The sequence below is a fragment of the Miniopterus schreibersii genome, assembly GCF_964146895.1.
Source record: "Miniopterus schreibersii genome assembly, chromosome: 2".
In the NCBI taxonomy this organism is placed as follows: Eukaryota; Metazoa; Chordata; class Mammalia; order Chiroptera; family Miniopteridae; genus Miniopterus; species Miniopterus schreibersii.
The window spans coordinates 141,459,047-141,714,531 of record NC_138102.1 but is presented as its reverse complement, the minus strand read 5'-3'; the positions used below and the strand labels follow the sequence as shown (position 1 = coordinate 141,714,531).

General features: G+C 43.0%; 3 protein-coding genes and 1 pseudogene across 4 annotated transcripts; 2 read left to right on the top strand and 2 right to left on the bottom strand.

Annotated features, from left to right (window-relative positions):
* The first annotated feature begins 34,482 nt into the window (after positions 1-34,482).
* Positions 34,483-204,568, top strand: SCN8A (sodium voltage-gated channel alpha subunit 8). The gene is made up of 27 exons (XM_081127064.1): positions 34,483-34,569; positions 90,199-90,528; positions 117,005-117,125; positions 119,067-119,154; positions 119,805-119,933; positions 121,731-121,822; positions 130,777-130,998; positions 132,085-132,148; positions 132,463-132,604; positions 134,326-134,532; positions 135,374-135,667; positions 146,455-146,817; positions 154,414-154,549; positions 160,880-161,118; positions 170,316-170,489; positions 172,370-172,726; positions 175,499-175,966; positions 176,493-176,610; positions 176,922-177,076; positions 180,388-180,561; positions 185,976-186,098; positions 191,868-192,152; positions 193,925-193,978; positions 194,715-194,852; positions 195,851-195,955; positions 198,574-198,844; positions 202,545-204,568. Exons 2-27 carry the CDS (start codon positions 90,253-90,255, stop codon positions 203,690-203,692), a joined length of 5,943 nt encoding a protein of 1,980 aa, XP_080983190.1. The 5' UTR covers positions 34,483-34,569; positions 90,199-90,252; the 3' UTR covers positions 203,693-204,568.
* On the top strand, positions 179,275-179,622 carry LOC308552131 (large ribosomal subunit protein eL30 pseudogene; annotated as a pseudogene). Its single transcript has one exon. The product of its transcript is annotated as a large ribosomal subunit protein eL30 pseudogene (transcript).
* Positions 204,569-209,975: 5,407 nt separating the features above from the next.
* Positions 209,976-210,945, bottom strand: TMDD1 (transmembrane and death domain 1; the record flags this gene model as incomplete). Its single annotated transcript, XM_081126581.1, has 1 exon — positions 209,976-210,945. The coding sequence occupies exon 1, from the start codon at positions 210,924-210,926 to the stop codon at positions 209,976-209,978; it is 951 nt and encodes a 316-aa protein (XP_080982707.1). The 5' UTR covers positions 210,927-210,945.
* A 2,296-nt stretch (positions 210,946-213,241) lies between these two features.
* FIGNL2 (fidgetin like 2) lies at positions 213,242-241,923 on the bottom strand. Its single transcript, XM_081126231.1, has 2 exons — positions 241,736-241,923; positions 213,242-217,728 (listed from the first exon to the last, which is right to left on the bottom strand). The coding sequence occupies exon 2, from the start codon at positions 217,715-217,717 to the stop codon at positions 215,741-215,743; it is 1,977 nt and encodes a 658-aa protein (XP_080982357.1). The 5' UTR covers positions 217,718-217,728; positions 241,736-241,923; the 3' UTR covers positions 213,242-215,740.
* Positions 241,924-255,485: the final 13,562 nt, after the last annotated feature.

Here is a 255,485-nt window from a genome sequence, read left to right as displayed (position 1 = left end):
CTCTCTGCCTGGCCTGTCACAGCCTTAACCACCTCCAGATTCTTTGGCTTTGAGTCCCCTTGCTCACAGCTTCATTGTCTCTGCATTTCCAAACCACGTTCCCAGAACTGAGGATGTGATGGTCCCTGCTCATCGTTGCTCAGCAGGCCGCACTGTAGGTCTCTGGCCAGCCTGGGGATCAGGGGCCTTTGGGTCTGGTGCCACCACTGGGCCAACTGGGGAGAGGTGATCAAGTGGTAAAAAATATGGCGGTTGAGGGATGCTCCTCTGACGGGCTGTGACCTGTCAGTTTCCTTTGGAAGGAGACAAGAGCCAGGAAGACACAGTAATTGACTTGTTTATTATCTTAGTGATGTCTAAAGGCGGATCCCCAGGTTACACACCTGCCCATACATTTCACCTCTTTTACCTCCTGGTTGTGTTTAATTACAGGTGCACACAGGCATAATTACCCCAAAGGCCCCCAGCCAGGGCACACTCCCCACAGTCGCACCTGTCTAGTGGATGACAGTACTGAGGAGTAGAGGGAAGCACAGGGCTGCCCTGTCCGGAGGCTGTGCAGTGGGATTGAGGCTCTCAGCAAGCGGCAGGGTATAGAACAGGTAAGCAAAGAGCAAGCCTGCCTGAGTTCAAGTCCCAGCTCTGCCTTTACACTGTGTGACCCTGGGGAACTTGCTTCCTCTGTGCCTCAGTTTCTTTACTCCACCTGGCACATAGTAAGCATATAGTTAAGTAAACATAGTTACTACCACCGACTTTCTAGTTCCATGGAGAGACAATGGATTAAGCATGGTAAGGCAGCTCCTCCCTCTGTGCCCTCTAGGCCTCCTCTAGTAGCAGGTCCCCCTTCCCTCACCTTTCCAGTCCTTGGATTTTTGGCTGTGCTGGAATCAAGGGGAAAGAAGTCACTGTCAAAGTAACCTTTGTCTGTGTGGTTTACAGGTATTAGGAAGAAAGAGGCCTCACTTGGGCTTCCTGGCCTCAGCCATGTTTTCCAGTCCAGCATCCACCTGAGCCTTTCATTTGGGGTTGTGGGTTATGAGGTGTTTGCCCAGTGCAAGATCACCAGTCCTTTTGAGCCACTGATCTTTCAGTGTGTTCTCCCCAGGTCCAGAGGGGAGAGGTGACTGACTAGGGGGTCCCAACCCTATAGGGTACTGGTATTCCCTATAGGGTACTGGTATTTCCCTATTATTACCATAGTCCCCAAAGACCCTCCCCTTCTCATAAATTACAAATGGATTAGCACCTGCTTTCCCCATAGACATACTGGATAGAGAGAAAATGCCTTGACTAACTAGGCAAAATAGCATTAAAGGTTCCTAGTAGCTTTGAGCTGTGTGATTCTAGCACTGAGTATGAGTCCTAAGGGCCTTCATGTTCTTTTAACAATTGTGTCATCACTAGCACTATCATCAAAGGCCTTTCTGGGCATTTCAGAGCCTACCATGCAGGGCTGAGGCACTTCATCAGGGAATCACTGACAATAGTGGACAGCATCTGTCGTGTCTGTGTGAGGTGCCTGGCTAAGCACTACATGTGTATATTATCTAATCCTCACAACACATGGAATGAGCACGATTCCTTCTAGAGATGAAGAAAACTGAAGCAGGATTAAATGAAGTATTTAAGTTCACACAGCTGGTGGTAGCAGAGCCCAGAGGGAGCCTGTGTTTGTGTTTGAATTTGTGCCCTCAGCTTCCAAATTATACTGGCTTCCTAAGTCCCTGACTATGAAGTCTGGGTCTAAAACATCCTGATGTATACAGAAAAGTAAAAGGACATACTGAAAAATAAAAGCCTTAGAGAAATAGGAAATTAGAGAACATACCAGTCATATCACTCATAAACAGCAGGAGAAGTTGAGGAAATGAACAAGAATTCAATGTTCAGAAAAAACTCATAGGAGCCCTGGCTGGCATGGATCGTTGGTTAGAGCTTCGGCCCGCCCACCAAAGGGTCATCGGTTCAATTCCTGGTCAAAGGCACATACCTGGGTTCCAGGTTCAATCTCGGGCCCGAATCGGGTCCTGTGTGGAAGGCAACCAAAGGGTGTGTGTCTCTTACATCGATGTTCCCTCCCTCCCTCCCTCCCTCCCTCCCTCCCTCCCTCCCTCCCTCCCTCCCTCCCTCCCTCCCTCCCCCCTCCCTCCCTCCCTCCCTCTCTCTAAAAATCAATGGAAAAAATATCCTCAGGTGAGGATTAGCCAAAAAAAACCACAAGAATGCCTAGGAAATAGCAGGTATGCAACCACTTTTTAAAAAACTCTCACCCAAGGATATGTTTTTCATTGATTTCAGAGAGGAAGAGAGAGAAACATCAATTGCCTCTTGCACATGCCTTGACCCAGGATCGAACCTGCAACCTAAGTTTGTGCCCTGACTGGGGATCGAACCTGCCACCTTTTGGTGTACAGGATAGGATGACACTCCAACCAACTGAGCCACACTGGCCAAGGCACAACCATTTTTTAAAAAAACTGAATGGCCAAGGGAGGTAGTGACCACTCCTGAGAAATCCTGGAAAAGTTTTCTCAGGAAGAACTTTAGAACTTATTGCTAAGATGTGAAACTCAAGCACTGATCAAACACTTGGGAACGTGAGTAAGTAACGCCCAATGGCCAAACTGTTTCATCACAATCCACTGTATCCCTCTCCACACCTTTGGCTCAGGGGAACCGTGCTTTCCCTGTACCTGGCAGCGGTCAGATCCCACAGAGAGCACTCTCTGAGTGATCTTCAGAGGCTGCTGGAGAAACAAGCCCACAGCATGCCCTTAGGAGGGACATTTGAAGAAAATGTGGGAGAGACTCCCTGAGTCCTGGCAGCTGGGTTTATCACATCATTGTCCTCAAAACTCGTGGTTTGAGTGCTCACCTACAAAGGGTGTGGGGGAATAAAACAGTTCTCTGAGGACCTACAATTGGACTCATCAAAAATAGACAGGATTTGCAAAGCACAGAGGTGAGTACTGGGTCCTGCAGGATGTGGGAGGAGAGCCGTTCAGAGCCTCTGGTAGTCAGACCTCTGAAGACAACACAGGACTGGAGGAGGGAGAGCAGAGGGTGTAGACTGGATCCCAGAGTCAGGAGCACTGATGGGAAGTGCTGATCCAGTGGATTTCACTGGTTTGCTTGCAGCTAGGGGTCTTGTGTAAGGAAGCAACTGTACATAAAAGTGGAAGGAGAAGAAAGACCTTAAATGCCAGGTTAGTGAGGACTCTCCAAGCCACTATCTATAGGGAGACGTATACTTGTTGCTATTTTGGAAAAAATCATCTTGTGGCAGTGAGGAAGGAGAACTGGAAGAGGGGGAAACTGTAGCAGGTGGACAGGCCAGTGGTGATGGAGAGGAGGGGCAGAGGAGGGAGACAGAAGGAACGTGGGCCTGGGTGAGGGAGAAACGCAGGTGGAGTGAGCATCACACTAATGGCACGCGTCTGAGAGAAGCTGCGCGTGGATGAGGAGTGGACTTGCTCACAGTGCTCCTGAGGGCATGACCAGGCCCAGCTTACCTCTTGGGAGGCAGGTTGGGCTGGTGTTAGGAGCTTAGAGCCAATGCTGTCCGAGAATGGAATTGGCTGCCTCAGAGGCCAGTGAGCTCCTAGCGCTGGAGGTGCTTCACTGGGGCGCAGGGTGGCGTCGGCCGGGAGAGCCGCAGGTGTGGGAGCGTGGACTCGAGGGCCCACTCGGTGACAGGGACCGGGAGGGCCTGCAGACGGCACCGCCTGGGAGGAGGAGAGCTGGGAGAGCGGTGGTGAAGGAGTGGGCGGGGAACAGATGTCTGAGTTGAGTGGAGGGAGCAACCGGTGCGGGGAAGAAAGAGCGAGTGGAATGAGGTGGTCTGCTCCCAAGGCCGAGGGGGGGACGAAGCCCCAGGGCTTCAAGTCCCCACTGCTCTGGGGCTTGGTCTTTGGGTTACATGGGTGCCGGGTTACAAGGATCTAGGTTAAAAAATAGGGTTCCATAAAAGACACAAGAGGGTAGTTTTCCCAACTGTCCCCTGCCCACCACCTGCTATTGTAGGATGTCCAGGCCCTCCTGAAAGGTCCCAGAGCCCACTCCTGTCTGCTTATGAACATGGTGACTTCAGTGACCACCTCTCCATCCCAGGCCCGGTTCCACCTCTTCATGCCTTGCCCATTGCTGATCAAGGCCCTGCTGCTGCCGCTGCTGTCGCCTCTGTCACTCACTACACATGCCCTGTGCCAATTACCCTGTCCTGGGCCACTGCCCCTGTGCACGGCTTGCATTGGCTCACGGGGCCTCCAGGTAGCACTGCCAGGTGGCTCACTCTGATTAGGAGGCATGGCACCTTTTCTTCCGTCAGTGGGGCACCCTCTGCCAGTGGGTTCCCGAGGCTAAATTACCTTGTCTCCTCCTGTGGGGCCAAACGAGTTCATTACAAGCCGGCAGTTGCCTGGAAGGCCCAGGTCTCACAAAGCGGGGGACTGAACAGATTGACCCCTACTACTCGTTCCCCACCCAGTCCAATCAGCTGTGTCCAGTGTCAGGGTCATGGGGGAAGCAGAGGCCTGAGTGGGGGTTGCTCCTAGGAGGAGGGATGGGTAGGGCTGGCAGTGAGCAGCATCTCTAATAGAGAAAGCTGCCATACTTTGAGTGCTCAGTATGGGTCGAACACTGGGCTAAGTACTTTAAATGCGTAATTTAATTTTCACAACTCTTTGAGGTGAGTTTTTTTTAATGGACGTAGAAAGAGATTAAGAAAGTTAAATGATTTGCTGGATGAAGTACAGCTAGCAGATAGCAGAGCTAGGATTCAAACCTAGGTCTTTCTGAGTCCAAAGCACATGCATGCTCCAAAACACACCACTATGCATTATTCTGACCACAGCGACTCAGCTTTCCAGTGTGCTGGGTCCACATGACCACTTAGGGCTGCTTAATTTGCTTTGGCCATATCTACACTGACTTGCTTAGTGAGTCAACAAATAATGATGGTGCACCTTCTCTGTGCCAGGCACTGTCCCCAGTAATTTGGACACAATGGTGAACAAACTCATGGGGCTTCCAGTCCAGAAGGGGGTGACATCAACAAGCACGTTATATTAAGGAGGAGGCTGATCTCACCCACAGGATGGAAGACCTTTATAAGGGACCCCAGCCTCCTGGCTGTCACACAGCCCTGGGCACGGGGAAGTCAGGAGGTGTGCTTCTGGTCCTGATTGCTCCTTACTAGCTTCAGCTTGCTTCTCTGGGCTCCAGTTTCTTCATCAGTATAAACAAGGTGTCATGCTTAGTTTCTTAGCTCACTTTCAAGTGCAATGTCCACTAATGAGGGCAGGGCCCACCCCGGGCTTTAGGTGTGGTGAGCCAGGAGTCACAGAGCTGGGACAGGCCTGACTGGACATGTAGGAGTCCAGGTCTCATGTTCAGAGGACCAGAGACTGCTGGGAGGGTCCAAGCACGTCAGAGTCTGGAATCCAGTGGCTGAAAGCTTAAGTCAGTGGCAGCAGGAGATAGAAGTCCCTCACAGGACCTAGACCCTGAGGGACTCTATTAGGACAGCCTGGTGCTCATGTCCATGTGTGGTCTCCAGACCCAGCATATCGACATTGATGAAAGTCCAAAGTAAGGGGTTTGTAGCCTTCGATCTCCTGCCTGGAAAAGGGATCACAGATCCATTCACATCATCGCTAGGTCACAGACTCCACTTTGTATGGCCTTTAATGAGTTATTGGAAAAATCCAACCAGAGGGAACCTGCATTATGTTACTGCAGAGAATGCCACACCCCCAGACAACACTGACCTTGCGGATCAAATCCCTGGAACTGGAGTCTGTCCTACTGGCAACGTCCCAACCAGGAAGGGTGGAAATGAACACCTACAGAAGAAGGAGAGATCGGTCTACCCTCCAGATCAGCCTTCCATTGACAGATGGCTCGCTACTGGTTATCTCTCCAGCATTTAAGGGGAGATGGTGAAAGCTAATCATCTACCTGCATCCGGGGCTCATCCTTCCCACTTACTATCCCTGTAACATGGCCCCTCCCCACATCTTCAACCCTCATTCTGCCCACTGGTTCCTTCTCGTCCATCTCCCACCTTGCACAGGACAAACATGCCGAGAAGTGTCATATCTCAGAGAACACTATGGAACCTTTCTCCTCTTCAACTCCAGCTCCAGGGCTCCCCTGGTTTCTTCTCACATTAACCCCCCCACAGTGTATGCCCAACAAGGCTTCTCCTGCTTCCAGCTCCTCTCCTATCTACCAGCTGCATTTCGAGTGCTCCGTAGCCACATGTGGCCAGTGGCCAGTGCACTGGACAGCAGAGTAGAACATTTCCAGCACTGCAGAATGTTCTATTTTATAGCTCTATTACCAGATATCTAGAAGGTACAGAAAATTATGAATTTACATAAAAGTATAAATATTTGTTTTCCATTGCTGTGTAACAAATGACTACAACCTTAGTGACTTAAACAACACATTTATTAACTCACAGTCTCCAGGGTCCAAGTATGGCTTAGCTGGGTCCTCTGCTCAGGGTGTCACAGGGCTGTAATCAAGGCATCAGCATCTCATCTGGGGCTAGGGTCCTCTTCCCAGATCATTCAAGTTGTTGGGAGAATTCAGCTCTTTGCAGCTGTAGATTGTGGCCCTCGGCTCCTAAAGGCTACCCGTCTCCAGAGGCACTTCAAACATGACTGCTTCTTCAAGGCCAGCAGGAGAGGGACTGACCTCTGACCCTCTCTTAACCGGCTTCCTAATTACGCCAGGCCCACCAGGGTGAACCTCCGTTCTGATTAACTTAGAGCCAACTGATTGGCCTACTCTACACCTGAAGAATTCCTTCATCTTTGCACATAATGTAACACACGGAGTGACATCCCGTCACCTTTGCTGTTGTGTATGGGTGAGAAGCACTTGCTGTCTCACAGGTTCCACTCATCCAAAGGTGTGACTACAAGGGGAGGAGTCACAGGCCATCTGAGAATTCTGCTTGCCATAGTAAAATATGACAGGATAAACAGAGGGCAAATAATCCAAATCTGTAATTCCGCCAGTGAAGGGAAGCATTGCTAACATTTTGGGATATCCTTCCAGTCTTTTTCTGAGCATATATATTTTTCACATTACTAAAATCACATTACTACAGTTTGAATCTGGATTATTTTTTACCACCATCATGTCATGAAAAAGTCATTACAAACATCATTATTAATGATGGGATAGCATCCTACCAAGGGATATATTATGACTTATTTAACTAGTCCCTTATTGTTGAACATATGTGTTGTGTCTAATTTTTTTGCCAATTATTATCAGCACTGTGACAAATATCTTTGTGCATAAGTGTTTCCTATATGTCACATTATTTCTTTAGACTAGATTGCCTAATGGAGATTATTGACATAAAGAGTATGGCAATTCTTAAGGCTCTTGATACAACTGACTGACTGCTTTCCCCAGTGGACCAGCTGACACTCCCCCACAGGGGATGAGCATGCCCAATTTGCTGCAGTGGGTCACAGTTTGAGACCTCCTGGTTTTGGTTGAGTTGAGACGGTTGTGCCTCCCTGAGCAGGATCACAGGTTCTCCAGCTTGGTCTCGCCCCTAGACTGAACACCTCCCCCAAGGCAGGCAGGACTAGCCCAGATTCTTCATCAGTCCCCAGGACTCAAACAGAACCCTTACAGGAAGCATAGCTTTTCCCCAGTCTGGAGAGAGTGACAGAGGCCACACTGGGCTAGGGCCTCCTCCAGACACCCGACCATTGAGAAGAGAAAGAGGGGGTTCCCTACTGTCAGGGTTTGACCTGCTGTTTGAGTGCAGTACAGGTGCACTTCAAGAGAAATAGGAACTTTGATAAATAGTTTGAAATTTAGAAAATCTGTGCCCAGATTCTGGGGGATTTTTTTATTTTTGGGGAAAATCATTCCATATACACTACCAATTTATTAGAGAGTGACTCTCCACTTCCCTCTTGTGACTCACACCATGGATAGGAGAGGATATTTTCTGTTTCATGCTCAGGGAATATGGGAAAACTCTGTTATTTCTCAAACTCTGACACCATACGTGTGGGTTTTCCACACCAAGCAATTCTGACACTAGCTGCCTGGAGATAGCACCGACCCCACATGTTGAGGGCTCAGTCCCACAAGACTGCCCCCCTCCCTGCCTTCAGATGCCAATTGCAAGTAGTGGGTCCCCAGGTTACCCACAACTTCTGTCCAACTTGGCTACAAACTGGAGGTTCTCACAACCCCCTCCTCAGGTTTAATAACTTGCTAGAATGGTTCATAGAACCCAGGAAAACAGTTCACTTACTATTGCCCATTTATTTCAAAGGATATTTTAAAGGATACAAATGAACAGCCATATGAAGAGATACACAGAGCAAGGTCTGGAAAGGTCTCAAGTACAGGAGCTCTGTCCCCATGGAGATGAGGTGTGCCACCCTCCCAGCATGCAAGTGGGTTCACACAGAAGCTCTATGAGGACCGTATTTCTGGGATTTTTATGGAGGCTTCATTACATTGGCATGATCATTTATTAACTCAATTTCCAGCCCCTCTCCCCTTTCCAGAGAATGGGGGAGGGGGGCTGAAAATTCCAAGTTTCTATTCATGGCTCGGTCTTTCTGGTGACCAGTCCCACCCAGGAGCCCACCAAGAGTTGCCTCATTAGAATAAAAGACACCTATCACCCAGGAAATCCCAAGGGATTTGAGAGCCCTGAGTCCGATGTTCCTATCACTCCAGAAATTATGAGTTTTAAGAGCTCTGTGCCAGGAACCAGGGTCAGAAACCAATACATATTTTTTTCTGTTATCTCACATTCCCTTTCTGCATTAGCCACATGGGAGAGGAGCGAAGGCCAAGCCTGATCCCTCGGCCATTAGGGAGCCTTCTCCCCACCCGCCAGGCCCAAGCTCCACTCCCCCTCGGTCTGTTATTTCAGCTCCTCATCCCATCTCTGCCGCTCACTAGCTGTGTGACCCTATATAAGACACGTCTTACTTTAGGTACCAGTTTCCTTCTCTGTAGAGAAGATGTTGAATTTCAATGAGCTTAAGATCCCCTCCATCGCTATCAAGTTATGATACATTTGAAATTACTCTGCTACAATGCAATGCACATATTGTGCAATTAATATTTATTTTATGGAGCATAAATATCACAAAGATGGCATTCAGAGACAGAATGGGTTTCTGTGTTTAATCCACAAGCATTGGCTGGGTGTGAGTGGAGCCGATGCTGAGCTGAGAGACACAGAAATGATGTAGAGTAATAGAATCTGAGGTGCTGGCGTTGATGTGGGACTCCGGGTCACACGGAGGGGAGGGTTGATGGTGGGGACACCCTAGTAAGGACACGAGGATCTGCTTGCCTGGTTGCTTGTTCTTGGGTCCCAGCAGGAACCGGATCTCAGCATTAGATCTAGAGGCCTGCCCCCGCCTCACTCCTGCTAGTCCCAGGATGAGTTTCCAAGGCCTTTCCTTCCTGGTAGAGCCCTGCGAGGGTGACACTGAGATTGCCACCAGACTCTGGAAACACTGCAGCCCCCACCCCACAGCTGGTCGGCCCTGCCCCTGCGGGGATGCTTGAGTGGGTAAGTTTGCCAGCCTCCCTTTGGATTTGGTAGCTGGTCTCACCAGGAGGAGGACAGACGGACAGGGCTGCCTCTCCCCCCGGGGCTTTCCCAGGGCCACTCCGTGTATTCCTGTGCAGGCCGCCTGGGGGGCGCCCAGTGGGGCCCAGCTCACACTCCACTCCCTGAGCCATGTGCCCTAACACGGCTGCGTTTGGCCAGAGGAAGGAGCATCTTCTGCAAATATGCACAACGGCGCCATGAGGACTAACAGTGACTGACTCTGGGTTAACCAAGCTCCTGCAGTCCCATCTGTCACTCCCTGGTCCATCTTCCCTGGTCACCTGTCTGAAAGTTCGTCACCTCTCTTACCTACTGACGTGTCACCCTGGGACTTCATGATCTGCCCTTGGGTGTTTCCTCTTGAACTCTGTTTCCACGCTCATTACTGTCCTAGCTCACTTTTCGGACTCCCGACTGATCTGTCACCAGCTCACTGATTACCTGGGCTGGGAATCAGTGTATCCTGGGAAAGCCTGGCATCAGGGAAAGCAAAGTGCCAAAGTGTTAGCAGGAAAGTTCAAGAACGTAGGGAGATATGTTCCCAAAAGAAAGGGGGTTCCTAAGGACATAAGAAAAGGAACTGGTTAGGGAGAGGCCAAGGAGGACATGAGCCTGGGAGGGACAGTGAAGCTGATGGGCAGATGACAGAGAGAAAGCAGTGGACCTGGATGGGGCTCGGGGACAGAGTGAGTGCTGCCGCTCTCCCCAGGACACTCAGCCTGCAGAGCACCAGGGCTGCCAGGGCTGCCGGCAGGGGGTGGGGTGGCAGTGCGTTAACATCTATAAAGTGCTGGGAACAGTGTCTGGCACACTGTAGGTGCCATATAAGTGTTGATAAATAATTGTGGACACATCGTGGACTTTCCCTGGCCCCCCCTCTATCGCAGTAGGTAGCTTTGCTCCCAGCGGATCTCTGGGGCCTCAGATGAGCCACAGGAGGCCCCTTAGATCGGCAGCAGGTTCAAAGGGCAGCACTGACTGTAGAGAAGGCGCTTTCTCACCCACACCGTCACTCCCTTCACTCCATGGTCCTCTCTTTCCCCTGTACACCTTTGGAATAGGTAATCTCGGAAGAACTGGCTACATGCCAAAGTCCAAAAACCAGCCTGTAACTAGACTAGACTGTAAACTCCTCGAAGACAAGGACCAGGTCTATTGTGTTCATCTCTGCATCCCCAGGAACATGCCACATCTAGCACATAGTAAACGCTGATTGACTCTCTGTTAAATTAACACATGGCCCAACTCTGAGGCAGAATTAGTATATATGTACATATATGTATACAACTACATGTATATGTATGTATCTGCAAGTATATGCTAATTAGGTACAATGATATTTAAGGAGAAGTCAGATTAATGCCAAATACATTAATTGCAGAAGAGGCTCAATTGGGTCCATGTTGAGGGTCTGTTTGTGTCTGTGCAGAACAGTGTTAACTCATCAGGCCTGAGTTGCTCCAACACTGAACATGACACAGAAAGGCTGGTCTTCGGGACTAGCCCTTCACCCAGCTCCTAGGAGGTAACCTCTGAGCCCATGGAATATCCTGCTTGGTGTTTCTTTCTATGCCTAAGGCCTTAGGTCACATTGTATCAGTTTGACTGGGTAGTTTATACCAATGTGACTCATGACAAATGCGTGTTTTGTATGCCCGAGGCCCTAGATCATGCTGTATCCGTGTGACCTCTAGTGGGGCAGAATGCAGAAGCTGCATAGATCAGTCACATGGGCACTGCGTGCCTGCGTGGCTGGGCCCCAGTGAAAACCTTAGACAACAAGGCTTAGATGGGCTTCTCTGGTTGGCAATACTTGGCATGTGTTGTCACACAGTTTCTGGGGGAATTAAACACATCCTCGGGCAACTCCACTGGGAGGAGACACCTGGAAGGTTGAGCCTGGTTTCTCCTGGACTTTGCCTCTTGTGCTTTTTCCCTTTGCTCACTTCAGTTCTGTATCCTTTTGCGGTAATAAACTATAACTGTGAGTATAAGAGCTTTTCTGAGTCCTGTGAGTACTTCCAGTGAATCACTGCACTTGAGGGTGGCCTTGGGGACTCCCAGCACACTGTGCTGAAAGAAGCTCAGAAGTACAATAATGTTTGTCTTTAGCTGCATCGATGCCTTCCCAAAGAAATACTTCATTCATTTATGCAACAAGTATTTCCTGAACACCCACAATGCGCAGACGTTGCATTCCGGGCACTGGAGTACACCGGTCAGTGACAAAGACCTCTGCCCTCATGGAGCTTGGGTTCCGGTGGGGACAGAGGGCAGGCTATAAGCAAACAGGGTAATAAGATGATAAATCCTATGGAAAAAAGAAAAGTGGAGCAGGTATGGGAATCCAGGGTGCTAGGGTAGGGGTGGGGCTCATTGAGATGAGGGAGTCAACCTGTGGGTGACTGCTTCGAAAGTTCTCTGGACGACGTGCTTTGTCGCTTGAGTGTTGGGCATTGGTTCTTCTTCTTTTTTTAAATCGTCACCTGAGGATATGTTTATTTTTAGAGGGGGGGGGAGAGAGAGAAGCATTGATGTGAGAGGGAAACATTGATCGGTTGCCTCCCGTATACGCCCCGACCGGGATCAAACTTGCAACCTGGATATGTGCCCTGACTGGGAATCGAACGCACAACCTTTTGGTACACAGAACGATGCTCCAACCAACTGAGTCACCCGGCCAGGGCTGGGCAGTGGTTCTTATTTTTTAATGAGCACCATAATCACTTAGGGAGCTTGTGGAAAAAACAGATGTCTAGACCCCTTTTGTGTGTGTGCAGGGAAGATTATTAATATTTTTAACACGCATTTCCAGTTAGCTTGACATTGGTAGTCTGTGAGCTACACGTAGAGACAGACCACACTAGGCAGCCTGGAAGGTGGATAAGACACAGCCCTTGCCCTCAAAGAATTTACTCTTCAGTGAAATAGAGGGGTACCTGGATAAAATGTCACGCCTTTTGGAGCATTTCTCTGCCATTAATATATCCACGGGGCTTTCTGAATTGACAATTGCTGAGAGCAGAGAACTCTGAAGGGATGAATTCTGAGGCACTCAGGTGGCAGGAGTTAGGGGACAGAGATGAGAATTCTTGTAATGAATATCTGGGTTCCCAAGAGCAGCAGGGGGGTGCCGAGATGCTGGGAAACATCGCTATGGGAAGGCGAGAGCGCTCTGAATCTTCATAGGTCTTCCCAGGCCTCCTCTCTCACCTCCATGATGCTGGTCATCAACCCTCCTGGCTGCTTACTGTCTGTACTCTGCTGATACTGGGATCCCAGTTCTTCCATTTCAGAAGTGAGATGTTGATCTGTGACCTATAACAAGAACTTTTGTTTTCTTGTTATAGACGTTTTCTAAGTCTGCTGCATCCCAATGGCTAGATCCAAGATTGTCATCTGGGGAGGCTGAACGCTTTGCCCCTTGAGGATGGGACTCCCTGGCAGCACTCATAGTTGTGGGGACCCCGAGGGCAAATCTGGGACTGGCTTTTCTCCTCAGCCATGGAGCCAGCAGCCTACAGTCTGCCACCTGACCAAGCAGTGACACTGCCTGGAGGAACAAAGTCTTTGGTCATGGGGAGACTGGGGAGACAGAAGAACCCTTGGAGAGAGGGAAATACTGTTAGTGCTGCTCCCTGATCCCCTTAGATCCCGGTCACCAGCTCTGTGTCCATCCTCAAGCTTCTGTGTGTTTACTTCTAAGGGCTCCAGTCAGCAACTCTTCAGAAGATAAAACGTGGGCTACCAGGCCCTGGAGAGGTAGCTCAGTTGGTTAGAGCATCATCCTGATATGCTAAGGTTGCAGGTTCAGTCCCCAGTCAGGGCACATACAAGAATCAACCAATGACTGCATAAATAAGTGGAACAGCAAATCGATGTTTCTCTCTCTCCCCTTCCTCTCTCTCTAAATTCAATACAAAACACACACACACACACACAGCCAAACAAAAACCATGGACGACCTGAGTCACTCGCCCAAATGCACCAAGAACTGGCAGTGCCTGTGAGTTTATGTCCCTCCGGGGCAGTCGGAGCCATGACTGATGGGTGCAGGAGCCTGAAAGAACAGTCAGTCCCCGTTGCCCCAGGTGGGACATTCTCTGTGCTACCAATTGTACTGCAGAGCTCCCTGCAGGATCAGCCTGAGGCTGGGACTTTACCTGAAAGCAAGCGCTGACTTCTCCTTCCCTACTGTGCTTTCCCCACCCCCTTAGGAATGGGAATACTTCCTTAGTAAACCACTTGCAGCTGAATCTTTGTGTCATCTGACTTGAGACAGAGAGACAGGTGTAGCACTAAAGCAACAGGCTCAAAGTTCTTTAGAGAGAAGGGACAAAATGAGGGGTGGCAAGAAAAGCTGAATCTCTCCCCTTCCCCATCCTGGGCCACCCAAACCTGCCTGGCCTACCTTCTCTAGACAGGGCATTGTCAGTGCCCTAGGAGAGGTGGCACCAGGCTGCGGACTGCCCTGAACCATGGGAAACTGTTGGAAAATGCAAACTCTATCAGTTCCAGGCAAAGCCAAAGGAGTAAATATGGAGCCCAAACTTGGAGCAAATAACTTCAAAATTCACACAGAGAGGACCCACCCTTCTTAGTAAGACGAGAAAGCTGTCCAGACAGTTCAGGGTATGTTGAGATCAACATGAAACTTGGCTAAAGAATGGACTTTCCATCCCATCTTTGCTCAGCCTGCCCTCTGCTGGCGTGATTCACAAACAGTGTCTAGTCAGGAGGAACGAAGCCCAAAGCAGGAGACTTCCAAAATCCCACTCAAATCCTATTCTTCCTTCAGGCTCCAATTTAAATGTCACCTCCTCCAGGAAGCCTCCCTCTATGATTCTTGCAGCTAGAAGCAAGTTCTTTAATGTGAGCTCTTACAAAGCCCTTCGTTTACACTTCCCTAATGGTGCTGTCTTATGCCACGGTTATGTAGTACACATGTTATCTCCCCAGCTAATTTGTGAGCTCCCAGGGGAAAAGCATTTTTTTTTCTTGAACTTTACTCCCAAAGGATTTTGCATCTGCCCAGAAATGTCTCCTACAACTGAGCCCTAAATTTACATCATTAAAGAGAGTCCTTTCAAGTCAAATGCATCTCTGGAAAGACCCAATTAAAATGTAATGGGAAAAGGTGTAAACATGTTGCCAGGACTGAGTCACTGAGCACCTGGGGCATTAGCAGATCAGCGGAGCTCAGAGCTCAGAGGTCCTGGTGTTATGGGAAATTTTTTTAGTTGGCAAAAAAAGATGAGAAATGGGACAATGGTGAAAGATAAAGGAGGAGAGAGTTGAGCATGAGGCACTTTTGAAGACAGTTGACTGGATAAGGTCGGGGAGAGGTTGGGCATTGGGGGCAGGTAGGAGGGAAATAAGCACCCACTTACCCTGAGGTAGAGGTCCCAAAAGGAAAGGCGGGGGCGGGGGACATTTATCAAAGGGGCTATTTTATATTGTATAGAACTGAAAGAAATTGTTGGCTCCAATTACAAAAAGAACAATAAAACAAAAGTAATAATTAAATGTCAGCAAAACAACATGTCAGCTTCATTAATCAGAGTTTAGCCTTGATAGTCATTCTGAAACCGTTGTAATTTAACCTAGTTATTAATAACTGGAAAGGAGCAAAGGGAAGGCCAAATAGTAAAGGCATGTCATTCGTGCAGCTTTGCCAGGAAGCTGCAGTTTAACACTCCCCAGGAAGCCACTGGGGGAAGGGACTGGATGGGGGGAGAACAGGCACACGCCCAGTAAAGTCTGGGTGGAGCAGGGAAGGTCCTGGCCTGTCAGTCACACCTGGGAACAGGTCATTGGCAAGAGCAGGCGTGGCCACTGCAAGAAGGGGAAGATTTGAGATACTTAATCCCCTAAACAAAGGAGTTCCTGCTCTGTTCTCTTGCTCTCCTGGCTCCCGGCTTGTGGGGCTCTCACACTCCTGCACTCGCCCACGTGGGTCATGGCCGTGTGGACCCCACACAGTGGACTGATGGACTGCAAGCAGCCTGATGCTGTACCGGACCCAATTCCAGTGTGGAACGGAAGCTCTGGATGCTGGCTCTGCTTCAGCTCTACTGACTCCCCTGAATCCCCAGCTGCATGTCCTCCAGGACCCGATTAAGGGAAATGGGACTTCGGAAACCCAAGGATGTAATTCCACCACACAAATAAAAATCACTCATCCTCTCATGCAAGTCTCGGGAAATTCTTTTTCTCAAGATATTGTAGGGACCCGGCCCCAGTACCCAGTGGGAAGAGGGGTACCTCACCTCCACTGATAACAATTCCATTTGAAAATAATTTGTGGGTTAGATTTTCCCAGTTCTTAAGGATTCCTGAGTAGAGACAGTGACTTCTGAGATATTGTAGCCTATTAAATATTAAAAGTAGCCAAATAATTTCCAAAGCAAAATTATAAAAATCCTTTCAAATTTTCAGGACAAAATTATATTTAATGTGGGATGTGAGTGCATTTTAACATATTTGATATAATAAAAGTAGGAGTCTCTGGGGGCTTACAAAGGTTTTTAAATGGCCTTGAGTTTCAAAGACCAGTTTCATCCATCCCCTTCAGTTACACTTTTGGTGACATCACAGTCTTCACCTTCCATAGACCCATACATGAGCCGCTTCCTTCTCGGAAACACAACTTAAATTACCTTCCTATTTACCTGCCTGGGCCAATATCTTACAATTAATTGATTAAATGCTTGGACTAGATTACTGAAAAGTTTTCCTATTCCCTAGGGACCTTCCAGAGGGACTCACTGTTATTCATTTCTTATGTATATTTTCTGAGTACCTTATGCATTTACAAGCAAAAATTGAATACATATTCCCCACCTCCCCCTTTTACATAGCCATTAATACACTGTGCACCTTGTCTTTTCTATTTAACAATCAAATTCCCCTTTTAAAAACCCTTAATTATGATGAAACTATTAGGACCCCCCCTCCCAAAAAAATGGTCAGAAGAGGGGGAAGCATACAGCACTTTAGGAGGTGGAAGCAGTTTGTATCTAGTAAGAAAACATTGAGCTACAGAAGGCAGTTAAAGAGAACTCCTAAGTTATTTAAAGCAGAAACAATTTAGACATCAATAGAGAATGCCAAAGCCAGGGACTATGAAGTGGGTGAGCCCTGCAGAAGCCTGCGGGTCACGAGTTCGGTGCTTTATCGCAAGAGAAGCGGTGCTAGAGAAAGCCAAAGCATCGTCTTCCTTCTCCCCTTCCTCTTTCTCCTCTTCCTCTTGATGGAAATAACAAAGATTGCTGAGAAGTCTGGAGGAACAGCCAGAAGGAAGCAAAGAGAAACCAGTCATTCCATAGAAGCTGAGCGCACACGGACGGGGCGGGGGCTGCAGGGCCTGGGCGCGCAGGGCTGCAGAAGACTCGCGGGAACGCAAGAGACCACAGGAGCTGCACTTGAGCCCATAGTAAAGGGAGGAGAGGGGAAAAATCCAAAGTTTAGTTAAGCCACATGCTCTCTTCCTGCATCTGAGAGACACAGAGAACTAAAAAACCTGATATTTACTCAGTGGCTGCTGTGGTCCAGGCAGGAGGACACGGCGGTGAGCAGAACAGATCAAGTCCGCGTTTCCTGAGGCCGACTTTCTGGCCAGGAAGAGACCTCACGCAAGTACCTGTGACATCAGGTTGTGATGAGTGCTGCAAAGATATGGAAAGCAGGGAAAGGGGCAGAGAATGACAGGCTTGGGGGGGGGGGGTGCGGCTTTACACAGGGTGGTCAGGGAAGCCTTTCTGGGTGGGTGGTGTTTGGGCAGAGACCTGAACAAGTCGAGGGCATTCCCTACCGGCCCCAGCAGCTGCATACTGGGTGTTGGGGGGGGGAGCACAGCACTTGGCAACGGGCTGGGCTTCATGGGAGAGGAGGTTGGGGAGCTGGTCACCACAAGCAGAGTCCCCGGGAGAGGCTCATTCGGGGGGATGAGAGCAGCATGTGAAAAATGAAATGGATTAGAAACGAAAACATCAGAATGCACTGTGTGGGGTTCAGTATGCTGTTTCAGGAAATTTTTGTTTCAAATATGTATGTGTGCACAACATAAACAGTATTTCTTACAGTAGGAGTCCCAGTCCGAAATGTTTGAAAGACAGTGATGTGAAGATACTTAATCTGGACCTGATCACCTTTACACACAAACACACACTCACACTCACACTCACATATACCTAGTAATATCTGCAGGATACCTATATACACTCCCAAGCTCTGGTCCTTGAAAAGACTGAGCGTGAGTGAGCTCCCCGGGCCCCTCTCCCCCCCCTCCTGGCCGACAGATGGCCAGACCCACAGCCACATTTCCTAATTAGCTGCAGCAGCGAGAGCCCAGATCTCATCTGCAGGGAAAGGTTTTATGGAAGCTGAACTGAGGGAGTCCCCCAACCTGTTCTTTACCCCTGGAAATCTTCATAACACCACACCGGCAGGACAGACAGACAACCAAGACCACTGGACAGTGGACCTCAACAAGGAAACAGTGCACAGTTGAGTGGCCTTCTAAAAGCAAGTCTAGGGCAAATGTGCTTAGGGAGAGATGAGATGCCCTTGAGCCCCCTCGCCACAGCCCATCCCCCCTCTCCAACAGTGGCTGGCGGAGGTGGAAGATTCGGAGGCTTGGCCCCAGCCAGGTGAAGGTCTGGGGCCCTCACCGTTAGTGGACAGTAAGTTGCCTTGGTCAGTTCCAAAAAACGGGATATGGTTCTGACCTCACTTTTTTCCCTTCCCCTCACCTCCTTCCATCCACTCTCTAAAAATCAGTGGAAAAAAATATCCTTGGGTGAAGATTAACAAAAAAAAGTTGTGGCATTTCAGCTGAGCTTGAAGGATGGGGTGGCAGGGAATGCCAGCTATTCCCCAATGTCATTTCTGTTTCTTCTATGCCAGGACTCACGGTACTCTAGAAATAAGGTAACTTTTTCATTCTCCCTTGCAGTTTGGTGTGGCCATATGACGAGGTTCTCGCCTATGGGCTGTTATGCGAAGCAGTGATCTGTGCAATCCCCAAGCTGTATCCTTAAGGAGGGGAGTGAGCCCTTTTCTCCCCCTCCCTCCATCCTACTGCTCACATCTTGGACCATGAAGACCAGGCAGCACCCTAAAGATGGCAGAGCAACAAGACAGAAGGAAACTGCTCAGTTCCTGGGTGTCCTCCTATGGCCACCACACCAGCCCTGGATGCTATCCGACTGAAGGGGATGCTGCCGGGGTCCCCTTGAAACATCTAGTATCTGAGGGGGCTGGGAAATGGTGGGACAGGGAATCTTATTCAAAGAGCGCAGGAAAGTTTTAGATGGAAATGCTGTAAGGCAAGTTAAATGCTTTCACTACTTTTACACCTTGAGGAAGGAGAGGAGAGAGCAATTAAAATAATCCCAAGTCTCTAAGGGTGGTGACATGGTATTTTTGAAAAGCATTGACACTTCTTTCACTCCTGTAGTTTGCTCAAGCTACATGTTTGTCACATTAATGGCCAGAAGGCCTGAGGCAGCATTCTTGTACTATTAAATAGTGAAGTGTTTTGCCCATTGAGCACTGACCTGTGATCCAGGAGGTCACGGTTCAATTCCGGTCAGGGGACATGCCCAGGTTGTGGGCTCAATCCCCAGGAGAGGGCGTGCAAGAGGCAAACAATCAATGACTCTCTCTCATCATTGACGTTTCTCTCTCTCCCTCTCTCTGAAATCAATAAAAACATATTTTTAAAAAGTGAAGTGTTTTCTCAAATATGTTCTGTATATTCTCCTAAATTTTCTCAAAGAAACTTGAGCATTCGTTGACTCACATTTAGATTTGAAATTCAACTGGAATTGGGTTTTATGCATTGTATGAGGTAAAGACAGTTTCAACTGTTTTAGAAACCATTCTTTTTCTGTAGCTCTACAGCAATAACTTTGTCACAGATCAAAGGCATTTGGCAGTATCTACTAAAATTGAACATAGGAATACCCTCTGACTGACTAAGCTCGCTCCTAGATATATACCTAACAGAAATGCATTTGTGTGCATGAAAAGATAGGTTCAAGAATGTTTATAGCAGCAGTATTCAAAATAGCCCTAAAATAAAAATAACCCAAATGCCGATCAGCAGTTGAATAGGTAAAAGAATCATGGTATATTCGTGCAAAAAACCCCCCAAACACAGCCATGAAAACCAGTGAGCTAAACTACACAGAATAACTGATAAATCTCACTGCCATATTATTAAGTAAAAAACAAAACAAAAGTAAAATAATAATAAACCACAGTATATCATTCTACTTACATAAAGTTTTAAAATGGGTGGAACTAATCTATGGTGTTAGAAGGTTATCTTTGGGGAGGAGAGTGGAGTTAGTAACTGAGGACCATGGAGGGTTTCTAAGGTACTATTAATGGTCTATTATTTCTTTATATGGTGGTGGTCACTCTGCAACAGTCCTTTTAAATGTACATTTATAATGTTTGCACGTTTGTATGTGTATCATACAGCTATCTGAAAGTTATCTTAAAGAAGTTGGATCCCATGTTGTATTCCAAGGATCTAAGACTGAAGAGAGGCGTGATGGAATCAGGACAGATCACATGAGGAGGTGGCCTTCTTTTGGTTTCAAAGAAGCTGTTGTGTTTCTCTAGAGAAGCATGAAAACATACAAGATATTTAAGACACATGCAAAGCAATGTATGGTATCTGATATGTAATGGTGGATAGAAGAGGAAAATAAAACTAGTAGTCAGATCTCAGTAAATCTCAAATATCACTGACTATAAAATGTACTGTTATTTTAACAAACCATTTATAGAGAAAACATGTTGCTAATTAAATACAAAACCGTGCCTTAACCATGGTCCCAGGTGACACATGAATTGGTCATATCGGCTTCTCACTGCTTTTAGATTTCATTGATTTATTCCGAGGGATTTGGCAGCTCTTCCTATCTTCAGTTGTCTTATTTGCTTGGCTTGTGATGTTATGATAGACATGTTTTTGCATATTCGGGAACAAAAGGAAGTATGATTTCACCTAATTGTGGGTCTCTTCCTTTCTCAGGTCCTGTAAAGCTCTTGGTTGGTTTTTACAAGAGAGCTGGGCAGTCTGGCCATTCTTCCAAGTGAAATGTTTGCTTTATTACTACCAATTTGCCCGGCTGCTCTGTTTCCTTGCCTTCTTGTGACTACAATAACCTTTTGTTTCAATGAGAAATCTTTTAAAAGACATTTTAAACATCAAATAAACTCATCTGTAGTGATGCCAGTGGAAGAGCCAAGTTCACACATGTGAAGGCAGTGACAGCTGCTGCCTGGCCAACAGCGACCATGAGAGGCTTTCGATTTCCAGAGATGATAAAATGTGAGAAGATGTGCATCTTAGAACTGATGAGTCAGTGTGTTGAAGGGAAAGGCAAAGTCAGAAATTACTATTTACAGAGTTAGAGGAAGTCTTACATGCTTGCATAATTTGGGCTGAAAATAAGCAGTGATGTATTTTAGGGAGCTAGGAGAAAATCAGGGACAGGTCAAAGGAAAATAACATAGTTTGCCTAAAATAAATATACTATGCTTGATGGAGGCTGGTGTTCATTAACTTGATATGGAGAAGCACGCTGGTCTCCCTCTCCGCTTTGGAGACAAGGTGATATGATAACTTAGAGCAGTGGAGTGCTGGTAAATGTTTAGCAACTGGCTCTCCAGAAAAGAAAATGGACATATCTGTATGTTTATTATAAATTTTACTGATATAAAGGATATGTAGCACACAGTCTACAAATAATATTAAGTATATTATAGTCTTTGTTGTAAATTACCAATTAGCCAATTGAGTCCCATAGAATGCTTTTGCAGATTTTTCCCTAACTCTCTATCCATAGCCAACCTGTGGTAGCAAATGACAAATGAGTACAGTTCTGACATGAATGTTGGTTGATATTTTTGTTTACATGAGTAAAAGCAAAGTGAAACAGAAAGGCATACATAGGAACTTCAGTCATTTGTCAATGACATAAGTGAGTTCTTTGCTGAATTGGATAACAGTCTCCTAGTTCAGAAAAAAAATCTTTCTTCAGTGGTTCTGTGTTATGAAAAATGTAACATCTACAGAAACAGCACATTTAAATTTAGTCTATATTATTAACATTTTCCCACCACCTTCTTAAGTCGGCACAATCAACAAAATGATAAATCAAGCCATGATATGTAGTGTGTGCCAACTGCTGTGTTGTGAATACAGTGGTACCTCGGGTTTTGAACGTCTCCGTTGACGAGCATTTCGGTTTATGAACGCCATAAACCTGGAAGCAAATGCTTCGTTTTTTGAACACACCTCGGAATTCGAACACGCCACACAGCTTCCGCTGAGGGCAAGATCCTGAGGCCTAGCTGTCGGCTGTCGATCCCTCAGTTTTCGAACATTTCAGAGCTCGAACGGTCTTCCAGAACAGATTTCCTTAGAAAATCGAGGTACCACTGTACTCCCATCATGGCTAATTTCCAGCTGTCAATGTGGAGATGGGAAGAGGTGTGTGGAATAGCACACCATTAGGTAGTATTTTCACCCTGCAGATGAAAGAGATGTAGATAACCTTAAGAGCATACACGCTAGTAAAAAGTAATAACAATTAGGATGTGATAAATTTTTAATATTTATTACCTTGTTTTAAATAGAATTTTTTAAATTGTAAGTTTGCATCATTTTAATCTCAATAATGGCTGTGTTTAACAAATGCTCATAAAATTCCTGAAATTTTAACTATCAGCTCTTGCAAGCTTGTACGAGTCAGCTTCCGCACACCTCTGCCTTGGGGTTAGACAACTTCAGATTTATACTTAGTTACCAGTTCCTTATTCTTTAACCATGGGCAATACGCCTAGCCTCTTCAAGCCCAGGTTATTTCTACAACAGGGCTACTAATACCTACATCATAGAGCTGAGTGAGGGTGGAGCAAGGTCAAGTTTGTGGAGTGCCAACATCAACACAAAGTAGGAGCACAGTATTATTTTTTCTCTCTCTCTGGTCTTACTCTTGTCTCATTCAACCTGAGCACTGCTTGTTAAAATTATCTTCCTGAAACAGAGATACTGCTATGTCAGCCCTTTGACTTACACTGGTATTAAGCACAAACTTCAATTTGCTATCAAAGCCCACATCTCACCAATCTCATTTTGTCATTACTTTTCAAGAGGTTGTCGGTACCTCAACTACGAATCTGTTGACATCTCTCACATCGTCCTTGTGGACCCCAACTCTATACCTTTGCTCCTGGCATTCCTTCCTGTGAGCTCTTTGGACCATCTGTGCTATCTTCTGCCTTCCCCATCAAAACACATCTCCATGAGGCTTTCCTTGTGAGCCCCATTTCGTAATAGTCTCTAACCTGTATTGAGTGCTGGGCAAGTGCCAGGAACTGTGCAAAGTGCTTTATATGCATTATCTCATTTAGTTAATCCAACTTAAAGACGAGGAAACAGAGACAAAGCAAGAATAAATAACTTGCCCAAGGTCATTTACCTAGAGAATGGTGGAGCTGGGATTGTAACTCAGGTAGTCTGACTCCAGAACTTGGGCTCTTAGACATCATGTTCCACTTAACTACCTGAATAATTACCTTTTAAAATAAATTACCTCTGTTTGTTTAATATTAATACATCATATATAAGGTGGTTATCATGTTTTTAGACATTTGCATATCTAGGTTTATATGCTTTATCACAGTACCATCTTCTTGAGGACAGAGGTATTCACTGGTCGAACATTTACAAAGTGCTCTACCTATGTGCTAGGTGCTCCACCAGGCACTGGGGATATAGGACCAGTCCTTGGTTAAAGAAATGACAAAACATCCATAGAGCAGAATATTATGCAGCTATAACAAAGAATGAGGAGGGTCTCTGTGTTAGGACATGGGAAGATTTCCAAGCTATATTGTCAAGGGAATAAAAAGCGAGGTGGGGAACGCTTTGTGTACTATGCCAACTTCTGTGTAAAGTACGAGGAGGGGTTAAGAATTTTTCTGTTTTTTTAAAAAAAGACCTGGTCCTTATCATTACAAATTTAACATTATGGACAATGTACTATATATAATAATGATATATAACTGTATAATTGATGTACAGTGGAAACTTGACCTTCAAAATATATATATTCTGAAACTTAATAAAGCCCTAAAATAACAAATACTACTGTAGTAGTGAAGCCCAGCTGTTTAATAAAGTCTCATACTCCCCTTCCAGAATGCAGAGCTGTTGCTAAGAAGTGGCTTTTAGCAAAGGACTGTATTTACCAACCTTCCTTGCATGTGGGACCCTGTGGTTAAATTCTGGCCAACGGAATGTGGGCCAAAGTGATGTGAGCACTTCTAGGCCTAACCATAAAAACTTCCTGTGGGACCTGCAGGCTGGAGGCTGACGTCCAGGAAGTTCCTGAATGACTGTGGAGCAAAGCTATTTTACACCATGTTGTACACCTGAAACCCATTGGGCTGCATATGAGAAATGGAATTCTACTGTGTGTAGCCAGTAAGATCATAGTGTTTATCTGTTAATGCAATTTGTATTACCTTCATTAGTACACCACTCTAGTATACAATTTTCCCCTCAAAATATAACTAAAAAATTTTAATGACTCCTTCAGACTCTTACTCATTTATCTTGCTTGATAAGCATATCTTTGCTTATCAAGCATAGTTTTTAACACTGGCTGGAACATTTGCTAAAACAGTTTCAGAAATTGATTTTTCTTACTTTTACATAATACCGATGGTAGGATCCTTCATATCACAAAGCTATGCCATAGACATATGTGACATCTCACTCTTTAGTGATCCAGTATTTCCGTTTTGTTTGCTAGGACTATATTTTCTTAGGCCTTTTAACTTGTGTCTCTAGTGTTAACAGCTTCCAGCTTTCCTCTTCTTTTTCTCCCTTAAAAAGTTTTACTTTATTATGAGATACATCATACATACAGCAGAGGGCATAAAACAGAGTACAATTTCCTCCCTCCCTCCCTCCCTCCCTCCCTCCCTCCCTCCCTCCCTCCCTCCCTCCCTCCCTCCCTCCCTCCCTCCCTCCCTCCCTCCCTCCCTTCCTTCCTTCCTCATCACCCAAGGATATTTCTCCCTTGATTTTTAGAGAGAGTGGAAGGGGGGGTGAGAGAGAAAGAGAGAGAGAGACATCGATGTGAGAGAGACATATCGATCAGTTGCCTCCCTTGACCTGGGCCAGGAATTGAACCCTTGACCCCTTGGTCCTTGAACTGATGTTTTAATCACTGAGCCAAACCAGTCAGGGCTAGAGTACAATTTTCAAGAAAAATTAGAATACAGAGACATGTAAAATGCCACCCAAGTCAAGAAATAAAACACTGTCAGCCTTTAAGAAGTCTCCAGTTGTCCCTTCCCAACTAAAATTTCTTTTCCTTCCCCCACAGAGGTAGCCACTATCCTGACCTTGGTGATAATCATGTCCTTTTCTTTATCATTTTACCAACTACGACTGATTCCTAAATTATGTAAAGTAGTTGACCTGTTGTTGAACTTTATATAAAGGGAGTAATCAATCAGTTCAGCTACTTTGTGTCCTGCTTCTGTGCCCAACATGTTTGTGAGAGTTTTCCACGTTGTTTCATGCAGCTCTAGTTAGTTAACTTTCACTGCTGCACAGTAGTCCTCTCTGTGAATATACTGCATTGCAGTTATTCACTCTGTCGAAGGTCACTGGACTGTCGTAAACATTGCTCTTATGAACATTCTTTTCCACATACCCTGGTACAGATGAGCATGCGTTTCTCTAAGGCATATACCTAGGAGTGGAATGTGCCTGTCTTGGATTTGACTGGATAATGCCATACTATTTTGCAAAGTGGCTGTACTACTTCATGTGCGCACCAGTGGTGTGTGAAAGTTCCCCTTGTTCCCCATCTATGCCACATTCGTATTGTCAGACTAAATTTTTTTTGTCAATCTGATAGGCATTCCATTGTGGTTTTAATTTGAATTTTTGGTTATTCATAAGGTTAAATACCTCTTTGTATGTTTATTGACCACTTAGATTCCCTTTTATTTGAAGTGCCTAATTTAAGTCTTTTGTTCAGTTTCTAATGGTGATTTTACTCTTGATTGCAAGAGTTCCTAATCCTAGACCTGTGTCAGTTATGTTTCAAATATTTTCCCTACCCATCACCTTGCCTTTTCACTTTTCTTATGGCATCTTTTGGAAAATAGACACACTTAATTTTATCAGGTCTGGATTTATCTTTTCCTTCATAGTTAGCACTTTTTGTGTCTTGTTTAAGAAATCCTTCTTTCCCTTGAAAAAAGGCCATAAACTTATTTTCCAGTATTATATTCAAAGCTTTTTAGTTCTGGCTTTCAGATTTGGATCTCTACTTTACTGGAAAGTATTTTCCATGTGGTTACTTTTTCGTTATTTCCCATGTGGTTACCCAATCGTTTCAGCACCATTTATTGAAAAGTCCATCATTTTCCCTTTCATCTGCAATGCCACCTGTGGCCATACATCAAGAGTTCATATATGTGGGGGTCTGTTTTGGGGACTTCCATTCTGTTCCATTGATCTATACCATATATCCTTTTCCTATTTCAGTTTTCTTTTGTCATTCATTCAGCACACTGATTTTGAGTGCCTGTTAGACACTGTTCCAGGTAGAAGATAAAGCAGACAAAAATCCCTGCCCTCCCAGAGTTTACGTTCTAGTGGGAGAGTGAGACAATAAGTAAAATACACACTATGGTAGATGACGATACCCGCTAAGTTGAAAAAAAAGCAGGGAAAGGGAATAGGAAGTGTTGGGGTGGGGCTGAAATTCTGAATAGGATGGCCAAGGAAGGCATCATGGGAAGGAGATATCTGAGTTTATATCTAAAAGGTATAAAGGAGCACCCTATAGTTATCTGGAGGAAGAGAGTTGCAGGCAGAAGGATCAGCAAGTGCAAAAGCCCTGAGATGGGAACAGTGTGTTTCGGTAATGGGTGAGGCCAGCATGTGCCTGTGGTGTGAGTGAAAATAAAAAGAGAGGCTCTGAGCCCTGACCAGTGTGGCTCGGTTGGTTGAGCATAGTCCTGTGCACAGGTTCTATACTGGGTCAGGACACATGCCTGGGGTTGAGGGCTCGATTCCCAGGAAGGGGCGTGCAGGAGGTAGCCTATCAATGTTTCTCTCTCTCTCTCTCTCCCTCTCCTTTCCTCTCTCTAAAATCAATAAAAACATTTTTTTTTTTTAAAGAGAGAGAGGCCATGAGTCAACAGGGGCCAATCATGGGGGTGGGAGGCTTGTAATCCATAGTACAGAGTTTGGTTTTTACTGCTATTAGAGGATTTTGAGTGGAGTAACTTGATCTAACTTCTATTTAAAAGGATCCTTCTGGATGTTGAACTGGGAAAAGAGTGAAGAGGGGCCAGGGTAGAAACAGGGAGATCAGCTAAGAGGCTGTTGAAACAAGTAGGTGAAAGATAATGATGACTTGGTAGCTTTGGTGAGAGAGGTTAGATTTTGGATTTGCTGATGGATCAGATGTGATGTTTGAGAGGAAAACAGTAGTCCAAGATAACTCCAGAATTTCTTCTTGGGGACATTTTCTACAGAGGAATGACGTTTTTATTATTTGATGAGCATTACTATACATAGAATGCTGACAAACAGAGAAGAGGAACTTCAATATGATGTAGGTGCCGGGCCAAACTCATCTGCCACCACCTCTATAAGTGAAAATCAAAGGAGAACTCTTGGTGGTTGACATCAAGCTAGTTTTCTAGAAGGACAAGTGAGAATTTGTCACATGAACCCTGGGCCTTTCAAGTACTTGAATGGGATGGGTAAAGGCCTGGAAGAGTGAAGCAGCATGAGAAGACATTTCCAAACTTCCTCAGTTTATTGCACCTTAATGTCTTGGTGACTTCTTCATGGCATCCCTAGGCCAAAAGTAATGCCTAACTTCCATTATCGGCAAATTAGGTCTAAAGAACTTAATAAATACTTATGTCCTAACAACTAAGTAGCTTCTTGAAAAAATAATACATATAAATTGAAAGAAAATATTCTTATTTTATTAAGTAACCACAATGACATACTAATGGGACTTATGCACCTGCTGGGCCCTACACAGTTTCTCAGATGTTGGCACTGGATTGGACACCACCACAATTTCCTGTTCCACATTGATTTTCACATGGTGTTTGCTTTTTGTTATAGCAACTCTTGAAATGTCAACTTTGCAAAGAGATAATGTCACTGAAAGGAATGCTTGTCATCTAATATTGAAATTATAAACTACCTCAAGTTAGTAGTTTGTGCAGTATCTGACAGATGTTAATTATCAGTGTATTTCCCTCTGAATTTTAAAATATCTTCCAAAGCCCCTGTGAGTTAAGTGTCCTGGGTTGCCCTGGTACACAGTTTGGAAGCTACAGGCATTGGACATTTGAGGGAACTAAAAGCATTTCAGTGCTGCTAGGAGATAACATGTTTGTGTAGGGGAGAGAAAGAGGAAATGAGGGTAAACTATTAGGAAGCAGGAAACTTATGTAAAGTATTGTCTGTCACATTAAATTTTGTCCAGGCCCAATGGAGTACAGGAATGCATAGTCTTAGTCTCTGGAAATGCAAATTATAGCTGGGAAGATAATATATATATATATGAAATGTAATACATTGTGATTATTCCTCTAACAAAAATATATACCAAGTGATTGATTTTTATTTGGGAGGAAGTTGGAGAAAGCCTCATGAAGCATAGAACTTGAGGTTGCTCCTTGAAAAATGAAGAACAGTTGAGCATGGGAAGAAAGACAGTCAAATGCACAGGCAAATGAACAGGCATGATAGTGCACGGCATCTTTATGAACTGCAAAGGACTCCTATGGCTGGGGCAATGAATTAAAATGGCAGGAGGTGAGAATGAGAAGGTAGGTAGGTTGGGGCCTAATTGTGAATAGCTTTGAAGGTGAAACTGTGGAGTTTAGACTTTATTTTGAGAAGTATAAGGAGCTGCCAAAGATTTTGTTTTTCTTCTAAATATGTCTTTACTGATTTCAGAGAGAGGAAGGGAAAGGGAGAGAAAGATAGAAACATCAATGATGAGAGTCATTGATCAGCTACCTCCTGCACACCCCTCGCTGGGGATCGAGCCTGCAACCCAGGCATGTGCCCCAATTGGGAATCAAACCAGGATCTCCTAGATCATAGGTCGATGCTCAGCTGCTGAGCCACACCGCCTGGGCTGTCAAAGGTTTTTGAAAAGTGAATTATGTGATGAATTTTATGTTTTAGAAAGACAATTTTAGCAGCACGAAGATGGGTTTAAATAGGAAGACAAGGTCAAACGATGGTTGTGTTTGCTCTTCCTGTGTTAATGCTGCATAACAAACCACTCCAAAAGTGTTTCTCATTTGTGGATCTGTGGTTTGGCTGCAATTCAGCTAAGGTAGGCTGGATTCCAGGCTCCTGCTGTAGGTCCAGATTTGTTCCATGTGTCTCTACACTAGCCCTGGACCAGAGACTACTTGGGGGCATGTTCTTCTCATGGTAAATCTCATTGCAAGTGACCAAGCCAAATGGTGAACAGGCACATGTATAGCCTCTGCTTGGATTATCTCTGCTAATTTTCTATTGAACTAAGCAGGTCACATAGCTTAATCCAAAGCCTCGTGGTTGGGGGATAGAAGCAAAAATTAGCAATACTACATTAACAATACTCCTGTCATTGTAGTGGGAGCAACAGATGATTAGGGCAATGACAATGGAAAGGAGGGTATAGAGTCTAAGGCATGAAGGAGCAAGAGCTCCCAGGCCTAAGGGTCTATTAGAAGTAAGGTGAGTGAAGAGGCGGAGGTTTCTATCCTGAGCATATGGATAATAAATCAATACTTACAGAGTGCTTAGTAGGTGCTCAGCATCATTCTAAGCACTTATGTACACTGACTAATATAATCTTGTGATTACAACACTATGAGATAGGAGCTATCATTAACTCCATTTAACAGATAAGGGTACCAAAACACAGTAGTTACATAATTTGCCCAAGATGATAAGACATGATGATGCTTGGATTTGAATCCCTGACTTCTTGCTCCAAAGACCATTGGCTGACCACTATGAATACTGCCTCTCAATTATGTGTACCAAAGAGAGTATTTACTACACAGGATGCATAGCAGTGCCATTGATGGGGTTCCAGATGCTCAACTTGAGGCATGAGGTATGCTCTTGGAGAAGCAGTCTGACCAAATTAATTGGTAAATTATTTGGAAAGCTACAATAAAAAGCAGGATAAGCCAAAAGTAAGATAAACCAAAAGCAGGATATCCAAAATCCCACAGGCTAACGCATGAGGCACACTGTGTAGGGGATTTCACCCTGGTTGCAGTGAAAAGGAAGACTAGAGTGAGTGATATCTTCCACATCACCAATATTTCTGCAAGGCTTGCCAGTGTGGGAGGAGATTAGGAGTAATCTCAAAGATAAAATCTTCAGAGTCTGCTGGCATCACAGAAAGTTAAAGGATTAAATCCTGTTTCTATTGAAGGGAACAGTAAATTTAGAGGAAGCAGTAATGTCTGGAATGAGGGAGAGAAGATTAAGTAAATTATTACTGGGTCAAAAGGTAGAAGAAGTGAGGCAGAACATTAAAAGAAGGAAAGTACTTTGCTGGATTTCCATCAGGGAGCCCTAGATGACCTCTAAAAGTAGTGGTAAGGATGAGGCTAGAGCCAGAGAGTCACAGGCTCTCAGAGTGGAAGGGGGCAGAGTCCCACTTCATGCTTTAAACATCTGTGTACCCCGGGCATTCTTCACCTGGGGTTGAAGGATGAGTTTCAAACTGAATATGAAGCTGTGTGTTAGTATATGTGCATGTGTGGATCTGCAAATTTATCTGGGAAGAAAAAGGATCCGTAGCTTTCATCAGATTTTCAAAGGGGTCTTTGATCCTAAAAATGTCCAGAACAACTGAGCTTACAGTTTCTCCTTGAACAAGCACTGTTGGCTCTTTTACTCAGTGGTTGTCTGTTTTGTTGCTGATTTGCTCTGTTAGACCATCTTTCCTCATACTGAGCTGGCATCTATCTTCTAGGAACTCCTACCCCTAGTCTTGATTTTGCCCTCTGGAGCAACATTGGATAAGTCTAATCCTTCTTTCATCTTTCTAAATGGAAACCTCATTTCTCAGTGTATTAAATTTTTTCCTGATATAAGCTTAGTTGTAAAAGGAAATCCTTGACATTTTTGATGCCTTCAAAGATTCTCATGGAGTCAGCAAATATTCTCATAGTTTGAAAAGTTTATAAGTTTAGCTACCTGGAACTTAAAAGTAGCAGATTCTTACTTAAAACCCATGTAAGGAATTTAAGGAATTTCCATGTTCCTTAAAATATTGGAGGAAGGATACAGAAGTCTGTCCTCTCTCACTGCTTGGCAAGTAATGTCTGATAATAGCTCCAAAGAGTCTGATTTTCAGGAGAAAGCAGATCCTAATTGTAACAACCATACAGCTTTGGAAAATGCAAAATGAAAACTATTTAGAAAGTCAAGTCTATTATGAAGAAGTGTCTCTATGTCATGGGATTGGATTTTTTAAAAAATCTATGACCTCAAATTTCTCTTAAAACACATTATGCTACATAAAGCTCATAAAAACTCTCAGGAAAATAGTAATAGAAGAGACCTTGCTCAACATGATAAAGGGTATCTAGGAAAAACCTATAGCTAACACCATACTTAATGACAAAAGATTGAATGTTTCCCCCTAACATGAGGAACAAAGCAAAATGTTTGCTCTTTCCACTTCTATTCAACATTGAGCTAGAGGTCCTGGCCAATGTAATAAGGCAAGAAAAATAAATAAAAGGCATTCAGATTGGAAAGGGAGAAACGAAACTGTGTTTATTTGTAGGTGACATGACTGTCTCTATAGAGAACTTGGTGGAATCTACAAAAAAATCTACTAGAGCTAATAAGTGAATTTATCAAAGTTGTAACATATAAAATCAATATACAAAAATTTATTATACTTGTATATACTACCAAGAAACAACTAAAAATTAAAATGTAAAAATACTATTCAATAGTATCAAAAATATAAAATATTTAGGAATAAAGCCCAGAAAGACCTGTATCTTGAAAAATACAAAACATTGTTGAGAGAAATGAAAGAGAAATGAAACAGATGGAGCGACATAGGTTGTGTTGTTGTGATGTCAGTTGTCTCCAAATTGATCCACAGATTCAATGCTATTTTGATCAAAATCCCAGGGGGCTTTTATTTTATTTATTTACTTTTTTTTTTTTTTGCAGAATTTGACAAGCTGATTCTAAAATTCATATGGAAATGCAAAGGACCTAGAATAGCAAAATCAATATTGAAAAAAGGAGAGCAAAGTCAGAGGGCTTACACTATCTGGCTTCAAGATTTATTATAAAGGTAGAGTAATCAAGACAGTATTGTATTAATGTCAAGATAGACAGATCAATAAAATAGAGTCCAGAAATAGACCCTTAACATACCTGATTAATTGATTTTTAACAAAGGTGCAAGGGTAATCAAAGAGTGGAGGAACAACTAGATATCTATGTTAAAAAAGTTAGATATGACTCCAAGAGCATGATCCATACAAGAAGAGATAATATACAACAGACTTCGTAAAAATAATGAATTTCTGCTCTTTGAAAGGCACTGTTAAGATAATAAAAAGGTACGCCCAGACTGGGAGACAATACTTGCAAATCACATACCTGATAAAAAACTTGTATTCAGAATATATAAACACCTCTCAAAACTCAATAATAAGAAAACAAACAACCCAACTTAAAAAATAGGTAAAATATTTGAACATTCACCCAAGAGGATTTACTGATGACAAAAAGCCTATGAAAATATGCTCAATATCAATGGTCATTAAAGAAATTCCAATGCAAATCACAATAAGATAATACTACTCACTTGTTAGAATGGCTAAAATGAAAAAGAGTGACCATTCCTAATGTTGTCAAAGATGTAGAGCAACTGAAACTCTCATATACTGCTAGTATGAATGTAAAATGGCACCACCACTTTGGAAAGCAGTTTGAGCCTTTCCTAATAAATATGCTAAATATATACCTGCAACAGGACTCAGTCATTCCATTCCAAATATTTATACCCAAAAGAAATGAAAGCATATGTCCATACAAACACTTGCACACAAATACTCCTAATAGCTTTATTTGTAAGAAGCAAAAACTGGAAATAACCTAAATACCATCAACAGGTGAATAAACAAATTGTGGTATATCCTCATAATGACTGCTACTCAGCAATAAAAAGGAACGAACTGATAGCAACTGAATAACTAACAACAGAATAATCTCAAAAAATTATGCTGAGTGGAAGAAGCCATACAAAAAAAAAAAAAAAGAGCACATAATGTATGATTCCATTTGTTTAAAGTTCTGGAAAATCCAAACTAATGTACAGTAATGGAAAGATTAGTGGTTGCCTGGAGAGGGAGTGAGTGTGGGAGTGACGCATGGAGGCATTTACAAAGAGGCATTCGAAAACTTCTGGAGGTGATGGGTATGTATGTTCATTACCTTGACGGTGGTGCTAGTTTCATGCATGTATACATGTGGCAAAACCGCTCACTCTAAACATGCGTAGTTTATCCTATGTCAGTTATACCTCAGTAAAGCTATTTTAAAATGTATGTAGCAGGCACACTTCGTGAACGCATACTGTGTGCGGAGTTGTGTTGTAGATGTGTGAAACGCATTCTCTTTTTAATCCTCACAACAAGCCTGTTAGGTTGTTGCTGTGATTCTTCCCTTTTACAGAGGTGAACACTGAAGCTTAGAGAGGTCCTTCACGTCCAAGTTTACCCAGTTAGAAGGTGGCCTCCTGACCACACTCTTCCACCCTTAACTGTGAACTTGTGGTAGAAACATGTAGGAGAGAGGCGCAATGAAATGCTGAGAGCTCCCACACTCATTATCTAGATCTCCGTAAGACAGTGTGGAGAAAGCAGTTTAAACGCTCGTGCCTACTTTACAGATGGCCAAACTGAGGTTGAAAAGATAGAAGTGATCTTTAGACACAGTTTCAGACCTGCGGGCTGTCAGGAAAGCGATGTTTCCCTACTCCAGGTACCCGGGCCCTATCCGCTGAATCACAGGGCTCCAACTACTGCTGACAGATTCTGCGTTTGGGGGTTTGGTTTACTTTTTTCATTCGGCCAAAGATCAGGCAAATTGACTTCCCAGTGTTTAAAGACGGCAGAAACTCCAACAATTGAGCACGGCAATGTTACCTGGCGTTTTCTTCTGCGACTGCCGATCAGGAAGAAGGTAAGGTTTGGCACTTACAGTGACTTCGGGGCGCTCGAGGCAACATAGCACCTTTTGGGTTTCAACGCCCAGGTGCGGGCAGGGGGCAGGAGTTCGACGGCCGCGTCGGGTCGCTCAGCCCGGGAGCCCCTCCCGCGCGGCTGCGTGGGGGCGTCGGGGAGGCGAGCCCGGGGACGCTCGCGAGGCGCTCCGGCGAGGCGCCCCCTGCCGGCGCCCTGCTCCCTCGCTCTGGATCAGGTCCGGGCGGCGCGGGGACGCCGGCCTGAGAGCCAGCGAGCGAGCGGGCGGGCGGCGCGGTGCGGCGCGGCCGAGCGGGCGCGCCCTGCAGGGGTAAGTGGGCCGCGGGCGGGCGGGGGGCGGGCGGGGGGCGCGCACCGGGGGGCGGCGCGGGGGCGGGGCGGGCGGGGGGCCTGGCCGCGGGCGCGCGCGCGGCGGCGCGCGGCGGGCGCGAGTCATCAATTATGCAAGGAGTCGGGCGGCGCGGGGGGCGGGCGCGGGGAGCGCTCCAAGATGGCGCCCACCGCAGTCCCGCCCGCCGCAGCCTCGGCACCTCTGCAGTCCGGCCGCGCCTCCCGGGCCCCGCGCTAGGGCCGCAGCCGCCTCCCTCGCCGCCGCTGCCGTAAGTCGCCCCAGAGCCCCCGCCCCGGCTCCGCTCCTCGCCCGCCGAGTTCCCCCTCTCGCCTCGGGACCCTGGAACGGGTTCGCCCGTCTCTAGTCCGGGGCTTTGCCGCAGAGTGCGCGGCGGGGCTGAGGGGCCGCGGAGACGGGGTTTGCCCTCCCTGTTTCGGACAGGTGTGTGGAAGTCCTGCTTTCTTCTCTGGTGTTTACCGGGGGTCCCTGAGGAGAATTGAGGACCACCGGCCCCCACCCCCATACACCCTCGCTCTCCTCGTCTCTTGGCTGCATTGGGGGACCCTGCCCTCGGCGCCCCTTTCGTAGTGCAGCCACCCTAACCCCCAATCTCCCAGGGCCCGGGCAGAGTTGGGGCCCCTCGCCGGGTTGTACTGGGAAGGGCAGCGCTGTCGGGATCTTCCTCAGCAGCCCCTCAACTCCACCCCTCCCCCATGCCTTACTGCATCCTTCTCCCCCATTCGGCTCCAGATTGTTACCAACTGCAGAATCCAGGGGTTCCTGGGTTCATAGGGCAGCCAGGACTCCCCCTCTCCTTTACTTAGATGCTTCCGTCCCCCTCCCGATAGGGTGCCCTGGGGCTGTGCTGGGAGCCCCGGGGACCTTCTTGGGCCGGCTAAGATTCCTGCATTAGGGAGTACATCACTTTCAGAATATCCCCTTCCCCCCTCTACGCCACCCGATGCAGAGCTTGCTCCTGTCCTCTCTCCCCTCCCTCCCCCACCTCACCACCGCGAGCAGCACCCGGGCTTGTTGTTAGCGTTGGGCTTCTGGGACTGCCCAGTTCCACGGGCTTGGACCCTTCCTCTCTAGTTCCCTCTTGGTACTTGGGGACCGCAAAGCCTCTGCATTTTTCCTGAGAGCTCAGCTCCATCCCCTCTGTGCCGCAGCAACCACCGGTGGAGACTTGGCAGCTAACTTTCCAGGGGTTAGCCAGGGTTTTCAGACCCCTTCAGTGGCCCCAGCCTCGAGGTGGGTGGAGTGGGAATAATTTTTCAGCCTGATAAAAAAGATTCTTCATATTGCATTCCTTCCAACTACTCCACGCTGTGCCCTCTTCCTCACTTACACTGCAGTTTTTGGAACACGGGGGAAATACATTTTATATCTGAAGATTCCAAGATTCGGCATCTGTGTTCATAATAAAAGGATGTTATCTGTTGGAGGGGGATGGATAAAAGAAACTTTGCATTGCATCTGGCTAATTCAGGGGGAGGAAGAATAATTAGCTTGGAGCAAGTTCTACCTGCAGGGAAAACTGCTTTTAATGCACAGTGGGCACCAGAGAAGCAGGGATGGAAGCAGGAAGTGTGGGTGAGGTCTTTGAGGGCGAAGGGGGAGAGTGCTTTTTATAACAGTTTTCTCAAGTTTTAACCTGGAGAGCCTTTGAGAGGTAGCGGTGTGTTAGGGCTGGGTGATGTTTTAGCTTTCCAAAGGAGATTTCGGGTGTGGTAGGTTTTCACTGCTTCACAGTCTCTCTCCATACTTCTCTTTCTCCACGTGCATTAGAAGATATTTGGGGATGGGTGAGGTTTTTTCTTTTCTCAAAAAAAATTTTTTTTGATGTGTAATGCAAATGGCTGGATAACATTATCACCCGGTATCATTCTGGTAGGAATCTCGGGGGAATCACACTTAAAATGCCGAAAGCTTTGTAGCACATTGCCTGTAACCTGGTTCTTGAAATACTGCAGCATTTTTTCTTTGGAACTCATGACCCATAAGGCCTTCAATTCTCCCTGAAAGAGAATTTGATTGCTGGGGGGGGGGGGGGTAGTGATGGTTTGGTATTCAGCAAGCATCCTCTGTCCTAGAAATTGAGGCTTTCCCTGGAGAGGGCTGCAAGCATGTTCTGTGTTCCTTGAATATGATAAGGGTATATGTAAATGTGTTGTGTTTCTTAGTTGGGCCGGCAGTGGATATTGCAAAGCAATTCTTGATAGTTCAGGCCAGTTACTGGTTTCTTTGGTTGAGTTCGAGAAGCTGACTCAATATATACCTTTGGTTTTCATTTGGTGTTTTGTCAACTTTTACCAAAATATTTGAAAGATTTTATTTTAAATTAATAAAGGATTATGGAGTGGGATATAGCATACTTAAAAACAAACAACCATACAGTTGCTTGTTGGTGTCTTTGTAGGGGCTTTAACAAATTTTTCTCACCAGTCAGCTTTGGTTGCTCATGTTTAGGCTTGCGCCAGGGCTTCTTGCTGTGGTGCTGAAAGGACAGTTCCCTGACCAGCCCTGCCTGTGAAGCAAGTGCACACATGCCGTACATGATTTGGGTTTTTCTTTTCTTTTATTATCAGCAGGCTTTTCTATAGCTGTGTGTGTGCATGCGCAGTTGGGTTTATACTTGAGGTTTCAGGCCTAGTTATCATATTTTATTACTCCCACATAATTCTTCATTTTGGCTGTCCCTCATGGAGACAGTTTTACAGGCTGCAACAGATCCATCCATATGTAAGTCATACAGTGACATTTTGCTGACTGCATTATTTCAGCACATTTCAATAATTTAAAATAGCAAGAAACTGTTAATATTATGGGAATGGGTCTCCACAGGGAGTAATCAGAAAGCTTGCTAAGTTAAGCTGGATCAGAAGGGCATCTTTGGTTGATTTAAACAGTGAGCTGGGGAAAGGGCTCAACACAAAAGAGGCCTATATGCAATCCATTGTATCACTAAAGTAGACTTGTCAAAAATTATTTTAAAATCCTAGAATAGGAGGGGAAACATAAAATACAGCATGTATAACCTCCTACCCAGCACAGGAATCCCTTTTGGGAGATCTCTGCTTTGAATACTTCCATTGGTAGGGAACTTATGACCACATAAAGTAGCTCATTGCACTTGGGTTTCACTGTGATTGAATTACTTTAATGTCATTGGAAAGGTAACATACATAAAGTTAAAAGACATAAACTGGGCCTGAAACAGGGGAAAATGTCATACTTGTGCTTCTTACCAAGAAAAGATTGATAATCAGTGTTCTATGGAGAGTATATAAGAAACAAGCATCTGCTTGAAAAGAATAGAGAGGTAGGGACAGTCCACCTAAAGCAAGAAAAACATTACATGAATGAAAAAAATGATCTTTAATGTGCTGATATTATGTAATAAGTTGTTCTAGAGACATATGCATGAATTAATGAATACTTAATTCCTACAGATTATATCTGAGAAAATAAACCCACACTGTATAGAAAGTGTTAAAAATACATAGTTTATGCAGAATGAGATCAGTTTCCTTAATTATAAAAATAACATACTTATTGCAGGAAAATTTTAATATATGTAAAAAATGAAAAAAGTCAGTCTTATCACCATAAGCAAAACAGTTGTCTGTGTTTTATTATATCAGTTACAGTTGACATACAATATTATATTAGTTTCAGGTGTACAACATAGTGATTAGACATTTATATAACTTATAAAATGATCACCCTGATTAGTCTTGTTCCCACCTGACACAATAGTACCGTATTATTGACCATATTCCCTATGCTGTACTTTACATTCACATGACTATTTTATAATTACACATTTGTGCTTCTTAATCCCTTCACCTTTGTCACCCAGCCTCCCAGCCAACCCCCTCCCATCTGGCAACCATCATTTTGTTCTCTGTATCTATGAGTTTCTGTTTTGTTTGTTCCTTTGTTTTGAGAATAACAGTATTTTTAAACTAAGCCTTTTAAACTTACGTTCACAGTCTATTAGTTAGTTATTTAGGGATGTCAACACTCGATTGTTATATTTCAATTTACCTTTTTTTCCTGAACCATTTAAAAAATTTCCAAAAAATTATCTTCAGTGTGAAAGAATTCATTCTTAGAATTGCGCTCCTATAAAGTCTCTTGGTTTAAATATAGCAAGTTCACTAGAGGAGTCAAGAAACCTCTCTTAAATCAACAAATATTTTACCTCCACACCTACTGTGTGTGAGGCACTGTACTAGCTAGGCACTACCACTCTTTAAATGGCAAGAACTGGCTTAGAAAATGATCCTGTGCTCAAAAACTATGGCTATTACATTGTTAGAGGAAGGAAACAGAATTTTCACCTTTTAGGTATATTAATTACTGAAATGTCATGTGGCAGACTATTAGGTCTATCCCAGTCATTCAACCTACAAAAGAATAGTTTGTGCAGGAATAGGAAGTAAATGCAGGAAAAGAAAAGACAAAGAAGAAGTCTGGAAAATTTTTCTTTGTCCCTTTGTGAAGTTATAAAAGACACAAACAGGACTTGCAGTTAAATATTATGTTAGGAATTAAGGTGAAATGAAGACCCAAGAAGTTTGCCATAGTTTTACTATTAAGAAAATGCCAGAAGCAGTATGGACTTTGGAATTAGGCAAAACCAAGTTCAAGTCTTGACTCTGCTACTTATTAGCTGTGCGACTGTGGGCAAGCTATTTAATCTATTTGAGCTTCAGTGTTCTCATCTATAAAAATAGGAATAATAATACCTACATTGCAGGGTGTTTGTGAGGATTAAATGAAATCTCTGTCTCCTTATGGTTTCTGACACATAGAGCTCAATATATATTAGCTCCTTTCCCTCTAAGGATTTAGCAGCTTAGTGTGTATTTGTATGTATATTTGACATATTATATATGTACTGTATTAAATTTCAGTAGTCTGAAAAGCAGACAGTTACTTTATCTTCAGTCTGACGTAGAGGATAGAATCGCAGGTACCCTGACTTGGACATTGCTAGTCTAAATGGAGAAACATTTTACTGTACAATTGTAGTGCTGATCCCCACCACCACAGTGCACATGCAGTTGCTAAAGTAACTGTTTCCTCAGTCATTCCAAACTGTTCTAGAATAGGACTCTTTACCAAAAAGAAAAGCTCTGGCACTCACCAATTGACAGGCAACTGGGCTGTTTTCAGCTGTAGCCTGGGATCTGAAGGTGGAATGGGCCCCAACAGCTGAGACTCCCCTTTCTTCTTTCTTGAGTTGGATATTTTAATTTAGTAAGTAATTGTACAAGTTTGCAGTTGCTTTTATCTTCAGCACCATCCCATGTTTTCCCATTATGTAGTTTTTGAACTGCTTTCTTTGAACGGGCCTCATACATTTGGGTCTCATGGCTGACCTTTGTTAATTATTACTCTGTGTTTGTGTGTTTATAAAAACTTTAAAAATCTTTCTATCAGTTGATTGTTTGAGTTAGGTAAGGCAAATATTATTCTACCCATTTTATAGCTGAGAAAACTGAGTAAATATCCTAGTGCTGAAGTGGGTTGTCCAGGGCTTTATGACAGTTAAGGGGTGGAGTGGAGATGGGTACCTAGGTTGGTTGACTCATGCTTAAAGATTTTTTTCCATTAAATGGTGTTATATTCTGATGTTCATATAACCAGGTAGTGTGAGCAATTTTTACTTTAAGAAATTATCGTTATCTTAGATAGCTAAACGTATTTTAGTGAGTGGGCATAGTGAAAGATTCTGGGATAGGCAGAGGGAGGGCAAAAGTACCTTTGAAGGGGAGCATTTTGGAAGTAGGAAGGAAGAGGAAAAATGAACAGAAGATGTATCAACAAAGAATATGGATGAAAACAGGAGGCATTGAAGTAACATACTTGTTTTGCTTCTGGAACTTATCCTAGCTCCTTTTTTAAAAGATCATCATGTCTTGGTGTCTGCCTATCTTTTTTCTTTCTCTTGCCCTTAAATATATACACTTGGCTACTAATAAATGCTCTCACATTGCCAACATAAGTTGCGATCAGGACCACAGAGGAGTTATGACCACCACCACCTGGATTTGCTTACGCAAGGCTGGAATCGTGTAGGACGGAGAACAGAGTGTACTGGGGATCGGCTCTAGGAGGGATGTGTGCATTGGAGCAGAAGAGTTCTGGGAGGCTCTTGGGTAGAAGAACAAAGGTGAAAGAGGATAACAGTTACAATTTCTCTGAGGTATGTGGAGATGTGTCATACTAAGGAGAGTGTAACCCAAAAAAAAAAAAAAAAAAAAAAAAGCTGGTAATCTGAGGGTCCACAAGGTGCTCTTAGTTTGAGACTGAAGATCTGTTGATCCTGGGAGCCTGCCGGGCTAGGATGATGGAAATGTTAGTGGGAGTTTCGGAGACTTCTCTATGCACTCTTGGTGGTAGGGAGAGGCACTCTATCTTCATTGGGATTGTACCAGAACCTGGAACTGGAAAGCACTGAAATCTCTCAAAAGACATCTTAACAGACTCCTTTCGTGTTTAGTTCATTAGTACAGTTTTTATTCTGTAAAATCTTTTGAGTTCCTGGGGAGTAAGAGCATTAGAGAAATATAGCAACTACTTATTTACCCTGGGATGGATTATCTAGGCTGTGAATTATACATGTCACTTATTTTCCTCCCCTTTTCTACATCTTGGGTATTTAATTGATTATTAGCATTTCCACCAGAGTGAATTTGGGGCGGGAGAAAAAAAATAAGAATTAAAATATTACTTTAAACTTTTAGATAATAACTGATAAAGAGACCACAACTACTGTGTCGGTGAAAAAGCAATTCATGTTCATCTATTCTTGCTGAGCCTTGAGAAGCTTGGTGTTCTCTGGAAACCAGTGTGAAATAATTGTTTCCCTTCATTTTACTGAGTGACAGCCCTGTAAATAAATAGGACTTAATTTATTACATGGTTAGTTTCTTGTTTCAGAAGAAATTCTTCAATTAAGGGTAATACAAAAGGCTTTCACTTCACGTTCACTAGTGTCTTTTTGTCTTAATAAGAAGCTGAGTAAAATGCTTTTAAATGAAAACAAATTGATTCATTATTATTAAATTACAGAGAAAAAAATGAGCAGGTTACAAATGCAACTGGTGGGGCTTTCTCAGAGGTCAGAATACCCAGGAATCTCATTTGCTGCAGAATTCTCAGTTGGATTTCCTAAGATTTTGGTGAAGGCTAAAGAGGAGAAAATGTCTTGTTTCTAGGAAAGATGTCTTGAAGAAAATAAAGCATTTTAAAAGATTTGTATTGTGATAGGGAAGAAGGTATTGGGACAGTGAGGAATCATCAGAGCAGAGAATGAGAGAAAATGAAAGAACAGCTGCCCTGAAATGGATGGGGATTTGGGGAACTATTCAGATTTTAAGAGAAGGAATTCTCTCCCCTCTGCAGACACCTTTGGGTACATCTCTGTGTACTGCTGAACTAGAGTGATCCCAATAGGAGACAGAACTTTAAGAAGGTGTTTTTGCTTTTTTAAAAATTTAATTTAATTAATTTTTAAATATATTTTTATTGATTTCAAGGAGAGGAAAGGAGAGGGAGAGAGAGAGAGAGAAACATCAATGATGAGAGAGTCATTAATCGGCTGCCTCCTGCACGCCCCCGACTGGGGATTGAGCCAGCAACCTGGGCATGTGCCCTGACTGGGAATCGAACCCTGATCGCCTGTATCCTAGGTCGACGCTCAACCGCTGAGCCGCTCCCAGCTGAGCTGTTTTTGCTTTTCAAATATTCATTTATCCCTAAGTCTGCTAGAGTGAGCTGCAAATTGCTTTACCTATCTCTGCATTGGAAAAGCTGAAGAATATTTTCTTACTTTATCAGCAAAAATTTAGTAACATTCTTAAAGGTTTTTTAACCCCCGCCTTTTTTAGGATTTTAAGTATTTAATATAAAAACATTTTCTCAAAAGGCACTGTTAAAGGTATCTCTTCCATTCTATGTGGTAAAGTATATCTTTTATATTTATTTGTTTGAATAGTTAACAGAGTTCAAAAATAGGAGGGTTCAAAGTTAAGTCTTCTTCTCCTGCCCCCCAGTCACCCAGTATGTATTCCATAAAGGCAACTACTATTACCAGTTTCCCTGGTATCCTTTTCTTCATGTACATGCAGGTACACACATTATTTCCCAGGCACTTTATTTCCGTTGTCTTTTGAGGAAGACTGTTAAAGTAGGTTAAGGATTTGAACTCTAATTCTAGATAATCTTAGGTCAATTAATCCCCCATTTTCCTTTAGACATAGATAATCCCTCTACATTTTATTTTTCTTAGTGAAATATATTCTAATTTCTTGGCTTACTTAAAGTAAAAAGATAGTTTGGGCCAAAGGAGCCCTTTTCTACTAACCTAACATTGCTTTTTAGACTTTCCATTTGAGAGTTATCAATAAAAATTAAAAGTATAGAGGAAGGCATGACCTTGAGAACTGTTAGTCTCACTACATACATAAAATTATAACTTTCTGTGGGGAACTATAAATCACTTTTCCTAACCACACCAATCAACAAATATTTAGTGAGTAGCAACTAAAGATGAAGCATTGTGACAAGTATTAAAAGATATAGAAAAGATAGACCTTATATTTTAGGAACTTATTTGGTGAAATAAATTATAAACACAAAGTGTTTAATAAGTACAGGTTTTCATAATGGTTCACGATAGCAATTAAAAAGTGTTAAATTGCCACGTAAGTGGTATAGAAAATAAGTAAATTGATTTTCTAGAAAGAAGAGAACTTTAAGCTGGTATGATTGATGGAAGAAGTGTGACTTGAGCTGGGTTTTACAGAATGGTTGGATAGAACAGTGTGAGCCAAAGTGAGGTGAGAATGTACAAAGTGTTTTCAGCGAGTGGTGAACAAATCAGTTGGGCTGGGGTAGAACCTCCTAGTGGCAGATGGGCCTGCAAAGATAGATAGGGTAGAGTTAGCCAGACATTAAGGATTTTTGGAAGTTGCATTTATCATTAGAAATAATGGAGAACATAGAAGATTTCTGAGGGAGTACAGAATGACACATCATCAAAGCTATGCTCTAATGTTTTAGGAGGATTGGGCAGCAGTGTTTAATAACACAGATAGAACAAGGAATGGACATCCAGCTAATGGGCTCTTTGATTTGGTCTAGCTGTGTGGTGACAAAGGCTTGGAATAGAATAATAATGGTAAAGATGGGAAGGAAGGAAAATAATATTTTATATTTGTGTGTCACATGGATGTGTGTGTTTAAGTAACAATTTTCTAATATGAGAAATAGTTTATAGGAAGACTCACTAGGATTTGGTGAATGACTATACAAGGGGGAAGGGGAAGGAGGAAAAGTTAAAGATTATTTTGCTGTTTTAAAGTGTAGAGACAGAATATTCTATTTAGAAAATCTGGGGAAGTATGTTCTATAATACATGTTGGCAGTCTAGTCCAGAGCATCTTGGTTAGCAAGCTATCTTTATTATTAATTTTTAATCCTTTCTCTGCAGAAAGGTTTTCCCCCTTGATCTTCTAATGTTTTTTCTTTAAGGAAAACCTAAATCTTCCAAAGTCTTTATTCTCTGTGCCCTCTCACTGATAAAGATTACTTAATCTTTGTGGGTCGCTATCCTTTACTTATTTTGGAGTCTTTCATTCTACCCATTTATAGACATTTAACTCATCTTTTTTTATATTTTCAATTAGCCTTCAGTTTAGTGTGTAAAGAAACAAGAATTATGCTCCTTTTCTTAGACCTGGTGGATGACTGTTTTGTCCTTACTGAAACTCTGTGGCTTGCTTTCTTTGATCATTTGCTTATATCCCGCGTGCTTCACAAGAGCAATAGTATTTGAAATGGCAGGCTGAATTAAAGGTAGCAACTGAGAGGATTCTAATATGTGAAAGCAGAGGGGTGGGATAGTTAAGCCTTATCAACCAGTGCTGTTGCTTTCTTTTAGGGTACTGAATCTTGGGCTGTGGACATAAAACGTCAGACTTGACTTGTGTAAATTCCCTTGGCCAAGCTGAGCAACTTCAGTATATAGTAGTAATTTAGAGCAAAAGCTGAGCTCAGGGAACTCAGACTTTTGTATTCAGTAAATATCATTGAATAAGAAAAAATAAAGGGGGATTGGAACATCAGAACATACACATACAAAATAACAGACTGAGAAAAGCAATTTAATGTAAACATTTCATTTAATTTGTTAATTTTTTTTTCTCCTCACCACTAAAGTTACTGAGTTCTTGCAAATTCCGTTAACATTTGCCACAGTCTCTGCTTAGACAGTTGGCAAAGTCCCCATGGTTTGTGTGGAACCAGTAGAGCAGGCAGAGTTCATGTACAAGATGTTAGTAAATTTAGTATTCTATTTAGGGCTACAAATATCCTTACAGTAATCCCATTAGGAGATTCTCTGTGCAATCACATTGTAAGTTTGTACCTGCTTCCTTGTTTGAATGCGCAAAGTAACAGTGATTAAGAACAGTTAAACAACAGCCCCTTGGGAAGCTATTCTTCAGATAGCCTGGGATGAGGACAGTTCATAAAAACCACTTAACTGAATGATGGCCATTTGCTTTATTAATCTAGATGTTCTAGTGCAAGTAACATTTATAGATTTTTAAATTTTTTGCTTTCCTTTCTGTAATATTTCTTCTTCCTTGTCTCCAGAAAAGGGAGGGTAGGTATAAGACTCAAGAAAGGCAAAGGTTGAGTGGTTAATTGTAGAGGAGAAACGAAGTAGAATGATCGCACAAGTATTTCACTTACCTCACAAGTCTTTTTTTTTTCTTTTTTCTGATTCATACTGGAAACTTCAGACATAAGTGCCAAAGGGGTAAGATTTCTTTTATTTTGGGATCTTAATGTAGACTCTTGGCATTAGAAATTGCTCAAAAGCTTTCTAGGTCAAAGAAAAGAAGTTCATTCTGTGTGATGAGTGGCTGTCAGAGACTTGTTATAAGATTTTAGTGTTTTCCATCTTTAATCAGATTATATCCATCCTGACCCTTGGGGCCTGATGTGCTTTGTTCCTAGCCACATGTTCCTTCCTGACCACTAGTAAGTCTTTGGTTTATATTGTCCCTGTAGGTTGTAGGAGTTGCCACATCTTCTGCTTCCCACTCCTCAGCAGACCGCCTTGCTGGTTTCCAGTGATGAGGCATAGCAGTCATACAAGGCACTGTAGCTTACTTGCCCTGCTTGTGCTCTGTTCTGGAACCCTGCCTTTGCCCAGGGTAGTGCTCAGAGAAAGTTTTATGGGTTTTTTTTTGTTTCTTTTTTTTTTTTAAAAAAAGAGCAATGCATTAATCATTCAGTGCAATCTGTTGCAAAATTTCAAGAAAAAAATTATCCCCAGAAAGTGTAACTTTTCTAGCCAGGATTCCAGAATCATTGGCTCCTTATAGTCAGGAAATGCTTCTGTTTATAGATGTTGAGTTGTCCACGCCTTTCTAGCTATTTTTTTCCTTCCGTGGTTTAATCACAGAACCTTATTTGTGGCAACTGAAAGCTGACTTTTGGGGGTATTATAAAAATCCAGGGTGGATCTGTAGAGTTCAAAGTATGGGTGCTAGTCTGCATTTTGAGCAAGAGGGTATTAGTGTTATTATGGCCAAAATTTAGGCATCAGGAGCCCTACTAGTCTAGTTGTGGCTTTAGGGCAATACACAGTGCCCCTGGGACAAACAGGGTTCTTTTTCCTGTTTGGAAACATATTACTATTAGGGAACTATAATCAAATAGCGTACTCTTTCCTTCAAAGATTAAGTTCAATAGAACTAATATTTGAAAAGCTTTTAAAGTCCTAGCTCATATATGGCAACTGTGTTTTTTCCTTTTAACATTTTTAACAGCTTTAATTATTTTTTCTTATATTGTTGTTATTTTTTAAATTTACAAATAGTACAGTTGAAAAAATTTTGGTGTACAGTTCCATGGATTTTAACACATGTATAGATTCATGTAATCACCACCACAGTCAGGATAGAGAACAGTTCCTTCACCTCAGAAAGCTCCCCATTGCTGCCCCTTTGTAGTTGGATTCTTCCTAACCCCTAATCCCTGGTAACCCCTGATCAGTTCTCCATGCCTATGGTTTTGCCTTTTCAAGAATGTCATATAAATGAAATCATACTACAGGATATAACTCTTTGAGATTGACTTCTTTCACTCAGCACAATACCTTAGAGATTTAATCCATGTTGTTATACTTGTCAGTAGTTTGCTCTTTTTTGTTACTGAGTAGTATTTCATTGTAGGGTTACATAACAGTTTGTTTATCCATACATCTGTTGAAGGGTATTTGAGATGTGTTCAGCTTAAAGTGATTATAAATAGTGCTGCTGTAAACATTCATGTATAGGTTTTTGTATGAATCTAAATTTCATTTCTCACACATATCCCTAGGAGTAAGATTGCTCGCTAATAGAGTAAGTATATGTTTACCTTTATAAGAAGCTGCCAAACTATATTTCACAGTGGTTGTACCATTTTACATTCCCATCAGCAATATATGAGAGTTCAGTTGCTCCATATCCTCATTTGTACTTGGTATTGTCAGATTTTTTTGGTTTGTTTTTTTAAAGTTTATGTTATTGTGGTAAGAACACTTAATGTGAGATCTACCCTCAGCAAAATTTTAGATGTGCAATACATTATTGTTGACTATAGGTACAAAGTGGAACAGTAGATCTGTAGAGTTTATTCATCTTATTTAACTGAAACTTTATGCCCATTGATTTGTAACCTCCCATTTTGCCCCCCTCCCCCCACCTCCCAGCTCCTGGCAACTATCATTTCACTTGGACTCTATGAATTTGACAATTTTAGATAACTTATATAAGCAAAATCATGCAGTATTTCTCATCTTACACTTAGCATAATGTCACCAAAGTTCATTCATGTTGTAGCCTGTGTCAAAATTTCCTTCTTTTTAAAGGCTCAATAGTGTTCCAGAGAGGGAGGGGGAGAGAGAGAGAGAGAAAGAGAGAGATGGAGAGATCCCCATTTTTAAAATCAATTCATCTATTGATGGACATTTATTTAGGTTGTTTCCAGTCTTGGCTGTTGTGACTAGTGCTGTGATGAACATTGGGAGTGCTAATATCTCAGTTTCAGTTTCTTTGGGTATATATACAGAAGTGGGATTGCTAAATCATATAGTAGTTCTATTTTTAATTATTTGAGGAACCTCCATACTGTTTTTCATAGCAGCTGTACCCTTTTGAATTCCCAGCAATAGTGTGCAAGGGTTCCAGATTTCTCCACATCCTCCATAACACTTAATGTCTTTTTTTTTTTTTTTTTGGTCATAGCCATCTGACAGGTGTGAGGTAATATTTCATTGTAGTTCTGATTTTCATTTCCCTCATGATTAGTGACATTGAACATTCAGATTTTTTATTCTAGCCATTTTAATAGGTGTGTAGTATTATCTCATTGTGGTTTCAATTTGCATATCCCTAATGGCTAATGATATTGAGTATCTTTTCACATACTTACTGTCATCTATTCTGTATATCTTTGGTGAAGTGTCTGTTCAAATCTTTTGCCTGTTTTTTTTTTTTTTTTAATTGATTTTAGGGAGGAGAAAGAGAGAGAGAAACATCGATGTGAGAGAGATACATCAATCGGTTGCCTCCTGTACACGCCCCAACAGAGGACCAAACCCGAAACCTAGGTATGTGCCCTGACCGGGAATCAAACCCGAGACCTGATACATGGGATGATGCTCCAGCCAACTGAGCCACACTGGCCAGGGACTTTTGCCTGGTTGTTAAATTGAATTATTTGTTTTCTTACTGTGAGTTTTGGGAGTTTTTTTTCTTTTAATATATCCTGGATATGAGTGTTTTGTCAGATAAATGAGTTGTACATATTTTCTCCTAATGTGTAGCTTTTCTTTTTCATCTTTTAACAATGTCTTCTATAGAGCTAACAATTTAAATTTTGGTTAAATCTATTTCTTTTATGGATCATGTTTTGATATAAAAAATTTTTGACCAAGGCCACAAAGATATTCTTTTTTTTTTGGGGGGGGGGTTCATTTTATATTTACATCCATGAGCCATTTTAATTAATCTTTGTATGAGTTACGAAATTTAGGTTAAGGTTCATTAAAATATTTTGTTGAGGAATTTGCATCTATGTTCATGTGGATATTGGTTTGTAGTTTTGTTTTGTTCTTATGCTGTCTTTGTCTAGTTTTAGTATCAGGATAATGCTGGTTTTATAAAAACAGTTAGAAAATCTTCCCTTTCATATTTTTTGGAAGAGATATGTAAAATTCCCTCTTTAAGTTTGGTAGAATTCTCCAGTGAAGCCATCTGAGCCTAGGGTTTTCTTTGTGTGAAGGTTTTTAACTACAAATTTGATTTCTTCTTTAATAGGTATAGGTTGTTCAGATAGTCTATTTCTTTTTGGGTGAGCTTTGGTAGTTTGTGGCTTTCAAGGAATTGGTCCGTTTCATCTAAGTTGTTAAATTTATGTACATAGATTTGTCTGTATTATTATCCTTTTAATATATGTGGGTCTATAGTGCTACTGCTTCTTTCATTCCTGATATTGATAATTTGTCTACAAGTAGTTCCCCCTTATCTCTGGGGGATACATTACAAGACCCCCAGTGGATGCCTGAAGCTGTGGATAGTATTGAACCCTTTATATGTATACTATGCTTTTTCTTATGCATGCATACTTATGATGGATAAAGTTTAATTTATAAATTAGGCACAGTAAGAGATTAACAATTAATAATAAAATAGAACAATTATAACAATACTGTAATAAAAGTCATGTGAATGCGATGTCTCTCAAAATATCTTACTGTATTGTACTTTCCTTTCCTTATGATGTGACATGATAAAATGCCTTATTAAGTTCAGAACTATAGTCTGTTCATTTAAAGGAAGCACTTTACAGCTTCTCTTTGGCATATCTGAATTGCCGGCATCACTACTCTTTTGCTTTGGGGCCATTATTAAGTAAAATAAGGGTTACTTGAACACAAGGGCTCTGATATCATGACAGTAGATCTTATAACCAAGACGGCTACTAAGTGACTAATGGGTGGGTAGCATATACAGCTGGACAAAGGGATGATTCATGTCCCAGATGGGACCAAGAGAGGTTTCATCAAGCTATGCAGAATGGCATGCAATTTAAATGTTATGAATTATTTCTGGAATTTTCCATTTAATATATTCAGGCCGAAGTTGACTGTGGGTAACTGAAATTGCAGAGAGTGATACTGTGGGTAAGAGGGAACTACTATATTCATCATTTTAGGGGTGGCTAGAATTTTACTCATCTTTTCAGAGAACTAGCTTTTGATTTTATTGTTTTTTCTCTTTTGTTTTTCTGTTTTCAATTTAATTCTGTTTTTTATTTTCTTCTGCTTTAAGTTAATTTACTCTCTTTTTAAGGTGGATGGTTGATTTGAGGCCTTTCTTCTTTTCTAATACAAGCTTTTAACTCTGTAAATTTCCCTCTAATCACTGCTGTGGGCTGCATTTCACAAATTGATATGTTGAATTTTTATTTCCCATGAGACTTCCTCTTTGACCAATGAATTATTTAGAAGTGTGTTGTTTTGAGTACTTGGAGTGTTGGGAGATTTTCTAGAGTCTTTATTTTATTGATTTCTAGCTTAATTCAGTTTTGGTCAGAGAGCATACTTTGTATGATTTCATTACTTTTAAATTTGTTAAGATTTTGTTTTATGACCCAAGATATGGTCTGCCTGGGTAAATGTTCCATGTGCACTTGAAAACTGCTATTGTTAGTGAAATGTTTTATAAATTTGGTTGATGGTGTTGTTCAGTTCCTCTGTATTATTGATTTTTTCCTTTGTTTTATCAGCATTTTTTAATTTGCATTTCTCAGAAGACTAATGGGGTATCTTTTCATGGTTATTGAATACCAGATTTGTGAGTCTCCTGTTTGGGTCCCTTGCACACATGTTTGTATTTGTTTATTTTTGGATGTTTTCTTGTTGATTTATAGATGTTCTTTTGTACTTTGAATAATATAATTTTTATAAAAGTACTGCAATTAAAAAATTAAAATGTGGTTTAATTATTTAATTACAACATTATATTTCACTTCTTTATTTTTCAGCTTTATTGTGGTCTATTTGACAAATAAGAATTGTATACATTTAAAGAATACAACTTTATGTTTTGATATCCTTGATTATTTTCTGTGCACTTGTTTTATTGATTACTGAGAAAGTTGAACTTTCCAACTATAGTTGTAGATTTGTTCACTTCTTCCCTTCGTTCTAGCAATTTTTGCTTCGTATATTTAAGGCTCTTATGTTAGGTGCGTATACATTTAGGATTGTTACGTCTTTTGGTGAATTGACCCTTTTTACCATTATTTAATGTCCCTTTTTATCCCTGGTAATTTTCCTTGCTTTGACATATACTTTGTGTGATATTAATACAGCCACTGCAATTTTCTATTGATTAATGTTTTCATGGTATACATTTTCTCCTCTTTTTACTTAAAATACGTTTTTCAGATTTATGAAAGAGTTGCAGAAGTATACAGAGAGTTCCTATATACTCTTCATTGATTTTCCCCCAATGTTGACATCTTATGTAAGGTACATTTATCCAAAGTAAGAATTTAACATTGGTTTAACACTCTATTAAGTAAACTATAAATTTTATTTGGATTTCACCAGATTTTCTGCTAATGTCCTTTTTCTGTTCTATAATTCAACCCAGGCTGCAGTATAATATTTAGCATACTTTTATTTTTAACCTACATAAATCATTGTATTTAATGGGTTTCTGGGAGACAACATATAGTGCATCTTTGAAAAAATATCCATTGTGACAATCATTCTTCTAATTGATGTTTAGAGGCCATTTACATTTAATATAATTAATCATATTTTGGATTTAGGTCTGCTATTTTATTATTTGTTTTCTGTTATCTCTGTTTTTTGTTTGTTTCCCTAGCCTTTTGGATTATTTGAATATTTTTTAGTATTCTATTTTAATTTATCTAATAGTTTTTTACTATTTTCATTTGTATAGTTAGTTTAGTGCTGACTAGAGATTATAATATACATACATAGTATTCCGTCTGTTAGAATTAATATGTATCTCTTCAAGTGGAATGTAGAAGCTTTAGTACTATGTAGATTGTTTTACCTTCTCCCTTTTATATTGTAATTGTTATATGTCTTACATGTACATTTATTGAAAACCCCATCTCACGTTGTTATATTTTTTGCTTTTAACCATCATTTATGATTTAAAGAACTTAAGAGGAATAAAATAGGCTATTGCATTTACTTGGATATTTATCATTTTAATTGCTCTTTCTTCTTTCCTGAAATTCTGAGTTTTTCTGTAGTATCTCTTCTCTTTCATCTGAAGAATTTTCTTTAGCATTTCTTCAGGTGGGTCTGCTGGTGATTGATTTTCTTAGTCTGAGAATTTATTTCACCATCATTTTGATGGATATTTTCACTGGATATAGAATTCTGGGTTGACAGTTGTTGTTTTCCAGCACTTAAAAATCTTGTTCCATTACCTTCTGTCCTCCATGGTTTCTGATGAGACATCCACAGTTATTTGAATTATTGTTTTCTTATGCGTAATGCACCATTTTTCTCTGGCTGCTTTCAAGATTTTTTTCTTTTAGTTTTCATTAGGCAAGAATTTCTTTGAGCTTATCCTTTTTGCTGTTTACTGAGTTTCTTGAATTTATAAGTGTATATCTTTTTACCAAATTTGGGAAGTTTTCAGCTATTATTTCTTCAGCTATTTTTTTCTGAACCACTTCTTTCTCCTTTCCTTATGGGTATTTGATGATACAAGTGTTAGGCCTTTGGTTGTTCAGGGGTCCTTGAGGCTCTGTTCTTTCTTTGTGTTTGTTTTGTTTTTTTCAATCTTTTCTCTCTCTCTCTGCCGTTCAGCTTGGAAAATTTTTGTTGATCCATCTTCAAGTTCATTGACTCTTCTGTCATCTCAGTTATACTATTGAGCCCATCCAATGAATTTTAAAATTTATTATATTTTCTAGTTCAAATTTTTCCTTTTAAAAAACGTGTTCTGTTTCTTTGTTAAGAGTTTCTCTTTTTCCATTCATTTCAAAATTGTTTTCCTTTATCTCTTGAAGCATGATTATAGTAGCTACTTTAAAGTCTTTGATAACTGTAATATCTTGGAGTTGGTGTCTATTGATTGTCTTTTCCCTTGTGAGATGTTGAGATTTTCAGTTTCTTTGTATACAGTTTGGGTTTGTATCTTGGACATTTTGAATATTATGTTATGAGACTTTGGGTCTTGTTTAAATTCTATAGATTATATTTCTTTCTTTCTTCTTTTTTTTAAAGCAGGCAGTCATTTCAGCCAGGTTCAGACTACAGGTACCTACCTGCCTTCTATGGGCTGGGATTCAGTATCTGTTCAGTTTTCAAAGTATTTGCTGTGCGTACACATTTAGTTTGTTCCATGTGTGTTCCAGCCAGTGGCCAACCTCAGACCTGGACAGTGTTATACCCCATAAATCAGTTGTCAAAACCTTTGGTATGCTGTTTAAGGTTAGATACTTAGGTGTGCAGCTTAGAGATAAGCCCTGGAATTCACATACAGCTTTAGTGATTTCCTTCTTCTTCCTGTTGTTCTCCCAACTTTCAAAATCCAAAGGATTCTCCTTTCTGCTCCTTTAGCTAGAAGGCTGAGACTTTAATGTCTTTGCTCTGCTTTGTTCTCTCTGTGCCAGGAACCAAATGGCAAGAGGATAGGGAGAGAAAACAAAGCATTGGAGATTCCCTCTATCTCTTGGAATCTCAGTTCCTCTGGTCAGAGAAAAGGTTTTTCCATCTAACTTCTGTTGTCATTGCTACTGCTGCCTAATTGCCTTAGGGTAGGACATCGGAGAACAGAAAGAGAAAATAAACAAAATCAAGGGATTTCCTCTACTCCCTTTGACCTTTAGGGGCTTCCTTTCCTGTTTCTTGGACCAAAAACAGAGATCTTCTCTTGGAGTTCATTCTCTCTGCATCTAGTGCACAGTTCTGAGTTTGGGTTGCCTTTAAGTCCAGGCCAAGAGATACCAGGAGAAGGAAAAAGGGAAATGCTCTTCTGGTTTTATGATATTTTGAGTTTTGGTTTTTAGTTGACTTCAGTGGGAGAGACAGGGTCGAGTGGACTTATTCAATCTTAACTAGAACCAGAAACTTTGGTTATTTAATAAACACATGCTGAGAGAGGACCAAGGTTCGCAGGTTATCAATCCTGAAAGATCAAGTGACTGGACTGGTAGGCCTCAGGGTCCTTATTGGAGGAGACACCCTAAGGAAGGACTCTAGCCTAACTTTTGGTGCAGAATGCTCTCTCTTCCTTTTTAATGTTTAAATTTAAATTAGAGTTTTTTTGAATAGGTAATATTTGCACGTAGTACCAAATTTGAAGGAAATACAAAGGAAATGAAGTGAGAGAGGTAAGTCTCCCTTACTGACCTATCAATATCTCAGATCAGTTAGGACCTTAACCTCGAAGCACTCACTTGGCAGTTTCTTGTGTATCCTTACAGAGATATTCCACATATTATCAAACATAAAATAGGGGTAAGTATGCATCTATTAACAAAACATGGTAGTGTACTGTTCATACTGGTCTATGCCTTGTTTTCTCACTTAATATGTTGTGGAGATCTTTCTATATCAGTATCTACAAAAGGCCTCATTCTTTTTAGCAGCTGTGAATAATGCCATTAAATGAATGTACTGTGATTTATTTAATAAGTCCTTTAATATTTAATAAGTCATCAATAAATGTATATTTATTCAGTGAATAAATAAACATTTACTCCATCCATTTCATTGAATATCCTTGTACATATATTTTGCATAGGTGAGGAAATATATGTGGAATAAATACCTAGGAGTGAAATTGCTGGGCTAAAGAGTGTGTGTGTTCATTTAAAATTGTCAGATTGTTAATAGCATATTGATGTCTTATGTTATACAACTGTAAATAATCCATCAACTTTTTAAGCTTTGGTAAAGTGAGAAAATTAGAATAGAAGATAGAAACCTTCATATAATCTTAAATCTTTTTCTAATTCTGGTTCTGCCAAGTCCGTTACCAAAATTATGTGGGGGAAAAAAAAGAAAATGAATCAATTGGCATTTTCCTTTCCTCCCCTTTCTAATTCTAGTAAGAGACATGCCAACAAGCTGTGAAAAAAAAATACTGTAAAATGACTAAATAGTAAACAGACAAAAGGAAGGATATGATAGTCTTAAGGATTTGGATGACCAATTGGACAGTCAGTTCCTCATCTGCAAATGTTGGTTTGGATTAAAGCCTTTCTTCTGAGGAACATTTTGTATATCCTGTGCTCTCACCTATACCACCATGCTTATGTAAGTAGAGAGGGCAGGTGAAAGCTGCTGATGGTAGAACAGAAGTCCTACAAATATAGTGATCATTTTTTTTCTGATTCATGGATCAGATTTTTTCTCTCTCACATGTGATGTGAGAAAATTTTGCATAAGAAGCAATCTTGGAGACCTGTTTAGTATTATGGAAACCAATGAGTTGTCAGTTGGGGTTTTCTTGATGGTTTATAGTGTTTATTTGAAATCAAAATGTTCTTGGAAAATCTGAGATGTGCATTTTCCAATATAGCAGGGCAATTTTCCTGATAACAATTCTTATGATATCACACCTGAGACCAGAAATCAGATCAGTGGGGTGTTTAAAATTTTTCATGTTAACTTGGCTTTTATTGTCTTGGTACCTGCCTGCTTCAGTTAATTTTAATAATAAAATAAGGTAGAAAATTAATCCATAAAAAGACTATTTTAAAAGTGAATGGCATATTTTTACTAAGCGGGATCATACTTGGGTAAATTATTAAGTAATAAAACTGGTTTTGTTGGCTTTTCAAATAGTCATCTTGTTTTAGGTTTTTATATATTTAACCTGGTATTATTTGAAAAATTGGGATGAGCATGTATTAGTTTTTTTAAAGAAATACAATGCAATAGAAAATACAAAACAAAGAAAAGTCATTTTCTTGGATGGCTGTGCACTCAATATAGCAAAGCAATCATTACACAAAACATTCTTGGAATTTCTTGTTTGAATTTGCCTTCTGAACCTATTCCACATCAGTCAAATTTTACAAAGGGCTCCACAGAATCAGACAACACTATGGGACAGACTGGGAAGGAAAAGTGTGATGGTTCTGATGACTTGAGTGGAGCAGGCTTCCTGGAAGATACTAAGATACGGCTCACAGCATATCCCTGGGCTTTCTTCAGATAGTGGCTTTGTAGAGTAATGCAATAGAGCAAAGACTGTCAAGAAATGTTTTATTGCCTAAATGCAATATTTTTTACTTCTTCATAAAGTTTTGAGACCTCCTCTGCTTAGCATATAAAGCATATTAAGTGAGGGTGGCCCTTGCCAATGATAAACTTACCGTGTCTCCTTATGTCTAGAAATTCCTTTTTGAATGCTATATTTTGAATTTGGATTTAGAGATCAGAATTTGTGTTGTCAGTATACATCTTTCCTAGAGGATAGCTAATGAATTCTTAGAATTTTAAATGATTACCTTAAAAAATAGTACTACTTTTCATTTAGGAATACAAAGTTCATTGCATTGATAACCACTTTTAAATAGTGAGCTCTCCAAAAAATCTAATAATAGAGGTGAGTCTAAAGGTGTTACTCATCAGTTCTCATATCTTATGCAGAATCTATGCAGTTATTTGGCTATAGAGTAGGATATTGCTATTTTCATTTTTTATGTACATGCTGATGCTTCTGGGGATAATTTAATATGGACACAGACTGGGGTGGTTCACATTTCTTTAGTTTTGTTTCAGAGGCAACAGTGAATTCAAGAAGGAAGGGGAAGAGTCTCATCCACAGCCCTAGGTGTCTTATAGGCAGTCCAGGGTCCAGACCAGGCAAGGTGAGAGTCCCAAGAGAGGCCTGAGTTCTACTACATTGACAAAATGGCCAGGGACACCCAGTTAATCTTATCTGGAGGTGTGGAAGGGAAGAAAGGAGCCCTCAAAGAAAGAATATGTAGTCCTGTATTTTGGGGATTATTTCTACCTCTGGTAAAGAAGCATCTAACCATGAATGTGCCATGGAAATACATTATTTTTATCAATAAAAGTATCCATACAGTGGATTCAGCTTACAATATAGTATACCAAGTGCACTTTATTTGCCCTCTGTAAAAAGATATGCACAATAATGTGATCCTATACTTCTGTCACACAGAAGTCTTGCAAATAAAATTTTAATTAGTTAAATTTTCTCACTAATTTGACCCTAAACCAGTATTAAGTAATTAAAAAGTCAACTTTTTAGTTCGGAATAATTTCAGATTTACAGGAAATTGCAAATACCTAGTCGCCCCTAATGTTAACATCTTACACTACCATGGTATTTTTGTCAAAACTAAGAAACCAATATTGGTGCATTACTATTAAATTCCAGACTTTATTTGGATTTTACCTTTTTTTACACTAGTATCTTTTTTCTGTCCCAGGATCTAGTCCAGTGTATCACATTGCAATTGCATTTAGTCATTGTGTCTCCTTAGTATCCTCTGGTCTGTGACAGTTTCTCAAACTTCCCTTGTTTTTCATAACCTTGGCAGTTTTGAGGATTACCAGTGAGGTATTCTGTAGCCTCTCCCTCAATTTGGGTTTGTTGAATTCTTTCTCATGATTAGACTACGGTTATGGGTTTTGAGGAAGAATACCTTAGACGTTAAGGTTGTATTTGCCAGGTTTCTCCACTGTAAAGTGACTATTTTCCCCCTCTCCATACTATATTGTTTGGAAATGAATCACTAAGTCTAGCCCACATTTGGGGAGGAGGGTTGAGGATTAAATTCCACCTCCTGGAAGAAGTATTTATGTATATTATTTGGAATTCCGTAAAGGAACATTTACTCCTTCTGCCCATGTGTCTATTTATTGTCATTATTTTTTATCAGTCTGAACTCACAGATTTATTTTATACTTTGGGTTATAATACAATACCATGCTATTCATTTCATTGCTCAGACTGTTCCAGTTTTGGCTACTGTGTTCCTTTGACATGTCGTCATCCTTTTGCTACTTGAACACTTCCTTATTTTCTGGAACTAGAAGGTATTCCTGACTCATCTTCTATTTTCCCTGCCCCAGCTCTAGAATCAGCAGTTTTCCTAAAGAGCCCTGGTTCTTCTTTTTTTTTTTTTTTAAGATTTTAAAATTGATTTTTAGAGAGAAAGGGAAAGAGAGAGGGAGAGACATCCATGTGAGAGCGAGACATCTATCAGCTGCCTCCTGCATGCCCCCTGCCAGAGATCAATCCCACAACCCAGGCATGTGTCCTGACCTGGAATTGAACTGGCAACCTTTTGGTGCATGGGATGACGCCCAACCAACTGAACCATCAGTGGGTTCACACTGATGTCCCTGACTAATCCAGTACCACAGAGTTTATTCCAGCCTTCCCTTCTTGCTATCTGCAGTTCCCTCTCTGACAGTGAGAAACCTGCCTCTCACCATCCACTGCAGGAGGTGGTGGATTGCTCATTTATTCAGTCCTGTATACATGTAATGTAGGTTCAGAATTGTTAACTCAGACTTATATGAGCAACAAATTTATCAACTAGAGGACAGTGTTTATGTATAGTTCCCTTTGTCTTTAGCTTTATAATTTCTAGCTGAAACATTTTCCAAGGTAACTTAGGTAGTTCCTTCCCTTCTCTTCAGTAAGTTTCGTTTTAAATTTCTTTATTGTTTGAAGTATTACAGTTCTCCCATTTCCCCCCTATTGGTCCCCTGCACCTGGCATCCACCCGCACCACTCCCCACCCCCCCAGGCTGTCTCCATACTGTTGTCTGTGTCCATGGGTTATGCATATGTGCATATAAGCTCTTTGATTAATCTCTCCCCACCCACTCCCCCACCCCCACCTTCCCTGTGAGATTCATCAGTCTGTTCAGACATGCTTGTATGTCTCTGGATCTTATGTTCATCAGTTTATTTTGTTCATTAGATTCCACATATGGGTAAGATCATGTCATACATTTATAATACGTTAGATTCATTTGCCTTAGTCTGCATTCTGTCTTGGGATCTCCTGACATCCTATTTGATCTTTTAAAAATTTGTATACATTAAAGTTTACTTTTATAAGGTACAGTTATGGGTTTTGACAAATGCAGAGTTATCTATCTACCACCCCAGTACCACACAGAACTTTTCCATCACCAGAAAAATTTCCCTGTGCATTCCTTGTAGTCAGCCATCTCCCACCACACTGTCTTTAGAAACCACCAATCTGTTTTCCATACCTATATAGATTTGCCTTTTCCAGAATGTTACATAAATGGACTCATACAATATGTAGTCTTTCACTTACCAAAATGCATTTAAGATTTATCCATATTGTTGTATGAACCAATAGCTTGGTCCTTTTTGTCATAGAATAATGTTCCATTCTATGGATATACAATTATTTTTTACCCATTCACCTGTTGAAAGACATCTTGATTACTTCCAGTTTTGTACACTTGTAGATAAAGCTGCTATAAACATTTGTGTACAGTTCTTTGTGTGAATATAGTTTTCAGTTCACTTGGCTATTCAGTAATTACTGGGTCATATTGTAGTTTATATTTAACTATATAGGAAACCGACAGACTGTGCAGCATTAAAATTTAATCACTAATTTGGGGTTTTACTTTGTTTTGTTTTTTGAGGGCAGAGGGGATAATTAACAACTGATAAGATTCAGGCTTTTAAAATGTCAACTTATTATTTACTTAATTATGTAAAATTCAACTTGTTAAGTGACTGCTACATATATAGCATTAAATTTGGTGAGTAGGGAACATAAGAGATCTTGTTTAAGTCTTCAAAGGAGTTTACCAGCTAATAGGGAAGATAAAATTTTGTAATCAGTGGTGTAAGCCAGCAATTAGAATTAGGCTGCATTGGTTCTTGTTCTTTGTGTCTGGTGGCAATGGTAATGGTAATATCCGGTTGATTTGTGCCTGGGGCCTTAATTAAAAAAGGTGACTGAGTGAAAAAAAAAAAGATAAAGTAAATCAAGCAAGTTTTTTTGTTGTTGTTTTTTTTTTTTTGGTTAAAGGGCAATCTCTGTTTATTTGTTGTTTTAAATATTAGTAATACATAAATTAATAAAATGTTACCCATGAGAGAAAAATTTCCTTGTGCTTAAATTTAATATAGGTAATTGAGTAAGAGGTATAGACTTATTTTACAAGTATGAGAACTTAAGAGACATTAAGAACTAATTATATTGATATTTTAAATTAAACTTCCAAGGGTTAAGTTGTTAGACAGTTGAAATACTCTAAAAAGAATGAATCATTGAAAATTTGTGAATGCAATTTAAAACATTGAGAGTATAATTTGTGAAGTCCCCCTTAGTAATAATTGTTAAAATGTGCTTATATAGAAGTAGATTTGTGCCCAGCCAGGCGTGGCTCAGTGGTTGAGCGTCGACCTCGGATCCAGGCAATCAGGGTTCGATTCCCAGTCAGGGCACACGCCCGGGTTTCGGGCTGCAGCCAATCAATGACTCTCTCATGATTGATGTTTCTCTCTCTCTCTCTCTCTCCCCCTCTCCCTTCCTCTCTCTGAAATCAATAAAGATATATATTTTTAAAGAAAAAAAAAGAAGTAGATTTGTAAGTTGAACTTTAATTCTTAAAAGGAAAGGAGGGATTTGAACTTGTAAACTTGAATATATTGAATATTAATTTTTAGGATCAATAGAAATTCAAAGTTAAAAAATAATTATTTATTAAAAGAAGAATTTATTATTTACATTCCCCAAGAGAAGAATGCATGCCATACCACACAGGGTCACAGGGGGAAGCACCAGGTTTGGTTGGGAAGAAGAAGGAATGAGGGAAAACTATAGCCCAAGAGCCTTTATTCTGTTTTCCATGGGAAAGGCAATGCAGGGCAGGGGAAATGGTTTAGGATTGGCTTGTTTGAATAATTCCACTGGGCTCTGGGGGTTAGGGCTATTCCTAGTTGTCTGGAACCTGGCTCTAGGTTGATTTAGGGCAGAGGAAATATTGGCTTGGTTGTGAGAGTTAGATAAAGGTGGTGGTTCAGAATATGGTCCCTAGATGGCAGGGGTGATGTAAACAGCTCTGGCCATTTGTTAGTTTGGCCCTGTAATTAATGGATGCCAAATAGACAGTGGATAATCTAAGAAAACACAGAATACTAACAAAACCTTCCTATGTAGAGCTCTATCTACCAGTTGAATAATTCAGTGCAATATTGACTGCCTACTTTGAAACAGGGGTACAAAAATGCCTGAGATGAGGTCTTTGCCCTCAAGGAGCTCATGATATATCAGGAAAAACAGATTCACTCATTCACTAAGTAAATATTTATTGAACATTTACCATTTGCCACACACTTGCAAGTCTCTGAAGATACAGATTTTAATCTAACAGATGGAAAGTTCATAACCAAATAGGGTACACTTCTCTCCCTTACAAATATTAATATTTAATATAAAAATTATCCTCTTATTTTGTTGTGTTTCCTGTTTTCCTCTACCCTCTACTTTTCAGTGTTTTTCCCTGGATACACATGCAGATGTAGAGGAGCTTAGATTATGGATTTGAGTTTTCACATTCATGAAAAATATAAGCAAATGCTTATGACCGATTTTAAGGATGTAGAGCAGATATTTTAACTCAGAAAGCTTTCATTTAGGTAGTTGCTAAACTTTTTACTATTGCATCTAAAAAGCATAATGGAGGAAGTAGCTTAGTTATGTATGTGGAGTTGAAGGAGTAGAGGGAAGAGGGGCTGTGGGGGAATGTTCGGGGCAGTGAGGAGAGAGTTAGAAACGTAGATCTAGGGGTTTGGAGATTTCTTCTAGTGTTGGTTCTGTTGTTAACATGTACATTTTAGGCAGATGTCTTCTTTCTACTCCCGGGTTCCTCATTTAGAGAATGGGGTTGATGATTACAACTTGCTCTACCTATCTTATATTGTTGAAGGTGAAATGAGATAATAAATATAAGTTTTAAAGTGCAGTACAAATATAAGGTATGTTACAATGCCTTATACATAAAAAGTCTCAGGAAATATTGAGGGAATGAATGAATATATCTTTTTTCTTTTGTTTCTGACATTCACTCCAAGAAATGAGAATTGAGGGTGTTTGATCCTATTTTCTGAACTTCTATAGTATTATAATCTAAAGCTGTAACTTAATTATTATTATTAGTTCTTTCTAATATTTAGTGACTGTTTTGAATGAGTTAGTCTTGATACTTCAAGCACAATAACTAAAGCTTATACATATTTTCTGTCTGCTACAGAACCCAGAATACAAAGTACATTATAGGTACTCGGTAAATATTTGTTGATTGATTGATACTTGTTGAAGGTTTAGCACATCTAAATAAAACTTTTGGGGACTTATTCTAAAGCAGGATATATGTAAGTGAGTGAGAAGATGGTATACAGACTGAGAGAGATCATCATGGAGTGGAGTAAATAAAAAAGACTTGATAGAAAGTTTGAGGTAGATCCTGGTACGGAACTTAAAGGCACTGTAGGGTTAGTTTGGGAAACAAAAAATGGCGTGCCAGATGGAGAATTAGAGGTAGGAATGAGACTGGTTTATTAGAAGGTGAATGATTGCTGGAACAGTAGCAACCTGACTGCTGGTCAGGTTGGTGAGGCTTTAAGAATAATTTTAAAATTGCAGCTCTCACTGTGGCTGTCAGAGTCAAGCAAGCAACCTTCAAACTTTGTTCAGAAATGAGTCCTTGTCATTGTATAGACTAGCTCTTCAAGGCTGAGACTTAGTGCTTACAAAGCCCCTTGCTTTTGCAGAGCCAATCTCTTTTTAGGCTGCTGATGTCATTAATAATATAATCCATGTAGAGTGTCAGAGGTTTTTTAGCAATTTTGTAGTCCAGCTAAGCAGATAGGCCAGGTATTAGCAGCCTTTTATGGAGCTGTGCCAAAGTTTGGGTTACTGTCCTTCTGGAAGATGAAAAGGATTCTTTCTGTGTAGGGATTCTCAGAAGCTGGGGTTGGGGGTGGGGAGGTGTGTGGCCACATACTGACCCCAGCTATAGATGGCTGGTTGAGACTGTTTAGAGTGGAAAGAAGAGTTGAATATTGGTATTCACAGGTCTATGTTTGTGCAGGCTAGCAATGGTACTTCTCCTTTAAAATAAGAGTACCGCCCTGGCCAGTGTGGCTCAGTTAGTTTAACGTTGTTCCATGCACCAAGAGGTCACCAGTTCAATTCCTGGTCAGGGCACATGCCCAGGTTGCTACTCAGTCCCCAGTAGGGGTTGTGCAGAAGGCAGCTGATTGATGTTTCTCTCTCACTCTTTCCCTTCCTCTCTCACTGAAATCAAGAAAAACATTTAAAAAAAATGAGTACCTTTCTTATCCAGGAATTGTAGCAGGTTGGCAGGTACCCACCTCCTTCATGTTCATCATCAACCTAGTTATATATTAGAAAGTACTGATTATATGCTACTAAGTACTAGTGTGGATGATTTTTTAATGGCAAGCTGGGCAACACAATGTACACAGGTTACCTGCTCTGGAGAATTTCAGTATGGCACTCTTTTTTTTTTTAAGAGAGAGAGAGGAAGGGGGGGGGAGAGAGAAATATCGATGTGAGAAAGAAACATCAATAGGTTGCCTCTCATATGCATTCTGACTGGGGACTGAACCCACATCCTGGCCATGTGCCCTGACCTGGAATCAAACCCACCACCTTCCTGTGCATGGGACGATGCTCAACTGAGTCACACTGGCCAGGACTCAGTACGGGACTCTTAAACTTAGAGAAACATAAAAGCATGTACAGACAATTGTATAAATGTCCATCTACTATGTTTATAATATAAGATGTAACTATCTTCTGATTTTGAAGTATTGCCATATAGAACAGGGATTTGACTACTGCTTGACCTCAAGGTGAAAGATGGGTAGAATTTGAGGAATACACTTATTTGTTAACAGATAAAATGGGCTGCCTCATGTCACAGTTCTCTGTCTACCATACCTATTGTAGTGGAGGCTGTTGTCCCTTGGTAATTTTTAAAGGAATTGCAAGTGTCCTTTGTGTGGTTGGGCTATCAAGGAATCTCTGCCTTGATCGGGATAATTCTTTGTTTTAGGGGGCTGTTCTGTGCACTGTAGGATGTTTAGTAGCATCCCTGGCCTATCACTAGATGCCAGGAATCCCCCCCACCCAAGTTGTGATGCTCAAAAATGTCTCCAAATACTGTCAAATGTTCCCTGAGGGGCAAAAGTGCCCCAGTATAGAACCACTGGGCTAGGTGAAATTAAGGTGCCTCAGAAGTCTGGTAATTTAAACTTTTTTGTTTTGTAAAAGTGAATTCTGCAGCATAATTTTTTAGTAAGAGAATGAGTTAGAGGACTTACATAATTGAGGTGGTAGTATTGTTATCTTTTGTTATCTTCCAATTCAGGGAGGCTTTCTGGGAGTGACAGGTTTTCAGACTCTGTTGAGTGATATTGGTGAGCTTGGAATATACAGAATATTCTCTAAACAGGGCATATTCTTGGGAAAGGACTAAGATGAAAATGAGAAGATTAGACAAGGTTTGAGTAAAGACAGCTGGAATGACTAGTGTGAGGGGGAGAGAGGAAATGTGTACATTAGTCATAAGAGCCAGGCCAGCTGTGGTGAAGCAGAGCATCGAGGTTGTCTTCTTGATCGCTGCCTTTGTCCTTTCTCAAAGCCTGTGCAGTTCTGTGGTGGAGGCGGAGGCGTGCCCAAGGAAATGACAAGCTTTACTCTTGACTTGAATCCAATAGCCTCCATTTATGAATTTTGACATGGCCAAGTTTCTTAACCTCACTGTACCTTATTTTTTTCATTAAAAAAAAATTGTGGTAAAAGGCACATAACATAAAATTTACTATTTTAACCATTTTAAGTGTACAGTTCAGTGGCATTAAGTACATCCACATTGTTGTACAACTGTAACCACCATCTATTTCCAGAACCTTTTATTTTCCCAAACTGAAATTCTGTACCCATTAAACACTAACTCTCCATTCTCCCCTTATCCCCAGCTCCTGGTAACCACCATTCTAGTTTATGTTTTTAAGAATTTGACTACTCTGTGTGCCTCGTATAATATGAATCATTCCATATTTGTCCTTTAGTGACTGGCTTATTTCACCTAGCATAATGGTTTCAAGCTTCATCCATGTTGCAGCATGTGCCAGAATTTCTTTTCTAAGGCTGAGCAATATTCCATTGTATGTATATGCCATATTATGTTTATCCATTCATCTGTGGAGGGACATATGGGTTGCTTTCACTTTTTGGCTATTGTGAGTAATGCTGCTATGTTGTTTTTCATTTCAAAATGGCAAAAAAAACCCCCAAAAAAACATTCCTTTATAGGATTATGTGGCTGTCTATAAAGGCTCCTTGCAGAGTGCTGGGCATTGGCACATAAGTGGCACTTTCTTTCCTCATCTTTTTTTATGCCAACTTCTTCATTTTTGCTTCTTTTATATCTCCCTCCTAGTACTAGAATTAAATCAAAGCAGGGGCTGATGGATTTCCCCCCCTGTCAATTAGAGTCCATTCCAGGACTGACATTTTGGAATCAACAGTCTCTGAACTATTTGTGTTCTTTTAAGACTAGTCAATCTCTGTGGAAATTTGAGTTGATTCTAAGGTTGCCTTAAGTGTTCAGGTTCTCTTTAAGGGCTCTGAGAGTCTTTACTAAATCTCATTGTCACACTTTTCTCTAAGATAATTTGTTCCAAAACCTTGCTAATGGCAGCTTGCTGTGCCTAGGGTCCCTTCATCAAGGGTTTTGATTCATATGTCATTGAAAAGACTATTGATATCCTGAGGGCAAGTTTTAGATACACTTGGTGAATTTCTTTGCTTTGTTCCTTTGACTCTTGTCTTTAAACACCCAGGCTCCCTCCCCCTGTGGGAAGGAATATTTTTGGCTGGCCCTTCTCTGTCTGTGCTGTGCCATCTGTCACAAGGGTCATTGCTCAGAGGCTAGCTTTTTCCCTGCTGGGAGCAGGTGGTCAAAACCAAGGGCTATTGACAGCGTCAGGTTGGGGCAGAATACCAATATGCCCCACCCCCAAAGCTGTGTGTCTAGTTGTTATCCTTCAGAGGAAGAAGAGAAGACCTTACCTTGGGGTCTTTTTCTTAGTTAAAGAGAAAGAGATGCAGATGTGATCCTAAATTGTTAGTTAATTCCAGGCCATCTACTGTCCTCTCTATGCTCTTGCCTCTATCTACCTCACCTGTTCTATACCCACAGTTACAACCCACAGTGTACAAAGAAAGCAACATTCATGAAAATTATGGATGATGTAATTATTCAAGCTGATTCATGTCTAAGATGCTAGAGTTGACATCCTGATCCTTGTTCAAACAAAATAAAATACCCCTGAAATCTTTCAGTGGTCTCAGGTGATAAAGACCTTGGTTTTAAAGTCTTATTTAAAGAGATTGTTCTCCAACCACTCAGGATTCTGGGCCTGACTCACAGGAGAGCCAGCCCAGTGCTGAGTCACTTAGCCAACTTCATTCATTGATCATGTGCTTGTGCACAGCTTGTTTGCAAGGTGGGAGAGAATTACTATTTTCAAATGTTCCTTCCTGAGGTAGCATGGTCCAGAAGTGAGCCGAGAGACAGGATGCTGGAGTTCTATTCTTGGCCCAGCTATGCACCTTCATTCAGCAAGATACACTCCTCCTTACCCCCAACCCCCCTGTGTTGATATGGAAGAATCAGGGAAATAAGTAAAGCCAACATAACAGATTAAGAACAGAAGAATTTTTTAAAAATGTTTTTTTCCCAGAGAGATTTTGGCCCCCAACCCCATGACTCCCTGGCTGGCCAGGTTTTGTTATCATCACTTGCTTAAGTAACTTACCATAGCCTCCACTGGTATAATAAAGAGGAGTTTCTCCTAGTTTTTGTTCTCAAACCTTTGATGCCTCTTTCCCACATAACTTACTGCATTGTGCTTGGGTACTTTTAGCTGTTTTTAAAAGCTCAAACAATTTTTTCTGCTAAGTTGGGAAATTATTTCAGAACAATTTAAAGAGTAAGTTAGTCCTAGGTTCTTGGTCTCTGGTTACTGAAGTCAGCTTGACCCAGTGTAAATGATTGCTGGTTTCTTTGGGGCTTCCCTGGTTCCCTCTAGGTCTAGTGTTTGCATGATTCCCTTGCTGGTTGGTATGCTCTTAGCTAACCTCAGCCCTAGACATGATTATACCTTTCATCTCTTCTGATCCCTGGAGTAGTAAAATCTTTTCTAACTAGGCCTCAGGTACTGTCTACTCATTGACATCTTAAATTAACCTCAATGTGGTGGCATCTGTAAGCTTTCCCCACAGAATTCTTTACTATGAAATATTTTAAGTATACAGAATAATATAGTATTTGTTTTAGGGTCTTTCTCTTTTTTTTTAACATAAATCATTATGGGTTCATTTGAATCCCAGGGCCACCATGTCCACCCTCTCCCCAACTCTTTTAAACAACCCTCTTTTTTTTGTCCAAAGCACATTGTGGAGTGCTTAGCCTCCCTGTAGGACATCTGCCTTCCATGACCTATATTCATTGTCCTCTGTTTCCTCAAGAGTTTTCACAGCGCCCCTCCCTTCCTCACTGAGACCTTGGGCAAATTACCTCTTTGAGCTTCATATTTCTCATCTGTAAAATGAGAATAATAGCAACATTTGCCTTTTCAGGTTACTTTGAAAATCAAATGTAATATATGTAGAAGTAGTTTGTAAAGCTCTATTTTATGTGTGGCATCCTTTATCTAATAGAGAACCTATAGCATTGTTTTCCAAGGCTGTGGGAGGGGGTGCAGAGAGAAGGGAGTTTGCCAAAGGAAGCGATGGATCAAAATCCCCAGGGGCTTTTTCGAACAATGACATATCTACCCTACATTTTTGTGTGTATACACACATGTATGCTCATATACATATACACACATAACAATTAGGAATACTTTGAAGGTAGAGGCCAATGGAAATCTTCTCTGTCTATATTTCCATCATTTTCAAGGTTCTCTGTTATTTTCTGACCTATCTCCCACATGGTTTTGCACTAGAATGGCCATTTAAAAAATCAGTTTTTTAGTCTCTGTTTGCTCAAAATTCAGATTTTCAATAAGAATTTTCATCAAGGTTTGCTTTTACCAATATGCATTGCAAAATTCTTGCCACTAGTTCTTTATTACCCCAGAATATGTCTTTGTCTTCTTTGTGCTCTATCTCTCCTACTGAATGTAATCTGAAGAGGGTTCTACTGCTGTGCAAGAGTTAAGGATGCCTCGACATTTCCTTTATAGCACATTAAACTAAAGACAGGTGTAATTATTGTTTAGTCATTTCTGTACCACTGTGTGTAGGTTGTCTGTATAGATTTCAGTTGCTGGTTGTTGTCTCAGCCTTTCACATTTGCTTAATCATTTGACTTTATTTAATGATGGTACTCTGGCCCAAACTAGAGAAGGGATACTTGGATGAAGATAACCCTGTATAATTTTATTTAAGAACTAGTCAGTATTATTATTTAAAATGTATAGAAATTGAAAATGCTTATACTCTAGAACCCAGTAGTTGAACTCCTAGGTATATTTGTATATCCAAGAGAAACTCACATGAGCACATAGCGACCTGGACAAGAATGTTTATGGTAGCCTTGTTGATATAATAGCACTCAACTGTTGGAAACAAAGGTTCATCAACAGGAGAGTGGATAAATTGTGGTATAGTCAGACAGTGAACTGCTATAAAGCCATGAAAATGAATGAATTAGAGGAAAATGTGTCAAAAGGAATGAATAAATGTCAACCATAATGTGGGGTGGAAAAATGCAAGTTTCAGAATATGATCAATATTTTGCATTTATACAAAGTTTCAGGGCATGCAAAACAATCCTTTATATTATATGTGGATACACTATGTGGTAATCATATAAAAACATTCGCGAGTTTGATAAAGCCCTAATTCAGGATAGTGGTGCCTTTGAGGAGGGTAGAGAGGAATTATATGGAAAAGAATACACAGGGACTTCATTATATCTGTAAAGTTCTATTATTGTCTGTGTGTTGTTTTTTACTTCAAATACTTCATAAAATGAATCAACTGTAGTAAAAAGGATTCAAAATGTTCTCAAGTCTGTTTGATTTGCTATCACAAAATACCATAGACTGGTGCTGGCAGATTCAGTGTCTGATGAGGTCCTGCTTCCTGGTTCAGAGAAGGCCCTTTTGCTGTGTCCTGGGGCAGAAGGGACAGGAAGCTCTCTGGGGTCTCTTTATAAGGGACTCTCTCTTTTATAGTTCAACATATGAATTTAGGGGAGGACACATATTCCGTCTGTAGCAATGTGTATTATATAGAATACGACCTTTGGTTTTGTAAAATTTTAGGCAAATGAAAGAACATGGAATGATTTAACAGTAGTTCTCTAGGTATTAGGCTCATAGATTTTTTTATATTTTCCAAGTTTTCTTCTATGAAAGATGTATTTATAACCAGGAAAATGGCAATAAATGTTACTTTCAAAGAGGTCACAGGATATCAAAATAAGACAGTAAAATAATACTGACAGCTACTGAGAATTTTTTCTCTAATCTGGACCTGAGAGTACTGGCTATAATTTTCAAACACTTTAACTTGATGAGTAGTTTATTGTTCTCTTTTCTTGAAAAATTTGTTTCTAAAGAATTACATTTAGAGGAAAGGACTGCTAGGATTTTTAACTCCAAAGGATGCTATTTAAGGTATTCTGTAAAATCATGTTAAGTCAAATAAGGATTTTCAAAGACTGACAGGATGGTTAACAAGTTAACCACTTCTAGTTAGAAGAAATTCTCATGGGGTTGGAGACAGGCTGGATCAAACTGAAGAGAAAGAAACTTAATTTTAATTTTTTATTATTTCTTTCTGGTCCCTGGGACTTCACACATTTCACATGTTTATAGAACAGACTTCATTTTCTTCTTAGTTTAGGTATTAGTTTTATAGGAAACCTTACCTCTACTCTATCCCCATATGCCCACATATATCTGCCCCTCGTTCTGGGTTATGTGATTTCCTAATAGCTTACCCTTAATGCTGTTGTGTCACTGCATTGTAATTGACTGACAGTCCATCCACCTATACTGGAGTTTAAGCTCCACAAGGATGAGATACAAGTGTTTTGTCCATTATTGAATCAATCCTCAGGATCTAACACAGTGTCTGGTACATAGAAAGCACTAGTAGATAATTCTTGAATGAATGAATGAATGAATGAATGAATGGGTGAATCCCAAAGGGGACCTTCTGGGAACAGCCATTTGATGGGAAACTTTAAACTATGTTTTCTACGCAAAGGTATAAGAGAGGTAAAATTAGGTGTAATAAGAATTCCAGAATTCTCTCTGACACTTGTAAGTAGAGGAATGAAAAGCCAGAGTTTTAAATTCCAGTGCCTCATTGGAAATAATGAATGAGGAAGTAGGGAAATGAAGAAAGTAAACCCAGGATTGACATAAATAATGATTTTTAAAAGTTTAAAATCGTTCCTCCTTCATCTTATATGATTTTAAGCGTTTTAAAATCTTACTTTAATTTTTATGATTTCTTAATATTAGCTAAGTTGTTTTATCAGTATTCTTTTTAAAAAAATATGTTTTTATTGATTTTTAGAGAGAGAGGAAGGAAGAGGGATAAAGAGAGAAACATCATTGATGAGCTGCCTCCTGCACGCTCCCACTGGGGATCGAGTCAGCAACCCAGGCATGAGCCCTGACCTGTAAGAAACGTGACTGTTTGGTTCCTGGGTTGATGCTCAACCACTGAGCCACACCCAGCCGGGCTATCAGTATTCATTTTATAAAAACTTTTTTTTTTTTTCTATTTTATTTTTTAATTTAATTTAATTTAATTTAATTTAATTTAATTTATCTTTATTGATTTCAGAGAGAGGAAAGGAGAGGGAGAGAGAGGGATAGAAATATCAATGATGAGAGAGTCATTGATCGAGCCCACAACCGGGGCATGTGCCCTGACCGGGAATCGAACCCCGATTGCCAGGATCCTAGGTTGACGCTCAGCCGCTGAGCCACACCCTGCCGGGCAAAAACTTCTTACTTAAATAGAACATGTATATAGAAAAATGCAGAAATTATTACTGTACACTACTAAATTTTCAGTGAACACACCTCTGTACCAGCAACCCAGAAGCCTCCCCCCATCTCTCCTAATCACTCACTTCCTTTCCCCAAGGGAACTACTATCCCAAGTATTCATTATTTAATAACACACTTTTTATAGAATCTTTCAACCTATTACACTCCTATGTCAGGAGGAAGTCAGCCTGTTAGGCCTGACTGTTGAAATTGTTATCATCTTCCATCTAGTGGTCTGAATGAAGACATAGCAACTTTAGTCCAAGGAGGATGCTCCATTTTATTAACAACAAATGTCATATTCCCAAATCATCACTTAACTTTTATGACAGAGACCTTAGACTATATGTGGAAAGGTGATTAACAGAAATTTAGTTATATAATTGATTTGAGCCCTGGTTCTCTAGGATATTGAAGATTTCAAACAGGTATTTAGAGTCAATTTGCTTCCCAGCATGGCTGTTTTTGTTGTCTACTAAAGACAATAACTGAATACCATTCTTTCATTTATGCCACAAACAATTATCTAATGGGCCTACTGTGTTCCTCTTTGTGAACAAGACAAGGCATTTGGAGAATGCAGTAATTAATAGGCATGATTTGCCCTTGAGACTCTTATTATCAGGTAGGGAAAAGGAAACACAGAAACATAAAACTATAATTTAAAGTAGTGTTTTAGGAATAATTTAAAATACTGAGGGGAAGGAGAGATTGTTTTTGACTAGAGGGAATATGAATAGCTATCCCAAGCAAGGAGAGGTAAGATAGCATTCTAGGCAAAAGGAATGGCACAACCAAAGGTGTAGGAATGGAAAAGTACAGTAGGAGTGAGGAATGGTTTTATGGAGCATAAAATACAAGCAGAGGATGTCTATTAATAGGCTGAAAAGGGCCCTGAGTGCTCATTTAAGGATTTGAAATTTTAATCAAAAAGGAGTGGAGAGTCTGAAGGTTTTTGAACAGAAGGGAGCCACGGCCATCAAACCTAAATTTCATACCAGTTTTGGTTTTATCCGGCAGTTTAGAATTACTGTACTGCCCCTGAAGTTGCATGGGATCTGCCAGCTTTGAGGATTTATCAAATTCATTTGTCATCAGTGAGGTAGTTAACAATAGTTAAGGCACCATAACAATCATAAACACTTTTCTGCTTTAATTTTTCCTATAGGATCTTTTGCTAGTCCCATCTTCTCTGAGTAGATGAGAGGGAGAAGTCTAAACATCTCAAGGATAAGTATAAGATTAAGTTTTGTTAATACATTACAAATTAGATTATAAATGTATTTCTCATCTTGCTACCACTGTGCTTGTCCCATTATAACATTCTTTTCCTGAATGAGAAACATCATACTACAGAAAAGCATACTGGATGAAGAGTCACATCCTGAGACTAAGTCCTAGCTCTTTTACTTACTGTGACCCTGAACAAGTCAATTAACCTCTGTGAGTCTGTCATGGGGTGGCAGTGAGATTCCAGTTGGAAAGTAGATGTGTAAGCATTATGAACATTATTGGGATGCATGTTGCTGTGCTTTATATTTGGAGATGATGTCTCTTACAGGCACTGCTGATGGTGTTTATGGATGCTTCTGAAAAGACCCTGTCTATATTATGTCCACATAGCTTAGAAGCAGTGTGTTATCATAGAAAAGTACTAGGGTAGAAAGTAGAAACACTAACAACTTTGCCCACACCCTGCCACTTGCTGGTATAACTCAGATGTAACTACCTGCTTTTGTAAGCTACCCTGCTTTCTTCTTAAGGCATGGTAAAAACAAAACAGGACAGCAACGGAAACAACAGAAACAAAACACACTCAAATTCACTTCCAGAAGAATTAATGAGTAGTGCAGATCTTTACTGTGGGAATTTTGAAGATATTAGCAAGATGTGTTGGACTTTAAGCCACTAGACTTCCTAAAAAAATATTCTTTACGCATCTATCTCCTCTTTTTCCATCTCCGTTGTTTTCTGTCCTCACACTTCCCAGTCCAGTTGACAGCTGTCTCCTGGGCCACACTCTCCAGCATCAGCCATATTCTCAGAGTTTTCCTTCCTGGCCTCTTTATCATCGCCATCATAATCATTATTATTATTATTCAGAGAGTTTTCCATTCTTACGCATTGTTCTGTTCAGCATAAGGAACATAGCGAGCCTAAACAGAAAAAGAATCCTCCTGCCTTAGAAAATGGACAAGGACCATTTAATATTTTGTCCCTGTGTCACTGACTGTTTGATGCCAAGTAAATCCGTTAACCTCTTTAACCCCAAATACCTTTGCTGTGAAGTTGGATCTAGCAATATTTGCTCCTTTAACCTCACAAGTGAGGATGAGATGAGGTAAAGGATAAGAAAATGCTCTGTAAATGTTAAAGCATTATACAAATATGAGGTGGCGTTCATTTGTAGTCTCAGCAACTGTTTGCAGAGTTTGTCACTATGTCAGTTCAATCTCTTAAGATTCTTAGCAAGTCTAAAGTCTAGTTCAGAAAAGATCTACCCTGGTTTTGGCCTTTATTATGTTGGAGTATGTTCCTTCAATAGCCACTTTGTTGAGAGTTTGTATCATAAATGGTTGTTGAATTTTGTCAAATGCTTTTTCTCATCTATTGGGATGATCATATGATTTTTATTCTTCATTTTATTAATGTAAGATCTACCTTGTTTTTGATCATGGCTGAACACACTGGATTGTTTGGTGCTGTGAATTCCTAGCAATTCATAGCCAGGCTACTGTGTATTATTGCATTTACACTTATATAGCACTTTGAGAGCCCTGACAGATATCCTGTCATCTGTTCCTTGTAGTAATCATCTGTGAAGAAGGTGATTTTTTTTCTGTGAAGAAGATTACTTTTTTGTCCCCATGGTTGAAACTGTACCTCAGAACTGTCTATATGTATTTCCCCTGTTTGCAGTCCCCTGCTTATGTGGTCTGAGTACCACAGCAGCTACTTGGGTTACCCATCTTCCCTTCTCCCATAAAACCTCATAGAAGTGTGAGCAATGCTTCTGAGTTTGGTCAGTAGGTTATCTTCTAGTAACTGTTTAGTGGGACTGCCCTTCTATCCATTAGTGATTGATTCAGCAAGTGAAGAGCAGACCTTTTGGTGCCTGTATCCAGGCCTCTCACCCAAGGCTCTGTCGCTCGAAACTGCTTGAATGCCCTACAGTTTGACCCACTTTGGGTGTCTTTGACCAGTGAAGCAACCTGTGTGTTGCCAGAGTAGCAACACCCCATGCAAGCTGTCAGTTCTCATGTTGTCATTAAAAGTCTTCCATGATACAAAGTGATACAGAGGGTCACATGAGAGGAGTGAGGTGGACTTCAGGCTCACTCTCTGCTCCAACCACAGCAGAGCTGCTTTTGTCTGTGTTATATATTAACATTTCATCTTTGGAGTAGGTAAATGCTTGACCTTAGTCATTGTCAGAGGCATTGGGGTACAGGGGAAAGCACGTGGGCTTTGGCAGGAAGCTGCTTCCCGTGTGACCTTGGGAGTTTATATTTTTTTCTTGGAGTGTCTCTTTCCTCACCTGTAAAATGAAGTTGTCAATACCTGCCTAGTTAGGTTGTTGTGAGGATTAAAGGTAATGTTTATAAAGTGCCTGACAATATATTATAATTTTCATAAAGTGAGCTTTGCAGACTGGTACATAATCACTTTCATATATTTTTGCATGTTTATATCAAGTGAACTTTATTAGTAAACAGTCCCAGATCCATTGTTGTAAGAGTTGTACATTGAATCTGGAGTTGAAAGAGACATCATTATTTTGTGTAATTGTTTTAGAACTATCCTGACACTTTGCAGGAATGTCTTTAGGGGTTACATAAGAGAAGTGAGGTAGACTTCAGGCAGAGATGCATTATATATTGACATTTCAGCTAAGATTTCATTTGAACTTTCACTAATTGAAAACAAAAAAGCTTTACATTTTTAATCCAGCTTTCTACCATCCAATGCAGAAATCTACTTTACAACATGACTGACAGATAATGACTTAGGAGAGTGTGTTCTGATAACAGTTTTCTAAGTTCTAAGCTTTCTAGTGCCTAGCACATAGTACATTCAAGAAGTGCTTATGGGGGGTCGAAACAAGATGGCACGTAGGTAACAGCTGCACCCGCCGCCTCCCACAACCACATCAAAATTACAACTAAAATACAGAACCACCATCACTCAGAGCATCCTGAAATCTGGCTGAACAGGAGCCCTACAACCAGGGAGCTGAAAGAAGCACCGAGAGCGGTAGGAGGGGTGCAGACGCGGGCGGATCGGGGCTGAATCCCAGAGACGCGGCTGCGGGCCCACACCTGGTGCCGCTGTTGAAACCTGGAAGGGAATCTCGGCAACGGAGGTTTCCCGGAGGAGGGAGGGGTCCCAGCCCCACAGCAGGCCCTCAGCCCATGGCTCCAGGCCGGCAAGAGACATCCCCACAACTTTGGGCTGTGAAACCAGCGGGGACTGTCGCTGAGGGTCACGGAGGCTGTGGGAGCCCCAGCAGCTCCTCTTAAAGGGCCCGCGCACGGACTCACTTGGACGTGCTCCCTCTGAGCCCCAGCGCTGGGCAGCAGCTTGAAAGGACCTGGGACACTCAGGGAAGAACTAACCTGCCTGAGATCCGGGCGAAAGCTGAGGGGCAGCTTCCTCCCAGGCAGAAGAGCTGGCAGAGGCCATAGCTCCTTTGGTGAGTCCTCCCCCACACAGCCGGCAGGGAGGACTCACACCTTTGGCCCGCCCAGTGATTCCCGGAGGCCCCGCCCCTCCCCACCTGCAGCTCATCCAGGCCATTTCCCGGGGCTTTTCTGTGCAAGTGGCCTCTCCAGCCTCATGCTTAGGACTTTCCTAAAATCTCTCAAACGAGCAACAGTGGGCCCCATGCAGCTTGATAAAGGGCCCCAGGCCTGGCACTAGCGGCAGCCTGCATTGGCTCATAGCTTGGCCTCTCCTGGACACCTCCAAGCCCAGCACAAGTAGCAGCCAACTACGGTTTGCTGTGTAGCTCATGCTAGGTGGCCCTGAGCAAGGCACTGGCACAGGCTGACTTTGCACCTCCCAGGAGGCCCCAGAGACAGTGCACCTGGTGCTCAGACTCGACCACGCTGGATTACAACCCTACCACATCCACGAGTGACACTCAAGGGGCGCACTTGGTGAACACCAAAGCTCCACTGAAGTAAATCCTGATCCATAAGGGTGTCTCCAGCACAGCAGCTCTTTGGCTGTAGTTGCAGCTGGTCCTCACAGCTGATTGGCCTGGGGGTCAGTTCCTCCCAGGGACGCCAACAGCAACCAAGGCTCAACTACTACAGGACAGTGCAAACAGCCCCCACAGGGGAGCACCTAGAAGGCCCAGCTCAGGCGAGTGGGGAGGCTGAGCCACTGGACCCTACAGAACACCTACTACACAAAGCCACTCTACAAATTCCAGGAGACATAGCAGCTCTATCTAATACATAGAAACAAACACCAGGAAGCAGCCAAAATGTGGAGGCAAAGAAATATGTCACAAAGGAAAGAACAGAAGAAATCTCTAGAAGAGGAACTAAATGAAATAGATCCAAGCAAGCTAACAGAGAGTTCAGAATAATGGTTATAAGGATGTTTAAGCAGACTGTTAGGGAAATAACTGAGAAAATCGATAACATAATAAAGTACCAATTTGAAATGAAGGCTACACGAACTGAAAGGAAGAATAATTTATATGGAATCAACAGTAGAGTAGAGGACGCTGAGAATCAAATCAGCAATTTGGAACATGAGGAAACAAAAAACACCCAACCAGAAGAACAAAAAGAAAAAAGAATCCAGAAATATGAAAAAAGTATAAGGAGCCTCTGGGACAACTTCAAGAGGCCCAACATTCGTATTATTGGGGTGCCAGAAGGGGAAGAAAGAGACCAAGGAATTGAAAACCTATTTGAAAAAATAATTACAGAAAACTTCGCCTACCTGGGGAAAGAAATCAACTTACAAGTCCAGGAAGCACAGAGGGTCCCAAAGAAGAGGAACCCAAAGAAGCCCACAGCAAGACACATCATAATTAAAATGCCAAAGGTTAAAGACAAAGAGAGAATCTTAAAAGCAGCAGGAGAAAAGCAGTTAGTTACCTACAAGGAGGCACCCATATGACTGTCAGCTGATTTCTCAACAGAAACTTTGCAGGCCAGAAGAGAGTGGCAAGAAATATTCAAAGTGATGAAAAACATGAAACTACAACCAAGATTGCTCTACCCAGCAAAGCTATCATTTAGAATTGAAGGTCAGATAAAGAGCTTCTCAGACAAGGAAAAGCTAAAGGAGTTCATCACCACCAGACCAGCACTACAGGAAAAGTTGAAGGGTCTTCTTTAAGAAGCTAATGAACAAAAGAATCTGATGAACTAAATAAATCCAGAGACATGGACACATGCCACAGATGATCATATTTCAGAGGAAAGAGGGAAGGGGGTTGGAGGGCGGGAAAAGATTAACCAAAGAAGTTATATGCATAACCCATGGACACAGTTAATAACGGGGTGAAGGCCTGGGAAGGGGGTGGGAGGGAAGTGGAGGGGATCAATTGAGGGGAAAAATGGGATACCTATAATACTCTCAACAATAAAGATAAATTTAAAAAGTAAGAAAAAAAAAAAGTGCTTATGACTGAATGAATTCTTGGTCATGGTTGTAAAGATCAACTGGATAGTACTGGACCTCTTATGCCTTTATTCAACACATTATTAGATGACAGGTATTGAATCAGGACACAATTCTTTCTAATTTAAGCCTCTATGCATTTAGAGCCTTGGTAATTCTCTCAGAGAAGCAAACTTTGCTTAGCCTGTCAGAGTTCAGGGCAGTTAGTTCATTTTTATGGAATCACAGAGCTGGAAAGGATCTTAGAAGAGGTGCAGAGAAGGGGAAATAGTGCTAATAACAAGAAGTAGTATAATGAAATGGTTCAGAACACAGACCCTGGAGCCAAACAGCTTGAATCCCACTCTGTGATCTAGGGCAAGTTGCTTAACCTCTCTATGCTTCAGTTTTCTCATCAATAATATGGGATAATAATAATAACTACCTCACAGAGTTGTTAGCAGGATCAAAATAGTTATATAAAAGCTTTTAGAACTGTGCCTAGCATGTGGTAAATGCTCCATATTAACTGTTATTATTGGTGGTATTATGATCATTATTATTTATTGAAATCTATTTCTGCATTATCTCATTTAATCCTCAAATGAGGAAATGGAAGTGCCATAACACAAATTGCCCAAGGTCAACTAGCTGACAAATTGCACAGCTGGCTCTGTAAATCATTTCACTCACCTCCCTCCTTTTATAAATAAGACCAAGGCTTGGGTAGGTGAATTAATTTATTAAGGGTCATCCTGCCCAGTTAGTGACAATATCTGAACTATAATATCAGTTTCTCAGGCTTGGCCTGGGGTTGTTTCTCTTTAAGAGGTGTAGTAGAGATCTTGATCTGATGTCTTAATTTTTAAAAAAATCTCTATAGCAAAGGTGATACCAACTGTCCAAAACCATAACATTGGTTGGAAATTGTCAAGCTTTATAGAAGTATATGGGCTAGGATCTTACCAATCATGAAGAGCAGAAACCTTATAATCCTCTATAGTCAAATGCCATATTTTTGAAGACAACGAAGATAAGGTCAGCTGTCAAATATTGTGATTTAACTTCTGATTTCTGTATGTTATGAAAAAAAGTATATGCAGACCAAAGTAATATGACCTGTGATGTTACCGATGTTAACATAGTCCATACTTTCATCCTCAGCTGTGAAATATGTACTAAGTCCAGCAAGCATTTCTACCATCTCGTTCTTTAGTACAAGTGAAATCACTTTCATTTCTCAGTTCAACTTGGCAAGCATGCCTATGGCTGTATATAGTCTATAATGTAATAGAGATTATATATAACTTGTCCACATTTGTCTTTTGTACATATGATATATTGTACCCCCATAACTACCTTTTATACCCATACTTGGATTTTTTGTATCAGTTGAAAAAATAAACATTTATAGTGTTTAGTGCCACTGACTGCCCATAAGAAATTTTTTTTAAAAAACATGTCTTTATTATAGACTTCAGAGAGAGGAAGGGAGAGGGGGAGAAAGATAGGAACGTCAATGATGAGAGTCATTGATAGGCTACTTCCTGCACGCCCCCTACTGCAGATTGAGCCCGAAACCTGGGCATGTGCACTGACTGGGAACCAAACTGTGACCTCCTGGTTCATAGGTTGACATTCAACCACTGAGCCATGCTGGCCGGGCCACCCAATAAAATTTATTTCTACAATGATGTCATTTTTTAATTTATTTTTATTTTTGTTTTTATATATCTTTATTGATTTCAGAGAGAGGAAAGGAGAGAGAGACAGACAGAAACATCAATGATGAGAGAGTCATTGATCGAGCCCGCAACCCGGGCATGTGCCCTCACTGGGAATCGAACCCCGATCGCCTGGATCCCAGGTCGACGCTCAGCTGCTGAGCGATGCCCCGCCGGGCTACAATGATGTCATTTTTGTTTAGCAGGATTTATGCAGTGATTTGTAGGAATTGTTTTGGATTTTTATTTATTTTATGAAGATTGAATGGAATGAAAAAAGTAAAACTGATGATACAGGTGGTGTTAAGAGCTAATATATACTGTGCACTTTCTACATGTTAGGACACTGTATTACCCCTGTACTTTGTCATTTAAATAGGTCTCATAGTCATTATACAGTAGAGTGGCAGAGCTTAAAACCAAAAATCATTGGATTTTTGTTCAGAAGCATAGAATTTAAGCTGATTACCTACTGTTTCCAATTGTGAAGCAACAGAACAACATGAAATATAAGATATGTTGAGTTCTTTTTTTCTCAGTTATAATTAAGAATTAAAATTTTTTTTTACTGTGTACAGCTACTTTCTTCCTTCACCCCAGCCATATTCCTTCGTATGGAGGAATTTTCGCTGTTTCCACTGTGTCCATTAAACGCGTACGGGAGAAAGTATCAAGTGAGAGTTTCTCATCCAGGTTCTAGAGTGATACCTAGAAGCCAGTCTTAAGTACTTGAGATAAAATACAGCTTCCTAAATATTTTAGTCCTTATTAGGTATGAGCACCTATTAATTGACATTTCTTTTTTTTAGATGTCAAACATATGCCAGCAGTTTAGTTCTCTGGAAAACATGTAATCAATCTAGTAGAAAATAAGACAAAACTTCTCTTTAGACCAGGGGTGGTGGGGAACCTTTTTTCTGCCAAGGGCTATTTGGATATTTATCACATAATTCACGGGCCATACAAAATTATCAACTTAAAAATTAGCTATGAAAAAGCTCCTAGATTTACTGAATTTTGAGTCCCACCTGCGGTTGCCTTGGCAGGGCCAGACCAAATGATTTGGAGGGCCACCCTGCTTTAGACCAATGTTTGGGATAGGAGGGGAGGGGATCAAATAGGTGGTGAAGAGAATCTGTTTTACTGTGAATATTACAATTCCTACAGGAAATTGAGGCTAAAATCTAATGTGTTATATTTGAGGCAAAGAGAAGTAGAAAACTACAGATAACAAAAATGAAATATTTTTCAATTATAAAGCAAGAAAAATTGTATCATAACTTGCCCTGGTGGCTTAGTTGGTTGAAGTGTCATCCCGTACGCCAAAAGGTTGCAGGTTCAATTCCTGGTTAGGGAACATACCTAGGTTGCAGGTTCAATCCGAGGTCGGGTATGAACAAGAGGCAACTGATCGATGTTTCCCTCCCCCTCCCCTCCCCCTCCCTCTCCCCCTGCCTCTCCCCTCCCCCTCCTTCTCCCTCTCTCTCAAATCAGTAAACACATATCCTCAGGTGAGAGTTTTTTTAAAAAATTGTATTGTATCTGGAATCAGGAGACTAATGGAGAGAATGACAACAGATGGGCAGCAACCAGAGTCTGCAAAGGGTTTAATGTGTGGGATATAAAGGGAAAAGGCTCCTGTGCCTTGTGAAAGAAATGAAAAAAACATAGAAAGCCAGTTAAATTTGAAATAAAGAAAGCTGGTGATGAGGGATAGGTGATAAAATAAACAAAAATTTTGACTTGTAAGTCTGCAGCACCAGGGAGATGAAAGTCTAATGATATCTTGACTGGGCTATATGTTGAGAAGTAGATAGAAGAGTAGGCTTGATAGTTGTATTGCTATATAGACAAAGTCGGAAACCTGTCTTCATTTGGGGCTGATGGGACTTGCTCAGAGACACTTTTGGATCTATTTAAAATCATAATAATCATTGTTTTGACTTCATTAGAAAGCATTTTTAGATCAAAATATTCAAGTACTCAAAAGTGTAAGTGCTTCATAAGTACCTTCTGATGGAGTTATCATGGACTTATTTATTATGGTTAATCTTGCATTTATATCCATATTAGGCATCTTTCAAATTATTCTATAAACAGACCCTTTAAAGTGTTTCTGCAGGAAGACATAATATAAATCAACCAAGAATATCTATCTCAGGATTAGGAAGAGATCAGGTATTGAAAATGAGAGGCAAATAGCTCAGCTTTGGGAAAATTTGGTGGGTGTGGAGCTTAGGAAGAACAAACTTCAAAGTGACCCCATGAAGTAGAAAGCAAATGAGAAGAATCACATTCACCAGGGTGAAGCTGGGCCATAAGAACTTATAGGTGGAAGAGCCAGATTTTGATGTTATTAAGAGAAACTTAGGACTGTAGTTTTTATGTTTCAAATGAATAAAATTGAGGTTTGATAAAATTGTTTTTATTTCAATTTCTAGAACTGTTACATGATTTTCTAAAATGAAATCTGTAAGTGACAGTAGAAAATTGGCAGCCTAGCATGTAGTTGTCACTGGAGGAAGGAGGGGCCCATGGAGTGGGGACAGTGTAAACTTATCCATCTGGCTGCATTTTTCTCTTCTGTGATAAGAGCCGCCCACCTTCCTCCCAGTGCAGAGCTGCTCCTCTGGCTAATTCCAAATGAGCTATATATCAACATGCAAAGAGCTGACTTGCAGTCTTCCAAGTCTAGCTGTAGTTCTATACCAAGCTTCTCTTTTAGTGGTTAAGTCTTTTCCTTGAACTTCAGAACCACATGCCTACTGCCTATTTAATGTCTCCATTTGGATATACCAAAGCAACTCAAGACTCAATATATTCAAAAGTGAAGTCATCATCTTCCTCCCCCCCCAATATATTTTTATTGATTTCAGAGAGAGGAAGGGAGAGGGAGAGAGAGATAGAAACATCAATGACGAGAGCGAGTCATTGATCGGCTGCCTCCTGCACGCCTCACACTGGGGATTGTGCCTGCAACCCAGACATGTGCCCTGACTGGGAATCGAACTGTGATCTCCTGGATCCTAGGTCGATGCTCAACCATTGAGCCATGCCAGCTGGGCGAAGTCATCATCTTAACCTGAGCTGTACATCATATTTTATTCCCTGTCTCAATGAATTTTACTGCCTCCTTCCATTTGCCCATGACAGAAACCTGGGCCTCTTTCTGGATTTTTGTTCTACTTTACCTCCCACTTCAGTTAGTTGACAAGACTGTTTGGTACATTGTCCCTAATGCTGCTGCCTGGTTCAGACCATCATCTCTCAACTGATTCACTTCTTCACGCTGATCTTGCTTTTTCCCTGCCTCATCCCTCCCTGCCCCCCGTCCCCTCATTCTACACACTGTAGCCAGAATGATCTTTCTGAAACATAACTTTGATCAAGTCTTACTGCCTTCAGGATAAAAATCAAAACTCCTTCCCATGATAACGACTTTGCCTTCTTGATGTGCCACCTGCTTACCTGTTAGTTAATTGTCTCAAATCCACTTACACTGAACTGTTTGCTACCCAAGTAGCTTGATCTTCCTTGTCTGTGGTGTCTTGTATGCTATTTCTTCTTCCTAACATCCATTTTCCTGCCATCCTCACTCTACCATTCATCCTTCAGACGTTAGCTAAGATGTCACTTTCTCTAGGAAGCCTTCCATGATCTTTCCAAACTAGATTAGGTGTCTTGCTTGCTAGTGTCTGTAAAAGCCTATTTTACCTTATTGGATTTACCATACTGTACTTTGCCTGTTTACTTGTCTGCCACCCCCAGAAGACCTTAAAGGTCCCTGAAGGCAGGGAGCTGTAATTACTGTCAGTATAGTTTCTGGCATATAGTAGGGGGCACATTAAATGTTTTGGGGGTTTTATCTCTTTTTAAGAACACTGTGGTAAAATATATATAATATAAAATTTATCATTTTAACTATTTTAAATGTATAATGCAGTAGTATTAAGTACATTCACATTGTGCAGCCATCACCACTGTCCATCACCAGAATTTTTTCATCATCCCAGACTGACAACAGTGTACCCATTAAACATTTCTCCCTCCCCCTAGCCTTCAGTAACCACTGTTCAACTTTTTGTGTCTAGGCATTTGACTATAGGTACGTCATATACGTGGAATTATACAGTATTTGAACTTTTGTATCTAGTTTAATCACTTAATGTAATGTCTTCAAGGTTCATCCATGTTGTAGCATGTGTCAGAATTTCCTTCCTTTTGAAGGCCAAATAATATTCTTTTGTATGTATATAGCACATCTTGTTTATCCATTCATCTGTCCATGGGCATTTGGGTTTTCACATTTTGGCTATAGTGAATAATACTGCTATGAACGTGGTGTAAAATATCTGGTTGAGTCTCTGTTTTCAGTTCTTTTGGGTATATACCTAAAAGTGGAATTGCTTAATCTTATGGTAATTTTGTTTAATTTTTTGAGGAACCATCATACTGTTTTCCATAGCAGCACAAGGGGTTCAATTTCTTCACATTCTTGCCTACAGTTGTTATTTTTCTTTGTGGTTTTTTTGTTTGTTTTGCTTTATAGTAGCCATCCTAATGAGTGTGAAGTGGTATCTCATTGTAGTTTTGATTATTTGCATTTCCCTAATGATAAGTTATGTCAAACATTTTTCATTTGGTTATTGGCCAATTGTATATCTTCTTTGGAGAAATGTCTAGTCAAGTTCTTTATTCATTTTTTTAATTAGGTTTTTTGTTTTTTTGTTGTTGAGTTGTAGGAATTCTTTATATATCCTGAGTATTAAACTCTTATGAGATATATAATTTGCAAATATTTCTCCCATTCTGTGGGTTGCTTTTTTGATCTTTTGATAGTATCCTTTGATGCACAAAGGTTTTTCATTTTGATGAAGTCCAATATATCTATTTTTTCTTTTGTTGCTGTACTTTTGATGCCAAATGCAAGAAATCATTGCCAAATTCAATATCTTGAAGCTTTTCCCCTGTTTTCTTCTAAGAGTTGTATAGTTTTAGCTTTTACATTTAGATTTTTTTTCCATTTTGAGTTAATTTTTGTATGGTATAAGGGAAGAGTCCAACTTCATTCTTTTGCATATAGATAACCAGTTTTCCCAAGCACTATTTATTGAAAAGACTGCCCTTCCCCTCATTGAATGGTCTTGGCACCCTCGCTGAAAGTCATTTGACTATGTATGCGAGGGTTTGTTTCTAGGCACCCTACTCTATTCTATTGGTCTGTATATCTGTTTGTATGTCAGTTCCACACTGCTTTGGTTACTGTATCTTTGTAGTAACTATTGGTATCAGAAATTGAGTCTTTCAATTTTGTTCTTTTTTTAAGTCTGTGACAAGTTTTAATACTACTTGCTCCTGACACTTTTTTCTTGTGCACCCTTGCCCAAAGTGTTTCCTTTAACAATTCTACCTTGATGTCTTTCCTCCTTCATCCCTCTTATAACCTCATTCCAATGCCAGTTTTCTTTCCCTCTTCCACTCTTTTCCCCTTAGTTTGGATTCATTTTTGTTTGTATGTGTCCAGGCCACAACAGGCATTTTAAGGTCTTAGTCTTCCTGAATGACCAAAGGAAGAGAGCCTTGATCATCTATGGTCCCAACTTTGAGTCTAGTTCAGTCTCTTTTGGAACTCTCAGGGCTAAAAGTCATTTTTATTGTTCTTTCGTCACCTAGGCTGGCTTTCTCATCTTAGCACTGCAGGAAGAAGAGAGCTGAGATGATAGATAGATAGATAGATAGATAGATAGATAGATAGATAGATAGATAGATAGATAGATAGATGATAGATAGATGATAGATAGATAGATAGATAGATAGATAGATAGATAGATAGATGATAGATAGATGATGGACAAGGTGAATTACCTAAGAGACTGTGGTATAGTGAAAAGAGCATTGTATTGGAGGCCAACAACTGTGTGCCCTAGCTCTGCATCTGTCACTAATTTGCAGTTAGCATAGCCTCTCTTATTTAGTTTACTGATAAGTTTACTTATCTGTACAGTAAGGATAGTTGGGCTAGATGGTCTAAATTCTAAAAAGTTTATTTTTACTTTTTGCAAGATAATTTCCTCAGAAGGAGGAGGAATTTAAGCTAGTTTTAATGGATTAATAGGATTTAGGTAAGAAGGAAAGAGAGACTTCAGGAGATTTAAAACAAGGAAATGAAAGTATATTTAGGAGTCAATGAAAATAATAGTGACCAGACTTTTTATTAAGTGAGGCTGAGTCAATTGGATATCCACGTAGAAAAGGAATTAACCTTGACCACTATCTCACAGGATATACAAAAATCAATTTCAAATGATTTGAAATCTAAATAAGAAAGGTAAAACAATAAAGCTTCTAGAAGAAAACATAGGCTAATAGCTGCATGACCTTAGGATAGGCAAAGATTTCTAGAACAAACAAAAAATGTCTGTCAGGTAGAATGGATAAATATTGTGCTATATTCATACACAGAATACTACACAGCAATAAAAAGAATGACTCATGCTACACATACAACAAGGATGAATTTCACAGAAATAATGTTGAGTGAAAGAAGCCAGACCCTGAAGAATATACTTACATTCTACTTATATGAAGTTCAATACCAAGTCATACTAATCTGTGGTGATGGATGTCAGATAACCTTTGTTGGGAGAGAACGGGGTTGGTGATTATTGACAAAGGAGCTCAAGAGAGGCATCTGGAGTGCTGGAAATAAATCTGTATCTTGATCTGAGTAGTGGTTACACAAGTGTATGTACATATGTACAAAATAACCAGTCTGTGCACTTAAGACCTATTCACTTGTATTATGTTCTACTGCCGGAGCCCACCGGCAGAGTCGAACAGTCCTGAGAGTAGGGGCGAGGATGGAGAAAAGACAGACACAAAAAAGATGGGATTGGGAGGACTGCAGCTCGTGACGGCTGCAGCCCCGAGTTTATTTTCCAAGCTCAATTTATACCGGCGCTGTTGTTTTTGCTGAATAGCACCCTGCCCCACATTCCTTCCCCTTGCCCGAAATAAAGTAGTTCTCTCCAGGCTGCACAAACACACCTTCAGCGTAAACATCCTGCCTCCTGCAGGAGCTCAGCCCTTGGTAACTATCTTTGTCTCGGCTTCTAATGGGAACTTGTTGGAAAGGATTGAGTCCTTGGCTCGGTATGTAGCTTGACTGTCCCTTAACCCTTCAGGCCAGGGCCAGCTTCCTAATAAGCCTTTCTAGAATTTAAGGCCGCAAACTAAATTAGTATCGCCTTGGTGCCTCAAGGTCTGGGTCAGGGAGCAGGAGAGCACTTCTGCAGCTCACCCAGGCAGCTCCTCTGTGCCTGGGGCCACAGCAGCTCACCCACATCTCCCTGGGAGCAGGGGAGCACATCTGCAGTTCACCCAGGCACTGTGCCTAGGGCCACAGCAGCTCACCCACATCTCCCAGGGAGCAGGGGAGCACATCTGCAGCTCACCCAGGCAGCTCCTCCGTGCCTGGGGCCACAACAGCTCCCCACATTCTACCTTAGAAAAAACGCAAAAAAAACCTAGAAAACCAAAACGAAAAAGTTACCAGAGTAGATGTTCTTGCAGGGAAGCAGTAGAAGAAAATGTTTCAGAAGTGAGGTTGTAAAAGGCCTTGAATGGCAATGAAATGGCATACGTTTGGATTCAGTCCTATAACTCTGGTAGTTCTGAGGGAGGGAAATGACATATGGAAGTGTATTTTTAGGGAAATGGATCTTTGGAGATGTGCTGGGTGGACTGAAGACTGGTCTACAAGTGGGAGACTGTTGCGTATAACCTGAATTAGGATGCTGCTGCGGGTTTTTCTTTTGACTAATGTCTTTTTTTTCCCAATTGCAGTTTACATTCAATATTTTGTATTAGTTTCAGGTGGCAGCATAGTAGTTAGACAATCATATACTTTACAAAGTGTTTCCCCAATATTTCCGGTACCCACCTGGCACCATAAATAGTTATTACAATATTACTGACTATATATACCCTATGCTGTACTTACATCCCTATGACTATTTTGTAGCTACCAATTTGTATTTCTTAATCCTTCACCTTTTTCACCCAGTCCTCCAACCCCCCTCCCCTCTGCCAGCTATGTCTGTTCTCTGTGCCTATGAGTCTGCTTAAGTTTTGTTTGTTCATTTATTTTGTTCTTTAGATTCTACATGTAAGTAAAATCATATGGTATTTCTCTTTCTCTGACTGACTTACTGAGTGATGCTGTTTTCAGTGGAAACTCAGAAAAAAGAATTAGTAGGGCTGACTGGTTAGGCAAGGATAGCAAAGGGCGACAGGGCAGAGATGACTGAGGTTCCATGTTTAGGTGGCTAGAAAAACGATGGTCCCAATAACAGGATTAAGAAAGCCAGGAGGAGGAATCAGTTTGGGAAGTAAAAACATATGTGGTTTTTAGTGCTTTAATTTTGAAGCGATGACAGCAATTGTCGGGCTCAGAAGAGCAGTCAGGGCTCTTCAGATAGAAATCTGAAAATCACCCACGTACAAATTATTTTGAGTAGATGAGATCCCTGAAAGAAAGTGTAACAAAGAGATTGCAGAAGGCCAGCCCTTAGAAAAGAAAGGTGGTAGGGGAAGAGGAGACTGCAGTTGTGGACAGAACCAGGATCACTTTAGCCAAATGAAGAGAGTGGGGTGGGGAGTGTGAAGATGTAAAGGGAGAAGATACAGAAGTAGGAGAGGAAAAGGAAAGATTGAGAATGTCATAGAGAGCAGGGATATTTGAGGAAACATGGTCTTGGAGAAGGCAGGAGAAAACAGGATCTGGAAGCAAAGGCAGAGGACTTAGCCTTGGACAACTTTACCTGTGAAGAACCCAGGTATGTGTATCAGGTCACAAGGGTTTGTCAGCAGCTTCAGTGACTTCCTTTTGCAGTATTATTTGTCCTCTAAGTAGGAACTGAGAGAGGCTCAAGGTTAAAAAATCAGTGTGACTGTGGGAACCATGAAATCCCAGGGATTTGGACTAATTTGGGGTTCCAGGTATAATCCAGTCTGCATGGCAGGGATACAAAAGAAGTTTAAGATACCACCCATGACCTTTGGGAATTTATATGATGCAATTCAACAATAATTAAAAGCCAAAACAAATGTGAGTAGGATGTTTTGAGTCCTGACTATGTCATTTTCTAGCATGTAACTTTTGGCTATGTTAGAATTCTATGCCTCTGTTTTCTCATCTGTTAAATGAGATAATTTAATAATATCTGCCTCATATGTTGTTGAGATTAAATGAGCTAATACAAGCAAGGTGCTTGAAATAATGCCTGAAACATACTAAGTAAATGTTAGCTAAGATCATGAAAAAGCTATAGGAGTTCACAAGGGGAAAAATTAGTAAAGGCTGGAGCTGGTGGGAAGGCCCTGTTGAGCAATAGGGATTTATGGGAGGTAATTCAGGGATAGAGAGGAGGAAAGGAATGAGGAAGAAGGAATTCTAGGTTGGGGCAAACATTGTAAATAAAGTCTCTTGGCATGTGACTTACTCAGTGACTCAGACGATTCCTTTTGGGGAGTACTAGGAGTTAAAGTAGGAGAGGAGGATGGATAACTGATGCTTGTCATGATGAAAGAAGTATGAGTTGAGGAGTTAGAACTCTTTGGTTTTGATTTTTATCCTGGCCCCGTGACTTTGGGCAGGTTGTCCAGTCTCTTAGGATCCTAAGCTTCCTAATCCATAAAATGAAATGGACTGGATCTGTAAATCCCTTGCAGCTCTAAAATTTCATGCTTCATACATGAAAATAATTTCTTTGACCTTACCGCCTGTGGAACAGTGTGGGTTTTTTGCACAGTGTGAAGCTAACAGGTCTGTATGGGGGCAAACTTCTGGTTCTGGCCTCATTAGTCCTGTGCTATAAGTGAGAAAGTGGACCAGCTTCTATGTGGACACTACTTACTGCCTTTGCAACACTTAGCAATCACCACCACTAGAGAAATCAGGGACCTCTGCGGGTGTATTTATAAAAGGAGCCCTTAGGTATTTCATTCCCAAATTATTTAGCGTTAACTCTACTAACTGTACTCTTGAGGAGCCTGGAGTTTTATGGATACGTGCCTTGAAGTGGACCCTGAGGGCTAAGTAGGAGGGAAAGAACAATTGCTAGCCTTTTAAAAAAATTTCTCAGATTGTCTTTGTGGAGCTCACCAAACTAAAGGAAAGAGGAGCACCAGGAGCACCAGATGAACTGCCAGTAACACCCTAAAGCTTTCATGGTTAGACTCACCTGCCAGGGTCCTTTTGTGACAGTAACCAAACACTGTGTTCCTTTGACATTAGGGAATCCTTTGTCTCGAGGCATGGATTTAAATAACCCTGTTTAAACATAAATGAAAATTGGCTTTCAAATACCATGCTTAGAAATCATTGGCTCTGTTATGGCACTTTAGTTTTTCTTTTTAGAAGGGAATTGTGGTTTGTTACTCTTCTCACTTCCCGTCCTTCCTGGTTTGAGCCCCTCTCAGGTTGCACGCAGGCCTTTCTGCTGTCATTCACCCTGAGGGCTGCAGTGCTGTTGCATCAGAGGAAGTCCTCTAAAATGCCTCTCCCATCTGCTTTTCCTTGCTGCTGAGTGGGAGATACGTAGAGCAGTGTCTGCCCTCTCCACAGAGAAAAGTGGTTTGCATTTGTCCCTGGAAGGAGCTTGGTCATCAAAAAAGGTACTTCTGGGCTTTTATACTGGATGGATTTTACACAACTTGGTGAATTGAAAAATATCTTGAAATGGAAGAGCCAAAGCAGATGGAAGCTATTTTATCTATATTTTGTGCCTCCAAAGTTTTGAAAGGTTTCGTGCTTTCAGAAGCTGAAATTGAAAAAGACTGACAGTTTACCCTTGTGTTGTCCTTGGAAGTTAGAATATTTCTTTGGGGAGTGGAGTTCTAGGACAGGAAGGCAACTTGAGCATATAAGGAATCCAAAGCTAACATGTGCCCCAGGGTAATGTTAAATATACCTTATTAGTTTAGAAGAGAAGTTCCTTGAGGGTATGGAATTTATCTTTGTATAGTAGTTGTATGTGGCTCCTAACAGTGAGTTGCATCTAAGTAAATAATAAATACTAGCATTCAGGAGACTCCCATCTTTTGATCTTCTGGCTGATCATTCCTCTGAGGGGTAGTTACGAACATGACCTAGCCCATGCCACAGATTTTTCTGAAGAGAAAAATAAGTGTCATAGAAGAAACTATGTGTTGCAAAGGTTGTGAATAAAGGTTGAGTGAGATGGTTTAGTCTGGCCTCTTTTTCGAGCCGCGATTGATTAATGCTGTCTGTGTTGCTTTTTCTTCCAGAGCTGACCTGTCCTGGACGCAGCATAACTAACGAAGCTGCTGCAGGATGAGAAGATGGCAGCGCAGCTGCTCGCACCACCAGGCCCTGATAGTTTCAAGCCTTTCACCCCTGAGTCACTGGCAAACATCGAGAGGCGCATTGCTGAAAGCAAGCTTAAGAAACCACCGAAGGCCGATGGCAGTCATCGGGAAGACGATGAGGACAGCAAGCCTAAGCCAAACAGTGACCTGGAAGCAGGGAAGAGTTTGCCTTTCATCTATGGGGACATCCCACAAGGCCTGGTTGCTGTTCCCCTGGAGGACTTTGACCCATACTATTTGACGCAGAAAGTGAGTTGCAGGAGGAGAAGGAGCAGCAGCTTCAGATACCCCTTTCCTAACAGGCTTAGGGGAAATGGGGGAGAAGGAACTGTGTCTCTTTGCCAAAGTTTGGATAAGTAGTTAACTTTTTGTTTCAGTTCTGGCTCATGGGGATTATTTTTCAGTTTAATTGCTGCTAAGGGTCATTTGTGGGTTGTGGTACTTCTGAACTCTCTTAATAAGACTTATATTTTTGGCTCCTGGCCAGATTAGAAAAAGAGGACATAACTGAAGTGAAACTATTTAATAGAGTCTAAGAAAGATGACATGGTAAAAGGTGGTATAGCTCTGTAGAATCTGTCACACCCATTCAGAATTCTATCTTTAAATATAAAGATGGCCCTGCCTGGTGTTGCTCAGTGGTTAGAGCATCAGCCCATGCACTGAAGGGTCAAGGGTTCAATTCCTGGTCAAGGGTACGTACCTGGGTTGCAGTTTCGACTCCTGGACCCTGGTTGGGACGAGGCAACCAACTGATGTGTTTCTTTAACATTGATGTTTCTCTCTGTCTCCCTCCCTATCTCTCTTCTTCTCCCTCTTCCTCTCCCCCTCCCCTCCTCCCTTCCACTCTCTCTAAAAATAAATGGAAAAAATATCGTTGGGTGAGGATTAACAAAAAATAAATAAAAATAAAGATGGTATTGGTATTATGATGTTAACAGAGCATGTTGTTAATGGAGATGATGGATTTGTACTCTTATCCAGCCCTGTTTTTTACATTGGAGCATAGCTACTGGGCACAGGAATAGAATAGAGGAAGCCAAACTGGGACAATGAGGAGAGACTCTGAGTCTTTGGCCTTGTTACACAGTTGTCTGGGTTGAGCCAGCACTGATTCTTGCATTAGAGTCTGTCCTATTATTCCTGCTTAGTAAGAAGCATAAGTGAAAGAAATACCAATCTTCATTTGGTCGAATTTTAAATCTCCCTAACAAATGTTTAACCAAACCTTGGGTTTCTTTCTCATGACTGTCTTATGAAACAAGGTCACAAGTAGAGAAGCAAAGCCCCCTGGATAATCCACCAGCCAAGTAATTAGCCATTGAATAGTGAGGACTGACATTGGACACCTTTTTAGGGGATCCCTCATTTAATGTTAAGATGTCATTTAAAGAATTAAATCTATAGGTGTTTCCAGATTGGGGCGGGGGCTTTTTGTGTAATTATATATTTATAAACATAAAGCTTAACTAAACTTCCTTTATTAACAACACTGCCTTATAAACTGCCCTTAATTGCCTTTCAGTATTTCCATTTTAGAAGAAATTTCAGTTCCTTTGGCTTAATAATGGGACAGAAGTAAGATGAGGCCAATAGATCTCTTGACTTAGTTATGGAAGCATTTTTAGTTCAGAATGGCAAGAGCATTTAAGACACTGTCTACACAAAATAGTCCTTTACTCATGTACTTCTGTCACAGCTCAGAGCAGCTACATAATAGGAAAAAGTGGAATCACTAGCTTATATCTAACACTGGGAAATTTAGAAAGTTTAAGGAACAAAATATGATATAATATGCAGAGCAGTAAGAAATCCTGACTATCATAATTCATCATGTTTATTATTTATATTTTTCTTTTTTAATATGTTTTTTTCAAGGTACAACAAATAACTTATGGGGAAAGAAAGTAATAAATGAAGAAAAAACTTCTCAAAACTAATTCATGACCTTCAGCAAGTCACTTCACCTCTGTAGGCCTAAATTTTCTCATCTAGAAACTGAGAAGGACAGAATTTTTAAGGATTTTTTTTAGATACCAAGTTCTGGGGCTAAGTAGTTTCCATAAACTGTCACTGATTTCCTCATTTACTCTTTTCTGAAGTCTTAACGTTTTTATCTGGGCCTTTGCAATTTGGGGTAGATAGGCAAGCTTTAACTTTCTGGGTGAGTGAATAAGGGGGCATAGAAACTTTGACTGTTTTTAGAAAAATATTTTATTCATTATAAAGTTTTGAAATAATTTCCCTCCTCTTTACTATCCTTGCATCCATGGTCTTATTAGAACTATAAATAAATGACAAATTGCAGGGTTCAAGTTGTGCCTGTTTAGATAAGTTGGGCCAGTTGATGTAATTTTTTCAGAAAGCACTCCTATAGCAATAAACAGACAGGTAAATCTCCTTTGACCCTTGCCTTTTAGATGGTTAAAACCTCTACTTTTTTTTTGAACTTTTTATTTTTCTAACTCAAATACAAATTAAATTTTCTTTTTTAAACCTGACTTAATATATGAAAAATATATAGAGGTAATTTGCTGTCAGAGCCCAATGTTCCCATGCCTTTTTCCATGATTCCTGCCCTATAGACAATATCTAATGTCTGAGATTTCAGTAGCCCTGGAGTGGGAGAGAGGACCCAAAGAGGGTGGGTTTCTGGCCCTGATCAGTATCATTCCTTAGGCAGGTCAGATACTGATGGTGCTCCATTAGGGAACTGGCTTTTCATGATAGACAGTCTGACTTTAGCCTTTAGCTTCACTATACGGGTAAACAGTTCATGGAAAGAATAGCTTTAATTGTTCTGTTGTTATTTTTATAATTCTTTAAAAATAATTGTGAAATATACCACCATACTATACCACCATGCAGAAAAGTTCATAAATACATAACTTAATGATTATTATAAAGCAAACTAACACCCATGACAAGAAGGAACATTAGTAGCGCTTCAGAAGTATTAATCATACTTTTAAGTAAGGGATTTTTCAGTTGACTAAAAATAAATTTGTTCAAGTTTACTTGCAAATCTTCACTGGCATTACTTCTCACTAACTAGGCCTTTCACTAGGTCAGATTAGCAAGGTCTACCTACCCTTCAAGGAAGCACACTGGGAATTAAACCAAAATAAAAAATCTTGAGGGTAGAAATGACTTTAAGAGGACATTCCGTTCTACTGTTTTTCGAGGGCTGCCTTAAATAATTTTTGCAAAATAGAATTTCTTTTCTTTGCTAAATTATGCAAGTAGATTTCTTTATCTTTTCCTCATAGGTCTCATCTTCTAATTAATAATTTTTGTTACTCTCATAGAAACTTGTTTCTCATTTTCTTCCCTCTTTATTTTAGAGGGTGAAAGAAAACTAGTTCCCTATTAGTTAAGTTCTGGTTTCATCCCATTGTGGATTTCACACTATGTAGGCACACAGAGCCTTAAAATTTCAAGATACTCTAGTACCAGCTGATGCTGGTTTGAGCTATCATAAGCCTCTTGAGGTCCTCAACAGTATTGTCCACATTGCACTTCAACTGACTTTCCCAGCTGGTCCCTGAAAAACCTGGGTCTTCCTCTATTTGGATTGCCTCAGACCTCCCAGTCCTACCATGTTTTCTTTGTCCTTTGGTACTCTGTTCTCCTTTCTTTGGCTTTCTTGTTTTTCAACTGTTTCCTGCAAATAATTGAATTTGAGGACCACTTAAAATTTTATTTATTTAATTTTTAAAATAGGTAATATATTTACATGGTTAAAAATTCAGTGTAAAAAGTTATTCAGTAACAAGTCTCTTTTGTACACCTTACTCTCTCTGTGTACTTCCTGTCTCCCTGTATAGGTAACCACTGTTAGTAGTATCTTCCAGAGTTTCTTTATATATGTACAAGCAAAAACACGTAGATATTTCAAGGAACTTGAACTGTCCTGAATGCCTTTATTTTTGGTTTTCTCTCTGCTATTTTGTTACACTGGTTGAAGTCTTAATTTTGCTAATATGGAATCTTACATTTTCATAATATGGAATCTTAAATTTTATCAGTGTAAGTTTTCAGTGTACTTCTCCCCTTCCCACATTTTTATAGAAAATCAAATCAAGGACTTTTTCTGTATTGCTTGAAGTGTGTCTCTGTCTTCACTATAAAAAATACTCTCCTAAAAAATACTCTCCAATACCTAACTTGTTGAATTTTAAATGGCCACATATATTCCTAATAACTGTCTTAAGGTGGCAAGAAAATCTGTAGATAAGTTGAAAGAAGGTCTCCAGAGTTGGCTCCTACCCCTTTTCCTATTTCTTAAAACTGATCATTGTTATGTGTGTTCTTTTTGTTTTATTGGTATGTCCTCTTATAAGAAAGTCCCAAGGAGAGGAGATGTGGGAAGATGAAGAGGGTAAAAGGGTGACAAATGGTGATGGAAGGAAACTTGACTTGGAGTGGTGAACATACAATACAGTGTACAGATGATATGTTGTGGAATTGTGCATCTGAAACCTGTATAATTTTGTTAACCAGTGTCACCGTAATAAATCCAAAAGTCCCATAAACAAAAAATCCAAATTATAGAATTGACTGAGCCTTTAAATAGGGCATATTCTTATTGCATTTAAAAAATTATGTGTGGTTTCCCAAAGTTCATTTTACCTTCAACTTTTCATGTCTACCTTTCCCTGCAAACTGAAGGCTACCTAGAATCATAGAAAATTAGATTATGGTAGCCTTAGAGAGATCCTCTCGTTTAGCCTCCTCACTTTATAAATTTAATGATGTGTGAAGTACTTTGTTAAAAGCCAACATCACCAGCCCCGGCTGGTGTGCTTCAGTTGGTTGGGTGCTGTCTCGTACACCAAAAGGTTGTGGGCTCAATCCTCGGTAGGGGGTGGGCAGGAGGCAGCCAATCGATGTTTCACTCTCACATTGATGTTTCTCTCTCTCTAAAAATCAATAAAAAATCTTTAGGGGTTGCCCGGCCGGGCGTGGCTCAGTGGTTGAGCATCGACCTAGGATCCAGGAGATCAGGGTTCAATTCCTGGTCAGGGCACATGCCCGTCTTGCAGGCTAAGCAGCCGATCAATGACTCTCTCATCATTGATGTTTCTATCTCTCTCTCTCCCCCTTCCTTTCCTCTCTCTGAAATCAATAAAGATATGCTTTAAAAAAAAAAAAATCTTTAGGGGTAAAAAGAGCCAACATCACCGTTAGTCGTAGAGCCAGGACTGGAACCTATACCTCCTAAATCTTAGTTCATTACAACATACTTCTAGTTCCCTGCTTTTCTAGCTTTTCATTAATTGGTTCTCAGATTCAATTTGCTCTGTGCTGAAGCTAGGCAGGCATATATAGAGACCAAAAAAACCCATACAAAACACCCCTGCTTTTTCATTCACATTCCTGATAATCCCTGTGGTTTATGAACCCTTCTTAGGATGAGTCCTAAGAAGTGCAGTGCTTCTGAGGGAAAGGATGACATTTGTTTTAGCTCCAGTATTGTATCTTCTAAAGTGAAGGAGCTCCGAGTAATCTAGCAGCCACAGACAAGTTATTCCAGAGACTTGGGCTCAGTATCAGTACCGCTACACCTGTTCAGCTGGACATGTGATCTGGAGCCAATTTACTTAACCTCTCTGCATATTCTTAATTTTTTTTTTTTTTTTCAAAGAGAAGAAGGTAGAGGGGGAAAGGGAAACATCGATGATGAGAGAGAATCGTTGACTGGTTGCCTCCTGCACACCCCCTATTGAGGATTGAGCCTACAACCCAGGCATGTACCCTGACTGGGAATCGAACTGTGACCTCCTGGTTCATGGGTCCACACTCTACCACTGAGCCACACCAGGGCGGGCTTCTTAATTTTTAAAGGAAGGTTATCTCCCATCTGTTCCAATTCCCCAGCCTACAGAATGGTTTAGTGAAAAGAACACCTAACTAGGAAAATAAAAACCTTCATTTCAGTTCTACCTTTGCTTCTTGTTTGCCCTTAGTCAAATCACTCAAATTCTCTGGCCTTCGATTTTCTATAATATATATGTACAAGACATAGTTGGACCTATCTATATCCTTCTAATTGTATTTCACACTTATGCTTGTCACATACTATGTTTTAACAGTAGCAGGCTACTAAGTAGTTTCCTTAGTGTCCCCTGCCTTCTGGCCTCCATCCCCTTCTCTTGGAAAGTACTCTGTATTTTAACTTTACCATTCTTTTTTTTTTTAATTGTTCAAAGTATTACAGATGTCCCCTTTTTTCCCCATTGACTCCTTCCACCTTGCACCTACTCCCCGTCCCCAGCCCCCACCACACTATTGCCTGTGTCCATGGGTTATGTATATATGCACATAAATTCTTTGGTTAATCTCTCCCCACCCACCCTTACCTTCCCTCTGAGATTTGTCAGTCTGTTGCATGCTTCCCTGTCACTGAATCTATTTTGTTCATCAGTTTATTATGTTCTTTAGATTCCACATATAAGTGAGATCATGTGATATTTGTCTTTCTCTGACTGGCTTATTTCACTTAGCGTAATTTTCTCCAGGTCCATCCATACTGTCCCAAAGAGTATGAGATCCTTCTTCTTTACAGCTGCGTAGTATTTCATGGTGCAAATGTTTTACAGCTTTTTTATCCACTCATCTACTGATGAGCACTTAGACTGTTTCCAGATCTTCTCTCTTGTAAATAATGCTGCTATGAACATAGGGGTACATATATTTTTTCTGATTAATGTTTCAAGATTCTTAGGATATATTCCTAGAAGTGGGATCACTGGGTCAAAAGGCAGTTTCATTTTCAATTTTTTGAGGAACCTCCATACTGTTTTCCATAGTGACTGCACCAGTCTGCATTCCCACCAGCAGTGTACCAGAGTTCCCCTTTCTCCACATCTTCGCCAGCACGTGTTATTTGTTGATTTGTTGATAGCAGCCATTCTAACAGGTGTGAAGTGATACCTCATTGTGGTTTTAATTTGCATCTCTCTGATGATTAGCGACGCTGAACATTTTTTCTTATGTCTCTTGGCCATCTGTATGTCCTCTTTGAAGAAGTGTCTATTCAAGTCCTTTGCCCATTTTTTAATTGGATTGTTTGTCTTCCTCCTGTTGCGTTGTATGAGTTCTTTGTACACTTTGGAAATTAGCCCTATCAGATGCATCCTTGGCAAATATGTTCTCCCATACAGCAGGGCTCTTTTGTATTTTGAGGCTGATTTCTTTTGCCGTGCAGAAGCTTTTTAGTTTGATGTAGTCCCATTAGTTTATTTTTTCTTAGTTTCTCTTGCCCTAGGAGATTTATCTGTGAAAATTCCACTATGTGAGATGTCTGTGACTTTACTGCCTATGTTTTCTTCCAGGATTTTTATTGTTTCATGACTTACATTTAAGTCTTTTATCCATTTTGAATTTATTCTTGTGTGTGGAGTAAGTTGGTGATCTAGTTCCATTTTTTTGCATGTATCTGTCCACTTTTCCCAACATCATTTATTGAAGACACTGTCTTTACTCCATTGTACGCTCTTGCCTCCTTTGTTAAATATTAACTGACCATAATGGTGTGGGTCTATTTCTGGGATCTCTGTTCTCTTCCATTGATTTATATGTCTGTTGTACCAATACCAGGCAGTTTTTGTTACAATGGCTTTGTAGTGTAGTTTGATATCTGGTAAAGTGATCCCTCCAACTCTGTTCTTCTTTCTCAAGATTGCTGCGGCTATTCGGAATCTTTTTCAGTTCCAGATAAATTTTTGGAATATTTGTTCTAGCTCTGTGAAATATGCTGTTGGTATTTTAATAGGAATTGCTTTGAATCTATAGATTGCTTTGGGTAGTATGGAAATTTTAATGATATTAATTTTTCCACTTGTTTATATCTTCCTCTATTTCTTTTTTCAGTGTTGTGTAGTTTTCTGAGTACAGATCTTTTACATCCTTGGTTAAGTTTATTCCTAGGTATCTTATTTTTTTAGTTGCAATGGTAAATGGTATTGCTTTTTTAGTTTCTGTTTCTGAGAGTTCATTATTGGTGTATAAAAATGCCCTCGATTTTCTGATGTTAATTTTGTATCCAGCTACCTTGCTGAATTCATTTATCAAATCTAGTAGTACTTTGGTGGCGTCTTTAGGGTTTTCTATGTACAATATCATGTCATCTGCAAATAATGACAGTTTTACTTCCTCCTTTCCAATTTGGATACCTTTTATGTTTTCTTCCGGTTTGATGGCTGTGGCAAGGATTCCAGTACTATGTTAAATAAGAGTGGTGAGCCCAGCCAGGCTTGGCTCAGAGGTTGAGCATTAACCTAGGATCCAGGAGATTGCAGTTCAATTCCCAGTCAGGGCACATGCCCGGGTTGCAGACTTGATCCCCAGTCAGGGGTGTGCAGGAGGTGGCTGATTAATGACGACTCTCTCATCATTGATGTTTCTATCTCTCTCCCCCTCTCCCTTCCTCTCTCTGAAATCAATAAAGATATATTTAAAAATAATAAGAGTAAAAGCGGACAACCCTGTCTTTTTCCTGTTTTTAAGGGAAATGGTTTTAGTTTTTGACCATTGAGTATGATGTTAGCTGTAGGTTTGTCGCATATGGCCTTTATTATGTTGAGGTATGTTCGCTCTATTCCCACTTTGCTGAGAGTTTTTATCAAAAATGAGTGCTGGATTTTGTCGAATGCTTAACTTTACCTTTTGACTCTACCCATTTGTCTAGGACCAGGCCTGAGGCCTCTTTTTTCTTAAAGCCTAAATTGATTCTCCTACGCTAGAACTGATTTCTCCTTCTGAATTTTTTTTTTCTTTTTTTTTTTAATACATCTTTATTGATTTCAGAGAGAGGAAAGGAGAGGGAGAGAGAGAGAGAGAAACATCAATGATGAGAGAGTCATTGATCGGCTGCCTCCTGCACGCCCCTGACTGGGGATCGAGCCTGCAACCTGGGCATGTGTCCTGACCGGGAATTGAACCCCAATCACCTGGATCCTAGGTCGACGCTCAACTGCTGAGCTACGCCCGGCTGGGCTGAATTTCTATAATACATTAAGATCTTCAGCCCTATCTGTAATAAGAAGTGGGTTTTAGGTTTAACTCAGGTTAGGTGTGGCAGGGCATCCTGTTCCCAACAATACTTCCAATTTTCTCCTTATATCATCGCTAATATTAGTATCGTCAGCTTCCTCACATGAAGAACTCTAGTGACAGAGAGAGTGTCCCATGAGCTTCTGGCAGAAAATCCTTGCAGAATCTATTTTCACACACTTTTAACAGGTGCGCAGAGCAGAGACAGGCTGTTAAAAGAGAGTTTACATTCATTAGGTGTGATCTGAAGTATTGCTAATGAGGTGTTTGCATTGCCTACTTTTGCACAATAAACCTAGATGCTGCTTTCTGTTTTATATAAAAACTACATATTTTAAAACATTGTTTTATTTTGTTAAATTTTTTGCAACAATATAAGAAAATAAAATGGTGTTTTTGTTACTTTATTCACCAAATTGAATTGAGGCAAATGCTTGGGAGCCAGTGGGAGGTAGGTCATTCTCAGGGAGATGGATTAGTGATGTACATGTTTGGGGTTCTTTTCCACTCTCCAAGTATCATTATCTAGAGGGAAAGGAATTTAATTAAACATTCCTAAGTCAGAGTCCTCTCTTATAGCCTTAGCAAAATAGACCAGGAGTTGGGAAATCTTGTTTCTGATCCCATCCACATCTAATTCTAGGTGATCTTGGGCTTATCACTTAATACTCGAAAATCTCAGTTTTCTCAACCTAAAAAGTTAAGATTATGCTAATAGCCAATATCCCACCTATCTTATAGGGTTGTTGTGAAGATCATTTCTTGACTTCCATAGATAAAATAAAAGAGCCTATTGCCCAACCCTACTTTATTTTTCTCCATAGGTATATATTTATTTGTTTATTATTCATCCTCTTGTATGTTCATCAGCTGGGGCAGTGCATGCCCTATAGTAAGTGCTCAATCATTATTTGTTGAATAAGTGAATTAATCTTATGAGATAATGCATATGAAAACACTGTGCTTTTCTAAATGCTTTGAATAGAAAAGGTGACATAATGAAAAAATTTTTTATCTCCAAAAATGAATTGAACTCTAGGTGGAAAAAGACTGATTACCAATATATATTTTCCTTTCCCAAAGAATTAGTTTCCTTTAGGGTCTCAGGAAGTGGATCAGAAAATAGTTTTCCTGATGTTTTGGAGATATTTTCAGAGGGCTAGATAACTATTGTTAAGTGTTAACAATTTTATCATGCGTCTTGTAGAACCTTAGAATTAGAAGAGACTTTATAAAAAGTTATTAGGTAACAGCCTCTATCTAGTGTATGAATCTCTACTTGAATTATTGGTATCACGTGTGTATTATACAAGTTGTTCTGTCGTGCCTATCTGTATTAAGTATTTTGTTTTTTTCTTGGCTGCATGAGCTGTAGTAGCTGACTATAAAGGAAATGAGAGAAGCTGACATGGAATATATAGCAGGCTGGTTGCTTCATAATAAAATATGATCCATTTATTTAGCAAATGCTTCTTGAGTACTTTCTATATGTGAGGCATTTGGGGTATTGGGTCTTCTTGGGAGGAGAAAGATGAAAAAAGTCCATTATTTACCCTTAGTTAGCTCATAACATGGTAGTATATAATGTGATACTATTTTTGACAAAAGGAGCCCCAGAATGGGCCTTACTTACTTCATAGTAAGAGTGGTATTTGAATTACACCTTGGGTTTTCGAAAAGAGGGAGAGATTGCAACACTCTAGTGGAAAGAACAATATGAACAAAGGCTCAGAGACAAGGATATAGAACAGTTAAGAAAAAGCTGAGCAGTATGATTTGATTGGAATGTGGGGAAATGACTGAGGAGCAATGGAAGATGAAGCTGGAAAGGGAGAGCTGGAGCCAAATCACAGAGGACTCACAGTGTTAGACTAAGAAGTTTGGTATTTGCTTGATAAGCAATAGAGAACTACTGAAGGTTTTCAAATGGGAGTAAGGACATGTGATCAAGGCTGTGTTTTAGGGAGGTGAGTATGGCAGGGATATGGATCAGATGGAAAGAGAACTGGGGAGAGAGACCAGCTGTGAAGTAATGAGGGTCTGAACTGTAGTGACAGACGTGGAAAGTAAGGGGAACGGGTAGATTCAATGGTTTCATTCCTGTGGAGGATAAAGGAGAGTTGAGCATTCGGTTGCCTATTTGACCAAGTGTTATTGAGCATTTTCTGTATGCGCAGCTTCTGTTCTATGCCCTTCAGAACAAAACAGACAAGTTCTGTACACTCTTGGAACTTAGTTTTTATTGGGAAACAGATAATAAGGAAGTGAAGAAATAAAATCATTACAAATAATGATAAGTGCATTAATGAAGATAATATGGTCCAAGTACTTTAGTTCATGGTGCTCTAACTTGGTACAGAGACTAAACTTGGAGAATCCAGAGTAACCAAAGGCTATATGATTACTCAAATGTTAGTGTCTTAATTAGGCATTAAGCTAGTACTATAAAGTATAAGCTTTAAAAGAACCCATAATGCAGATACTCTCAGTTGTTTAAAAGCCAGTATTGTCTCTCTGTTGAGAGTATGCCCATCTTGGATTTTTAGATAGGCAGGATTCTAATACATTTCAGCATCAGTGAGAGCTATAGGGGTTCCTGTAGATAAACGTAGAATGTTCTTAAGAACCTCAGGTCTTCTTGTCTTTGTGTAAGTACTAAGTTGTGATTCCAAAGTTCTGAGCCACATGTATAAGAGACAACTTTTACTTGAATTCTATGATGTGTCTTACTAGCTGATCACCTCGCCATAACATTCCACTGATAGGTAATTTTAGGAATTAGTCTGATGGTGTCTCCAGGGTGTGGGTTATAAAATCTTATTCTAAAAACTACCTGTTGAATGAGTTATTTAATAATAACCATTTAAATGTTGGAGGATGTTTAAAGGTTTCAATTATATTGATCATCTTCTGACAGTATTTTTTAATGCAAATTTTATTTTTCAATTACAGTTTACATTCAGTATTATTTTGTACGTATTAGTTTTTAGGTGTATAGCATAGTGGTTAGCAAAAATATACTTTACAAAGTGTTCCCCCCAATATTTCCAGTGCCCACCTGGCACCATATATAGTTATTACAATATTATTTATTGTCTGTATTCCCTATGCTGTACTTTACATCCCTGTGACTGTTTTGTAACTACCAATTTGTACTTAACCCCTTCAACTTTTTCACTTGGTCCTGCAACCCTACCCCCCTCTGGCAACAATCAGTCTGTTCTCTGTATCTATGAGTCTGTTTTTATTTTGTATGTTTGTTTATTTTGTTCTTTAGATTCCACATATAAGTGAAATCATATGGTATTTGTCTTTCTGTGACTGACTTATTTCACTTAGCATAATATCCTCTAGGTCTATCCATGCTGTCACCAATGGTAAGATTTCATTCTTTTTTATGGCCAACTAATATTCCATTGTGTATATGTACCACAGCTTTTTTATCCACTCATCTATTGATGGGCACTTGGGTTGCTTTTATATCTTGGGTATTGTAAATATCACTGCAATGAAGGTAGGGGTGCATATATTCTTTCAAATTAGTGTTTTGGGTTTCTTCAGATATATACCCAGAAGTAGAATTGCTGGGTTATAACACAGTTCCATTTTTAATTTTTTGAGGAACCTCCCTACTGTTTTCCATAATGACAGCTCCAATCTGCATTTCCACCAAAAATGCACGAGGGTTCCCTTTTCTCCACATTCTCCCCAACACTTGTTGTTTGTTGATTTATTAATGATAGCCATTCTGGCAGGTGTGAGGTGATATCTCATTGTAGTTTTAATTTGCATCTCTCTAATGGTTAGTGGCATTGAGCATCTTTTCATATGTCTATTGGCCATCTGTATTTCCTCTGGAAAAGTGTGTATTCAGGTCCTCTGTCCACTTTTTAGTTGAATTGTTTGTGTTTTTTGGTGTTGAGTTTTATGAGTTCTTTATAAATTTTGGATATTAACCCCTTATGAAATGTATCATTGACAAATATCTTCTTCCATGTAGTAGGTTGTCTTTTTGTTTTGTTGATGGTTTCCTTTGCTTTGCAAAAACTTTTTAGTTTGATGTAGTCCCACTTTTTTATTTTTTTGTTTGTTTCCCTTGCCTGAGGAGATATATCAGAAAAAATATTGCTAAGAGAAATGTTCTAATATTTTTAATTAATCATATTTTAAATTCCCTTTTTAGGAGAGTAAGACTGTATTGCCATTATACAGAGGGATGCTTCTCTTACTGTTTCCAAATTTCATGAGTTGTAAATTCTTTACATTAGCCCTGTTTGACATAATTTAAGGTTAGGATTGCCCCGTCATATGACAGTTTCTGCCAACTGTGATTCTAGCGGTAGAATTTTTGATACAAGCTCTGAAGAGACACTCCTCTTCCAGACAATTTGTTGAGGTAACAGAGTTTGGTCTGTTGAATCAAGTTGGAATAAAAGATTCCTTCAATTTCAGAGAATGGTGTATCCTATCTGCTGTTCAAGGTCAATCCCTTTCCCTGTCCCCTGACCCCATTCATGCCTTCCTACCTTCTCTAGAACTTCACTGTCTTAGTTCTCCCCTTTCTTTTCTGTACTTTCATTCTTTCCCTCTCATATTTGTTCCTTCCCCTCAGCTTATAAACATACTCAAAACCTCTCCCATCCTAATGAACCCTCATTTGACCTCAGATCCCCAACTAATCTAATCTCTTTTCATCCATTGAAACTTTTAAAGAGTAGCCTTTGCTCATCGTCACCCCCTGCACATCTCCCACCCAGTCCTTGCAGCTGACTCTGCACCCTTACCTCTCTACTGACATTCTCAAGGTAAGATCCTCTGTGATTTCAAATTGCCAAACCTAACAGACATTTTTTCAGTTCTTATCTCACTGAACCTCTGTGCTGTATTTGAGAGCATTGATTACTCTGTGATTCTTGCAGCTCTTTGCTTCCTTGGCCTAATTCTCCTTATATCTTGGACTATGCCTTCTCTTTCTCTTTCATTTTCTCCACCTTTCCCTTAAATGTTAATATTCCCTTGGGTTCATTCCTTGCCCTATGTTCTTCTCATTTGGTATACTCTCTCTTCCTGGGTGATCTCATCTATTCTCTCTCAGTACTCTTGAATCTGTATCTTTAGCCTAGAACACTCCTTAAATATTCAACACCTTGCCAGCCATCTCTGTCTGGATTTCCCACAGGTAACTCAGTGTGTTCAAAACTGAACTCATTTTCTCTCCTCAAACCTACTTATCTTCTTTCATCTGCTATTTTAGTTGATACCACCCAAATTCTAGATATTATTGACAGCCCAATTTCCTGCAGTTCTTGAAGATCACCAGTATTAGGGAGCTCTCAGAAGAATGTTGCACATTTTTACAAGAAAAAAAGTTATGGTTCAGAAATGTTCATTTACATGTTCAAATTCCTTCAACTAGTGTGTGTGGTAGAGCCAGGTTTCAGTTCCAGGCATGTATGAATTCAACACTCAGAGTCTTTCTACATACCATGCTGTTTCTATTAGAGTGTGTTGCAGAATGATTTTTTTGTTTTCTACTATCATTTTTAGATAATTTTCTGTCATTTTGCATTGCCTCAGTATGAGTTAGCATGTTGTTTTTTTGTTTTTTTGTTTTTTTAGTTCGTTTCATACCATATCTTTAGAATGTTATCTAAGACATAGAAAAAGACTAGAGGACTTTTTGAACTAACATTAATGAATTTTTATTATGGAAAGAGTTGAGCATTCATATATTCATTTGATAACTTGATGAAAGATGGAAAATGTGATAATATAGTTTCAGTTATACACCTAGCAGAAAGTTGCATATAGTTATAAGTAAATTGATTTTAGCTTTATCATTTCCTCATGTCTAAGAGATTCAGTCATACATTCCACAAACATGTATGAACTGTCTCCCTTGGGCCAGATGGGCACATATTATGTACTCTGCTTGCTAAACTGAAAAAGTCACAATAGTTAGAAGATATACCTCTGCCTTTACAGATCTCAGGGTCCAGTGAGAGATACTGATATGTGAACAAAAAATGACGATACGATGTAAACTGCTCTAAAAGAAGGCAGTACAAAGTGTTGTGGAGACACACAGTAAGGAAGGATAATTCTATTTGAGAGAGCTAAATGGGGCCATCTTCAGAGTGGAGGTGATATTTGAGCTGGACTTTAACATATTAAAGTCTGGTAAAAAAAATTCACTTGTTGGAGAAGAGAACAAAGAGCAATTCAGGTATAAAAAACAGTACATGCAAAGGCAGAGAAGCAAGAAAAGTTGAATCGTTCAAATAGTGAATTCGCTTGTGACTGGAGCATGGGGTGTAGTTTGATAAAACGGGAGATAAAGCTGGAGAGGCAGGTCCGATCCCACTGTGTGCATACTAAGCACATTTTCTTTTCTCCCGCGTCAGAGTTCTCAGTTTTGAAATAACCTCTGGGCCCATTTTGAGCCAGTACAGCTATACAGGTGTCTCCCAGTGACTCTGCTGTCTTGATCTAGCTTATGCTCAAGTGTTCTACTGGCTTATGTCAAGTGTGTGAATACTACCTAATGTGAATGTTAGCCCTTAGAGTGTTCTAATGGGCACCCCACGTTTGGAGCCAAAGATCAGAAGGAGTGGCAGTAGTCTGTGATGACAGTGGCACTGTCGTAATCACAACATTTACTGAGTACTTACTCTGTGCCAGTCACTGTATAAAGGACTTTTTGTGAATTTTCATTTAATCTTCATAATATCCTGATAAAGTAGATACTATCAGTCATTATCCCTATTTTATCAATGAGAAATCTAAGCCATAGAAGCATAAGTTGCCTAAAATCATGATAGCTAATAGGCAACAGAGTTGGGTCTTGAATCCAGGGCTTGTGGCCTCAAAGCCTCTAAACCTCTCTGCTCTGGTGCTCTGAAAGAGAGAGGAGGGTGAGAATAGATGCTAGAATATGAATACAGTGAATCGAGGGGATAATATGCTTTACATAATAAACCTGTATTTTGCTCTACCCTAGAGCAGCTGTAGTCTATGTACCCTAAAAGGGTAAAGGGGAAGAAGTTCAAAGGCAAACTCATATTGAAGGACAGTGAGGAAGAGTGGCCATGTAGGAGGTTCAGAGCTGCCCTGCCTTGGGGAGCAGCATCGTGCTGGCTCAGCGCTGAAGCAGATGCACAGTGCTGCTGCTCTGCCAGGTATGGCTTCCTTGAACAGGATGTGGGCAGGAAGGGTGCCAGCTGCTCCAAATGTGGGTTGGAGGTCATGGGGTTACAAGGTCAAACCAAATGAGAAAGTGTATGCAGAAGCACCTGGAAAGCTGTAAAGCCACAGACTGATGTAGTGCTAGCATTATCTTCATCAAGCTTAAATCGGAGGCGGGGGAAAAGACCATAAAGAGCTGTGTGATCTCTGAGGCATATGCAGGGGCTTTGCTTTTTTCCAGAGTTAAAGGGATAAAGTAAAAGAGATTCCTTGATTGGTCTGCAGATAGGATAAGGTGACCTGGTATGGTGAAAAGAGTTCAGGGCTAGATACCAGGTGACCTGGACCCTAGTAACTCTCCTACTCCTGCCCACCAACTCTATGCTTGGTTTCTTGTCTGTAAAGTGAGGAGTTGGATTTGATAAATTTTGAAGCTCTTTATTTATTTTTAATTTAATTTAATTTTTTTAACCCTTACCTGAGGATATTTTTTTCCACTGCTTTTCAAAGAGAAAGAGAGAGAGAGAGAGAAACAGAAACATTGATGTGAGAGAAGCACATCGATTGGTTGCCTCCTGCATGCACCCCGACCGGGTAGGGCATTGAGCCTACAACCGAGGTATGTGCCCTTGGCCAGAATTCAACCTGGGATCCTTCAGTCCAAGAGCTAACGCTCTAACTGGCTAGGGTATACTTTTGAAGCTTTTTAAAACTGCAATATGGTATGATAATTAAAAGCATAGGCTTTGGAGTTACATTACCTTAGTTCAGTTCTAAGTTTCACCACTTAATAACTTTGTAGTCTTAGGCAAGTTATTTTACCTTCCTGCCTCCATATCATCATCTATAAAATAGTACTTATCTCACGGAGTAGTTGTTGTGAGATAGTTGTTGTATAATGCATCTGAGTAGGGTGTTTGCCACAGAGTAAACGCTTAATACATGTTAAATGTTATTATTTCTCTAAATAGACTCATAGGTAAAATTATCAATGACTAAAAGGAATAAGAACATAAATATAGGATTTAGGGATCTCTCTTGCTCAATTTTCAGTATAGTGGAATAGAGAAGTCAGCTAAAAATTACAGGGTTAGGCAGTTCTAGATGTTAAACAGTTAAGATCTAGGTTGCAAACTCTAGGAGACAGTTAAAAGTCAGTGTCAATGACAGTTATAGCAAGATAAACTCAGAGGATATTGGTTCCCAGCTGTCCTCTGGGAGATTAGCTACATCTCTGAGCCAGTACGTCTTCATTATAGCCAGAAGGTCATTAGATACCTGTAGGTTACCTTTGCCCTAATTGAGATGATGACTTCTCAGGAGAGGGAGATCTTGTTTGAGTGGAGAGCCATTCTCCTGGGCCATGTGTCCCACAGCAAACCAGGGACTGGATAATAAACATTTCTCTAAGAAGCTTTCTGTTCTGTGATACATTCCACCCTTGCATTGAATACTCTTCTCTCTAATGTCTTCATATTTATTATTTTAATTTATACTTTTTGTATGGTTAAAAAAATTAATCCCCTCTTGGGGTGAGTGTGGGGAGATGCTAATAATAAGTTGGCTCCACTGCAGTACGTGGTAACTGTGTATGTTCATTGTATTGCATTTGCAGTATGCTAGGATTTGTTTGGTGTGTATGTGAATGTGCTTGTAACTGGCACAATGTGCTTGTAACTTGTACAATGTCCCTCCCCTTATGTGGACCCCGAAGAGAATACATCTTAGCCTGTGTTAGCATGGCAATGCTCCTCCATCGTGTGCTCCAAGGCCCACATTGCTAATTAGGAATGAAAAGCCTGTGCTTTTCAGAAGGCTCATTCTATGCCTGCATGACACATTTATTAATACTCTATGCCATAACTCGTTAAGAGCTGTTCCACTGCTTTTAATGGGCCTTGTGCTCGAACACATTCAAGGGCTGTTGTTATAAACTGCTATTTCCCCTTGGGCAGTAAACCACAATCCAATTTCAATTTCCCTTTTAACTCATTTACTTCACAAAGATCTAATTTAAGACAGATTAGGTAACATATTGTTGGACTTTATGGGCACCAAGTGATTATTGCTTAAGAAGTATTCTGTAAGGATCCAAAGCTTGCTTTTCTTCCCAACTCTTTCAGGACTTGAAAGGATCTGGTGTTGGAGCACAGTATTGAAAGGGATGAATCTCCTTTTCTGGATTCTCACCAGCAGTTTAACGATGATTACCAAGATTTAATCAGCTATGTGTATGGCTTAAAAATTCTTTTATGTTTTATTTTTAAAAGTCAGGCCATCACCAATCATCCCTATTCATCTGTCTCCCATATTCACTGTTCTGCTGAGATAAAAATAGGGGAAATAGGGCAGGAAGAAGCAGCTTTTGGTGCAGTTCTGCCATGGGACTGCTCCCTGTTGCCCCCTGCCCACATAAGTATAGTTGTCAGTATAGTATTGAACACTGTTGACCCTGGACTTGGCAGAGATTCAGATGAAGAAGCTAAATAACTAATTCAGGAGAGTTCTACCAGGATGTAATGTGAAAGAATAAATAATGGCCCAACTGGGCATGGCTCAGCGGTTGAGCATCGATCTATGATCCAGGAGATTGCGATTCAATTCCTGGTCAGGGCACATGCCCAGGTTGTGGGCTTGATCCCTAGTGGGGGGGTGCAGGAGGCAGCCCATCATTGATGTATCTATCTCTCTCTCCTTCCCTCTCTCTCAAACCAATAAAGATGTATTTTTAAAAAAAGAATAAATAATGGGCTTTCTCCTCAAAAGTATGGTTTGCTGCTTTGTTGCACTTAATCTTGGATGCTTCTGTGTATTTTCTAAACCATAAAATCATAGATGTCAGAGCTGGAAAGGACCTGGGCACACCCAACAAGCAGCCCTCTCTCATTTTATCAATGAAGAAAATGAGATCCAGAGAGATGCAATGGCTCACCCAGGCCATACAGCTAGATTGAGGCAGGTGAAAGAGAGCCCAAGTGTTTTAGGACAATGTGACCTGAGAGATGGGCTGGTGGTTCCCAAATCCTGGTGAGCACAGATTTCTCTGTAGCATATTGAATCAGAATCTCTGGAGTGAGAGTTGTGAATCTGCATTTTTTAAAATTGATTTTAGAAAAGGAAGGAGAAAGAGAGAAACATTGATGTGAGAGAGATACATTGATCAGTTGCCTCCTGTACGTACCTGGACTGGGGATCAAACCTGCAACCTAGGTATGTGCCCTGACTGGGAATCGAACCTAAGACCTTCTGGTGCACGTGACGACACTCCAAGTAATTGAGCTGCACTGGCCAGAATGTGAATATGCATTTTTTTGAAAAAGCTGCTCAGATCATTCTTAATGCAGCTAGTCTCACCTCGATCAGGAACTGGTATTATGTATACCAGGGACCAGCCAACTCCAACACATGGGCTGGATGAGCTCTGCCATTTGTTTTTGTATGACCCATGAGCTAAGAAGGTTTTTGCATTTTTAAATGGTTGGGGAAAAGTAAAAAAAATAATATTTTCTGATGTGTGAAAAGTATATGAAATTTAAATTTCCTTGTCCATTAAAAGGTTTTATTGTATCACAGCCATTCTTATTTGTTTATATATTGTCTGTGGTTACTTTTGCACTACAGTGGCAAGGTTGAGTTGTTGCAACAGAGACTATATGGCCTGCAGAGCCTATGATGTTTACTATCTGGCCCTTTACAGAAGAAGTTTGCTAATCCCTGATATATACTATTCTATTGCATACAAGCACCAGCATTAAAAGGGAGATTCCTAAGCTTTGAGTACTTGTGTCATTCCAAAAACCACCTTGCTTTATGCAAAAGATTCAGTTATGAAAAATTGCATATAAGTAAGTGTATGCAAATCTAATTATTTTAACAATAATATATGTTTTATTGTGATGCACCTTGCTACTTTAAGTATAAAGAATTTACCTTTATTTCAGGAGGTTTAGCGTGGACTAGATATTTTATTTCTCTGAATAGAAAGAGATCTCCTGTTTTTATACTTGATGAAGATACTAGATGTAAATATTTGGAAGAGAGTGATGATAAACTATTTTTATTCTATGTGCAGTATTCAGTACCTAAATTGATTATGAAGTTTCTACTTTACACATAAAATGTCCTTAATAAAGCCTTTATACTTACAAAACCATAGTTTTTAAATTCACTAATGATAACCTAGTTTCCCTCAGGATCATCAGTCCCCTTCTCACCAACTCATCACTGTACTGATTCAGAATCGTTGCTACCTCCTAGGTTTTTTTTTCTTCGACCAAGATCTAACAATTTTAATTTTTTAAATACTCAGAAACCTAAGCATATATGTTCTTTTTTATAGGCAAAAGGAAAGAAACCATTATTTGTACAGTTGATCCTGGAAAATATATGGAGTTTGTATGATGCTGTCTTTTAAATGCCGTCTTTTAAAGGCGAATGTCTTCCTTTTCTTTTCTTCTTGTCTTCCTTTTTTCTCACCTTAGACATATAAGCATTTGTTCATTAACCAGTCAGCACTTATTGAGCACCTGCTCTGTGCCAGGCACTGTGCAGGCACTGATTCTGTGATAGAAAATATTCTCATTGGTACCCCTAGACCTATCTTTCCATCACAACCAAACTAAAGACAAGAGAAATAGAAAGTGCATAGTAGACTACCTTTTAAAATCTTTTGCCTGTCTTCTGAGGCAGGCCGGTGATTTTGCAAAGGTCTGGTGGTTTTTAGATCCTTGGGACATGGGCCAGTGCTTTCATTGTTGCTTAGGCTTTTGTGTAGTGGACCCCGGGGGCTCAAATTTCTCATTCACCAGAGAATCCATCCCCCACACCAGTTTCATTCTCTGCCATATTGCCACTAAATTGCCTCTCAATCTGGCACGGTAGAAGCTGTAAAGAGACTCTAAACTTGGCATAATGTACTGCTCTTTGCTGCATGACCTTTGATAGGTGGTGTCCCTCTCCTGAGCTTTTGTAAAATGCATAGAGGATAATAATCCCTCCTTCACCCATGCTTCACAGGAATATTATGAGGTTGAATGAGGAGGTTATTTAAAAAGCTTGGCATTTTCATAGATGGAGTTGCTATAGAAACGCAGGGGGATCAGTACTTCAGAGAGGGGATTTTGGGAAAGTCCTGGGCTCTTTGTTTCTTTGGGAAGCCAAAATATGGAAGAGTCATAGCTTAGCCCTTGACCTGTTTTACCCTAACCTCAGGTCTGTTCTTTCCTCTTGCTTTTAAGATTAGGCTTTCCCTGCAGCAGACCCCAGCAGAGCCAGTACACTAGGGATGGTGCATTGAGCATTTCCAGAATGTATATGGCTCAATACCAGCACTGCTTTTCAGTTAGGGAGAGGATGGCATTGACTCTGCCAGATTAAGAAAGAAAGGAATAGAAGATGAGAGGAAAGGAATTTGTTTTTTTAATCTGCCAGCAACTGTTTATTGGGAGCTTATGGGTTGAGTGTTGTATTAGAATTGTGGGACGAAATGTGAGATTGGTTCCTGCCCTGTAAGAGCTTAAAAACTAATTTCAGGGGTAGAGGGGCGGTAAAAAAATAAAAGCTTGAAGAGTAATGAAAGACACAAATTCTGAGTATAATGAGTTCAGAAAAGGGAGAGCTCAGAATACATGGAAATATACCATTATAAAGTGGGAACTCAGCCTGGCCAGAGTGGCTGAGTTCGTTGAGTGCTATCCCATGCACCGAAAGGTTGCCAGTTTGATTCCCAGTCAGGGTGCATACCTCAGTTGCAGGTTTGATCCCCAGTCGGGAAGCATATGGAAAGCAACCCATCAATCAATAAATCAATCAATCAATCTCTCTCTTTCTCTCTTTCTCTTTCTCTCTCTCTCCCCGCCCTTCTGCGCTCTCTCAGCGTGTCCTCACGTGAGGGTTTAAAAAGAAAAAGTGGGACCTCAGTCCAGCCCTGGCTAGGTGGCTCAGTTGGTTGGAGTGTCATCCCATACACCAAAAGATTGCGGGTTCAATTTCCAATCGAGGCACATACCTAGGTTGTAGGTTTGATCCCGGTCCAGGAACCTATGAGAGAAAACTGATCGATGTTTCTCTCTCTCTCTAAAAAAGTCAGTGGAGCCCTAGCATTTTGCTTAGTGGTTAGAGTGTCAGCCCTAGGACTAAAGGGTCCCAGGTTCTCTTGTCGCCAAGGTGACGTACCTCGGTTGCAGGCTCAAGCCCTGGTTCTGGTCGGGGTGCACGTGGGAGACAACCAATCAACGTGTCTCTCTCACATCGATGTTTCTCTCTCTCTCTCTGAAAAGCAATGTAAAAAATATCCTCGGTGAGGATTAAAAAAAAAGTCAATGGAAATATATCCTTGGTTGAAGGGGGGAAAAAATGGGACCTCAGTCCAAATTCAAAATAACGCATACCTCTGTAAGAAGGAGGGCAAGTATTGGAGAGTAGTGCAGAAAGGAGCACAGTTGGTGAGGCATTATTTCATAGGCCAACTAATGGACAAATATACGTAACATAAAATTTACCATTTTTAAGTGCACAATTCACTGGTATTAAATATATTCACCATGTTGTACAACCATCATTTCCAGGACTTTTTCATTATCGCAAGCAGAAACTCTGTACCCATTAAACAGTAACTTCATTCCCCTTACCCTAGCCCCTAGTAAGCTCTATTCTACTTTCTGTCTCTATGAATTTGCCTATTCTATGTACCTCATATAAATGGAATCACGTAGTATTTGTCCTTTTGTGTCTGGTTTATTTCACTTAGCATTTGTTGTAGCATATATCAGAATTTCATTCCTTTTTTAAGACTGAATAATATTCCACTATATGGATATACTGCATTTGGTTTATCCTTTTTTCAGTTGATAGACATTTGGGTTATTTCCACTTTTGAAATGTTCTGAATAATGCTTTTATGAGTATTTACATATAAGTTTTAATGTGAACACCTGTTCTCAATTCTCCTGGGTGTACACCTAGGAGTAGAATTGCTGAGTCATATGTTTATATAGTCTGTGTTTCACTTTTGAGGAAGGAACTCCCAAACTGTTTTCCAAAGTGGTTGCATCAGTTTACATTCCTATCAGTAGTATGTAAGGGTTCTAAGTTCTTCACATCCTTGACAGTACTTGTTATTTTCCATTTTTTTAAAAAATTATAACCATCCTAGTGGGTGTGAAGTAGTGGTTTTATTTGCATTTCCCTAATGGTTAATGATGTTGAACATCTTTTTATCTGTTTATTTGTCTCTTTACTGTTGAGTTATAAGAGTCCTTTATTTATTCTGTCTTCTAGACCCTTACTAAATACATAATTTGCAAATATTTTCTCCCATTCTGTGGGATGTCTTTTCACTTTCTTGATAGTGTCATTTGTTGCACAAAAGTTTTGAAGTTTGATGAAATCCAGTTTATCTCTTTTTTCTTTGATTGCTTGTGCTTTAGGTGTCACATCTCTGACACTTGTCAAATCACACCTCTGTTTTCTCCTAGCAGTTTTATAGTTTTACCCCTTACATTTAGGTTTTTGATTCATTTTAGTTAATTTTGTATAGGGTGTGAGGCAGAGGTCCAAATTCATTCTTTTGCATGTGATTACCCAGTTGTCTCTTTGTTGAAGAGACTGTTCTTTCCCCTTTGAGTTATCTTGGCATTCTTGTCAAAAATCAATTGACGGTAGATGTAAGGGTTTATTTCTAGTCTCTCAATTCTATTCTTTTTATCTATATGGCTATCCTTTTGTTAGTACCAGTCTTGAATACTATAGCTTTGTATAATAAGCTTTGAGATAGGGCACTGTGAATCCTCAACTTTGTTCTTATTTTTCAAGATTATTTTGGCTATTCTGGTTCCCTTACATTTCTATATGAAATTTTATGATCAGCCTCTTAACTTCTGCCAAAAATGGCAGTTAAAATTTCTTTTTATTCATTTGGATGCTATTGTAAATGGAGTTTTCTTAATTTAATTTTTTTGTTTATTGCTGATGTACAAAAATACAACTGATTTTTGTATATTGATCTTGTGTCTTAAAACCTTGTTGAATTTGTTTATGAGCTGTAATAGTTTTGTGTGTACATATTCCTTAGGATTTTCTGTATGCAAAATCATTTCATCTGAAACTCAAAGTAGTTTTACTTGCTTAATTGCCTTATCTAGAACATCCATTTTATAATGTTAAATAGAAGTTGGGAAAGTGGACATCCTTGTCTTGTTCCTGATCTTAGGGAGGAAGCTTTCAGTCTTTTACTATTAAGTATGATTCTAGCTGTGGATTTTTTTTATAGATACCCTTTATTAGGTTAAGGAAATTCCCTTTAGTGAGTATATTTATTATTGAAAGATCTTTCCACTTTAGTGAGTGTATTTATTATTGAAAGGTTGTTGGATTTTGTTAAATGTTTTTTCTGCATCTATTGAGATGATCATGTGGTTATTGTCTTTTATTATATTAACATTATTGTATTACATTGATTGATATTCGTATGTTAAAACATCTTTATATTTCTGGGATAAATCCCACTTGGTCATGGTGTATAATCCTTTATAGATGCTGCTGGATTCAGTTTGCTGGTATTTTGTTGAGGCTTTTAGCGTCTGTATTTATAAGGGATATTCGTCTATAGTTTTCATTTCTTGTCATGTCTGTCAGTTTTGTAGGAAGGTAATACTACTTATAGAATGAGTTGGGAAGTGTGCCGTTCTCTTCTACTTTTTGGAAGAGCTTATGAAGGATTTGTTATTATTTTCTTTAAACATTTGATAGAATTCATCAGTAAAGCCATCTGGTCCTGGGCTTTTCTTTGTGAGGGTTCATTTTTTTTAATGGAAGGCGCAGAAGGCTATTTATAGTACAATCCTATTTGAAAGAGAGGGGAAGTTGTTTTAAGGCTGTATCTGTGTGCTTATGTTTACAAAAAAAAGTTCTGAAAAGATACACGAATGGCAAAGGTTACCTTTGAGTAATAAGATGGAACTTTCAGTCTTCTGTTCCTTTTTAAAAAAAAAAAAAAATGTGCACATGTATTGCTTTAAATTTAAAAAACACAAAACTTGACAATGGCTAGCATTTGACCCTTTGCCCTTCCGCGCACACAGTGAGGTGGCAGGGCTGTGTGCTGGCCTGTCTCCTTGGGAACGCGGTGGGCTGGGTTCCTGGCCGCCTCAGCTCCCGCCGGCCGCTCCCCTTCCCCCGTTCTGTCCTCCCTCAACCGAATTACTTGTCGGTTCCCGCAGAACAGCCCGCAGCTCTATGCTGCTGAGCCTTTGTATGTTCTGTGCTATTCCCGCTCCTTGCCGCTCCTCCTCCCTTTACCTCACCAATTAATATCTCTTCGTCTCTACTTACCCTTTTAAACCCCTTCCAGATACTCGTTACCTTCCTTTGTGAGCAGTTCTCTCAGCTCACTCTTCTCCTTTTCATTCCCCATCCAAGGGGGGGAAATATCTTTCTTCCGCTGCTTGTCATACATTTGTGCATATTTTTGTCATGGAACTTTGTATTTACCCTGCATCATAATTACTAGTTCACACATGTCTTTCCTAAAAGTAAAATTTTATTCAGTTTTGTATCCCTGGAGCCTAGCTCAATGCTTGGCACAAAATAGATGCTCAAGAACACTTTAATTGAACTGAATTCATGAGATAAGAAAAGGCACTCTGGGTAGAATGAGCAAGGTGAGCAAAGACCCAGGTCATGAATTTGTAACATGAACTAGCTTGTCAAGACGGGAAGATTCATACTGAGAAATATGGTTGAATGGTTTTGGCAAGGCTGATAATGGAGACTCTTAAAAGCCAGATAAAGCAGACCTGGTAGGTAAATATCGGTGGAATGAAGAACTCTTCTCCCTTCCTTCATGTCTTTGCTCCAGTCTCTCTTCTCCGTAGGCTTACCCTGACCACCTCCTTTAAAACTGTCACCTCCCCATTCACCCATCTCCTTTTTCCAGCATTCCCGATCTCCCTTTCTCTGATCTTTCTCCGTTTTCCATTGCATATATCACATTCAATATAACTTACTTTTTTGTTATGTTTTTTATTTATTGTCTCTCTTCCTCTTTGGAATATGAGCTTCCCAACCAGGTTAGCCTTGTTCACTGATGTTTCCCAAGCAGCTAGAACATTGCCTGACATATAGTAGGCACTCAGTAAACCTTTGCTGAGTAAATGAATCCTAAATTAATGAACTTTAATATCTTGTCCAGAGCTGACATAGATAGCTTAAGTATATAGTACAAATGCCTTGCTTCTGAGAGAAATAAGTTTATTCTGTAAAACTGCTAAAATAATGCCCTCTATTTGTAATATAATCTTGGGCAGGGCTTAGGGGAGGGAGGTTAGGGAAAGAGGTATATTGCCTTAAAGTTTTTTTGCCTTAGAAACCAGATTGGGAAGTAAAAATTATAAGTACATTTGAATTATTTCTTGCTTAGAAAAATGTTATTTGTGTGGTGATTAATTCTAATGCTTTAATAATTTCTCTTTTTCTTTCTCCACAGACCTTTGTAGTATTAAACAGAGGGAAAACTCTCTTCAGATTTAGTGCCACGCCTGCCTTGTACATTTTAAGTCCTTTTAACCTGATAAGAAGAATAGCTATTAAAATTTTGATACACTCATATCCTTTTCTGCAAATGGGAGTGAGGATAGCAATTGCATGGTTGCAGTTGCATGTTTGTGATTTGTGACAACTGAGTTGTATATTAAGTATTTTACCAATAGTGTTATTGACTGTCCCACCAGTTAGAGGTTTAGGAATGAATGTCTGCCCAACCCTGAGCTGTGAGCTTCAGCGAATTCTTTTTTCTTAGGATGATATCTTGGGAGTCTGAAATTTTGTTGGTATCATTTAGAGGGACAAATTAAGTGGTAAACTTTCACTGAAGTCTTACTTTTAAAGTACTCAGACTTTAGTAATTTCATCCTGAGGCAGATTATTCAGGTTTTTAATGTATTAAAGTCCAATATTAGAATATTTTGAAAGCTATTTCTTGAATTACAAATAGTTGAATGAATACTTTAGAGATCTGCTTTGAATATTTTTGATTTCTTGAACAGTGAGCTTAGAAAGTATCTGAGATCGTTTCTCAGGTTAAATGGCCCACTGATACAGAGGTTTAGATTTAGATTTAGATTGTAAGATTGATACGAATCTTTTCTGGTATTTTTATTCCCCTGAGACGGAAAATGCCAATTTATTCATGTGGCCTGACTTTTACAGCTCATTAACGTAGGAGAGCATATGACAGATGAAAAGTTATGTGATGGGTGTAGCATAGTGACCTTACACTCTCATGGTTGGTATTTAATTTGACAGAACTTAGGCCCATGCTTCAAAGCGTATTGTATCCTCCAAGTAGGATGAGGAAACGAGCAGTTGCAACTTGGTAAATTGGTTTGCTAAGCTCTCACAAGATTTTATTAACTCTAAGAATTTAGCAACCTGGTTCTGAAATCTGTGGTTTATAAGCAACATAGTTCTGAAATCTGAAGTTTACAAAGAAGTAAATAATTCACAATGGATGTCTTCCCTTTTTATTGTATCAGGAGATGGAGTATTTTTTCTCTTCTAACCAGAACATGTTGTTATTCCCTGAGGAAAAATCAGCTGCAGTGAAGAAAAATCCAGCTATATGAAGTATTTTTTCTTTTTAAAACTTCATGAGTAGAGTGAAGATGGTGAATGCCATTAGCAAGAGAGACTGAATTAGCAAATGAGATACAACTTCTGTGCTTGTTAAAGTGACAGATTGCATTTGAGTAACTCATACTGACCTAAAGCAGTTTGATTTTTCTCAGTAGACAAGAACAGGAAGGGCAAGAAAGGTCCTGGATGAAACTGAAATGGCAACAAAGTACTATCCATGCACATTCCTGGGCACTTTCAGAATGATCAGATGAATTTGTCCCATTACCTAATTCTTAGGAATATGGTGGTGTGGATGCCCTTGAAATCCTTACCCAACATGCCACAACAGGTTTCCCAAATTGGACAAATTCAGCATACATTGGCTATTGCCTTGCCCCCAAAAACAGTTCTGCCCTTTGGAGGACTGAGGGGCGTAGTGGACCCTTAATTATATGTAGATTTTCAAATAATTAGTTATGCAAGATAATTAATAATAGTGAGTACTGAGTAATATAGATTAAGTTTATTTTCTCACCTGACAACTTTGGTAGACTGGTAGATTTTGGTTACTGTGCACAAAGGTATTTAGGGGCTCATTCCATACTTGAGGTAAAAGTGGTAAGAGAGGGGGAATGTTTTATCCAAAGGAGTGGCATAGGGACAGCCTTCTTAAAAGCATGTGGACATTCTACTGTGTTCATCCACGATTCTCTGGTCAGGTGTGGATACACATGGTGGAATTCTGTGGTGACCACAGTTCTCATTGTCACCTCACCTTTTCCTCCTCTTCTGTGCTTTGTCTTCTTTCAGGTTACTGATTTAGATCTCCTGATACCAATGTGAAATGTGTTTGTTTTCTGAGAAAAAATTTATAAGTTCAGATTTTGTGTATTCTCGATTTTGTGTGTTTCTCCCTTGACTCTTCTCTACAGTATTTAGCATGATCATCATGTGCACCATTTTGACAAACTGTGTATTCATGACTTTTAGTAACCCTCCTGACTGGTCGAAGAATGTGGAGTAAGTAGCTTGTTTATTTATTTGCCTGCTTGTTTAGTTCATTTTCAGTCACTGTATCTTGCTTTGCCACAGTTTATCCATCAAGGAAAAAAGTAGTTAATTGTCTACTCTTTATTTCACAGAGATGGGTGAAGATACATAAATGTAGGGTCTAGGAATTATCAGTAGTCCACTCTAAAAAAAGAAAGTAGACTCTGCAAGTTCCTACCTGTTACCTCCATCTTTTCCTATGCTAGCTGGTGCTTTTGACTTGTTGCCACATCCCCATCTTCTACTCTCAGTTCCTGACAGTACTACCTTCTTCTCCAGTATTACTTTTCCCTTCATTTTGACTTGCCTAAAGTTAAAAATAGCTCTGGGGCTGCCTCTCTCCCCGCCCCTGGTTTGAAATGATCACGTACTAGATGGCAGTACAAAAGTATTTCTCTGTAATACCTGTCAGGACCCAATACAACATTCCAGAGTTCTTGGTTTGTGCATTTCAGAAAGCATCCCTCTCGCTTCCTCATGGCTATTTTGTTGCATTGGCTATGCCTTCTTTGTTTTTGTCTCTGTTGGTTGAAGCCATACTTGAGGCAAATATCTTAAAGGACTCATGTAAAGTTTCTGTCTGTTCAGAAATTACCTCAAGCTATCCATTTCTTTGACAGGTACACGTTCACAGGGATTTATACATTTGAATCACTAGTGAAAATCATTGCAAGAGGTTTCTGCATAGATGGCTTTACCTTTTTACGGGATCCATGGAACTGGTTAGATTTCAGTGTCATCATGATGGCGTAAGTTCTCTGCTTACTTTTTTGGTGTCCTGGGTACAATTGTGGGTGGTTGTACTCCTAGGTGTTTGTATGATAGTTATAAATGTGAGTTTGTGGGCAGTTATATGAGGGATTAATGGATAACTATGTAAAGCCATATGGCTTTATGCCTATGATTCTTGCTTATGAGGGCCTCTTGTTCAGACATTGACAGCGGATTTATATGAGAGAAGGTAAGCAGAGGCTTTACAGCTGGGAGAGAAAGTAGGAAGTGATTTCCCAATGACGCACTCTCATATTTTCTTCCCCCTCCTAACATCAACCAAGGTTTGCACATTTATCACTAGGGGGCCTCGGTGAAAACTTAAAATTTCGTGGGTGCAAACCTTAAACTGAAAATCAGTTTCCTGGGTATATTTTATCACATGTAATTTCATGAAGCTGGCCAGATGTTACAGACTTTAGAGCACATTTTAGAATTAAAACATAAGCCAAGGTATCTAAACTGATTGATCTCTAAAGAATTACTGACCAGAACTTCAAACTATTGCTAGAGAACAGTGTAGCTCCACATTGGTGTGCTAATAGCTCTTGGTAATTTCTGTTTATAACAATGAAAATGTATCTCTGGGAAACTAAGCTGATGATAGAAGACTTTATTATTTTTATTTGCAGGTTGGGAATGCACTTGGTGGTTTGGTAGGCAATAAGGGTGTTATGTAGATTGTGAGCTTGGGTGTGTGCATTGTCGATGTGGAAGAGGTTGAGTATATGGATGGGTCTGAACATTGGACAGATGTATTTCAACTGTCAAATGTGAATGAATGATATGCATTGAATATTTGAAACTGGAACTTTGACTTTCTATTATATTAAGGCCATTTCTAGCTTTCCAGCATTATGAAAATGTACATATTGTTGTTCATTTGATATTTAAGTGTCCTGGCTTGGCACAGAGCTGGTGATAAAAATGGGCACTTCGCCTAATATTTGCTCTGATCTCATGATCTGGATTTTCCTGAGCCCTACTTTTGTATGTCACACGCTAAAACTTCATCTGTAAGCATAACTGTAAACATATGCATACAGCTTTTGGATAAGTCACGTATACAGACATTTAGGCACTTTTGCCATTGTCAGCTAAGGAGTTATGTTAATGTATATTTGGTTTTATGGGGCTTCTGCTACAGAAATTTGTCTCCTTTTCTTAAGAAATTGTTCACAAAACTTGGGACGTAACCCTTTGATACCTCCCAGTCTTCCTTTTTATTAAAAAAAGTGACTGGCCCAAGAGTCGTCATTCTCATTCAGATCTGCACATCACAATGCTGATTAAGAGAATAAGCTCCAGGAATCTCCTGGTTGTATCAGTTTTTTCAAATATACTTTTAAATTCTCCTTGCCCAAATTTTAAAAAAAAAGTATTCCTTAAATGTTTATATTTTAAAACTTTTCTTTTTCAAGGAAAAAAGTGAAATCATAGCTTGTATATAAGACCCTTTCTTCCCCCCCATTCTCAAACCCTCGCCCAGTGGTACCATTACAAGTTAACTTTGGTTTGATTCTGCAGGTATATAACAGAGTTTGTAAACCTAGGCAATGTTTCAGCTCTACGCACTTTCAGGGTACTGAGGGCTTTGAAAACTATTTCGGTAATCCCAGGTAAGATGGCCCGGGGTTGGTGTTAGGTGTTGGGTTAGGGCCCTGATGTGACGTATTGTACTTTTTGTTTTGTTGTGGTTTTGTGGTTTTTCTTTGGTGTTTGTGTTTGTGTCTGTGTTTGTCATTTGTGTCTGTGTGTGACCTCCCTTACTACAGATATGTGACAGAGTTTGTGGACCTGGGCAATGTCTCAGCGCTGAGAACATTCAGGGTTCTCCGAGCTTTGAAAACTATCTCTGTAATTCCAGGTGAGAAAATTTAAACACAAGACTGACTTTGCCTCATCCTCTCTTTCCCCTCCATTCATTTTGTCCACCACATTCTAAACCGGTGTCAGCACATTTGATATGGCCTTGCATTCCGCATGTTTTTACTGGGAGACATTCTCTGGAATGGCCCTTTGGTCCTTAGGCACTTTCTCTGACAGTGCTTGCCAGGCATGCAGCCCCCATTCCATCCATGCTTTTGAAAAAGCACGTGCTTAAGAATCACTTGGATCTCACAATATCTGAAAAAATTGTCACAGAGCTAAGCTGTCTCTTTGAATATAAATCATTTGCTTTCTGGCCTCATGGAATTACAGTAATTTTAACATTCACCATCATTCCATTGCTTGTGATTTCTAGGCTTCCTATCGCATGATTGGCTGGTGGGATGTTACTTGAAGAATTATACTTTTATTATTACTGTGTTAATGGGATCATTTAATCACATAAGAGACCTACCCAGTTAACTAGTCCAGTATTAGAGACAAATTTAAGAGCCTTTGAGTTAGTGAACTGAACCTTAATAATTACTGTTTATCACCTTCTATTGCTGTCTGTTTCACTAATAAGAACCAGTAGACATATATTCAGAGACTATTCTCAATCCCAATGAAAGCTTATGCAGGTGCTGTTAAAAAAAAATCAAAGGTAAGATAAAATTCATCTGAAGGTATGGGCAAAAAGTATAGAAACTTGAGGAGAAAAAAGGAATCAGTGGGTGGTTGAAAGGTTGTTTTCCTTTTACTTCCTGGTCCCAGTTGACTTAGCCCAGTAGTTCTTAACTTTTTGAAGGTTTTGGATCCTTTTAAGAATTGAAATTTACAGAATCCCCTGAAACTCACCTATGGACTCCAGGTTAAGAGCCCTTAATTTAAATCCTTGCCACCTGGTAATACTTACCTATCTTTTTAAAGACCCATCTTGATGTCTAGTAGGAAAGATATTGTAATTAGTCTTGTGAGCCTAGGATACACTGGCAGTAACATGGCAGAAGTCAAGACTGTGTTGTTGCTGATTGGACTTTGGTTGTGTTCAGGTAAGAGACCAGACTTTCCATTGCACTTTTGTAGAAAAAGGGACATGAAGAGCAGAGGTATCCTATTCCTGGCATCACATGGTTCTTCCCCTTGTGGCAGACTCGAAAACATTTCTCTTTCCCCCTTTTAACATTATCTAAATACAAGGTGTCAGAGGGAAACACAAACGTTGAATCCTAGAGAGAACAGACATAAAATGTGGCCTAACAAGAACCCCAAGGAGAGTAAACCCCAGTTTTTCCACTTATAAATTTGGGTCATGAAGTGGGCTAGTAATTGAGCCCTACTAAAAATGAATTCCTTTATTTTAGCAAAGGTAGCTTACTCCTTATTAATAGAATTTGGATGTCAGTTGGAGTATATCCTTCTTGGCAAAAAAACCAACCCTGACTTACCAAGGTTTAGTTCCTAGCCGTTTTAAATCCATTTGACAGAAAGCCCAGCTCACTCTCCAGGCAGCCTCACTCGGTTCAGTGATGGGGGCTTAATCCATAGGCAGGCCTTGTCTTATTTTTTTAAGGCACCTGGAGCACCACGTCTTAACTTCTATTTTCCCTTTGGTCTCTTTTCTCCTCTGGCCTCTTTTTAAATATGATCCCATGTTTTCTGCTCACTTCCCCCAGCGTACTCCACAAGGCATCTGTCTCTTTATGTTCTTGTGATCTCAGAACTTCTCTTCCAGAATTAAATTGGAAAACTGTGTTCTGTTCACTAACTAGGGCAGCAGATGCTATCTCTGGTCTAGCTTTTAGCTTCTGTCTGTGTGCTATATGGTTAATTTCTGACCACAGCTTTACTGCAAGATAGCTCTTGACTGATGTCACATTATTCATCCTTAATACTCCAGTACTATATATATAAATAAACACAGTTTCTGGCCCATAGCAGTGCCTCATAAATGATTGTAGTAGTAGCAGTTATTATAAAGAAACCTAAACCCAAAGAAAGGATTTGTATTAAGATTTAGACATCAACTTCACAGTTTGAAATCGACTTCTGGATTCCTATTTCTAGAAGCACCCCAGATGAGCCTGCTTTGGGAGATTAACTGGGATGGACAGTAACTTTTAAGGGATAATAGAGCCAGTAATAGTTTTCTGTCAGTGAATGGTATAATTGATACTTGAATTTTAATCCTAAATTCTTTTTTCCCCATTCTATGTAGAGCTAGTAAGAGAAATCCAGAGTTAAGTGCTTATTTGGTAAATGATGTCTCCCTCATGAGAGACTTCTGTCATCCCATGTAAAATTCTGAATTTGTCTACTGTGCTTTTTCCCATAGAGAGCTGTAGTCGTCTTCCTACCTTCCTGTTACTAAGGTCTCCTTCCAAGGTGGGAGTACCAATGCATGTCAGTAGACCTAGGCCATCTCTTGATTGGAAAGCTAAGTCATTTTAACTCCACTTTGTAGAGCTGGGATATAGTTCTCTCTCTCAATGAAAAGAACCACTGTTTTGCATACCAAGTTTTATCATGGATCACTTGAGTGGAATTGTTGCTCTCTTTGCCTTCTCTTGTTCCCAGTTTGATTATAGGTTTTTACCAAAGCTATCACAAGTGAGATCAACAGTAGAACTGACGTGGAGCCTGCAAGATCTCACAAAGCTCTCCAAGTGTCAGCTCCCTTCATGAGAGATTTCCCCTTTCCAGAGCCCTCACCCAGCTAACCTGGGCTGACGCTGTCCTCCCTCTGAACATCTTTGGTATATTCCGAATGTGTCAGGGCTGCTGGGACTCCCAGAAGATTGGAGAGTAGAGTGCATCAGTGAGCTCCAGCCTTTTGTATAAGAGAAGCTTTGATTCAGAGCTGCCTTTTAGCTTAGAAAAGACCAAACCCACATTCTCACCCTTTTATTTGCTAACTCAAGACCTGGATATGTGTCATTCATGTTTCCATTTTGCTTTAGAGGACTTGACTTGGAGAAGAGTGCACGCAAACTCTGTGCTAAAACTTAAAGGAGAGAGACCCCTTCTAAATTGTCTCTGGTCTGGAATTTGCCAGATTCAACTTGATATTATTCTGTGTAGAAATCTGTATGTCTTAAAATTTAGTTTTTACTTTATATTTCTCTAGGACCTGTGTACAAAAATGAACTTCTAAGTGACTTTGTTAAAAGTTTCATCTGCATGCTTTGACTATGTGCATAGGATTGATAGGCCCAACAGTAGGGTAGAAATCTAAAGCAGGTGTCTCAGGTTTTTCTGAGCAAGTATCACTTAATAGTTTGAATAAAACCAGTCAGGAGGGCCTCACTTACTAGTTCCTTTTCATTTCCATCATAAATGGTCCCCCAAAGCACTACGTCTTCTCTGTTCATCAGCATTGATTTAATATCATTTTGCTCTCTTTAGAGTTGAGATTTCTTGATTACTTTTCTCTTGGATTTTTTATTTCTCTGCTTGCATTTCTGTTACTTTCTCTTTTTACCTGTGGGATGAGATAAGAAGAAGTGGGAAGAATGATAGGCCTTTTCCTTCCCCGCCCCAAATTTGCATTTAAGAAAGCATTCTCTTTAAATGTATACATTATGAATATGGCAATTTCTAGTGAAGGGAAATAGAAAGTGTTTTAAGACTACATTTAGGCTCATTGTTTCTTTTATATATATATATATATATATATATATATATATATATATATATATATATATATCTTTATTGATTTCAGAGAGAGGAAGGGAGAGGGAGAGAGATAGAAACATCAATGATGAGTCATTGATCAGCTGCCTCCTGCACACCCCCCACGGGGATCAAGCCCGCAACCTAGGCATGTGCCCTGACTGGGAATAGAACCTCAATCTCCTGGATTATAGGTCAACACTCAACCGCTGAGCCATGCCAGCTGGGCTAGGCTCCTTGTTTCTTTGAAAGTATTCTAGTTATTAATCCAGTTGCTTTTGCATTTCTCCTTTATCCACATTGCTTTCTCAGAAAAGGTAACTAAAGTTTAACTGAAGTTTAACATAGTGATCCTAAGTGGAAAAACACTGAAGACACACAGGATCCACTTGACCTATCTTTGAGAGCTAGTTTAGTTTTTGTCAGACTTGGTGATTTGAATCTGGTCTTGAGTAAATAAATCTATGGCTGCTAAATCTCTCCCAAATTACTCTTGATCTGAAGAACCTTCAAGAACTATCCTTGTGAGGTTTTCATCAGCAGCAGGAAAGTTGACCTACATGACTTTATTCCTAGCACTTGTCTGGACCAAACCAGATTTTGGGCATTGGGGAGCTTTTCTTTCCCCTGGGATGAGCAACTGCTTGTCACTGCTATTGAGACCTGTTCCAATGTTAATTTTGTAGGGGAATTAGCTCACGTTACTTCAGACCAGTTAGATTTCTCAACCTGAGCCACAAACTGGGAAATACAAATGTACTTTATTTATAATCTGGCATCACCATAGTGGAAGATTTTGATCCCAGTATGGTTTCCTTGGACTAAAGATAATCAGGCTTTGTTTCTTTATTCAAGGGATTGTAGTGGCTTCACCTACTTCTCAGAATTTATTAAATGTCTGACTTCCTCTCAGGTAGCTGACCTTTCTGTACATTGAGTCCCCCTGTCTTTCCTTGATCTATAATACATGTAAATATATTAACTACTTTGCTGAGACATCCCAGTGCTAGTTAATGTTAGCCTTTTCCAAGAGTTCTTGCTGTCCAATTTGCCCCCACATGGCTTCTGTTGCACACTCTGTTGTGTAGGAGTCATTTGAAGGAGCATTCTGCTGTTTTGGATAGTCAGTTTCCAGCCAGTATCTTGCTTGTTCTAGTATGTAAGCCAATGGAAGAAGCAAGACAGCTTGTCTTCACAGACAGAATAGTGCCAGTCTCCATTCTTGTAGTATCAGGTCAGGAATTCTACCAGCAGCTTCTTGCCTTTATTGGCCAGTGGCGGTAGTAGCAAGGAGCACTTTTGCTTGGCTGCATTTAACGTGACAGCCACGGCTGGCAAGACTTGAGTTTAGGAAATGATAACATCATCTCCATAAGTTGGCATTGATGTCTACAGACATGGTTGTTTACAATTATCAACCCTAATGGAAGGAAGAAGAGTTTTGGCTGAGGGCATTGTATAATCCAGTGACCATTTATATTTAATATTGCTATGTAATCAAGTGCCAACCTTGACCTGCAAGCATTAAGCCACACCACCTTTCTTCTTCCTGTACCTTCCTCTAATTTTTCCGAGCAATCTGGGTGAGAATCTTGGAGAGGAAATTTTTTGATGACCATAGCTAATGTTATTTAGTTAAGATTATTCGTTTAATTAAAATTTGTTTCTCTGAGCCCCTCTGATGTATAAATAGTTGAATACAATTTCCAACCTAAGTCTCTACTTTAAACTTCTTGAAAGCTGAACGAAATCCCACCAAGGAGTTGATCTGTGCCTTAGATTTTTAAGTAAAACACTTGAAGAATTTCTTTTACACCTTTCTGGACTCACATTTACAGATTTATTTGGCAGTGACATCTGGTTTATGGAGAAGAGCTGTTAAGCCAACTGATTGTGAGTGTTCACGTCCATCCCCACAAAGTGATGAGTTCTATGTATGGTTGGTGTATTAGTTGAGCATCTCTGGTTACAGGATATAGGAGTACTTCAAGGAATCTAAGGGCTGGAATTTTAGGGGCTTTGGAAGCCAGTGAAACAGAATGTAGAGCCAGAAAGCCCCAGATACCAGGAAGTACTTTGTCTTCCTTCCTCTTTCTTCTCTCCATGTGTCTATTTCCTTTTTCTATCTCTTAGCATACTAACTGCTGTTACTTCTCAGATGTATCCTGATAGAATGACAGGATATAGCTACCACTTAGCTCCCAAATCTATATGAAAAGACTACTGGACTGTCTCTTGTCCTGTTCCAAATTTGTGGAGGAAGAGATCTGGATTTAAGTCAGCTATCTACCCTGTCTTCTATAACCTACTAACAGAAGGTGACTTCCTATAAACAAAGTTTCTGGGAGCCCACCTTATGGAACAAGGGATAGTTTGAGCTCCTGGCCAGGAATTTCCTATTACATGGGCTTGGATGGAACCTGTCCAGAGAGTTCCAAGCCCAGGAAAGTCAGATTAGACTCATGCTAAAATTGTATGGGTTTTCCCCCCGATTTATTTATTTATATCGCAAATGCGTTGGTTTGACTCTATAATGGCAGCTTACAGCTCATTTCTCAATTTCTTTAAAATAGAAATAGAAAAAGCCTTGAACAATTATCTGGTGTTCAGGTAGGTGATTGTCGGAACCATTCAGGAGAAATGGCTGTATAAACGCTGTATGAAGAAGTCCAGGAAAAGAAACTCTACAACCATTCTTCAGTGACCTGTTCAACTATTGTTTTTTTAAAATCAGTCTTTGACTCTGCAAAAGAACTGTATAGTTTTAGGGACCTAGAATTGAATTATTGACCCAGTATAGACCTGCCCCAACCCAGTCCAATATAATGAAGGACTTTTCTATTCCTCAGAAACTTATGGAAATAAGTTCTATAACACTGGAACCATTTTTGCTTCTTCATGGCTGCCTTCTATTTTATACCACCAATACCATCTTACTTAGCTCTGTGATTATGATAGAACTTCCCAGAGCCTTAGGAATAGAGGATTGAAATTTTGACTACTTAATCCCAAACAAATATCTCTGTCCTATTTTAAAAGAGTTTTAGAGCAGATTGTTCAGCTTCTTCTCCACTGCCATGAATTTCTGTGTTTATCCACATTCTTTGTGTGAGAAAATGAGACTGAAAGGTGACTTAAAACTTGTTCTGAAACACAGTGGGTCATGAATAGTGGCTGAGCCAGGACCAGAATTCCTGCTTTCTGATTCCCTGTCTGCTGTTCTTTCTGCAAAGCCCTATGACGAGAAAAGGAATCAGGTTAGAAATGCCTTGTATCCTAGAGCCCAGGCTATTTCTGTCTAATTTCTTTGGTGGCAACAGGGAAGGCCCACTCAAAAGAAAGCATAGGGCCCTACACACTTTGCATCTCTACAGTCTAACTCTTGGCTCCCCCCTCCCTTAACTTCTCTTAGATCCCTGTCAGAATATCTGTGTGAGAGGAAAGAAAATTTCTCGTTAATTTACTCTTTCAATAAGAATATACTAAATGCCTGCTTTGTACCAGGCCCATTACTACTGTTGGACTCAGAAAATTCTATTTGGCTGAACTTCGAAAACTCTAGGTGATTGCTTGCAAAAGAAGAGTCATGTTTATCACCCATTAGATCATCATCATATGAAGTTATCCATGCAGTGTCATTATCCCAGTCATCTCTCTTTGAGGAAGGCAACATATATATAATAGTGATAGCTAACAAGTGTGAAGTGCCAGGTACTGTAATTTATATTTTGCATTCATTATCTTAATTTAAACCTCACATCAACTCAGTGAGGTTGATATTGTAAATACCATTTTATAGATGAATAAACTGAGGTTCAGACAAAAATGGTTAACATTTGAATCATTTACTATGCAACAGTTGCTGTGTTAAGTGTTTATATGAATCGTGCTTGATCCTCACAACAGCCTTATGATATTCAACTATAATTATCCCCATTTTAACGATGAAAAATATGACATTCTAAGAGGTTAGGTGTATTGTTCAGGTCATATAAGTAAGTGGTATAACTTGGTTAAGATTCATAAATATCTACCCAGCCTCACACTTCAAGGCCAGGATAGAGATTTCCCTTATATTTATATCTAACATTCTTGCCTTCAGAAGTAAATCAGAGATAAGATCCCTCCCGAGGCCCATGTGTCAAGTCTCTGTGTCTGCCTCCTGCCTGTCTGGTGCATTGTCACCCAGGAGTGCTCGGTGCTTTGTTGGCCATGTCCTATGGATAGTCTAATGTCTGGCAACGCCCAGGAGAGCTATGTAGACTCAGTTTTGACCCGAACATCATGAACCCACAACCATATTTTTCTGTCTCCCGTCACTGATCTCTCCCTGTACAGTTAAGAAATGTACCTTCAGGTTCAAATTGGAACCAGTAGCTTGCATTTAAATCTTAGATTCAAGTAGGTTATATATATTTTTTATTTTGTTTTTAATCTAGGACAGTAAAAGGTCAGTTGTAGAGAACAGGGCATATATGTGATACAGAAAAGGTGTATTTTTAAATGGAAAAACAAACCATAAATACTCAATTGATAATAATTAACCCTTTCAACACATTTCCAGAGCTCTTGGGGAAATATTATTGTACCTTCCCACTTACTATTGGCTTTTAAACTTTTGGTAGTTCTCTTTCCAACCTAGAAGCCTCCTCAGTTCCTGTTTTTTCCATTTGTTTATTCAGCTAATATTTACTGAGTACCTGCTGGGTTCTAGGAAGTATAGCTACAGCTGTGAACAAGACAGACATAGTTCATTATAACCATGATAAATGCTACAGAGGAAAGTATAAGGTGCTATTAAAATAGTAATAATCATGGGGGAAGGAGAAGAGTTGTAAAGTCAGGGAAGGCTTTCCGGGGGAACTGATACTTAAGCTGAGACCAGAAGGATGAACAGGAGTTAGATAGGTAGGACAAGGGAACGGAAGGAAGCATTCCAGACAGAAGGACTAGCACATATGAAGGCCCTGACGCAAGTGAAAGCTTGACTCATTTAGGAGCTGAGAAGCAGTCAGAGACAGGAGAGTGTTTCCAGGAAGAAAAAAGAGCCACATGTTGGAGAAGGAACTTTTTTTTTAATTTAGTGACTTAAAAATTGATACTTCTGGAAAAAGTGATAATATTGCTGACCTGTTGTTATTCTCATGGATAAAAGATAGAGTGGCTATGTTTCAAGGGTGGTGCTATGGGGAGGAGTAGGAGCCAGTAGCCAAGAGGGAGGCTGGGGGAGGTGGGGAAGGCTATGGAGTGACTCTGATTCTGGGGGTTCTGTCTCCTCAGGCCTGAAGACCATTGTGGGTGCCCTAATTCAGTCCGTGAAGAAGCTGTCAGATGTGATGATCCTGACAGTGTTCTGCCTGAGTGTTTTTGCCTTGATCGGACTGCAGCTGTTCATGGGAAACCTGCGAAACAAGTGTGTTGTGTGGCCCATAAACTTCAATGAGAGCTATCTTGAAAATGGCACCAGAGGCTTTGATTGGGAAGAGTATATCAACAATAAAAGTAGGTGGCCCCTTCTCTGCAAGAGGAGAAAGAAAAATCTGTCTCTAGTTTACATGTTTCAGAAGCCACCACTGGGCTTTAAAAATGTAGTTGGGGCCAGAAAGGAATGCCAGTGCTACTGGAGGTAGCCTTGTGAAGTTACTCCCTTTCCTCGAGGTAGGATTGTGTTCAGAAGCTCTCAAACATCAGCCCTTTCTTCCCCCTCCCCGCCTTTAAAACAAAAATGAAACTTTATAGCTTTGTCACATGTACTTCTGAACTTTTGCTTTGAAAATCAGGCTTAGTGGCTTGATAGAAATACTTTTTTCCCTAGTTGTGTTGCTTGAGATATTTAAACATTTGGTCCAGCATATACCTCGTAAGCTTTCTTAATACTATAAGACCTCAGTAATTGATCTGGTCTAGGGAGTCAGGTAATCTCTAAGGCACCATTTGATCCTATTACAGGTAAGGAGTTTTAATAATTTCATTTCAGGAACCAAAACACTTGCGTCTTAAACTAAGGAACATTTGGTGGTTGTAATGCATCTATGAAGTAATGGGGAGACGTTAACAGTATCACTATGAGTTACTCTTGAGGAAATAAAGGCAGTTAAGTAGTCAAAAGAACATATTGCAAAGGGGATTTCAGGGATATATACAGTTAAGGGAAACATGCCTTCCACTTTAATATAAGACATGGTCACAAGTGGTCAATGAGGATTTCTAGTTTATCTGTGGTAAAGAGAAGTTATAAGGCTAGAAGGATAAAGTTGTATAAAGGGGTTAAGGTTCAGAAAACCCTCTTAGACCCCTTTGATTCAAGTACCAGAACCTGGCATGTAGATTTGAAGTACGAGTGGAGGTCAGGTGTCTGGGAAAAGAGCATTGCATTAAGGGCTTTATGGTAGCACTTTTCATTTTTAAATACATATAGGAAAATGATGGGAAAGAATTCTTATCAGGTTTCATGGCTGTCAGAAAAGATTTATATGAGCTAAAATCAATAACTGTTTCTGCTGGGTCTAGTTAGGAACAGTGTAACCTTTTTTCTCTCATTCACTTAAATCTGCCTTATTTATTTCCTGCCTCTTCAAACTTTTCTAGCAAATTTTTACACAGTTCCTGGCATGCTAGAACCTCTACTCTGTGGGAACAGCTCTGATGCTGGGTAAGTAGCTCACCTAGTTTTATTCTCCACCCTTAAAATGATGTTTCAGATAAAAATGCACAATATTTTCACTTTTCTTTTTGCTCATGTGGTAGACCCTAATTGGATCTAACATTGGGACTAACATATTTTCTTAAACAATTGACCTGGCTACTTTGTTTCTTCCCTCTTTTTCTCTTCTTCTTCTTCTTAAATCCCATTTGTTAGCTGGCTCTATAGATGGTTATTTATTATCTACAAGGTCATAGACATGACTTACAGCTGATGCAGTAGAACTATGTTGAAATACCCTGAACTTCCCTTTCTTTCCTCAGGCAATGCCCAGAGGGATACCAGTGTATGAAAGCAGGAAGGAACCCCAACTACGGTTACACAAGCTTTGACACTTTCAGCTGGGCCTTCTTGGCATTATTTCGTCTTATGACCCAGGACTATTGGGAAAACTTGTATCAGTTGGTAAATAATACCTCTTTTTCAAGTGCTACCTTTTTTTTTTTTTTTTTTTGGTGATAGAGTTTGCATGAGGATATGTGAGGTTGGGCACATTCTGTGTAAGAGACCTTTAGTGAAGATATTATACAGTAATCTTAGGTTGGTATTTCTCTGGTCTATAAAATTAAGTGAATTCTTTCAGCTCTTGTCCCTGTTTCTTTATTTTATTTATTTATTTATTTATTTATTTTTAAATATATCTTTATTGATTTCAGAGAGACGAAAGAAGACAGAGAGAGAGAGATAGAAACATCAATGATGAGAGAGTCATTGATTGAGCCCACAGCACGGGCATGTGCCCTGACCGGGAATCAAACCCTGATCGCACAGATCCTAGGTCGACGCTCAACCACTGAGCCATGCCCGGCCAGGCTTGTCCCTGTTTCTTTAATGCTCAGTCATGTATAGCTGGAGCGGATCACAGCCTCTTACCTTGCCTGGGAATCTGCTCTCTCTTCCTACTTTTTATTGTTTCACCAAACCATCTGCAGTATTTCTGCTTTTGGATTTTTGGTCTTAGGGCATCTTTTTAAGAAGTATTAGTAAAACATATTGTGCAAAGCACTATGCCGGACATTATAAAGATGAGATTTCTATCCACAAGGACCTTGGAGTCTAAATCTATCAACATTTTTGAGATTCGTAACATATTTGGACTTGTTCAGGCAGGTTGTGACAGGTAAAAAAAAGGTCAGTACCATCCTATTGGGCTACATTGGTGACTGAGCAAATCATTTAACTTTGCTGGTTGTGATGAAGAAGTTAGTCTAGGTAATTGCACAGGGTCTTCCAGCTTAGAAATTCTATGCTAATCCATTGCTTTCTATTTGACTTTGGCATTTGATGATGCCATTTAGTTTGAGAATGAGAAACATGTCCCCTCAAGCATGATGGGACCTCTTTAAGGGAAGCTTCTAATTGAGATCCCCTAAGGAATTCTTACTTTCTGTTGGACAACCTAGAGTTCCCCCTCAGGTCCGAATCTTTCTTATGCAGTATTTATGATTGATGTTAAATTTCATTTAAATATTTGTAGTTGAAAAGAAGAAAGAAGAAAACTAAGTAACGGTGGGTTACGTATCCCTAACCTAAACCCAGTTGTTCTTTGATGTCTGTTTGCTTGCTGCTGATGAATAGTCCTAGGATCCTTCTGCCTTTTTCCTTTTCCCCCATGATCCTTTATGTCATGTCCTCTTTAAAAATCCATTCTATTATGGAAGGATAAGGGAGAATGTCACTCACAGTGGGGACTTCCTGTGACTTGGATCTGATCCCAGAGATGGAATTTGTCTGTTAATACTCTTTTGAGGGCGAGTAGATAAATGAGCTGAAGTCTTGTATTCTTATATTTGTTTTAGAGCCAGCTGACAAAGTCAAATGTAATTCTTAGCCCAAAGCATTTTTTCTATTAAAAAAAAAATCCTATGAAAGTAATATATTAGGAGTATTTGGAAATGGAAGAGGACTTTTTTTGCACAGTGAATGGGAGGTAACACTGGCATTTACAGTGAGTTGAGGATACTGAGGCCCTCGGCCATTGGGCACACTAAGTGCTTTGCAGTATGAAGTAGTACCACTCAGTGAAGGACTGTCCTATCCAAAATGCAGCAGAGCCCCTACCGAGGAACATTCGCCCACCTGTCAACTGATGCAAGTAACACTGAAAATGGTCTTTATCTTTGCAGACCTTACGAGCAGCTGGGAAAACATACATGATCTTCTTCGTCTTGGTCATCTTCGTGGGTTCTTTCTATCTGGTGAACTTGATCTTGGCTGTGGTAGCCATGGCTTATGAAGAGCAGAATCAGGCAACACTGGAGGAGGCAGAGCAGAAAGAGGCTGAGTTCAAAGCAATGTTGGAGCAACTTAAGAAGCAACAGGAAGAGGCACAGGTTGGTGATTAATTCTTTGCAACAGACCTGCCTGCCAAATTGCCATGACTAAGGCCCCATCTAATTGCCACTCCAGTTGATCTCTTTTAGGCACATTGTCAAATAGAAGTTATTGAGCTGATTAAAATACCCAGTTGACAACTGCATGTGGTTGTTTCAATTATTCTATTTGTCTTAATGGCCAAATTGTTTGTTAGTATGGTCTTTTGTTGAATTTTTCAATTGCCATGATGGCTGGGGAGAAAAAAGTGGCTAGAGAAGTTTATATAGTGCTTCATGGAAGCATAGCCTTTTCTTTTGAGGAAAACATTAGGATTTCCTTCAGAGATTCTCTGTGGTCTTAGAAAAGTATTGATTGTAATTAAAAATAAGATATAGGTAAAATACTAATGTAAAATTTGAAAAGCAAATATATAACCCTACCACCCTAACACTTTACTTTCTAATCTTTATCCAAATGTACATGTATTTTTACATTGTCAGGCCCATATATATAATGGAGTTTCTTAGCATTCATTTTCAGAGTTGCCCAGAAAAGATTGTTTGACGCTAAGAAGACAGCCAAGTTCTTATCTGAGATACTCGAGAATAAATCCCAGAGTTCTCACAACTGGATTCTGCTCTGATTACTTAGTGCTGTGTGCCACAATGCATATTCAGCCAGAAAATGGACACAGGCAGGCCCTGGCCACAGTCTCCTGACTGGCTGGTTTCTCCTTCCTCCTTTTCTCCCTCCTTTCCCTATCTCAGGGAAAGGAAACGATCGGCACTAATTGCTTGGCTTTGGGTGACTCCAGGTAATTGCTTCTGATCTGGTCTGTTGCTGTGGCTCCTTTCCTAGGCTGCTGCAATGGCTACTTCGGCAGGAACTGTCTCAGAAGATGCCATAGAGGAAGAAGGTGAAGAAGGGGGAGGCTCACCTCGGAGCTCATCTGAAATTTCTAAACTCAGTTCCAAGAGTGCTAAGGAAAGACGTAACAGGAGAAAGAAGAGGAAGCAGAAGGAACTCTCTGAAGGAGAGGAGAAGGGAGATCCTGAGAAGGTGTTTAAGTCAGAGTCAGAAGATGGAATGAAGAGGAAGGGCATTCGGCTGCCAGACAACAGAATAGGGAGGAAATTTTCCATCATGAATCAGGTAAACTTCGTACTGGGTCACAGAGCCTAAGAAATTTCTAATCTCACTTGATCCTTTTATTCCCCTTTGGCTTCCATATCCCAGACCCATCCTTGCATCCTCAGGCCTGCCTTTCCATGCTCCCTGTGCTCCTCTAGGAGGAAGTGTTACCGGCACATTCAGACCGTACTCTGCTCTAAAGCCAGCCCTAGGGTGATGTGATGACCTTGGGCAGACTTACTGCAGCAGTAAAGTCTATGTCTCACCAGCAGGCCTGTGTTCTAAAACACTAGGAAGATGTTTCTCCCCTTAGCATCTGAACATCAGAATTTAGCACAAACACCTCTATGAAAGAATTGCAAATAACTAGATTTTTAAAAAGTGATGAAACTCTTTCGGTCACCTTATTTGAGTGTGGCGAGTTTTAGTAATTAATTATTCTAGCTATATATAGTGTTATGATGATAAATTAGCCTGTGGTAGATTAAAAGCCTCCATTTACCCAACTTTGATAAATGGGGAAACTAAGAGAAAGAGAGGGGGAAGGACTTATGGGTAATTATTGAGCATTCTATTACTATAAGTATTGTCACATAACAGATATTTTTGGATTTCAAAGAACACCACTAAAATCCAATTCTTAGGCCATTTAATTCCTCATTTTAAAGAAATGCTGGAAAGTTCATAAGGTATTGAATAGATTACAATTATTGGTTATGACATTGTATCCAGTGTCTTTTCTTGTTTCCCAGGGATGACTCGTTGTCTCTTTTGTTAAAGTATTATTAATCATCACTTGAGGATATGTTTATCGACCTTAGAGAGAGAGAGAGAGAGAGAGATCGAAGTGAGAGAAGAGAGACATAGATTGGTTGCCTCCCGTATGCACCCTGACTGGGGATTGAACCCGAAACCTAGGTATGTGCCCTGACCGGGAATCGAACCCACAACCCTTTTGGTATACGGGACAACACTCCAACCAACTGAGCCACCCAGCTGGGGCCATTGTGTCTCTGTTTTGCATCTCTCACCTCCTAGTTCAGTCTTTGCAAGTCCTACTCATTTTATCAGAGCAATATCTCTCGTGTCCATCCCCTTCTTTCTAGTCTTATTAATCTGATCTTGGTTCAGACTTTTGTATTATTTTGTTCTTCTACAGTTATCCACTGCAGTCTTGTTTCCTCTGGTCCTTCTCCCTCAGGGATCCTTTGTGTTTTATATACTGTCAGTGGATCGATTCCTAAAACATAGCTCATTACTCATCACCAAACAGTTATGGAGTGCCTACCATGTGTCAAGGATTATACTAGGTCGTACAGATTAAAAAATGATTAAAACACCATCCCTGACCTAGGAAGCTTACAGTGTAGTGGAGCAGCGGGATACATTTAAAAATTACTTATATAATAGCATCAACGGCTCTGTTTCATAATTGAGATATGCTGGAGGGCACAGATCTATCCCAACCCAGAGGTTCAGCAAAGATTATCTGGGGAAGGTAAATAAAGGATAAATAGCAGTTTGTCAGGTAATGTTATGTGTGTTAGTGAGGGAGCAGTTAGAAGGAAGGGCATTTGAAAAAAAGTATATTCCAGTTTGGATATACCCAGTTGAATTATATGTTGGATAACCAAGTAGAGAGGTCTTTTAGGCACATGCATAGTCAAATGATAGCTCACAAAAGAGGTCCTGAGCTGAGAGGTTGTGATTGAAATCATGAAACTTGATGAGATTACTCACAGGTACTGTGTTGATAGAACAGTGGGCCAAGGACAAAACCACTGGTGTTCGTGGGCAGTGGAGATAAAGCTCACAAAGGGAAATAAATGAGTGGCCATTAGAGATGCTAAGAGAACACAAGGGATGGAGGAGGCAGGGGAGTGATCGATGCTTCGTGAGATCAGATTGGAAATGTTTGTTGAATTTAGCAATCTAAAGCATTGAGAACTTTAAAGACACGTTTCAGCCCAGAGTCAGGATGGATGCCATATTGAGTGGGAAGTGGATACAATGGGTGTAGACTTCTCACTCAAGCTTATTTAAAGAATATGGATGAAAATAAGCATTTTTATAATCTGTGGGGGGAGGGAAACCCAGAAGAAGGGGAGATGGAGATAGAAAATGTGGTAGAATAGAAAAGAAAATAGAGCACAGTCTTGGAAGATTGGGAAAATAGGGAAGGGTGGGCATGGATATATTTATAGAAAGGGAGTAAGAAGTTGAGGAAGATGATACCGGATACTCTCTAGTTTTCAGTAATATAGGAAATTTAAAATCTTACTGAAGGGAATGAGAGATTGAGTAGGGGTTTTAAAGAAAATATTGACAGTTCAGAATAGTTGTTAAGAAGAATAGGAGAGAGAATTCCCCTAATCAGATTTACTCTATTTCCTAATGAAGTCCCAACCCTTTAGCATTGAATTCATAGCACTTCCCCTTCTCCTGGCCACAACCTGCCTTTTCAATCTCTAGTCACTAAGCACCCTATTCTCAAACCAAGTGAACTACTAGATGCTTCTCATATATGATGTTTGTTTTCTGCCCTCTGTTTTGCTCTAGAAACGCTCTAAGATGCCCTATTTTTCCATCTCTGAATGTCTACATCATACTTATTCTTCAAATTCTTCTCTCAAGAAACCTTCCCTGACCGCCCCCATTCCACAACCACTTGGAAATGATTTCATCTTTTCATTGTATTTTATATATACCTCTTTACTCTCTGTAATACTATATTTTCTTATGTTCATATCCTCCTCTCAAAGTCCTAAAGTCAAGGCCTGCTGCTTTGCACATGGCTAACATTCAGATAGGTGTTGGACAAATAAATGAAGGACTTTTTTATAAAACTGATATTTAACCCCATCTGGGACTTCCTTATGGCCTGGAGCCAGCTGTCTCACTTTCACCTCACCTCTCTGCTACTTCAGCCTCTTTTGGGGAAAAGTATGATTGTAACTTTGTTGTAATCCAGCCCTTGTCTGGCGAACCATCATTAAGCTAGTTAATGAATTCCTTAGTGCTGTTAACACTTTGCTACTGAATGGTCTCTGATTAATCCAAACGCTTTAGCACAGAGTTGTACTGATTGCTCCATAGCTCAAAACATAAATCTGGCCTTCTGAGATGTCCTGCTTTGCATAAAAATGTTCACTTCTTCTAACTTCCCCATCTGAAAAAAATTATCGATTTCTACAGGCCATGGCTGACTGCCAAGGATTGCTTTGAAGCCCCACACAGTAGTAATAGTCTTTGCCCCAGGACTCTCCTGCAGTTTCTCTGATTTTATCTGGAAGAATGACTGAGGAAACTGAGGCCTAGAGAGATTAACTAACTTGTCTAAGGTTATATAGCTAGTAAATGTTAGTGTCAGGATTTGAACCAGTTCCCCCTGACTGCAGAGCATGTGCCTGTAATCACTATAGTCTATAGTCATCCCCTCCTCACTCACTTCCACACATAAATGGTCATCTCTCCTGTTGGCTTAACAGTGAATGTGGCTTCAGTTTTCCCACAGCACAGTTCAAGTGTACTTCAGTGTCCTTCACTGCCAGATCTTCTGACATCCTCTTGAGACATCTGCCCAACCTAGCTCCTACACATTTCCCTATAAAATTACTGCTGTGTTTTTAGGGCTTAGGACAGTTTATAAATATTAGATTGAGTCCATTTTTGCAAAGCATTTTAATTCTTGTATTGCAGCAGTTCTCTCTTTCTGGTCTTGGGACCCCTTTGTATTTTTTTAAATTATTGAGGACCCTAAAGAACTTTTTAAAATGTGCTTTTATCATATTAGAAATTATAATTAAGGAATTTAAAAATATTTACTGATTTATTTAAAAATAGCAATGATAAGCTGATTATATGTTTAATACAAGTTGTACATATTTTTGTAAAAAGTATCTGTTTCTCAGAACAAAAAAATTAGTGGAAAAAGTAGTGCCATTTACATTTTTGCAAATCTCTTTAACCTGTGGTTTAAAAGACAACAGCTGTAATATATATGCTTCTGTACTCATTCTGTTGCAATATATTGGGGTTTTTTTGGGGGGGGGGTGAAGTATTTGAAGAAAATCTAGTTTCTTACACATGTACTTGGGAAAGGGAGGAATATTTTAATAATCTTTTAAGATAATTGTGAATATTCTTCTTTGATGCTGTTCCTGGACAGTGGTAGTTTTAATGATTAGTTACAATGTGGAATCAGAAACTGGATCATTAACTTGGTACTCTATTACATTAAAATCCTTTGTGGTATTTTTCACTACAGATCTGTAACTCATGAAAGATTTGTAGCATCACATGTTGATCATATTGGAAATGCTGATTCCCTGAGTTATGCAGATCTCCCAAGTACTGACGCACAGTATTTTAAAATCACATACACTATTATCACTACTAGACTCATCAGAAAAGTCATTAAATACTGCAAAACTGTAAGGCTCACAGCATCCACTGTATGCTTATGGGAAAATGAGAGTGATAAAGGCAGATGTCATGTTAGTATTGTTATGAAATAGTTTTGACCTTGTGACCCCTTCTCCTAAAAGGGTCACAGGGACCCTAGGAGTCCCCAGACCACAGTTTAAGACCCATTGCTGTAGTGGAAAGAAAAAGTGAACTGTGGCATGGAAATAAAACATTTAAACACCAATTTATCACATTTTAAACATCTCAGTCATTGTTAAGCCCCACCCCAACAGACGGGTCACATGGATGCCCTAAATCCTGAGTTAATTTTTCTGTGGAATGTGAGGGCCATTCCCTCAAATCAGGAACACCCCAGAGCCACTCTTCTAGACAGACACCTAGATCTAAGGTAGTATTTTTAGTTAGCTGTTATGCAACTGCCTAAAAAGGACCAGAATCTCCTGGTTGATTGACTGGAAAGATTTTGAAAACAGGAAGTAAGGGGCAAACTCATCTGATAAACTATCTGGATCCCTGAATACAATGAGATTGGGGAGGGCTGGGGTGGCTTCCCTCAGGATGTGTCTCCTTGGGGAATGGACTAGATCAGGACTGGATGCAGGGTACAAGGAGCAATGGAGCAAGTCATCTTTTCCCCTCACACAGTTATTATAGTCAGCTCTTTTGCAATAATGAAACGAGGGTTAAAGAATAATAGGTAAATTGCTTCCTTTTGGGTTTGCTGTCTTCGGATCCTCATTTCTAAGTGGGTGTAGGTTACTGAATTGATCATAATCTTCCTTTTCACTTTCCTATCAGTTAAGAATAGTCCATGTATTAGATCTGACATAGTGTATAGGATTTCCTACCAGGCTACAAGTTTCAAGAGGGTGGGAACCATGTTGTATGTCTTGTTCATCACTGTTTCTGTATCACTAGCACACAGTAAGTATTTAGCGATCATTTGTCAAAAAAGTCAAACCTCTTTCCCAGTGTGTAAACCTAATGTTTCAGGTAGTGTTAGCTCCCAACATTCAGTCCAAGGAAGCTTGCTGTCAGAAGTGAGGTAGTGACCCAACGAGGTTATGGAACAGTGCTGAGGTGGGTATTTAATTTACAGTGTAGAACCTAAATTCATGTTAGTTAAATTAAATTAAATGTTGTACCTACAGTGTGCAAAGAACTCCAGGAGAAATAAAGATAAATCAGGCAGTGTCCCCTTAAGGAGCTTGTAGCTGGTTGAAAAGGAGAGATAAAGCCTGTGCCTAAGGAACTGTAGTAAAAAGTAGAGTATGGACTCTGAAGAGGGGCCCAGTGCTGTAGGAACAGTAAGGAAGTTTGTAGAGGAAGAAGCTGCTGGGCAGCAGAGAACCGAGAGGCTTTCCACAGCTGAACACAGAGTATATGGAAATGGAGAAAATAAAGATCTGAGGGCAGTGTGCCTGAATGGTAAGGTAAATGAGGGGAAAGAGTGAAAGATAAATGGATAAAGTAAATTAGGGTCAAAACTGGGAAGATCTTGAATACCATTCTTAGGACATGAAGTGATACTGTTAAAGGCAATCATGGGATTTAGCAAAGGAGCCTAGGAGTGTCTGTGTCCTGTCTTGTCCTGGCCATATTTCTCTCCAATGAGGCCCTCAAGGGAGATATGTATGCCCAAGGCATAATTTATTAACATGTAAACTTATGCTCTGAACCTCAGTGCTCTATATTAAACAGAACTGAACATGTAGGTAGAAGCTCAAGGATACTTCCTATCCCCTCTAAACCCAATCTTGGAATCTTACTGTCTTAACCATGTTTTTATTTTCTGTATTTTAGGATGCTCTGACATTTTAGAAGCCTTGCTGGCAGGGTAGGGACTGCCCCTCCCAGTGCTAGCTTAATTCCTGGAGATAATAGGCTACTTGCCTGGAAGTGTGCCTTTCATATGTAAATAAACTAATGCAAAACCCTTATTTCCCCGACCCATTCCTTTTATCTAACTCGCACACACCAAGTCAGTATTTTTCCTGCCCTAAATCCCTCCAGGGCCAGCTAGTGAACCACAGGGACCACTCCTATAGCCCAGAGCCTGCCTGGAATTACTTAAATTCTCCAGTCCTAAACTTGCTCAAAGGTGCCTATTCTGCCTCACTCATTCCTTCTGGAGTAAACCACAGTAAAGGCTCTAGGCCATGCCCCCCCCCCCCTTGCTTCTGCCTCATTAAGAATCCTAGAACCTCCCCTTGAGGCCCTGTATATTCCCTTCTCTGAGGAACTATAAGTAATAAACTCTTCTTTCAAAGGCATTTGTCTCTGTGTCTGTCCCCTCACTTTACCTAATTAAAACAAAATCACAGGTACATTTTAAAACACCATCTTCTGGCCAGCCACATTGTTTAGAGAGGTATTTCTAAAACTATCTGTGGTGAAGGACCAGTTTCTATTTTCCCCAAGTTTTCATGAATTGATACTGTTGTAAAATAAAATAACAATAAATTTCTAGAAAAATTATCACACTTTTGGATGTTGTGATATCTACCTGCTTTAAGAGTTTCTAAATGCTCCTCTTAATTGTTCTTGTCTCATTGCAAACCAATAGCAGGTCATGCGCTAAGGTTGGTCTGTGAATCAAACTTTGAGAACTGGTTCAGGGAAATGAATCAGTGAGGGTGACCTAACATAAATGTGAGAAGGGGATTGCCAAGCAGGGAGTTGGAGGAGGCCCTGATCCCTTTCCTAATCCAACAACATGGAGGAAGGAAGTATAAGAGCTGGCTATGTGTGTGCCCTTTTAACACACAGTAGTGACACTCTGTTCATAAATGAGACCCTGTAAACACTCTAGAATCCAACCAATGCAGCTTCTCTTCTGTGGTGCAGGGTTGGGGCAAAAGAGCAAGACAAATCAGAGAGATCAGGAAAGGTGTCAGAGGTACTGCATACCTGCATTCTCTTTTCTAGAGGCCTATATACAGGATGTGGTATGTATTTAACAGTGACATTTATATCAAATAATCTATAGTTAGTAGTTTTCTTGATGTGGCCCACAGTGTTCAAATTCATTTATTGTCTCAGAGATTTGTGAGTTGCTTTGAGCTAAGGCAGGAAAAGACTGCATAACAAGGGAAATACAAATGAGAGAATAGGATATGATGGAACTAGAAATATCCAAAGAAAATATACCAATCCAGCTCAGGGACTTCATACATTATAGAAAGAGATGAACTGGAAGCATTTTAAGTCTAGAACTAGAAATGGAGTTCTTGGTAACAAAAAGATAATGGGTGGAAATATTAAAGAGGAGCCCCACAGCCCTTCCAGGGTTATCGTCAAAAGTATTATTTTAAAAGATTTATTTAACACATAATACATGCACTATATTGTAGAGTCCGAGCTCACAAAGAACTTTCACAGTGGAATCATTTTACAAAAAGGTTAAGACCTAAACTCTAAAGCAAAAATCTCATATAGTTAAAAATTATTTTGAAAATTCCTTCAAAGTCATAATTGGGCAAACTAAATATCTCAGGGTAGCAAGGAGGATTGTCCAAAGCCAGTTGTTTGTCCAGTTTCTTTCTCTTAGAACAGTGGTCCTCATACTGAGGGTGCATTCTCTTGGGGTCCTTGAAGGCTTTCCAAGCAGTGTTAGTTTTATGGAACCTGATTCCCAGATCTTTCACTTATTCCTGTGCCCAAGGTTAGCCCTTCGGTCCAGAATCACACTATTTCTCCTTTACACTTCCCTTTTCACAGTTAACCTCCTCCCACTTTACAAAAGGAAGGCATACTTCTCTGTCATCCTAATTCTTATGTAGTACATTACCCTAAGGTATAAAAATCTTTGGGGTGTCAAACAAAGGGACAATTGAAAATATTAGTGTCTACAGAGTTTTTTTTTTAATCCAGGAAACAAAAATCCATCCTAAGTCTTTCTGAATTTACCTCTTACAGACTTCTGTCAAGAGTGAAACAGAGTTATAGTCAAAGGTATTGGGATCTTTTAAGTTCAGGAGTCAGATCATTACCACTGGGATACATATTAATACATTTTAAAAAAATGAAAAGTGAGGTCATACTTTTTCCTATGAAAAAGTCTAATTTAGCCAGTTGCTTTAGCAGTGAGGGCATAGACAATTTCCATAATTAAATGAGCCAAATCTGTGGCTTTGAGGTTTTGATGAAAATAGCTTTAAAGCATGTGATAAAATAACCTCACTTTATTAAAAAATTAATATTGGCAATGATATATAGAAATTAACAATATTTTGATTATTCTAACCTTTTCTTTTTGGTTAAATAAGGTTCCTTTAAGTAAAAGAGTACTCTTGCCCTGTAAAACTAACCCATATAATTATTAGCAAATAATAAATAAAGCCTTTTTGGTATCCACAAAAATCAAGAAATAGAATAATTCTAACAACTAGGTAATAAATCCTTTGACAAGTTGGGTGGTTTTAAGTTCTTTGCTTTCAACAAAATTGAAAGAGGAACTAATTTAATTGTTAGCCAATAGATTATTAAAATAAATTTTACTGGTAGCTTACCATGTGATTTTGGCATATAATTTGGCAGGAGTTCAAAGACTTGAGTGACATTACTGTAACAAAATTCTTCTGTTCCAAGACGCTGTTTATGTTAATAAGGCTTCTTAGCACTTAAAAATCTAGTGTTAAAAAGGGAGAAGGGGAGCCCGGCTGGCGTGGCTCAGTGATTGAGCATCACCCTGTGATCCAGGAGGTCAAGGTTCGATTCTGGTGGGGGCACATGCCCGGGCTGCAGACTTGACCCCCAGTAGGGGATGTGCAGGAGGCAACTGATCAATGACTCATCATTGATGTTTCTATCGCTCTCCCTCTCCCTTCCTCTCTCTGAAATCAATAAAGACATATATTTTTAAAAATAGATACTTTAAAAAAAAGGGTAGGGGAAGGGGAATTGATGTTGAGCCATGTCTCATTCTAATAAGTAATACTATCTACAAATATTTAAACACCAAAAACACCAACTGAAAAAAAATCTCACCCATCTCATTAAGGCATACATTTTTTTCCCATCGCTTTTCAGAGAGAGTGGAAGGGAGAGAGAGAGAGAGAGAGAAACACTTATGTGAGAGAGACACATCGATTGGTTGCCTCCGACAGGTGCCCCCGCTGGGGCTGGGGATCAAGCCTGCTACTGAGATACATGCCCTTGGCAGGAATTGAACCCAGAACTCTTCAGTCCGTGGGCCAACCACTGAGCCAAACAAGCTAGGGCAAGAGATACATTTTAATAAAAGAATTTAAGTTTCTTTATCTTCATTCTTGAGAATATTACAGATGTCGCCTTTTTATCCCCTCCACCCTGCATCCATCCCACCCCCACGTTTCCCCCACACCAATGTCTGTGTCCATGGGTTATGCTCATAAACATATAAATTCTTTGATTAATAAACATAAAAATTTTAATAAATTATTAAAATTTTAATAAATTAAAATTTTTAAGCTTAGTAATTACGAAGTATATATCTTTGTATCTTGATCAATTGTGTTAATAAGAATAATAAAAACTCAATTCAGGAGGGTTTTTAAAATTTCTTAGAGACTCATGGTCACAGGAAAATTTAAATTTTTTTCAAGTACAGTTTATACTTTTTTACAGAAAAATATTCAGAGGTGATCAGTAAAAAACATTAAAGTATAAAATATACATTAGCATAAAATTCTCTAAGGAATGTGGAAAGGAAACATGAGTTGAAAGAGAAAGAAATGAAAAATTTCTAAGTGGTAAAGGAGATTTATTTTAAAATATCAGTGCTGAGAACTATATAATTTACAAATATTGAAACTTTTGGTGAAAAAAATTGCTGTGGAGTTTAAAATAAAGTGAAAGAGAACATAAATAATTTCCAGTTGAACAAAAAGGCTTGAAGACCACTGTTGGCATAGTAGTCGACCTCCAGGGCATGTTCTTCTTGAAGGAATAGCCAGTGATACCCACTTTTAAATTCTTTCTTTTTGCCAAGTGTGGCATGAGTCTCTCTTGAGTAAATTAAAGGCACACTCCATGTTGAGCCGGTAGTATGAGAAATAGACACACTGATGTGTTCCCAGGGCTTTGGCTACGTAGAGCATGAGATAAAAGCGTCGTTGCAGTGCTTGAGTGTACAGCAAGTAGGATTTTTGAGTGGCTAACTGGTCAAAGGCAGGTATATCTCAAGGGTATGGGGCAAGAAGTGAGTAATAATGGGTGTCGAACAGTAGTAGTAGAAATTGAACACCCCGAGTGCTTTCTGGAAACACTTGTGCTCTGACAGCAGGAATGCTGGGGGGCGGGCCGGGCTGGGCAAGTTAACAGCCTTTGCTCAGATTACAGGGGGTCAGCTGCCCGTCTCCTCCCTGCCAATCTCTCTCTCTCTCTTTCTGCCCCTGCAGTCACTGCTCAGCATCCCGGGCTCCCCTTTCCTCTCCCGCCACAACAGCAAGAGCAGCATCTTCAGCTTCAGGGGCCCGGCGCGGTTCCGGGACCCGGGCTCTGAGAACGAGTTCGCGGATGACGAGCACAGCACGGTGGAGGAGAGCGAGGGCCGCCGCGACTCGCTCTTCATCCCGATCCGCGCCCGCGAGCGCCGCAGCAGCTACAGCGGCTACAGCGGCTACAGCCAGGGCAGCCGCTCCTCGCGCATCTTCCCCAGCCTGCGGCGCAGCGTGAAGCGCAACAGCACCGTGGACTGCAACGGCGTGGTGTCCCTCATCGGCGGCCCCGGCTCCCACATCGGCGGGCGTCTCCTGCCAGAGGTGAAAATAGATAAGGCAGCTACCGATGACAGTGTAAGGAAGTAACCGTGTAGACCGAGGCTAGGCATGGCAGTCTCCCTGCGCCCTCCCCGCCCTGCTCCGCCCATTCCACCTGGTGTCGCCCACGCTCTGCCCCTCCCCCCCATTCTTGTTTCTACACCACCAACCCCAAATACTTCTGTTTTCTCTCTCCTGGTTTGTTTTTATTTCTCTGTTCAGCCCTACCCCCTTTTACTCTCCCGTTTCCCTTTTACTTTATTACTCTCTCCATTGACCCCATCTTTCCTTGTTTCCCACTGTGCCTCTTCCTCTATGAATTCCGTCTTTTATTTTACCTCCTTTCTCCCCCTCCTTCTTCTCCCCCTCTTTCTCCCCCTCTATCTGCCTATCTGTTTCCCACACACACACACACCTGCTTTGACTGAATGCCTCTGGCCAGCGGATCCTGCCCCGATGGAATGACAAGCATCGTGCCACCACCATGACCAAGTCTGAGCCTGTTTGGAACTACCACTGCTTCTCCTGGCCACGTCCTCTCTCCTCCTAGGGAAACAGCTTGGGATTTAAAGCTCTTATCTTTTTATTTAAAAAAGTAATATAGTTTTGAATAATTTTCTAAGGCTCCTCTGTAAGAACAAGATGTAATTTTTCCAAAGTGGAATGTGCATACTGATGCTAAGGGTGGGAGGTGTACACCAGGGAGAGCCAGGCTAGGAGAGGTTAAGGAAAACACTTGCAAACCTGGACCCAGACATTAAAGGGATTGAAATGGAAATAAATCAGAGGAGGGAGAAATAGGAGGTTGGGGCAGGAACACATGGTATATGGGGGAGGAAGGGAAAGGGAAGCAAAAGATGAATTTTAAATGTAATCAAATGTCAGACTCTGGAGGAGTTGAATATAATAGCTTCACAAAATCTCTTGTCTAGGGGTTTGGATAATGGCTCCCCTCTTCGGGAAAACCATCTCTTAACATTTCTTTAAATTCTAAGCTGTTTGTACCTTTTTTCTAGTTTTAAATTCTTATAACCTCAGTGATCCTAAATCCTTCCTACCTTTAATTCCGTAACTTTCTTCAGCCCCTCCTTATCTGGTATAAGTTCCCTGAGATAGCATGTCAGTCTGTTTTGTTCTAACACTTCAGTTTCCTCTATCTAACACAGCATGAAGATAACCAATCCTTTAATTAGCATGATGCATGTGTGGAGGAAAATTAGATGATTAAGAATGGAGTTATTCAGAATGACCTGTTTTTTAGCATTTTCTGGCAGTTGTTGACTCGACAGATAAAAGTGCAAAAGGCAATTAGGTAGTATTTGAAATCATTCTTTCTTTCCCTGCCTTTTTATTTAAAAACAAAATACTTCCCCTCTTACATTTGTATAGCTCTTTGAAGCTGCAAATTACTTTTACATGTATAATTTAATTTGTTCTGAATAAAAATTCTGTAAGGCTGACAAAATGGAAATAGACTGTTATTCCTGATTTTTAGATGGGGAAGCAGGCTCAGAGAATTTGTGCTCCTTGAGGTCATACAGTTCATCCCTGGTAGACCCAGAATCTTAGACCTTTCAGAAACCCCAATCTCCTGATTCTCAGTTCATTTTAACGTCTTCTCTGCATAGTCACATAGCCATTGCTCTTTTGGAGAACTGTTTATGGAAGATCAGCAATAATAGGGACAACAATAATAACAAACAGTGGTTGTACCATCCCTTCCAAACCAGATAGTTGGTCAAAATGTTATAGATGATTATCTTTACTTTAAATTTCATTTGTGTTTGATTTTCACTAATTCTGTGTCGAGAGGTCAATTTTGAGCTCCACAATTAGATAATTAGATTCTCTGAAGCAAGCAGTGGAATCAAGAAGAATGAGGGGTAGGTCAGCCTGGATAGTACAGTCGAGGCAATTCAGATACTGAGAACCAAATTCAATATTAATATCCTGGCAGTTTTTAAAATATTTAAGCTCAGTAATACATTTCATTTTTTCTTTGAAGAGAAGGCATTAGAAAAGGTGTCCAGGAAGGAGCTGAGGCTTCAGCTTATGGCAGATGAGCAAGTTTGGGGGTTTGTTTTTTGGTTTTTATAGCAGCTTCTGTTGTACTGTGTGGGAGAAAAATTTGAGAGGCAGTTGAGCAGATGGCTGTGGAATGTAAGGCTTTCTGCACCTCCTTACATTGTAAAGACAGAGCACTGCCTTTGGGAGTTTGGGAGCCTACACATTCAACACCCTGTAGGCACTTAGGAAATTCTTTGCCGTGGCCCCAAGTGATGATGATGACAGACTTGAGGATTCCCAAGGCCAGGAGGTCAGATCCCAAAGTGGCAGGAAGATGAGGTCGGCAAGACTGTATTATTCCCAAGGGCTTCATAATTAAGAAAAACTATTTTGTAAAAAGCCATAGACAACTTCCTAGTTGTTAATGGTGTGAGGAAATATCTAAGCTACTTTAATACGCCAAATAGACAAACACAGGATGCATATAGTTTGTGTGGTATATCAGATCTATTTGAAGACAAACTGCATATAGAAAAAAAGATGACTGACTAAATAAAATTAACAGTAGTTGCCTTTGGGAGGGGAAATTATTGCTTTTTTTCTTTTTTACACTTTTCTGTTCTTTCCAGTTTTCTACGGTGAGCATAGTAATTATAGCTACCACACACTGAGTTCTTACTGCACTCTGCTAAGCACTTTATATGTACTCTCTCGGTTAATTCTTATAACCACCCTATTCGGTAGGTGCTTTATCCTATTAACAGATGAGACTCAGAGATTTAGTGACTTATAGAAATAGAACTTGAACCAAGGTCTTCCTGATGCCAAAGAGAACTTCCTGACTGATTAAATATTAGCTCCTTTAGGGAAGTGGGAAAAACAGTCATTTATCTTAGAAGGACACAATATATTAATAATGTTACATACAGAACAGGCCAGACAGCCATTAATACCTCTTTGGGCTAGGATGTAGCAATTCTTACTGTCAAAACATTTTGGATGTGTCTACAGCCATGGATTATTAACTTGTCTTCGCCTGAACTGTTAGAGTGCTTCCGGTTGCAGACTCACACTGTGGGAATTGGTGTAGTAGCGGCTAATGGTTTACAAGCGGTCTCCCACAATATTAATGCTTAGGTGATGCCACATCTATGTTTTTTCTTCAGGCTCAAATTAAGAAATATATTCCCTACAAAAAAAAGACATGCAGCCATCATCTCACCAGAGTCTCATAAAAAACTGTCACATCTTCATTAGTTATTCAGTTGTGATTCAGTGGTGATTTTTTTTTTTTTTTGATAGTTTAGAAATTTCTGCTTTTGCTTTTTGGTGAAACAGAGGATAAGGGGACTTTCCCCATGTCTTCATCTCTGAGCTGGAAAAGTAGGTAAGAATCATAGCTCTTCACTCATTAGGAAGGCAAATGCCACTGACAATCCAAAAATCACACATAATTTGGAAATTACAACACACTAGCTTGCAAATGAACAAGCATTATCTCACTTAATGCTCACAGCCCCTACCCTATCAGATAGTTACTATCGTCTACATTTCACTAAGGAGGAAACCAAGGCTTAGAAAGTACTTGGTTGCACAGTAAGCGGCAGAGTTAGCATTTGAATCCAGGCAATCTAACTGCAGAGTGTTGACCATTAACCGCTATGCTATACTAGCTCTAAAGCTCAAGTTCTTTATTTACTCCTGCGATTCTAGGAAATTAACTTCTCTAAGCCCATTTCCCTATCTGTAATAAAAAGATAAAAGGACCTTTGTTGTAGGGCTGTTGTGAAGAAAATGTAATAACATACATAAAATGTGCAGCATATTGTTGGACCCATTCTCAGTATTCAGAGTCTTGGTATCCAGTTTCTGTTTCTTTCCCAATACTTTTTTGGACTTTTTGGCCCTGAAAAGTAGACAGCGGGGTTTCTGCTGAATTGCTTGACCTGGAGAGGGTGGGGTTCCTTTTGAGATTCTAAAAATCCTTTGTCCAAGAAAGAGAAATAATTGTACAGTTATTTTAAAGCAAAACACTACAAAATTTTGAGAAAGACTTGAATAGAGATAAATGGATAGATTTCAAGACCTCTTCTAAAATGCTCTAAATTTTAGCTCCAAGAAAGATGACTGGACTGGATGATAGATTCCCATTATGTATTTCCATGTGAAAGCAATTTAGAATCAATAGCAAGTTGAGCTTCCTGGGGTAGATGTGTAGAAATTGGGCAGAATTTGCCATCTGTAGAGGTTGCAGAATATCTCTTTGAGGACAGCTATAATTTAGGAGGTCAGAGGTCAGTGGCTAAATGTTGTAATAAACTTTGCATTTGGGTTAAGAGAAATGGAACAAATATATACTGAGTTTAACTTTCAAAGAACAAAATTAAGATTCTTAATTTCTTCCTCTGTTACTGATAGTTTTGTACCAAGGCTCCTTAGAGGCTGAATTTTCAAAAGGCAGAGGCTCCTGACTTTTTCTAAAAGTTATTCATTCTCCTCCTCCTTCCCCAACAAAGCAAAGAAAATCTATGTATTCGCCTATTTACCAAATACAAAACCTGAAAAGATAGGGAAGGGAATGGGAAAGTACGTGATCTTTCCTCTAGTCCTAGGTGAAAGAGTCAGGTAGCTGAGCCAATAGCAGAGGTAAACCTCACAGAATCCCTGGCAGATTCTTGGTGGAAGGTGACTATGAAACTGCTTTACATAGGAGAGTGTCTGCTGCCGGTTTTCTTCCCTTCAGTTGGCTGTAGCCTGACACAAGAAACAATAGCCATCATTGCTGGTGGGAATGTAAAATGGTACAGCCACTTTAGAAAATAATTTGGCAGTTACTCAAAAAAAAAAAATAAATTTAAACATAGTTAGTTACTATATGACTCAGCAATTCTACTCCTAGAGATATACCCAGAAAAGTTAAAAACAGGTGTTTACACAACAACTTGGACATTAATATTTATAAAATTATTGTTCATAATAGCCAAAAAGTAGAAACACCCCTAGTGCCCACCAACTGATGAACAGATAAACAAAATGTGATACATTTCTACAATGGGATATGACTCAGCCATAAAAAGGAATGAAGTTTTGATATGTGCTACAACATGGATGAATTTTGAAAAACATTATGCTAAATGAAAGAAGCCAGGTACAAAAGGCCACATATCACATGATCCCATTTGTATGAAATGTTTAGAAGAGGCAAGTCCATAGAGACAGAAAGCAGATTATTGGTTGCAAGGGGCTGGGTAGAGGTAGGGATTGGGATTATCTGCTAACAGGTACCACGTTTCTCTTTGGTATGATGGAAATGTTCTAGAACAGATTATAGTGATGGTTGTACAACATTGTAAATATACTAAAAGCCACTGAGTTGTACACTTTAAAGTGGTTAAAATATTGAATTTTATGTTATGTGCATTTTATCTCAGGTTTTTGGGGGGTTTTTTGCTGTTGTTAATCCTCAACCGAAGATATTTTTTCCATTGATTTTTCAGAGAAAATGGAAGGGAGTGGGAGAGACAGAAACATCGATGTGAGAGAGACACATCAATTGGTTGCCTCCAGCAGACTGAGGCCAGGATAGAACCTGCAACCGAGATACGTGCTCTTGACCAGAATCGAACCTGCAACCCTTCAGTCCACAGGCTGATGCTCTAACCACTGAACAACACTGGCCAGGGCTCAAATTTTTTAAAATTCAAAAGAAGCAATAGCCAAGTACCTGGACTTTTAGTCCCAGTTTTCAAAACCTCACTTAGGAAGGAGGGAGTTCCAGGAACTACCTACCCATCTTGGTATTCTGTGTACCCTGATTTTAACAGATTAGATTTTCTTAGTAGTAAGATATATTTTTCTCTGGATGCTCCCTTAACCGCCTCCCCTCCCCCCATGCTTAGCACTTTTATGTAATGGTCTTTGTAGGCAGTTTTAGTTTATGTAGTCTTAAGCAGTTAACAGTGGTGAATATGTTTACATTATCTCTCTCCATTAATCAATCTGATTGATGAATATTTAGAGATTGCATATACAAATGGACAATGACCTGATCATAGTATAAAAATAGAACTTTCACCCACAGCCTGCCCGAGAAACCAACCCCCTTATCTACAATAAACAGCCTAGGAAGCCAGCCTGCTTTAAGTCAGACTTACAGGAAGCCAAATTGCTATCTCTTATGATAATCCAGGAAGCTAAACAATAACTTCTGTAACAATCAGCCCAAAATGGCCATGACTTGGTCAGTAACTAACAACTTCCCTAATTTTTGTCCCTGCTTTCAATGTAGGACCAACCAAAGAAAGCCAAATGTGCACCCCTAACAAAGCACATAGGATGCCCAGCTTTTAGTTAACCTGCCTGCAGCTGCCACATGCCAAGAGCCTTTAATCAGGGCATACCCGAAGCCTTTCTGTCTCCCACTATAACGCTTTCCCATTCCTTTGCCTGCTTTTCAGTCTGCTAAAACACTTGTTGTTGGCCAACTCCCTCACCATGTCAGACACAGCATAAATAGCCTTTGCTTTTCTTGTTTAGTTGATCTTTATTTCCAAAATACAGATACATTTTATACATATTTACACATACATATTCTTTTTCAAAGGAATTCTCCTCTGTATTGCAATAGTACATTGGTTAACCCTAACCCAAGAGTTACCAAAGTTGTGGGTGAAACAGAGGCAGAGAAGGAGCTCTCTGACTAGTTGAGGATTGTCCCTTAAGCCCTCTTACCACAAAATTCTCCCAGAAAGTACCCTCATACCCTTTTCTAATCAATCTCCTCCCCTTTCCAGACAACTACTTCTGGCTTGTATCATCGTGGATTAGTTTTCTTTCATTCTTGTGGACTCATACAGTATTTTTTTTTTTTTAATATACCTTTATTGATTTCAGAGAGAGGAAGGGAGAGGGAGAGAGAGATGGAAACATCAGTGATGAGAGAGTCATTGATCGGCTGCCTCCTGCACACCCCTGACTGGGGATCAGGCCCGCAACCCAGGCATGTGCCTGACTAGGGAATCGAACCTCTATCGCCTGGATCCTAGGTTGATGCTCAACCTCTGAGCCACACCCGGCCGGGCTACAATATGTATTTTTTACTTAGCTTCTTTCACATGGAGGAAACAATGCAACACTCAGTGTAATCAGGGACATGGCCCTTAATGAAACTTCAAATAGAGGTGAATTTGACTTATTTTATCTTGTGGTCCAATGCTAGTCAAATGCTGCAGATACGAGACTAGGACAGAAAAAATTCAGAGTCTACTTCTGATGGCGTTGCCTTAGGGAACCTGGTCTTTCTACTCTGTTTGGAATTAAGCAAATGAGGTATTTGAGTCCCAGCCAGACTCTTGGGTTCATTGTAGATTTGTACAAACTTAAACAATTTGGTCTTGTCATCTAGAGAACTAAGGATTATCCATGGCCAACGTGTTTCATTCAACTTCTTGAGGTCAATAGGATTGTAGGATCAAAGTAAAAAGTTTAAGGAAGAGCATATGTTTCTGCTCACAGTCTGGACTATTGATCTGGTAAGGCCCAGCCTTAACGTTTATGAGACTTTTACTCACTCCATTTGCTTTTTTTTTTCAGGGTACAACTGAAGTGGAAATTAAGAAGAAAGGTCCTGGATCTCTCTTAGTTTCCATGGAGCAACTGGCCTCCTATGGTGGGCGGAAGGACAGGATAAACAGTATACTGAGTGTTGTTACAAATACACTAGTAGAAGGTATGTCCCCATGATGTCAGTGCAAGTTGCTGAGATATGTGGTGTGCATGATAAATATAATCCCTGTCCCTTGGTCTGAGTTTTGCAAAAATTACCTCTAAGCTTTAGGAATAATGTGCTGGTCAAAGAAACCAGCATCCCAAATCTACATGCAGAGAATCCAATAAGGACTCAAAGCTGCTGCCAGCATTATACACAGATAGGTGATAAGTATGAAGGAATGACATAAGTGTAAGCTAGAGGATCTGAAGAAATCTCTATAGTTGTCATGATGAGGAGCCAGTGGGATGATGCGAGGCTTAAAGGAATGTAGACTGAAGAACCGTGAAGATATAAGATGATGGAATCCCCCTCACACCCTCTACCCCAAAGCATACCTTCTCCTTTTCCTTTTTAACTACTTACAACGCCTGTGGTTTTCCCTTAAGAATGAATATACTGTGCATTTTGATTGCACATAATTCTGCCTCTCTTCAAACACCCTCACATATCCATAAATATATTTGATGTGTGACTAGCTAAAGCCCCTCTTCCTCCGGCACTATGCCACTGAAAGAGCAGCCACTGTTGAATCATAGCATGTTTGCAGTAATGTTGCTGTCAGTGCCCGACCTCAGAATTAGGTGACTGCTCCATGGCACAGCTGGGTATGCTGAGGAACACCTGAGGAATTTGCATTTTACCACCGTTCCCAGCAAGTGCTAGCTTCCTGTCCAGTTGTGGTCTGCATTCCAGGCTCCTCTTGCTTTCTTTAGAGGTAGATTCAGTGACAAAGTTTTCTCACAAGGTTCTGGTTGATTCTGCATAATTCTTCATTTGATTCATGTTGATTTAGCTGACTTGTCCCATTATAGCGACTTTTTTCCCAATTACAGTTGACATACAATATTAGTTTCAGGTATACTACAGTGATTAGACATTATATAACTTACAAAGTGATCACCGATAAATCTAGTGTCTACCTGACACCATACATAGTTATTACAATATTATTGACTATATTCCTTATGCTGTACTTACATCCCCATGACTGTTTTTGTAACTTGCATTTTGTACTTCTTAATCCTTCACCTTTTCCATTCAGCACCCCAACTCTAGTCCCATCCGGCAAACATCAGTTTGTTCTCTGTACATATGAGTCTGTTCTTGTTTTGTTTATTCATTTATTTTGTTTTTTAGATTCCACATATAAGTGAAAATATATGAGATTTGTCTTCTCTGTCAGACATATTTCACTTAGTATAACACCCTTAGGATCTAGCCATGGTGTTGCAGATGGCAAGATTTCCTTCTTTTTTGTGGCTGAGTAATATTCCATTGTATATGTGTACCACAACTCCTTCATCCATTCTGTGTAAGACTCTTCTTGAGGCCTCAAATTGCTCTTCTTCAGAGTTCAAACACCCACACTAACCCAACAATAATCAGAGACCCTGATATTGGGAGACTCAAAATGATATTAGTGTCCTTGAGACAAGTTATTTTTGAATCATTGAATCATTTAAGCCCAACACCACTGTGTGTGTGTGTGTGTGTTGGGCAGGGGTGTCTGTGGTGAAGGAAGAATCCCTAGATCCACATATATGAGCAAGGAGTACACTTTATACTGACTAATCTGGAGAATGCATCAGGAAAAAATAATATATTGAACTAACTGCTTTCAGCCTCCTGAACAACTTCAGTTATTCCTGTTTTCTTTCAATCCCATTGAGGTCCTTGCCTGATAGAACATCTTTATGCTCTTTGTAGCTTGTACTTTAAGGTTGCAGGTAATGACTGCGGAGCATAGCAATTCCAAGATAAGAAACACAGTTTAAGAACCTTGGCTAATTTTATTCTTCACTTGAAGACCAAGACAGATTTCTCTGAGTGTCTATGGCAGTTAAGAAAGAAAACTAACACCCTCTCACGGGCATATTTTATTATTGGCAATGACATCAGAGCAGGAGAACTGTCAGTGCAGTGCAGCGGTTGTATATTGATTACCTCGGTGACCTAGCACGGGGTCTGGCAGAAGTAGATGCTCAGAAAATGCTTGTTGAACTGAATTTTGCTGAGCTTAGAGTGGTGGGGAGTGTTGGTGCAGCAGGATTTCTGCTGGAGGCCTAGTGCTTTTGTCCCTCTACTGAATTAGATCTAAATCATTGGAGCATTACAACCTTTCTCTACTCCCTTTTCTTCCTCTTTTCCCTGTCTTCTTTTTCTGTCCTGCTATACTCATTCTCCACCCACCAGCACACACACATTAAAAAAAAAATAGATGCAAGCCTAGCTCACGGGAGAGAGATGACTGTAGTTGTGTTCCTAAGAAGCCATTCCAGTTCATTTTCCCCTTATCTAAGCCCTGAAGTTCACATCACCTTTACCTTTACTGCCTGTTTCTGCTCAGACTTTCCTTCTGTCTCCTCCCGTAGTATTTGACTCCCTTTGTTAAAACTGATGAGACAACTGTTGTAAGCAAAGATCAACGAATGGCTGGAGCTGAATAATGTCAGAGGGAGTTACAGGACATTAAGAAAGATTCATTCCTCTTTGACCACTGGTCCCTCTGCATTAATGATCGCTACCACATGAAAAGCCAGCATTGAATGAATAATTGTTCCTGCTTTCCAGACCTTCAGTTAGGAAACTCTGACATTTTAATCCAAAGATTAAAATTGTTATTTAAAACCAAAGAAGCAGGCTCCTACCTACCTAATGGTTTAGAAACCACAGAGGAGGATTCCAGAATCCTATAAATAATGAGAAAGTCCTGCCTGCTCTGCCTCACCCCTGTCCTGTTGCAGACATACTCACCAGGATCCAATAAACCCAGCAGAAGTCAGTCAGCAGAGCCATCAGCTTTGGGGACATTTCAGAGGACTGGAGGTGGGGTGTAGACAGAGAGTAGTGTAGTTTCACTTCTCAGAGCAGTAAAGCCTTGGGAGAAGGGGAGAGAGTAGGTGAAGTAAGAATGAGGGCATTATTTAGTCTCTGGTTAAGCAGTTTGAAAAACTCCCCTGTAGCCCTGCCAGGCATGGCTCAGTGGTTGAGCATCGACCTAGGATCCAGAGGATGGTGGTTCGATTCCCGGTCAGGGCACATGCCCGGGTTGCGAGCCCGATCCCCAGTGCAGGGCGTGCAGGAGGCAGCTGATCAGTGACGACTCTCTCATCATTGATGTTTCCCTCTCTCTCTCTCTCTCTCTCTCTCTTTTCCTCTCCCTCTCTCTCTCTTCCTCTCCCTTCCTCTCTCTGAAATCAATAAAGATTTTTTAAAAACACAAAAAGAAAACTCCCCTGTAGAGGTAACTGGCTATAGCTGTTGCTGCCAGAAATTATTTATTCATTCTTTTATTGAACTGACAAGCATCAAGTGTCAGCACAGTTACTTCTCTGGTATCTATCCGCCTTTCCAGTAGAGTAGGACTGTGCGGCAGGATTTCTGCTGGAGGCCTAGTGCCGTGAGGATGGGGACTGTCGTTCACCCACATTTTCCCACTGCCTAGCTAATTGTAGGTGCTTAAAGTTGTTGAATTGAAATGAGAGAAGCCCCTGCCTTCAGGAACCTCACAATCTGCTAACACCACCATCTCAGTGGAATTATGAGGCTCTTTCTAAAAACAATTCCCAGTACCCCTGAAGTTGACACCTACAGTACCCTCTCTGAAAATGTCCAGGAGCAAGGTGGGGAAACCCCACAAACCTTTGGACGTCTCACCCCCCTATGTCCTCCCATCCCCCCAGACCAAGTACTTCCCCATTCCAGGCATGTGGGGCAAGTAGGTGTGCAAAGTTGTGAGTTACTTTATACACGTCTTTAGTCTTTATTCACCTGCTTGACATTTTCTAGCTCCTAACACTCCACTTTGTCTTCCTTTTGGTGGAATGAATAAGGTCCTGAGGATCTACCCTTCTCAGTAAAAGTGGTTAAGAGATACCTCGTATCCCTCCAGGAACCTTCTTGGTGCCCCTTAGGGTAGGAAAACCCCTTTGCTGTCTGGCAAAGACTTGGAGCCTTGTTCATTATAGAACATCACAACTATGTCAGCTGTCAGAAATGTGAACAGTAGCTGCTCCAGCCTCCCCTTGCAGGCTGCGCTGGTGAACAGCAGGCCTTTGGAGAAGGGAGGAGGTAAAAAAGGGAACGGAACCAGATTTCCAAATATGTACCACAAGAATTTATGGAAATAAGAGAACCTTTTCATTTTCTTTTTTGGGGAAGAAAACTAAATTTACCTTGGGAACGGAGGGAGTTCTGTGAGGAAGAGGCCAAAGCAAATTTCCTTCACAGACTTCCTCCCCCACGCAGACTCCCACGTGGCGCTTACTGTGGCCCTTAAATCTGAAAAACCAAGGTAACCATTTTCTTAGCAACCAGGGAGCCAATTACAAACCCAGCCGAAACACCCCATCTGAAAACCATCACCGTGGGCACCATCCAGCTGGCTGGGAAAAGGGAAAGTAGACTAATTGAAGGTTTCCATCTTGTTGGTGGTGAAATGTTGAGAAACTTTCTTTTATTCCGTGAATGATTTGGTTTTGTCAGAAGAATTGAGTGGGGGTGGGGGTGGGGGTGGGGTGCAGTTATAGCCAACCCTATAGAACCAGTACCATGTCTCAGAGGATGATCATGCTGACAGGTTTACAAAAGTACACCTCTTAACATTCTCCTAGCTCAGGGTCCTTGGACTTTTGGAGCCCTAGCTATTATATTTCATACTCAGTTTGAGGAGAGCTTTGTTCCATAGGGTTCATGCCTAGGTGGTTGTAGCTGCCAGCCGAATGGCTCTCTGCCTTTAGTGTCTAATCATCCTTTTTGACCTTTGCTTTGTAAATGACTTTGGAGGTCATCTAGTCCAGTGACTTTCAGTCTGTGTTTATCAGAGCCCTGGGCTTGGGAAGTACCTCAGGAAAGGAAGAAGACAGTTGGACTGGCTGCAAGCTCCCTTTCTTGTCTCAACTAGAGCAATTCCTGGTTTACCTGGTTTACATATTGGGGCTTACAGAAAATCTTGTTTGGAGAAAAAACAGGTTCTGCTTCTAAAAGAGAGAGACAGAAAGAGCATAAGACAAAAGGAGAGGAAGAAAAAGAAAGAAGAAAGAGACCGAGGGAAGGAAGGGATGAAAGTGGGAAGGGGTAAGAGAGAATGAGGAAGGAAGAGGGAGGAGAGGAGAAAGAGGAAGGAAGGGAGAAAGGGGAAAGGAATGTGACTGACATTTCTAACTGGATTGTGAATTGTAAATTCACTGACCTATACTTCTTTGGAAATGAGATACATTCCACGTGGTGGCTTGGTTGATGATGCTGATTCTGCTGTAAAGATGATAATAATAGCAGATATTTCTGCGGCACTTGGTACATGCCAGGGCAGCGATTTTGACCTGGTGTTCCGTGGCACACTGGTGTGCGGAAAGAATTTTTAATACATGCAATATTTGACTATTTAGTTAGGTGCACTGACCTATTTTTCCTTAGATTGTCAAATTGAAAAATGACAACAGCCAACACAATAATAACCGACCAGTGTGAATGAATCAAAATTATACCTTTTTTTTGGTCAGATCAGGAAAAATTATATATATTTTTTTGGTGTGCTGCAGAATTTTAGTAATTAGTTTATGTGTGCCATGAGATGAAAAAGGTTGAAAATTGTTGTGCTAGGGTCTTCTGAGGCACTTTATTTTAGCTCATTTAATTCTCACAGGAAATTGAAATCACTTGCTCAAGTTCCCACAGTTAGCAAGTGTCTGAGCTGGTATTTGCACCCAGGTATGTCTGGCTTCAAAGTCTGTGCTTTTAACTGCTTCTCTGATAATAATTTAATGATAAAATGTATAATATAATGCCATTTATTGAAGGTTCACCTTGTGCCAGGCCCTGTGAGGTTTGCTTTACACATCAACTTATTTAATCCTTAATGAATGGATAGATTATAGGATTGATTTAGTTATATAACCTTTAAAGCAAGTTCTATTTCAGATGAAGCAACTGAGGCATAGAGGAGTCAGTACCTTGCCTGAGATCATACAACTTGTGAGTAGTGGTGAGACTCCAGAAGCTAAGCTCCTAACTACTGTGTTATGCTCCCAAAATAGATGGGTTGAATTTTGTTTATAACTAGATCAGTATTAATAGTGATGCTGACAGGGAAGTGATCTGGTACTGATCATGCCTCCTCTCTCCCTTTGAGAGAAGCAAAACCAAGAGAAACACTAAGGAAAGTCTGCACTTAAGCCGCCTTTGTTCTCATGTTAACAATAGTGATAATGCCCCAGTGAGGATTTGTAGCTAAATCCTTTGTTTTCTTACTATGATTGAGGTGCCACCTTTGTTCTTTACTCCCCACAGAGCTGGAAGAGTCCCAGAGAAAATGCCCGCCATGCTGGTATAAATTTGCCAATACTTTCCTCATCTGGGAGTGTCACCCCTACTGGATAAAACTGAAAGAGATTGTGAACTTGATTGTTATGGACCCTTTTGTGGACTTGGCCATCACCATCTGCATTGTCCTGAACACACTGTTTATGGCAATGGAGCACCACCCTATGACTCCACAATTTGAGCATGTCTTAGCTGTGGGAAATCTGGTAAGATAGAGTGCTGTCTCCTGGTTTTGTGATCTGAACATGTGTTGCCTGTAGGACATGTGTTTCTGATACTGAAAGCAGTTTAGTTGAAAAGAAAGTAATAGTTAATTGGAAGACAAATGCTTCCACATATGCCGTGGGCCCCAGCCGCTTCTGCTCACTGTTGTGATCCCTTGGCTGTTTCCTCTTTCTGCAGAACTTAGAAGACATCATTTAGGAGCTGTTGGCAGAAAACCAACCATGGTGACAGAATGGGAGGCATGGCACAGGGTTGGTTTCAGCAGCCTGAGCCAAGGACTTCTGGATTTTTCTCTCGTTCTGCTTCTCACATTGATTCCTGCATTGGTCCAGCAAATCACTTCCCCTTTTACCTTCAGTGACAACCATCACAAATAGGGGAGCTCTGTTAGTGTGTTAAATGTAACTATAAATTGCCCTGCGCTGTCATATTAATTACCCAGATGGGGACTGTCTAGGGGAAGTTTTTAATTCCAGGCTGGTTTCCCCCTCCAGTCCAACTACTAGGCTGTCATCCAGTTTCCACCATTAGTTGATCTGTGCCTGATTTATGTTAATGTTACCTTAAGTCATATATTTCATTTATGATATTAATTAGAAGAAAAATAGGCACTTTAAAAACTAGATTATAATCTCGTACCCTTTGGGACAGTATGGATGGACCTGGAGAAAATTATGCTAAGTGAAATAACCCAGGCAGAGAAAGACAAACATCACATGATCTCACTTATACGTAGCATCTAAAGAACTTAATAAACTGATGAACAGAATAGATTCAATGACATGGAAGCATAGAGCAGACAGATGAATGTCAGAGGGATGGAGGAGGGTGGGTGGGTGGAGGGGGAGAGAGTAACCAAAGAATTTTTATGCATATATGCACAACCCAAGGACATGGACAATGGTGGGGAGAGGGACTGGGGATGGGGATGGGAATGGGACGGGGTGGAATGGGTCACTGGGGAGAAAAAGAGACATCTGTAATATTTTAAACAAAAATTTTTAAAAAAAGGCAGAGAAGAAATTGTTATAGAATAGTCATAATAAATAATATTTTAAATCGCAAAAAAAACCCCAAAACTAGATTATATAATGTATTCTGAGGTCAAGTAGTTGTGATTTGGGAATTATCTGTTTTACTTCTTTGGTACAAACATCAGGAGTTGATTGGATTTTGATAGATAGTGAAGAATTAGTTGGAAAGAATCCTCTAGGTCATCTGGGCCTCATTAGTCTTTAAAAGTTGCACCATAGGCATGTCAAATCTAGTCATTACCATTTAATTTGAGAATAATCTCTGCTTGGTATTTGTTCCCCCCCCCCCCCCTGCCTTCCTTACCCTCCCTCTTCCTCTCCCCCCACTTCCTTCTCTCCCTCTCCCTCTCCTTCCCTCCCTTCACCTCTCTCTGTCTCTCTCCTCGTGTCTCTGTATGTGTCTCTCTCTCTCATACACACACACACACGTTTCTGCCTTGAGTCCTAATATACTATTAATATGTTATAATACCATTTTGAGTTCTGATTCTGAAAACACAAGTGGCAAAAGTGATCCTTTGTCCGGCTAGTCCTTGTAGCCCATTGTGTTGCCTGGTACACATCCAAGATGATTCTGTGGTCTTTCCAGTCTCCATGTCTAGGTTAGCTCTCTGCTGTGATGTGCACTCTCATGTGCAGCCTGATGAAATAGTCTTCAATTAGTTGTCCAGGAAATCTGCTAACTGGCTCTGAAAGGTGCCTCAGGTGGGCTTGCTGTGTGACTGGCTAGCCCAGGGGCTTGGCCATCAAGCAGTGTTTTGAGCCAATCAACAATATCATATAGATGTAAGTTTTATTTTATTAGCCATGAGTTAAGTAATAAGAAATATGACTTGATTGATTTTGTTGGAGGTGGCAGTGCTGTTTTCCCTATAGTGTTTTCTTTTTCTCGGAGCCTTTACTTTTACTTGCTTTTTACAGAACAGATTCTCAATTTCCAAGGGATTTAGAGAGGCCTTTTCACCTACCACCAGCAGAATTGCCCTCAGGCCAGCAAATAGCATTACTTTTCTCTTTCTTAAAAATCTACAGAGATTTAGGGCCACACCTAAAGTAGAGTTGTGAGCATTCAGAAGACTGCTCAGAACCATCACTGGTGAAGAAAGGAGAGGAGAGAAGGTCAGCAGTAATGTTCAGGGACCCCAGGCGGCGAGCCAGCAGAGCCAAGTTCTGCAATAAGAAAGCACTGGAGGTGGGGGAGTTTGAAGGGGAAAGTAAACGTACAGCTAGCAACGGGATGGAGAGTAGTGCCTGGTTCAGGATTCTTTGGACTGGCTGATGGATTGCATGTGAGGGTGAAGGGAAGGAAATGAAGACTGGTGCCTAGATTTAGGGGGTTAGTAACTGAGGGGAAAATGGACATGACTGAGGAAGGAACAGGTCTGGAGTTTTGAATCAAGAATTCTTTTTGGACATACTCAGGATGAGATGTCCATTTATTCACAGAGTGAAGATGCCAAATGAGGCAGTTGGATATGTGCTGGGCTTTGGGAAAACTTGTGTCATGCGTGTTTTCTGAATAATAACAGAAACTCAAAAATATATTTTTCTGCCAATCAACACCAAGTGCTGAGTTTGGCAGAAAGAACACAGAATTAGAAGTCAGAAGATTTGGGTTTTGGTTGCGGTTTGATGTAGTTTAACCTTAAATAAGCCATTGGTTTCTGCCCAGAAATGTTTTGGATCCTGTAAAATGGGGTTAACACCATGTCATGCGTCAGTGGCTGGGAGGGTAAAATGAGACTTCCACCAAAGGTTTTGGAATAGTGAAAAGGACTCTCTAAATCTTAGGAACGGTGTCAGTGTGGCTCAGTAGGAGAATTTCCAGAGGCTTGGAGATTTGGGTAGAGTCTTTGACGGAAACCTGAGAGAAAGAAAATGGGAAAGGTGAGACCTACTAGCTTGTGAGCACAACCTTGTCTTGTAGTTGGAATGAGAGGCTTTTCCCGCAGCTGGGACAGTGGTTAAGTTGTGTTTGTCCGTAGAGGTGCAGATAGGTGTTCTGAGGGAAGATGAGAACAGTCTTCTGTAAATCTATAATCTCTGCCTCTTCCAGTCTCCCCACAAGGAAGAATCTAATAATAGAAAGAACCTTAAAGATAATTCAGCCCAGCCCAGCCGGTCAAGGTTCCAGGCGGTCAAGGTTCAATTCCCAGTCAGGGCACATACACGGATTGTGGGCTCGATCCCCAGTCGGGGGCGTGCAGGAGGCAGCCGATCAATGACTCTCTCATCATTGATGTTTCTATCTCTCTTTCCCTCTCCTTTCCTCTCTCTGAAATCAATAAAGATATATTTAAAAAAACAAAAAACAAAAGATAATTCAGTCCAGCCCCCATGTTTTATAAAGGAAGTTGAAGCCCAGGGAGACTATGTGACTTATACAACTTCTGTATTGTTTAGTCATGATTCTTTCCTTGCCTTTTTTGCAACCAATTGAACATAACAGTGGATTTTTAAGGTGGTTTTTTAAACGGTTGTACCAAGAAGTTTCGAATATAGTGTAAAAAACTTTTCTTTTAGAGTAAGCTGCTGACACAGCTTTTCACCCCCAAATACTTTTGGTGTGTGTTTTTCATGAACAAGTGCATCTCCCACAGAATCTTGATATAACTGTCACAGTTAGGAAATTAATATGGATACATTACAGCCATCTAATTCTTGGGCCCCTTCAGGTTTTGCCAATAATCCCAGTAACGTCCTTCATAACAAAAGGATTCTGTTTCAGGGTTACGTATTGCATTTAGTTGTCCTATCTCTTTAATCTTCTTCAGCCTGGGAGAGTTCCTTACTCTTCTTTGACTTTCATGACCTTGACACTTATTTTGTAGAATTCCCTCATTTGGGGTTTGTCTGATGCTTCCTCATTATTAGACTCATGATTTGGCAGGAATATCACACAAGTAAAGCTGTCTTCTCATTGAATCTGCCAGGTGGCACACAATTTCCATTTGTCTCATTACTGGTGATGCTGATTACTTGACTAAGGAGTTGCCTGCCAGGCTTCTCCTCTATGTGGTTATTCTTGTGCCATTTATAGTTAATAAGTATGTGTGAGGAAGGTACTTTAAAACTATCTGAATTTCCTTTCTTCATTAAACTTTTGATTCATTCCTTTATATCAGTATGGAATCATGGTTTTCAGTTTTATCCAATGGGTTATAACCCATTACTGTCGTTTACTTCTGTGTTTAAACCATTCCAGATTTGGCCAATGAGAGTCCCTTCAGGCTGTCTGCTGGGTCTTTTCATCATGTCCTCATTACTTCCTTGTTTTCTGGTATCACAAGATATCTCAAGCTAATTTTATAGTTTTCCTACTCAGGCCTGGAATCAACCATTTCTCAAAGAGCCCTGGTTTAGTGGAAAATGACATTTAGAAGTAAGGATCTATTGGAGTACTACGCAGGCCTAGCTGTTGATATCAAGCTAACTGTATACACTGAAAACCACGAGTTCATGCTGTCACTTCCAGTTCTAACCCAGCACTACGAGATTCATCTAGTTTTCTCCTTTCTATGTTTGTAATTCTTTATCCAACAAAAAGAAACCTGGTTGCCACTGTCTTTAATATGACTTATTTGATCAAAAAGCCACTGTTACTTCTAACAGCATGGATGCCCTCCTCACACTGTTCAGGCTCTGACTCCCTATGCTGGGCTCTCCAGCTGCCACACCAGTGTCCTCCATGTGCACCCCCTCCTCATACTTCTCAGGCTCCTACACCCCAGGCCAGATCACCCCACACAGTCTTGTTTCCCTTACCCCCCTTGGACTTGAACGTCTCACAGTGGGCCTACACCTATATGGGCCTCCCCCTCTTCGCCTTACACCAGGCTTCCCCAACGTGGATTCCCTCCATCCTGCTTAGACTCTGATACCCTGTGCTGGGTAGCCATCAGACACAAATACCCTCCTCATCCTAATCAGATTCTGGCCCAAAGTGGACACCCCTCTTTAGCCTACACAGACTCTGACTGCCCATGCCGGGCTGCTCCCTTGCACAGATTAGGCTCCAGCCCCTGGCACCAGGCCTCCCTCCATGTGGACGCCCACCCAAGGGATTTAGTACTGAATCATTTGAGGGGTTGGGGATATGGAAGGAAGGGCAAAGGCTTAACCTCGCATGTAAGTTTAATTTCTGAGATTCTAAGCAAAAAAAGGAAAAACAGAAAGTTGTTGTCCTTCTTTACCAAATACACATGAATATTATCATTTCTTCACTACAGTTAACCACAGCTTAACTAGATTTTCAACCAAAAGAAATTCTTTTTATATTTTAACTTTCCTTTCATCTGTGTCCTTGTAGCCCTTTATGCATATCTCTTTTAAAATATTTATCACATGATATTTTAGGTTTTGTGTCTCCTCCTGGTTAAGTAACCAACCATTCCAATTTGCGCAGATCTGAGGAGGTTCCTGGGATGTGGAACTTTTCATTTTAAAAGTGGGACAGTCTTAGGCAAACTGGTATAAGTTGATCTCCCTAACTGGACACCCAGGATGCAGGACTTTCAGTATGAAGAAAGTCTCAAGCAAACCAGGATACTCCCAGACGAGCCTGAAGTTTATTCACAGATGCAGTTATGGCAGAAGGAGCTGTGCCACCTCTCCTTGACCTTCCCAAGCCCAGGGTGACCCCCAAATGCAATGCCCTCAACCTAAGACATTGTAGGCCTTACTTGGAGATCTAGCATTACAAGTTCTCAGGCCTGTGGCCTGGAGCTTCTTAAACTAGAAAGATATGCCAACTCTGAATTCAGAACATTCTACTAGAACAGCAGTTCTCAATCTTTTCCTGGTCTTAGACCTCTTTATATTCTTAAAAAGAAGTAAAAAACTTTGGTTTATGAGAGTTATAGATTCTGATATTTACCATATTTGAAATTAAAACCAATAAAAATCTTAAATATATATTTATTTTAAAATCCCAATAACATACCCATTATATAATTACATAAATAACATATTTGGGGGGGATTATATTTTCTAAGGAATAAAAACCAGCATTGTTTGACATTTTTGCAAAGGTCTTTCATGTCTGGTTTAATAGAAGATCGTTAGATTCTCTTACCTGCTTGTGTATTCAATCCATGGTGATATATTGTTTTGACTGAAGCATAAGAAGAAAACTTGGCCTCATGCAGTTGCCCGAGGTAGGACCTCGTTCCCTCTGAAAGGGTCTTAGGGACCCCAGGGATCTTCAACTATACCTTGAGAACTGCTGCATTAGGACATAAATTCCTAGATGGATATTTGATGGCATTCACATGAGTGACATTTATGTACAGTTGTTGACACACTGCTTGTAATTCTTTATCCTCTTAAAGAAGCATATCTCAGTGCAAATAAGAGTGATGTCGTAGGAATAACCATAAACCTACTCTTCTCTGTTTTAAAAAAAAATTCTTCATACAGCCAATGGGTACAGATTTATTTTCACCCAAACCCCGAATGATGGCAGCACACTGTGTTAAAACAACATGGTTGCTAACCGCTGTCTTAGGCATTCCTACCAGGTGTCTGGGGGCTGTTTATCCCACTGAAAGCACCACATAGCTCTGCCATTGTTGATTTTCTCTTAGGATCCAAGTTCCCACAGTATAGATATTCCATAGTCAATCAGCCAGTGCCTATTATTGGACACTTCCTCTGTGTTCACCAGGAACCAATGGGACAGCAAATTCAGCCTCTACTTAGTGTGCATTAAGTAGGCTAACATGTCTGTGTAGAAAAACCTTTGATGGGTTTACACTAAGGGTAAAATGTATTTCAGGGATTGATTAGTTGTCCTTACTTTCCCTGACCTCACTTAGCAGGATGTTTTATCTGTACATACTTAGCTTGCCCTATGAACTTTGATTTTGCTTAACTGGATCTCTTTAGGGAATATTTTCTTTCCATTTTAGAGTACTGCATCTTCAACTTAGAAAAATAGGAAACCACAGAAAAGTATATGGACACCAAAAATTGGTAGCCCACTTATCCATTTTGATGTTTATCCTTCAAGTAATTCTGGTTTTTTATTTCTATACATCAATTCAGTATATTTTCACAACATCTATAATCTCAGTACTTTTCACTATTTTTAATTCTCTCCTCAGACCATATCTTTAAAGTTTTTCTTAAACTCCTTCATGTGTAAATTTGGTAACCAGGTGGTTGGTTATAAGTACTGATTTATTAACAATTGTGTTTTTGGCCGGCTGGGCGTGGCTCAGTGGTTGAGCATCGACCTAGGATCCAGGCGATCGGGGTTCGATTTCCAGTCAGGGCACATGCCTGGGTTGCGGGCTGGGCAGCCAATCAATGACTCTCTCATCATTGATGTTTCTATCTCTCTCTCTCCCCTTCCTTTCCTCTCTCTGAAATCAATAAAGATATATTTTTTTTAAAAAATAGAATTGTGTTTTTTTTAAATATATCTTTATTGATTTCAGAAAGAGGAAAGGAGAGGGAGAGAGAGAGATAGAAACATCAATGATGAGAGAGAGTCATTAATCAGCTGCCTCCTGCACGCCCCCGACTGGGGACCGAGCCCACAACCCAGGCATGTGCCCTGACCGGGAATTGAACCCCAACCACCTGGATCCTAGGTTGACGCTCAACCACTGAGCCACGCTCGGCCAGGCTATTAAGAGTTTTAAATCTATTGCATATGAAGTCCTTGCCTCTAAAAATATAATATTCAGTAAGAGTCCAATGTTATGTGGTTAGCTTAGAATGAGGGAATTGGTTGGTTCATGGCATTTTACTTTCTTACGGCATGTTATGTTACTAAGCCCGTGGGATACAGAAGGCATTAGGAAACACAAGGTGCTTTCTCAGGCAGAAGAGTGGGAGACAGGTAATGGAGCCAAGAAGTCATTCTTATACCCTATAAGCTGAAGATCTAAAATAATTGTTAATTCATTGATAATCATATTGAAAAAATCAAAAGGAAGCACCACAGTCTCCAACAGTAAGATATTTCTCTAAGGATATGTCACCCATTGGAATTTTATACAAACAGTAAAAATGAGAATTGGGAGGACTGTGTAGCAACATGAATGAAGTCATGACAAGTGAAAAATAAGACCCAAGCCCAGCCAGTGTGGCTTAGTGGTTGAGCACCGACCTATGATCCAGGAGATCCCAGTTCAATTCCTAGTCCAGTTCCTGGTCCGAGCACATGCCCGGGTTTTGGGCTCGATCCCCAACAGGAGGGGTGCAGGAGGCAGCTGATCAGTGACTCCCTCATCATTGATGTTTCTAGCTCTCCCTCTTCCTTCCTCTCTCTGAAATCAATAAAAACATGCTTTAAAAAATGAAGAAAAATAAGACCCAAGATATTATGTATTCTGTGACTTTACAACTTTGTCAAAAATGTATATGCATTTGAAAAAAGCAGAGAATATATAAAAATGATAGTTGTGCGCAAGGTGGTGAGACTATGGATGTTTTTTCCTGTATTTTGCACACTTTGAGCAATGTTCTATTGCTTGAAACCCTGTAGCGTGTGTTTAAGTTTGATAAGACATAATATCAAGTCAGAAACAATGCTGTATTTTTATATAATTATAACAGTGATTGATTGATTGATTTTAGCCCAGCATCCCAAGCATACATGCTCTAATGACTGCCGACCCTTTAGAAGGAGTCACCTCATTACTTAGAATAATTTTTCAGCTACACTCAAGCACTATGATTTGGATGGTTTGGGCAACAAAGATGGAAACATTAGGGCTGAGTACTACATTCAAGAGGAAAATAAGGCTCTGGCCGGGTAGCCATTTGGTTAAAGCATCGTCCAGATATGCCAAGGTTACGGGTTCAATCAATCCCTGATCAGGGCACATACAAGGAGCAACCAATGAATGCATAAATAAGTGGAACAACAAAATCTATGTCTCTCTCTCTCTTTCTCAACCTTAATCTCTCTCTTTTTCTCTCTCAAAATTAATCAATAAAAAATATTTTTAAAAAGAAAAGATTTTCCTGCATTATGTGGAGTGGTCTTGGGACATCCAGTTACTGACGTCCTCAGATACAGAATTTAACCAAGGCTGGCTCTTGAAGCTTCTTGGACATACTATATTCAAAGGTGGTGATAAAGGCATTCTCCTGTTATTTCTTTTTCTTAACCCCTGCATTCCCCCCTTCAGGTTTTCACTGGAATTTTCACTGCGGAAATGTTCCTGAAGCTCATAGCCATGGATCCCTACTATTATTTCCAAGAAGGTTGGAACATTTTTGACGGATTTATTGTCTCCCTCAGTTTAATGGAACTGAGTCTAGCAGATGTGGAGGGGCTTTCGGTGCTGCGATCTTTTCGATTGGTATTCCACATTTCTCCAATTTCTTTTTACATTTCCTATCTTGCAGCTACTAGAAAGAGTTTTGCATAAGTTAATTTGATTTTTTAAAATCCTTAGCTATATTCTACTCCCAATTCCAGTTGGCTGTTTATTGGCTTACCTACTAAAATCTTGAAAACTTTCCTCCTAAACACCTAATACAGAAGTTAGTTTTTAAAAATCAAACAACAAACATAATTTTAGGAAGTTTCTCATAAAATAATTATTAATGTAAAAAATGAAGGAGGGCTCCCAAGGACTATTCCGAGGTCTGATTTGGATTTGCTTGCTGTTTCTTCATAAAGAAAATAATCCTTTAAAAATATTATATTGAAATTAGCTGTTGAACATTGGCTATGTTTTCCATATCATTAGCTAAGAAGGATTTTTTAAATTAATGTATTTGAAGAAGTTAATGTATAATTACTAAAATGACTCTGAAAGAATAGTTAACAGTATCTTCAAAATAGCCTCCCAGAAGCATAAGTATATGTGATATGCTAAGTCCCTTGAGAAGCTGCGTGGCTTCTACTCAGACAAAGCCTTAGAACTGGTTTAGGTTTCTCTCTCCCTACTGGGAAGATACCTACGCACTTAAAAGTGAAAGAATTTAAGGTTTTTTTTCATCAGGACACTCAGCATATCTAAGTAAGAGAATTGGAATAGAGTAAAAATATTTGTAAAATAGAGATCTCATTCAGTCCAAATCACAAATTTTACAACTGCCAAGTTTCTGGAACCTTTGCTTACTAGTCTTTGGTTAGGATCCAGCCCAAAGTAGACTTTTTTTTTTCCACACTAGACTTTTTGAGAACAGTTCTATTATCTAGAAAATGAAAAGAAGGATTAGAAGCCTTAGCACTAATATAATAAAAGTGAGAAAGGGAAAAATATGATTGACCCAGATGTATACACGGAGCAACACCTGATAAATCTTGAACTCTCAGATAAGACTGAAGTTTTCAATAAGAAAAAAAAGTTCAAATCAATGCTATTGTTTCTACCAGAATTCCTATTACATTATCTGTTAGTTGTTAACTTATGACATCTGATGATAATTTAGTTATCACCATTCCATTCATAGGCTTTATGCATTCTCAGGCTGTTAGCCAAGACCTTATAATCTGTTCATATGAATGAATATAGAATATAGAAATTTAATGATTGACAGATACAAAAATTCCATCCTCAGAATTAATATCAACACAGGGTGAGGCAAAAGTAGGTTTACAGTTGTGACTATACAGGAAACACGGTGTATTCTATTATTATTTATTAATTATTGTATTATTTTCCATGTGAACAGCTGGAAACCTACTTTTGCCCCACCCTATATAGTCCATTTTCAGAAGATGTTTGACATATGTGGAACTACCCCTTCTTGGGAGTTGTGCTTTCCTTTCAAGTTATTCCAAGCATATCACAAAGTTTCATATCATCGGTTGATTATTTATTGACAAGCCAAAAGAAAGCTATTTAGAAGTTTTAAATGCTTTTTTAAGAAGACAGATGATTTCCTGTCACTGTCCTTACCATACTGACCTTTTGGTTCACTACAAATCTCATTTTCCTTGAGATATCCCTTGCAAAGTTAAGGGAAAATTAATAGGAAAAAGATATGTACGTGTATGGCTCTTTTAAAAAGTAGATTGACCCGAGGCTAAAGCCAGTATTTGTGGTTCCTAGTTCTAAATCTTTCACTTACTGTGAAATTAATCCGTTTTCCCTTATTTATGCCTCAGTTTCTCCCATTTAAGCTGATCTAATTTATTAATTTTATCTGCTTTTATTTTAGCCATGTGGTAAGAAAATGGATGGAGTATCATTTGGTTTTTGTTTGTTTGATTTTTTTTTCCCCTTAGCTCCGAGTCTTCAAATTGGCCAAATCCTGGCCCACCTTGAACATGCTGATTAAGATTATTGGAAATTCAGTGGGTGCCCTCGGCAACCTGACCCTGGTGCTGGCCATTATTGTCTTCATCTTTGCTGTGGTGGGGATGCAACTCTTTGGAAAGAGCTACAAAGAGTGTGTCTGCAAGATCAACCAGGATTGTGAACTCCCTCGCTGGCACATGCACGACTTCTTTCATTCCTTCCTCATTGTCTTTCGAGTGTTGTGCGGGGAGTGGATCGAGACCATGTGGGACTGCATGGAGGTGGCAGGCCAGGCCATGTGCCTCATTGTCTTCATGATGGTCATGGTTATTGGCAACTTGGTGGTTAGTACTAACTTCATCTTTTTGTTCTTTGCCCTGAACATCTTACCGTTGGCCTAGAAGCCCAGTCTGCTTAGTCCTACCATCTTCCATGTCTGTGTTGGTTTTTCTTCTTTCTTGGCCCAAGAACCCTAAGGTACGAATGAAGGAAAGAAGACTTCTATTTACAAAGGCCCACTGAGTCATAAGCCCCACAACCTGCCAACACTTTTCCATAGTTCTAGAAACGAGCTCAGCAAAATGACTTTTCTTAAAGTCACATAGCTGATGAAAGTCAGCGCTCATATTAGATCTTAGACATCAAACTCCATACTCTACTACAAAAGTTTCTTCTAAACCAGAATTTCTCAACTTTGACATTATTGTCATTTTGGGCTAGATAATTCTTTGTCGTGGGACTGTCCTGTGTATTGTAGGATATTTAGCAGCATCCCTGGCCTCTATCCTTCACTGGTCAGTAGTGACACCCACCCCAAGTTGAGACAATCAAAAATGTTTCCAGACATTGCCAACTGTCCCCTACTTGGCAAAATTGCCCTCCATTGAGAACCAGTAACCTAAACCATCTTAGTATTTTATTTAATTTGTATAAATGACAAATCACTTTCTTGCTTTACTTTGATCTGTCTGCCTGCTGTTTCTGCCTCTGTATATTGAGCATTCACCAGCAGATTTTAACACTTTGTCCCTTGGAGTATGATCTGAGGACTAGCAGCAACAAGATCACTTGAAAGTATATGAGAAATGCAGAATCTTAGACCTCACTCCAGAACTATTGAATCAGAATCTGCATTTCTGACAAGATCCCTAGGTGATTGACATGCATACTAAAGTGCATGGGAAGTGCCCATCTTTCAGATCAAGCCAAATCCCACTTGCAGATGTAGAGCAGGGAGGACTGGAAGAAGACACGCTCAGATGACCCCTTATAAGCTCATCCATACTAGTTCTCTTCCCTTTTCTGCAGTAGAGAAGCATTCCAGTAGAGGGTTCCTACTCACCAGCTTCTGAACCAGCTGTGGCCACCCTCTTCTTTCATTTGACCTATAAAAATAAACACTATAATGTTTTTTGTTTTTAATCTCTCCCTTCCTCCATTCCCAATCACCTTTCCCTCTAGTTCTAATCCCTCTAGTTTCCAGTCCTTGAGTGAACACAGCTGTTGCCTACTAGTAAGTGGTGGGATCAGCATTTACCAGCCCTGACTTAGCCCACTTTCTCTAGTCTCCCACTCTCAGTTGTCTCAAGGACGGCTCACCATGACTGTCTACAGATACCTGAGCACATAACAAAGTCACCTATTATTTCTTCTGATGACATCTTTCCATATTCCCCTTTGCTCAGTCCTTCTGCTTATCTAGTCTCTAGGAATCTGTAACTGTCTCTTCTGACTCTTTTCTCTCCACTCCTGGTAAATGTTTGATGTCTTTCATACATCTTTCTTCATAGTATTTCTAAGATCTGCCCCTTCCTTCCCATTTCTATAACCCATCTAGTATTTCTACAAGACCACCAACATCACAATCACCCAAGTTTCACTCATTTAAAAAGATCAAGTCCCAGGCCCTACACCAGATATACTGAATCAGAATCTCTCAGGTGAGGTCAAGGAACAATGTAGGTTTAACAAGCATCTCACCACAGGAGATTCTTGTGCATTCTAACATTTGACATTATTATAGCCTAATCCAGACCCTTATCAATTCATGCAAATAACAGTCTCCTAACTCCTAGTTCCTAAGGAATGGCTTTCTCAAATCTCTATAATCATCTATCATCCCTTTACTCAAGAACCAAAAGTGTATCCAAGTAAAGTTCAAATCCCTCACCTTGGCCTTCAAAGCCCTCTCCAGTTCACCCCCATTTTACCAACATACTCCTTTTTAATTCTTCAGATGGCCCAGATAATCCAAATACATATAGTTCATTTATTGTTTCCATCCCTCCCACTCTGTGCATATTATTATCTCCACCTAAAATATATGCCTTACTCTTCTTCAGAAGTATGACAAAGTAAGGGCCAAGTATAATTCAAGAAGTAACCGCCTCTCCCACTTTTCAAAAGTTAGTCTTAATAAAAATAAATTAACCTTAATGCCCAATGTGGTAAAACAGGAAATTAAAACAGAAAGAGAGGGAGAGAGAAAGAAAGCAATCTTGTATCTGATGGCTTAATATTTAGATATACTACAGAGCACAAAAGTAATAATAACTGTCTTGCTAAATATTTTATTTTGATAACTGTTAGGAAAACAAAATTAATTTTTAAAATAAGATAACATGAAATATATTTCAGTTCTAACTTCTTGATTTGTTGTATGAAACTATGGCTCTCCAAGCCTACTTTTTTCTAACACGGGTTCTCTAAGGCATCTACCACTCATGAGCACATGGTATCTATGCACTCTTTGATGTTCCCCAATAATACATATCCGCCTTTTTGGTTTTATTTCTGGGGGACTTTCTTCCAAAATGGATATAGCCTTTGCTTTTTCTGATTGTAAATAAGGTAACATGTTTTGGAATGTATGTATATATAAAACTATGAAAGAACCAAGAAAATAGGTGTTAAGCTTCTTATATTACAACCAAAAATCAAGCACAATGCTCACCTAGTAACATGAGTATTTGAAACACTATGTGGGCCAAACAAAACAATAGAAATTCTTGAGTTTGTCACATAAGTCTATGGGCTTCCAGTTTCCTAGTTTAGTAGGTAACTTACCTAATACTATTCCACATTCACTCTCCTTTTTTCTAATGCTACTGGTACAGGTGCTGAACCTGTTTCTGGCCTTGCTCCTGAGCTCCTTCAGTGCAGACAACCTGGCAGCCACGGATGATGATGGAGAAATGAACAACCTACAGATCTCAGTAATCCGTATCAAGAAGGGTGTGGCTTGGACCAAAGTGAAAGTGCATGCCTTCATGCAGGCCCACTTCAAGCAGCGTGAGACCGATGAAGTGAAGCCTCTGGATGAGTATGAAAAGAAGGCCAACTGCATCGCCAACCACACTGGTGCAGACATCCACCGGAATGGTGACTTCCAGAAGAATGGCAATGGCACCACCAGTGGCATTGGCAGCAGTGTGGAGAAGTACATCATTGATGAGGACCACATGTCCTTCATCAACAATCCCAACTTAACTGTGCGGGTGCCCATTGCTGTAGGCGAGTCTGATTTTGAGAACGTCAACACAGAGGACGTTAGCAGCGAATCAGATCCTGAAGGCAGCAAAGATGTAAGGTCCCAGCCTAGAAACCAGTCTTTCCTGTGTGAGAACAAACAGGACTCTGTCAGCTCTAGAGATTGGTTCAGCTATGGGCTTGGTAGAGAGATTCTGGAATAGCCAACTCACCCCCCTATTGTCATTCTAAGCCTGCCCTAGATGACCTAGATTCCTGAGATGTTCCTAGATCTATCTGCATGACTTCTAGATCATCTAGGTCAAAGGCTGAAGTAAACCCTCAAGTACTTCCCTGCCATTAATCCGTCTGAGCTGAATCCCTGAGACCAGCCTATAGCCACATTTGTTTAGGTGGATCACTCTCATCTGTGAGTGTGTTTTAGTGTTATATCCCATTCTGACAGAGGTTTTAAAGGCCCTGTGATAATTGTTTGCTCATCATGAGTTGGGTGATGATGCGTTTGTAGTGAGAACTGAGAATTATAGCTAGCATATCATCCATGCCAGAGGTAGAGCAGTCAGTATGGAGTGGACATGTTGCTGCAGAGTCTTTTGATCTCCCTTTTCCTTGCATATCTAGAAACTGGATGATACTAGCTCCTCTGAAGGAAGTACCATCGATATCAAACCAGAAGTAGAAGAAGCCCCTGTGGAACAGCCTGAGGAATACTTGGATCCAGACGCTTGCTTCACAGAAGGTAAGCTAGATGAGAGGGGAGGGGCACAGGGCACGGGGCACTTGCACTGCTTACAGACAATGTTGCTAGGGATAGTGGTTGGATGAGAGGGCGGGGACTTGGTGGCTATCTTCAGTAGGACACTTCGCAACTCCAGAGGGCCCTGGTAGCCTTGCAGCATAGCCTCAGCCCTGCAACCAGACAGTCTGATCCTCCGCTGTGCTCCCAGCTGTGTGGTGGGGCAGCACCTGGTAGGACCTGGGAGATGGAGGAAAGGGCAGGGCTGGGTGGAGCATGTTCACCATCTTACCTGCTTCTCCCGCTGGTGCCAGGTTGTGTCCGGCGATTCAAGTGCTGCAATGTCAACATTGAAGAAGGGCTAGGCAAGTCTTGGTGGATCCTGCGGAAAACCTGCTTCCTCATTGTAGAACACAATTGGTTTGAGACCTTCATCATCTTCATGATTCTGCTCAGCAGTGGCGCCTTGGTGAGGTCCAGGGGAGAACATAGTGAGGGATTGGCTGGGGAAGGGTTTATAGGGACTAGTGGGAAAGACTACATGGGGCCCAAGACCAATTTCTCTGAGAACACAGATTGGCTGTGGACCCATGGATAATGGTCTATTGAAGTGTTTTGGGCTGGTACTTTGAGCCTTGGGGGTTAGAATCCACGCTTATCCACATCCTGATCCTTAGACTCAGCATGATCACCCTCACCCCTAAGACCTCCTTTTCATCTGGATGAGAATACAAATTACCAAGTGTCTTCACTGCTTGGTTTGCCCCAATCTAAGCAACTTCCTAAAATGAACCTCCCTTTCTCACCTATTACCCCAAAGCTCTTGCTCTTTACTTTTCAGTTGCCCAAGGTATGGGGGAAGAGGTGTTCCTCCACCCCCTCTCCCCTTACCCTGCTGGTTTAGAGAAGCTGTAGCATTAGCAGATATTTAGAGAGATCTCTGGTAAAGGGGTTATTTATAGTCCTGTGGTTTGTAAGTGCTCATTAATCAGTGAGGCTTACAGGGCACTGAACACACAGGCTCCTTAGCTCCTAGGACTCATTTTCTTGGCATTTGCTCTCACTTTTATATGGATTGCAACTGAGAAGACCTGGAAGGGTCTGGGATGAGGGAGCTGTTCCCTAGTTGTCAGATTTGAGGACAGCAGGGACTAGAGACACTACATGTTTTCCTACTTTTAATTAAGGGAAAAGTGAATGCAGAATTTTGAAATGTTTTTAAAGAAGGTGGGCACATTTATGTAGGCGTGGAATCAAAGCTTAATCTGGAAGCAAAAATATAACAATGGAGAAACCCCAAATTCAGTGTTAAAGATCCCGCCAGTGCCTTGAGAAGTTTTGCTAATGTGTGAGGTGGGAGACTAAGATAAGGTGAAACGGGCAATAATATGTGGTAAAGAAGACCCCAAGGATGCCAAGGACCAGGTTTATGTGGGAAAGTGTCAGCATGAAAATAGGAGGCAAAGATGGCTTGGTTTCCTTGGTCTGAGTGAAGGGGAGTCACTACCCTGCCCACCCCTGAGTCATTTACTGCTTTCTGAGGCACTGTGGAGCCACCAAGATGACAGACAGCCTGGTCTCTGGCCTCGAGGAAAGGAAGGGTAAGACTAAGGCCAGTGGTTGGAGAAAGGTGCTGATTATTGTTGCCATCCTTCTTCAAATCTAGTAAACAGAAACCTGAAATAACAGGGAAACGTGCCTTATCCTTTGATTCTTCTCTTTCCCATCTCCACAGAAAAAGCAGTAGTGAAATAAATGGTTTGAACTTTGTTTATTGCTTACCTCTGACAATTTGTATTTATCATAATTGAATAAAATGGGATACTTGGCTCAGTACATGAGACCCTGTGCAATTGTAGGCATGAGACTTAAAAATAACAAAGTGAAGCCACAGCTAAAATGTCCAAGAAAAGACTAGAATGTGGTTGTAATGAGACCTCAGAGGGAGGGGACTAGAGCCTCCAGTGACATGACAGTCTTAGGCATCTCTCATATGTTGGGTTATATATTGGATTTCTACAAATGGAAATAAGGGAAAATGACGTGGATGCTGTTGCTGTTTTCACTGAGGGGATTTATTTGTACCAACATCCTAAGAACTGTGGATCCATGACCTTTGCCCCCACTGTCCAGTGATGAAACTGGAGCACCTGCGGTTCACGTGCCTCCACTTTGGAAGATGAGTCTGCAGGCAGCCCAGTGCTGTCCTGGAACTATTGAGAGCTGGCACCTCCCTTTGCATGACAAGGGACTTTTTTTTCACCTCCAGTTTTTTTCACACTTTAGGAACTCTCTTCTCATAGCACCACACTTGTAAAGTCCACCACTCTGCACATGGAAATGCTCATACCTTTGTATTAGGGAATTACCTCATTCAGGAATTCCAGAGAAAGAAAATAGTACTGACATTTTTTCACCTGAGTGTCTCCCAGCCCTGTGACCCTCCACCTGTATCTATGTCAGAGGCTGAAAGGAGAAAAGATTTTGTCATATAAACATATAGTATTGGCAGAGATGTGAAGAAATTGGAACCTTACACATTGCTGGTGGGAACATAAAAAATGGTGCAACTACTTTAGAATACAGTTGGGCAGTTCCTCAAAAAATTGAACATAGATCTTGGCTTCTGTGTTTCATTGGGGGCCATCCCACACCTAAGGCAGGAAGATGGTGGCCCCAAAGAATACTAAAAAGTCACTGGAGTTGATCAACTCTAGGCTCCAGCTGGTTATGAAAAGTAGAAATTACGTGCTGAGGTACAAGCAAACCCTGAAGATGATCAGACAAGGCAAAGTGAAACTGGTCTTCCTCACCAGCACCTGTTCAACCTTGAGGAAATCTGAAATAGAACACTATGCCATGTTGGCCAAGACTGGTGTCCATCATTACAATAGTGGCAATAGTATTGAATTGGGCAGAATGTGGAAAATACTACGGAGTATGCACACTGGCTATCATTGACCAGGTGATTCTGATATCATTACAAGCATGCCAGAACAGACTGGTGAAAAGTAAATCATGGGAAATTGTTCTTTAATAAAAATGGCCAGAGTTTAGTTTAAAAACTGCAAAAAATTAAAATTAAACATAGAGTTACCATATGATCTAGCCATTCCACTCCTCAGTATATATATCCTAGAGACATGAAAGCATGTCCACATAAAAATTTGTACACATATGTCTGGAGCAGCATTATTCACAATAACCAAAAAGTAGAAACAACACAAATGTCCATCAGCTGACAAAGGATGAACAAAATGTGTTATAACTGTACACTGGAATATTATTCATTAAAAGAAATGAAGTACTAATGTATGCTGCAACATGGATGGACTTTGAAAACATTGTGCTAAGTGAAAGAAGCCAGTCACAAAGGACCACACATTGTATGATTGGATTTATATGAAATGTCCAGAATAGGGAAATCTGTAGAGGTAGAAAGTAGATTAGTGGTTGCCTAGGACTAGGGGAAGATAGACTAGAGAATGTGGGCTTTCTTTTGGGGGTAATGAAAATATTCTAAAATCGATTGTGGTGATGAATGCATAACTATGAATATGCTAAAAGCTATTGAATTGTACACTTCAAATAGCTGAATTATATGGTACATCTCAATAAAACTTTTTTTTTTTTAAGCCATGTCTAGCAGGGAAGTAAAGTGAAAGAGACTAGAAGCTGAGTAGTCCAGCCACAGGTGGAAGGAGCTGCCGAGTTGGGCAGTACTTCCAATGTTGCTTGTTTACCTTTAGACACTATAGGCAGCTGCTGCCTCTCTTTCAGGCCTTCGAGGACATCTACATCGAGCAAAAGAAGACCATTCGTACCATCCTGGACTACGCTGACAAAGTCTTCACCTATATCTTCATCCTGGAGATGTTGCTCAAGTGGACAGCCTATGGCTTCGTCAAGTTCTTCACCAATGCCTGGTGCTGGCTGGACTTCCTCATTGTGGCTGTACGTGTCCTGCTTCCTACTTTCCACCCTTTCTAGCAGGAAAACAGAAACAGGGATTTGTCTTCCTCTAATGGCTGGAGTTGCCTGGGGCCCAGGGTGTAAGACAGGATATAGATAGATAGAGGTCTGGGTAAGTTGCTTTCAGAGCCGTGACATCTTAACTTTGGGAAGGGGACTCTGAAGTCCCTACATTTGCTCCAGGGACTGATCAACTAACCAGCTCTTTACCCTGGTGGTTTGGCTTAGAAAGTTCAGAGATTAGGAATGGGAAGTGGAATCCTTGGTATTAAAACCTTTGTTTTTACGCTGGGAACAGGAAGGCTCTTGTCCCAAACAGCAGGATGTCCTCTTTCTGCTGCCAGGAGAGGGGTGAGAGAATGAAGTGGGTGCTGCTGGGATGCAGGTAGAGGAGGGATCTAGGTAGAGTCTCCTGCTGACTGTTCCCGAGGACACTTCCATCCAACTCAAGTCTTCATACCTGACTGATCTGAACCAGTCAGCCTCTCAGGAAGAGGGGAAGCTCACACCCAAGTAAAGGCCCCTCTTGCCACACATTGCCGTTTCCACAGTGACCACCAAACTTAAGAAAATCCTTTTTTCCTTCAGGTTCCAAGACATCTCCAAGGCTTCGTGGCCATTACGTCCCCTGTTATTTTTCAGGGTGGAGGCTGCTGCATCTGTAACTATTTCTTACCCCACCAGCACTTGTTCCTTGTTGGCTTTTCTAACCATGGTGATTGTCTCTTACTCTGTGTAATAACTAAAGCTTTTGCCCCCCAGCCAAATCAGCATTTGAGAGGAAGGGTGAATGGGAATTGTAGGACCAGAACCTATGGAGAATTCAGATCCTGCTGAGGGCTGAGAAGTGCCAAGAAAGTAGAGCACTTTGAGCTGAGTTGGTACATTTAGAATATAGGTTTGTTGACTGATTGGGAAACTACCTATAGAATGCTTCTAGGATCTAGAATAGAACATCATGGAAATCTCTTCCTCAGATAATAGGAGCCCAGCATGCTGCAGCAGCAGTAATCTCTGCCCTATAAATGCATTCCTTTTCCAACAATGTATCTGAAACTCCCATGGTTTATGCTCCCATTTGCATTTCCCATTACAAAAAGCAAGGCTTTGGGAAGATGCCTAAATGAGGTGAGGAGGTCACCCTTTGCTCTTAAAGTGAAACATATGGGTGGTTCCCCTAGAGGGTGCCAGCCTGAGACCCTCCTAAAAAGAGGTTTCAGCACTCCCTTCAGCAACTGTTGATAGCACCTTGTGACAGAAAGGCCTCTGCCTCCCACAGACTGATACTTGAGCTCTAAGAATTAGGGAATAGGTTTGGGATAAGGCCAAGAGAACTAGAGAGACACTGGGCTGGCTCTCTTTCTGGAGCACAGACCCACTTAGAGTCAGGTGGAACACCTATGGGAGTCCTAAAAGCCCTTCATCTTCTGGACCTTCCAAGAACTCAGACAGATACATCTACTACCACACTCCCAGCGGTCCTAGGGAAACTGTGATTTGGAACAAATCTCCCCCACCATGACTTTTGCTGCCGCCACTGTCCACCCTAACCTGAACCACTCTCTTTCTCCTCTTTCGGGTGAGCAACCCGAGAATTCAAGGATATCGATCAGGAATCTCACAGCCCTCTGGTACCCAAATAAGCTGCTAAAAGCATTAACAATTCTGCACATCACCATTAATTAGCAAACATTTTAATCACTTTTTATACTAGGTGGCAGGGGAGTAAGAAGTGTGAGACAGGTATGTAGCCAACTAACAACAATCCATAAATCCCTCCAGCTTAGGGGAGTTGCTGCATTCTTACATTACCATGGAGCCTGACAGTGGCTCCTGAGAACACCTCTACCAGTTATTAGTAAACAAATACCATTCTCTGTGTGGAATTGTCACAGGAGCCATAGGGAGTCACAAGGGATAGGCAGGCATGCTCCAGCCCCTGGGGAGCTTGCACTAGCATGCAGGGCCACTCTGGCCTGATTCAGGCTGGTAGTAATCTAGCATTCTGGAAAAAAGGCTCTCCCAGGACCCTCCTGTTAACTTCTGTCAGGCAGAATGGTACATTTAGTCTTCACGTATCAGATATTTTGTGAGACCCACAACATGCAAAGGCTGCTGCCAGGTGTCATGGGGAATACAGAGAGTAGAAGACATGGGCACTTCTAAGGGCCTGAAAAGATGAGACACACAAACAACCATAGCAGAAGCAGAGTGTACTAAGTAGGGACAGCCCCAGTCTGAACTATGGCTGCACTGGTTGCTGTTTTTGAGTTATGGATGGAGAATAAGGCTTAGACTGGCAGCTAGAACTGTCAGAGTTTTCACTGTTCTTTTGCGTAAAATGTCTAGTGCCCTTGGCATTTTAGATCATCCAGCAATGTAAAAATTTTCGGTCCTAATTTAGCATAATTTCTTAGAGACTCTCTTCCTCCCATTTCATCCACCAATTGACTAATGTCTGGATCTCTCAGTCATCACCATGTTTGTTTCCCTAATGAATTTTCGTTTTTCCTTATTGCCCCTTAAAGCTGCTATGAGTACTTTTTAGAATCATGGGATAATCCAGATAATTTATAAGGTTAATTCTCTTTATTTATAAGCATCGTGAGTTCCTAAACAGAGACATTTTATTTTGCTCAGGTCCTTGGCTGCACTGGAGATCTTGTCCTGTAAAAGAATTGTGTCCCCATTTCCCCAGGGAAATTTGCCCCATCATATCCAGAGGTTAGCCAGCATATTGGTTCCCAGGATGGGAACTTTAAAAGACCCCTCACCTTACCCTGAATTCAGACTGCTGAAGTAGTCTCTGTCTGAAATGTTCACATTGTTTTGAAAAAGTCACCCACTGTCTTCCCCTAGTTTTTCATGCCTTCAGCCATAGATAACCTGAATTTTGACTTCTCAACTCCTTTTTCAGTTTTGGTTCTTTCCCTAAAGTATACTTTAAGCAATGTTCTCATTGTCTCCAGTGAGAGTTTAACATGGAGGCTCAGAGGATTATAAGAAAGTCCTCAGCTACTAAGGAATAACCCAGATAGGATCCTTATTGATCTTGTCTGGGGAGATCTTGGCCAGATTGATCAGTCAAGTGCAGATCTCTCTCAACAGTGTTTAGAGCCAACCTCTGGATTGGAATCTGTACCTCCTCCCCACTTTAGGCCTATTTGTTATCAGATAAATCATATTCAGCCCCCACCAAAAAAAAGAGCTGGAGGTCTTGCTTTGTATGGGGCCTATAGCCACTGAAAGCTTAGTCTTTTGCAGTCTTTACCTGTCACAATTTCGCAGGATAGAGCTGATAAGGGGTATTTAGAACTCAGGTACTTGACTGGGTTGGAACAACTTACCTACAGATGTACCTATTCAGATCTTGCTAAGAATCTGGCAATTTTAGATTATTTGTATTTAAGAGTTGGCTGTATTTGGCAATGGTGGGCAAAAGAGACCTCATGTCTTATAGATGATGGTAGATGGGAGGAAAATGATTGGTTGTTGCTGCTGTGTTCTAGGTAAGGCTTTTGAGGCTCTTGTTGTAGGCAGAAATTCAACCCTGAACTATGTACCCTTTAAAGAACATGAGTAGTCTAATAGGGTAGCATTTAATTCCAGATTTGATTTGGACACTGCCTAGGATTCCAGAGGAGATACCTATATTGATGGATTATGAGTACATGCATAGATAAAGGTTCACTCCCCTTTTTAAAACTGAAGCCTTTAATCTCTTCATCCCTGACCCTCATTGGGTCATTGACCTTCTTCTTCTACCCCCCACCAGTCCTGCTGCTCAATTATAAATATCTTCTTTTTTAAAAAAAAAAAGTTTTGTGCAGTTCAGAGATACAGAATTAAATCTTTAAGATAGAGATGGAAAGCAACAAATAAAACTAAGTTGTGAGTTATTTTTTTCTCTCCTCTAAATTCACTTTAAAATATCAATTCAGGCTAAGAAGATCTGTAACCACAACTTTCCAGCAGAGGGAATTTAGGAATTGTTGATGGGAACATCTTAGCCTATCCCAGAATAAGGGAGACACTGCTCTAAGAAGCAGAGCCCAACCATTCTAGGATTTGATCAACTAAAGGTATTTTCAGGTCTCAGGTCTGGTGCAGCTGTAGGTATAGGTAGTTAGTATTCACTGTTAAGGGATCGTCATGGTAACTCCTCTGAGGCCTCTGATAGAACAGGTGAGTTTGTCTCTGGAAGAGCAGGAAAGCATTCGACCATGACTGTAGGCCTAGAGACCTGCAGACTTCTCCTGAATATGCCAATATATTCAACTCTGACTTGTTCAGATACCTATAATCCTCTACTGGGATATTGGCATCTAACCTGCCAGTGGGGGAGGTGATCTGTCCATGGAAGAAAGAGCTCTGACCTGGGAATCGGAAGTGTGAGTCTTAATCTTAGCTTCAGGACTGCTAATGTGATACTGGGCAAATTCTTGTGTATTGGGTATGTGGGCCTCAATTTCCTCATCTATAAAATAAAATTTTAAAAATTCTTTCCAGCTGTTATTTTAATGATGAGAAAATAGAAGATTGGCCTGGAAGGAACAGACCTGAGGCCAGGTTATTTTGGACTGTTCTGGGCATTATAAGGAAAAGTATGGATGCTGTTGTCCAGACCCACCCAAGTTCTCAGGGCCGTGAAGGAGTCGTGGGTATAGTTAAAAGATGGAAAGATTACTTTAGTTAAAAGTGAGAAATAGAAGAGTTACTTAAGTGAGTTCTCACAGAGTCAAAATTTTGTCCAAAAGTTTCATTTGGTTCTTTCTCCGTGGGAACTGTAAAGTCAGCTGTGGTACTTATTGAATGTTTCCTTTGTGGATGTAGTGACTCATCATATTCTCAAACAAATGGTTTCTTGTCACCCAGGAGTAAGAGCTTGTCCTTGTTGGAAATCCCTGGTGAATGAGCTGAGGAGGAGGGGGCAGCTTGTGTGGAGTGTGTGTATTTATCTGTATTCTTTTCCATAGGTACCATTAAATTTGTCTGGCTTAATTTAATGGGAACTTCTGGGACCTGCAGAGACTATAAAGGGCGAGGGTAAGGTTTTTGTCATCTGTTCAGGCTCCTCTTCTTCCAATGGAATTTCCTCATTCTCTCCCGCTCCCTTCAACCCCTTTTCCAACTTGTGCGTATGTCTGCCGCCCTCTCTCAATTTTCTCTTCCCTTTGTGTTTTTTCTTCTGCCTCTCTCAACCACCTTTCCTTCCAGGTCGTTTGAGTCCAAGTTGAAGTAGGCAGCTGGTGTTACCCACCTCCTCTACCCGGGGGGCCCAACCTGTATAATCAGTGCTAGGGGCTTTGTTCTAACACTCTGGAACCTCTGTTTTCTTTTTCTCTTTCTTTTTTGTTTTGTTTCCGTTTTTGTTTTTCTCTTCTGTTTCCGTGTAGGTCTCTTTAGTCAGCCTTGTAGCTAATGCCCTGGGCTACTCGGAACTAGGTGCCATAAAGTCCCTTAGGACCCTAAGAGCTTTGAGACCCTTAAGAGCCTTATCACGATTTGAAGGCATGAGGGTAAGATACTAAGAGCCGCTGATCCTTCTGCATGCCAGTGGAAGCTGTTGAAGCATGCTAGAACTGATCACATGGTGGGAAGGTCACTCGGCCCGAACTCCGCGATGCAGCTGCTATTTGATCTTCCACTCGCTCCCCGCACCAGTCCCGTGCGAGGGGAGTCGCATTCAGCTGCCTCATCGCATTAATAAAGGCCCCACCCACGCCCAGCAACATGCCGCCGCAGAACATGTCCGCATTGGCTACTCTCATTTGGCCTGGCTTTCCTGTAGCACTTGGGGTGGCTTTCTGGGCTGTTGACTTAATAGGGAGAATCACCAGGTGCAAAGAAGGGGAATTGTAACCCAGAGACCCACTGAAAAGCAGAGGCCGCAGGCAGGGAGAGTTCTGTGTAGGGCCGTCAGCCAGGTGGGGGCTGTGACCGTGGCGTCACTCAGCAGCTGAGAAGGGGCTTGGAGACATGACGGCAGGCCTGGAATTGGGATGCAGTGGAATTTGGCATGGCCCTGGGAAAAGAAAGCTTTTCTTTATATTGTGATTCCTCTTATTGCACCTTGTTGTTCTCAGCCCAGTCCCGTAAGGACTGGCGGCCTCTGTCTGATAGCAGAGCTTTCCTCCTCACCCTACCCCTCTGCCCATGCTCCATGGTCCCCTGTCCTAACACTGTCAAAGTAACAACCAGGTAGGATGCTACATGAATATCAGCTAGTCCTGAAATTTCTTGACACCTGCTGTGCCTGCTTTGGTGACACTCCACCCAAATCTAAAAGGTGCAAGGTGCTGACACCCTGCCAACTTAGAAATAAGGCTCCTTCTTTTGGTGCCTTTTTGCCATCTCTCTTGATTTGAAAAATTGTGTGTGTGCACATGTGTATACACACACATATACACTAAAAAGTCAATTTCCTAAAATCAAGTGGGCAACTGGCTTTTGGTGGTAATTAGTTGTCCTGTGGTAATCAGAGAGGTCTGTTATACTTAACGAGGCCAAGAAAACTCATTTCAATTCAGATGTTGAATACATGCAGGAGAGCAAACCAGAGGATATGTTTTTAAACGTGCAAATATCAGAATCTAGGGATGAAAATTAAACAGTTGCAGTAGTCCACATAATGCCAGACTAATTGGAGAAACTAGATACCAGGACAGTGCTGCTTTATTCATTCCTCATCTGTGAACTGGCCACTAACTACCCTATGATGATACCCATAGTTGTACAGAGAGATAAAAATTTCACTGGGACTTGGGAATTTTATTTTATTATTTTAGTTTACTCACACAAATGCTTTTTGCAACAAATTTGTTTCTTCTGTAGCACAGTCACAGTTTGGTTTACTAAATACAAGCTTTCTGCAACCTACCCAAAGCCATCTGCAGGAAGGTCAGTTCAACAGCAGCATAAATCTATTTTAATTTTAAAAGCAAAACAAAATTTGGGATTCTAAGTCTTTCTGCCATAGTTCAGAGAGATTTCAGAATGTGTGATAAAGTCATTGTTATGCTCAGGCTAAATGGAGAGAGAGAGAGGATATTGCAGAGGACTCAGTGTTTTAGGTGGCCATGGGGTCATTGAAAATAGGATTAAAATGCTCTTCGCTCCTCCCCACCTTCCCACTTTTATCAGAAGGGTTACATTTTTTAAATAAATCATACTAGTTTTTCGTTATACAGTTGATCGTTCATTTTGGTGACTAAAAATTTGAGGATTAAAAAAGTTCATTGAAGACAATATTTGCAACATTGTATCCGAGCCCAGTAGCCTGTGATTCTCCACATTTCCCAACAGTGGTCCTGGATATCTAAACTGAGACTGGTTACCTGAAGAAAGCCTAAGAAAAAATGCCCAGCTAATACTTGCTACTAACTTTCTCAGTCTGGATGCTCATTACATGGCAGAAATAGTCCTCAGGGACCAGCAGGTGCCTGCTTGCTCATGAGGAAATTACTTGAATAACCTAGAAACAGGAGCCCTTTTGGTGGCCACACCTCTTCCTTTTTAGCCCCTCCTCTTGTCTCACCTTTCCTGGACTCTCAGTTTCCACTACCCCAAAACTTTCACTTGTCAGCTTTCAAGTAATTTAAGAGGCCAGGGATCCAGAATGGATGCTCAGAACAGTAAAAAGTTTTATTTGAAAAGCACTGTGGAAAGTGAAACTTCTATATCAAGATTTTCTCAAATAAGATAATAAGGGCAGGAACAAGTTTGAACCCAAAGCCAGGATCTCAAACAATAAACAAACATTCAGCAAAGGAAGCTCTGATATAGCAGTGTCACCTCATTTGGTTGACTCCAGCCAATAGCGCTGGCTGCTTCTGGTTGGGCAGGAGGGGACTCCGACCCATTCCTGTACTGTGGGAGAATAACTGCAAGAAAAAATACTGAGCTTGCCTGAGTTCATAGTGTTATTTGCATGTTATTTTTCTATGGGGGCATATGTTTTTAATTCCTTGGTTTGGGTTCTTGTGTATGCCAACCAACACTTGAGAGATTACCCTTAGAAAATGTTAAATAAGAAACTCTTCAAGACCTAAATACTTATCAATGCAGATGGGCTCAACTGTCACTGTGCTGCTCCAATGATGGGTTCAGACCGTCCCTTGAGAGGGAACATAGGGCCCTAGCCTGTCCTGGGACACTGACTTCAGTCTCTTCCTCTCTTCTTTCTCAAACCAAAGACCAGAAAATTGAAGCGCTCATGCTATTGGCAAAGGAATACTTAATGTAGTTCTTTGCTTTTCTCTCCTCCATAGTAATCTTCATTTAAAATGTTGCTGTGCTATTAAACTTTTGAGGGTATATAATAGGAATGCTATGAAACATGCATGCATTTTGTTGATTGCCAGTACATAGTGGTCCACTAAAGCTATGTTCCCTCTGCCAGATATTAAAAGCTATTTGACAGATTTTATAGTGTTTAATGAGCAATAATATTCTCATTATAGAGAAGACAAAAATGCTGTAAGATTTAGTATTCATTGGCATTTTCCTATCAACTAAGTGAAATTTGTATCAATTGCTAAGTATAAACTTTCATTGAAAACAGTAACTTTTCATAGATTACTAGAAATATTGAGTAATATTTCTATACCTAGTTTTTAAAAATGAATTTCATCATAATTAAAGGCAGTGTAGAATAACTTGAGAATTATTAGCAGAAGAGGATATTCAATTTATTAAGTGACTATCCATGGACACTTGAATTAGCATTTATAATCTATAGTGTGAGAATTCAAAATAACAAAGAATGGTTTCTTACCCTTTGCTGAGAATAACAGCACAATAATATATGGAGCTCAATTAAACAATTTCTGTTTAACATATTACAGCCTGATAAGCTATTGTTTATAGCAAGAAAGAATTATTAGTAAATTTCATCATCTCTGTTTACTGTTTGATTCATAAAACCAAGGTAAGAAGTTTCTCTTTGGTTATGATTAATAAATGAAAGTATGTTTATATCTTATAAGTACATTGGATTTTATAGGATTTTTATGTTATACATGTCTGAGAACAAGGCTCAGTAAATACTTTTGTGTATTGATTCCTTTGATCAATCTTTGAATATAAAAGTGTGAAGAGATCACTTAGTTAGCTAATTATTCTTTCCTGCTGTAAATATAACCCTATATATAGCTGTAACACAAGGACGCTGTGTAGGACAGGTTAGACTGGGTTAAGATAGAAGAGTTTCTAAAGGAGGTTGATTCTGATTTGAGATTTTTAAAACCACATGTCTAGGTTTCAGATCTTTGGGGACCTACTTCCCTGTTGCATACTTGAGAAGATCTAATAGAAGGCTGTGATCTCTCACCTAAGCTGTGCTGCAAAATGCTGTCCCATAGACCTGAGCTTTTGAATCTTTACATAATTTACTCTTATCACTTGAGAAAGTATTATTCCTGTTGTGGATCACCCTCCTTTTGCCTGTTCTTTTGCACATTTCATTGCTTTCTGGTATTCTCACCAAAGGGTGAGCAACTGTAGAATGAGGAGGTAAAATTCAAATCTGATTACCTGACAACTTTGGTAACAAGTAAATAAATATGAGCATCAGTCTCCAAAATAGCATTGAGGATTTTTCAGATATTCTGGCTTTCCTTGCTCAAAGTAATGAACAGTTGTAATACAATCATTTTATACTAATGAAAGAGCTGTTAGATCTAGAAGAGATTTCTTGGTCTAAGAATTAAGAAATAACTGCCTCTCAATCTAAAGGCCTTCATATATAAATTGGAGAAACTCAGAACTAGTATTTTGATCTAATGACGAGTGACCCCTTAGCAGAATATCATTGCCTTTTTTATATAGGACAGAACAGACAGCTCTTCTCAGCCATGTGTTCCAATGAGTGACATTGCAATCTAAAACAAAAACAGGGTAAGGAAAACCTGAACTCAAGTCAGGCTCAAATTAGAGCCCAGAGCTGCCCCCTGGTGTTCCTTGTAGAGCACCGTCCTTTTGGCCCTTTGTGTGCTGTGCTAGTTGGCAGCCTGCCCTGTCTCTTCCCTGCGCTGAAAAACTGCAAGGACATGGTGATACTTGTCACCTCCTTCTAACAAAATATTAGAAGACTTCACTTACATCCATTGTCTTTATTTTAACTCCATTAATCCTCCTAGAGTACCAGAAAAAGGGAGAAGCACTCTTCCCATTTTAGAGCCACCATTCGGGGCCTTAGGACAGAATTCTGAGTCACCACCTAGGACAACAGCAAGTAAGAATCAGGGCAGAAATGAGCACCAGCTTTGTCTTTGTCTCACTACCTGAAATACTATTTTTATAAGCACTTCAAACTCCTCTAGGGAAAACTGCTGCCACAGTGGAAGTGTTGTCTAGCTACTCTCACCTATAGTGCGAAGGAAAATCAAAGGTAAAACAACCCAGAAACTTTGATTCCTGAGGGGTTTTTTTTCCCTTTGCTTTTCTTTTCATTTCCTCGGCTTACTATAGTTAGTGATTTTTAACAATATGCCAACTTTGGGTTTTAAGAGCAGTGATATAACCCAAAACTTTCCCAAAAAACTGGCCATTCCTATGTGAAGAGTCAAGTCAAGCTCTGGATTGAGCAGACATCAACATTAGCCAACCAAGGGGTGACTCTTAGATTTAGAAACCTACAAAGTCAGAAAGAAGAGACTCAAGAAGAATAATGAATCATGTATGAAAAACATCTGTTCAGATTTTATTTTATACCGTTTGGTAGAGGGAATATAGCTTTTTTTTTTTTTTTCTTGAGCCTGCAAAATATGCATGCTCAGCTATTGCCTGAAGTAAGATAACTGGCCTTGCATAGTCATAAAAGAGACTTGATGTACCGTTGACTGATTCAGTACTAACCCTAAAGGGTGGTTCTCTGTGATTTTAAACAATCATACCTTGTTTTGCAGAGGGGGAATGGCTGTTGAAAGGCAACTGATGAGCTCGAGGTCTCTCAAGATTTTCCCATGGGTCATATTTTATGAGAGGGAGATTGGACTAAAATAACTTTTTTGGTCCAGGTTGATGCCTAGGAGAGAAGGCCTTGGGCAGGGGATTTGTGTTAGATGAAATAAATATGTAATTTATCAGAATTCCTCAAAATATATTTCATAGATTTAGAAAATTTTGATCCTACTTCTGGATCTCTCCAGTTACCCTAATTTCAAAAGGAACATAATGTTTCTATAGTCAGAGCAAGCCACACAGTGTCATTCCCCTCCTGGAAATCAAAAGAGTGTGTTTGCCCATATTTCCTCCCAACACTCAGCAACCTCCCCCTTCCAATGCAGGTGGTGGTGAATGCCTTGGTGGGCGCCATCCCCTCCATCATGAATGTGCTGCTGGTGTGTCTCATCTTCTGGCTGATTTTCAGCATCATGGGAGTTAACCTGTTTGCGGGAAAGTACCACTACTGCTTTAATGAGACTTCTGAAATCCGATTTGAAATTGAAATTGTCAACAATAAAACTGACTGTGAAAAGCTCATGGAGGGGAACAATACAGAAATCAGATGGAAGAACGTGAAGATCAACTTTGACAATGTTGGGGCAGGGTACCTGGCGCTTCTTCAGGTGGTAAGTATTGTTATTTTTTCTGTCCAATGAAATTCAGATGGGTAGCAGAAATCTTACTTGGTTCCTCCTTGACCCTGTTCCCAGAATCAAGATGATTCTTAATAGGTCACACGGCACCATGTCATTTCCAAGCTAGTCCCAGGGAGACACCTTTCCTGAGTACTCTGACTTCTCCAACACCTCACTCAAAGGAACTCTCGCTGCTTTGAAGCTCAGCAACAAATAAAGGTTTCTGCAGCATAATAAAGTTGCAGAGTCATCACTTTCTCTCTCCAGGACAGAGTATAAAAAAATGGAGATAAGTGCATAAACAAAACCAAAAAAAAAGTGATGGCAATTTTGATGAGCGGAACCATTCTCCATAACAGCTACACTAAAGTTAAAGGAAAGAACATGGTAGTGCTATGATGCTGCCATTCAGGTCAGCCCCAGAAAAAGGTCCCAATGTGTCACAGTGAGAAAGGATTATTATAATCAACATTTCATTATGCCTGGTTTTCTCTTGCCAATTTTTTGGGATATTTTGTAAGACTCTGTGATACAATGAAAGTTCCTAGGCTTTGGAATAGACAGATGTAAGTTTGAGCCACACTCATTTATTGGATATGTAATCTTAAACAAATTACTCAACCTCCCTGGGTCCATTTATTAAATGTGGATAATACTACCTTGTATCATTGTCAAGAAGATTCATGATAATTTATTAAAATTTCTTAGCACAGTGCCTGGCCCATAGTAATGCTTAATAGTATTTGCGATAATGTATTTTTTTACTATTACAACTGTGTCTACATCATATAGTTGTTGGGCATATTAAATACAATATTGAGTTGAGCAGGTGAAGCTCTCAACTCAATCTTCCATATTAAGCACTTACTGTTAGCTAGTAGGAGGAGGCAAAGTTAATGGAATGAGCAGTGGTTCATTTCACTCCCAAGTACTTTTGTTGTTCTATCCCAGTTCAATAAATTGGACCCGCAAATTGAATTTGAATTGGAGCAGCTCCAGCAGACCAGTACATATCAACCAGCCAGTCAGACATTGTGTTCAGAGTCCCCACCATATGCAAGACGTTGTGTTTGGCACTACTAGAGCCATCAAATACAGAACTACCCACACCCTGAAAAAAACGAAAAAACGTAGAATCTGGTTAAGTAAATAAAACAGAAATAGAATGTAAATAAAACATGGAACATTTTAACTGGTTACCCTTATTTGTTTGCAAAATCAGGCTAGATATCTAGATTAAGGAGTAAAATTGGGAAGGAGCTGCCTAGGCTGAAGCCAGTATTCCCACTACCATAGGCTAAACATGAATGTATTATTAGTAAAGGAAAAGTTCTGACCTTGTTTTTTGGTTGTATTTTTAATGCAGCTATGAATTTTCCAGACCTCATTGCTTGTTTAACACCTTTTTAAAAATGATTCCTCCAAATTCTAAGTATCCTCAGTAGATTCCTGCTACTCATTCATAAACATGAGTTTGCCCCAGCTTTAGGCAACCTTCTCAGCCCCACTTTAAAAACCTTTTGTAAATGTATTGATGCAATTACCATTGTCAGTATGTTTCTCTGCCAAACTTTGACATTATTTTAAAGGACTTAGACAAAGCTCTGTATTAATAAACAGAAAATCTGTATGTCCGTGTGAGGCTGCGCTTAAACTCCCTGTCTTATGTTCTCACTGAACCTAAGCCTGGCCTCTTGGACCCCTGTTTAGACTCCCACCCACCCCCTAACTGGCACAGTTTAATGACTGACTCTGTTTGCCAGGCGACCTTCAAAGGCTGGATGGACATCATGTATGCAGCTGTAGATTCCCGAAAGGTAAGGACATACCTGATGAAACCTCAACCCTCTTAGATGGCTAGAAAATGAGCAGCATGGTGGATCTCATTAGGAAAGAGAGGGAGGCCTAGCCGGGCGTGGCTCAGTGGTTGAGCATCGACCTAGGATCCAGGCGATCGGGGTTCGATTCCCGGCCAGGGTACATGCCGGGGTTGCAGGCTCCATCCCCAGTTGGGGGCGTGCAAGAGGCAGCCAATTAATGACTCTCTCATCATTGATGTTTCTATCTCTCTCTCCCTCACCTTTCCTCTCTCTGAAATCAATAAAGACATATTTTTTAAAAAAAGAAAAGAAAGGGAGGATTAGAACATTTATTGCTTGTTTTATTGATTATAGGGCACTTTGCTCCTCTCAGTAAGTCGTCACTCTTTTACACTGACCGCAGATGATCAGGCTGTTGAATTCAGCCTGTCCAGTGGGGCTGTCTACTCTTCAGTGATGCCTTGAAAAAAGTGTGGCTCTTAGCAGACAGCCTCCCCTCCTCCTCACCTCATGATTTGCATATTCTCCACCTGAGTCATGGCAGGAACAGTGGCCTCTGAGGCAGGACCTGCCAGCATGAAGGAGACAGAGAGAATCTAGGGCTCCCCCACCCCAGCTTGGTTCAGAAGCCCGAGTGGTCAGTTATGGCTCATGGCCTTGGCAGGTCTGAATTGCCCACCTGATCCCCAAGCGAGGAGCTGACTTTCTTCCTTTCTCTCCTGTCCTTTGACAGCCTGATGAGCAGCCTAAGTATGAGGACAACATCTACATGTACATCTACTTTGTCATCTTCATTATCTTCGGCTCCTTCTTCACCCTGAACCTGTTCATTGGTGTCATCATTGATAACTTCAATCAACAAAAGAAAAAGATAGGTCTCCTCCCCTCATTGCCAGTGGCCAGAGGTCCATCCAGATGAGGGGTGTATCTTTCTATGTCTCTGTCCCTATCTCTAGAGAGAGAACACCTCTCTTCCGCTAAGATCCATACTGTCGACTCGCTGTGGCACTTGCCCCCTTATACATTAGCCCCAACCAACTCTTTCTGTTGAGGGCTAGATTTCACAGTGTGTGGCTTACCACATTCCTTGCAACTGCATTCTTGAGGCCTTTTACTGGTTTGAGCCTCCTACCAGAGGGAGAGAGGGTAGGAAAGGGTCTAGTGACAGGAGTTAAAAGGAGAGCAAATGAATAGCTGTAGTGAGGAGTAAAAATTACCTGGACTTGTAACTAACTATCCGCATTAATACCTGGGTACTACTAGCAAATTGGGATTGAGAGATAATCCTTAGAAAGTTCACTTCCTTCCTTGTCCCAGATGGATAACAGTTTTACAAAGCAAACTGAAAAGATTATTCTTGTTCATTTTATAAATCAAGTCTGTCCCAACAAATTCCAAGGAACTCCCCAAATTGTTTTCCTGCACCAAAATTTCTAAATTTTTAATATTGTTACACATAAATGGACCATTAGGCAGGATTTGAAAATCCCTTTTTTTTAAATCTCTTTTTCCTGGAGTTTTGTCAAGAGAGCAGGCTAAAAAAAAAATTTTAGGAACTGTGAGATGTGACTTTCTTCAAAGTCACTGCTCTCAAGGGTAACCCTTCCCTGAGAGTCTGTAATTGGATAGTTCATTTCCTTTTTTCCAGGCAGATCTCAGGAAACCCAAGCTGAAGACAAAGGCAGATGTCTCTTTGAATTACAATAGTTGTCCCAGGTCTACCTCACTCTGGGACAACTATTAGCTAATCTGACCTTAGGAAAGGAAAGGGGATAAGTGTCCCTCAGTTCTCAGTGTTGAACCTTAGGCTCCAAATTCGTAGCACTTGAGAGCCGTTGTAATTGCCCATTCTCTTTTTCCCTCCTTTACTTTGGAGGTCAGGACATCTTCATGACTGAAGAACAGAAGAAGTACTACAATGCCATGAAAAAGCTGGGCTCGAAGAAACCACAGAAACCCATTCCTCGCCCCGTGGTGAGTGCATTGTGCAGGCCGAGGTCAGAGAGAGGCCCCATATGGAAAAAGACTCTGGTAGGGTTACTTCAGAGGAAGGAAAGGGGTAAGTGATGGGCTGCCTATGCCCTCTAATCCTCTCCCAGCTGCCCATCCAGAAGATCTGGGGAGCACGGCATAGGAATAGGGATTAAGGTATGGGATGGCTTTTACATTTGTACTTGACCATGCCTCTGCGCCTTCCTTGGGCAGCAGCAGAGAATTGGCATGTTAACCACATTGGCTCTAGCCCTGGCAGAGAATTGTTTTAAGAGACAACTAAAAATTCACAGAGAAAAGTGAAGTGAAAGCTGATTTCTCTCTTACCAGTATGAGACAGGTTTGGTCTTCATTTCCTCAACTCTTTACCCCACAGGTCAGTCTTTGCAAGGATGTGCCTGGAAGCTAAAATAGTGCCTCTGAATATTTGTGGGAGCAGAAGAGAGTGAAACTAGGAGAGTGTGATGTCCTGGTCTCCTTTGAACTGAGCCTTTTGTAAAGCAGATTTGGGTCCTGGGATTCTGCTTTACCCTGTGTTGGTGGTTGTCCTCTTGCTTCAGAGCAGATACTCCTGAAGCCCTGTGGCCCACTCAGTGGGACACAGCCCCCAAAGACCAGGCTCAAAGTTCCTTCTTCTATAACTTGCATTTAAAGTAACACACACACACACACACACACACACAGTAGAACTCTTAAAATAAAAGCTTACCTGGCAATTTATTTTGTAAATATAAAAGTAGAGCTATTTTGTTTAAATCAAAAGTGGGAGTCCCAGAGTATTTTCCCTACTTACCCCCACACCTGGCATACTCACCTCACCACATTCTGAGGGAAAGGAAACCCTAGGGCTTTTTCAGAACTTGGTTGTTTGAAAGCCACCAAGTTAAAGTAATCCTGACAAATAATCACCCGCCCAAGTACCTAGGCACTTTAAAAACAATCAGGGAGATCTTAAGAAAATGAATGTTTTTTTATTTCCTTGATGTTAGAGTTTCCATTCTGGGATAGAAATGGGACCAAAAGGAGTAGAAGAGGGTTAACATTTCCAAAGTTCTGTTCAGTACTTTGCACGTGGGAACCTGAGTGTATTTTCTTCCACACTAAAATATAAAAACTAGTGTGGTAGGAAACATTAAGAGTGATTAGCACTCATTCAGCAAATATAGCAGGTTCTCCAATAACATTCTTCTGTTCACTGGTGGTTTCATTATAACATTGATGAGATGCATAGGAACTTAACTCTTGTTTATATCAATTATCCTATGGTAAAATTGGTTTTATTATACTTCGCTTTGCCTAAAGTCACCGAACCTGTTGACATTAAGCGGGGACTTATTGTAGTTATAGATCTGCTATTATGTACCAGGCACTAAACATAAAGTGATGAACAAAATTTAGACACTGCTGTCATGGAGCTTACAATATATGGTAGAGGTATAGATAAATAAGTAAGCAAACAGCTATTATAAAATATGCAGTGATGTGAGAGAAAATTAACTGGAGGGCCATGACAGAGGAGAACAGAGTCTTAGGGTGGGAGAATCTACGTCAAAAGAGCAGTCAGAGAAGCAGCCAAAATATGGGCGAAAGAGATCCTAGAAAAGCAAATGAGCCCTTAAAAGCTGGAAACATTAGTGTGGCCAGGTGGTGAGAGCTAGAGGAAGGGGCATGAGATGATCAGGATCAGACTGTGAAAGGCATTTTTAAGCCAGGTTAGCAATAGGAATTTTGTTGCAAACTCAATGAGAAACTTTTGAAAGGTCGTAAGTAGAAGAATGATGTGATTCATTTATGTTTTTAAATAATCACACTTGCTGCTGTGTGGAGATTGCATTGGATGAGGGTAAGAGAGGAAGCAAAAAGACCAAATAGGGACTCTTCTAGAAGTCCAGATGAAAGATGATGGTGGCTTAGACTAGAATAGAGCCAACAGAAGTGAAATGAAGTGAATGAATTCAAGTTATATTTTTGGAGAAAGAATCTGTAGGACCTGAAATGGATTAGATGGGGGATGAGGGAGGGAGAGGAAAGACACAAGAATGACTCTCCAATTTCTGGCTTAGAAACTGGGTGAATAATTGAGATGAGAGAGGAACAAGTTGGGTGAGGGGCAGGGAAAGAACTTAGTTCTGCTTTGGACTTGTTAAATTTGAGGTGCTTATGAATCATCAAGGAGAGATGTCAAGTCGCAACACAGGAATTCAGAGGGAAGATATGGGTTGAGAAGAAAGACCTTGAGAAACTAAGTACATAGGCATTACATAAGTGGTAGGGATATGCAAGCTCTCCTAGAGAGAAGGGAGAGGTTAAGGGAATAGTCAGCAAAGGAGACTAGAAAGGAGCAGCTGGAGAGGTGGGACGACACCTAGAAGTGTGTGATGGCATAGATGCCAAAGAGAAGAGTGGCAATTTTAGAAAACTTGGTGAGATGATGTTGATGTTGGGGCCTGTCCATGCTCCTGCTATCCCAGGAGAGCAGCAGGATCGAGCTGGCTGGTATTATAGGAAAGGAGGCCACACGTTCTGATCAACAGCATGACAGCTTCCACAGCCTGCTTAGAACGGCTTTTGTTTCTTTCCAACCCCTCTCCCCACCCCAGAACAAAATCCAAGGTATCGTCTTTGATTTTGTCACTCAACAAGCCTTCGACATTGTTATCATGATACTCATCTGCCTTAACATGGTGACAATGATGGTAGAGACAGACACTCAGAGCAAGCAGATGGAGAACATTCTCTACTGGATTAACCTGGTCTTCGTCATCTTTTTCACCTGTGAGTGTGTGCTCAAAATGTTTGCCTTGAGGCACTACTACTTCACCATTGGCTGGAACATCTTCGACTTCGTGGTAGTCATCCTCTCCATCGTGGGTGAGTGGGGCACACGGGGATGGGAGAAGGGCACCTGACTGGCCTTGAGGATGAGAGTCCTGGGAGAACAAGTTACATGGGGCTAAAGTGCAGGCTGGTTACCCTCTTAGCGGAGCCCATGTGTCACCTCATGGGCCTGCCCAGCAGATTACGTGGTCAGTGTGTTTCTGTTGAGTCTTTATAGTAGTCTTGGATTGTGAATTCTGGTTGAAGGGGGGAAAAAAAGATTAGATTTGGTTCTTGCTTTCAAGGAATTTAAAGTCTAACAGGGGAGGTCGAAGAAACTGATTTTTAAAACATGGCTACGATAACAGTATAAAATGGAAAAAGGAATGGTAAGAAATTGTTAACTTGGATAATGAGGTGGTCTCAGAAAATTCTGTTGGTGGTGATAGCCGTAATGCTGCTGCTGATGGCAATGCTCGTTTTACTGAGATGTTACTATGTGCCAGGTACAGTTTGAGAGTTTCTTTACTTGCATTATCTCATTTGATCTTTATGGCAGCCCAGGAAGCAGACTGTTTTATTATTTTCACTGTAAAGATGTTAAGCTCACTCAACTCAGAGGTAGCAGAGGCACAACTCAGGTTGGTTTTTTAACAGCAACTGTGTGGCATTTTGCTTTAACCTAAAGGTACGGAAGGGGTGATGTTCTGGCAGACAGAAGAAACACTTTCCTATTGGTTGCTCTCCTAAAATGTTTCCTTGCCTTTCTACAAGGCATCCTGAATGGTGAAACACTGCCTCGGTAGGTTTGACTGACTTAGGCTAGCAGAGAGAGAGTGCCCCAGACCCATGGGAACCAGTTCCAGAGCTCTGGTGGCCAGGCTGGTTTAGTGAGGGGTGACTATGAGCAACAGAAGGCAGCTGGGATTTACCTTGGCCTGGGCCACTTTCTAATTCTGTCTTCAAGGGCAGCATATCCAAATGTGTGTGGAAACATGGAACACTAATCCCATCATCCATCTCTCCCCAAGAAAAGAATCCCATGATGAAATTACTTTGGACAACACTGTACATAGAATTTCCCTGGCGAGGGTCACAGAGCACAGTAGCCTCTAGAAGGCTCTTGGAAGTAAAGAGTTGTTTAATACATCATCCCACCTTATCTTATCATACACACTTTTTCAAGTTATAATACTGATATCTTACATTTTAATGGAATATACTATTACTCCATTAGTATGTGTGCTGTTCACCATTCTAAGTGCCTTGTATGCTTTAATTTATATAACCCTCACAACAACCCTGTAAGTTATTAGTAAGCACAGAGCAGTTACTGAGACATGGGACTAGTAAGTGAACACAGTATTCAAACCCAGTGCCCGGCCTCAAATCCATACACTCTTAACCTCCCACAAAACACACATCTGCCTTTGTCCACTGTGCTCAGACTTTGCCCTCCCATCACTGAGTGGAATGGAAAACCCGCAGACCCAACCATGCTCCCTATTCTCAGAAGGTTCTCTAAAATAAAGATTTTGATGATTGGAGTTTTTATTAAATATCATTAATTTGTTCAGAAACAAAAATATAGAAGTCATCTTTTTAAATTAAGAGGATCTGGGGTGAAACTAGCCCTGGAACCTCCTAAAGGACCCCTTAAATGGTGTTCCCGCTGCCTGGGTTACTGTCTGCCCCATCCCGCTCTCCTTTTCTCTGGAGACAAATATATATTCATCCTACAAAACATCACTCGGGCATCTTCTCTCTGAATCCTTACTTGCCCACCATACATGGAATGCAAGTATTATATATATTATCTGACTTCTTATGTTCACTGGCTATGGCTTAATTGAGAAGTGAAAAGAAGAGAGCTGAGAAATCATCTTGGTTTCTGGCTGAGGTAGAGATTTTCTTGAAAGCTCAAACACCCCATGGAATTCTAGCTCCAGACGAAGCCCCAAGAGGTTATCTGACCTATTTGAACTTACTGCATCTTGTCCTTTCCTGAAAAAATCCTGAAAGATATTTACCTAGCTTAAAACCTTCAAATAAGGGGATTTCATAGCCTTCTGCAGTTTGTTACCCCAGTATTTATGAATCCTTATGGTTGAAAGATTTATTTATTTTTTTAAGTAAATCCCTCATGTCAGTTGAAGCCCATGTTGTCTCATCAGGCCCTCAGCAGCAAGAGAAGGCACAGAAGGAAGAGACCATGTCATTGCCCTCCCTGCAGCTATCATTTGCCAACCCTTTCATCTCCTCTTCCTCCGTGGCCCCTCCTCGGGTTCCCATTGTTGCTCTGTAGTTTTAAGGCAAATGGTCCGGTAGAGGTGAGCCACTGGATGAATGTGAACAGGAAAATGCCCTCTGATCTGTACATTTTCACCATCTATTTTTATTTCCTACTGATGCCTTGACATTTTTATCTGCTGATACTGGTTTCAAAATTTAAAAGCTCTGAGTTAAAAGCCACTCATGAGAGGTCTCTAGTTTTCTGGACTCATTTGGTAGGATAGGGACATGGGCAATGAGAAACCAAAATGTGTTTTCAGAGCCAGGAAGAAGATACTTTGAAAATTGGCGGCAGCCCGGCCGGGCGTGGCTCAGCGGTTGAGCGTCGACCTGGGATCCAGGCGATCAGGGTTCGATTCCTGGTCAGGGCACATACCCTGTTGTGGGCTTGATCTATGACTCTCTCATCATTGATATTTCTGTCTCTCTCTCTCCCTCTCCTTTCCTCTCTCTGAAATCAATAAAGATATGTTTAAAAAAAAAAAATTGGCAGCATTATCGGAATAACAGAGACATCACAGCCAAAGGGGTGGTGAAGTCACAGGGTAGAGTGAGGACCTCTCATTCATTGTTTGTGGATATGGAAATTTGATAGCATTTTGGAAAAGAATCTGTAACACCACATAAAGCCATCCAGGCACAAATCTGAAAATAACTAATTATCCTTGAGTGGGAAAACAGATAAATGAGGATCTAGTCATAAAATTCAACCATTATCATAAATAATCTAAATTTATTTTAACACCAGAGATCGATCTCACAGTGTTAAGGCTCAAAAGCACATTAGAGCCCTAGCCGGTTTTGCTCAGTGGTTAGAGCATCGGCCTGTGGACTGGAACGTCCTGGGTTCAATTCCAGCCAAGGGCACGTACCTCAGTTGCAGGTTCAATCCCTGGCCCTGGTCGGGGTTCATGTGGGAGGCAACCAGTTAATCTCTCTTTCTCCCTCTCCCTCTCTCTCTGAAAAGCAATGGAAAAAATATCCTTGGGTGAGGGTTAATAAATAAATAAATAAAAATCTTTGGTGGGGAAAAAAAGCAAGTTAGAGATCTCAAAAAATTGATCCAAAAAGATAGATACATTTTAATTCCTTAAGCATAGTAAAATGCTATCTATATATTATTTATGAGGACTCTTACATGCCAGAATCCTAGAGACGCCGCAGTGGTGCATCCCGTCTCCAGTTGCTTCTGGGGATGAAGAAGAAGCTAATTGGGTAAAATGCTAGCATCTCTTAAATCTGGGTGCTAGGTACATGGATGTCTATTTTATTGTTTTTCTCTGCCTTTTTATATGTTTGAAACATGATTTTCTTTTTTTATCATGAGAGTTCAGATTGAATAGTAAGGCACTCGTTCCATAAATTCCTTTGAACTTAAGGGTCCCATAATGCCATGTGACATAGTAAAGAGATAGGACATCTTCAATCTCAGTAACATATCTTCTTCTATTCCTCTTCCTAGGAATGTTCCTGGCTGACATAATTGAGAAATACTTTGTTTCCCCAACCCTATTTCGAGTCATCCGATTGGCCCGTATTGGGCGCATCTTGCGTCTGATCAAAGGCGCCAAAGGGATTCGTACCCTGCTCTTTGCCTTAATGATGTCCTTGCCTGCTCTGTTCAACATTGGCCTTCTGCTCTTCCTGGTCATGTTCATCTTCTCCATCTTTGGGATGTCCAATTTTGCATATGTGAAACACGAGGCTGGCATTGATGACATGTTCAACTTTGAGACATTTGGCAACAGCATGATCTGCCTGTTTCAGATCACAACCTCGGCCGGGTGGGATGGCCTGCTGCTGCCCATCCTAAACCGCCCCCCTGACTGCAGTCTGGAAAAGGAACACCCAGGGAGTGGCGTTAAGGGAGACTGCGGGAACCCCTCAGTGGGCATCTTCTTCTTTGTAAGCTACATCATCATCTCCTTCCTAATTGTTGTCAACATGTACATTGCCATCATCTTGGAGAACTTCAGTGTAGCCACAGAGGAAAGTGCAGACCCTCTGAGTGAGGATGACTTTGAGACCTTCTATGAGATCTGGGAGAAGTTTGACCCTGATGCCACCCAGTTCATCGAGTACTGTAAGCTGGCAGACTTTGCAGATGCCTTGGAGCATCCTCTCCGAGTACCCAAGCCCAACACCATTGAGCTCATTGCCATGGATCTGCCCATGGTCAGCGGGGATCGCATTCACTGCTTGGACATCCTTTTTGCCTTCACCAAGCGGGTCCTGGGAGACAGCGGGGAGTTGGACATTCTTCGGCAGCAGATGGAGGAGCGGTTCGTGGCATCCAATCCTTCCAAAGTGTCTTACGAGCCAATCACAACCACACTGCGGCGCAAGCAGGAAGAGGTGTCGGCAGTGGTCCTGCAGCGCGCCTACCGAGGGTATTTAGCAAGGCGGGGCTTCATTTGCAAAAAGACAACTTCCAATAAGCTGGAGAATGGAGGCACACACCAGGAGAAAAAGGAGAGCACTCCTTCTACAGCCTCCCTCCCATCCTATGACAGTGTGACTAAACCCGAGAAGGAGAAGCAGCAGCGGGCAGAGGAAGGAAGAAGGGAAAGAGCCAAAAGACAAAAAGAGGTCAGAGAATCCAAGTGTTAGAGGAAAGCAAAAATTAAATATTGTACAGATTTAAAACTTGCAAGTGAAAGATTGTTTACAAACTTCCTGAATATTATCAATGCAGAACAGCTGTGGAGACACTTTACCCTGAAGATCTATACCAAACGTAGTCTGCTTACCATGTAACACGGTTGCATCTTGAGCAGTGACCTGCCCAGGGCAAAGGACCCTGCTCCCCAGACTCACAGATTTTCTAATGCTTGGGCAGGTGGTTACTGCATGTTCCACATCAGTCAATGCAACTTAGGACAAAACTAAACAGGATACAAAAACAGGAGAGGCTGCCGGGACCAGCATATTTCCGTTGCAGCCAAATGGATTTTATTATTTCATTTTGTTGATTCTCAGAAGCAGAAAGCATCACTTTAAAAGTTTGTTTGTTCATGCAAACTATATTTGCATTCCTACATTAGTTAAGCTAAGCAGCAAAAAGAAAACACACACACTCACATTTAGCCCATGTCATTTAATTGTCAGTTTCTTTGACATAAACCGCATCTTCTCCACATGGGCTTCACATGGTTTGGAGATGGGTGGGGGAAAACAATCAGGTTTCTTCGCTGAGGAGGACTTGCTCAGGCCGATTCCAAACATTGTGCTTGTTCAATGCGTAGAAATGATTTGCATGATGGCATGCCGTGATCAGAAGTCATGCATGAGAACCATACACCACAGGACACGACTAATCCTGTCCCATGCACTGGGCCAGCCTTCAGACAGGACCCAGCCCTGCGCCGTTCTCTGTATTAGGAGAAAAAATGGTAAGAGTTCCATACCCACTACAATTCTTTATGAATTCTTAGAAGCCTTTCCTACACCTGGTAGGGAAACATAACCAACCAATTGACCACCACCAACAAAAAACAAACCCAATCCAACAAGCAGATGGATCCGTGTGTGTATATGTTTAACAGACATCTCTTAACATACAGCCATTGTTGCACATTTTGAAAGATGAACTGTTTAATGCTGCTCTGTGTCCCGTACATGGGGAAACTTTGATCTCAAATGGCTTGTATTAATGTCACTGTAAAACCAAATCCTAGGGCTAAAAACAAAAATCAAAACAAAGTTCATTTGTATTTTGCTATATTTATGATGATTGTTTAGCCTTCATACTGGAGAACTGACACTTATTTGGGGTAGAGGTAAAAATGCTATTCAAAGTAGTATGTTTATCTCTAGGGGGCAATTTGGGGAACTTAAAACAACCTTTCGTTGGGGGTTAAGGGGTGCTCACTTTGTTTAGTATCATGTCCTTCTCATTGTGGCTTTCTCTGGGCTCGGGTCCACATGGAGGGGGGTTCGGATATTCTGACCAGGCCTCTCTTCTATAGAGAGGTTGTCGCAAGCTCACACACTGCATGATTCCTCTCGCCTCCATCCCATTTTCCACCAAGCAGGGCTTCCCTTACCCACAGAGGTGGATGAGGGCAGCGGCATTGGGGCTATGGCTGTGGTTTCTTTCATTTATTGTTAGAATAACTCATCACTGATGGGACCTGAGGTAGAGATGGAGCCGCCTCTGAACCAAGCCCACTTGGTTTCTTTGTTGCACTGATTCCCATGAGAAAGCAATTTAATATTAATTCATAAGATGTTCCAGCTTCCCCCCATGCATTCCCTTTCAGCCAATTTTGCTATCGGCTTAACAACCTGCTCATTGTCATTGGAGAGTGGCTTTTGGGGGGAGCGTCTTATCTTCCATTCCATCTCCTGCTTTAGGGAAGACAGTTTTTAGTCCAGGGGTTTCTCATCTGATGACTAGATTTTAAAGCCAAGATGCTGCAGTTGAATGTGTCAGGAAGTCTATACAAAGAATGAGGAGAAACTTTAGCTTGCAAACCAAATCAAAATAAATTCTTCCTAAACTATACAATAGAGGGGGGAAAACAGCCCATAATCAGACACACCAATCTGCCTTGCAGTAGAAGCACTTTGGATGTATTTTCACAGTCCATCTGACTAGTTTTGCGTAAAACAAACCACAGCGAGTCAGTAAACAGAGCTTTCTGTCTTGTTGGACCATTAGATGCTGTCTAGCTCTCGTAAGCCTGCTTCTGCGGCATCACCGTAGAACTTTTATACTACGCCCGATACGGGGTTGGGAAGGCATTTCTTTTGGTGACCCTGCTAACTACTAGGATGAGTGGATAGTAACGTGTACAGGCTACATCGTAAACAGCACAAAACAGAAGCTGACGTGTGGTTATTCTTTTTAAGAGAATTATAAATACTGTAATATATCATTTTATTTTATTAGCATGCTTTTTTGTAAATACAAATTAACTTATTAAATAGGAAATGGCTTCTGGCTTATGCCATTGTCATGTTATTTTTATTTTTTATACTTTTCTTTCTTCTTAGATGCTGTCAGCCAATGTACATCCCCAAACCAGACAGACAGACAAAAAATTTTTTATTGCTAATGGTCTTTTCCAAAACAACACAAATATATATTTTTGTTCCAATGTGCAATAAATTCTAACCACGTCTATGCAAGATTTGGCTAAACTTCATAATTGTCCTTAGGTTTGAGATGGGCAACAGAGCTATAAGATCCTACTCGCTACCCCAAGTGCTCATGCTAATGATGTCATTGAGCTACTAGAGCATATTAATGAGGTTTTCCTGAGATCTGACTTTTTCCTGGTCCCCAGACCCCGACCCCAGCCCAGCAGGCTATCTCCTCACACACACACACACACACACACACACACACACACACACACACACACGGGCCTTGGTATCTGACACCCATCGGCCAGCTTCATAGGAAAGAAGCCACCTCCACTCTGTTTGAAATTTCACTTTTTTTTTTTTTTTCCTCAAACTTTCCCGCCTTTTCCCTCCCCTCCGTCCACCCACCCGCTGGCTCGCTCACTCACTCACCCGCCCTGCTCCACACCTTGGTAGTAATGACACCATCACCAGCAGTTTACACCTGCAGTTAACAGGCATTGAACTGAAAGAATCCGCGACGATGTCTCTGTACGTCTTCACCAAGTGGGTCAGTGGCAACGCTTTGCCAAATATTAACGAAGCCAATCAAAAAGCAGCAGCAGCCACAGTATCACTGCACATATATATATATATAGATATATAAATATAATATAAATATTTATTTTTTGTAGCCAGGTCCTTGGTGCAGTATTTATACTCCACAATCCACGTTTAAAATAAGGACAAAAAGCAAAAAGACGTGTGATGCTATTAATTTAAAATGCAGAGCCAAAGCCACTGAGCAGCAGCTGACACAGTTGCTGGTTTATGTGAAAATCACTTTTCCCTCTTTCCTTAACCTCCTCGTTGCTGAGGATGAGGAGACCACAGTTTAAAGCAGAGGGCCAGAGCGGGAAAGCCCAGGAGTCAGCATGACCGACGCCCGCTCCTTGCCAAATGGGCCTCTCACGGCACTAGAAGCTGACCTGGGAAAGGTAAACGGAAACTCCCAGTCAAAGCCCCTGGAAGGACAGTCCCCAGAGTTCTTTTATTTTCCGCCGCAACCAATGTAAACTTGTAAAAGGCCAATAGTGAAGATTAGTGTATTAGTGAATGCATGGAGGCCAGCACTGCTCTAAATGAGACGTGACAAAGCGTACGTAACTACTATAAGCCAAAAAGGAAACAAAATAAAAATGACCCTTTTTACTGTACAAGGGAAGCCTGTCTTGGTGTGTGTTTGTTGCTTGACTATCCCAATTCTTGAGTCCTGGGAGGGGTCTGGGAATTGGGACCTTAGCACATTTGGGAAAAGGAGGGGAATGGGAGGGAGATCAGGGTCTCTGGCAAAGTTCTGGCTGGGTAGAGATTGGAGAGGAAAGCAAGGTCCTGACACCGCCACCCACTCACCCCCCGGGCATTCACCCATTGCATGTGGCATTCCTCCCCCTCCTGGACTGGTGTTAAAGGCCCATGAAACCCCTTCCTCACCAGTTCACCTGGCAGAGCCCCCAGAGATGATATCAGCCAACCCAGCTGGGCTGGCCTGCCTTCTGCCTTTTTCACCAGTATGTGAAAAACATCTATCCCAATGCTCCAAAGCTCAGGCGTGCGCGATGCCCAGCAGCCTCCACTCTGCAAGCTAATGCTAGGCCCCGCCCTCCATCACCCCACAGATAAACCAGCAGACTAGAACTGGTCTTGTTCACATTTGTACAGGGGTGAGGGGCACCCCTCCCCTTCCCTCACCCTGCCCTGCTTTGGGGACATCCCTCTCTAGGCCATGTCTCCTGGTCCAGGAAAACTCTCAGGAGGATTCTGAAGTGCCCACTCTAGTCTGCTCCAGAAGCTCCACTCTGGAGAGAAATGGCTGGTAGGTCAGTCCCCGTCCTCCCCGGTCCCCAGCCTCCAGGCCTACTGTGGAGGTGAGATTGCCATGGGTTGTGACTTTGTGACTTGAGTCCTGGGCATCTTCTGTAACGATGCCTCTTTCTTTTCTTAGATGTTGCCCAAAGTTTTGCAAAAAGCTTCGTTCATTTCAGGTACTCCCACCTCCTAAAGAATTGGCTGCAACTAGCCAGCCAGGGGGGACATCAGGAGAGAAGAGGAAATCTGGGTTGGGAGGGGCCCAAGGTTTGCACAGAGTCTGCGTTGCTGCTCAGCTCTATGCTTTCTTGGATTCCCTTTTTAAGATTACCAAGATTTCCTCCATTGAAACGTTCCTGAGGCACCCCCTACCCTTGCCCCCCACTGCTGTTTGCTGTACATAGAGGCTAAGTGGGGTGGGGTGGGCGGGTGTGCACATGTGTGTGTGTGTGAAGAATGTATATAGGTAAAGGGGAGCGGGGTCCAGTGGTTCCAGAAAAGGGACAGAACTCCTGTGTTCTATTCCCAGCTCGACCGCTGGCTCGCTGTGTGGCCTTGGGCAAGTCACTTAACCTCTCTGTGCCTCAGTTTCCCCATCTGTAAAATGGGGATAATAATACTGACCTACCTCACAGGGGTGTTGTGAGGCTTTAACTAAATGTTGTGTAAAGTGTTTTGAGATACAGAGGCAAAGGCACTAGGGAAGGGCAAAGTATTACTTGGACTTCAGGAAGATAAAATGGTATCATAAATGCTGCTATTCTGAGAGCCATTTTAAACTGCACTGCTCCAACCACCCCCCGCTTCTCATCACCAGGACAGCAGGTCGAGAAAATATCTTTCCTTTCACTTGCTTCTAGGGTTTGTGATTATTCTAGACAATTGTTTCCCCTTGCTGTATCTCCTTCCCTCACCACCTCGACTTGTTCCCTGTTCCGTTTACACGGAAATGGCAGAAATGCTTGAGAAATGAGAATGTATAAGTGGATTGGAAGTTTATAGTCTGAAATTTCAATTTTACTTTGTACTGTACATCTTTTTACTTTAGAATTTGCAATAAAGGGTTACGTCGATCTTGTTTTCAACTCTCCTCTTGGACTGGCCTGTCATTCTGTCATTGCTCTCACGCCAAAGCCCCTTAGCCAAGGGTGGATGGGAAGTCAAGCGCTCCCACCCAGCAGGACCCCACAGCTGTTCTCTTGCCTTCCCCTGGGACAGGGGACCTAGTCTGAGCAGAGTCTGTGTGAGGGCTCACCCAGGCTCAGGTCCTTGGATGGGCTGTCAGTGCCCCAGCCATTCAGGTGGGTGGGAAAGGTTTGGGGCTCTGGTGGACCTTCAGGAGGCCTTGCCAGAGTGGGGAGAGAAGCTTGGAGGCAGCAGCCCCTGGAAGTGGGCGCACCTCTAGCTGTAGCACCCCCTACACACTCCAGCAGAGCCTCGGAATAAACAGAGCCAGCATTTTGTTCTGGTCCCGTTATGCTTCCCAAGCTCCTTTACTGCTCACGGATCATTTTCTCTGGAGCTAATACTGGCAGCGCAAGCAGCTCTGGGTTCAAAAACCTAACTATGCCACTAAGCAGATGCGGTTTAGGAGCGCCTAACCAGAGTTTCCTTATGTGTAATGGAGATAATACCTTCTGTCTTGGGTTTTGAAAATTAGGTCAAATAATATATGTAACTGCTTAGCATAGGACCTGGCACACAGTGCTCAGTAAGTGGTAGCTCGTAGTGGAAGAATAATTTCGAAATAAGGAATTAAAGCTGACAAGAATTGGGAGGGCCTGCCTCCTACCCTGCTGGTAGACTGGCACCCAGGCTTTCCTCCTATTTACAGGGCCCCTGGCTGTGCCGGCCCTTCCAACGAACTAACAAACCGATTGCTCCCTCCTTTGCGTGTTTTGTAACTTTTTTTATAATACGTCAAAGGTAACACTCCGCCAGGATTGTGCCCACTTTACAGCCGGGGGCACTGGGGTGAGGGAGGATCTGGCCCATGGGCAGCCCAGGCCGAATGGGCCCAGGCCCCGGGAGACGCGAGCTGCTCTTCAGTCAAGAGCGGCTGTGCCTCCCACGGGCCGTGCGCCTCGGCTGGCCTGAGCCGGGCAGTGGCGGGCGGGCCGGGGCTGCAGGGCTGCACCCCATCGCCATCGCCGCCCGTGATCCACAGGATGAGCAGGGTGAGCAGCGCCCCGGCGCCCAGTGACCCCACAAAGCCGGCGAAGAAGCCGAGCGCCAGCGGCCCGGCCCAGCCCAGGGGGCTGCGCTCGTACGGTGCCTGAGGCAGTCGCTCCACGATCAGCTCCAGCTCGTCCCAGTTGAGCTCCGAGACCGGGGCGCGGCGGGAGCGCAGGGCCGGGCCCGGGGCGGGGGCGGGGGCGGGGGCGGGGGCCGGGGCCGGGGCCGGGGCGGGGGCCGGGGCGGGAAATGCGGGCGCGCGGAAGGGCTCGTATCTCTGCCCGAACTTGCGCAGCTGCAGCGTCGCCTGCTGGTGGAGGTTCTTGCCCAGCTCCCGGGCCACGTCGGGGCGGCCGCAGCGCCGCAGGGCGCGGGCCACTCGGTCCCAGGGCAGGGTAAGGGCCTGGGCTCTCAGCCACACCGACAGCTTCTCCCGGCAGTCGTCGGTAACTTCCCGCCGCCGCCGCCGGCCCAGCGACCCCGGCGTGAGCCTGGGCTTTTCCACCCGGGCCAGCCGATCCTCAGACAGCCTGGCCAGCTCGGCCTGGACGTCCGGGTCCCGCGCCCTCAGGAGCGACTGGAAATGGCTGCACTCCTCCGGGGTCAGCAGCTCCGCCAGACGAACGGCTGTGTGAGGACCCATGGCGTCCAAGGCCCCCGCCGGAACCAGCGCCCAGCCGCAGAGCGCCAGCGCCAGGCCTAGGGCCCCGCCTGGAGCCTGCGCCGCCATCGCCCGCGGTGAGGCGAACCCCGCGGCCGTGGGGGAGGGGCTCCGAATGCCCACGGGTGGGGGCGGGGCGCTACCCCCCAGGGATGATGGGACAGAGCGGGCTGCCCACCCTCAGCGACTGGGGCGAGGAGCCCAGCACCCAGGCACGTGGAAAGGGGCCTCCAGTACACGCGACTGGCTGGAGGATCATCTCCCAGCACAGAAATGGAGGAGGGTCTCACAGAACCCGGGTATTGGGCTTTCCCAGTACCCCTGGGTGGGTGGGACCCAGTTCCCCTGAGACCCGCAGCGGCGGCTAGCAGCCTGCTTGTCCCACTAATGCCAAAAATTCAGCAAGTCTCCAGTATCCCTTCTAACCCATTTACTGCCCCTCCTCATCCACCAGAAGCCTAGACCCCTAGCTCTCCATTATGTCTGATACCCAATCAATACCTAAATTCTCTTACCAGCTAAATACTAAATATTTATAGGCTGTCATTTCCCATCCTCCCATATGGGCATCCAAACCCTCACCCTCTCTTGCCTGGGTAAGGTAGGCTCCTCCAGTCCCCACCTCCCTCCACACACACACTGGGCCCCACTCGCTGAACTTGTTTCCATTCCCCAAGCAAGCTTGGCTCTGGCCCTCCTTTGGATCTTGACCTGCACTCTTTGTTTCTGCCTGGGTCACTCAGCTCACAGGTCTTTTCTGGAAAGCCCTCCCTGACTCCATTCTATCTAGTCCCACAGCTCTGCCTTTTTATTGTCTCCCCCATTAGACAGTAAAGTCCATCTATTGTCCCCATAGCAACTAGTGGGTATTTAGTAAAGATTTCTTGAATCAGTGTGTGAATTCTTAACTTTCAAATCAGTCGGATCCCACTCACCCACACACACACTAGGTTCATCCTGGAGCCTCAGCTCTTCACAGGGCATGGAAGGTCCTCATGGTGCAGTGGTTCCATCCCAGCAATTCCTCCAGCCTCACTTCCCCCAACTCCCGCCCTCACCTTATGCTCTTAGAACAAATCACATGTATGGTGCAGCTGCCAGCCTCCATAGCTCTGTATGCTGTGCCCCTTCCTGACCATGAAGTTTTTCTGAAACCCCACCACCACCACGAGTCAGGGTCTTTTCTGGGCATTCTTGAGATAGACTGTGCCTCCTACATCAAGACACTTATCTGGAAATTAATTCAAAGATTTATCCAGTGTCTTCTATGTACCAAATATTGTGCCAGATGTGAGAATAAAAATTTTGACATGGTCCCTCCTCAAGCAGCTTTATGCAGATGTATTTTCAAATTTTCCAGTTTTCAGCTCTCCCTACCCTGTATTGTGAGCTCCAGAACAGTGGCTGTGCTTAATTATTTCTATATTCTCAGTACCACACAGTGTCTGCACAGAGTAGGTGTAAAATACACCAACTAGAGAGGAAAGGGGACACCCATGGCCCCAAGGAGAGTTGGGGTCGCTGAACCCTGGGGCAATGCCCTGGAAGCCCCATGTCCAGGCACACCTTCAGATGTTTCTGAGGGGAAACTGTTTGCTTTGCCTCCTGAAAGCCTGGTGTACATATTAAGCCTGGAGCCCTGGGTGCAGTACTCCCCTTGCACTCTGGTGCATTTGCAGTAATTTTAGAGCATTTGTCAAGGACCTCAGGAAGCTGTGAGTCTAAACCTCTCATGGCTATCTCCACAGAGCTTTTACAGCAAGATGCTCCTTCCTACTTTTATCAGTCTCCCAGTTTATGATAAGTTGTCAAAGATAGTTTGGGGATTGACAAATGGTGGCAGAAAAGGAATCCTGTGACCTTAAAGACCAGAACTTGGTTGTATCCACACCCTGCTCTCTGCCCTTTCCCTCCATCCAAGAATGGAATACAAGTATAATCACTGTAGCCATCAAGGGCTGCTGTCCAGGTTGTGGGTGAACCTTCCTCTTCTGTCCCCTTTCCTCCATGCATTCACTTACTCATTCACTCACTCATTCCACAAACATGGGAGCCTTTCTTTACTCCTCATACTTCAGAGCTCTGGGGATACAATGAGTCAGGCCCCATTCTGAGCCTCTGAGAGCTCAGAATTGCATGAGGGCCTTCCCAATACAGCGCTTCTCAGAGCCTGAGAGTGTGGCCTTTCACCTGAGCCTCAGGGCTCAGCACCTGTTGGGCACCTCTTGTGCTAGACTGAATAACAGGGGTTTCACAATGTTTTGCTCAAGGAATAAAACACCCACAGTGTCCCACCAATGGCACTGATGGACCTGGGTGCCCATGCATACCCAGAGGGCTCCCCACACCCTGCTACCCCCAAGAAATCCTCTGGAAACCACATGGCATCACTTTAATACTGTGTAATACTTTCTTTTAAAATACAGTCTCTTCTGAGGTAGACAGACCACAACTGCAGAGCATCATCAGACAGGAGATAAATACGTCCATGTACAATACGCAGCAAAATGAGGTAGAAATGGTTACAGCTGGAGGAGAGGACCCCAACCCCAATCTGGGCAGAGGAAGGAGAGGGCCAGCTTGCTGAGTCTGCCCTCTCCCAACCCCTGCCCCTGGATTCTTTGGTATGCCCCCCCAACATTGCCAGAGCTGGACCTGCCCTTCCCTACCTGCCCCAGCGCCCATGAGGTAGGTGCTAGTAGACTGGGGGATGTCTCCTTGTGCAAAGTTCCCCAAGGCCAGTAGAGGAGGTGCTGGGTCTCAATCAGTAAGCTCCCCCACCCCAACTCCCAGAGCTGCCTGCCTCTTGAAGGGAAGGGATCCCAACCCCACTTCCCTGATGCCCTCCCCCACAATATACATACACACACCTGAGAGAACCTCACTCCTCACTCCAAGGGCCTTTCACAGCCAAGACCCTGCAGCCCACCCCACTGCTTCTGAGGCATCAAATTCCTGCAAAGAGCCAGCTCCAAGGAGAGGAAGGCCAGAAAGAGACCAAGGGGGAAAACACAGAGCAGCTTTCCTGTTAACACTGCTAGACCAGTACAGTACAGGCCCTCAGCACCTTGGCACCTGAAATGTTCCCCCTGGACACTCTTCCAGCTGGGAGTGGGAGGTGGTACAGAGACTGTAGTAGCTATAAAGGTAGGCAGGGAACACAGAGGGAGGTTGGGTGGGAGAGAAAAGAGGTTAGGGACGAGGGCTTGTTCCCCACAACTTTGGACCAAAGGTCAGAGTTGTGAAATGGGCTCCCTGAAGGGGAGGTATCACACTGCTGAAGCCCATCAAGGGAAGTTGGTGCGAAGAGGAGGAATACGGTTCTCAGAAGAAAGCCCACGAAGTCTGGGCTTCTGGTGGAAAGTATGGGTACGGCTGAGAACAGACCCCCAATGTTCGGAAAAACAGCCTGCCCCTTTCACACTCCCTGCCCTCAAGACCTAGGACCCTAGGAGAATGAGAGGAACACTTTCCCACGTACTCAACCCTCCTCAGAGCCTCCTAGCAGACAGGGAAGGTTGAGTCTGTAGTCAGTTTTGTGCCCAACCAGACTTGCGGCCAAACTTTCCCTCCAGAGGGAATCCCCTTAACCTAAGTTATAGAAGACCTCTGCCTGGGCAATGCCCAGGTGAGATGACCTCTCTGGAGACTTTTTGCCTACGTCACTTACCCATTTGGGCCCTCTCAGACTACTCTGGGTCAGGGGCAGGAAGTGGGCATCCCAAGCCTGGTTAACCCTTAACAGAAAATACTACGCTTAGAGTGGGGCCCAGTTGGAAGAGCAGCAGAAAGGGAGCAAGATCTACCTGCTCTAATCCCACAACCCACTCCCCAACACCCCTGCCTACAACCTTGGACTGGGGAGGAAGCCCTACAAATACATTCTGCTTCTCTCCCAAGGAAAAGCAGGGGTCTCAGTGTGGTTCTGGGTCCTCCTCTCCCCTTCCCCACAAGTCTCACTTTCTAAGTCTTCTGGGAGAATGTGCTCCCCTGAGGAGTGGGGTGGGTGGTGGGGAAAATACAGGAGAGTAGCCAAAGTGTTAACATTCTTTCTGAGGTCAGTTTCTTCCTGAGTTGTCAAAAGAAAAAGAAAAACAGCAAGTTCTACACATCTTACAAAAATAAGAGGCCTAAATATTAAACAAGCTACATTTCTGGGATTTCCCCCTCAAAAACAATCATCAACAACAAAAAAACCCTTCTTTGGGTGTTTTTTGCTTGCCCTCCCCCCAGACCCAAGGTTTCAGCTGGGTAATGGGGTGGGAGGGAACTCCCTATCCCCTCCTCCTCAGCCTCTGGACCTCCAGATCTCCTGCAAAGGGACCCTGCAGTCTTTGAATGAGAGGGACAGAAGGTAGGGGGAAGGACCAAGAGACACAGAGGCTAGAGAGCAAGGGATGGAGACAGAGCAGAGGGTGACAGACGGAGAGAGGAGCAAAAGAGAAACAGGGCCAGGATGCGGTTAGCAGGGCAGTCACAATGCGACAGGGAGAGAAAACTAGACGAATGCAGCTAAACGGGAGAGTTGGGGGGAGAGGGAGGAGTCATTCAGATAACGAGGAGACAAAAGGATTGTGGCGAGAGAGCAGGAGTTCCTTGGGCCCCAGGTGTCAGCCCATCCCGGGTCTGTCCATCCAGGAGCGGAGATGGCGAGCTTCCCGTCCACAATAAATAGAAAAAACCTGAGTACACAGCGCATATGGCATCTATCTGCCTAGCAGAAGCATTTTCCTTCCCACGGAAAAAAAAAAAAAATCCACCAACAGCCCCTTTTCTCCCTCCCACATTCATCACTCGGCACCCTCCCAGTCCGGTGGGTTACAGACGTCCCTCCCAGGGCCGTGGGGAGGGGTGGCGGCTCCCGCGGCCTCCCCAGGGCGCTCTCAGTGTCCGAAGCCGTACATTTTGTCCCACTCCACGTAAGAGTCCAGGTCCTTGGGGGAGGCCCGGGGGCCCACCTTGGCCAGTGCCGCCTCCAAGTCCTTGTAGGAGAGGGGGCGCTGCAGCCCCGGGAGGCCCGCCCCGGCCGCCGCCTGCTGGCACAGCTGCCCCAGCTCGCCCCCGGAGAAGCCCTGGGTGCCCTGCACCAGGGCCGCCAGCTCCCGCTCGCTCAGCACGCAGCCCTGCTGGGCCAGCGCCCGCTGCAGGATCTGTCCGCGGGCCGTACCGTCGGGCAGCGCCACATAGAAGCGCAGAGGGAAACGCCGGCGGGTGGCCTCGTCCAGAGCCGCGGGCCGCGAGGTGGTGCCCACGACCAGCACGCTGTCGGCCCCCGCGCCGCAGCCGCCGTCCAGGCAAGCGAGGAGCGGCGCCTGCAGCGCGCCCGGGCCCGCGGTGCCGTCCTCCCGGGTCGGCAGCAGCGCGTCCAGCTCACTGATGAGGAGCACGGCGGGCGGGCGACAGCGCGCAGCCGCGAAGGCCGCCTGCAGAAGGCGCGCGCCCTCGGCGGCGCCCGGCGCGGCCAACGCGGCTCCGCGCAGGCGCAGCAGCGTGGCGCCCAGCTGCGTGGCCAGACAGCGTCCCAGCAGCGCCTTGCCGGCGCCCCGCGGCCCGAAGAGCAGCACGGTCCGCGGCGGGCGCGGGCTGCCGGGGTAGGCGGGCGGCCTCAGCAGGGGCCACACCAGCTCCTCCTCCAGCGCCACCTTGAGCGGGCCCTGGCCCGCCACGTCTGCCCACTGCACCGGCGGCCCGCAGTCCAACATCTTGCTCGTCACCAGCTCCAGGGCCCCCGGGTCCACACCTTTGGGAGGCTCCTCCGACGGCAAGGCAAAGCCCCCTCGGGGAGCCGGTGCCGGGGCGCGCTCCGCGAACTTTTCAAAGGACTCGAGTTGCGGGCCGTAGACCGGGGAGCCCAGGACCTTTAGAGGGACGCCGCCAGCGTACTTGCCCGACGCCTCCTCCGCTCCCGGCGGCTTCGCCCGGAACCCGTTGCCTCGACACTCGCCGTTGTCCGCGGCGGGGTAGGAGGCGCCGTCGGCCGCCGGGGCCTTGGTAGGCTCGTAGACGTACTTGCGGTAGCGGCCCTCTGCCCCCTCGTCAGCGGCCTTGCGCTTCAGCGACACCCCGGCTTCCGCGCCGGGAGCGGCCGCCTGAAAGCTGTAGGAGGCGGGCGCGGGCCGGGCCGGGGCGGGCGCGGGCAGGGGCGTGGGCGCCGCCAGGCCTGAGGGCAGGTAGGGGGTCGGCGGCGGGGCCGGGGGCGGCGGCAGAGCCCCGTAGCCGGGCTGCGCGGCGTAGCCCCCCGCGGGGTAGTTGTACAGAGGCCCGGAGGGGCCGTAGCCCGGTGGAGGCGGGGGCTGAAGCAGCGCGGCCGGGGGCGGCGGGGGCAGCGCGGCTCCGGTCTGCGCGCAGTAACCGGGCGCCAGGTATCCCCCGCCGTAGCCTGCAGCGTACTCGGGCGCCGCGGACGGGCCCCCGCACGCATTGCCGGCGTAGAGGGGTTCAGGCAGGTTCCCGGCTAAAACCGGGGAGCCCCCGAGGCCCCCGGAGCCGCCCCCACTGCCCGACTTGGTTCCCGGGAGCCCTTCGTGGAGTGAGGCCAAGGGGTAGTGTGGCTCTGGCCCCGGCCAGGGCTCGGGGTCCCCTTTGGCGCCGTTGAGGAAGGCGGCATCGCCGTAGCCGCCCAGGGTGGGGCGCTCGTAGGGCGAGTCCAGGACCCCTGAGTACTTCTCTGCGTAGCGCTTGAGGAGGTTGGAGGCAGTGAGGGCAGAGATGTCGTCGTGTGCCCAAGCATAGTGGCAGCGCTGGCGACCCCCAGGGGGCAGCTCCAATTTGTGGGCTGGTGATGGCGTGGTGGAGGAGACGTCCAGGTGCTGCTCTGGCCACTGGTTGAGAGGCTGGGCGTGTTCCGGTGTCCAGTGCATCTTCGACAGAGCTGCAAGAGAGAAGGGGCTAGTGAGGTCCTTCAGAGCCGGCTGACCTCTAGCCCACCCGCTGAGACTGCAGCTTGCGACGGGCTGGCTCTCAGGCATCCACCACCCTCCGGCACCTTCTCGAGCACGAAGTGCACATACTGGATTTGCCCCTCTTGTCCCAGGATTAAAGTTATCTGAAAACACTTCCCTCAGGACAAGAGGTATCTGGAAGGGACATGTTTGGCTCCAACTTCACCTTATAGGCAATGATTATTATTTCGTCCAGGCCACACCAGCCCTGCCCTCCAGGACACATGGTCCTGACTTTCAGACATAATGTGAAGAGTCAGGCAACGAGTGAGACACTCTAGACCTGGGAATAACCAGGCCTAAGTGGGGCTCATTCAGTAACAGCTGTTTGTTGCACACTACCAGGTGCTAGGTAGGCACTAAAGAGACACTAAGGTTTGTGTAAGGATGAGAAGCCTGCCCAGGGCCACGAACCTAGTGGCCCAGCAATTTGATAGTCCTAAGTGTCCTGTTCACCTCAGCCTTCCCAGAGACTCCAGGGCCCCCTTGGGGCCTGAAGTGAAGGATGTAGATGTCTTTGGCAGTGTCTCACTGTCCTTGGGAAATCCCAGAGACTGACCTAGAAGCGTACATTTCCTTTCCACTTGGTTTCTTTTCATCTCTACCTGATGAAGTCAGAGTACCTTGGTTCCAGACCCAACTCTCAGGCGATGGCTGTGTGCCCAGGGCAGGTGTTACCACCTGCCTCATTCTCAAAATGTGTTTCACCACAATACAGAAAGGTTATTTAGAATAGATAAATCATATTCCAGAGAAGATGGGGCCAGGTTAGTTCACAGCAGTGCAGGTAAGTGCACATCTTAGCTTCCCAGTAACCAAATAACTCACTTTGCAAAGTAAAAAACACTGCCATACTCAAGAGAAGCAAAATGTTCCTGACATCGAGATCACAGGACTTATTTTTCATGGACCTCAGGAAGCAAACCTGTGAGATGTAATAATGTCCTCTTATATAACCATGCCATAAACACAGAAATGTTACATGGCTGTTTCTTACACTGTCCCTCAGCACCAAAGCATGAGCCAAACTCTAGTCAAAGGATTCAGAATGGGCCTGGGGAACTACTCTCTGAGCACATGACTCCAATGGGTTAGCCTGTCCAAGGATTAAAATCTCAAAGACTAATAGGGCCCATGGCATACTAGAGATGGTTTTTGCTGATGAGTATTTCTCAAAGCTAAGCTTCTGATAAGTTAACCTTACAGGTTCAATATTCTTTCTTCAACAAATACTAAGTGCTGTGCTCAGCAGGGAATGGGGGGCAAATTGTAAGGTGAATATGATGGTTCAGCAAGGTGCAGGACACAGAACATCCTGTGAGGCGGGAAGATACAGGTGTGTGCCAAGAGCTCTGGGACTCAGGGGAACATACCACACCTGATTGAGAAGGCCTCACCAGGGAGGTGGTGTCTTCACTGGACCTTGAATTATAAGGGACCAAGTTGACCAGACACACTAGAGGGTTCCAGCACCTTTAAAGGTACAGAGTACAATGTATTCAGAAAAGCTGGGCTGGCTTAACTCATATGCCCTATTCCCTTCTTCAAGACAATTTATTGCCACCTTCTTGAAAATTGTCTTAATAAATCTACACACCTGTGTCTATGATGTGAATCATGCCCCTTAAGAAATAGTTCTTTGAACCAAAAAAGACCCCAAATAGCCACAGCAATCTTGAGAAAGAAGAACAAAGTTGGAGATATCACAATACCAGGTATCAAACTATACTACAAAGCCATTGTAATCAAAATAGCCTGGTACTGACATAAGAACAGGTATATAGATTAATGGAACAGAACAGAGACCCCAGAAATTGATCCACACCATTGTAGTCAATATTTGACAAGAGGCAAAAACATAAAATGGAGTATAGACAGTCTCTTTAACAAACAGTGTTGGGAAAACTGGACAGGCAAATGCAAAACAATGAAACTAGACCACCAACTTACACCATACTCAACAATAAACTCAAAATGGATAAAAGGCTTACATGTAAGTCCTGAAACCATAGAAATCCTAGAAGAAAACATAGGCAGTAAAAATTCAGACATCTCACGTAGCAGAATTTTTGCCGATACATCTAGGGCAAGAGAAACAAAGGACTACAAATGGGACTACATCAAAGTGAAAAGCTTCTGCACAGCAAAATTAACCACCATCAAAATGGAAGGGGAATTCACTGTATGGAAGAACATATTCGCCAATGATACATCTGATAAGGGTTAATTTCCAAAATACATAAAGAACTCATACAACTCAAAAAAAGGAAGAAAAGCAATCCAATTTTAAAATGGGCAAAGGACCTGAATAGACTTGTTCTCCAAAGAGGACATACAGATGACCAAGAGACATATGAAGAAATGTTCAATATCACTAATCATCAAAGAAATGCAAATGAAAACCACAATGAGATATCACCTTACACCTGTCAGAATGGCTACCATCAATAAATCAACAAGTGCTGCCGAGGATGTGGAGAAAACGGCACACTATTTTACTGGGGTGGAAGTGCAGGCTGGTGCAGACACTATGGAAAACAGTATGGAGTTTCCTCAAAAAATTAAAAATGGATCTGCCTTTTGACCCATTGGTCCCACTTCTGGGAATATATCCTAAAAACCTCAAAACACCAACCAAAGAATATATGCACCCCTATGTTCATAGCAGTATTATTTACAATAGATAAGATTTGGAAACAGCCTAAGCGCCCATCAGTAGATGAATGGATAAAAAAAAGCTGTGGGACATTTACACAATGGAATACTATGCAGCTGTAAAAAAGAAAGATCTCTTGCCCTTTGAAACAGCATGGATGGACCTGGAGATTATTATAAGTGAAATAAGCCAGTCAGAGAAAGACAAGTATCACATGATCTCACTTATCTGTGGAATATAATGAACAAAATAAATTGACCAACAAAATAAGTCCCAAGGCATGGAGGCCTGGAACAGACTGATATATCTCAGAGGGGTTGGGGGGTAAAGTTACGAGAAGAGAAAAACCAAAGAACTTACATACTTATATGCATAGCCCATGGACACAGACAATAATGTGGTAAAGGCCTAAGAGGGGGTAGGGGGCTGGATGGAGGGGGAGAAATGGGGACATCTGTAATACTATCATTGATATATATATATATATATATATATATATATATATATATATATATACACATATATTTGTGTGGGGGTGTGTGTGTATATATATACATACATTATATATATATTTTTTATTTTTTTATTTTTTTTTTAAAGAAATAGGGCTTATGTGCAGTGAGCAACCTACATAATCACACACTACAAGCCTGGAAGGAGCACCAAGAAATGACAGAGGCTTGGGGGTAGGTGTATGTAGGGAGAGTAGAAGAAGAGGCTGAAAATAAGCAAGTTGCTTCTCAGGTTCTCTTCAGTTGCCCTTACTTGCAGCAGTTTGTTGACAGCACCACCTCCGGGAGAGCACAATCTTTGAATATAAAACTATTTACTCTCATTCCCAATGCCCTAGGGAAGGCATGAGCCATAAATACTAACACTTAAAAAATGGAATTTTTTAAAAATTTTATTTTTGTTTAAAATATTACAGATGTCCCTTTTTCTCCCCTATGACAAAAAAATGGAATTTTTAAGGTTGTTTCGCCTTAAGAGGTGATCCTGCGCGCCAGAGACGAGAAGGCAGGGCAGAGGCAGCAGTGCTGAGAGTGAGGTCTGTGGGGGCAGGTATGCAGCTCTCCGGCTCCTACGGAGAGTCTTCAGAGCACAGAGGCGTTACCTGCTGTCAGGGGGTAACTTCCTGGGACATCAGAACTCACAAGTGGTCTGGCTGCAGGGTCATATGAGGTAACATCAGAGTTACACAAATGTAAATACAGGGTGGGGCAAACGTAGGTTTACAGTTGTTCATATGGAAAATACGATAAATACAATAATAAGTAATAATACAAGAATAAACTGTCTCGAGTACTCACAACTGTAAACCTACGTTTGCCCCACCCTGTATTATGTTACCACATGGACCCTTAAACCTGTTTTTTTCTCTTCACTGTTATCTGTGCTTTGGCTCCTTAATACAGAGAAAAGAGATTTGACCTTGATGATAGCACTTTCCCTTAACATTAAACTGGGAATGATGGGGAAGGACATACATAAACACAGGAAAGAAGGCTCTGTGTCTGGACTTGTCCACACGCATTTCCTTCACCCCCTTCCACACCCTCTGCTCCTCTTCACTCAAGTCCCCACCCTCAAGCCAAGCACTCAGGCCTTGGTCATCACTGAACCACTCCACCTAGGAATTGTGGACTCCAGGAACCCACTTGTGGCTCTCCAAACCCACTGTCTCATCTACTCCAGGATTAGCCCCTCTCAAGCTGCTTCTGTCTCTGCCCAGAGGGCCCTTGTCCCTGGCAGCTCATCCAGCCCACTTGATCTCCACCCTCAACCCCCTCAGATGCTCTAGGCAATTCTCTTTCATTTTAGCCAGGGCACATTGCCCTCACCTCTGGCTTTCTGTTTTCACCTTTAACTACATCTACATCCACTTTGCAGGCAGGAGGCCTGAGGGTCCATCCGCCCCAGCCCTTGATCCCATCTTGGTACAATCTGGGCTCTTGCCCCATTAATTAACTATTCCTCCCCACTACTGTATCCTGGCTCCCTCCCCACAGCAAGCATAATTGTTTCCCATCTTCAAAAAGACCTCCTGGACCCTAAGTCCCCCAATATCTACCAGCCCATCTTTTTTCCCCTTCTCCTTTCAAGCGTCATTGTCTAAATGCAATGATCTAGCCTCTGCTAGAGGACCTTTAGTGGTATAACTAGGGAGCAGAGGACTGGTCCGCAACTTCTGAACTTAGTCACAAAGCATGGGATCTCAAGACTTCCTCTCACATCTTCCAAGGGAAGAACAAAGGTCTGACCAGAACGGAACTGCGTCATTGCCCAAGGAGGGCAAGAAGACAGACGTTTGAGGAGGTGAGTTTGCCATCTTGCACACTGGCTGAGAATGCTGGCCCACATGAGCCTGAGCACACTCCAGCATTCATGCCTACACCACCCAGACTGTGCAGAGATGTGCACAGCTGCAGGTACACGTGCATATGTCTGTGCATGTATACATACATATATACTATACTCTCTGTCTCATCTCTCTGGGGTTTTAAATCCGGTCTCAGCTGGGTGCTTTCTGATACAACCAGTCTCCCCCCCTTGCCTCCCTCTCCTCCCCTCACTCAGAGAGGTTAGGGTAGAGCATACTGTCTCCCTGCCCCCATCCCCAGGCCAGTTACAGTCCTCTTGCTCTTACACAAGGTTCTGGGCCTACCTGTGACCTAGCTCACAAGCTCCTGCCATTCAGTCTCCTACATGAGGGATCTCCTGGAGTTCCTGCCTCCCTCTAAGGTTCATAGACTATATATACTCCAGTCCCCTGCATTACCTGAGCTGGAGGTGAGGAAAGTCCCAGGGACTTGGGAAAAAGAATCAGAGACCTGGGTTTGAATCCAGATTCAATTTACTGTATGACCATGGTCAGGTTGCCTGACTTCACTGAAGCTCAATTTCTCCATCTGTTAAAGGGTATAACATATGCCCTGCAGAGTGGTCTTGAGGATTCAAAAAAATAATGTTATGTAAAGTATGCAGTCCAGTGTGGGGTACAAAGTAGTGTGATAAGTGGTATAATTAAGAACCAAAGCAGTGGCCTATCCTTACTGAGTGACTGAATAAGTCCCTTCCCCTTGGGGTTGGGGAAACTTGGAGAATGTTCTGGGAAGGAGGTTAATTCCAGCTGATATGATAGAACAGTCCTCATGCCATTTCCCATCACCCCGCACTGGGGGCAGAGCCAGCCCCTATTCTATGCTTTATCTTGTGTAGCCCTCACAACAATGCTATTGTCATCATTCCCATTTTACATGTGAGGAGACTGAGAGATTAATACATCCCCAAGGTCACATGGCTATTACATAGTAGAGCAGGATTCTGACTGCAACAGTCTGACCAAGAGCCCAGGCCCTATCTCTTGACTGCACTGCCTCCCTGGTCCAGCCCTCGGGTATTCACAGCCAGAGAAGAGACTGAGGCCATGACCTGTTCTACCTCTTTTCCTTGGCCCTATGGAAACATGTGGCTATGCCTCAAATGCTATATATTACCCTTCAGACCTGCAGTTGGAAGCACCTACTGGGGTTGAGTGTCCCAAGTTGCCTGTGCTCCCCCAGCAAGAGAATTTGTGTCCTCTCATGGCAAAACAGCCCAAGTAGAGCTGTCCCTCTCCTTGTAAACATGCCAGCTGATAAGCATTCACACCTCTAGGCTGGGCAGACAGTTCTGTATCTGGGTCTGTGGACTTCCCTAGGGCCCAGCAGGCGGGGACTCTGTGGAAAAAAGGTAACTTACATCAGCTGCACCCTTTGGGGAGCAAGGTCAGGCTCCTGAGGCAGCTCTTTCTCTGCAGACCCTTAAAAGCCAAGCGCCCTTCTACATAGAAGAGGCTGGATCCACTTAACTCCACCCACAGAGTGCAGTCCTCCAAACTCAGAGGAGCAATAAATAGTACCGGAAGGAATTACTAGATGGAAGGGTAAGTAAAAAGTTCCTTAAACTCCCACCCCTCATTTTTAGGAAGTCTTCCAGGGTCCATGAGATAAGTGATGCAGCTTCACAAATGGCGTAAATGCTCAGTGCACAGACTTCACGCCCCATGGACCCAGGAGGGCATTCCCACCCCGCCTGACACAGGCTGTAATAGTGTGACTTATAGTAAGAAATATATATATTTAGTCTTCATTCACTGTTCCTGGCTTACAGCTCCCAAACCCTTGGAATTTCCTAAGCCTAAGAGCAACAGGAGCATATTTCCTTATGTTTGGTCTCTTGCCCCTCAGTTCCTGAAGTAGCTTGAGAACCAAGTTTAAAATGGATGTCTTGTTATTCATGGCAAGCCCCTTTCAACCACACCTGAGCTTATGTTAATGAGGTGATTTTTGGAAAGCCCCTAGTTAACCTAAAGATTGAGACTGGTTGCCAGGGGAACCAGCCAATTAGAGCACTGGAACTTTCAGCTCCACCCCACCCCCACCTCCTCCTGGGAAAGGAGAGGTGCTGGAGACCCAGCTCAATCACCAACGGCCAGTGATTGAATCAATCATTCCTATGTAATGAAGCCTCCACAAAAAACTGAAAGGATGGGGTTCAGAGAGGTTCTGGGTTGGTGAACATGTGGAGGTGCTGGGAGGGTGGTGCCCTGGACGAGGGCATGGAAGTTCTGCAGTCCTTCCCACATACCTTGCCCATCTCTTCCATCTGGCTGCTCCCGAGTTACATCTTTTATAATAAACTGACAATCTAGTAAGTAAACTGGTTTCTTGAGTTCTGTGAGCCACTCTAGCAAATTAATCAAACCCAACGAGGGGGACACGGGTACCTGTGATTTATTGCCCACAAGTCAGAAGCACAGGTGATAATCCCAACTTGCAATTAGCATCTGAACTGGGGCAATCTTGTGGGACTGAGCCCTTAACCTATGGGATCTGATGCTATCTCAGGTAAATAGTGTCAGAATTTAGCTAAATTTGTAGGGCATCCAGCTGGTGTTTCAGAATTGGCTGGTGTGGAAAACCCACACAGTGGTGTCAGAAGTGAAGCAGTGTAGTGTGAGAGTAAAGAGACTGTTCTCCCCTCCCACACTCCTCCTCCACCCTCACTCTGTCATCCCCAGACAGCAAACATCCTGAGCCATCACTGTGTGACCATGGGCAAGACACCTAATCTCTCTAAGCTTCCTTTCTTCAGTGGTCAAGTGAGACAGCTGGTGTGGATGGTGGCCCTGAAACTTTTCTCTCGCTAGGAACCCCTTTAAAGTAAATTTTATACTTGATGCAGTTTAAGGGACCCCAACCATGCAGTGCCAATGCCCCCTCCAACTCCCTAAAGGCGGTTAACAACCCTTCCCCATCTTACAGAAATCCTAGGTTCAGAATTCCATTACCCACAGGAAGGGAGAGGATTGGACCCAACAGGGCTGGGGGCGGGGTGGGGAAGGAGGGGCAGCTGTGTGGCGGCTCCAGGCCAGTGTGGAGAAGGGGCTGATGCAGCCTTCTCTTGGGCAAGCTCCCCAGGGCTCCATTATCTCAGCCTGGGACAAAGGGGCTGGAGTGGAGAATCCCATTGTTGGCCCTCCTATGGAAATCTCATTAATCTATTCACCGAGGCTCCCACAGGCCTTTTGTCCCAGGCTTTTTGTCTACTGCACACAACTGCTGCCCCAGGGGGGTCTCTGGCAGCCAGGCAGAGCTTGAACAAGACTGTTCCCCCATCCACTGGGCCCTGCCCTCCTGCCAAACGCCCCCCCCAGTTTACTGCAAGAGGAGAGGGAGGGGTGACAAAAGGACTCCTAAGGACCAGTCACCTGCCACAGCCCTAGCACCCACCACACAGGAAGTTCCTCCCCCAATTCTGGCCAGAGAGTGGCCCCCAGCACAGCTGGACTCCTACAACCCTGTCTGGGGCCCTCTAGGGCCTGGTACAGGGCCTAGCATAAACGTTTAGGGGATTAACCCAAAGAGGCCAGAGAGGCAGCTGCAAACTCCTCATTGCAAAGGCTGCAGCCCATTTTCTGCAGTACACTGTCCTGTTTCTAGCCAGTCCGCAAACACCTTCACAATACCTTCTGTGTGCCACACACTGTCAGCTGTTACAGACGCAGAATTGGACCAAACTGTGGCCCATCCTCACAGACTCCATAGTGTAACAGAGAAGATAAGGTGAAAGTGGTCGTGGAAGGAGGGAGGGGAGGAAAAAGGGAGGGAAAGAAAGAGAAAAGAATGAGTTCCGGAAGTTCAGAGGCAGTGAATGCTATTTTTGGAGGGAGGGATCAGGCAACACCTAAAATGGGTGTCTGAAGATGGAAAGCATTGAGGTATATTCATGGGGCTGGTGAAGGCGAGGGACCAGAGCTGAGCAGGGAGTGCTGGCACATCCATGTCATCACTCACTCATTGCCCACAACATCCCACCTAAGTAGATACTATTTACAGATGATAAAACTGAGTCCCAGAGAGGAAGTGTGGCTTGCCCAGGGTCGGGATGGGGCCCTCCTCAGTCTAGCCAGTGTTTTTCCCACCTCTACAGGCTGTGGTAAGGCAGGGATACAGATTGAGGAGCAGACCCCTAAGGGGTCCACACACAAGATCTAAGCACTGTTCTTCCCTGTTCCTATACTGCTTGGCTGGAAAAATGATGAAGCTGGAGCTGGGGAAGGGGGAGGGGAGAGACATAGGAAGATGAGGGAGGGGGCTGCATGCTATGGCTCCGAGGAGTGGGAATGGTCAGGATAGGTGTGTCACTGTTGGGCTGACTCTCTTCATGTCTTGGGTTAAGTTGCTTGTCCTGTTTATTGTCTGTGAACATCCCAGGCTTCTTTGATCCCTCCAAAAATGAAATGCAAGCCAGCTTTCCTCTCCATGCACAGGGCCTAAAGAAATCTAGAAAAATATCAGCCCTGCTCATTCAGGCCTACATGCCTGTGCTCACACAGTCCCACCCATTGGAAGTGCCCTCCCTCTCCCAACCAACTCTTTCCTATCCTTCATGCATCCTCCCAGGCCACTCCAGCCCTGAATGATGCCTTGCCTTCTTGGGGAACCTGGAGAAAGTCCTCCCTGACGGCAAGAACAGGGGGTTTTCTTCCTTTTTCCATTGATCCCATCCCCTTTCAACACTCAAGAATGTTGTCCCCTCAATTCTCGCCTCTCCTACACGATCAATTTCCCCTCTTCTGCCATTCTCATCAGCCCACAGACACGCTGCTAGTCTCCTGTCTTAGGGGGGAAATGTTCAAAACAATCTCTTGATCCCCCTCCAACTACATCCTTTGGCTCTTTGCTTACTTTTTCACAAAACAAAAAACAGTTTGAAAGACACCTATACTGCTATTCCTGATTCCTCTCCTCTCATTCTCTTTTGAACCCCTCCCAGCCAGGTTTTCACCCTGGGCATTCCAACCACCTGCATGCCTGCGTGCGGCGTGGTGCCTGACCACATCGTTAAATCTGGTGGTCATTCCTCAGTGGGCCTCAGCTCAGCAGCATTGGTCTCAGCTGATAACCCCTCCTTCCTGAAACTGCCTCACTGTGCTCCCCACCCCCTGGCCTCCTCAGTCTCCGTCTTGCCCTCCTTTCACCCCCCCCCCCCATGAGCCTTGCAGAGCCCCGGGCTCAGTCCTTGGAACCTTTTTTCCACATTAATTCCTTAGAGACCCCATCCAGTCTTGTGGCCTTGACCGTGGTCTATACATTAAGGATTCCTAAACTTGGTTCTCGAGCCTAGTTTTCTCCCAGGCACTTCCCACTGGGTTATTCAACCTTCTTACCAACACCTCCCCTCCAATATTTAATTGGAATAATTGACATGTCCAAAGATCAAATTTCTGACTTCCTCAACCTCCCCCCGCCCCCTTCCCCATCTTCCCATCTCAGGAAATGGCCGTTCCATCCTTTCTACGGCTCAGACCAGAAACCTTGAGGTCATCTCTAATTATCTCTCATGCCTCAGACCAGCAAATCAGATTGGCCCTGGCTTCAAAATCTATCCAAACTGTAACCACTTCTCACCACCTCCAGTGACACCTCTCACCTGGATGACTGCAGTAGTCTCCTATCTCACCTCCCGGTTTCTACCCTTGTCCCCCACTCTCTATTCTCAACACAGCAGCCACCATGACCCTGGAAAACATGTCCGATCATATCATTCTTCTACCTCGAAATTTCCAATGGCTCCTTTCTTGTTCAGAAAAAAGGCCGCCAAAGTCCTCCTAGTGTCCTACCAGGTCCTAATGATCTGCGTCCCCTTACCTTTGGGCCTCCCTCCAGCTGTGCTGGCCTCCTCGCCGATCCCCCACACCCAGCTTGCTCCCACCTTGGGGCGCTTGTTGTGCTCTGTGCCTGCAACAGCCTTTCCCCAGGGCTCCACATGGCTCACAAACACCCTCACTTCAGGTCTCTGCTCAACCACCACCTCACTGTCCCCCTCACCTGATGGTCTCTGTAGCACTCATCAGAAGCTGAGCTACCTGCTGCTTTATCCTCACTAGAAAGTTCAATGAGAGCAGGGACTTTGTTTTGTTCACTGTTCTATTTCAAGCACCTAGGACAGTGCCTGACACACAATAAGTTCTTACTAGACCTGTATCATGGAGGGATGGCTGGATGGCTAATGAGCAAAGAGGCTTGAAACTGCCTCTGTGTCCAAATAAAGGAAAAAGTTAGGATGAGTAAATATGAGCCCAGTGAGATGGTGAGGGTGGCAAGAGGCAAAGCCAGCGAGTTACCTCAGGTGGACAGGGAAAGGGTGCCTGCTGCAGCTGAAGGGCGCCCAGCCCAGCAGCCAGGCACCCCAACTAGCCTCCTTTATTTTAAACCTTCCTCCTCTCTTTCCCCCAGCCAGGCCTCCAGGAGAGGACAAAAGGGGCAATGGAATTCCCATCAAAGGCCACCGGACACATGGTAAAGAGATCAGGGCCCTTGGGATCCTGCTTCCTCAAGGTAGTGAGGCCTCCCCGCCAGGCTGGCTCCTCTCTGGGATGGGGGTGGGTGGGGGTGTGCTCTGGACCTGTACTCTTCATATGTCAAATGCCAAACAGCAGGAGGTCAGCCTGAGTGAGGCTGGGCAAGCGGCCCCCATCTGGGCTGTGTGCACACACACTGGGGGGAGGGGAAAGTGCAGAAATCCCTGCCTATGTCCTCGGTCAGGGCCACAGACAGGCTGTGACCATCTGTTGTTGTCTTGAGAGGCCAGGCCAGGGGCCCAGCACCCTTGAGGATAAACCTTCCCATTCTCCCAGCCTGCTAGTGTTTGCAAAAAACTTTCATGTTACCATTCAGTTTCACTCTTGCAACTTCTCTGCCAGATAACTCATATTCTCCCCATTTTACAGAAGAGGAAATGGAAGCTCAGAGAGGAGGAGTGATTCTCCTAAGATCCTAACACCTAGTAAGAGGGGAAGCTGGGACTCTTAGAACATTCTGCCAGCCCTTCCCTCTCCCAGCCTTGACCAAGGTGCTTAGGCACCAAATGCATGGCCATCTCAGAGCTTCGCTCTCAGGCACAGCTCCAGTCCAACTGTGCCTTCAGCCTCCCTCTTCCAGGAAGCCTTCTAGGAGTGACAACCCCGTGGAAGTTCCTAAGAATGCTGCAAAGTCTAGAGCCCCGTACAGCCACTCCTTTCCCACCCTGGGCTGTTGGTCTCTCCCTGGGTGTTTGGCCTAGGACCTCTTAAGAGCAGTTCAGCCACCCATAGGAGTGGATAATTCCCTAACTGCAAATGATCACACAGGGGCTAGGCAGTCTGACAGACTGGGGAGGGAGCACCCATTCTGGGAAGAGCCCTGCCCAAGGTCACACAGCCAGAAAGGGGTTTGCACCCAAGCATTTGGCTTCTACCTCTCAACACATAGCATTAGACTCTAATCCTATGCTGTCCAAATCACAACCTCTAGCAACAGGTGGCTATTTAAATTTAAATTCACTAAAATGTATTATTTTAAATCTTAAATTATTATTAAAAATAAAATTATATTATTAAAGTTAAAGTACATTAAAATTTCAGTTCCTCTACAGCACCAGCCACGCTTCGAGTGCTCAGTAGTCATGTGTGGTAGTGGCTACTGGATTAGACAGTGCAGACACACAACACCCCTGTCAGCTCAGAAAGTTCTACTGGACAGCGAGGCTCTGATCCCAACCAGCACTTGGTTCTGAAGCCAGGGCGCTTCCCACTATGAGGGGAACCTCCACAGCCTTCTCTTGAACTAGGAGTCACACTTTCTAGGATCTCCAGGTAGACTTCCCTAGACTCAGACTCCTTTCCTTAGGTTTCCTAGGCAGTTTAATGGCAAGGCTAGGCCCCAGCTTCCGCAGGAAGGAGGGAGGAAGGGGCTCCCCACCAGCCCAGCCTCTCCTGCCTGCCACCAGAGGAGGGGCAGGCTGAAGCGGAGCAGAGGGCAGTCCCACAGGGCAGTTTGTCATCTTGCCCTTTGGGCTGTGCTTCCTTCCCTCCCCCATCAGCTGCTCAACACCCATCCCCCCTGGCTTACCATCCTCATCTTCATCAAATCCCAAGGACAGATGGGGGCCAGCAGGGAGAAACGTGACCACAGTGAAAGCACTCTCAAGTGGCAACAGAGTCCGGGGGTCACAGCTGTGTCCCCTGAGGCCTGGCCAGTCCCTCATGTCCGGCCTTGCGGCAGCCCCGGCTTGGGCTAAAGCCAATCTCAGTGTGGGGAGGAGGGGCCACTTAGGACTCTTAGGAGGAGATTTAGGAATCTGTAGGTGCTGGATTATTCCAGAAGAAACAGCCACAGTTAAAAATGCAGTCACTCATCCATTCAACACACATTCAATCAGTCCCCACCATGTCAAGATATAAGAAGAGGATATAAGGATGGACAGGTAGGCTCCCTAACCCGCTTGACCAGGTAGGGAGGAGGTCTGTTCTGGTATTAATCCTTGTTTCAGGGTAGATGAGGATCCTTTGTCTCTGCCCAGTGATCTGCACGGGCTGGACACCCTCCCCCCCCTCCCCCCAGACAGACACGAGTGAGTGCGTGCTCACACACACACACACACACACACACACACACACACACACACACACAGAGCTGCTGCTGCTGCTGCTGCCAAGAACTCCCCCCCCCCCCCCATGGTCTCTCTGGCCAATCACAGCACTGAAGGGTAAGTCCCACTGCCCAGTGGCCCCCAGGGAATGTATTAGCACATTTGAACCGCTCAACCTGCAATGACAAAGCCTGGGGCCTTGGGAGGAAACACAGCAGGAGGGGTGAGGGCCTGTGGGGAGCTATCCCCGCTTCCCTCCCAGGGAGAGCTCAGGACTAGATTAAGCATTGTGGGGCACAGAGGAATTTGGGGGCCTCAGCTCCAGCAGAGGATAAGCGATCCATAAAATCCCAATTTACACACTCGCTGATCAAACGACCCATCTACCACCCCAGGAGGTTGGGGGCTGCTCCTGGGCTTCCCCTACTTTTGCAGAAGGTCCTGGGGAGCCAGGAGCTGGACCCAGGTCACAAGCTCCCAATATTTTATCTGCAGACACAGTCCCACCCTGAATCCCCATAAGAGGCATCATCCCCAGGGCTGCTTGTACCCCTGTGATCTGGCTGCCTTTGGGGGTGGCCCACCTAGCAGCCATCTTTGTCCTCTGTGAATAACAGCTCTTTTTCTCTCCTGTGCTGCCCCGGGGACTGCCAGAGCTGACTTCAGCCTCATCAACACAACTAATCACTTTTCCAGCTCTGAATCCCTACTCTCAGCCCACCCCCTTCTTTCCAACAGCTCCTCCAGGCTTTCTCCTGCCCCTCCTGGTGCTGTGCTGCTGGGGGCTGTGCTGAGCCCTTTTCTGCTCCCCCCTCTCGGCCCCCGGGCTAGGCCAAATCCAGGAACAGGGGGTGGGGTGGGACACCTGTCTCCAACCCATCTCCCTGAAGACACCAGAAAGGGAGAACTAGCCTAGTTACTACCCTTGTCCTTTTCCCAGAAGAAAACACAATTTGTCTTCACCTCCCTAAACTTTGTTCCCTTCACTTAGTTAGGCTGCTGGGAATTTCAGGAACTGAAAACCACTCTGGTGAAAAAGCATCCACTTTTAAACCAACTGTACCTCTGGGAGGTCCAGGCTATCGGGCACTCACCCTCCATGAAGGGCCAAAAAGGCTGAGTTGCTTCTCCCTAATGACTGCCTGAGAGGAGCTGCATGGAGCAAATACAAGTTTTCATGCAGCCAAGTTAAATGAGTCTTTGAGGCTGGGAACTGCCCACCCTGCCACCCTCCTCTCACTACTTAAGCTTAGATGGAGTAGGTTAGGGATAGACTTCAACTCCTGGGCCCTGGGAGGGATAGAATAGGAGGGGGGAGTCACCTTATGTCTGTGCATCCCAGACAGTTTGGAAGGCTGGGCTGTTGTCTCGCAGAGGCCATTGCATACTGGACTGGGGCTTGTTCCCCATGTCAATCAGTCCCCACAGGAGGCTGCTAGGTGGGGGCTATGGTGCAAGCCCATTCTACAGCAGGGCACACTCCTCCCCTTCTCCCTTTTCCTCACCTTCACTGGCTGCTCCCAGGGACCCACAAATGCAGGCTGGACTCATTAGCAACTTGAGTTAGACAGGTGTCTGAAGGCCAGCCTGAAAGACTGACCCAGGGCTAGGGTCTCTAAGCCCACACTAGCAGGCCCAGGGCTCAGAGTCCCACCGCCTTCCTGTGGCTCAGCTGGTGCAGAGAGTGAGTCAGCCTCTGAGATGTGGGACAGGGGTCTCAACCTCTCTGTTTCTTCCAGTGAGAAGCAGGAGAAGGGAGCAGCTGCCTCGCAGGCTGGCATGAGGGCACTGAAGGAAGGATGGTACTGTCAAGACTGGCTAGAGGGGGATTAGGGGCTGGAGCAGGACACCAGGGTAGGCTCTGACTTGGCTCCTAAGAGGGCTGGCTAGGAGCTTTAGCCTTGGAAAGAGTGGGGGGGACAGAGAAGGGAGGATGCTTTCTGATGCCAAAAAGACCCAATGAGCTTGAGAGACTCAAGGAGAGAAGAGCAATTTCCAAGTTGCCTGCTGGGCCCCAGAGTGGAGAGCACTGCCTTGCGGGAGTAAAGTCCCTGTCACCCCTAACTGATTGACTGTCAGGTGGGTCTGCAGAGGCCGTGGGGGAACTGAACTCACCATTACTGAAAATGTAGCCTGAGTACCAAACCACAGCTTCCCAGGATGCCCTAGCCTGAACCCTGACTCCTCTGACCTATGTCCTGGGGCATCTCTCACCAGCTCCTTCTCTGCCAACAGAGGGAGGAGCCCCAGGACCTTGACATGCCCACCCCACCCCCAAATTGCCTCTTAGAAACTTCCCAGGCAAGGTCACATGCCCCTTCAGGTCCTCTTGGGAGCCCACCACACCAGACCCAACTTCATCCTGAGCCACACTTTTCATGGTCCCTGGGAACTTTAGCAGGGAGATTTAGGGGTCCAGGTGAGACTCTACAGGACCCCCTGGAGGCCCACTAAGACCTCAGACTCCCCAAGGAAAACATCTCTGCCTTCTGTCTCCAGAGTCTGTGCATTCACCCAGCCGTGATACCCTGGAGGCCCTGCATCTCCACTTCTTGCAGCCTCCACCCATCCAGCTGGTCACTGAGTACCCTTGACACCCTCTCCAAAATGACCCACAGCTCTCTCACCCCCCACCACAGCTGGCCCAGCCTCGGAACTCAGGTCTCTGCCCTCCTAATCCTTATCTGGATGGCTGCCAAGTGGTCCTTCTATATAAAACACTCAACCCCCACTCCCCATGGAGTAGACAGCAAAGCCCTTAGCCTGGCACCAGCAGTGGGTCAGTTTCTCCTTCCTTCCAGTCTTGGACCCTGCCATTCTGGTCTCTTCTAGTCCCTCCAGCCACAGCAGTCCATTTTCTAGGCCATACATGTCCAGGCCTTTGCTCTGTCTGTCCCTCTGCCTAGAATGCTGCCTTCCCAGTTCTGCAGCTGGGGCGCTCCCAGGCTGTTAGGCCACTTTGACTCTGATACTATTGTTGGCTCCCTCTTGGGTGCCTGGACTGGTCCCCTGAACATCTGCCCTGCCACTCAAAGGCTTTATTTAGAGTCGATGTCACCTCCCCTGCTCAGACACCCTTGCCCCTGGGCCTTTGCACAGCAGCTCTCTAGCCCAGCAGCCCCTTCCTGCTCCCTTTCCATCATGTCCTCTTCCCTCCCGAAGCCCCCTCCCTCAGAAAACTTTGTCTGAGGCCATGATGGTGAGAGCAGGGCCTTTGGAGTACTTTTTACTATAGGAATTACTTGTTATAAGTAAGTCCTCTTTTGAAAGATTCATTACTTTTTCATTAAGGCACTTTTTCATTGAGGCATTGAGGCAAGATTTGCAGTTGAAACCTGTACTTTGCCCTGGCTGGAGCTGACCCCACCCTGGGGCGTCTCACCACATATGGAGATAGTGACAGCTATGCACAAGGCTCGAAGGGCCTCGGGTGGGTTCCAGTCAAGCACCAGGTGGAAAGGCTGTGGTTACTGTCCAGCTCAGGCACCAGTTACCCAGGGCTGGGTAAGCCCTCCCAGTGCCCATCTCTGTGTCCCTAGGGACTTGGCCCTGCGTGGGTGTGAGATGGAGGATGAGCTCAGGACTCGTTACCAGTTTGCAGTCATAGGCCCCTTTTTCAGTCTGGTAAACATGTGGCCTGTTTTCAAAAATACTTTTTCAACACATAAGATAAAAATACAGAAGAAAAAAATATACCTATGTATAGTGACAAATGTTAACTAGGTTTCTTGTGATCATTTCACAATATATATAAATATTGAATCATTATGTTATACACTTGAAACCAATATGTCAATTATGCCTCAATAAAAAATAATAATACCTGGGATTACTTTGTCAATTTTACCTCAGTAAAGCTGGGGAAAGATACATTTTAAAAATACATCGGTCTACAGAGGGAATTAAAGCATTGAAATACAGTTCTATCCATGAACTCGTCAGAGGTCATGGACCACATGCCTCAGCTGGAGACACTAGAGCCCCACCCACCCAGCCAAGTTTAAGACCCAAGGTTGACTTGAGTCCATTTAGGTGGCATGTGACCTCCAAGAAACTTAAGCTTTAATGTCTGGGTGATCCTATGTTCCTGGGCCCCAATATGTGCCCCTCTCAGTGCCTGGGGTGGGTGAAAGACACACCCCTGCAGGGCCAGGCCTGAGCCGAAGTAGGAAGCAGGCCCAGGCAGCCCAGCCAGGCTTCCCCAGTGGTGCCTCTGTCCCCCCCTTCATCCTTCCCAGCCCTGGGGTGCTGAGCTGAGTAACTCCAGCTATGCAGCCTGGCCGGTCTACCTGGGTGTGAGTGGGCAGGGTTGTCCTCAAGGGGGTGGCCCCCCACACCTGCAGGGTCACAGGAACAGAGAATGAGAACTTGGGGGGAGGGTGCTAGGCAAAGTCTGAACAACCACAGCAACCCTTTCTGTCTGCTCCTGTATGGATCCCAACACATGCCAAGCACTGTCCTAAGTGCTTGACACACATTAGTTCATTCAATCCTCACAATAACCCTGGAAGCAGGTGCTACTGTTATTCCCGTGTTACAGAAGAGGAAACTGAGGCACAGTTAACATGTCTAGGTCACCAAGCTAGGACGTGGTGCCACCCACCCAGGCAGTCTGGCTCCAGATACTTTTCTGCCTCTTCCACTTATCAGGTAAGAAAATGGAGGTATTGGTTGATCCCCACCATTCTCATCGCCCCTGCCCCCCGGAGTCCCCTTCCCTCGACTCCCCGCCATACCCAGCCCCCAACCACAGAGTTCAGACATTTCAAAGTGCTTCTCGTGGCACCAAATAAGTCATGGCAGGTCTGAGACCCCAGGCCCTGGTGACAGTCACTGCCACACCCTGAGGTAAGTGATCGGAGAATCAGGGCAGCCACCTGCCGATGACCAGGGCTAGGGGAATGGGTAGTGTTGACTAGGGAGAGAGACTCCTGACAATCGAATATGTCTGAACACCTGAAAGACTATCTGCTGGCAGACGGCACAGCTCGGTGCAGCCCCGCCATTCCTCTCCATCCTCGAATGAGGCAAATCCTCCATGAAAGATGTTTGGCTTAATGTTAGCTGTCTGAGAACACCTGGGTTATCTCTAGATGTGATGAGCTCCCCATCAGTACAGGCATTCAGCCTAAGAGGCTGTCTCTACTGGGAGGGCCTCTCCTGGGAAGGGTAAAGGGCTCTTCCCCTCCTCTCTGCAGTTTTTCTGGGCCATCCCCAATTGCACGTCTAGCAGGCACTATAAACCCCACAAGTCCCACACTAAACTGACCACCCTCCCCAGTCCTCCAGCTGCCTTTCCCAACCCAAAGAGGCAGGCAGCCCCATCTTTCCCAGCAGGGAGCTTGCCCCTACGACCCCAGCCTAAAGCGGGCTACGGTATGGAAGACAGCGGCATAAGAACGGCATCCCACACAGGGCTCAGTCGGTCTGGAAAAGGATCCCCTTTTAGAGGAGTGAGGGTGTGGTCACTAATGAATGCTGTCTCTCTGAGGAGCTGAATGGAAGGGGCGATTTCCCCTGGTGGCCAGAGTTCCCAGGAAAACCACAAGCAGACTGGGTAGGGGCCAGGCAGAACCTCATGAAGGGGGCGGGGTGTTCTTTTTTCACTATAATCTGAATCCCACAAGTTTTTCTTTCCCCACTGGCCTGGAAAAAAGAACAAATATCCAGACTCTTGAGCATCCAAGGGCCAGATAGGCCAGTCAGCAGCAGTGAGACTCTCCCAGTTTCCCACTAATTCCCACTGAATTAGGGTCTCTGTCATCTACGAACAGCCTGCACCTGGGGAAACTCAGTCTCTTTGAAACTCCACCAATGATGCAAGGCCTGGCTGTCAAGTACTGGTCTTTTCCCTGAGTCTCTTCTCCAATCCATTCTGTGCCCATTCCACAGCTCTGTGCTGGTCACTCCCCTGCTCACAAGCCTTCAGTGGCTCCCTTCTATACAGGGAATACAAGGAGAGTGGCCCTGAAAGCATAGCCTGTCCCTTTGCCTCTTCACTGGTCCCCCACAGTGGGATCACATCCAAAAATAATGGTTGTTGGGTGAATGGTTGCCTGGATAAAATACCCAGGGCCTGGCACACAGCCCTGCTGAGTGTGCAGTGAGTGTAGCCATGCGTTACACTAGGTGTCTGTGGCAAAGCAAACACTACCAGGGCCAGGGGCGTGCTCTGATCCTCCCTGGCCAGGAGAGAAGCTGAGGGTTGTTACGGAAGAACTGAGGTGTGAAGGTCTGGCTCAGGGCCTGGTACACAGGTGCCCAGGAATCCCCAACCCAAGCTGGGAACCCTTTGGAGCTTGGCTGAGGTACACCCAGGACAGCAGGTGCTCAAAACAGGTTTGAGCAGCCTCTTTATCATATTTTCCCATCCATCCCTGATTAATTCCAGCTCTGGCTCATGTCTCATTTGATCTTCACAATAGTGCTTATGAGGTAGGCACTGTTCTTGGTCCCATTTCACAGATGACATATAGAGTATTTAATAAGTGCTTTATAAGTGTTAGCTATGATTTATCAAGACACTTATGAAATGCTTGGAGAAGCTAGATTTTCCTGCCACTTATCCTGGTTCCTGGGGACAAATAGATCCTAAAACAAAATAAGCCCTAAACACCATCTCTCCAGGCAACACACTCACAGATGAGATGATGAACCCACACCCCAGCCTGGGCAGTGGGAACCTTTCCCATTCAAAGCCTGGCCCCTAACCTTGATCCACTACCCCTGATCCCTTAGCTCATCCTGTCCACCTGCCAGTAATAAGACCGTGAGACAGCACCACATGTGAAGGCAGGAGTGGTGGGCTGAAGGCTCAGCCCTGCCCTCAGTGCTTCCGAGGGGGCTGGACTAGGGTGAGGGCTTCTGGATGTAGGGTCCCATGGACTTCAGCGGGGTCCAAGAACCCTCTAAAGAAGAATGCAAAGTCTGATGTCACATGATGCAAGTGCATTTTTCTGGGGATAGCTTTTGCTGGTTCCTTGGGGGAGGGCTATAGATAAAAAAAAGTTATGGACCCCCAGGCTGGATAACCTTGAAGGCCCCTTCTATCCTTAGTATTCTTGGGCTATATGCATTTCAACATAAACTACTTCCCAACCTTCAAGGCTAACTCAGTTGCTGCTCCAGGAAACTTTCAAATTTCTTGCTTCTTTGACTGCAGCACAAGGCTTGGGACCCAGTTCCACAGTCTTGCAGGGTCTCTCTTGTCTTGATCTTCCACACTAGCCTGCCAGCTCCCATAAGAGAGCAAAGCCAGCCGAGGGCTAAGATGGCAGAAGACACCAGTATACGCCATGGTCAGCCTAGTGGGGCTCGCCTCTGTCCACTGGAAGGCAGGGCCTGTTGCAGACCACAGGTGCACCTGGGCCTCCCATCTACCTCTCCCTGCTGCAGCCCTGAAACCTTATTGAGCTGTGCTCCTGCAGGGAACCTGTTTTTCATTAAATCGGGGTAAAGGAGTCATTAACTGCCAGCCAAGTCAAGAAGAAGCAAAGTTCTGCTAGAAGGCACAGGGAGGGTGAGGGAGACCAGCCTGTCCCCTGGCCTCCCTGGCTGACCAATGGTGGGGGAGGGGGAGGCGGGGAGGCCGGGCTCCTAAGGGTCCAGCAACTGCAGCAGTAGGAGCTGGGGGTGGAGAGTGGGGGCAGTCTTGGCCCAGATAATAAGCAATTGTTAATGTGATCCATATGGATCCTGACTGGCCTCTCTGTTTAACAGGATGATAATGGCAGGGAAAGAATGCTGGTCTGTGGGGAAAGGAAGGGGCAAAGTCCTCCCTGACTTGGGGGAGGGGGAGAGTCAGCAAAGAGGGGAGAAGACCCACCCAGGGGCCTCCACCCACCCAGGAGCACAGAACTATTTTCCTGAAAATGTCCAGATTCTATGCTTTGCAGGCTGTCCTTATAAAAGCCCTTTAATTCAGCCAACAGCTATTTATGGGGTACCCATAAGGTGCGGAAGCCCCGCGCCGGGCGCATGGGGGCAGTGTGCAGCGAAGTGCGCGCTCCACCTCTACCCTCCCGGAGGCGAGGCCTGGTGCGGACTCGGCCACAAAGGCTGCAGGAGGCACAGGTGCAGGGTCCCGGCAACGCGGAGGGAGGAGCGAGCGCCGGGGCTCCGGGGAACTAAGCGGAGACGCGTGGCGTCCGGGCCCGGCCTTGAAGAATGAGCAGGTTGTGGAGGACACGGACGACGGGGGCGGCGTCTGGCCGAGGGAACAGCAAGAGCGAAGGCAGAGAGGCGTGAAATTGCGTGGAGAGCCTGAGATCTCAGCAATAAAGCTGCAGCCCGGGTGGGGTGGGGGAGGGGAGGGCAGGGGAGGGGATTCTCGCTCCGTAAAATGCTGCAGCCACGAGGAGTAGGAGGAAGGCTAGTAAGGGCTCTGAGAACAACACACCGGGGGTGTTCCCAGCCCCGCTGCGGTCCCTGGACTGGCGTTGTCGGGTCCCAGGACCCTTGGCCCTGCCCGCCCCTGTGTCTCTCAGCCCCGTCTTCTCCTCGGAAGATGGGTGTCCCCCTGAGGAATGGGGGTTACGTGGGCCCCTCCAGGAGCGGCTCCCCTGTCCCAGGTAGCTAAATTCCCTTTGGCCCAAGTGGGCTTTCCCCCAGAAGACACTACAGCGAGGGCACAGGGGTCACTCCTTACAAGGGCGGCTGCTGCGGGCACCAATGGAATCAAGTGGAAATAAATGAAATGGCGTTAAATATGGGAAAGGGGGATTTACGAGGCCTGTCACTCGGCCCAGCCCCGCCCGCCGGCGAGCCCCGCCCCTTCTCGCCCACCCGAGGAGGCCCCGCCCCGCCTCCTGCCCCGCAGCTCCGGCCGCGGCCCGGGACCCGCGCGGCCGCTGGGTCCCCTCAGGTCCGCGGCACCCAGCCGCCCAGCCCGCCCGTCCTCTGGGGCTAAGGCACAGGGGAGGCCGGCGTTTGCTCCCGACGACAAGCTCCGGGGCTGGGGCTCAGAGGAACCCCTGCCCCCCTCCCCCGCCCCCGAGCCCGGCCGTGTCCAACAGGATGCACAGGGGTTTCAGGTGGGATTCGGGAGGGTCTGGGGTTCCCTGTGCATGGTCAGAGTTCTTCGGACCCCAGCACCACCCGGCCCACTCCAAAGAACCCACGAGGAAGGCCCTGAACCCCAAGAACCGAGAAGTTCTGCCGCCGCAGGGGCCCAGGATGGAGCTGGAACCCGGTCCGGGTTCCTCGCTGCACGGCCGGGGTCCGGAGACTGCCCAGCCGCCGCGGAGGACGACACAAACATTCTTCCGTCCTCTGTTCGCCTCCAAATTAGGTATCCATGGAGACAGGGCCAGGCAGCCTGACAGCCCCGCGGCCTAATCCTGATTTAGTGACCGTCCCTTTAACAGCCCACCCACCCGTGCACCCACCCCCGCGTCCCCGCTGCCGCAGGCGCGGGCTCCGGGCCGCTCGCACTCCCCCTCGCGCAGACCCCTTCCCAGGCCTCCTCCGCCCAGGAGGGGCCCCGGGCCTGCAGGCGGGCCGGGCAAGGGGACCTACATTTGCTGAGCACCTACTGTGTGCCCTTTACAGAGCGAGTTCGTAGCAAGGGAGTCTGTGTAGGCAAGAGTGGGCTCGTGGAGTGGGGAAGTTTAAGGGGCTCCGTGGGTCTCCCTGGTAGCCCGTAGCCCACGGGGGAAGGTAAGTGCCGCTTCCTGCAGCACCCTGACCCTGAGGCGGGGTCTGTGCTCTCCCGGGCCAGAGGAGAAGAAAGGAAGGGCTAGGCATCGGGGGCGCGGGCCCGAAGTGGCCTCAGTCTCCTGTCACTGCCCCGTCACGATGCCGGGGAATCTCCGGGCCGGGAACCCAGCCCCCCCACCCCACCCCCCACAGGGGCCGCTGGACAAAGACCTGATGGAGTGGGAGGGGCCTGCGGGCCGGCCTTCGGGCTCCGGACGCAGGATCCTTCTGGGACCCGAACCCGCAAATCCTGGCTCCCCACCCCCCAATCCCGCAGGCTCCCCCCAGAGCCGGCTGCTCGCTATTGCTGCAGCCTCCGCACCAAAGGGGGCGGCGAAGAGGGTGCCCGTCGGCGGCGGAGAGGAGATACCCTTCTCTGCCCTCCCCCTCCCCCCGGGAAGTGACCCTCGGATCCCGAGCACCCGCCTGGGTCTCTCGCTGGCCTTGCCCTTCGACCCCCGCCTAGTTGAACCCCGCGACCCGCAGCCCCCGCCCTCTCCGGCCCTCGCACTGTCCCGCGCCCGCGGACAAAGCTCCCGACACCCCGACCGACCGACCGGTCACCACCCCCTGACCCCCGCCCGGCCGCGCGCCCCCGCGCCTGCCCCAGCCTGGCCCGCGGCCCGTACCTCGGCATCCCGGCCGGGTCCTAGGTGAGTGTGCGCGGCCTGGGGGGGCGTCCGGCCCCGGGACCGGGGCGCGGGCCGGGGGCGACAGGCCGGGGCTGGAGGGCAGCGGCGCTCACCATCCTGGAGCCGCTACTGCTGCGGCCGCCGCGGCCGGGAGCGGGACTGGGCAGTGGGGGTGGCCGGACAAGGGGCCGCCCCGGCTCCCCCCGCAGGCAGGACCCCCACCCCCACCCCCGCCTCCCCTCGCCCGCCCCCAGCACCCTCCCTCGAAGGCCTTTGCTCCCCTCCCCTCCTCCTGCTCCTCCCCTCCCCTCCCCTCCCCTAATGCCCCTCCCTCCCCCAACTCCCGCCCCTTCCCCGGCCCTCTCCGCCCCGGCTCCGTCCCGCCCTCCCCCACCTCGCCCCCGCCCCGCCCCCACCTCCCCCGGGCTCGCCGGCCCCTCCTCTCGGCCTCCCGCCTGGCCCCGCCCCTCTCCCTCCACAAGCTCTAAAATAAATTAGCCTGGGGGGCGGCTAGCCAATGACCCTTGGGGTGGAGAGTGTCCCGGGGGCACTCTCAGGCCCGCCCCCTCTGCCTGGCCGTCAAGGCGGGAAGTTGGGGTGCGGGTGGAGGCCTGGCGGGCCCAGTCGGGGTGGGGGATCGGCCGGCCGAGGGGGAGGCCCGGACTCTGCCGCGGCCGCGGAGCGTGTCCACTGGGTGTGAGCGGCTTCCTGGGTCGAAGGGCAAAGGCGTAGGCAGCCGGCCGGCCCGTCCGTGGGCTAGCTTCCCAGGCCCCCTCCCGGGACCGCCTGGGCCCCTTGGCCAAAGCCTCGTGGACTCACGCTTTCATCCCCCGCCCCCAGGTAGACTGAGCACCTTCTGGCACCAGGCTGAGCCCAGGATGCAGAGGGCTGGACACACAGCCCGGCGAGTCCGCCGCTCTGAGCGCATGGGTGCGGGGCGGGTGCGAGCCCGGGTCCTGGGAGCTGAGGGTGGGGTGTGACTTATAAACGTGCTTCACTGAAGGACTTACCCAAGAAGGCCGCATTCCCTCTGGGCCAAACATGCTGAACGGTGGAAGGTGGAGACGCAGGATGGACACTTCGAGGTGTCCAAAGGTGTTCACTGATTGGTGCATTCATTCAGCTGGCACGTACTGAGCATCTGCTCTGTGCCACGCCTTGGGCTCGGTGCTAGGGACATCCAACCGGGTTTCAAAGGCACATCCCTGTCCTTGTAGAGCTCCCAGTCCAAGGAAAGACAGAATTCTATCAGACACACAGACACAAAGCTTCAGCTTCAGAAGTGATCCAGCCAGGAAAGGAAGCATGCAGGGCGAGGGACCCATAGCAGGACCCATTTTGCCCCAGGAGGTTGTAGATGGGGCTGAGCTTAGGTTGGAGGGTCCAGATAGACTTCCTGGAGATGATGAGGCTCCCAAGACCATCTATGTTCCACCCAAGGGCAGTGCTTGACGGTTCTCTCTTCTGAGGTGGCTTTTTTTCTTGGCTTTTTGGCTTTTTGGCTTTTTTTGTGCTGTTCAGTCTAAGTATCAGTAGGACAAGGCTGCCCCTGCGCCCCTCACCACCAGCCTGCAGGGTAGTGCTCTGTCCTCTGGGTTTCAAAGAATCCTAAACACTTCTAGTGATGGTTCCTCTGGGAGTTCCGGGTTCTGACCTCTCAGGGCACCCCCTGTAGGTGCCACTTGGGGAAAGGGAGGGGGAGGCCCTCAATAGCTCCCATGTTTTTCTCAACCCACACATGGGAACAAGACCAGCACCCAATAAGGTTTTAGAACTCACCAAGATCAGGATTTCCACGGCTCAGAATGCTAGGGCAGCCCCTGGCTTCAGAATTAGAAGGGTAGGAGGAAGTGGGCTATAGCCACCACCCTAAGAGAGCTGAACCCCTTTGCTGAAGGGACAATCCCAGGATAATAGAGGTAGAAGGATCTCATTGAATATTGAGTATTTCTTACTGATGGGGCATCTGAGGCCCAGAGAGAAGTGACGTGCTTCAGGTCACACAGCAAAGCTGGATCTAGACTCCGCTATACTCTTTCCATCCCACCTGTCAGGTTCCCAAGGGTCAGAGGCAGGAGTTCAGGGAGAGACCAATGTCCACATGAGCTGAGTGACCTCAACCTCCAAGACTAGCACCAGGAGGTCAAGCCTGCCATTGCCAGGGCATTGTGGCTGGGTGTCACTGGGGCCAGGGAAGGGGTAGGTGACAGGAGTGAAGATGGAGGAAAGAATTGATAGTGTGTTCCCCTGAAGCAGGGGTCTAGTTCTTCATCCCCTGGGAAACAGGGAGAAGAGGCCCTTCCAGTACTGGTAGGAAGGACAAGGTTAGACCTCAGGAAGGCCTCCCCAGTAAGAGAGTAGGATGGGCCAGCAAGCTGAGGAGGCCTTTGCCAGACCTCACGAGGGAAGGTTCAGCATCTTGGAGGTCCTGAATTGTTTCTGATGGGTAAACTGGCATGAGTCACATTAGCAGGTGGGGATGAGGTTGATCTCTTCACCCTTCAGCCCCCCATCCTGCACCAGTACTCAGGCAATGAAGTGTGACCCCCCTCTGCGAGCTCATTAAAGTCCTGTTAATACATCATCCAGCCTCCTGGGCTGACACTCAATCCTGGCAAATGGCCCTTCATCTTGTCTCTCCCTCTGCCCTTCTGTGCAGGGCCTTGGGGGTCTGTTCTCTGAGGACTCCCTGCTGACCCTCCTCTGGCTGTCCCCAGTCAATGGATCTGTGCCTTGAGAGCTCCCTGCAGAGAACATGCTGGTCAGGGGGCCTTGTGATCATCCCCAGCAGGTCAAGTGCCCAGCAATGGATTGGATAATAATAGTGGTATTGATGGCAGTAATGTGTGGCTTTGGCAGAGGGCCCTTCATTCTTTCCTAGCCCCTTTGCTTGTATCACATCCAGGGTGAAGAATCCTACCCTCCACCGCGCTCCTAGTGGCGGCAGGTGCTGGCCTTGGGTGTGGGGCATGTGCATATATGCAAGAGTGTGCGAGCACATGATCTTCCTGATCCAGAGACTTGTAACAGGGCCTTTCTGAAAACGTCATGAAAAATAACCCAGCTGGCCCAGAGAGAGAATCAGCATTAAGTGGTTTGAAGGGATAGAGGAAAGTGAGAGGGAAGATGTGTGAAGCCAGAGAGGGAGAAGGGAGGAGCAGATGGGGTGAGGAGGAAGGAAAAACAAGGGCCCTGGGGAAGGATGGGGTGGGGGGAGGAAGGGAGAAAGAAATGGAAGAGAGGAAGAGGAAAGGGCGGGGAGACCTCTCTTTGTGGTCCTCTGTATGGGCCACTCAGGAGTCATTAAGAGGCAGGAAAGGAAGGAAATGTGTCCCGCCTTGGGGGCTGGGGTGCACGCCCAGAGGAACCACACCCCGTTGGCTGCTCCTGTTCCCCACTTTCACTGGGATCAGGCTGCTTCCCCACAAAGCACTGGGAACAGGAAGCCCTAGCCCTCCTCTCTTGGCTGTTTGGCCTTCCAGTTCCCAGCGCCTCCTCAGTCCTCTCCAACTACTCACACTTACGTTGTGTGCTTATTCCAGCTTTGCCTTCTCAGTGAGCTACGGCCTGTGTGTCTGGGTCCAATCCCCACCCCACAGCTACCCTAAGGGTTCTCAAGAGCCTCAAGGAGAATTTGAAACAGTATCCCTTCCTCTGGGCAGATACAGCTCTGTGCCAGACCACACGAGACTCAGGAGGAGGAGCTGGGACTTGCCATCAGTCCTTTCTCCCGTAGGAGCCCAACTCTTGCGTACCTTGGGACCCACTTCCAAAATCCTCACCCAACATCCAGCTCCGCCGTTTGGTTGGTGAGCAGAGGCTCCCCATCCTGCAGCACAGCCTTTGGGCTAGCATGCCACGCTGAACTGCCATCCCACCCTGTGCCTTTATCATACAGGCCCACAGGACCTCTCACTGAGCACCCACCCACCCAATTTAATGCATCAGTCTCTCTCCCTGGAGTATCATTTGCCCCTATTCTACCTGGGGAGCTATCCCTACCCCCCAGCAGAACTGGTAGTTCCTACCCCAGAGCTCTCCTAACCCTTTTTTCTAAGTTCCAGGTGTTGAACACAATACCCTGCTTCCTGGAGGAATCCTTCCCTTCCTATGCTATGTCCAAAGGCAGAAGACTCCACCCAAGCCTGCCTGGCTCACTCTCCTACAAGCCAGCTCATCAGGAACCCCACTGGACTTCTCCCTTCCCTAAAGCTTATAGACCCAGGGCAGAATGGGGAACTGGAAAGCCAAGTGTCCCAGAGGTCTCCCCACCCCCACTCTGCCTTCACTGGGGCTCAGCCTGACAGGAGATTCCCAGCACATCTGGTTGTACTTAAATCATCTAGCGCCCAACTGCCCAGGCATGTCCCTGCTTTCCTCCCCTCTGCCCTGGCTTTCTCCCCTTCCTAAACTAGCCTCCCAGGCCTCTCCTCCAGTACGACTTCCCTGATTGGCCAGCCTCAGCATCCACAGCCCACCCTTGAACCTGATCCTCTCTGGGTCTGGGGTCTGAGAGGGTGTGTGCTCAGCTCAGCATGGCTCAGTGTGTGGAACCCCATCCTTTCCAAGCATTGATCCTGGATGGAATCCCTTCCCAGGGAGGGAGGGGAGCTGACTGACCATGGGCCTCTCCTCTGTGCCCTTGGCCCCCAGGGTGGCTGCCTCCAGTTACTGGTGTGTGTAGTGTCCAGGGGGAATGTTCCTGCCTTTTTAAAGCTTTGGTTCAGATCCAGACAGAGCTGTTCCCATGACAACTCTTGCTGTCAGCCATGGTCCAAAAGGCTTTGCTAATATTAAAGAACAAAAGGGAGATAAATGCAGAGAACACAGTAAGTGTAAAAAGACAGCCTACAAAGAACAGGCTTGTGGATCTACTGTAAAGTGCTTCGCCAGGGCTCCAGTTTTGAATATTCATTCACTCACTCAACAGCATGTACTGGCGACTAAGTGGACTAAGCTCTAGGAGCAGAGGCCTGAATAAGACCTCAGTGCTTCCTAGAGAAACTCTTGGTAGGTGGACGAACAAATGTAAGATGCTATGATGGACATGTGTGGGGAGGCAGTGGAGTGCAGTGGCTGAAGATCAGAGACCCTGAGTTGAATCCTGGCTCCCCCACTTTCCTGCTGCTGCTGGGGGTGGGGGGGGCACTTAACCTGCTGGAGCCTGTCCCCTTACCTGTAAAAGGAAGATGATGTGACCTGAGAGGGTTGTGGTGGGATTCGCATAAGATAATGCGTGTGGAAGCACTTTGTGAAGTGCGGAGTTGTTGCTATTATTATTAGGCGAACACTGTCTGCCCGGCCTTCATCTGCCTACCCTCTGAGGGCAGCCGTCACAGTGGAGAAACTTCTTCTGTGGGGGACACGGAGCCCAGGCAGCAGGCAGTTAGCATCCTCACCCACACGTACTTTTATTACACAAGGAAGACACCTTTTTACAAAAATTAGAAAATATAGATAAGCACAAAACAAAACAATGAAGCACCCTAATCCCACCACCCAGAGATAACCACTGTTAAGACCTTGGAGCAGGCCAGACATTATTCCAGATATTGATATATAAAGAGAGAGATCTCCACACTATTTTGTAATCTGTAGATAGATATTTTGAATATATTTTCCTGTCTATAAATACATTTATACCACATAATTTTTTTAATTGATTTTAGAGAGAGAGGAAGGGAGGAAGAGAGAGAGAAACATCGATTTGTTGTTCCACTTATTTATGCATTCACTGGTTGCTTCTTATATGTGCTCTGACTGGGGATCAAACCTTGGAATATTGGGATGACACTCTAACCAACTGAACTACCCGGCCAGGCATATATCAAATAATTTTTTATGACAACTTAATAGTCCATCATATGGACATGCAAGAATTAATTTGTTTCCTTTGTTGTCGATTTTCTTTTCCAGAAATAAGAGCTTGATGAACAGACTTGTAACATCCACCTTGTTTCCTTTGTTGTCGATTTTCTTTTCCAGAAATAAGAGCTTGATGAACAGACTTGTAACATCCACCTTGTTGCATGTGTCTTATTAGGATAAATTCCTAGTAATGAGATACTGGAAACACATATTTTTAGCTTTGAGGAACCACTAGCCCAGGCCTCTGGGCGTTGCTCTCACATCTCCTCCAGGCAGCCCTCCCAGATTGGCCTTCCAGGGCCCAGTGCATCTCCCAAAGCCCACCCCTTTCCCAGTAGCTTCATCCCTTAGTGACCTGGCCTGGGAACCCTGAAAAATGTTCAGAAGGTCTGGCTGCTGAAGGCCAGGAGGGGCCCTGGGTGGACAGCAGCACAAAGCCGGCTTGTCGGGGCACGGAAAGAGGCCCCGCCCCTCGGGGCTGCTGGCTGAGCATTCCTCCAGGGACAATGGCTGCCTCGGAATCCCGAGAATGAAGGAGGCCGGGTGGCTTCCCAAGGCCACCCCCTTCCACCCCCACCAACTTGTACCCGTTCTGAAATGGAAAGAAGGGACACTTGCATTGGGGGCGGGGTGGGGAGGGGCAGTGCACCCAAGCCTAAGCCCCCTCCTTTTAGCAACTTTAATTCACAACAGCGGGAGTCCCGCCCAGGCACTTCCCTGTGGATCTTGGGCTGGTCCTGCTCTCTCTTTAGGTCCCTGCTTCCTCAACTGTAAAATCAGGGGCTTGGATTCAGTGGTTGCCAAATTCACCTTGTTGCATGTGTCTTATTAGGGTAAATTCCTAGTAATGAGATACTGGAAATGCCCTAATGCAGTGGCTAAGACACACACAAGCTTTGAAGCCAGACTGCCTGAGTTCAAATCCTGGTCAGCCCTCTTTCCTGTGAATTTAACACCTGACCTAAGCTTCCCCATCTGTAAAGTGGGTTGATGATAGATGCACATCTCTCCCTCAGGGGGTTGTCCTGAGGAAGGATGAGAAGATGCTCATCGGACAACTGGCAGATTTAGCAAAGTCTATGAATGATGACTCACACTTAACTGTGATGCTAACTGGATTCCCAACCCCAGGCCCCTTTCACGCCCAATCTAGATTTTGGCCCACTGGACATTTGCTCAACAGCTAGCCATACTTCTGGGACATGAGGGGCAACTGATGCCCCAAGGAAGCCTCCTTCTTTCATGCTTCCACACCCCCTTGTATGAACCATAAAGCCATAAAGCTGTAGAACTGTAAAGGCTTTTGGGGGCAAATAAAATGCAAAGTTCAGGAAAACTCCTGTGTCAGGCCACATGTCCTCATTTTTGTTTCAAATGCAGACATTTCCAATACAGCCAGCAATTGGTGACATAGGGTTCCAGGCTCCTAATAACCCACTGGAGGATTAGGACGAACACACTTAAACAGTGAACAGTGTGGGTTTCCTATCAATATTTTTGAGCCGTTTGCCACAAACTCCTGCCCAAGCTCCTCCCACTCTCCTTCATAGGCTTGTTCGCTCTTTCTCCTTCCTCGCCTGGTCCTCAACCATACTCCTGTGCTTCCCTAGATTAAAATCCTCTCCTGCGAGTATCAGAAAACTCTCCTCACAATGACTTGTCCAATAAGGAAAATGCACAATCATATTTTATCCAACTGAGATGCCAATGATGTCAAGAAGCACTGTTGCCTGGCCAGGCATGATCCAGTTCCATTCCCGGTCAGGGCACATGCCCAGGCTGCGGGCTCGATCCCCAGTGTGGGACGTGCAGGAGGCAGCCGATCAATGACTCTCTCATCATTGATGTTTCTATCTCTCTCTCTCCCTCTCCCTTCCTCTCTCTGAAATCAATAAAGATATATTAAAAAAAAAAAAAAGCATGGTTACTTCTTGTACCATTGGAAAGAAAAAAGCACTGTCAATTAAACTGACACAAGGATTTCTTATCACTTAGAATTTTTATTTGTTAAAAAAGCTCTTTTAGACCTACATGGAAATATATATTTTTAACATATTATTACTCTTGCACGTGTGTAACAAGGGAAGCATGGGTGAAATACATTGGTTAAGGTTTTCTTTAAAACTTATTGAATTCAGAGTCTGATTGTAATCACTGTCAACTTTAAGCTGTCAGTGTCTGTGTTTTTCCACACAGACTAGCCATCTGGGCCATCACAAGTATTGGTGCTACAGCATTTCTTAAAGACTGTTCTACTGAATTAACTATTACTGTGAAAAAAAAATTACTCCAAATCTTAGAAACTTAAAGCAACAAACATTTGTTATCTTATAGTTTCTGTGGGTCAGGAACCAGGAAGTGGTTTAGCTGGGTGGTTCTGGCTCAAGGTCTCTTATGAGCTGGCACCCAAGCTGTCAGGGTAGGAGTTGGGTGGGGGCAGTCCTGTGGGGCTCACTCACAGGGCTGTTGGCAGATCTCAGTTCCTAGCCGGCTGTTGGCTGGGTACCTCAGTTCTTCATCACATGGGCCTGACTGTCTTCATGAGAGTGCCGCTGGCCTTCCCCACAGCAAATGGCCTAAGAGAGACCACAAGCTAACATTCAAGACAGATGGTAATAGTTTTTGTTTTTTTAAATTAAAATATATATATATATATATATATATATATATATATATATATATATATATATATATATATATATATATCTTTATTGATTTCAGAGAGAGGAAGGGAGAGGGAGAGAGAGAGATAGAAACATTGATCATGAGTCATTGATTGGCTGCCTCCTACATGCCCCCAACTGGGGATGGAGCCCACAACCCAGGCATGTGCCCTGACCCAGAATCAAACTGCCAGCTCCTGGGTCATGGGTAGTTGCTCAACCACTGAGCCACACTGGCCGGGCCAGTTGCATATGTTAGTAAAACTCAGAATGATTTGAACAAGATAGATGTTTATTCTTTTTCATATAAAAGAAGTATGAAGATAGGCAGTGCTGATGTGGTAGCTCTACAGTTTCGGTGTCATCAGGGAGCCAGATGCCACCCATCTCATGTGATTTCATTCTCAAATTCACCTCATGTTCCAAAATGGCTGCTAGAGTCCAGCCTTCAGATCCAGGTTGTAGACCAGAGGGAGCAAAAGCAGAGGGGCAAAGGGTTCCTCCTCAGCAGAGTTAGCTGGATCTTCTACGGAACATTCCTGTTTACATCTTATTGGACAGAACTTGGTCACATGGACACACATGCAAAAAAGCCCTCCAAAACAAACAAACAAACAAACAAACAAAATACAAAAAAACTAGAAACATTTTTTAGCAGGGCACTGTGTCACCTTAAACAAAATCTGACTCTATATTATAAAGGAAGAATGAATGTTAGGTGGCCACCTTCAGTGTCTTCCACTGCCCTCCAGCCTAAACCAATCCCTGGTCAGGGGGCAGGATTACCAGGATTGATGAAGATTTACTCCTGGGTTGGACACAGAGTTACGTTCCATGACAGGTAGCTCCCTGGACAAAATTATGTTAACAAGGAAGAAGCAGTCACTCTTGGTTATTTAGCAATAACCATTGCCCTCCTTTCTTGCTAAAAGAACCTTGATTTTGCTCAGGAACTAGGTTGCCATGTTCTTCAGGGGAAGATGAACCCCTCCCCAGCCCCAGGGGTGAATCTTTTTTTTTTTTTTAAATATATCTTTATTGATTTCAGAGAGAGGAAAGGAGAGGGAGAGACAGAGATGGAAACATCAATGATGAGAGAGTCATTGATTGAGCCCGCAACCCGGGCATGTGCCTTGACCAGGAATCGAACCCCGATCGCCTGGATTCCAGGTCAATACTCAACCACTGAGCCACGCCCTGCCGGGCCCCAGGGGTGAATCTTGATTAGTCTGAGACAACCGTGGGAATCCCATTGCCTCTGCCAGTGTTTGGTTTAAGAATGGACATGTAATATGATTCTGGCCTCTGAAACATGAGGGGGATGTTCTTTGGGAGACTTCTGGAAAGATTTCTCAGGGGCCAAAGGAGAAACAGCTTTTCTTGGCCCTTTTTAAAAATAAATGTCTTTATTGATTTTTAGAGAGGGTATAGGAAGGATAGAGAGATAGAAAGGTCAATGAGAAACATCATCCATCTGCTGCCTCCTGCACGCCCCCTACTGGGGATCAAGCCCGAAATCCGGGCATGTGCCCTACCTGGGAATGGAACCGTGACCTCTTGGTTCCTAGGTCGGCGTTCAACCACTGAGCCACACCGGCTGGCTCTTTGCCTTTGAATGGTACTGTCTACATGTGATTTCTGGAACTGCAGCAGCCATCTTGTGGCTTTAAGGGAAGTCAGGGTACAAGGACAAAAGTCAACAGGACAGGATGGCAGAGAAAAGAGAAAGAAATGTGGGAGAATATTCATAGTATGGAATTCCACTCAGCTATAAAAATGGATAGATACACACACAGAAAAGGGTGACTCTCAAAAACACTGTCTGAAGCAAAAGAACCAGACACAAAAGAGTATATACAATTTCATTCCATTCATAGGAAGATCTAGAACATGCAAAACTGGCCTATGGAGGTAGATATCAGATCAGTGGTTACCTGCGGCAGGGAGTGAAGGAGGGATTGACCGTATATGGACATGAGAGAGAACTTTCTGGCATAAGGTCAATGATCTTTATCTTGATTGGAATGGTGGCTCCCAGGTATACATTTCTCAAAACTTATCAAACTATGCTTTTAAAATCTGCATTCTACTGCATGTAAATTGTATTTCAATAAAGTTGATAAAAGAAGGAAAGAGAAGGAAGGAAGAAACCTACGTGGGTTTTTTTTAATCCTCACCCAAGGATACTTTTTCCATTGCTTTTTTTGGAGAGGGTGTAAGGGAGAGAGAGAGAGAGAAACATCGATTGGTTGCCTCCAGCATGAGCCAGGGCCAGGGACTGAGCTTGCAACGGAGGTATGTGCCCCTGGCTGGAATTGAACCCGGGACCCTTCAGTCTGATGCTCTAACCACTGAGCCAAAACGGCTAGGGCAGGGACCTAGGTGGGTTTTTTTTCAATCCTCACTTGAGGATATTTTTTCCATTGCTTTTCAGAGAGAGTGGAAGGGGGGAGGGAGAGAGAAAAGCATCAATGTGAGAGACACATCGACTGGTTGCCTCCCACACACACCCCATTGGGGCTGGGGATCGAGCCTGCAACGGGGGTAGGGGCCGGAATCAAGCCCAGGACCCTTCAGTCCACAGGCCGATGCTCTAGCCGCTGAGCCAAAGTGGCTAGGGCAGAACCTAGGTTTTTGATAACATTGTTGAGTCACTGAATTAACCAACAGCCTCACCTTGGGACTTCTTGTTTTGAGACACAATAAATAAACAAATACCCTTACTGTTTAGGCCATTTTTAAGTTGGGTCTTCTGTAACTTGAACCCAATCCCTTTTGTAAAAAAGGGAAAGAGGCACCCAGAGGTCAGGATACAGATCCAGCCTGGAAAATGTGGGCTTCGAGGAACGGCTGGGAAGGACAAGAGACTGAAGTTCTGCTTAATCTGGTGGGGGAGGTTCCCACCCCCACCTGCTCTCAGGACTTATTCTCAGGCTTCTGATGACAATTAAGAGAAAATGCAGGGAACTCAGCACAGTGTCTGGTGCATAGTAAGAGCTCAAAAAGGCTCCTGCATTACCTCACCTGGCCCTGGTGAAGATGACCCAGGCCTGAATCATGCAGAGGTACTGGGAAAGGAGGGAATAGAATTCAGAAACCTGCAGATGACTGATGACACCAACGACTCAGGCTAGGGTGACAGTGTGGATGGGATTGCTTCTTAGGCTTTGGGCAAAGATTATGGGCAGTATGTTTTTATCACCAGGTAGATGTTGGTAGGGGGAGATAAGAAACCTGAAAGGAGAAGCAGATTTGGGGAATAAAATAAGAGAGGGTAAGTTGAGTTTGAGGTGCCTGTGAGCAGTGTAAAATGGTGGACAAGAGCAAGGCTGCCACCAGCTACCAACGTGATCTTGGGCAAGTTAGCACCTCTCTCGGAGCCTCAGTGTCCTCATCTGTAAAACAGGATTTCTAAGAATATTTACTTAATTCGTTGCTGTAAAGACTTGATGAAACAATATATTCAAAGTGTTTAGCATAGTGCCTGGCACATAGTAGGTGCCCATTAAATAGTGATAATTTTGACCATCCTGCATCACCTGCCTAGGCAGGAAGCCCTCAGGCTGGCTGCTGCTGCTCCAGCACTAACTATAGCTGCCGCGGAGTAAGGGAATTTTGAGCTCACATGTGCCTTCTCCTGCCTCAAGCAGGATGTTCCCCTGCAGAGAATTTCCTTTCCTTTTATTTTTCCTTGACCTGGTTTCTTCCTTCTTTCTAGTCTCTACTCTTTCCTCCCTCTTCCAGGAAGCCTTCCTTGACTAATGCCTCCTCCTTCCCTGCCAACCTCTCCATAAGCCTCCCTGTAGAGGCTGGCCTCCAAGCCCCGAGCCCTATCCACTCCCTTCCATTGCCCATCCCTCAATAAGAACCATTCCAGCTCACATAAGACCTGGACCCAAGGGGATGCTTGCCCAGGAGGGGAAGGAGGCCTGATCTACACCACATCCAGGATGAGGGCTCAGAAAGGGGAGGGGGCTGGTGAGGAGGAGGCCACCTGCCAGAATGGCAGCAGACAGGCCAGCTAAATCCTTGACCTATGATTTAAGGGGTCGGCCATAGTTCAATAGAGCACTCCAGGCAGAGTCCCAGCTCATTCACACAGGTCAGTGGGATGAGGGGCTGGGAGGGGAGAGGGCTGTCTTCCCCAGGAGCCCCTTGGAGTCTTTCCCAGTCCTCTGAGGCATAATCCAGCACCCTGAAAACCCACAAGCCCCATCAGCATCAGTGCAGAACACCCCTCTGAGAGGTGAGGGGGTAAGTAGGAGTGGGGAGGGGAGGTGGATTCGGGGGGGGGGGGGGAAGCCATGGAACGCATGGAGTCACAGTTCAAGGCAGACAGTATGGGCTCAATAAGGCTCCTGTCTGCATTAATCGCAGAGGCCTTTGTTAGGTCCTCGGACTCAGCGGCTTTGCCCGGAGTTCCCAGGTCAGCCCTAGACTCTGTTCCCCTCCCGCTCCTTTGGAATTTCCTCCCAACTGTGCCCCACTAGGATGTGGGGAGAGGTCCTTTAAACAGCAGGAGTGTCCGATGAAATTCCATGTGCCAAACGTGGGGCGGTTTTCCCAGCCATAAATGCCAGCAGGCTCCCGAGGGGGGCCCAACCTGGGTCCAGCGCTCGGCCGAGGCCGGCCTCCACCTACCGGGGTCTCCCCACCAGCCAGCGCCCAGATTTGCCCACGGGGCAGTGCTATGCAAATGAGATGCAAAGCAAGCCGAGAAAGCCGTTGGGATTGGCTAACGCAGGAGACTTTGCCCACCCAATCCGGGGCGCCCCGCCGCCCGGGCTCCCCTCCTCACCCAGCCCGGTCCCCGCCCATAAATCAGGTCGGTCAGCGTTAATGGCTCCTGACTAATTGCCTGGACTCTGGCTCAGGCTCGGGTCGCCCGCATTAAAATTCAATCAGGCCCAGCGCTGAGCTATTAAATATTCATTGGGAGAGCTTCCCGAAACCAGGCTGGGGGATGGGGATAGATTGGGTTGGAGGAACAACCCCATTCCTCAGAATCCCCAGCTTCAGGCAAGGTCTCTCCAACCCCCTCTCCCATCTCCAGCTACTGCTGCCTGCCTTCCATTCTGCTAGGCCTGATTTCTCTCTGGAAGTCCCCAAGCCCTCTCTAGAGACTTCTGGGAGATTGGGCTACCCTGAAGAAGGTGTGGGTGTTAAAATATGCCAAGGGACTGCCCTAGTCCTGTCCTGTATCCCCTCCATGCCTG

Bases quoted from the DNA above. Each gene is read 5' to 3' on its own strand.
- FIGNL2 (XM_081126231.1), bottom strand. From the start codon at position 217,717: ATGCACTGGACACCGGAACACGCCCAGCCTCTCAACCAGTGGCCAGAG.
- SCN8A (XM_081127064.1), top strand. From the start codon at position 90,253: ATGGCAGCGCAGCTGCTCGCACCACCAGGCCCTGATAGTTTCAAGCCT. The intron at 90,529-117,004 runs GTGAGTTGCAGG...CTTTCTCCACAG, and splicing joins CATACTATTTGACGCAGAAA to ACCTTTGTAGTATTAAACAG. The intron at 193,979-194,714 runs GTAAGGACATAC...GTCCTTTGACAG, and splicing joins CAGCTGTAGATTCCCGAAAG to CCTGATGAGCAGCCTAAGTA.